The sequence below is a fragment of the Hermetia illucens genome, chromosome 5 (assembly GCF_905115235.1).
Source record: "Hermetia illucens chromosome 5, iHerIll2.2.curated.20191125, whole genome shotgun sequence".
In the NCBI taxonomy this organism is placed as follows: Eukaryota; Metazoa; Arthropoda; class Insecta; order Diptera; family Stratiomyidae; genus Hermetia; species Hermetia illucens.
Window position 1 is genome coordinate 64,333,898 of NC_051853.1, and position 288,358 is coordinate 64,622,255.

Sequence of the window (288,358 nt, forward strand, 5' to 3'; positions counted from 1 at the left end):
GATAAATCGATGTGCCTCTTCTGGATAGCCTTGAGATCATCTGATCTAATACACTAAAAGTCTGAGAGGAGCCGTTTGACTGCCAAAACAACCAGATGCGTTACAACCACTTCATCTAAGTTGGAGATCGATTATCATAAGGGCAACCATAATAACCAGTCCGGAATGCAATTGACATCTTTTTCTCGTTTGATGTTTCATTGATGGGATTGTATTTGAATTTTTATTTTTTGGTCTCTGCAGTTTATACTGTTTAAGAGTAAAGTGTTCAACAAGGGAAGAAAACAGAAAAATACATATGATCAGAACATGGGATTAGGGGCGAGCCAGACCAACCAACAACAATGACAACGACAAATGCAACTTTTTCCAAGCTAAAAGGCATTCTTTTATTCAAAATATGTTCTCATTCGAATTAGGGTTAAAATCTAAGCACCAAATCGGAACGTTTTGTCAACAGTACTCAGTGGACCTTTTCATATTCTATCTAAGCTCTCGAAAATAAAGTGCTTTGTCATATTAAAATTTTTGATTAGAGATAAATATTACCTCTATCAACTCAAGCACCAAAAATAGACCTATAACTGCTCTAAGTATATGACCGTCAACAAAAACACACAAGAATTGTTGTTATAGCACGAAAGCAAAACAAAACTCAAGCATTCTTATCGAGGCAAAGGTCAGTTGATTGTGAAATAATAAATAAAATTATATTAAACGACAACCTTGACTTCCATTGATTTCTTTACACTGAGTGGTCATCATCGTTAATTTTTTTAGTGTGAGCTAAGCTTGCAGCGAGGAAGTTGCATGCGAGTATGAAATTTCGATTATAATGAGTTACATACATACTTGCGTGGATAGGTGGGCATTGTTTATATTGTATTAAGGGATTCCCTTGAGTGAAGCATACAAACGTTTTGCTTTGGGCCGGGGTTTGATTATACAACTTGCATTGTTCATCACCTTCTTGTTAATTAGTAGAAGGACGGATCAGCAAAGTGCACCAATCATCGATTTTAAGTGACCGAGATTTCCGACTATAATTAATGATGCAGACGCATGGATACTTCTATCAAGGAAACACCTTCTCGTGATTAGACACAGCCGATTAAGAATACATAAATCTTGTTTTGCTTAATTATGTACGTAAACTATTTGATGAAGATTGTTTCTAGTTCTAGTTTACAGCGGAGCTGCTTTTCAAAGTAAAAAGTGTCAAGAATCATTGAAAGTGCAAGATGGAAAATTGTATCGCGATCCACTTAAGATAATATTTACTCAGGTGGAAAGAAAGCCTTCAACATGTTCTGGGAACTGTGGAAAAAACTGAGAATTTTATTGCAAGGGCTACAAAGTCACTGCAACGTATGCTAAGTGCAAGATTAGAGATTAGAGAATTATATCATGATTTTAGGAGGGATTTTGAAAGAAGGGTTTATAAGCTGACATCCGCAGAAAGTTCACGAATTTGCGATTGTCTTGTGTAAGGAACTTTGACTATACGACTGTTTTATTTATAAGTAAATAAGGATTCGATAATGCACGCTTTTTCGTGACGAATTCGTTTCCGAGAAGATTTGGAGGACTTGAGGAATAGTACTTCTGCATTATTATCTGCGTTCATGAGAAGAGTTGAGTACCTGATTTTCCATTAACTACAAAGGTCACGAAAATTAAAATGAAAGGTCTTTGTTTGCTCCACCGTCTAAGTAAGCACCAACCACTCCCAACAATACTCAAGGGAAAGCTCCGGAAAGAACCTCTCAAAACAACTTTGTTATTAAAAGCAGGAATTCGCTAAAACTTTCCAGTATCCAATACTGAACAAGTCTATTTTCTATTTACCTAAAGAAGGAAAGAAGTGAAAATAAAGTTGTCGTCCGATCTCCCATCGGTACACCCGCCCTCGAATAAAGTTGCAGTACAGTGACTCAAACTTTCAGTACCGGCGATTTTTGCGAGTACCGATGAACGCCTTTATGGCACCCACAGCTGATCAAGAGATAATCCAGGACCAACAAATGGACCCATTTAGAAGAAGTTCATCAATTTTGAGATCTCCTCCAACATCAAAGGCGGCAAAAGCGAAAGCTTAGGGAAGCTCAATAAAGGCTAAAGGCTAAACAGTGTGTAAAAGGAGTAATCCGGATCAGCCTAATCCAGAATAGAGCCCTGATCCGGAAATTACCTTCCATGCAGATTGAGGCAAAAATAATTGAAATGTGCGATTTTATCAAGTGCAGAGGCGGCGAGCTTTGCGAGTGGCGCCTGCTTATCGCACCGTCTCCGAACCGGCTGTGATGGTGATTGCGGGAGTGATCCCCGTTGCCCTCCTTGCCAAGGAGCGCAAAGCTATCTATCGCCGTAAGGGCGAAAACTTAAGAGAAGTGGTTGCCCGTGAAGAACGTCAACGCACCCTTAACGAGTGGCAACTTTCTTGGCAAAATGAGCCAAGGGGTAGGTGGACTGCGCGGCTCATCGACAAATTAGACCCATGGTTGAAAAGAAAGCACGGTGAGATTGATTACTTCCTTACCCATTACTTCTAAGTGGGCATGGAGGTTTTCAGTCTTACCTGCACAGGGTTGGAAAGGCGCGATCTCCTGATTGTGTGTTCTGCAATAGAGTGGCGGATGACGCTGAACACACTTTTTTCTCTTGCGAGAGGTGGGACGGCCTTCGCCAGCAGCTTTATGCAGACACAGGGGAGCTCTCTCCAGAGAACATTGTCAGAGAGATGCTGAAGAGCGCTGGCAGCTGGAATCGTATTGTGCGTTATGTTCGGGCTCTTGTTACTACGAAGAAGATTGAACTCGACCGGCAGCGGGATCGGACGGTAAGAGGTTCCCTGAACTAAAAACAACTCCCTGCCCCCCCTCCCCTCCCGTTGGTGAAAGGAATTCCCTGACTTGAACGCTCCCAAAGCCGGGAGAGCGGGAGGGCTAGCCCGAAGTAATGTGTCAAACGGTTCCAGGCTAGTTGTCTAATGACAGGGAGGTGTTTAGTTGGTAGTCCGCCAGCGTGCTGTTGCGGGAGTCCAACACTCTGTGCGTAAACGCACACAAATCACAATGTCCACTCGGTCAATGAAAACATGGTGGGAACTATCGCGATCGCAAGAAGAATAAAGGGGATCCAACGAAAAGCTGAAATCCGCTGCCCCAATAGTCTCATAGGCGACCACAGTGGCACCAAATCATAGTACCATCGCCTATGGCCAAATAAAAGAGTGGAAAACAGGGATTACGAGGTCAAAAGGCTCCTAAGAGGAAAAAAAAAAGAATTCTGGGTGTTCTAACAAATGAAACTAAAAGTTCAGAAGACGAAAAGCGTGTGCCCTAATTTCGAAAACGGTAAATAGACTCAGGTCCTGAATAAAAAGGAAGAAGAAAGGTGCTAATTCGCTAAGAGGCAATGGTTATCTTTAGCAAGCGAAATCTGTTATAGGCGAAGATAATAAAAAGGTTGAAACTGACTGTGGCTAATAGTCCTAGCGAGTTAACAAAATCGCAAAGGATCCAAAAAGAGAACCGCACGTTTGAGCTGAAAAAATCCGGCATAGGAAAAAGTCCAGGTTTCGTAATCACGTTACAAACTCGCTTGTAGAGAATGTGGCGGTAGGTTTCCAAAAAGCTGAGATCTATATAGAGACGTGACATTTAAGGAAAAAATCATCACTGCTTCAAAATAACATTTTGTGTTGGAAGCATTTGGAAAGGAATTCGGGAGTCCAAAATAAGTCTGTGGAAGTACTCACGAGGGGCAGTGCAGAAGCTGTTAGCCATATGAAAAATCCGAATTGGATGGGTTGTTGACCGTGTTTGACAACAGATTTCATTAAAAAGTGGTTTCAAATGTCGCATGTTCGGTCTCTTCGCTATGACTTGCACCAGTGGCATTGATCGATCCAATCGATAGAAAAGTAGGGGGGGCGGTGTTTAACACTGTCTGAATGTGAAGACTCCAAATAAAATAATTTTTGGTGATTTTATTGTGTGGATCATCGCAAGAGGTGCATCCTATTAGAAGCCTTTGCCCAGCTAGATATAATATGGGCTAATGAAGATGATGTGAACACCAATTGCAAACGATTGCCTGGTTCAATTGTAAATTTGACTTTTGTCAGCCATGTGGTGGTGCGTTACAGGTCCTAGCAAGGTAGCGATGATTTTGAACTATAAAAGAAGCCACAGGACGCAGGAAGCATCCATATTAACCTATGCCTAAAATTACTTAGAGAAGTTTAAAAGACTAAGCTGTTGTATGTTATAATTTCGACAAAGTCTAGGAATCGGGAAAAGAAGAAATGGAATTCGTACTCAGCGAAGGGCACGCTGAAAATGTTTGCGTTGCTTGTATTATAAGACGCAGGAGGGCAGATGATATCATTAGAGGCGGAGCAGTCCATCAGTCCTGAAGAAAGTTTAAAAAATGTGGATAAAAGCAGATATTCTCTACGCTGTTGTAGGAAGGTGTAGTTCAGAAAGCGGAGGCGGGAGGGGTAGGGTGCACGACGAAAGTTTTTCTTAAAGAGGAGGGAACGGGTCAATTTACGTTGCACCTTTTCAAGGACAAGACAACAATAGTTACGGGAGGGTGACCAGATCACGGAGCAGTACTCGAGGGTACATCTAACGAGGAATTTGAAGAGAATTAAGGAGGGTTGGATGTAGTCAAAATCAGAGGAGGAGCGAAGTAAAAAGCCCGACAATTTTGCTGCCCGATTGGTGACTTCGAATCAGTAAGCAAGGAAGCGGAGCTTATTATCGAAAATGACTCCGAGTTCTTGAGTGATATGATAGGAAATGTCTGTTATGAGAGTAGGAAAAGGAAGTGTTGTTGTTGTTATTATTTTCTGTTTGTCTCCGGCAAGCTAAACCGACTAATGGCATGCACTTAGCTTATGTTGCCAGAAACACACTATCGTTTATGGTTCACAAATCTATTAACATTGATTCCTTCTTAATTAGCCGACACATTTACAAACACATTAGTGTCAAAACCAGCCCGAACAGACGACACCATTAACAGAATACGAGGGAACCAGAATCTCTAGGTTTGATTGAAGGGAGAAATAGTCCACAGCATAATATACCATAAGCAGCTTAAGGTTATCGGCACAAATAGGAGCAAGTAAGGAGCGACGGGGGAGGAGATTGTTGATAAAAAGTAAAAATAATAAATGTTGGACGCCAGAGGAGAGGAGAAAGAATGGAATGTGCTGCAAAGAGATGCTGCAGGATCGGTTGGAAAGGTAAGAGGCAAGTCATGAAACAAGTGGTACGGGTCAATGTAGATAGCTTGCACTTCTTCCCGTGAATATAGACATTTGGTGACAAAGTTGGTGAACTTGAGCAAGTTGGAGGTAGTGGAGTGGTTGCTCTTTCATTATGAGGCAGTCAAAGTAGGCGCACAACCAGTCGCTGACATACCTTTCGTAGTTGTTAAGAATACATGCATATTTCAAGTGGCATGAGCGTCCTGGACGTCCACACGTCGACACAAACACCCTCGTACGAGAAAATTGACGTATGACCATTAGAGAGCCGGCTAAAATATGTGGAATACCAGCTGAGTTTTGTTACGAAATTTTAACAATGCTTCCTATCGCTGCAAAATCATGCCACGCCAGAAGACTGACGACTAATAACCCAATCGTAAAAAGATTTGCCAGCTCTTCAGCCTTTGTCTCGTTCAGAAGCGAGGTCTGCTCATCTTGATCGTTTTCCCCCTTTTTGCTCGGTTAAACGCCTGATCTGAATGGAGTTACCATGGTTTCAAATCACCATACAACGTATCAAGCCATCCTTGTTTCTGCCGATCTTTTGGTCGTTTCCATCAACCTCCATGTTCAGACCAATCTTGACAAGTGAATTCTCGTTAGCTCATACTATCGAAGACGCTTCTCTTGCATTTTTTCCACGATAGGCGAAACCCATATCAAACGCGGATGTCCCCATTTCGGACGTGGTCATGGTAGTGCCTATTTCATTAGGATCGCTCGTCAAAAGTTCTGTTTTATTCAGATCGTGTTGCATCGTGATCATTCCCCCTTTTCGGCAAGTTATTCAAGATCAGCTTTGCTATGTTTATGAGATAGAAACACTAGCCACACTTCAAAATTTACTTTTTGGATTGTATGGCACATGGTCAAAAGCCATCTCTAGATCCTGAAAAGCAATGTAGCGGGGTCGATGTTTCTCGCGGAAATTTTTCCATGAGCAATCACGAAATCCCCGGTTGTCGATCGGTAAGCAAAGAACTGGTATTGTCATCAATGCAACAGAAGTGTTTGATATCTACTGTCACTTCCCGTCTCGAGTGTCCAGTTTATTGTAAAGATCTTTGTACTGAACGGTTTGGGTAACAGCGATGGGTTTCCTTGCTTCTCGTTTGCCATTCTTGTAAATTGACCATCTACTCAGTATTTTATCGGCTTCTCACGGGCTTCATTTGGATATCTTCATTCGAAAACCAAGTATCTCGATTATGAGACTTAGTGACCCCGAGGGTTGCGTAGGCCACCTTTTGGATCGCATTTTTAGCTAGATTTCATAATTCATCTACATTTGCAATGGTTGGCAATCGCATAAGTGAGATCATTTCTTCTCTTTTCTCACGAAGTCGCCACCATGTATGATAATTCGCGGGTCGGTTTACTAGTGTCTGAATTACCGTGCGAATTAGCGATCGATATCGAAACGCGATGGTTTCATAGGAAACGGCTTTGCAGTCAGATAAAATGTCGGCGTCTTATGACTATATTATCGACTTGAGATTTACTGCTCCCACTATACAGTAAAATGTAGAAAGATGAGACAATCGTTTGATAAGCCATAGACCATGAGGGACCGCAAAATCGGTTATATGCTCGCTATCCTCATTACTGGCTGCTACGGGTTTCTCTATCTATCCAGTGAGGTTACCAATATTTAGCGTATTTGTTTACCTCCGACTAATTTACTTATGTTCTGACTCCGCGTATGCGTCAAGAATTCTTGCTCATTTTTCAACAGGACCGGAGCCCGTCCTGCGGCTTCGACTGAGGTGAATGTCCTAGTATTTTTCCGAGGTTTTGTATATCTCACCGCAATCATTATTGCTTTTAATGACGTCAAATGCGTTTTTTGCTCGATCTATCACGGCATCTTTTACCAAGAGAAAACAGGTGGGATTGAGCATAATGGAGTAACCATTCCTATACTTCATTTATCTCTTTCCCTGATCTCGACATTTTATTTTTATTTTACTGAGGATAGTGTAAAGTACGTTGCCTCAACCATCTAAGTGCTTTACGGAAGCATAAATTTTCAGTAAGTTTTAGAAAGTAGGCATCCCGGAATCGCGTGTTCAAAATACGAAAATATGAATTTCGTCCTTTTAAAGCAGAGAGAGAGAGAAAATTCGTCCTGCATTATATTCTTTAGTGCGGTTTAGTTTTGGATTGTTCTCGGAAAGTAGGAATAATAGTGAGAAAATCAACTATACACACACAAGTATTTAAACTTCAGAAAGGTTAGTTTGAAAAATGGTTTAAAATTTAGATCTAAATGGATGGTACTGCTAATGAGCGGAAGTTATTAGCCCGTGATATGAGTTCGATGTAAAATTATTTGTTTCTTAAGAATAAATTGTTGACTAGAAGGCGGAAATGGCAGCTGATAGGTCACATGTTAAAAAGGGTAGCAATTTCATCCGTCATACACTGGAATTCACTGAAGTTTTCCCGGAACTACGTGGCGTCGAACAATCGAAATCGAATTCCTTAACCCGGCGCTGATGGCGACTATACATATAAGCGTGGTTGATGTGTTATACTCCACGAGGGATCGATGGTCACCATATATGTATGTCTATAGAGTTGATTTCTGAAATAATTATGGATGAATTATGTCATGCTTCCAACTTCTCTATATCTAATGGGAAACTAAATATCAACTTTTGTATGCACACATTTCATCTCATTCGTATAGCCTTGATGCGCTCCAGCTATTTCCTAGAAATCGAGAGCAGTTTCTCTTATCCACGTATGACCTGTCCAATGATCGCAGAATTTTCTGTTATTCTGGTGTGAGATTTTCGAATTGATTTTCATCCATCACGAAAAGTTTCGTTTTCTTTGATTTCATTTGCTTTTCAATTAGCAATGAAATGATAAGTGGCAAACGTCGAAGTGACTTGAATCATAAATAAGGTCAGCTAAGAAAAGAAATGTGGTACTGGCCAGCACAACAGTTGATTCTGAACCTGCTACAGCTAAACACAAGGGTAAATAAGCTTATTTAGAAGCAAAATGAGAATTTGGAAATAGAGAGTCAACACATAGTAACCGTCTTCAACGATCATTACAGATCACGGTGTGGGAATAAATCAACATTCATTTGTGTTTATTAGTTCAAAAGATTCTTTGAGGGAGCCGTATACCTACATTTAAATTGATTATAAAGTATTGTGTAATAAATATGACGAAATTTCTGGGTATCAATGGTAGGAAACTTGCTAAAATCAATTATATTTGGATTAAATTGGTTACCTATTCTGAATCTTCTTTAAAGTCTAAGCCCAGCTAATGTTGGATTTCATCTGTTACCAACAAAAGATGATTCGGTTAGAATTATTCTATGGGTGTGATTCTAGCGGAGATAGAAGAAGTATACGCATATATTTACATGCCGTGGTGGACTTCAGTCATTTACATTGTTCATAATTTTATAGCTTCTTCAGCTCCTAAAACTATTCATCCATTTCTACTCGGGCTATTTCGTCAAATTTTGTACGATATACAGTACAACATTAGTATTTAAACACACTTCCGCGCTGAGCTACTACTATCATACATAAGCCTGTGCAAAATTCCATGTTGGGTTTTCCAGTACATCTAACCTGGAATTCTTAAAACATCTGTAAAAACCTTCCATAGGATGCCGTTGAAACAAGATATTTATGATATGTTAACGATATTCGTCTATAGAACCTACTTGAAAACGGTAAAATTGGGCGTCAGAGGTTAGAGGGGGGAATTGGAGCCCCTGGACATCGGTACTCTGCGGTCGTCCTTCAAGTCCAAATTTTAAAACCGGTGCTATCACTGATGGGGAAAGAAGCAAACGAGAGCAGGTAGACAGGAAGCTGTCCATTGGTAACTCCATAGATTTTATAAAAAGGCAGAGCATAATCGACTTATGAAGCTAAGCTAAATAATGTGTATCTACTACGTGACGCGGATCATCGGTAGCCTGATATAGACTTTTTATAGATTTAATTAAGGCTGCCAAATTCTTCCTTTTCTATAGTCTTTGTCTTCTCCGATTGGTTTAGATTCGGATGCACCACGGTCACAGTTCTGGCCAGTGAAAAGATTAATAGACCAACGATGAGAGAGTTCCTGCTAAGAACTACCGCAGGAAATTGGGTTAAAAGTAATGAGGACAAAGTCAAAGCATTCGCAGCCCACTTAGGAGAAATATTTCAACCACTCGATCTCCAAATGCCATTTGAGTTTTCCAGTTGCCCAATTAGCACCATGCTTCAGTTTCACTATCATCACACTTAATGCTGTGCAAGCTCAGCGCAGATGGGTATGACCATGTTAGTTCTTTCATGTTGATGATGGTGATGATGATGACGATTTAGTTACTTCTTTCATGTTGAAACAGCTGCCAATAAAAACTCTCAAATTAATGTCCCATATCTTCAATGTAATCTTGAGGATCAGAAAAACCTGGAAAGGATGGCATACAAGTCAAATCGTACAGACTGATAAGCCTTCTTCTCACAATATCGAAAGTATTCGAAAAATTACTACTCCAGAAACTATTGCTAATTCTGGCAGACAGCAACGTTATACTTGATTACCAATTCGGATTTAAAAAGCAGGACATAGCAATAGAACAGGTCCACCGGATTGGATCAGAAATAAACAATGTTCTCGAAATCGAAAGTATTGCACAGTAAGATTTCTAGATGTGGCGTAAGTATTCGACCAAATTTGGCACGCAGGACTTATCAATAAAATCAAGCGACTACTTGCCGAATTGTTTACATAATCTAAAACGCCGATTCCAGGTAAAATACAAAATTATTCTCAATGTACAACATAAGATTAGAGTAGATGATCCTCAGGGGAGTATACTCGGTCCTGTACTGTACCTTGTCTACATGGCCGATTTTCAGGTTAGCGGGTTAACCACCCTAGCTGCCTTTGCTGACGACGCCGCGATCTTAAGCTTACATGCAGGCGCAACACTAGCTCCTTCGCAACTGGAATGGCATCTAAGGGAAGTTGAAATCTGGCTTGAAATGTGAAGGATGAAAGTTAACGAGTCGAAATGTGTGTAAGTATTATAACTTTTACTTTGCGAAAAGGAAATTGTCCTCAAGTGAAAATCGACAACAATGCTATACCCTAATCGGATGATGTTAAATACCTGGGGATGCACCTCGGTATCAATAATTTAAACTTAAGTTCAAAAATCTTTAGTGGATGCTTCACAAAAAATCACGGCTTTCTGAACGGTAAGTTGCTGATCTACAAATCGATTGTTTAGGATATGCGGGATCCTAAGTCCACATCCGCATGATGGTGGACCGGACCAAATGAGGAGAAACTTACTCCCACGTTTTATAGTCCATGGATCCCTAGTTTGGGGCATAGCACCCAAACATTTAAAATTAAAAAACCAAAAAATGACTGACGGTTTCGTCCAGGGCAGAGGCAACTTATCAGACGCTGCCTCACCTCTGCCCTGGGAGCAGCGTGACCGAAAGTGCCAACAGGTTGAAAAACGCTCCGGTTCACCATTACGTGGATGTGGACTTAGGATCCCGCATATCCTAACAACTACTGGCGTTTTAGTCAAAATATAATTCGCAACCTTGTCGTGTTTTTGCGATGATATAAGGGAGCGTTTTCCACCTGTTGGCACTTTCGGTCACCCCAGGGCTCCCAGGGCAGAGGTGAGGCAGCGTCTGATGTGTTGCCTCTGCCCTGGATGAAACCGTCAGTCAGTCTAGTTGTAGGTCAAATCCGCCTCAACAGGTTGCGATGGGCGGGTCACCGAATCCGTATGGGTGAGGATAATCCAGCCGGAAAGTCAATAAGGTAGAGTCTATTTGGAAGAAAAAGAAGACGTGGCAGACCCTGCCTGAGATGAAACGATGGCTTAGGCCAGGATGCGATAAAGCTCCTAAGGATATCGAATTGGCGGAAATCGACGCAAAACCGGGATGTCTAGAGTTCCTTACTAAGGCAGGCCTAGACCGGGCATCGGTTGGTGCGTCGTTGATGATGATGACGTTATCGACTATATACAATCAATGCGCGGAAGAGGAGGAAACGATTCTGACTTTTATATGCAGTCATCCGACATCCTCAGACAAAGACATCTCGTCACGTTCCAAGGAGAATCTGCGCACTTTCTACTTTTGGGAAAGTTCTCACATCTGCAAAAGCCAGTCATCACAAGCATTAAGCCATCTGAATGGACTTCTCAAGGGACACACAAGGGCAAATACAAGAGGTCTCAATCCTGTGAACTTTTTCTAATTCAGTTCGTTAACAAAATCTTATCTAAGTAATCGACTCAACTATCAACTATAATCTGTACATTCATTTGCTGACCGCAAGGGTTTTTCAATGGGGAGAGGTCTATGTTGACAGGCTATGTCGGCCATGCTGTTTAGTAGAATGGCTAAATGGGAAGATTTTATCATTAAAATGCCGGAAATAAAAAGATGATTCATGGCAGATTTCAACTTAGCGCGGGTTGTGTCGGGCTTTAGGCTTGTATCCGTAATAGATTCAGTTGATCCAGAAGCTCCAAGTCAACGACCACCGACACCTCCGTTGGGGGCTTTAGGCTTAGAAGAGGACCCCGACTTTTGTCGAAAAATAGCCTTTAGTAACGAGACGAATAAAGTTAATACTAGTATATAAAGTTAATACTAGTATATTGTTATACTTCGAAAATTTGAGTGTAACCTAGATCCGTAAAATTGCAAATGCAGAAGCATCATATTGGAAAGTTTGGTGGAAATTCTACCATTATCATCTCAATCATCTGCCAGAGAGACTCTCGTTGGACAACAATATTGGAATTCCCGTCCATGCTATTGGGGTCACTGCGATTACCACAAGAGCAAACACAGTGAACTATGCAAACATTGCAACGGAATGTAAGTTGGTTCAAGTCCTGCATATCATTTGCCTTTCAAGATGTGGCAGCAGCCCTATTTGTATTCCTAAGGCATGAAGAACCAAAAGCACCTTTAAAACCTCCTTATGAAGATCCTTTCCCGGCTATTCCACGAAGACTTTCGTTTCGGACATAAATTGTAAAAGTGTGACGGTGTACCAAACGACTGAAGGCAGCGTATATTATGGAAGACACAGAAAAAGCTGACGACGTCGAGGACCAAAATCATAATTCTCGGCGAATACTGAAATACCACTTCTAGAAGTTCTAAGGCCGAACCATCATCCTGCACTACATGTAAAATTAGTTCAGTTTTCAGACCAATAATCAGAACATGTGCCAGAAAACAGCATTCGTACCCGCTTTATAATTTGCTTAAAGGTTAATATTTTGTGGCTTCGTCACCACCTACAATTATACCTATTCCACGACTGATAACGATCCTGCTTACTCATAACAAGCATTGGACTTTGGAAAGAATAGGATATACCGTTTCAGCAGACATTTGTTCACGATCCGGATCTTAAATAGCATTGCACCCCGAAATAATAGCCATCAATTAAAATTTAAGTAAACACATGGGGCTTTAGGGTCAACCACACTTACGCGGCTCACTGAAATGTGGTTTAACTCCCCCAGGACTTTCCGAGACGCCCACACTCCTCTTCTACTCTTTTGCGTCAAGTGCTCTTGGAAGAATCCGCTCGTCGGCCATTTTAGAACAGTGGGTTCCACTGCATGGTGGAGCTAGCAATCCAAATAGTCTCTCTTTAACGTGTAACCTATATATTGCCACTTTCGCCTTTCGATCCTAACGTCTCCGAATGACAGGCATGAACCATACAAAAAACATTAGTACGGAACACGGACGATTCCGTAGCCTACATAACGACGAAATCTATGAGTGATACCACGGTGTGCGGGTTTGGATGGCTACCATATGGAGTATGAATGAGAATGATCCAGCCCGGAAAGTCTGTAAGGGTACTATCTATGGTAGAAAAAGAAGACGAGGCAGACTCTACCTGAGATGGAGCGATGGCGTAGGTTAGGACGCCAGACAAATTTTAGGGATATCCAATTGGTTGCACTCGGCGCAAAACCAGGGTGCCTGGAGTTCCTTATTAAGGCAGGTCTAGACCGGATTCCGGTGGTTGCGTCGTTGATGATGATAATATATTTTTCACCCTTCACATCACTTATATTGCTTTCTATTTTAATTTGCTTAGGAATCTGTAATTCTTGTCATTAATGTTATCTTTTCTCAGTGACGATATCACATTCCATATATAATAACAAATTGACAGTCACCAATGGTAAAGTCGGCTGGGCTAAAAACAGCTTCTCCGCATATAAATCTCGGGACCGAGACGGCATAATGCCAATCATACCTCAGAAAAAGCAAAAAAAAATTCTGCCTTAGCTTTGTATTTTGTTCGTATATGTACCGCACTCCGAGACACACGGACGCGTGGTTTTGATACCAAAAGCGGCAGGCGTGGGCATGAGTTTGCGGATGAGTTTCAGGCAATCAGTCCCACCTCTTTTCTGTTGAACACTTTAGAGCGTATCCTGAGCAACCACTTAAAGACGATCATTGAAAATTCACCGTTCTCAAAATTGCAGCAAACCAATCTCAAAGGCAGCCAACAGAGATGGTTTTTCATGAGGTAGTTAACACGGTTGAGCGGTCGTTACCCTACATGCAACATGCTTTCTGGATAAAGAGGGAGCATTCAACTACGTTAGTAAAACGGGCATCAAAGAGGCACCAATCAGAATAGAATAGCAGAGTTGTCTTACGCATTGGATAGTACCCATGCATAGAATCTGGATAATCCAATTTGATCTGATAACTAGCCACTTGGGCAGAGCTGCAACGGAGCGAAACCTTAAGATGGACCATTTCTCCTCTGGTTGATATTGATGGATACAGTTCTACGGATATTCGATGGGGTGAAAGTGGTGATGCATGCCTGGTGGTGATACTGGTGTTTCTCTCCGTTATGAGTGGGATTAATTTACATATTATATAGACAAAGGTATCTGAATTCCACCTCGCGTAGCTGAATAGGTAAAGATTGGTTCGATTCGCCAATGTAAGGTATTTTATCCTGGATTCTAACGTAAATTAAAGACTAAATATAGAACCAGCCATAACCTTCTGTACCGGTAAGCGCGGCTTCGGAAGGAAATGAGGTCTACAGCATAGGATGATCCTTTGGATATATTCAACTATGGTTCGTCCCATTCTAAAGTACGGTGCTATTGTGTGGTGGTCGACAACGCGTAAGAAATATAATAGAATCAAGCTTACCGCATCTACTGTCCTATAATCGTGCCCTACCCTTCCTACTACTGGACCACAATATTAAATATGCTATAGTGTGCAGTCTTGTCAGATTACGCGAGTCATGCTAGAAAAAATACCAAAGAAACTTTTCTCAGCCGATTACACTACACATGAGCCGAGCCCCAAGAGGAATTTTGTTGTGGGCTTTCCATCAAGGGCAGAATGCCGATGGCTGTGGCATGAACTGAACCACAAGCGCAACTTAATTATTCTAACTGACAGCCGAACAGCTATTAAAGCTTTGTACTCGGTGATAACACACCAGTCTTAAGACTGGCGGAGTAGTGCATGGGCTGGGTGCAACAGTCTGCGCTGCATGCTCAAAATCACGATCCACTTGGTTCCCGATCATAGGAGCATAGAAGGGAATGAACGGGTCGATAGATTGGTTAGGCGGGGCTTTGTTCTTGACATTCCTTCGGAGTCACAGTCGGCGTTCCGCTGGTGGCTATAAAGGATGGAGCTTTTTCACATTACTTAGCATCCGCTGACTGTAAATAACGAAGGCTCACTACCTGCGCCAAGTTAAGTCAAAGAGGACCTGGCCTTTCAATAATAATCGCCGATTGGGAGAAGGTCTGGGTTTTCAAATGCGTACAGGATTACAGAGGTTTACACAGGACACTGGTCTAGAGGGGACTATGCCGGTCTACAGTTCGCATTGCCTAGCTCTAGCTACGGCTAGGCTGCGGACACTTAAACATTTCTTTATGGAACTCAAAGAGATCTATGGTTGTAGGGTGCGGGCTGGCTCTGCAGGTCTCAGCTGGCTAGATTCTGCACCGTTGCCCTCCCACAGCAGTCAGGTTCCTAGGAATTTGTGGCATCACAACGGGGTACCATAGCGCTAATTAGGCATTTCGCCTCGCCTACCCATATACATATTTCTAAGTGTAATCTTGCGGTGTTTCTAGCGATTCAGTTATTTGAAATAATTAAGACTTGTTTTTGCTTTTCGTTAATATTATTTATTTTACTTGCGAATACCGATATTTCGGGAACCTTCGTCAGTGCTACAAGTCTTTTGTATATTTTCAGAACCACTTGTTGCCTTCATCAGTGATACAAGTCTCGTGTAGCACTGATGAAGGGCACAAGTGGTTGCCGAAAGATCTGTATTTGTAAGTATAATAAATAATACTACCGAAAAGCAAAACCAAGTCTTGATTATTACAAATAACATATATAATAACGTCCCTTTAAATAAAATTCTCGATACCTCAAACACAACTTGCTTCAGCCTATTTCAACATCGACCTTCTCAAGGGAAATTCTATTGAACTCTCAAACTCGGATTTAGAAGTAAAAGTCGCCTGATCGCTACCTTGATGTACTATCCAAAACTTGAAAGTGAGGCTCCCGTAAAATCAACCTATTCCAGCCTGAAATATACTAACCCTTCGATATGGATTCCAATACATCCATGATATACTCACGTAGATTAGTGATTTTCAAGAATTAAATATGTTCGTACCCTTTCAATCCCTGTACAAAATACCAGCACTCATAACAAAAGCAGTAAATGAAACAAAGATTTTTTTTAAAATAAATCCGTTCGATTTCAAAAAATTGACTTTATTCAATATTTCTTGTGTCTTCGTCATCTTTTTTTCGGAAAGATTTATATTTTTTCCTCTTTCCGTTTATCAAACGAAATACATTTTTTCTAATGTATTTTCACAACAATTTCAGAGAAAATATGAATCAAAAGTGAGGGAAAATGACATTAAAAAGAACTTTCGCATCATTTAGTTGTTATACGTTAGTCATTGATTGACTTTTGATTTTCTTTACATAAGTCTATGTATGTATATGCAAGTTGGTGTTCATTCTCCACAGTGTTTTTTTTTTCAATTGAAAAAATAGAAATAAATCAATGCTCTGTCGATAAAAATGATATTATTTACAAATGAGGGACTTGTATTCTATTGAAATACTTAATGAACAATAAATAATTTTTCAAGTAAATAAAAAATAGGAAAAATGATCATGTTCAAACTGAAATATTTCGAAAATATGATAAAACTATTAATGATTTGAGTAAGACAAAACTTGGTTATCGTTTGAATGCTCATTTGTTGTTTTGGGAAATCAAATCATAAATCATCATGTTAATGTTATTCTACGTTTCTTATTTGTATCTTCAACGTTTTCTTCGATCTTATGAATTAAAAAACAGACTCGACTTTATGAACATCTATTTTGTGCATTTCAACTAACCATTATGTTACGTTTTAACCTTTTTGTGTGTGTATGTGTGGGTGTATATCGATTCTTTCATTATTTTCGGTATAAAATAAAAAAGAAAAAAGTATGACAAAGTAATAGTAATTTTTTATATAAAATCACAGCAACAAATCAGTTCATTTTTATTATTTTGTTTCATTGCATGCCAACAGGGATAGTGAGGTTTGATGGTGGTGAATTTTGAAAATAGATTTTTGGCCCAAAGTAATTTGGCCCCCTGATGTATGTTTATGTAAATATAGTTTTAAAAATTATTGAAATGTATAAATATTCGAATCTATCAAAGGGACCTAACATACTACTTCACTGGCCAATCGGGTGAAGCACAAATTTTTGAAGTGCTCTTGCCTAAATTTGACTCTATTTACTCCTTGATGATAATATTTTCTGATGCTGATAGCAATGAAACAAATATATAAAAATCTCGGCTCGTCTTAAATTTAAGAAAAATAAAAATTACAGTAACAATTAAATTACAAAAAAAAAATGTATAAATATCTACCAATGAATAGAAACTTTATTGTTCTAAAACGGTTCGAAAGTCCCTTCGAACTCGCCATAACATCAATTCGAGACAGGCTCGACTATCTTCAAAACTGCTATGTCCCGTTTCGCATACTTGAATATCACGTTTCAAATATGCTTTTGTAAGATTTTTTAGACCCCGACGAAATGGGAAACCACTACAATGTGGAAATGCTATCGAAGTATCGATAATATTTTTATGGAGAATCCTCAGGACTCGAAGATCATTTTCAAGAGCATGACCTATAAGTATCGTTGTCGAGTTGATCAATTGCAGGAGATCTTGTTGAATTTCACGCAGGCTTTTCACGTTGCAATTCTTCGAAAGGAGATCTTTTTCTGTGATTCCAGAAAAACGAGTATTATAGTCAACTACTTCAGATTCCGGACGCACAAACTGTTCATAGACTAGTTGGCCATCGGCTCCAACAACTGTTACCTTAGCCACTTCCAAGCCTAGTCCTGTGAAGCACATTTCACAATCCATGGCGTAGACCTTGGCGTGATCTCCTACCAACTCGTCTGAGGGTGGCTGTGTTTGGACATAGTCGTCGTATGGTCCATTGAGACCAACCGACACTCCTGACCAAACATGAAGGCGATTTTTCGAGCAGCCCTCTGAACTGACATCTTCGTTGCAGCAGGTGTATTGACTGCAGAATCCATGCCCTGGTTTGTAAACTTGCATAACTTTTCCCCAGTGATAGGTGCATTCATCCTGAGTTAGATATTCGCCATTGTCGGTGACGTAGAATGGAGTTTTGCAACGAGCACAGGTTTTCTCGAGCGATGAATATAAGAACTGTTGCAGAATGCCAGCGTCTGCAGAGCATACACTAGAACCCAACCCAACGTCTTCTTCTCCATTTTCTGACGCGTCGCTGTCTACAGATGGGGAACTTGATGAATCACTGCCCCGACCACTGTCTCCTGATAATTGAATCACATCACTATTGTTATCTTCCCAGCTTCCACTGTCTCGTTTTCCCAAAGTGTCCTTCTTACCAAGAAAACTGTTTAAGAGTTTGGTATTGGCATAGGCACGAGGTGGATGCTTGTATATTTCGGCTAGACCCAAATGAACATCACTTTCCACAGGGTAACCGTACATTCGCAATTGTGCTGGATCAATTATATAGTGATGCAAAAATTTAACCAATTCCGACTCTTGGAGATTCAATTTTGTGTGCTGTCTTAAGGGCGGGGTTACTGCTCGTGATATTTTCGCCAAATTATCGATGTTGATCATCGTAGATTTTTCCTGTCCTGCTGTTTTATTTCCATTCGAAAGAGGTTGCGCTCCCGATTTGACCTGTTTGCGGTAGGATTTAGGCGTTGAAGGTTGAAGATTCTCCTTTCCCTCGTCATCGATATCCATTTGATGGGTTGAAAATAGTGTTGTGGACTGTCTGTTTTGAGTTTGTTGATTCATTTTTCTCTGTCGTCGATTACGACTCGATTTTGTTGTGGCTTTTTTAATTTTCTCTTTAATTTGATAGGCTGTTGCGAGGTCCTCACTTTTCGTACTGTTTATATCATCAATGTTGTTTGCGGTTGATAAATCACTAGTGGCGCTGTTTTTATGGCTGGTGTTGTCGTCGGTGTTGCCGCCGTTATTGCTGACCGCATTGTCTTCAGAAGGGAGAGGAAAATATCGATCAGACTGGTTGTTTGTTTTGACTTTTATAGTGGTGAAACGTTTCAATTGTGAAGTGGTTAGATGATCGTGTGCGATTAATGATAGAGTTATTAAAAGTAAAAATGTTTAATGAAAAGATGATTTCGTTGTTTCCAGTAGTACTGAATATAGTTTTCGTAAGCGTACCTACATATATCAAACTTTAGGTGTTAATAAATAAAATGTAATCATTTAGTGATCCATCAGTTTTAACATTTTGATTATCAAGTTTGCATGGAATTTGCAGCGAATCATTTTTTTTTTCAAACAGAAAATCAAGCTCGATTCAATGAAATTGTATCCACTCCAACCAATCTTATCATATTAAGCCGCCTTTCCCCCCAGCAATTCTGATAACCTACATTTTCAGCCAGGTTTGATAAGATATGCTTTATAAATCGGAAAACCACCCTGCTTTGTATCTATAATTTTTTGTATGCCTCTAATTACTTTTAATTGATTTTGAGTCAGTTCTAAAAAACCGAAACCACATTTTATTTTCTTTTGGTTTTATGCTACATAAAGTACGATTTATCATATTGTACGGACCTAGGGTGAGATAAGCTTGAAAAAGATTTATAGGGAATGTAATAAATCACTTTTAGATTATTGACATTATCGATTGTACTATTTTAATAGCGAACTGGGATATGATATCGCAGTGGAAAGCCACAAGGAAATATTCATGTTAACATAACAAATGAATTGTCGATAAGACCCACAATGTGGGAGTCAATCCTCTTCAATAAAAAAGCAGAACGGATCGGGATTTGTTAAGAAAAGTTGCTTAGATTTTATCAGCATTTAACGGCTTAAATGGAAGAATTAGCCGCAAACCTTTGCGACACCCCCTAGCACAAACCATAAAATTACGAGATCAAGGTGATATAAGATAACCTTGGCATAAGTTGCCAATAAATAAATAAAGGTTATCATTACCTAAGTCATATCAGTAACGACTAACTAGAGCACATAATCACCGTAGATAATGCGTAGAAATAGCAATAAAAGGTGTAAACATTAGCTGGTATTGTAGGGTTTTATGGGGGTAGAAAATAAATTTGAAATTGTGGGGAGCGACAAAGCTAAATTACACTAGAGTAGACTATTTCTAGTACTATCATATTTTCCAAATGAATAGTTCTGAGGATCTTGAAGGAAAGGATATGAGAAATTGAAAGAAATTGAAGAATGAAAATTCCAATTTGATGATTGACGATGATTGTGTTTGTAATTAAGAATCCATGCATTTAAGTCTTGCGGAAAAGATACTATCTTCAACTTGTGAAAATTGGGCTTGGGTGCAGGTTAATCACAAGAGATTTGAAAGTGTTTACCAAAACTTTATATTATAATATTTTATTCATACAACGAAAACATTTTTTCATTAAGACAAGAATCATTATTTACATAATTTTAAAACGGAAATTAATAAATTAGCAACTACATAATGGCAATTTCCATACAAATTACAAAATGTCTAGATTCTTTACATATCCATTTTTCTTAACTATTCCAAAACCAAAATATGTGTGTGCGTATTATTTACTAAATGTGACCACATCCCCATTTTAACCGAATGGAATTGAAAATATCACAAACAACAAAATGAGAATGATATCCTTCACCATTTTTTAATGTCGTCATATGTTGTTTTTTTATTTACGTTCAGAACAACCAACAAATGTGATGCATCTACATACTAATGTGCTTATAATGTACAAGATAGGAATAACAGTGACACAGTAGTTACGTATGCAGCCCATGCTACTGTTTCAATGTTATTTTGTTGTTTAAATTCAACATCCACCGGAAGCCTGTTTCTTTTCTTATTTTCTTGACTGCTTGTCTTTAAGCATAAAAATATATTTATTCTTTCTCTTCTTTTTTATCTTTTTCAATTGAATATCAATGATTGAGAGAATTGAATATCTTTGTAGCTCTTTCGTTATGAAGGAGGAAAATTTACATTGACTAAATAAACATTGATTCAGAAGTTATTTTAATACACATAACTACTCGTAGGAGAATTATCATTTGGGTTTTTCGTGATACCCGTATGTAGGAAGGGTAAATATACGATGAGTATTTTATGAATAAGATAACAGAAAAACAAATTTTCGCCTTTGTTCCATTATCAGAATAACCGATGATTAGACATCTCAGAATAAGGCGTAATTCCAGTTTTAACAGCTCTAACGTAAAGCAAATGTTTAATTTAATTTTAAAATGGTGAATCAGAAGTTTCTATTATAGGAATTGCTTGGAAGAGAAATTAATAAAAATATTGCGTAAGATAGTCGTCGTATACTACCATATTAAGCATAAAATTACTAGGTTGCATTATTTCGAACAAGGCAGATACTGCAAACGCACTATAAGTACACATGGGATTGTGTACATATGAAGTATAAAACGGATTCATTTTCTACAAAAATGTAAAATGGTAACCGAGCAGCAAACGAATAAACTCAACCTTCGTCTTTTTAGTCAAACTGAAGCAGTGTCCGAGCAACAGATGTACGTGCATTATGGAGATTCTACGCCAGGAAAACTTCTAAAATATCATTTATTTCTGACATTTGTCTATTGGCATCAAACCGAAAGATACGCCCTGGGATAGCTTGGATCAAGGAAAACGATCTCGCAAACACATACTGGACAACTCTCTTGTGTTTTGAAATATTTGATCCTTGTAGAGAGGTGAAATGCCGCTCCTCGAAGTGCGTGCGTTTTTGAGGTTTCGATGAGGTAATTAAGGGTAACATATACACTCGTTCTGACAATGAAAATAAAATATGTGGAATTTGTATCGTGGTTTGACGTCGGATACCAGTTGACTCAGCTGTGAATGAGTACCTGAGTCAAATCAGGTTAATAATCTCGGTCGAACGCAATGTTGACCACATTGCCTTCTACAGGGTACTAAAGTGTACCGTTACGGTCTTGAATGAAGTGCTCTAACACACTTCAAGGCCCGAGGTCCGAGATTTTGCTCAGACAACCGCCTGGAAAACTCTCTAAAAATTAAAATAAATCTGATTTGGCGGGAGACCGATGCCAAGTGAACACGGTAATAATGAGGATTCAAACGTAAGGTAAAAACAGGAAGACGGGGTGGTTGAAAGCGGAGCGGAAGTAATGTTTTGCGACGGTTCCATGGAGAAGGAGAAAGTGTGGCTAGTTTTAGTTTTGAATTTGAATAAGGCTTTATTTCCACAAATCCAGGAAATTGCCAAAATATACTATTATTAATTTCGTTTGAACAGATATCGGTTTTGGAGTGATTTCGAGGTCCAAATGTCATATGGATACGTAACCTTATTTAATTTTAGTGACTTCTTTCCAAACATCTTTAAAGAATTTTTAAAAGCTCTTTAGATTAGCCACGGCATATACGAAACAAGATAAAACATACCGGGTAATTTAAAATGACTTTATCTCTATACAGCTTTTATAATTTCAAAAGTAAAAATTCCGAAAAGCAGATATTTTTTATCGATTCTGCTCCTTTTATCACTTCTTATATAATCATAATAATATTAATCAGAATGGAGTGAGCTTCTCCGTATTTCGCCAGCGATAGCCCTGTACGTAGTATGCACTATGTTACCGGGATAAAACAAATATGTATGGATATATAAATATCTAAAAACCATGAATACAATTACCAATTTAGAATAAGTATTTTGAAAAATATTTATCCAAACTAAATTTCTCATTAATTTGATTTGAGTGTCTTTGAAATTAAATGTTCATTTCTCTAATTATTTTGCTCGGTCAATTGTTTTTTATTTAATCAGAAACACCTGTAAATTGTTTTTCTTAGAATCCTTCAGTATCAAAATAGAAACTAATTTCAATAAGATAGTGTGGATACTATGAAGAGCTATCATTTTTATATTACTCAGAAATACTAATTTTCCATTGTTTGCCTGCAGTTACAATTAGAATTAGATGGCGTTATATGGTTGAGCACTACGATGACAGTAATACGAGTGTCATTATCATTTCACATATCATAAGTCTGAAGGTTGAAGTGCTTACACTGTGATTATCTATATTATCTTCCATATCTTCATTACTATTCCGGATCTATTTCGTTGCCTGATATACGCGGAAAATAATTACACAAAGTTTAACAGTTAAGATAATCTCGTGTTATCAATTCATTCATCTAGAAAAAGCTTTTGTGATTGGATAAAAATAGCGAATAGTAACTCATTCTACTTAAATGTGAATGCAAGAATTTAATTCTTTTTTATATGCCATTATTCTTTTTAATTAAATTCTTTCATAGCGAAGTTTTTACTTTCCCAAATATTACAATTCACATAACATCAATTTTCAAGTAAAGAAAACCATCTTAGAACGGAAAAAGTTCAAACAATCACCAATGTTTCTTTTTTATGAATCTAGGAAAAAACGAAAGTCGTGCTGAGCAGAAAAGTAAAATAAAACCACCAAGATCATAGTGAAAGCCACTTTTGCTTCCGAAGCCATAAGTAGGCCATTCGAAAAAATTATATCACAGAAAAACGAATTTGTGTAATAATTGGTTATTTTTATCACTCGACGAAAGTTGAATTGTTTTTTCGGCCAAACGTGAACAAAGGGCCGCGAATAACAGATGTTTGGAGTGAAAGTAAATAAATAAGAAATATTATGTAAGAACTGGAGTTGTCAACGGTGGAAGATAATTGATAGTTGTAATAATCATTTATTTATATAATGGTATACATAGGACACCATTATATAAATAAATGATTATACTGTCTGTGGGAGATCTTGTACAGTTGAATTTGTTGACTTTAGATTTCACTAAATTGCTCTTATAGAGGAAATTCATTCTGTTTTGGAATATGCTTCTGATGCGAATTTGTATTGCTTGAGTAATGACAAATATACACCATCTCAGATCTTCAAACAACCACGTCATCGTACTCAATTAATTTGATCCATTCTTTATTTCCGGCATATGTTCGTCCAATATATTAGAAAATATCGAACACCCGGCGAGATTCTCATCAATTAGTCATTCTTTGCAAAAACTTTCAGAATAACAGAACTATGAAATATTTCTCTGCCATAAATGTACATTAGATGACGAAAAAACCACGTCATGATATTATGAATCACGCCATCATCATAGCCTACTTCTCTTCTCGCTATAAAATCTAATAATTCCAAATAAGTAGTTGCATAGAGAGGTACTATCGTCAAAAACTTTTGTTCTCTTTATATTCACAGTAAAAAAAGAACGAAGCGTGAATCATTTGATTTGCGAAAAAATTATTGAGACTGGAATCACCAATTGTGAAGGAAGTATTCAGGTTGATGAACTAGATTTTAAATAATTTGAATTTTACATTTTTTTCCTCTAAAGTATCGCATTTCATTCCTTTTTTTCTTGGCTCGTTAATCCATATTTGCCGGACTGAGATTAATTTGTAACAGCTACACTTAGTCAAAGAGCACTGAAAATTGAAGAGAGAAAAGACTAATCACCGGCAGTAATCCTAACCCGTAGCTAAACGTCTATTTGGAGTCTACGAATACTAGATATACTTGATCTTTCAAATGACTTTTTGAAAAACCTTGCTCACGTAGAATTATGTACACATACGCGAATCATGCGATGTACGTATATAATTGCATTCTACGCTGATTTGCTGCATAGCCTAGAGACTCTAATGTCTAGCCTAGAACCTAACCTCAGTAATTTATACATGTTGAAATCTTCACGACAATATCTTTATATGTATTCGAATAAATTAGGTACGTTCTAGCTGGGTTCGTAGATATAGCACCGTCCATAGTATATTTAAATAAATAAATACAAACAACTTTTTGTAGGATTGTATGGCGAGCTTCTTAAATAGATACTCTTAATTTTAAGTATCGATAACTAAGAAAGATAGGAACTAGTAACATGAGAACTGTCTCGTGAATTTCGCAAGTGTTATTTAGTGGTAACATTGCCTTCAAATTAACCGTTAGTTCTATATCCCCTTGGGATGGGAAACTCCTACTGTGGTTCCCCGAAATACAAGCAGAAATAAATAATTTTTTTTTATAGATTGCATATACATGCTTGGGATTTCCAAAAAAAATCATCGATAAAATAAAATCTAAATCTGGTTTTCAGTAACAAAGTAACAATTTAAATTTCTCTTCAAACTTTATATATTTCTTTATGTCTAGTTAAGATTGAGCCGACCAATCTTGAATAGGTGGAAACTTCCTATCATTCTGAGAATCCCATTTGACGCCAAAACACCAGTTCAAAAATATTTGGAAAAATCCAAATAATGTCTTAAGAATTAGTGACATTTACGGAGTTTTGTTTAGATAGCGTTAGCGTTATTCAGTGTCGACTTATGTATCTTATTCGTTGAATTGATGTGGTAACTTGAAAGAATTCGCAAGGTGGACATTGTATCCAAGGAAGACCAGCAGTAGGAGTCAAAATTTAGTGAGAAGTAACATATAATTCCAACTAGAGCGCCAACTCTAGGTTTGAAACGCCTGAGATAATATTCTGCTCTTACAGGTAAAAGGGAAGATCCTGTAGCAAACTCAGTAGAAGTTCTACACGAGAGAACCGCAAAGACCTGGATATACCTAAGGGCGGTTTCAATAAAAAAAATTCATTGGTGATTTCGTTGAGTTGAGCACGCAATACTGCGATAAGGTGGGAGATAAGAAATCGGGATCGATGAACTGAAGTTCGTGGTCGATACCAAGCATAGCTATAAGACTGGCGTGTTTTTGCGCCGTAATTCAAAGTGCTACAAATTAACCACTTCGCATCGAAGTGAAATCTTTGTAGTGATTACGATATTATTTCGATGAAGCATAGTTTAAAAATTTTACATAGGGCTAAGGACACGCTAACTGATAGATCAAACCTTGGATAAAAGAAGAATTTGAAACGTTAAAATGTTTTTGGTCATCAACCAAAAAGAAATGAAAAAGTATTTCAATTATCATCATTCTGAAAGGAGATGAAGTGAAACTACCTTCAACCAAAAACCAACTTGCGACACCAATAATCTACCCACAAAGGAAAAAACAATCTTATTTTAGAATATCTTTGGTCATCCTGAAATAATTTCGATAAAACGGGGTCGGAAGACCAGGAGCGTTATTGACGCTCAAGGGACCTATGAAAAAAGATGAAGACGACGAACGGTATAACTAGGGCATCAATAAGCAGCCCGCCCTATCAAGTATGAGCCAGAAAAAATGGATACTAACTGCAAGCTTGATTTGAGTTACAATCAAAAAATGAGATTATTTGACTTACTCAACCAGAATGCAAGACTATAATTGTGTTATCGCATTCTATGAGTAATGCGTAAAAAACAAATTTATGATATTATGCTTTTCTGGGTGCCTTGATAACAATGCAGGACTAATATTTCACTTTGAAAGATTTGAAAAAGAATAAAACAGACGTATGGAATATGTCAGAAATATTTTTGGGTTAAAGATATAAAGGAGAAAAATCTGAAATATTATGGAACAAAAAGCAAAAGCTTTAAAATTGAAGGTCACATTTTCTTAACAAGAAGTAAAGTCCAATGTGACTATTCTAATAAGTTGTTTTAGGCGATAATATTGAAGGTTTAGGGAAAACGATTCAGAATTAAGTTTGAAGCAATTTGAGGCTAGTTAGCACCTATGGTGCGATAAAAATTATAAACATCACCCGTGAAAAGTGAGAGTAAGCACACCTATTGCTGAAACTGGAAAATAAGAACTACTGAGCATACCACAAAAAGGAAGAATCTTGAAGATTTGCAAGGATATGCTCCACGGGCGCAGGGAGTACAGCTATTGAAGAGTCCAGAAACCAATCACGTCTTCCATGGATAACACGATAGAAATATCATTTGTGATGTTCTTTGGTTTAGCTGATTTTGAACGCGCGCCAAGAGATACAATAACAGAAAATTAAGGTTGATTTTCGAAAAGTATAAATTGATACCATAATTTTATAGAAAACTATGCATTGCAATATTTGATTCATTGTCATTTTGTCGATTAGTACCAATTTTGATATTTGGTACTAATATACAAGCGTTGATTAAACATCAGAAGGTAATAAAAAAAATGGTAAGATAGTAAGGTTTATATAAGGAACCTTATTTCATTATAAAAGAATGTTATGGCTGACATGGTTGCACTATTCTTAATCAATTAAGGTACGTCACCAAAGTATCTTTTGACTCTGGCCCCACGTTGGGCGCCATTGAAGCTATTTGCAATTGCTGGTTATAAGAGCCTCAATACAACTGATCTTTTCTTCCTCTAAAACATCAAAAGCACGGGTCAAAATTATGTTCGGAACCTCTTTCTCAATCAGCCAAAGGGCTTTTATTGGTAATAAAGTCTTATTCATACTCTCCTAAAATATCTCATTTTCATGGAAAACGTCACGATTAAGAACATGATAGTTTACCCTATGGTAAAAGAAGAATGAATGACTTCTTTTGTATTTTCATTTACTTGATCAACTCTATCAAGGCTAAGTTAATGTATTATATTTCGGGAGATAAAGCAGCTGGAAAGTACAGTTGTAGCATTTGGACTTCAACTAAATGGCATTAAAAGCCAGACTAAATGATTAGTAACTGAATTGAGTAAATCATTTGAAAAATATACATACCTCAAACGACTTATAAAAAAAGTTGAATAATCCCTTTCACCATTCAAATCAATTTAAAACACTGAATAGAACTACCTGTTATTTTTATATTACTCAAGGAAAACTATGATAAGATTAGGAAGCGTGAGAACACAGAAGAGAGCCCTTTTCAATATTCTGAAAAATCTCTAGATACGCAAATTGAAAATCCGATCCTCATTTTCTAAGAATCTAAAAAGGAATCGAATGCCAAAATTTAGTCGGAAAAAAGCCTAATCAATGTAAGGATAAATCAAAGCGATTCAAAAGAAACCATATTTATTTCATTAATTAAATGTACGATTTGGTAAATGTTGTCTTCGAAGGACTTTCCTTCTACTAAGGTAGAAAAAGGCTTATATTAGAAACAAAAGTGATCAGAGGGGCTGTGAGCGATTGGGCAAGAAGAAATGTAGAGCAAATTCGGAAAATTCTAAAGGCAATGTGCTTGCTTTGGAATCAAAATGAAGTCGCAAAAACTGCGTTACCTAAGTGTCAATGTAATTAACCTGGGTTCGATTAAATTAAGATACTGGGGGACGTCTTAGTTCCAACCACTCAGAATTGATATGTTAGACCTGTTGAACTTTTCCCTGGAAGACTATTTCAACGGTTTCCTGCCCACGACGGAGGACATATAGATTCTTCGTTAAGGATAATTTTACAGAGTTCACTTTATTTGAGTTCTGAAAAGGCCGGGTGACTGCAGATCATCGCCAGGATTTTCTCTAAACACCTAAATGTCAACGCCAGTTTTGAAAAGAGAGAATTTAAATGGGTCAGCTAAAAAGTGGTAACCGAATAGATATTGAGCTGGAAAACCTTTTAGTTCGCAGTCGAATCTTTAAACACAGTGAACATTAACCGCTACATTTTGCCTTTCGGGGTTATAAGTTAGCTGCATGTGATCTATCTGACAATGAAATCTTGAGGAAAACCATGCAAAATCGTCCAAGCTAAATGTAAGATGGAGGTTCTCTCACTCGAAAACCAGAAAAATAGATGAGGCCACATCCAAGTCATTGATACTCGTGCGTTCCGCATCAACCCTGAGTTTGAACATTATTCCAACGACATTTGCATTCAAGTATGATATCATCCGACAATGCGCAACAGGTTAACTATAGTATCTACTGTTCCATGTTCCATGCATGCTATTTTACATCGTCACATCTATCTCGATTCACTTCTTCCACTATTCTGCTGTCTCAGGTGACGCAGATTATTCATATACAGTCACTCAAAGTGAAAATGATCCACCCATTGAAAATGACTTTAGTCGAGTTAGATTAAAATATAGTTAATACAAATGAATTTATTTCAACGTAATAATAATTCTTGATATGTTAGTAATAAATACTCAAGATATATTTGAAATTAGTGTATTTTCTTTGCAGTTACTTGTTAATATTTGTCATTGGTCCGAATATGGGGTCAAAGTGAAAATGATCCAGGCAACTTATTCCAATGAACTTGGTACTAAACTTTTGTGATGTACTGTTAAAATGCGTAGCTGTGCAACTGTGCAGTTAACTATAGCCCTTCGCTGAGTGCAGTCATCAGTTACATTTCTATTTCGGCAAGTTTTTCTAGTGAAATGGGTCGACACACGACGTACGAAGAGCGGGAGGTAGTGATCCATCATTTTATGCTTGGAAAAAGTAAAAGAGCGATAGCGAATATTGTTAATAAAAGTCCTTCAACTGTACAACATATAATTGAGCGATTTAGAGAAAATCGCATCGGTAATAAAGTTCGTATAAGTCCTAAAAAGGCTTTTTCCGAGCGTGACGAACGATGGATTTTAAATTTGGTTCGAGACAATCCTAAACTAAGTGCACCAAAAATACGTGTAGAAGTTGAAAAGCATTTAGGTATCAAGGTCTGCGACGAAACAATCCGAATCGTTTTGAGAAATCATGGATTTAACAACAGAGCCCCTCGAATAAAGCCGTTAATTAGTCCAAAAAATAAGCAACGCCGGCTAGAATTTGCAAATCGTTACTATTCACACGGTCCAGAATTCTGGAACAACGTTATCTTTGCAGATGAGAGCAAATTTAATGTTTTTGGATCCGACGGAAAAGTTCGAGTATGGAGAAAGAAGAATGAAGAGTTAAATTTGAAAAATTTACAAGCGAGCGTAAAACATGGGGGCGGTTCAGTAATGGTTTGGGGTTGCACGGCAGCCAATGGGGTCGGGAATATTTATGTCATAGACGGCAATGTGGACAAATTTATGTACCTTCAAATTCTAAAGGACAATTTACATGCCAGTGCCAGAAATTTGGGTCTTGAAGGGAATTTCCAGTTTTACCAAGATAACGACCCCAAACACAAATCGTTTCTCATTCGCGAATGGATGCTCTACAATTGTCCTAAGGTTATCGAAACTCCACCACAATCACCAGATCTGAATGTTATCGAGCATTTGTGGGACTTTCTAGACGATCGAATCAGGCAACATAGAATATCTAGCCGAAATCACTTAAAGCAGGTTATTTTGGAGGAATGGGCAAAAATTCCATCAGAATTCGCAAAAAACTTGTTGAGTCAATGCCAAGAAGACTGTCAGCTGTTAGGGTGGCTAAAGGGCTTCATACTAAATATTAATTAGCTAAAAAAAATTTTGAATTTACTTTGTTTTTGCCTTTTTTATTTTAATGGATCATTTTCACTTTGACTAGGAATTATGCATTTTTATGTTTATGTTATTATATTTATAAATGAAATAAATTTTTTATTTTTTACAAACTTAAAAGTAAACGAGTTCATCTTAAGCAACATTTTTTTTATTTATGGTAGTTCATGATTTACTTATTTTCAATCAGTACAACACATTTTAACTGCTTTATACCGGGTGGATCATTTTGACTTTGAGTCACTGTATACACAATATAGAAATGTTTACAGTTGAGAATTCTAGTTTCCTCTTCACATTCCACTGCTTCCGTTATTTTGTACCGGTTTATGGTTCTTAATATACTTATAGAATCACTTTAATCCAGTAGTTATTTCTCGTGTTCTCCTATTACTCTACCGGTAAAGTATGGGGTACTGGTACTTGTATGTTGCAATTTGGTCTACAGAACATTAAGGTCACAAAACATGTACTGTGGACTAACTATAGACACAAGATCATCTATATATGGATCAATCATATATATATGTAATGCTTTGTGATTTACGTTCAGTTGCACATGATTGCGACAATGATACTGAAGATAACAAGATGAATCTGATTCAATTGAATTTCATAAAGCAGTTGATATTTTTAGCAGCAATTTAGTTATTTATAATATAAGTTGGTTGAAAACGAGCTTGTTAATTTGGTCGAATAGAATTCAAATGTTTCTTACGTAGATTTTGATATGGAAAATTATAGAATAGATTTCAGAATTTTTATGAAGGGTAAGAATCGTTTCATTTAAGAAAAAAGATTTATGAGGGGGGAGTCAAAAACCTTTAAAAAAAATCCATAAAAATTTAGATTCAACACTGGACATGACATCCGCACAATCTATGTCAACGATATTTCGAAATTTCCTTCATTTAAAATCTTGTTACAACTTTCAAGAGTTCTTATTTTCAGTATAAGTGCATGCCCCGTGGATATACCTCCTAAAATCAATGCTTAAATTCTTCAAACTTTGAAGTGACTTACGGTACATTCATTTTACCATTGTTACTAACCCAAAGTTTTATCATAAAGATATTTTCAACTGAGCGAAATTTGTATCTTTAATGACTTGTGTTAAAACTTTCAACACAGACGAATGAAACACTTAAAGTGCAATTAAAAAAGAATTTATGGTTAAATGGCTTTGTATGGTCTAGCTTTTCATCTAATTTTAAGTCAGTTGTTATTTTTTCCACTCATCAAACTGGATTGACTTTAAACCTTTGTATGGCAAAAAATCTTAGTTGTTTACAATCACACCGTTTGTGAAATCTTTTCTAAGCCCATATTTCAATGATTTTGCATTTTAACTTTCACCATTGCATTAAATAATCCTAGTTAATTTGCAGGCTTAACCTCACCTAAACAGATAGACATACTTCTATATCTAGATACATTTAATGTATTTAAAATATTATTTTCAAATCAAAATACAATAAAAGTGGAATGAAATTTTCAACTTATTTAATTATCATTTGTTACAAGTTGATTTCATTATTTTTTTCAATTTTTCAAATTTAGAAAATGTTTTTGCTCCCTGTTCATTTTATTATTATTTATTTTTACATATTTTTGCGTATTAATTGTTGATGAAGAAAATAAAAAGTGAACCAACATAATTTTCTTTGAATGGATAGTAGAAGTGAACATAGCTGTGTGAGTGCGTGGGGGGTTGTAAAAATAAATTTTCTAATCTTAGAAGATTTATGCGAATTCTTTTCTGAATGAATCCAAACAGAGAAAGAGAAGAAGAGTTTTTTGGTTTATCTGTGATTGTTGGAATGATAGAAACTGCAATTTTCAAAGCAAAGAGTATATTCAATTTTGAACAAGTTTTTAGCTTCCTCAATATATTGTATACAGCTTTTGCATTTGTGAAGAGATTTGAAGACTAGTTTTTTATGTTGAACCTATTCAGTTCGGTACCCAGTCTGGGAATTCCATTCTATTTGAGATTCATAAGTATCATGTGACCTTTAATGTCTATCGCTTTCTACTTTTGATGAATATAGGATATCTACTGTATGGTTCAGCTTCATTATCATGGCAGTAATCACAAAACACAAAAATAGATATGAACATTGATAACCAAAACTAGGATTCGAACCATGGGTACGATATCGACAGGTTGTTGTGAAGCCACCTTTGTCATCAATTCGATAAAAAATTTGAATGAAAACAACTCCATTTTCCTGGATAGATATATAGATAGATTGCATATAAAAATATTTATGAATAATTATGAGTATAGCAAGCTCTTGGGTTGAAGATACATAAATAGGATATAAGAAAATTGAAGTGAAGCAGAAAAAGACCGTAAATTTTTCAGAGAGCAATGAACATAAAACAACTAAGTTTTATCTATATCAAAAATGCTCAAAGCATGGCATGGCTGACAAATTTTAAGAGGATATGCCTAAACAGTTTCCAAGTTTCCCTTTTTTATTGACTTTTTCGTGTCCATTTGAAGAGAAATAACAGTTAAGATCAGAAAAAGTAAGATATTTTATTTTACTTAATCCAATCAATCCTAACAACAGGGCATATGATATCCATAGGCCGAGTAAATCGATGCGAGAACATGCGATAATTTGCATAAAAATATTTCAAAACTACATTTACCAAAGAAATGAATAGCAGATTTTAAGATAATTTTCGACAAGCTAACTGCCAAAAAAGCAGCCTCCCTTTCTGCTTCGATAACTTTTCACCGAACTTTAAAGAAACAAATCAACGTGGAATTAAGTTGATTCTGATTTTTTTTTAAATTAAAGTGGAACGAAAACGAACACAAATAAAATTTTTTCTTTCAGATATTTTTATCGCGTACTTCAAGAAGTGTAAGAAACTTACACATATATGGGATATAAAAACGCTTTAACCCAATATTTGGGTCATGAATAGTGCAGACCATAGCCATACAGACCACGATTTGAGGTTTGAACTATCAACTAGAAAATGTCCTATTGATATGAAAACTAGAGTAGAACCTTGTTGAAAGGATCACTACACTGGCAAACATTGATTGTCTAAGAAACTGAACATGCTCTCAACAGTATATTCTTTTGATTTTCGTTATCTATAGTCGTTTGTTTTGTACATTTTAGCCATTGCTTTCTCGCGAAAGCCAAGCTTAATTACGTCCTTGCAGCTTACCTCCGCAAAACCATTACATGAAAAAAGAGTGTTTATTTTTTCGACTTATCGAATGAGTTCAGACGCTTCTTGTGATGGGACACTATAAAAAACCATAATTCTATTTATTGCAAGATTGTTTTACATTGCAGATTTGCTCCTTAGTGAATCAAGTTCCCTTGGAATATACCGACGGAGTACATCTTTGAGGTTTGATTAAATTTAGATTCAACGAAGCCGTAAGTAAATGCACTGCACACTGCTTGAATACACGCGATTCCAGATATTTTTTTATAACGAGATATATGAACTGTTGTCTCTCTGAAGACAATTGGAAGTTCCTTTTTATATGGATCCTTTTCACTGCCAACATTAAAAAGATATCGTCGTTTTCCATGCCATATTTTTGAGGACAATTATCACAACATGACTTTCGACGTCACCCCATTGTATATTCCAAATATGTTTTGGCGAAACAACCAGTGATAAAAAATGAATTCGGACAACAGTAGGTTTGAAATGGTTGTCATATAAATAAATAAAAGTGACGATATTGCATCATATTTCCATAATTATACTGATAATTCTAGCGATGACTGAATGTAAAAGTAACTATGACTGTGGTTTTAGCTAAAATGGTGGCAGCGTTGATAGTGGCTCTCGACTATCTTGAAGTCGCCAACTTCTGCATATTATTCATTCTTTCTCCATTTTTTTCAGCTCAGGATGTTAAAAGAGAAAGATTGTGTAAAGATGAATGCATAGTATGAACAGTAGCTGTTGGGACTAAATTTATATTTAAGGATGTAAGCTTAGGAAAAAAATTAATGCAGTGGATCCAAGTATTGGCCTGCTATCAAAGACAATGAATGCCGCCTCGCGGTGATGGGAACAAAGATGTTGACTTGGATTAGTGGTATAATAAAGATATCCACGTTCGATGTAGAGTGTTATCTATCGTGGAAAAGTTCTGGGAGATATTTTTTCGATGGTATGGCCATGTAATTTGCGCTAACGAGAACTGATTAGCTAAGATTGACCTGAACATCTAAGCAGATGGGAAGCGAGGCCAACCAAGCAGCGATGGCTTGGTGCGGTAGATATTGATTTGAAAGCCTATCGGCCCCGCTCGAACCAAGCTTTACGTGCGATAAAAACCAAAAATGTATAGACCTCAACTCTTTTGGAAATATCTCAAAATATACACGATGCTAAAATTGTAAATAGAGAGATCGGGGACAGATTTAATGAATCAATGACTTAGGAAGGAACTGCAAACACCTCCACTGGGCCATGCCAAGGAGATTGCAGCCAGCGTATGCGAGAAGCCCAAATCCAAAATGGACTGCACCCGTACAAAAAGAAAGACGGTGGTGGATGGTACACAATGTATACATTGAAAGATATAAGATAAAGAAAAAACTATATTGCGACCTATGCAAGTTTTCGATGCACACCTGTAATTCTATGGGCAGAACCCATTTTCCAAAAAAAACTTCAAAATACCACTCAACTCAACTCAGAAATTTACAAGAGAAATCTAAACAAATTTTAGGCGTTAATAACCGGAATACATTCATTAAAGGTGTAGAATATGCTCCAGTGACCAATTGTGCTCAATAAAATTTTTAAATGAATAACAATCGGCTGTTTTTCCAGAAAAAAAAACAAAAAGACACGCAACAGTAATACAAATAAATACATAGATTCGATATCAATAGCAGAAAATAGATTAAGAGACCATGCTAAATACAATTAAAGCGTGTGAAAAAATGATAGTCATCCTAATGGCCTCGTTTAGTTCAAGAATAATTTTTACGGTTCATTAGGTATTGTAGAATTTATGATTACTTTTATATTTTTCAGTTTAATTAAGAAGAAAATATGATATTTGCAAAGTCACATTGGACTCTTTTCACGTTCTTTGTTAGCCTATCTAGAATTATTAGTGGTTATCAAATTAGGTCGTTGACATTATCTCTATATATGACTATAATGTTGGTACAATTTTTTTTTAAATTTAAAGAGGTCGTTGTGGAAAATTGTATAGTCAGCTGGGTTTACGGAAATGTGTTAATGCAATATTTAATGCGCAAATCTCATTAAACAGAAATTCTTTGGCACAGTTAGCGATAGCTCATTATGTTTTCTATTTATCCCATCTCCCATTAACAGTTATTAAAGCAAAATTTTTATTTAAGACGCTTAAAAGATAAATCAAATAGTTAAAACTGAAACAGATCACCATGAACATGTAGAAAAATAAGTTTGTTTTACATAAAAGAAGTGATGATTGCAATTAATGGAAATTCTGATGTTTTAAACGTAGAGCCATTGTCTGATTGGAGAAGTGAAATGATCGTTTATATCCAGAAAACTTATGAAAATTCAAAGTATTCCACTTCACATTTTCCATTCAAATCAACTGCTGAAAATGTATTTTTTATTTCACTTACCTTCAGCACAAGTAGCCAGAAATTTTCCGCTACTTGAAAAACCAATATCACGGATCTCATCGGTATGACCCTTTAGTGTTGTCACTAGCCATGGGTGCGCAGGATGTGATTTATTTTCGTTATGACGTTGTTTGCTAATTCCACCACTATTTCGGCCTTTTGGTGATGCTGTTGATGATGTTTTTCCATGACCCGATTTCTGACTGTGATTAATGGTAAATTGATTGCCATTAACACCGCTTCCACCTTCCACTTTACCGGGCCCAACTACTAAATCATGTTGTTCTTGCTGATGACTACCATTGCTACCAAAATGCTGTTGCACTGTGTCATCTGAAAGAAAGGGAGATGAAATTTGAAAAATTTGTATATAAAATGGTTGTAAAAAATATGATATAAATATTAATGTGTATATTAAGCTGGGTCAAGTTATAGAGGGCACATGACAGTTGATTTATGATTCATCAAACTATATATGTTAATCAAGCTGCGGAGAAATTAATCAAACTTAAAATATAGTCAAATGTATCTTAATATTTAATTATGTTTAAAATTAAATCTTGCTTTGAGAAAATGCAAATCAGCATGAGGGACAATTCAAGAAATTTTGCTATTGATTCACTTTCTATTAAGATGAGTTTAAGGTACTGTTATAACTTTCAGAACGGAAAGTCCAATACAGTGAAATTCTAGAATGAAACCTCATTATCTCCTAAAAAAATTCTAAAAGTTGTGCTCAAGTCCTAACTTTCAAATATTTCACGGCAGGTTTTGAATATAAAATATCATCATAAATCAATCTTAAGCTGTGACTCCCTTTCACCTAATAACAAATTAGTTATCATTCAAATTAACAAAAATAGTTCTCGTTTCTTGTGTTTGTAGTTTTCCCTAAAAACAAAGCCCGTAGCTTTTCCTCGTGCTCACTCCACGCACTCTTCAGAACTTTTGCTACTAAATGATTGCCAAGGTAATCAATAGATAATTCAATTACCAAAGTACTAAAAAGGGGTATAAGGATGTTAGCTCTTGAAATACCTGCATACATGAACGAAAACGCTAGTAAGAGGAAAAATTACAAATTTTTATTATTTAAATTAATACTAAAAAGATTTTACTTTTATTTCATGTTTAATCATTTATTTTTCTAATTATTTTATTTCCATTATATTTCACTCAAATTTATTCCCACATTCGGTCAGATGACTAAGACTTTAGCCGTCAACTGGCCGCTAGCATAAATTCAATTTCAAGGTAAAGAAAATGATGAAAAAAGTGAAATCAGTGGTCAACTTAGAATGAATGAGTCATTATTTCGTTAAGTGAATGATCGGTGAATGATCATATATAGTAAAGTGGTAGGCAGGTAGGTACACAAGCTGGCTCATTGGTCGGATTAATTGTTTTCTATACAAATTTTGCCAGCAAGAGTTTATTTTTATCCAAAGACTTTGATTGCCGTTAAATCACTAACTGCATTGTATCATTTAGTCTAGGTTGATGTAACCGGGTGTTATGCAGTTCTGTGTTTAGATATATTTGAATTAACACTACGCCAGCATTATATTTATAGGTGCTTACTACAAGCATTGAGGGAGATAACATTATACCAATTGTCTATTTTTTGCATTGTAAGATTATTCAGCAAATTTCTTAATGGCTTATAAGATTTGAATTTTTTATGTGGAGTCGATTACATATCATGAAGTAATGATTCGATTGTCTAATGAAGACAACCATGAGTAATGCACAGATTAGCAAGAATGAATGGGTGAAGTAGCTAAAAAATCGTTGATTCATTTTAATTCAACTATCGTTATTAAAAGAGATGATATTAGGCGTTTTTGTTTATATAGTATAAGGAAGCCCTGGGATTTAAAAGTGATCCCAGAGAGCAGGGCGAAAAGGTTAGAAAACTTTGGGGAAATTGATAAAATGAAGACTACTGCTTCAGAGAAAGTCCAACATAGTTTCCATGCCGAACGTATACCAATGAAAAGTCCAGCTGGTTCCCGATATACAGTATATGTGTAACTTCAGCAAAAGACAATTTAGCTAAGAAGGATTTTATTCCACTTTCTTCTCATTATTTTGCTGACTAACAAATATCCTCGAAATTTTAACTATGAAGCCAACGTAATATTAAGACAATTTTTTAGTCATTAAGTAATGCTCGTCATTGAATAATCATTGATTCAAAAAGAAGCTTTTTGATGAATTTGTTTTTAAAGCTCAATGAATAACGAGCATAACAAAACCAGGGATGTTATCAAAACAACAACAACACAGGAATCCTTATGCGTCATTTATTTTTCTGAAAATTTTTGTATTTAGTTTAAAAAGAGGGGTTCGTGGACCACCAATGTGGAGAGAAGCTTCTTCCCAATTGGTCGGTAACAAAAATAATTTCGCTTCGGCATAATGCGGATCTAAATATCAATTTTTAGCATCTTTTCCTTTATCATTGGGATCATTGAAAAAGGAACCACTTGACTAACACGACATACGACATTTGTTTAATAAATTACTTTATGGACAAAGAAAAAGAAGCACTTTGATACAATCAAAGGATCCCATTTGATGATCGACTTGTATTACCTATAAATTGCAGCAAGCTGTATGGGAGACACATTCGACTTTTTTAATACATTCTCATGAAGGTATTCCTCTCATAGCCGATTGACAAAAATTATTCAACAACGACTATGCGTATAAAGTTCAAAGAGAAACCATTTATTTTTCGGTTAGTTCGACTATTGCGACCCAAATTCAACATATTCAGTTAGGGTCGATTCCTTATCACAGTGCGGGATTTTTGTTTATTTATAATGACTGTAGCCCATTTGAAATAAATGGTTTCATAACCAAAAAAGTGGTTGGTGTGAACGCTCAATCGGTAGATTATATGGTTGCCCATCATGTCAATTCCTGGTAAATGTGCTTCAACCACCAACGATTTACCAAAAAGGGACCGCCCTTTCTTCACTATTGTGTGCCACGTAACTCTAGGCCCACCGAATTTCTATCCTGTAGTAGTAACATAAGTTATATAGTTTCAAAATTCCACATTTTGTTCTATTTTTTTTCTCACTCTGAGGCTTAAAGCGGAGGGTTGACCACCTTGGTAATGAACCAATCTGAACTGAATGAAGTTAGTGTAGTGAGGAAGGTCGGTATAACAGTAGTTTGCAAAAGAAGTTAACGTGCAAGTAGTATTTCTATTTTCTGTGAATGAGCCCTTGTTTTTGTCAAGACATTCCTCTTGAAGAAAAGGTGGTAAATAGCTCCAATATTCGGTTGGTTTACGTGTAAAATACATTCATACACTTTAAATTGATTTATATTCAAAATTGGGAGCTCAGAACACTAAGTTTATTTAGATTCGACTTACTCATGAACTAAACCAAAAAACTTAACCTTTTACTCTATTTATTTTCAAATGCAGTTACTGTCCTATAAACTAACTTTTATTAGGTTTTATGTTAAGCAAATTCATGCCCGTATTTGCAGTGCACACAAGCATAATAAATGCGCTGAACAATACCTGTATTACAAGCAACCTAATTCGTTACTGAACAAAACAACTGAATACATTCCGCTATAAAAATATGTCATGAGAACAAGTTAAACTAATTTTATTGTGAACCAAGTTGATGCTCTCATTAACCAGAAAACTGAAATGAATGAAAATTATATGTGACTTCCGTTAGATAAAACCAAAAAACCTTGCGGCCTAGCCTCAATGACAATTGAAAAACAAAATTTCTTGAATTACGACTACCAGGTTTCTGCCCCTGCCCCTAATTTAGTTCCATGAAAAATTACCACAAATTGCCAGGTTTTCCAACGGGCATGGAATCTTGAATAGGAAATATCATAAGATAAAATGCTGCGTAATTAGAAATGTTCAGTACAAATTGAAGATGAAAATGACTTAGCTACATGCGATAATTGCAGCTAAACTTTCTTCCAAGGTCAATCAATTGCCAATTTATTGAATTGTGCTTGTTTTCAAAAATGTGAAGAAAGGAAAAATTAAAATTGTTTTGTGGAATGTGAAGTAAATTTCAAATAGAAAAATTTCACCTTTTGATTAACGAGAATTAGAGTTTAAATGATTTAAAACTTTCGATTGAAACACGTAATCAATTTCAATTGATTGTATGAATTTACCGAGCGGTTTCAATAAGTGAAAATGAATTCACTATTTTTTGTTTTGAATTGTTTTCAGAGCAATTGGTTTTTTTACGTATAGCATAGGTGGATTCATAATACGTATTTGGAATTCATTTCATGATGCCAATTCTTTTCAAAGTAAGTTTTGAAAATATAGAACATATTTCAAGCTAAATGTTTTATGCCATTAAAAATTAAAAAATAGAGATAATCTAATCCCATTTCACTGGAAGCTATCTTTTCCAAGGTTTACGTGTTCGCAATGCTTATCAATCCTAAAATCATATTTAAAAGATTAAATAATGATTTTACCTTGTACCTTGCACAGTGAAGGTTTGTTGTTTAGATTTTACATGTGGCGCGAATTTCACCCCATTTTCACAGCTAACAAAGAACAATTAATGGCACGTGTGTGCCAAAAACCTAATAGTAACTATGGTGTTTCCTGCACCCTGGATGAGTCTTATAACTTGCGAAATGTTCTTTTTATTTGATTCATTAATTAAGACTTACTACTGCTCTACTTTAATTATGGTGATATAAAATAATTTCAATTTTGTTCATTCAGACTTTTTCCAATAAATACTGATCAAATGTTGGTGACTTGCCGTGTATTACCCCCTTTTTATCTAGACATAAATATTAATATTCAGAATCAAGTGCCGCAATTACTACAATATTCACAAAATAGCTTTAATTACAAAAGAGATAAACTTGAATATTTTTCAAGGCTAATTACATGTGCTATTAACTCAGACAGCAAAATATGTTCAGACGTAATTTTTTGGAACTTATATGGAAGAATTATTGACAATAATACGTGATTTTTCACCATGATAAACTAAAAGCACGAAAAGAAGGACTGATATGGAAAATTTTAATGTAGTTAATATTTGTTCAAAACTGGAGATAATGCTTTATCAATTCCGTGAAAATATAACTCCATATTCCTTTATTTGCTGACAATTCCTATTTTTCAAAATATGGCTGTAAAGTTTCAAGGTTTCCGTTAGAAATTTCATTGCAAATATATCACTTCAATGTTAAGTAAGTTGTTCACGGCTAATTGACAATACGATCTAATTGAGCAATAGAGCCCAGCTGCGTGAGTTTTTCAGATAATTAGTAATAATATCACTGCAGTATTCAAGTGGAGATTAACGGAGTAACTAGTTCTCAGCTCAACAAGGCTGCTTACAAGACAAAGCAAATAGCATCAAGTTTTCCCACAAAAACAGCTATTTCAGAGAAACCCCCAATTACTCGGAATTGTATTAGCCACCGGTAATTTCCAGAAAGAAAAGACGATAAGAGAACACACCTTACGGATTATGATAAAGCAGTAATCGGGAAAAATAGGTCAAATTAAATATTCATATCTATATGATGTCCGCTAGTCAATAGCCCCTGTATTAAGAGCTTATATCTAAGATTAGATCCCCTTTTCCTTCTCCATTTCCCCTGGTCGAATGCAATGCACTTCAGACAAAAGTGAACGACCTCCGAGCACATGTACTGAAGTTTCCCCGGTTCAGACGGGCGAAAAATTGAAATAATATAGCATAACTACAGAAATATACATCTGATACTGAACAGCATAACAAATTCCATGGTGGTCGTAAATATCTGAACAGAGCGCATGAACCACATTGTGGAGGGTTCGCCCTGAAGTTTGCGGGCAAAGTATCTGATATGAGTGTCTGATATCTCACAAAGCATGTACATTGGTACACACAGCATGCACAATTGGAACTTGCTACCACCTCAAGAGGGGTAATATATGTATCTAGATGTCGATATGTATAAAGATGTATAATATATTTCTACAACGTGCGGAACAAAATAGTTATGAAGGCAAGTATATTATTTAACAAAGCCATGGAATTCGGTTCAGGGCTTTTGCAGACTTGTCTGGGGCGGTGGTTGTCGAGGACCTCATGTTCGCATTTAAGGAAGTTGTTACCCACCATGCATCTCAATTCAGTTTCACTAATTTCATAGAGAAAAACCTAGGAAGCTTTCGCTTTGATCCTAACTTCTCTGGTCTGCTTGAAATACCTAGATTTTCACTTTTCTATTAATAATTTCCGGGATATTCGTGGCGTCCCTCTGTGAACAGTTCTCACAGACCTAAAAAATGCATGAATCTGATTCCTTCCCTGGTATCCATATCCATCAAGGGTTAACATAAAATGTAAGTTATTCAAACCATGAAACAAACACATCCATAAGATACTTCACATAATGAACTGATATACAAGTTTTGAATTTTTTCGTTCAGCTTCCAGTTCAGACACACATCATATACCGCACATGTGCTCATACATAATTCCGTACACCTCGAATATGCATGGTAACTTAATACACCTTGATGAGGTTTCTCTTTACGAAACACCGGCGAGCCCATTCTGGTTTTTATTCACGTTTCCGATTAACGATAGGGCAGGGAATCGAATCATTCATTTCACAAATACGCAAAGAATTTCAGTAGACTGCGAAAAGATTCCTCTTAAATCTTTTTTTTTTGTCCGTAAATCTTTTTTTGGCGGGCTTTGGCCGGCTTTTGCGGGAATTCGAGATGATGAAATAAACAGGTGAGATGAAGTGTTGCTGGGAAGGGGCTGTCTGGCGGGAATTATTTGGCCTGATTTGGAAATTTGATGATGTGATATTTGGAGGTTTTTTTGGGAAGAATTAATGTTTTTTTTGGGAAGAATTAATGTTTTTTTTAATATTTAATAAACCGAATTTGCATATTCAAAAGGCTCGTATAAAACGCAGACTAAACGAATTCAGGGTGAAATTCTGATTTGGATTAACCTTAAGTAAATTTAATATAATGTGGACACGATAAATTGTGAAAAAATTAATTTAGATGTTTGCAATATTGTATGCACTCACTCTTGCTAATTTAGGCAAAATTAACGCAAATAAGTTTATACAAAATACTGACGAAAATCGGTAAGTTGACACCAAGTTGACACCTTTTATTATTGTGCCTATACCTACTTGCCCCACTTCCGTTACCTCAGCTTGCATCTAACATTTTCTCAACCCGAGTTTCCACACAACCTCTTTGGCAACAAACGACCAGCGTGAACCCTGAAGCATCAACAGGCGAACCTGCGCGAAACAGCCAACAAGTTTAGCTACCTTACTCGACCTAAGTAAAAACGTTATGTTGCAACCCTTATGTTTTGATACATTTACTGCTATGTGCCTATTAATTCCGAAATGCAAAAACGAAGGATATTTCTTCACACATACGTTACACAGTTTCGAATTTCGTAGAAGCATAGATTAACATATAACTTTTAACTGGGGTCTAGACATTTGGTTAACTTGACCTTTCCTTCCGATATATAAGCCGAGGGTTCTGGAATTGAATCTCAAGGAATTTCCTTCAACTTAACAACAACTGATTGTGGCTTCTATTTGCCTCCTTCTTCGGCTGTTCTGAGCCAATAAAAAAAAATTAGAAAGGAATTTAATATTGCTAAACCCTTAATGCATTCTGACGACACATCATTCAAATTTTTGACCCTGTCAGCCAAATCGTGTTAGTTGAGAAAATTTTCCATGAAGACAAACTAGACAGTCGAACCCCATGACCTGTCGCATTGTTCGGAAGCAACTTTTGGCAGACCAAAAACACCATTTTAGGAGTTTGGGCAAATTCAAATTAAGCTACAAAAACGTCAGCGACTAGTAACGATGCTGTTATTATTGTTATATCAGAACTCTTCATTTGAACCCACAAAGCCGAATTTGCAAAAAAAAAAAAATAAATCCCATTTTGCAAGTCGGAGTTATTCTTTATAGCTCAACATAAAACCCCGAATGAATCTCCTGTCAATTGGGCGGTCGTTCTCGAATAATAATATGTAGAGGACACACAGACACTATACCAATTTTAGTAAAGTTTCGTTTCAGACCTCCACTATTTTCAACAGTTCTACCAATAGAATCTACTATTCCAGGCTAGCCGACGATTGAGTCGCTTTAGAGACACGGTGGACCATTGAGGAGGAGTTCCAGCTTCTCTGAAAGGACTTGAAACACATTTCGATGAACCGACCGAAAACCCACTTAGGGGATAATGGCAACCATATATTAGTCAGTAACCAGAGTCTTCACACAACTTCGAGAGTAGTTCCCGGTGTCATGCTTCCTTCAAGCTCCTTTGGTAGCAATACATATTTACTGACGCATTTTCATGCAAACCAGATCGGAATTATAAGTGCCTACGTATTTCTACTATCAGTATGATTATTTTTTTTAAACGTTATCGCAAAAATATTCCTTAAACTCGTACTCCATGAAAAACATATTCAGCACTAGCTTATAAATCTAGTTTTCTGATTCCTCGTTATGCGTCACTAGTCAAGTGAAAGGAAGTGATTAAAAAATCATCACTCAAAACAAGGTTTCCATATCCCCTGAAATCCGATTTAAGCATGCATTCTATCTAAGCGATTCATTTATGAAAAAGCTTAACATTCACTGCTTGAGTCAGAGATAAAATACTTCGCACTCCTAATATATCTATCTAATATTCAATAGACGCTAAAAAAGTGCAATGAACCAGTTTTTCTTTCAATTTACCGTCGATATAGATTGAATAATTTAAATCTTTATTGATATAATAAAAACTGATAATATAAGAAAGTGATGAGTTCTATAAATTTTATTTAGATTTTAAACACACTTTAATTTTCCTAAAAAAAAAATAAAAAAAAAACTGAACATATATGCACACAATATATGCAAATTTTGCTGAAAGTCAATAAGTTCAGAGGAGAAATCGATTAACGGTATATGCGGTGGTTAGATAGTTCGGAGTTTTATATGAGATACATTTCATTTTTATAGAAAATAATCTGCTAGAGCTCGGCTCGTAACCAAAGTAGGGGGCAATAAAACCTGGTAAACTGTCTTTTATGCGAAATCCAATCTGAACCTCTATCCTAAAAAGGACCTTAACATTGTTCCAACGGTAGGACAGTCACGGAAGACTGTTACATACCCATTTTGACCACCATATTGCTTCGTTCCCCAAAAAAAAGGCCTCAAAGGAACATCAATGAAATTTTACTGCACCATTTTACATGCACAGTCCGAAGTAAAACTCCGCTTAAGGGGCGAAAACTCAAGACAGATAAGTAGGTGATGAAAGTTGTGAAGAAGCTTGCAGAGGACAGCATAAAATTTGTATTCCAAAAGTGATAGGAACGGTGGTGAAAGTGAAGTGTTGATGAAACATGTTGATTTAGAAGATTAAACAAGTACTTTTTCGTAGAGAGTTTTTATCATTAGTTTCTGAACAGCCGCCGTACTTGACGCAATGGTGTTAACTCGCCATTCATTGGACCTACGCTACTTGCTTCTCCAGAGTATTTCTACAAGCACTTCCTTGAAGCCCGTTGAAAATGTTTGAAGAAGTTTTTGGCATGTATTCTGGTATTTGCCAAAAACATAAGGCAAACTTTGTTACCACGATAACTACTGAAGTCTTCCGAACTTGAATGCAGATTTCTTGAATAATGTTAGCTATTCCCTAGTTTAGCACTATGCACTGTGGAATCTGATCTACCCGAGATCTTTCAATTGCGATTCCGCATGTTCTCCGGTTTTTGTTTTTCATTTTTTTTTGAAATTATAGACACTATTCATAGTTTTCCAAATATCATTCAGGTCACTCTTTTTTTTTGTGATTTTTGGCGAAGTTTCGATTAAACCGTGCATGCATATAGTGTGTTCTTGATGATAATTCTCTGTCACTTTCGTCTTTTGTTGTTTAAATTTTAGAATTGGGTATTCTGATACCGCATTAATAAAGAACCTATTTCAGAGAAACTTTCCACTTTTGTTTAGGTCGAGGGACCCATATTTTTGAGCTGAGGATCTATTTTTCTAAAAAAGAGGACATTTTGATTTGGTTTTGCTTAGAGACAGCTCAGCAAACGCTGGTTTACGACTGTGTAAGGCACAGCGGAGAGAAATTTCCTCCGTTTTTTTTTTGGCCAACGGACCTATCTTTTTTAAAGAAGACTACTATGCTAGTTCGCACATGGTCTTCAGTGCAAAATTGTATAAAACCTTTCATATATACTATTTTCCGGTTGAAATTATATTAATGGTTTCTATTTTTAAAATTCGACTCAATGCCATGGAGGATCATACAGTTACCGCATAGTAGATAGATCCCGCCAAAAAAGTCTATAGGGTCAATATTTACAGTAGAAGAATAAGACCTAAGAGCTCCCGCTGCAGATGGAATTATGACAGACCCTCCGGCTAAAACTAGGGTTGTTCGGTGTTTCTTCAGTTTCGGCTTCCGATGTGGCGAAAAAGTGACCTGGTATCGCATTTGAGTTGTTTGTGGTTCCTGATTAAACTAGACTTTAAGAATCGAAAAAAAACCATCGAAGATAAATAAACGTTTGTCGATCGGTTTATGCGGTATGAAACGTTCGAGTCAGTGCAGAAAAGCTCTGAATTTGTACGGAATGATTTTTTGACCATAAAAATTTGGATCCAGGTGTCAAACCGTCAGGAAACAGCAACTTTCATGAACGTTCGCAACCGGGCTAATTTCTATACATTTAATTGCAATTAGCTCTCAAAAAATTAAACTAACAGTGAACAAACACTGAATTGATTTGGAGACTACAATCAGAGCCCCGTTATGACTGGCACAGTGATACTGGTTTATATGGAGTGTATGCTCGGCATTCATACTAGTACATACGTGGCCTATCTTTTTTTTTTTTTTTTTTTTTTTTTATGGATGGAGGTGGAAATCTTAGAAAGACGCTGCTGCGCCAGGTTGCAGCAGTGTGTGGGATTCACACCCACTAAAACCACCCCCACTCTTCCGCCCCTCCCCGCGGGACCACCGTGAAGTATTACTTCGCGGGGGAGGCTCTGGTTCGCTATACCAGCTCGTCCATGTCACGTCTCCGTCGCGCCGCCTTCCGAGCTCGATCCAACTCCAGGAGTTTTGCCTGCACCACGGCTACTGCCTCATTTACCGCCATCCAGTTTTCCTCCGACTTCAACATCTCTTCCACCAGGTTGGAGGGCTCGATGTCCGCCCCTAAGATGCTGTTCAACCTCCTTTTCTGCTGTAGAAATCTGGGACAATAGAACATAACGTGCTCCGGGTCCTCGAGTGTAGCACCGCATTCAGGACAGTTGGGAGACTCGTCCAACTCGAAGCGATGCAAGTACTTCCTATAGCCACCGTGTCCCGTAAGGAACTGTGTCAGGTGGTAATTCAATTCTCCGTGCTTTCGGTTGACCCATTTCTCTATGCACGGGATCAATGTATGGGTCCACCTGCCCTTGTCGGAGTTATCCCATCGTTGTTGCCACTTGCCACACAACTCTCTCCTGATGGTTTTTCGGAAATCCGCATTCACCTCGGCTGGATTTGCCTTCCGTTTTTCGTAGAGCCAGTGTGCCTCGCTCGCTAGAAGATCTATAGGGATCATTCCTGCGATAACACTCACTGCCTCCGTCGACGCCGTCCTAAATGCGCTGCACACCCTTAGCGCAATTGGCCGGTATGCCGAACATATCTTCCTCCGGTTGACCGCGTGGTTCAATGCTCCCGCCCAGACAGGGGCCGCGTAAAGCAGGATCGACCTCACCACTCCCGCGATGAGTAGCCTGCGACTATACTTCGGCCCTCCCACGTTAGGCATCATCCTTGCAAGGGATGAGCTGGCATTTGCTGCCTTTTCTCGCGCATAATCCAAGTGTCCCTTGAAACTCAGCTTGGCATCGATCATCACCCCCAGGTATTTGACAACCGATTTTGAGACGACCTCACGATTACCAACCCGGATGGATACGTGGCCTATCTAACGGCTCCGTTACAACTAAAGGGTATGGCGCCCGAGTTATACAGCTCCCATGCTTGAGCTCATAAAAAGAACCACCATGAAATTTCCAAGAGAAGGTCAACCGTAAATAGCCGGGGGAAAACACATCCTCCAGGAATTCTTCTGGAGCATAGGCTCTCCAAGGACTATTACGGGTCTCATGGTGCAAAATTATTTTCAGTGACGTTTCACGGCATGAGCCACTTCATACGAGTTTCATTGCAAACTCAGGTGTGATCACCCTTCTCGGGCACTTGGAGATGGTACTCCCCAGTAGAGAGGAGTAATGAAATTGTAGGGTAGATTTCAAGGTTTAAAGGCTAGCAAAACGTCAAATCTTAGCAAGCTTCTTAAAACCCCAGCTCAGAATACCATTTAATTTAAACGTTACTACCTCAATTCAATCTAGTTAGCTTCCAGAACCAAATACTATATATGTATGTATCATTATCTTGTGTACTGTAGTAAACATGATACTTATTAGCGAATTTCTTGCTATATACAATTGCAAGAAAAAAAGTTATGTAAATTTGCTTGTTAGCTCAATCTACACCATATGATTAAAGTCAACAAAACATAAGGAAATGTGTTCCTATGTGATTATGCTAAACTCGTAGAACTTTTATAACTATATTATCAGACACATGCACACTCATGGTCATGAATTTGATTAATCGTTTCGCTTAAAAATTCTCTGTATGTATATTTATCTATGAGATATCACTACTGTTCTCGTGCAGACTATCAGGGAATGAAAATACTATTTGTATTTACATTACTATTTATTTTATTTATTTTTTTTTATTTTATCGAATGAGTTGGGAAGAAAGCACATGTTCGAATAGCTGCGTGTGGCTGGATAGTACCGATAATGACACGTGCTCCATTATTATGAAAAATCGAACAGTTATCCTACTATCTTGTGACTTTTGCGTCTTGCTTATTGCGCTGAATTTTCAATGAGTAGCTGCAGTTCTACTAAATTAGTTAAAAGCTATAAGCGTTCAGTAGAAAGTGATATAAAAATGAATCACACGTGCAGTTCCTTTCTTTATCAGCAAATATAAAGAAATATATTACACAGCCAGCCCCCGTGTTTTCCATGATTTATATGTAAACATTAAATAAAGAGCATTACTTTCACGTTTACGTAAAATAAAAAATTTGCATGCTTGTGTGATAACTGATTCAAACCATTGTAGTGATCGTATTATAATATTTATGAATGATGAAATGTCTAATTTTAGTATGATTCGGATAAATTTTCTCTGATGGATCATAAAATTTTTCAACGAGTAAATAAACAAAATGAAAATTTCAACCGCTTTCCAATTTCATATAAAATGAAGATCGAAAGGAATTGTCTGTACTGCAATTTTGGATTGCATATTTCATACTCATTCATAGAATTATAACATGAGGCTCAGATAATCAAAGGTTTCAGATTATTATCCTATCTGAAACAACAAGAAACAAAATAGTATTACAATTCGTTTTTCGATATAAAAATCAAATTACGTCAAATATTTAATATTTCCTTTCTTTAATGTCTACAACTCAATTGTAGCGGGTTCAATCAATGATAGAATTTACGACCCATCCTCAGATTTTAATAATTTTCATATATGTTTTCAAAGTTATTGCCACAGATCATTATTCAAGATCATGAAATTAATTTATAATTCTAGAATCAGTTTTAGTGTGTACACTCTTCCGCATACATCAACAAATTGATTTAGATAATTCCGTCATTACGGTCCCAACTATACCATTTTTTTAGGTTTTCGGGATAGCTCAATCCTGATAATCATGAATCGCTTTTCTTTTCGAAAATAACTTTTTGTAGATCGATTTCATGAATTCTTTGTTTTCTCTCCTTTTTAACTTAATTGTGATTGCTTATTTCTCGAAGCAACAAGAGGATATATGTAATGTAAAAACTTTCCATCATTACAACATATCTTTGTTCTTGAGAATTATAATGATACCATAGTTGCGAGTTATATATATAAAATAAAATAAACTTGGAGAGGATGTATTAGCCAGTGTTTCAAGAAAAAAGTGAAGAAAGTCTCATCCTTGGTTAAATGTTTTTATTAATATTGCACAGATCCTTCTATATATAGCCAACATCAGCATATTTTGTATGCACTGATTAAGCAGATAATTGGCTTCCGAAAACAGTATCTGTGTAATATTTAAAAAAAATATTAACTAAGAATGGCCCCCTTTTCATTTTTGCTATTTTTTAAAATGATATTTTATTAACTTCTTGTTTTCTCTACATGAGTACATCCATCTTTACCAAAATTGAGGATATTCATGCAAGTTTTGAACTTCTTTTAATATTTTGTGAATTTTTTTTGTATAAAAATACAAAAAAAAATATATCCAAATATGTCTTAAAATTACCAAATTTTAATATTCATGAAACCATTTTTTTATCATACCATACCATATTGAAACCAATACCGAATAACATTTCTAATAATAAAACTATAAAAAGAAAAATAAAAACAAAGCGTGAATAACGAATAAAACGCAAGATTTTATTTATAGCAAAATATAATTGGCAAAAATGCGTAACGCGGAAGTGTAGATTAAAATATTGTTATTAATTGTAATCGAACAGGTTTTCGGAATATGGATCATGCGCACGCCAATTAAAAAGAAAAAATGTAAACGGAATTATTGAGATAAATATGAATCAGTACAACTATTAATCTTAACTTTGCAATGTTAAAAGGAATAATCGTTTTAATTTATATCCAATAAGATTATCTACTTTCGATGGAAATTATAATAATTGTGGAGAAAAATAGCACATTTTACGGAAATCAAGTGTTAGTTACATCAGAAATGGAATTATATATTCAAAATATCACTAATGACAGCATAAATAATATTTACAGTAAATTCTGATATTAAAAAAATTGCTTGCATTGAATAATCGTTATCGTAAAATGAGAATAATATTTCTGACGCATATTTTTCGATGGAAAATATGAATCAACGAAGATGGGAGTCAAAGTCTTGAAACTTGATATTTTTGATAGGAACTGCATTTCACAATATCAAAGGACTATGAGTCATAAATTCAAAAAAAAAGTTTGTAAACATTTCGCCTTCTTTGCAAAATTCATACTGAATTATAAATAAGGGCTCAACTTGCAAATTTTCAGATTTTCAGAACTTGATAGGTCTTATCGTATGCAACAAGTATTTGGTTCCAAATAATTAAATCTTGCTTGGTTACAATCGAAATTTTTTACATCAAGGCTAAATCAGAGAATCTAGTTCTATCGCCAATTCGGTCACGTACATTTAAAAAGTTGTCTCATGTGGATTTTCTTATCTTTACTGCGTTGTAGACGAGCGTACTATAAACTGTGTTTTTTGTACAGTGGACAGATGTAGGGTCACAAATTAATTTTTTGTAGGAAATTCCATTTATGAATGCTAGACAATGATAGGACACCATCAGCTGCCATTCAAAGAAGAAAGTACAGAAAAAATATCACTAGGTCTCTAGCACTTTATCCTGCAAACATCTGCGTCTAATGTCCCATCATCTGTCCGCGTTCCTCGATGAACATCTGCCATCTAATCTAAGTAACATGTTTTGACGATTTACGTTACTATCGAACTGACCTACCTGCCAAAGGAAGATAAAACTGACTAATAAAGTGACGTAACGTAAAATTCATCCACTAGGTACTATCACTATATCATTATATAAATTCGTACCAAAATGATTCAATTCTATTTGATTATTCCATCGATATGTGTTAGAACACATTTATCGCATCGAAGCACACGTAAGATTTTTAAATAATCTCAGTTTTAAATTGCTGATACGTTTTGATTGCATAGATGATTCCAAGGTGCGGTTTTCGTACGCACAAAAATGAATGACGTCAATTTTAAGTTTAATATTTGTGTGATTTGTAAAGAAGAAATCTCATAAAATTGGATTTACTTACGTGAGCACGCTTCCTTTTTGTTAGGATGTGCAAATTTGGATAAGAGTTTTTTAAATTTGTCCATGATTTTAGGTCACTTGTTTTCAAAATGATTTTAAAGCACAAAAGATACAATCAATGACGTTCAAAACTTGAACATTGAATATACATATGAAAGGAAATTGAAAATTCATGAACTGCGTTAGTATTTTGCTTCTTTTTGTTTTTAAATTTTAAAGATGCAGAAGAAACATTTTGATATGACTATATAACCTGAACCATACTTTGTAAATGTAGTTCAAAGTGGAATAACTTATAAATGTCTATAATAGACATAAGAGAAACAATAAACAGAAATGCTTATCAATTAAGTAAGGCCTTTTGGTGACCCTGACATTGGTCATTATTTATTATATTTAATTGGGTTGTTAAACTTCATATGATGGGGTGAATAAACCTAAATGAATAATGCAGTTATATACCTTTTGAGATGGTTTAGGTAATATAATTCAGTGTGAATCACAAGTTAGTCAGCTTTTTTAGTTACCTTGGAAGTAGTTTTAAAAATTCAGAGAAATTCAGCAATTGGCGGTTGCATTTTAAATTTTGAAAAAAAAAAACAAAAAAAAAATTGTAGGAAACTATTTCAGGCATTATTCCATGATGTTATTTTTTTGTTTGCTTGAAAAAGGTAGGAGCACAACTCTTGCGTGGAATGACGGTGTCTTATCATCTTAGACATTGCATAAATTATTAGCCCATAAAGCCGGTAGTTTTCCCTGCGAACTGTGCTCTTCAGCACGGATAGGTTCTATTACGAATTGACTCCCAGACCCAGTGATCATTGTTTCAGATTTTGATTGTCGAGGGAAACGGTCAACAAAACTTTGATTTTTGACCAAAATAACATGATCTATTGGAGCTTAGATAAATATGACGACAATTGGCTGAAGAGAAAACATTCAAGTCTGTATCTAGGATTTTTTGGAATCGAATAACACACAGCAAAAAGTGTAAAACATATTTTGCAGAAAGTATTGGAGTATTAGGAAAGAGCTGAACTGATGGTCAAATACTATAGCAGTTTAGAGCGTGTCGATTGCCTGCATTTCTAGAAATTTCAATTTCATGTCGTGTGCATATTCCATAAACATTCGTCGTTGATGGTGAGAAGCCAATCGTCATTATTAACGGTACAACAACTGGTATCCGGCCTACACCTGCGTTAGTAGGGAGCTCCAGACATGCTGGTTTTGCGCCGCAGTCTACTAATTCGATATCCCTAAAAGCTTCATTATCTCGATATTTTTAGAAATGAGGTATGATACTGGCTGAGGTCTGGCAATAATATAGCTCAATTTGACTTATATCCTGAGTGAGATTCTACCCCCTCAACCATCATCGCCATGTGTGAAGATGATGAACAAATTTTTCACGTTAGCTTTGTAGGATTTTCTTTTGTTCTAATCGAAACAAGTGGTGCCAACAGAACGTGTCTATACCGGTTGTTGTGAACTTTTTCTGGAAAATTGATATGGAGATGAAATGAGATAATCATCTGATTTGACAGACATATATATATTTTATCCTGTGGGATTACCTTAAAGCAAAGGTATACCACAATAATTCGATCTCTCAGGATCAATTAAAACAAAATGTTCTAGAAGATGTGGCAGCGACATATGCTAAACAGTATTCCAAAATTTTGCCTCCCCCATTTTCTTTACTAGGATTTAAGACATCCTCAACAAAAAAAATAGTATTTAGGAATTGGTAATTATGTATGTTTCCATGGAGGAAGAAATTCTATAAGTTCTTTAACAATGACGATATTTTTCGGTTGTGAGCTATAGAGTAGATAAGGAAGGATTATTTCATCCTAAATCTGAAACTGAAATGGGAGTATATATCGACAAAAATTGCGTCAAATATAGAGTCTAAGCGAAAACGGAAACGTTCTCTTCGTTCGGTTGGTAGTACGCCGCTGAGAGTACTGCTAACAACTGCCAATGCAAACTGCCATTTCCCGAAATCCCTGAAGAGTTCGCTAGAAGATGCTCTTTTAGGGCTAAAATTTCCAAAAATTATTGTGAAAAATGAATATTATAACATATATTAATTACCACAGGACTATCCTGGGACAATGGTCAGATGAAGCGGATAACCTACCACTAGGTGTGAAAATGTAGAGTCTCATTGAACCAATTTTGAATGATTTCCTAAAAATCGAAGCGTTGTTTGGCACGTGCGTTTGGTAATCAGACGGAGCCATGTCTAGCAAGTCAACCACATGGCAACATATAGCTTACAAACAAGCACCTGTAGCATTTCATTGACCGGTTTTGATGGGCGTGACAATAAAATGTGGTGTAGAAAAATTAGTTCGATTTGATATCTCTTTTAACGATGTAATTATAGAATGTAGGAAGGAAATAAATAGGCTTAAATTCATATATTTTATGGGGTACACAAATGTTTGGCTGGCCGTGGCTAGTAATTTATGTTGGCGCCAGTGAAAAATAAAAAAAAACAATGCAGGGGCGTGGTGGCGACGAAATTCTAGAATACCGATCATATTTCAACGAAATTCCCTGCTTTCAACTGTTGAAGTGTATAAAAACAAATTATAAACTTCAGATATGTATGTTCGGAAAATTCGTTGTCCTCTTCAAGCGATAATTTGATATTTCATATCAGTAAGACAAACCATACGAAATTTTGTACTTCGAAGCACATGAAGCACCTACGAATGTAGTTCGCCAAGAGGAGTATAAGGTTGTCTAGCTTACTAATCCAAAAATACTTCATTTAGGCGTTGTTCAAACAACACAATCAATTCTGGCTAAATACCTTTGTTATTTTATTCTACTGATAACTCAGTTTTTCTATTGATAACATATTAGAATTAAGCCCATTCGAAACAGTTCATAAAAAATGACACACTTTCTTTTAGCTGTTCTGGCTAGGAAACTATAGGTTTTTTTTTCTTTTATCTAAGTCCAGCAAGAATTCTAATTTTTTCATATGAATGATGATACTTTCCGCTTTAAATTTCTAACGTCATGGTGCCATAGTCCAATTTGAAAATCTTAAAGCACGTTAGCGCCTCTTTTCGAGATATTAACGGCAAGAAGATATGACCTAGGCTATTTCAATTAAAAATATTAGTCCTACAGATCCATCCAATAACTAAAAATCAACTCTAGAACCAGGAGCTTTTTTCAAACTAAAGATGTAGATGGTATTAAAAGTAGGAAATAACCATTGCTAAGATTCTGGTCTAGGACTTGAATTTTACGAAGGTTTTTGTGTTCGTCCTACCACTGCAGGCTCATTAATTGTCAGAACGAATAAAAATCATACTCCAAAGCCGACTTAGATCCTTTTAATTGATTTAAATCAAAAATTATCATCCTTCGACAAAATTGCTTTACATTTTTGTTATTACATATCAGATTTCTGTTTATCGCAAAATGTATTCGGTGCCTGACACTTCGTTACGTGTGGTATTGACAGTACATTGAGTTATGAGACTTCATAGTGAACAAACTATTACGATCATAACCGTTACTTATCATCATTTATCATAAAAGTGGGTTTAGTAACACCTGATATTAGATAAAATATATAACGAAGGTTAAACTAAGCTGATATCATTCAGAGCAAATGTAATTGACCTGCGCTCAAATCCACGTAGTTTTTGGCAAGATTGTATCACAAAAATATCAACAAAATCTATATTTCATAACTTTCAAGATTTAAACTGTCCTAAGCTGTTTCATTTCCAAAGACAAATTAAACAAACATTTCTTATACAATAGCTTCACTTTGAATAGGTCACGTAAATTTCTCTAGTTGACAATTCAAAGTAACGAAATGTCTAAACACAAACCATTTATCATCGTATCTCGTGCATAAGAAAGGTTCCTGGATTATTATACTATTGCACGTACATACAGACTTACATCTTCATAAAGCTTTTGTAAAATATATTTTAGATTAAAAGATTTAAATTTTATTGCTTTATAAGTGACATGTTTGCACTTTGATTGTATCACCTTTCATATGTTATGTATGTGATAAAAAGATGCAGAGAGGCTTACTCGTAAATTTCACGAACGCCAGTCTAATCTATGACACTCTCGCAGGTTGAATTATCTTTTATAAACATGCATGTTTTATGCATATTGTATATAAAATAATTCATTAGAAGTAATAAACGTCGCGTTGCATGTGCGGTGCGACATGATAACAATATAAACAGAAATTTGTGATTTTTTTAAAAATTTTATCTTCTCTTTTGATTTTTAATTATAACGTTATTAGCGCTTTAAAAAGCATTTAAATTGAACTAGTGTGTAAAAAACTTACTTTTATATTTACGATAATAGATGAGAATAAATACGACGATGGCTACGATCGGCAATTGCATGAGTATCACGAAAAACGGATCCATTTTGATGAGATATTTCGTTTTCTGTCTTAAAACCAGTTATTGAATCAATAACAAAATTTTTTTACCGGCACAATTTTCTTCAGAAATTATCAATTACGATTTTTCTTTCACTTGGAAACGACCATAAATCACTGACTATAGCACTCAGTTAGGAGATCAAAATGAAATTATATTATAGAATTGTAGAGAACGAAAACAAACGAAATAAATTTGAAATAAAAAAATACGACTTGACGCTGAGATTACGAAAATAGAACACACACATTTAAGTATACCCCAAAAGAAATGTATTATTATATTCGAATGTATCTTTTCCGCTATTTCTATTTCGTCCACGACCGAGCAACTTTCTTTTGTTGATGAAATTTAAAAGAAAAACTCTGATGCTGTCGCATTTCTCAGTCCACTGCGAAGCGATACGATGCCTTTCTTTTCAAAATATTAACACATGTGCTGCTTGGTCGACTGCTTCGTCCTAACTGGATTGGTTTCCTGTGATCCTTTTGAGGATAGTCGGAAGACACGAGCACCTGGCCTACCTTGGTCTTGCCCTTAATGTTCGCTTGGCTGTAAATCGTTGTACCCGGAGGGACTGAAAACCACGACACGACAGAAAATCCTTGAGATAAACGATGACTATCTAGACAGACTGTAAATTTCTCTCGAACATCTGTGTACACAAGGAAGCAAGCGGAACGCGCGCGCGATTTACAATAACAATAGTCAGTTGTCGAACACTTTACACAAATCTGTTGTCCAGGATAAGAATAACCGAATTTCTCACATGGAATATTAGTTTCATTCGTTTCAAGGATGTTGCAGAGTTTTCGATTTCTTGTTGGCTGTAGATTTCCTTCAATTGTGATGCTTGCGAAATGCACATTGCCTCCATTATATAATGAATATAAATGGAGAGCACTAAGACTTCCTTGATTTGATTAACTCGCACCAAGTCCGCTTCACTGGGTTATCTTCAATGGATCATACGACGAGCTGCTGATCTCTTTTGTATGATGTAATCCGTACCATTAGTACTATCAACTTGTTCGGGTGTTTTTGCTCCTATCAGGAATCAAACCACTCGTTCTACCACAAATCACTTGCTTCGTTTCTTTCAACTTCTCAATAACACCCCATTCACACCTAATCACTTTCGATGCCGGTAAATTTCCAAAAAAAGAGTTATCCGTTTTTTGGGATCACACCAAGCGGGAAAAACCCCGGATACCGCAATAGACGGTACGGTGTTGAAGATACACTACGCGTGCAAGATCACCGATCGATAGTATGTCTACCTTTTAAATAAAACTGTAGACTTTGCATCCGTTGAAGCAGAGCATCTAAAATTTCTGTTCACCTCCCGAAAAGTGCACAAACTTTTTTCTTCACTCAAATTTTCTCCTTCTTCAAAATACTGAAATTTACTTTCGAAACGATAGTCTTGTGGGAAAAAATCACGCTTAACGATTCACTCTAAATGAAAACGGGATGAACTTTTGTTGTTATATAAACCGTTGTTTTGGGGCTAACACATTAAATGCTTTCTAGAGACTGAAAAGATTCACATCGTGCAGAAACGTATAAGTAAAATTTTTACATAGTGTTTTTATTTTATCGCCATCATTTGTGTGCGTGAGGAGAGGCATCCACTTATACTACCAACTCCGAATTATCATAAAAGAAGGGGAACCGAATACTAAAGGGGAGCCCGCAACTTTTAGCAACTGAGTGGAGCTTTCAGCAGACACTAGAGGAAATCCACACAATCAATGCGTCAACGAAGTGGAGCGCCTCAGAGAAGCTGAATTCGCTGCCAGGTCTTTCCTTATGTGCACTTACGTATCTTCATAGATAGTATCTAGTTAACAGTAGTCGATTTTTTCCAGAGCTTGCTTGGAAGACATAAATCAAGTGGAAAGTTGTTAAATATTTTGACCATACAAGTGTTTGTATAATTAATGGACTACCTGCTACCACGCCTTTGAGACATATATGAAATCGAAAGGGTAATTACATCGATTTATTTTATTTTGAATAGTTGCATGTCCAGACGTAACAGCGCTTTATGGGGAAAGACCTAATGAGCACTTTTGCGACATTGTATTAATTGTCAGGAAATGCAGTTGATAGATTCACCAATATTTTGTACCAGTACTATATAATATAGTACTTCACCAGGCATGACGAGAGAGGGGGAAAAGGATTGGGGTGGATTCTTCCAGCCCGGAATTTTCTAAGTGGCCTGGAATAGAAATTTTAATGAAGATAAGAGGACCCAATCCACCCGGGCCGTTTTTCCATGTAAATTTTCAATCCGGTAAGATTGTCTCTACGATCCTGTACTTCTCTGTCTTCTTAAATTGCACGAAAATCCGACCTCGTTTTTGGGCTTGTGGGGTTCTTGGTTCTATTTTTCTTAAATGTATAAAAAATTTGCACACGTTATTATTTGGATCTGACCCCATCGATACGAATAACACAACCAGGAAGGGTGCGAAGATCCGTCGAGCGGAGAACCTTGGTTTTCTGGGCGTTTATGTTCAATTCGAATATGCTTGCCTCCTTTTTCAAGTCAAGAACTATTTGGTCAAGTCCCATGACTCGATGAGAGAGTGAGCAGGTGCCATCAGCATAGTCGAGGTGTTGGAGGAGAGACAATATCGTAGATTGAACCCCTCCACGTCATTCTGCTAAGGTAACAAAAAGAACAAGCACGGCTGACGGTTCTGTCTAATCCTTAAAGAAAAACATTGTTTCGGCCAAGTTCAGGGCATAACAAGGCGTTTCTGACCCAGATAAACATTGTGCGAAATTTGCTTAACCGCATGCGGTGTTTTGTTAGTATGAAGAAAGAGAGAAATGCATTGATAAAGTAAATATGTAAGTTTTTAATTTAACAAAAAAATATATTAGCACTTAAAGAAGTCGGGAGATCGGAAGCTGGACGCTTGAAGCATAAAAGGTTTTGTGTATTTCTATTAAAAAAACATTTGAGGTTGCATTTGTACGAATAGAACGTGCTAGAAGTAACATAGGCATATATTATGTGAGAATATCCACTTTCACATGATACTGACAGTCTTGAATTTACACAGAAGCGACAATTTTGACCTATTATAACTTTGTTAGCAATACTGCGATTTCCACCAAACTTGGTAAAATCATGCTATAGCCTATATTGCTGCGGTAAATTACTATATTACTAGTAATGTACTGTTATTAACTTTATTTGAAGAGATATTGATATGGAGGGTATTTCGGAGTCTAAGCATATAGTAGCAGCCGTTTGATCTCCTTCAGATTTTTCGGTTAGGTAGTTTCTAAGAATGGGTCCGTTACGACTTCCAGTACTCCCCACCTTTCCAACAAATGCCAAAACTAAAATCGGCTTCGGAAAGTACTAACCGAGATCTTTCATTTGATACCCCACATGACTATATTTGTTTTAAAAAATGTACACTTCCCTATTTGCACTTAAATTCGACGTATAATACACTGTGAAATTTAGACTATGTGTGAGCGTTCACAGTTCCCACCAACTTTGGTGTCAATCGTTATAACAGTTTCCGAGAAAAATGCTTGTGACAGACAAACAGTATTTTAATTTTAATAAGGTTTTGTTTTACACAGACTTTGAAAAATCATACTCCAATTTGAAGCAAAACAGAAATAATAGCAATTTTGGAAAATATGAATCAAAATGTGATCGATAGTTCTAAGAATTTCGATTTTCTAATAAGTAAGTAGTTGGGCCAACACTTTTGTTAATTTTTTTGAAAAATTCCGTTTGGCAGTAAATTAATCAACTTTCGAAGTGCCTCTATGTCCAAATCCAAACACCATTGCAAAATGATATTGCTAAATATTACCGACCATTTGCGTAAACAGCTATTGGTAAAATGCCTCAAACATTTTCGATTGGATTAAGACCTGGACTTCTGGCGTTCAAGTAAAAAAATAGTACTGAAAGAGACGGAAATTTTTTCTGACTTTTTTTGCTATATGAATACTGTCATTATCTTGCTGAATTATGAATTCTATGCTATTATTTATATTTTGAATGGCTAATTAGAACCTCGTCCAAGATCCCAATAAGTCTGTCTACCTTCATTTTGTTTGTTATAAAACACAATTAGAGTTTTGGAGGGGTCACTTTCCCGCAGATCCTGCTAGCAGCTACGTCCGCCTAGATTCATTCTTTTCTCACTTGAAATAATGACATTATGTGACGTTTCCGTCCAAGCCATATGATTTACATAATTCAATCTGACAGTTTTGTGAGAAGATGTAATCTGGGGGGTTTTTGCCGGCTTTTTCCATTTGTTATATCTATCTGCCCTTAAAATCAATTCTACTCGATGTTTTCTAGTTTAAAGTTGCAGTTTTGACACAATTTATGACGCGCATAACTTACTTTTAGTGACTTTTGCCTTGAAAGTGTTGAGAAGGTAGCAAATTTGAAGTGGAAATGCCGTATATTGTCTTCGGGGACAAATTTCACAATTTGAAGGACCAGTTTCTTTTAAAATCATGATTTGTTTTTTTTTAACTTCTAGGAGGTTCCCCTTGCCATTTTAATATTCTGTTTAATTAAATCAAATTATTAGCCAGCAATAATACTGAGAAATTTATTTTTCTGAAATATTTACAAAACACCGAGAATTGAAGAGAACTTACCGACAGGACAGTTGAAATGGCACTGCGGCTAAGCAAATTTTGCGTTAAACAAGTCGGAATACCGGAAGCTCGTGCTTCGGGTATAAAGGTTTTGTGTTCGTCTTATCTAAGAAATTTCAACGCATATTTTTCTATCCGTATACAGTTACAAAATTACGAGACATACGTACATATAACAGCCGTAGATGTTACGCTCACCCTAAACAAACAAACTGCCTATTTCCGAATACTGTACACATATAGGCACGTATATAAATCGATCGTACCCATATTTCCGATTTACTTCTTATATCTATCTGAATTAGGCTCTACCCGCAAAGTTCATTAGCACGCATATACTATATACCTACATATACACATGTCTCGTTGGAATAATTGATATTCATATACAAATGATTAAAGAACTAAAACAACATAATTCTTTTCCACCCAATTCATACGAACCTACTTCGTTGTGGTATTGACAAATTGATATCTGATGATGACGTCATGCAGGTTGTAGAGTGCACGAAATTCACAAAAAATTGTAGTTTTACCCCCTATAACTTTGTTAATAATAGTTGGATTTTCTTCAAACTTGAGCAAATTGTGCATTATGTTCTTCATTATACGTATGCCAAATTTTGTACTTCTGGGATGAACATAAGGGGGGTGCCTGGTAAATTTCTAAAATGTGGAAATATACTATTATTAGCTTTATTTGTGCAGATGTCGGAACCGGATATATTTTGAGGCCTAGATTTCGTAGAGATGCGCTACTGAGATTTTTTTTCAGATTTTTCCGTTGGATAGGTTCTGAAAACGAGACCTGTTACACTTTTTGGGGGTCATATTTTGAGCCCCCACTCCCCTATGTTTCACCTAATATCAAATATTGAACCAGTTTCGAAAAGTACTAATTGGGACCTTTCATTTGATACCCCACATGGCCACATTTTATTAAAAAAAATTTTGCACCCTCCTTTCACATGTATGGGGAGCCCCCCCCCCCTTAAACTTAACACAAAATGGCGTCAGTTGTATGTAAAGGGAACGGCAGATCACATACTCCTACCAATTTTCGTGACAATCGGTTCAGCCGTTTCCGAATAAATCGGCTGTGACAGACAGACAGACGGACAGACAGACAGACAGACAGACGGACAGACAGACATCGAATCGATTCTAATAAGGTTTTGTTTCACACAAAACCTTAAAAAGAAGCATCGAATGCACATACTGAAATTGGAATACCGTTATATTTTTAATTTTGTTATAGCACTCACCATATAAAAGGTAAGCTTCAGGACATAATGTTAAATAAATAAAATTTGCAATGCAGCTAAGCAAATTTCTTGCACTGTACATACATAATTCAAACTCACGTTGTTTATTAATGTATATGTGGAACAAATAACTCTCTGCAACCGTTTTCTTTTCTTAAATAAAGATTGGTGCTGAGCTCAAAAAAGGATTCCATGAGCTAAAAAAGTGGAAGAAAGTTTCTCAACAATTGGTCCGATCCATTCTCAAGTAGATGCGGGTTCAGGACTTGTAATCGCTAATTGCAGAACGTTTTGAATTTGGCCTTCACCCGGTACATCTGACTGCTAAGTGACTACTGCTGGTACGACCTAGATTCTGAAGAAAAGTACTTATGAGGAGCAGAAACTGTTGGTTGGCGTATTCTTTTTCTTATCTTCACGAACGGGAAATTTGAATTGATTTTCTGTACAGTTTGATTCCTATTACGAGCAACTTGTCCCCCGATGCACCAACTTCAATAGGGAAGCAGTTTCCTTATGTTTAACTGATCTGATAAATCGTCTCGTAATCCTACGGCGAGAGCCCTATCGATATACCTACGAATAAGAACATCCCTACCCAATGGCCCCATTTTCATGCTGAGACCTTTATTCAAAATGAATGAAAAATATTTGCAGGTTGAACAATAGAACTCCTGCACCGTCGCATTGTCTTGCACCGATGCATTCATGTGATACTAGAAATTGCAGGTAATCTCGTTTATCAGCATAATGAAGCATCAAGGAGAAATGCTTGCCAAAGGACTCGCTCATTTTCGTTTTCGCAAATTTGCAGAACACTCCCTACACTTTTCCTTCAGGAGTAATGTTCCAGTGACTGCCCTGAGAATTTCTTGAGGCTCCCCGTAATTTCTGTCCTCTTCGGAATTCTGGCAAGTTACATGTGAGTCGAGTTCTGCTAAAGATGTTATATTATCTTATTTGAAATATAAGTCGATGAAACTAAGTGAAATAGCTGTCGTTCGCTGCGATGGAACAGTAGTGTAGTAGTCCCATCGGATCAGCAATGTCGATAGTCGAATTCACTTTTATACCTAGAATATTACCTAAAATTGCTTGGAATGAGTTGAGTATCGACCAAAAATATCTTTACTATATAATGACTACTATCAGCCCTGGTAAATTTGCTTCTGATTTAGTTAATATTGAACCTGGACCCCTGAACCATTCTAGATGGCTAACAACAGCTAATCGAAGTTTAAGATTGTATGCCAGTAAAACAGACCCGAGAAGAAAAGTTGGTGGTATTAGCCGCGTACGTGATAAGAGTTTGTGGTCCAATGTGGTAATCTCACGTGCATGAACGGAGCTAAGCATCTGTAGCAAACAATTCGTTTGAGTCACTATTTGAACTCCGAATTGAAGATGATAATTGACAAGGTAATCCAATTAAATGAATATTTCGGCCACACAGAAAATCTTCTCATCTCTATCGAAGAAAAGCAAGATTAGGGAATGCTCGAGGATTTCGAACATTTAAGGTGCCGACATTCAACTTCGATGCCAAAAATTATGCCGACATTACTACGTGGCGATACTGTGAGGTAACGGAGCCACCTCTTACTCTGACTGTGTCTAATGAAGCCTTGAAAGTCATTGTCAAAAACGTTCTCGGCACATGTCAGAATATGAAATATTTTCTATGCCACATGTAAGCGTAGAGTACTGCATCAAGTTGGTGACTGAAGCTTCAAGTGTAGTTTGCGGGGAAAATAAACGAGACAGTTTTATTCGGGCAAGACCACTATCGCGTCAAGGAATGCCTAATTTCAATAAAAAAAAAACAATAATTTGATATTTAATTACGTATTTTTTTATGTTTCTAAGTAATTTCTATAATAAATGATAATTTGAAAAAAAAATATTTTTTTTCTGCTTTTCAACTCAAAACATTAAGACAATTAGATAAAATTGTGTACGCTTGATTTATTTATAGTAAGGCAACTTTTCATCGCTATGACGTGGAAAATAAAAAAAAAATTAAAAAAAGTCCATGCAGGATCGCTTCATCGCTTTGGAGATTTTTCGTACTTTGAATAATTCCAATAGTCAGGTTCAAGGTTCTTAGCCTTTAGTTGATCATGGCATATCCTGGCGGTTGTTGTGTTTTATATCCTCGAAACCAAACTACTGTTCATTTTTCTACTTCGTGGAGTAAAGTTGAAACCTGACCATTCTTCTTCTCGCGGCTGCGACATCGCATTGCCAAGGAATTATTATAAAAAATGGTGTTAACAGTAAATCAGGAGTGAGATAAAGCCCCTCTGCCAGTTTTGTTGAAACATCTACTACTATTTATTCCTTTCTGAAGTCATTGCGAGTACCCTGTAATAAAAATGGCATAGTAACACTCTATCGCTTCGCTATCGCTTAAGGGTATCCTTCACTATCCTTTTTCTGTTCTAAATAAAAACAAACAAGCTGCTGTACATGTGGCGAAATTTCATGGCAGTTCCAGAAACTTGGTTCGCTTCCAACAATGTGGTAGCGCTAAATCTCGAGAAATCTATACAAAAGTTAATTCAAGTGACCCTTGTTCTACTTGCAATCGAAAATCATTTCCTTTTAGCAAACCTTTCAAAAAATCCTTGTTTTAAAATTATCGTTAATTAAAACTTTAATGATTTATAGGGGGATTGCACATCGTCAGTTGTTGAAGTCTAATGTTCAAGCGAAAGTAAAAATGGACCCTGCAATCTACGGTTGCTCATCGCCTTTATACTTGTTTATTGTACTTATGGTAGGTGATATGCAACTTTTATCTGATGATCGTTGACCGCATTCATAATTCATGATTAGCTTTATTATTTCGAAGATTTTGTACCACATTTGTTACAAAATTTTTACCTCAACCAAGGAAATGTATTTTACGATTATTGCGATTTGTGTCGAACTCATTATGCTATAACACTTGGGCAATAAAAGCAACGTATTTGTAGTCAGTTATGGATGTAGATGAAGTAAACACATTTAATCGGTTTTGAACAAGGGTCTAACTAACTGCTTTCTGTTATGTTTTGCTTCCACGTGAGTCGATTTGTTTTGAATCAAAAACAAGAAATAATTTTATCCATAAAATAGATATCAGAGCTATCCGAGAATAAAGCTTTACGAAGTGACAAAATTTGGAATAAATATTTCGAGCATGGGTTCACTATTCACCTTATATACGCATATGTGAATGCTATTTTATGCTTTGCGAGTAGGTTATTAAATGAAGGGTAAAATGTAAGGAGACAATATGGACTAACTTTGGAAAGTAGAAAACTACCCTACGACAAAAGTAGACATGCAAATTGGCCTATCCACAAAAAGGAGACAAGATCGATACGACGCCGAGATGTAAAATGCAAATCTACAAATTTAGCCCCCAAAAAGGTTTACTCACGATATGGATGTTACCACAACCACTATGAACGCCCAGAAAAGAATCAACCGGAAATAATCGGGCTGAGATTATTTCCTTCAGAAATTTTCCCGAAAATATGTCCACAAAGTGTGTGTCCAGCTCCTATGGCATCAAATAACTTTTCTTATGACTTGGGTTCATTGCTGGTTTTTTATACGCTAACATATCCAGGCTAAGATGTTTTGAAGATTTCCATATCCTTGAAAAAGCACAGGCAAACGGAAATAAAGACGGTAAAACGTATTAATATTTTGTCCATCCACCTTTGTTTCAAATTATGCTTTTAATTCTACAAGTCTTTTCTGAAGACAAGATGCAATGCATTACGAGATAAGTGGATTGCCCAGGCATACTTCGTGAGCATTTTCTGTTAAAACTTTCTTCTTACGAGTTTGCCTCTCAAAAACCACTTTCAATTAGGCTGATAACGCGAGGCTTAGATGGCCAAGAAAAAGTGGTGATGTTTGGACTGTGCAAAAATCCCTTGACAGATTTCGGGGTACATTGCCTTGCATAAAGATTGTAGAGCCTCCATTTGCTTACATTTGCTGTTTAAATGCAGAACACCATCGCTTAAGACTATTAAATATTGCTGCTGATTTTTGCTACGTTTCATAAAATGCAAGAGTCCAGGAATTTTGATCACTACCACTCCCCAAATCATCACTGAATGAGGGAGTTTAACAGTTACACGAGCACAAGGAGGGTGGACCTTTTGCCCTGATTGTCATCGAACGGAAACAAACTGGTCTGCAAATGCCTCCAAAATGGACAAAACTAAAAATAGCCCCAGCTACTTTTCGCAATAGCAAATACTTTGAAATTACTTTTAATTCCAAACCACTCCTTTTTCCAGTCAACTGCAGTGAAGGTTTTGTACTGTTTTGCGAAATTCAAACCGATCTTTTTAATCGCCTTTTTGGCTTTTTTGTTCGAATGAAAAAAAGAAAAAATTGTTTCGACTTTCTTAAAAGTTGCTTTGCGGTTCTCCAACAACTTTTCAACCATAATCCGGTTTATTCTCTGTGCGACTTTGTGTTTGCAGCATTGTTGATAATTCGCTGGCACTGCAGTGTAAATCAATAAGGCAGGTGTGATGCTTCGCTTGTAAAACATGGACCTTTCTATAAATTGCTGAAAATTTTCAACAATTTTAGAAAGAAATGTTTTCAAGAGAATAATAAAAGTAATGGAGACGGGGTTATACTGTGATCCCCAAAAGGGGAGTGGAAGAAAGAACGGACCTTTTCTAGGCTAAAATTTGTTAGTTTACATAATCTTCACCACATGATAACAGCAAGTTCGAAAAAATACTCCAGATTGCAGACCAAAATTGGAAACGCTCAAAGCGTCGTTATTGTGCTCTACGATAAAATAACTCTTGTCTTCTGTAAGGTAGATCAGGCTGCTTTACATGTCTCTTTGGACACAAATAATAGATACTGTTAGTTCTCTTTCGCGAGTAAATGCGACAGAAATAATGAGAGTCTAAAATTAACCCAGCCTTTACATTTTCAAACCACTTCCAAAGTGAACTCTACAGGAATCTTTGCAATGATCTGTGGATCACGGTGATCGGTTCACTAAAAAGCCATCCAAAGAATCACTTGCTCACTCATTTTATTATCAGTCAGGGATTATTACTCTAGCAAGGGCAGGATTACAACTACCATAAGAAACTTGGGAGTCAATAGTAGAGTCACCGGAGAAAAACTACTGGAAATGACAGTAGGATATTGGGAAAAAATTTCGGCAAACCTCATAATGCATTCAAATTCACGACAACGACCAAGCCGGACAAATTTACCGAGTCGTACATTATAAGAGTGGCGCAACTTGTGTTGGTATTTAGGATTGATGATCCTTTAGGTAAGCTCTCCTTTTGCTGTCTCATATATCTTTTATCTATAGCAGGGAAAGGTTCAATGGGGTTACGAAAATTGGGACGGCAGTATCGACGTTCATCTTGTACCCCTTATGTGCTATTTTAATTATTGATTTTACAGAAAAACGGATAGTCTTGAAATGAGCAAAGTTAGGATATTTTTGGAAAGCTTAACCTTCTTCTGTAGTACATGGTTCAAGTGAAGGTTTTTGTGGATCTCTGAACCAGTTGGATATGTGGGGAAAAAAGGGACCTAACAGAGAAGGAGATGAGATGGATTGACTCAAAGAGTATAGTACCTACATGGGCATGTACTGCACCCGTATGCTGATACAACCTTCAACAAGAGTTATACAACATTTGTGTTGTGCCCATGTGAAGACAAACTCCCGGAAGAGAAAACTATATTTATCGTCACGTTGGGAATCACATCGTCACTTTTGCAGTGCACAAAACATCCAGTGACATTATGTCCTTCCGGTAGTGGAGTGGCTCGGTCCGAAATTTCTCCGAATAGACTCGATAGTTTTAGTCATTGTCTAGTGTCATGGATGTTCAGGCTAGCTCACGGAATATTATCACTTCTCAAGTTGAATCATTGAATTGAGTCATTTGTAACTGAGGCAGTTCATCTGGTCTGTATTTCACTAGACTGTTTCATCATCATATAACTATTATATCACAGTTAGACTGAACGACAACCGTATGAGGTCCTTGACAACCATCTTATAAATATGCATTTAATCGGAGCTTCATCGTTTTTTACTTTCTAATTAATCCTTAAGCAATCTGCATTATTCAAAATTTAGGTGGAAATGAAAAAAATACTTTCTCTTTCACTAAAATTTGCATTTGCCATAGATAACTTTACTCCATTTTTAAACTCCAAATTGACTTTCACAAACGATAAGCGCATGATGCCCATAAATGCCTTTCTCCTCGATTGGTTATGGTTGACCATAATATACACATTTGCTGCAACAAAGATTAAATAATTTAGAATGGCAATAAACAGCCAGTTTATGGGCGGATACTGCACAACACGAAAACAAAATATTTTCGTACTATTTTCTCCCCATATGCATAGAAAAGTTCAAAGAGCTGCATCGAATAAGATGAATTTCTGAACAGATTATGTAAGACATTTACTCAAGGCACATAAGCTGCTTTTCGTGCATACATAGTTCCCTCATATGTAACGAAGTATGCTTGGGGTCTACTTCTATCACCACAAATTCAACGAAATTCCACAGGGAATCCCTTCATCGATTCTGTCGTCACCAAAACAAACCCGCATTCGTCACTCATACTCTGATTTCATTTGAATATTTTTAAAACAGAAACGACAAATTATTGTCCATTCAGTTTTTACCACGATGTACTCGCAGCTTTTTCGTTCGTCAGTTTCTAGTATGCAGGAAAATCCCTCGAGTGATAACAGAACACGTCATCCTAAAATCTAGTATCTGAGAGCCCCTCTCAATTGCAAGCTATACTAAATGTCGCGTGTAAAGATATTAGTCGACACCTTGCAATGCCAATGTATCGAAGTATGGAAAGTATTAAGAATTTCAACTCACATTTCACATAGCGCATTCAATCCATGCTTCAGTATTTTCTCCGACGGTATCTGCAAATAGATTAAGCTTTTCCCCACTTTCCAGCCCCACTAGATAGTGGGGGTACACAAATACGAGGAAACATGGTGGTCAGACTGGGGTACAAAATACAAAGACACTGCAATCAGTTGGGAGAGCAGAGCGAGAGCTTTCCTGAATAATATACTCGTACATACAAAGCATCTTTTCATTTATTTATATATATTATCAGCACATGGGGTGTATTTACATTTCTGGCTCCACGTGGAACTTCATGGGACAACAGACAATTGATGGCACATGTGTTAATACTATGAGAATTCATTAATAAACTATATGTATCTAAATTGAATGAGATTTGGGAACCACATGCTTTCAAGTGACTTAAGATACTTTTGCGCGCCTTAATTTGTACGGGAAGCTATGACTCGGTTCCTGATTCACATCACTTCCTCGAATTATGCGTGATGCCTCGGAAGTCTTGAGAAAACATTTAGAGTCTGGCAGGGTTCTGGGGATTAGTACTTTTCAGGAATTTCCTGCCGCATTTCTGCGTAAAGAAATAGATTTGTTGTCTGTTGTTTAAAGATGTGTATTTACAAGCGAGATTATGTAGCATAAGGTAAACAGAAAGGCATAATATGATTGATAATATAATTGTTGCATTTCATGGAAGGTCAGGAGTCTTGTTCTCAGCGAAGTCAGATATAATTCCTAGAGAACGATATAACAAGACTTATAATAACTGTAATTTTTAAACTGCAGACATTTCAAATCCATTTTAGATTCAATGGCAGGGGAAAACGTGCGTATGGTACATAACGTCAGAAATTCCGCCGAGAAACGTCAATAGCCAGGCAATTTGCGATTAACATGCATCAATTGCACCCTTCCTGCTGCATCACTTACATAGCTTTTACTTTCGAATTTGCTAATTAATTTATATACGAATATGACAAATATGACAAAGATTTAAGTTATTTTTTAAGGTTTTGTCTGAAACAAAACGTTATTAGAATCGATTCGATGTCTGTCGAAAATCTGTGAGGGCATTGGTCTGATGTTTCCTTTACATATAGCAAGTGCCTCCATTTTGTGTTAAGTTTAAGGGAGGGGCTCCCCAGAGATGTGAATGGAGGATGCATTTTTTTTCACGGAATATAGTCATGTATCAAGGGTATCACATGAAAAGGCTCAATTAGTACTTTTCGAAACTGGCCCGTACGTACGTAACGTAGGGGAGTGAGGGCTCAAAATGTGACCAACCGAAAAGTGTAACAGTTCTGCTTCTCAGAACTTATCCAACCGAAGAATCTTAAAAAAATCACAGTGGTATATCTAAACGAAATCTAGGCATCAAAATATATCCCGTTCCGATATCTGCATGAATAAAGGTTATAATAGTATATTAGCATAATTCGGAAATTCAACCGGAAACCCCCCTTAAGTTCATGTTAGAATTACATGCATTTGTATAAAGGACGGCATAAGACACAATTTGGTCAAATTTGAAGAAAATCCAACTATTATTAAGGGGGTCATCCCGTGTGAAGGCCGTTTTTTTTGCCTTTTTTTGAAAAATTATTGTGAAGGATTGGATAAAGATAGAAACGTGATTTTTTCAGCATATGTTTATTGATATCTCTAGTATGTATGATAAATTTTTCAGCTTGATTTCATTGCTAATTTTCGGAATAGGTATTAATTTATGCACCCATCTCCAAAAAAAGGTGTTTTTCTGCTGCCACGCTGGAGGGCGCTGTGTTCATCTGAGGGAAAAAAACTAAACGGCATTTTTATGTGGACAATATTCCACGGTCCGCAAACTAGGATAATTAGAAAATATTAAAAGGTAAATTTTTGGTGGGTTTTTAAACTCAATTTTTTGGATTTTGTTGTTTTTTTACGGCTTTTTTTATGAATAAAAAAAAAACTACCCGTCCGATTGCAATTATCCTAGTTTGCAGACCGTAGAAATATGTACTAAAGAAGCCGTGAAAATTTCAAAGAATTTGGTTGGATAGATTTTGAGCTATGGTGGCAGCCGATTTTCAAGATGCAGTTTCGAGAAAAACGCATTTGAAAATTTAAATGTGATTATCAATAGTAAAATTTTAGCTCACCATTAATCTGCTATACCTGGTCCATAGAGAGCACCCTCCGTTTCTTCAAAAAAGTCTTGTAAGGCCGATTGTTGCTCTCTGGTGTCAATTGTGGCTCTTTTAGCGAGGTCAGTCGATGGTCGTTCGGACCGACAAATTCGCGCTTCATTACGGCGGTCGGCATAAACCTGACATATGTGACCAACTTGACATCCCATTGTCACTAGGATTTTGAGAATGCCATTGAATCCTTCATTGAAAATAATTACAGCCAGAAAAGTGGCTATTTCTACGACCTTGGCCCCAGAATGAATGTGTTTAGGAGCGAAAGTTCAGATCAATGCATTTAATGACTCATTGTTATTCTGGGTCTCTGCTCCTAAACATCTGTTCAAGAGATCATCTCGTGACAAATCTTCATAGATTGATTTGATGACTGTTTGAACTTCTTCAGTCAAAGGTGCCTTCCGTGGTGAAAACTATCCAGTTCTCCTTTAGCTTCCGCTTTACGCCATTTGCACCAACTGTCCTCGCCTGCTGGACAATTTTGATGCTGAGGATTTTCGTCTGTAGAACATTTATGGAAGAAAGTTTCCCATTTCTTGCTTCATTCCTTCTATCGAATTTGCGTGTCGATGAATAGGCAGCCCAGAAAATATAGTGAGGTCCTTATCAATAAGTTTTCTAGCCCCTTTTCCACCAATGCCTTTGTGATTCTTCTTTGCATTTCTAAGCCGCGTTCCCATTCTTTTCTCGACATGTCCTACGTATTCCTTTTTTACTACTACGTATATTTTATTATTTGCAGAAATTTGCAGAACCACCGGAGAAAACTCCAGCAAAATCCAATATACAATATACAAAACTTGTCGCAAATGGAACATCCATGTTCATGCTTGCTAAAAGTTTCTTTGCTGATGTTGATGCGAAGTTCTTTTTCTTCTCTGATAACTATCGATTCCCATGAAATACTCGTTTTCTAGTGCGAGCATGACGTTGAACGTTAAAGCGATCTCCCTTCGTACGATCCATTCAAAGAAATCACTGAACACACAAACAGCACAATACTTACAACAAAATATAACTGAGTATAACTTGAACGCCTTTCAGTGCTCACTCTAGACTGGATTATCCTTTTTATTCCAAACAGCAAATAAGTTTAGACAATTGATTGGTTTTCCATCTTCTTATATTTGTACCTGTGTTCAAATTTATAATGCTCAGCTAAAAAAGTAACAGGAAAAAAAAGATTCGATGCTCTTTCTCATCGAGTACTCTAGCCACGCTGCAAACTCCTTACCTGTTTAATCCTGTAATTTCTGAAGGACTCGGAATATCGGAAAATCCCTTTGCCCACATATTCTTCACTATATATAGATACAATTCATGCAAAAAAAAAAAAAAATCGATTTCTCCAACCCGACACACGGGATGACCCCCTTAACAAAGTTATTAAGGGAAAACTTTGCCATTTGTTGTGAATTTCGGTAGTGGTGGTCGGTTGTAGGTTAATGGGAGAGTTCGTCGTGAACTCCTCGTAACATCGAACACCTCTACAGAATGATATGTTCCTGCATGGTTTGAACCGGACTGCGACATGTGTAAGAATAGTAGCTATTAATAGGAAGGATAGTGAAAACTAGAGTTTCCTGTTTTCGCAAATGTCAATTTCACACCGGCCGTGAATCAAATATTTAGAACATTTATTGATGCAGTAAATAAATACACCCTGAATACATCTTATTTAACCCCCCTTAACCAATCGTGCATAAACATTTCTATACCTACGTCGTCGTCGAACTGATGGATTTCCAGTTCTTCGTTGAGTAGGCAAAAAATATAAACCACATGCCGTCAGACCGGCACTGGAGGGTGGATGTTGCAGTGTTTTCCAATGGATGTTGTCCAACTTTTTTTGAGTTGATGCAACTAATTGTGGCCGAGCATTTTCATACATTAGGATGGCGCTTTGAATAGCCATGTCTTTTTCGTCGAAAAGCCAGCTTCTCGAACAATGAACAATATGTTTCTGGAATCCCGAAAAATATAGTAAGAACTTTCCCAACAGAAAGACAGTTGTTGGCTTTCCGCGGTGTTTCTGCTCCGGATTTTCGCCGCTCCATGCTTGCTTGCTTAGACTCTGGGGGCAATTATGCATCCACCTCTCATTACTGGTAACAATGTGCTTCAAGTATTCTCCCCTTCTGTACGATGTCTTGCCGAACGTCTTGTACACGCGGCAAGTTTTCTGATCGTAAAGAGGCGGGGTATCCACCATACCGACACTTTATGGTGACCTAAATCATCTATAATTATTGATCGAGTACTGCCATACGTATTCCAAATTTAGCGAAGGCGACAGTGTCCTTCAATCGTCTCACGAATTGCAACAATATTCGCCTCACAAGCGCTTCTTATTTATCTCATTTTGCACAGGTTCTCGACAATCGTGAGATTATTTGTGCCAGTCATAGCCTCGAGTCCTTGTAGGCATTTTTTCAGCAAACTGTGCAGTTAGTTAGCGCAAAATTTTGGCAAGTTTTATTTTTTAATGATTTACTCATCATTAAATGTAGTGTTACGTTGACGCAAATAAGTAGTAAGACTCGGAACACAATGTTATGCGTGGAATGGAACTGGGAAGGCAAAACGAACTGTTCGATTCGAATCAAACAGTGAATACGAAGCTTTAGCAAATATAATGACTAAAAGAAACCATACAGCAAATGCACCTTTATCAGCGTTATGAGGTCATCCTCCAAGACGATAATGTCCGTTGTCACCTCGCCAACATGACCACGGGCCAATTCAGACTCTCGATTGGGAATTGCTCCCTCAACCTTCTTGTTTTCCCGACTTGACATCACCCGATTTTCATAATTTCCGATCGTTTACTAACGTTTTGCGTAGCGTTTCGTTCACTAATGATGTTGAACTGTTGGATTGGATAGATGAGTTTTCTGAGTCGAGACCAAGCGATTGCTACCGCCGAGGCATTGAGAGGTTCCTCAACTCCGCCATGTTATCTATATAGCAAGCTGGTCCCAATCCAAGATGTAGGAGGAAGGTTTGAGGCAAGGTACTTTGTACTAGGTTCAGTAGAATAAAAATAAAATCCTGAGACCAGGGAAGTTACTTCAACAATTACTTCACTTAGAGAAATTCTACTGGGTCTCTCTTCTTGACAGTTCCCGCGGTAGGCCGAGCAAAGAATGCGTTTAATGTCGTTAAGGAACAAAAAATGATCGCGGTGAGTACTGCGCTTCGAAGAAATGCTAAAGCCACAGTCGACGTGGTAAAACGAGCATCCGCCTTGTCGAGAAACGAGCAAAGGTTCTTAATGCATAGACTGTGTCAAGACATAATTAAATCAGTTCGAACCAAACACAAACTTGAATGCATGCTAAATATTGGTACCCTCACTCAAAAGAAGAGACGCATTGATATTTGAACTCTACAAGAAACTTGATGGTGCGATAGCAAAGGCTGCGACATGGAACGTAGACGCGGTCAAAATGGCTGTAAACTTCTCTTTTTTGCAGTCAAAACACTCAAAATGGTTTCGGCATTGCCATCGTTGAGGGCTTCCATGATGCCATCGGGTTATTTGATGACCAGCTGATGAAGCTCACTATTATAACAGCTGGTTGCTCAATTCGTTTCTTCGCCGTATTACAGACAGGTCGACCCGATGTCGAGTATTGTAATTACTTGAACCAAAGACCTAATATGTGCCTTCCGATCTTTATATCGTTATTTTTGCGATAAGTGCCATGAGGGAAAGCGATTTGAAGCGCTCGTCTGGGACTACCAGAAGTTAAGTTGTGCCGGAGTTGCGATTAGCTTATAGGCCTTGGTGCAGCGCGTTGCAAGTTCCCGTGTGAACGCGAACTGCATAGAACATGTGCGGGCCAGTGGGTCAGACTGGTTATTATCTGTTCGACATGCGGTGTTTTGTATACTTTTGAGAGGGTCGCTCCAAAAAAGGTAAGGAATTAGCCACCACACTATTCAAAGTGTCGAAACCCAACCGCGACCAGTATCTTCTGCTCAGTTTCATAGATCACATGGCTTTGCAGATGCGCTTTCCTGCTCTAAACCTTCTCGAAATACTCGCAGTCAACTGTTCCTCAGTAGGGTTTTCAAACAACAGTAAGTAAAAGGAATACCTGCTGACTCAGATCTAGACCTGAAGAAGCTTATCCTTCGCAGGGTAAGGTACTTGGAAGACTTCGAGGAGTATTACGAGAAGGTACAGAAAATTTTGGAGCAGCTGGAACACACCAGTACCGACGTTTATTACATAGTACAAAATCTTGAGTGTGACTCTCTGCCCCTCCTGCTATTTTACAGAAATCACATATTTCGGCTACCTTTTTCGAGATTGTGAAAAAGTGTTGGGAAACAACAACAAAAATAGTTATTATAAATACTTGAATTGCATCTCTAAATTTGTCAAGGTTCAGTGAAAGTACTATAGTCGTGGTTGTAATAACCGCATAATTGATCAGTCAATAGTTCAGAAGTCGTGCTTCTCCATTCGACAAAGTTTTAGTTGGCACAGTTTGTCCTGTTTTCAGCAAAGCCTTCCCTTGGTTTTGTGCTCCGTCATTGATACGTTTTGACCGTACAATAATAACTAAAGCAAAAATAAGCAGTATCATGCTGGCCATCTTAAGTATTACTTGTTCTAAGAGCAGTAACTCCAATTGTACAAACGTCATCATGCGCCGAGCTATCATTGTTTCGATTTAGGTTACTTTTTATAAATCCACAGCTTGTATTGTATAATTTAAAACGTCAAAAATTAAGATGAAATCGAAAGTGAAAAGAGGATATTGAAGGTCTAAATGTAGTCGCGCGTAAGACTGCCACGAAAACTTTGAATATGTTTTTATTGGAGCTACTCCAGTTCAGTTTGAAATCAATATTTTGGCTTCTTTCAACTTAATTATCATAGCTTTCTCCAATGGAGTATGAACATTTTCTTAAAATTCATTTTCCAGTAATACTATGCCATTTCAGTAATACTGTGCATTTAAATTGCCATTTATTTTAAGAAATTATTATATCCATGATTTAACTTTTTTTTCGCTGCCCTCGATTTATGAAAATTCTTACAATCGTTTTCATTTACTTTGATGGAAATTGTCGGTCGTATGCTGCCACCTCAACAGCTCAACTGAGCAAAACAAGATGAGACACAGGTAAATTATTGTATTGCATCACCAAGTAGTCTAGGATGGCGCAATTTGTGAATTTATTGCATCAGGTCAAACACTAAAAACTAAACAGAAAACTGTATATCTTTTTCTACCAAATAAAAACTACACGCAACCGTATCTTACTACAAATCTAAAATATTTTTTGTGCGTTTCCGAAGTAAAGTTTAGAAAAAGTGAAGTGTTATGAAGAGGGACTAGCCAAATTCGCTCATTTCTTCACACCTATACATAAATTTGTGCAGTTTGTTAATGACCAAAATCACGAATGCTCCACATTCATTAATCCACAAAGTTAGTTTTTACTTTTTACGATTTTATGTTAAAAAGTTATTATTGAAATTCGTCTATTATCCGCCTGCTTATTTGTCTGTCTTTTTGTCATCCGCAATTTGTACATAGCTACTGGAATGAAATGTAGCCGATTGCTGAATCTAGTGTGCCTCTGCATGTAAAGGAGTAATCTTTTGGGAGATCAAATTGCAGATCTTTTAGCGCTTTTTGAAATATTATAAGTTCCAGCTTTGATTTTGAGAAGAGGAGTGAAAGTTCAACAAACGCCAACTTAAAGTGATGCCTTCTGGAATAAAGTTAACAACAGTATATTTTTACGTTACAGAAACCATAATGTAAAGCATGATATGCGTTCGTCCAGGGCAGAGGTAGTTAATTAGACGCTGCATCACCTCTAACCTGAGAACAGCATGAGCAATAGCGGTTCGTAGATGCTGATCGCCCCCTCCCATACGTTCGTAAAGACACTTTGAGCGCGAATGTTATTCAGGGCAAAAGTCTTTCTGTTCAGGCCTAAGCTTGGCTGAAGCAACTTTCCTGTTTAAGAATCTGACCAACATGAAAGAAACATTCTCCCATTTGGTGCATAGCCCAAAAACAGGAAACGATGGGGAAAGTTTACTCAGACTCAAAACACTTCCGACGCCAAAGCTTGAATTTTTTGCAAACTCAACATTTTTCCCTGATTCAAAAACCATTTCCTAATATCATAAACAATTTAAAAAAGTTTTAGCTCTTTTTGTTTAGTGTATCTGACTTCCATTAACATCATCATATATTGCCGCATTGCGGTGGACCACACGTTTTGGAAAAGATGCTGAATTTTTTAAAAATCAAAATATTAATTGAGACCTTTGTTTGAGAATCGAGGGATCCCTAATTCCGCCATCTACTTGATGGATGCCGCTGCAGTAGGCTCTTTACTATATGGTGTTAAAATGGACAACTTTATGCAAGTCAAGAAAAAAACAAAAAAAAAATGTTTTCTCGTGTTATTTGAATGTAAAAATTTAATCGCTTTTTCTCCAAACTCCATTTTTGAAATTGGTAGTCACAATTTCACAAGAAGTTATGAATCCATTTTCTTTAAATTTTGCACACTTCTTCTATATAATATTTTCTACTGTTTGAATGAATGATTTTTTTTCTCTATTTTAACAGTTTTTTTGAAGTCATACAGGGTGTAATTTTTATTAACTAACGGGACTTTTGGTAGTTTCGTCAAAAATGCTAATTTTAATTTATTTTTCTTCGTTGGTTTAAGCGGGAGCGATAAGCATCTACTAAAAGAAGATTTTTGTTTTTTTTATTTTAGATGGATCTGTCATGAATTATCCTGACTAACCCGAAGCAACCTTTTTTTGAAAGGTCACAGAACATGAGGTCCCAATGGCTGAATTTTAGAAAATGTTTACTAAAAATTTCAAAAAATACTTATCATATATGTATCTTTTGTATGATAAATGGTTTGCATAAAATATTTTATTGAATATTTTAAAAAAATCGTAACAATGTACCAACTTTAAGACGTTGAAAACCATTTAATGTTATTTTGAATTGTAAAAGGACTTTTCGAACCTGATGAGCAGGAAGTGGTTTTCTGCTATTGCTCCTGTTTTTCATTCACTCTCAGAAGCGACTTTTTTTAATTACGGACCTATCCCATGTCTCTTAAACATACGGCAATGATTTCTCATGCTACATTTCAATAATCTAAGGTCTTCATAGTATTATGATTTATCAAGACCGAAAGCTTCAAGCAGGTGTCAAAAATCCATTGTTGTCTTCAAATCGAAGTTTTCTGGCACAAACGTCAACATTTGTAACACGACAAAATGCATTGTTAAATGAATTAGATTGTTGTCAAACGTGAAAGAAGCACAATGGAGCCAATGATACATTGTGAAAGTCTCTAAATGTGTAGTAACAGCTATCCTCCGTTTTCCAAAGGTCGGAAGCTATAAAACCTACATATATAAATAAAACGTATTAAGGTGGATATGGCTTATTTCGTATCCAATATTTCGGCTTTGCTTGATTGTCATAAATTTTATATTTTTATGGTCGTTATTCTTCCTTATAATTCTTCAAACAAGGAAAAAGTCTTAGCCCTGTACATAAAAAAGGGAAAGCTCAAACGACTTGCGCATTTCCTCATGAAACGTGCGTTCCTTGCACAAACCAGAAGCTGCTCAGTAACTTGCCGATACTCGTCCAAACTTAAAGCATTGCAAGCAATGCGATAGTTGGGAACCAGTTTCTTGCATAAAAGCGACTATACCATATATTATAGCAACCATCCAGTAAAACACGTGTTTGGAGTAGGTTTCCTAGTCAGGCGAGAAATAAAAACCGCTGATATAGGCTTTGAAAACATAAAAGAACGGCTATGCATTTTTACCTACATGTATGCTCTTATAGAAGAGACGGCACAGTAGGAGAAGGATACGTCCTAAGAGACAGTGGAACGAACCCTCAAAGCCTTCCACAGGTATGATATCAAAATTATACATGAAGGTTCTAAGAGAAAGAGATTCACAAACAAAAAAAAAAAACAAAAAACAGAGAAGACCCACTGCCAATTGAATTGACCACGTGTTAATCGAAAGTCACCACCTTCCAGTCTTGATGAACGTTAGACTCGAATCACCATTTCGTTGGCATGGTGATCCGGGCATCACCTCGATTTCCATGTAATAACCAAGTGAGAGTAAAGACTGAAACCATTCAATAATAACACTTACGGGACGAAGTGGATGCTGCAGCTACCAGATATGTTGGATATCAAGCATCGACTGATGATCTTCAAAATCACCTGAAGAAAATTACCATTGATACGGCCACAAACATATTAAGGTCTGGTTCAATGATGATTGTAAGCGAGTAATGGGATGGAAAAATGCTGCATACCGGGCAATTTCAAGAACGCTGAGATGGGTATGGGTGTGGATGATCCAGCTCAGAAACTCTATAAGGACAATATCTACGGCGGAAAAAGAAGACATTTCAGGTCTTGCTTCAGATGGAGCGATGGCGTAAGCCAGGCCTGCCAGGTGGTAAACATCGGCATGTTGGAGTTCCTTATTAAGGCATGCCTAGATCAAACACCGGTTATTGTGCCGTTGATGATGATGAAGATAAAACATTGAATGTTCAATATATAATGGCTAAATAATTTATAAAAATCAATAGATATAACGTTAATAATAAAGGAATTTAAAATATGCTCAATACAATGAAACGAACTCAATTATATGATCAAGATTCCACTAGAGAATATGCATTGTTTCACTATCAATAGCTGTAGCTCCCGATTATGCACAATGGGGGTTATGATAACACTTTACTGGGGACTGCGTATGGATTATACAAGAGAGCCTTAAAACATATTATGACGAAATTACTATGGAAAATTATGTAGGAAATCAGTTCAAACTCGAAGTAATGACAATTAGTAAAGATAGTTGACCATCGGTGGCATAGGCGTCGCTAAGGACTTGTAGTTTTCAGTAAAATATTCGCGCACCTTTCTGGGAAATTCGACAATGTAGAAAAGGACCGTTTAAAAAACAACGTAGCAGAGTTACAATTACGAATCAACAATCATTCAATTTATTCAAAAAAGGTGATAACAAAGAAAATATTCTACATTCCAGAATTTGTAATTTGTTGGGAAGGTCACGATTTTTGACAGCCATCTCGAAAAACGCTATTACTCTGTAACGGCAAAAAAAAAGAGTACCCATTCCACGGATCTATTTTCCTCAAACAAGTGGTACTTCTCACGACTAAAATTTATATCATCATAAATGGGACACCCCAAAAGATTGACTTGTTGTGTGATAGACTTGTCATTTCATTCCGTTTCAGCACACACGTGCAACGTTTTGCCTAGTGTGGACCGCAATGCCGATTGAGCGTTCGCCCAACAAAATGGACGACTTCAGTCAACACCAACCCGAGGGTTAAGCAGAATCTGATTCGAATCTTATCAACATGGATTCCTTGCAATCGGGCAAAAGCGAATCCATAACATTGATGCCAGTAAATGCAAGAATCAACTACTTTCCTGCACGAGAGGCTGCATCTAAGAGATCTAATTGCCTCCGACGCTTTGGAGACTGCCCCAGCGAGTGTTAAACGCGATGTGACTGGAACGAACCCTCGAGTAAGAAACAGGAAGACTAGAAAAGCGCCTCCAAGCTCAACTAATAGGGGGTGCCGTCGGGGGTAACATACTCAAATAAGCGACTCGTATGTCTAGTCGATCTTGGTGCTGACTTTTCTGTTCTACTCAAAAGAATGTGCTAACACAAGCTGCCGAGCTTTCATCGAAAAACGTATCGTAACCTTTGGTGAGATACTTCTTACAATTGGTTTAAATCTGCGATGTCGCCTTTTCTAAACATGCATATATCATTAGCGGATGACGAGCGCGGTGAAAGTTGTTCCGTTTGCTAGTGACTGTGTTATGTACACTTCCAAACTAAACGGATTTGAGGGCTTTGCGAGCGTTCAACTGTCAAGACAGAATTTTGAGAAGGTGTCTTTCGGGTATCGAATAGAATTAATTCCAGTTTTGACATTTCTTTCCAATGTCTAATGACTAACCGAGGGACATGGGTCGTCGCGAGCGAAGTGCTAAAACTGCCGTTTACGAATAATGCTCGCGGTTTAACGCAAATCTCAAACAGTACGCTTTGCGAGGCTCGCGATTGTAACGGAACTCAGCTATTGTCGGCATAGTCGCATCGATTTTTGGAGCAGTCTTCATCCCTCATTTTGAAATTGTCATCATTTTCAATTGCACATCTAATTGCAATAAGAACTTTTTCTGAGATTTATCGATATTATGTGAGTACATGTTTGCGAATCTCTAAAATCAAAAAGCTTGGCATGTACTATCAAATTCTCACAAGACACAGTTCTAAACACATATTGTCGCCTTTTCCTCCACAACTTGAAGTTAGACAATGTCTATTACCACAACTTCATCGACAATAGGTTGTGCCAACCTTCGGGCAGTTTTTGTTTCAGCCTACTACGCTTATCTTCAAAGAATGAGAGAGAATTTCGATCAGTCCGCGTGGGTATACAATTCTTCCAATTTTTTCCAAGCCAAAAACCCAAAGCATATTGTCTTTTCTACTTTGCGAATTCAAAATTATGACTTTTGGACTCCCCAACGCAGCCAAACTTTCCAACGTTACAACGACACATGCTTGTGAGGATTCGGGTTCGTTTTCAAATTCACCGACGACATTCATCTGAGAACTGTGGGTTTTACGGGAGTTTGATGTTTCTCAGGATGAGATAAAATGCGTTTTTGGAGTTCCTGAAACCATTTTGTTGTGGGACTATGCGCTCCAGGAGAGGAAAAAAATCTATTTCGAAACGAGTCAATCCTATCCGAGTCCTTCCTAGCCGATTATCATCACTGACCTTAGGCAGTATTTCGGTATTGTCAACTTCTACAGAAATCACTTGATCAACATCGCGGCGCAACACTTATGTACCACTTCACACTTGAATATTCGAAGCTAAAAAGGATACGCTCAATCCCATCAAAGAAAGTATTTAGTAAACGATCGAGAGTTCTAACCTTTTACAACCCTTTGAAGTATTTTCGTGATTTGGATGAGGGTCTCTGGCTCCAACTTAACACGAATTACAAGCTCCTCACTTTAGATTTTCTACACAAACTGCCGAGATCGTCTCTCCGACAGTTTCATTACACCAGTCAGTCAACTACTTTTTTGTAACCAGACCCTCAAAGTTTCCATCGCAATCATCCTGTTGGAACTGATAACAGCTTAGGAAGCAGACATCAAACTGAAACGTCTTCTTGAAACCAATATGAGCCTCAGGCTTGTTGAGCTAAGAACGAATAATAATAATGTGGCAGTCTCCTGCCACATTGCAACAGGAGTATATATTCCTGCGCCTTTCCACAGACGCATATTCAAAATCATCCACCGGTCCATCGTAACCCGCTATGAGAGACGTTGAGATGATAATCACTACCTTGCCTTGGATGACCAAGGACATCGCTCAATAGGTCAGGAATTTCTAAATAGAAGAACTTAGTGTTCCGCTTTTTCGTTTCAACCACATACACAGTCTAGTCTGCTTACCGGCATGGATCTTTTCACCCGCTGGCTTGTGCCACCTTGAAGCGGAAGCTCGGAATACCAACCGATGGCAGCACAGTTACAGCTCCTTCAACATCAGACAAAAGAAAACAAATACCCCCACTCCGACAGTGGCAAATCTCCCTCAACTCATTTTGGTTCTCAACAGAAAAGGAAGTCACATTCGTTCAGGTAGCTTTAAAATCCCTTTTAAGGGCGTAGCCTTAGTTATGAAATTTACTATATAAACGTCTAATGGAAGGACAGAGTAATGGACGCTTACAGAGTGAGATAATCTGGTGCATTTTAATTGGAGGGAAGGGTTGGGAATGAACTTACTGATTCTCTACATCAATACGGTGGCTAACTATATACATATTAGGTCTACCGGAAAGTTCTATCCGATAGTGTCACTTCAATTTTCAATCCATATGCATTGCATTTACACACATGTACTCTCCTAAATAAAGTGAAACAACGATGTCTGATGTCATTATTAAGTGAGACACGATCGTGAAAACATGGCTACCGATAAAGTTCATTTACACCACTGTATTTTGTTCGAGTTCCAACAAGGGAAAAATGCTACAGAAGTGTATCGAAATTTAGTGAAAGGTGCAGGTGCAGTTTCTGATAGAACGTGCAGAAGATGGTTTGAAAAATTTGAAGTAGGTGATTTCGGCCTTAGTGACAAACCACATTTAGGTTCGTCATCTTTGATTGACGGCGACATTATTACCACTATCATAGAGCAACATCCCTTTTTGACAACATCGGAGATTGCAGAGAAGCTGAATTTAATTCAACAAACCATTTCCGACTAGCTAGGATTGGTCTATAAATATTCCAGATGGGTGCTTCATGAGTTAAGCGAGAAAAATTTGCATAATCGAGTCATCATATGCACATCTCTGCTTGCTCGGTACAAAAATGAGACTTTCTTGGACCGGATGATAGTTGTTGACTAAAAGTGGATTACATACGGAAACATCGTGAGGAAAGGAGGATATTGCTAGCCCGGACAGCCTGCTCCCTCCACTTGAAAGGCGAGCTTGACCCAGAAGAAAAGAATGTTGTATATATGGTGGGACATCCAAAGACATATAGATGATGTGCTTTTGAAACCTGGTGAAAAGCTAAATTCGGAGAGAAACTGCAAGCAAATGAATGATTTAAATAAAGCAATAAAAGAAAAGAGGCCGGCGATGTTCAATAGGAAGCACGTTATACTGCACTACGATAATACTAGACCGCATGCTGCTCTGGCTATTCGTTAGAAAATCCCAGAGCTAGGCTGGGAAATTCTGTCACATCCACCATACTCCCCAGATCTATTACCCTCCGATTATCACTTGTTTCTCTCGTTGCAAAACTTTTTACAGGGAGGAAAGTTGAAAACTGAAGCTAATGTCAACCATAAAATTATGTTATTTTCTTTTAATTCAAAAACGAATAGAAGTATAGGGTGTTTTTTTGGAGGCGAAGAATTTTAAATTCAAAGAAAGCATTGTCTTTATTTGATGGATAATTTTATGGCAACAATGTCTGAATATGACTTCAAGCATGTGATCGCCGTGGTTTTCGCTAACATGACGTAATCTGGAGGTCCAATGTTCACACCTTGTTCACAGTAAATTAGTCTGCATTTGGTCAATAACGCGTCGAATGCTGGCTTTCAAGTAGTCAATTGTTTCTGGCCTATCAGTGTAGGCAAGGGACTTTCGATTATCTCAGTGAAAATAATTTAAAGGAGCCAAATCACAAGAACGAAGTGGCCAATTAATAGGCTCATTTTATGCAATTAATGGTTCGTTAAATGTTTCATCTAATAAATTAGTTGTATTGCGTGTTGTGTGCCTTGTGGCGCTTCCCTTCTGGACCCACATGTCAGCAATATTAATACCTTCTAATTGAGGCATGGTGTCCGAATAGCTGAGGGGTTAGAGCGCAAGGCTGTCGTATGAAAGGTCGCGGTTCAAATCTCACTGGTGGCAGTCGAGTTTGTATCGCAATTTGACGTCGGATACCAGTTGACTTAGCTGTGAATAAGAACCTGAGTCAAATCAGGGTAATAATCTCGGTCGAGCGCAATGCTGACCACATTGCCTCCTACAGTGTACTGTAGTGTACCGTTACGGTCTTCAATGAAGTGCTCTAACACACTTCAAGGCCCTGATCCAATTGGATTGTTGCACCAGCGATTATTATTATTATAATTGAGGCATAAAAACTTCGTAGCGCTCACCGTTGACTGTAGCATTCTGACTATCAACATTTCTCAATTCACCAATTCACCAATGCTTCCATCAGCCTATAAAATTCACCAAACGGTGGCTTTTCCAGGATGTACTAGTGTATCGACATTAGCTTATAGATTACTATCACTTCAAATGCGACAATACTATTTACTGACGTAGTCATTGCAGGAACAATGTTTCGTTTGGATCTGTCACAAAATGCTCCCCACGAAGGACGATTATGCGGTTTCAATCAAGATCTTTGCCCAAACCTTTCCACAAAGTGGATAGACAAATTTTTTAAAATGATGAAGAATTGACATACTTAGATAATCAGCAATATTACTCCGATTAACATCAATCGGACTCTGCACTGTACCACGTAATACAGGGTGCGTATTATCGTTTAGATAAAACGTATTGCGAAAACCATTCGTAGTTTTTTAAATTAATCGCCCTGATGGTCGATAATGAACCCCATAAAATACACGCAATGCACATTAAATTCCTCGAACTGAGAGAACTCAGAAATGTTTTTCAAAACAACAAGCGTCGCCCCGACAGTCTATTCATGATGAATTGCTAAACCATACTAACTTCAAAACAACCAAGAACTGTCAAATCGACTGTCATGGAAAACATTGTTGTCAATTTAAAGGCTGTTCATATGAGGCACTAAATCGATCATATATATAGTTGAGGCTACAGTATTCAGGGGAATGCAGCAAAATATCAGAACAGATACAATCAGAAGTTAAGTCGATGAATTTGCAGTTGTGAAGCGAAGAACATAAACACATTCGTTCGAGTTGAGAACTAACAAGGATTAGGTGCATCCCTTATCTCATCTCTTAATCTAATTACCAATTTGTCGGTTTGCAAGAATTGAAAAGAAGAGTACTAATGTATAGATAGGAACATCAAAATGAATGGGGACGCAATTTGGTTCGTTGGAACTCTTATAATTCACTTGAAGAGCTGTGTTATAAAGACTTCAATGTAGATTATACTTTTCTAGAAATTGTTCAGACGTTCTGTGGCTATTTATTCCCACGCCCATAAAGAACCCATATTTGGAATCGACGCTATCAAATGAAAGTTTAACCATGATTCATAGAGACTTCTTCATATTATCACATATACCATAATTTCCGAAAAATAATTCGATAGAGCGGAAATCATAGCTAAAGCAAAAAGTAGAACAATAAAAGTGAAAAATGTGCATAATCAGCGGAAATTAAAGTATCAGTTCCGTAATTCTTCCAGCAAAATAAGGTAAAAATGACTAACGCCCATGATTCCTTCAATGTTTCATTAAATTTTTGTTTATATTTTCGATTATCAAATTCAGTCATCATTTCTATAAACACATCAACAGTTGATAATCATGACGTAACTGAAACTATGTTTTCCGTCATATTTTGCAAAGGATGTTGAACAGACGACCAACGATTCATGTTTAAATTTCGCAGTAGATAAACAAGAACTGTTTTTAGGTTTTTTTTGCCAAAGCAAAAAGTGTGTCCAAAACCTCTGTCATGGGTAAATTTCCAAGCATAATAATCTTTCCACCAATTAATCGCGAATATGCTTAATCACATTTAATGAGTAGGAAAACATCGCGTGTCACTAACCACTGATTAATGCGTTGTAGCCGTTATCAAATCTGAGTGTACTACTTTCAACTGATACCATGCGTGCCTTACTCATATTTTGTATACATTCACTCCCTTCTCCTCTTCCGAAGTTCCTACCCCGAGAAGTATCATACATATCTAAAATCACCAGCTCGTATTTTGGTCTAGGCTCCACGCTCAACATCTTCCGACATCCACAAGACTAGCCGACACTGAAATGGCTGGAGTAAGTAGAGATTTGCGGAACCATGGAAACATACTTTGAAGCCTTGACCTCTTTTAAAAAAAAATTGAAAATCCAGGTGTTGATGTGTCTGTTATCGCTAAGCGCGGCTGTGAGTAAGCAACCTGTAGTACAGAGTGAACTCGCTGCTAATCTCCGCACCGGGTGGACTCTGAACACGGAAAAGTATGAATGGCTAGCGCGGTGTTGCTAGAGATTCTAGCAACCTAGCAACTGAATCTTTCCGGGAGCACGTGTAGTGTATCTATAATACTATAGCGTGCGCAGTGACTAGTTATGTTATCGTTTTTTGCTACCCATGATCATGATAGGAATCGCCCGGAATGCTAAGCAGAAAGCTTAGCAGTTCAAGGTGAAAAATCACGAAATTTGAGTTAATACAGTGACCATCCCACCGACCACGTGCTTCTGATCGTATAAAGACGCAGATTAGTAATCAGCCTGCGCCTCGTCCGATTGCGTTTTTTATGAGATCATTTTCCCGATAGGTCAAGTCGGAAATTAACCAGTTCAGGAGCATGTGAAAAGATTGGAAAAAAATCCCGCCAGGAATTTCGTGTGAAGAAATCAGTAACACGCATTAAAGCGTGAATGCCTACAACGCGAGACGTGTGACAGCTTCAACAAGAAGATAAGGAGATGGAACTTAACTTGGGGAAAATCCATCTTAGCGTACAGGATGGAGTGTTTTCTTCTATCAATATGGAATTAATAGAGTATACTGTTAATTGCGAATTAAGATTAGGGATTGCGGGATTCACCGCGTTTTGGCAGGTACGCAGTATGCGTTAAAAACTCCATTTAACAATTTCAATGACTTGACTAGATTGGGTTAGCAAATGAGTACTCGTTAAGTTCTCAGACAGGAGTTTTTAATAGAGTTTCTTTCTGAAATAAGTACGCTGAAATCGCCAACTTCATGTTTTCATCCGAAGGTTGTGTTTGATTCTCATATATATAGATTCATACATGCTTATCCATATAGGTACTACTTTCCCGATTGAGTGCACTTAAGTCCGGGGTTACTAGAACGATCGAACACAAAAAATTATGTGCTCTATACGGTGCCGGAAATGTTAAAATTAGTTCGCGACATTTCAGTCTAGCGATGACCGTGATCAAAGCTATAACCAATTCAAATTAACACTACCTAGTACGTGACAAATGACAGATAAGCTTGATTTAGGGGCCCTGTTTTAGCTGGAAAAGTTATGAGTTGCATCTTATTGAAGCATAACAAAGTCCATTCGTTTTAAAAACGGAATAAATAGGTGACAATGGATATGGATTTATTATAACAATGTCAAACAAGTCGAGCAACGAGAAGCGAGATGCTTGAGGTATGGAAGGGTTCGTGTATGCTTTATGTGAGGAATTTTGTTTAAGACTGTTCTATTTGTACACAGTGTAATGATTTGTGGCTTGATCGGGATGCTTGCGACACGCAGGAGTGTCTGCTTGACAAATTTCTTTTATTTTGGTGTTTTTTAGTCTAATCAGTTCGTAATATAGTTTTATTCTGCTTACGAGCATGGTTTCAAATTCTTGCTATATAAAATCCCTAAATAAATGCTTTTGTCAAAATTTGCTAATACAATTTTTTAAATTGTGAGGTGTAGAGTGTTCAACCACTGGTCAGAAGGTGAGAAGGTGAGTCATTTTAGATGTGAGAAGATCGACAGAGATAGAATCTTGACGTATTCAACGGTTTGTTTGGTGAAAAGGGAGAGTTTTCCAAAAAAGTTCCCAGTACCCCAGCACGGAGCATTGAAAAATATTTTACAGACAGGGACAAGTTACGAAATTCATCACAGCCTTCACCATTGGGAAATCAGACAGAAATATTTGCTCTATATAGCAGTGAAACTGTGTTCCAGGGTGGACTAATAGCAATTGCTTGTTATTTTCGCGGTCGGATTACGGTTAGAGTGTAGATGGATGCTTTTGAGATATATGTGAACTGTCGTTAATCGCCCCTTTTCGTTTCCCGCTAGGTCCTAGGCTTCTAGCTTCGCGTGCGGTCAAATAGTTTTTTTTTGTTTCGAATTTGAAACCCCACATTGTAGATAACGTCGCGCAGTTTCCTACTTCAATGAACGAAATTTTCGTGTCAGCACAAGTAACGACTGATCACAACTGTCCGCGAAACATTTAGTTGAGCTGTACATAGGCACTGGAAAACTATACAGTCAACATTCGCTACTTCTAGATAATAAGATAGCCTCATTGTGGCTCTCTACCAGCTCAAATGGACATACATAAGTCCTCATCTTAAGCATACTTATTACAGTAGCTAAAAATTCACGGAACGGTGTAATTTCTAACTTTTAGTAGAATTTCCAAAAAATTTCATGGCTTCCCATTCTATACTTTGAATTCATTTTACAACTAATTGAAGAGGGGTGAAAGTGAACAGTAAACCTGACGAGAAAGGATTGGAAAGGAGTAGATTCTCCCCGGGTCCGGAGTTTCCTCGGAGACCCGGAATACAAATTACAAATAGTACGAGGCAGGCATAATTTTCGTTCCAGACCCGTATACTTTCCACTACAGGCCCTGTTTTTCCCACATATATCAGTATAAGCTAAATGGGATAAGGTCGAGCCATCATAGCAAGTAGCCTAAAATTTAACTAAAGCCCCAAATAGATGGAAATGAACCTGAAGACCGATCAAAACGGCGATAGTGTTCCACCTTAGACAATTATATGAAAACTTCAATACTACATATAACCGTCGGCGAGAAGTACAAAATCTAATTCGGACGAGCCAACTTCGCTATTTAAGCCTACCAAAGATGAACAAGGATGAATTAATGTTGTCAATCGGTTTTAGCTACCGAAATCCACTGGACACTGTCCTGGTACCCAGTATCGTGTACAATTTCGTATTATTAAGGTAAACTTAAGGAGGAATTTCGGGTAAGTTCCTAAAATATAGCAAAATACTCTAATTGGCTTTATTTAAGAGGAAGGCAACATTTCGTTGGATGTATCATAGTGATTTTTTTTAGACTTCTGGTTTTGATAGATTCTGAGAATGAGATCTGTTTCGCCCTATGATACACATATTTTAAGTCTCATTCCTCGATGTTCCAACTTATATCGAAAGATAGGTCAGTTTCCAAAAGCACTAATCGAGCCCTGCCCATTGATTTCATGAACTGGTTGGATAGGTAGGAGGAAAACCCTCACTCGTGCTAAAAATGGCACTAGGATCAATAATAAACCATTAAGAACCAAGAAAGAAGGTGTGAACTTGCGCCGCAGAGAGCCGAAATCTTAGTCCTGACAGGTTTTACGATTAAACAAGTAGACTTCCGGTTATTTATATTTCTGGACTGCAGTGCCTCACCGGTGGGTGGGGCCTGATTACCGGGCTTATGATGCTATAAGTAGCGTAGAAAAGAAGGTGTTTAAACCCAGTATGCGCTCATTAGAGCACTCATCAGAAAACGCGAAAGAAGGCGCCAAGGAGTAAATGATAGGTATCGCAAGAGTTAATGGCACCAATCGCTCCCGAACATAGGAAGTCACAGGATCCCCTTAGGAAAACGTAGCGATTCTAGGGTGGTGAAAGACGTAGGTCAGAGGATCTCCTTAATCATCCGAAATATAGAAAAGCAGCAATGGAAGTCACTGTGGCCTAGAAAAGGGCTGTTAAATGGAACTCCGACCTAAGACAATCATCCTTTCTTGTTTATAACTGAAATTGCCCGAATTTATTAAGGGCAAACACAACGTGCATAAGCAATCGAGAATATGGTAAGAGACATGGGAGTGCTATATTCGTATATCCACAGATGTGCGGAGACGCAAAAGGGTCGGAATTGGTAAGTCCGCGTAGTTTATAAATACGTTAAACACGGTGGGAAAATGAGCTCGACCGCCCAAGATCAGCTCCTTTGACTCGGAGGCAAAGTGCGAAAACAGGCAAACCCTATAAAAGACGTAACGATAATGTAAAAATAGTCAATCTGACAGATAGACGGCGTTGTGGACACCATCCATAAAGTAATGTATTGGTAAAAATAATTGACATGTACGTCAATATTTGCTATGCTCATCCAATATTACCTGAGATCGAGGCTATTTTGGACAAAATGGTCTCGGACTCGAAAAAACAAAGGCAGAAAGTCGTTGGTGGTGAGTTTAAGCATATGCTACGGAACGGGGAAGCTTACTGACGAATGCAAAAGGCGTTGTGTTTGCGCCTTCAGCCATCATATTGGCCAACAAAGGCCAGGTTAATACATTCCGAAAAGGAGACTCAGTTTTGTTATTTAGTCTTTCATTAACTCGGGATATATTCTGTGTGATAGAGAGCATATACATCTAAGAATGAGGAGGCAGCCTGCCCTGAGGTGGCAACTGACGAGGAAATATTCATGGAGCTGTAATTGGACTAGGTCCGGATAGCTGAGTGGTTAGAGTGCAAGGCTGTCGTACGGAAGGTCGCGGTTCAAATCTCATTGGTGGCAGTGAAATTTGTATCGTGATTTGACGTCGGACACCAGTCGACTCAGCTGTGAATGAGTACCTGAGTCAAATCAGGGTAATAATCTCGGACGAGCGCAATGCTGACCACATTGCCTTCTACAGTGTACTGTAGTGCACCGTTACGGTCTTGAATGAAGTGCTCTAACACACTTCAAGGCCCTGATCCAACATGGATTGTTGCGCCAACGATTATTATTATTATGTAATTGGACTAGGACACCATACCATGCATACCTCAAAAATACCTATACAATGAAGCAACAGGGACTGCTTCAAATCGATATAAATCCATTTTGTACCTAAATTATTGCAATGAAAAAATTTGTTCAGAGCTTACTTTCTCAGAAGGGCAGGCGTGGTAACCGCCTCAAGAGACCTTTAATTGTGGTATTTATATTCAGCAGTATGATGATTACAACCGTTAAGCTAGCTGTTTAATCGAGGCCGAACATATTTGTGGAATTGTTTGAGGCATAGTTGGTCGATGACATTTTGTCTGAGATATGGAAGCGCTAGAAGCTAGAACTGTTATTTAAAATTAGTAAACCTGCGAATGAATTATTCTATTCTATTATCATCTTGGGAAAAATACTGGAGTGAAACTGATTGTTGCCTATTGTAGAGAGTCTGGGGGCTGCAGGCTCTTTAATGTGCAAACTGCATTCAAATTTGCCAATCGAGACGTAATGAAAAATATCTTTCGCAACATTTTTTGTACACAATTGGTTGGCTGCGTTTATCAATATCTATCTTTAGTACGATGCTGACCATGAACTGGTAATTATATTATCCCGTGCGGTGTTTCACAGATCTCTAGATTCAGGCCATGTTTTAGGGGGATCGACTTAAGAGTGGGGTCAGACGATGCCTTACACGCAATAGCAAGATTTATATGGATCGATATTCTGGCCAGTGAGACAATGCACATCTATGATGAACTCGTGAAAACTTTGGGAAGAAGGAACAATAACAATCGGAACGGCGGAAAGCGATTGAGCGATAAAAAGATGAATTCCCACCACTAGGGTGTGACTACAGAGAAGACACGGTTGAATAAATTAAGTATCCTGAAGTGCCCGTTTCAGGCCTTCTTCCAATTTTTTTGAATTACCGAGGAAAGAAAAAGTCTCGGAAATCTGGGGAGGGAAAAATGCTAGCATGCCAGGACATCTATCCATGATTCTAAAATGATCAGCGTAGACCGGCAATGTGATGAACGTAGAGAATAGACCCCTCACGCTGATTCCTTAGTCTCCGATCACTTCTTTCCATGTCAGGTTAAAGATACACGATAGTGTGTTTCTCCGTCGTTGAATACAGCCGACAGTGATTCGGTTGCTTTTATTTGGCCTGGAACGTTGGTCCTCGTCAATCGCGCCAGTTTAATCAATTTTGATTGAATATTGAATGCAAAGTTTTGCCACGGGTATGCGACTGATATTATGGAATTTTCTTCATACGTGAATTGATGCAAAGCGCAAAGTATTAGGGGTGCTGGTGAATTTGTCTGTTGCGAGAGTTAGTTTGAATTTTCTGAACAAAAGAGGCAAGACTTCGGTGCATCGATTACATATTCAGACGAAGCTTGTGATGAGTTTTTGTATTGGATGCAAGGCAATTCAATTTTGATATAAAGTTGGGTTCTAGTCCAGAACAGAGGAGTTCAAGCACCAGAAACAAAGGAAGAAAGTCTCATTCTATTGGTTCGGTTCGTCATAAAATACATGGGGGACAAATGGATCCCTCATATCCTTAAAAAAACTTACATATTAAGAACTTCGCGATTCAAACGACGTCTATAGTAAAGCGATCCGCTAAACTAGATTAGTCTCCAAATCTTGAGGGGTCGGGGACCGATTTAGCCGGCGAACCATTGAAGAATTAGAAAATGATCTTCTTGTACATCAGATATTTAAACCTGTTTATTCTTTTGTCAAGTATACAGGCTCAGTCAGTCTCTTCTGAATGCAATGCGGAAGAAATCTTAATTCGGTTATTACTTTTGGTACATTTGACACTGCATTAACGAGAGAATATCAGTCATGAGCCAAAAGTTGAATTGCAATTCAGCACAGCAGTCATTCATACAACAATAAAGCACCATGCTAAAATGCTTGCTATTTCGCCATCAGTATTAAAGCGCTCTCGTGAAAGTGTGGTTGCCAAGAGCTACACAGTGATAGTGTACGATTGATACAGCACTCTCGCGAGAGTACTCTTTCCATATAGACGATTCGCCACTTTGTTTGATGAACGATATCTTGAACTTTAAACTGCCTGTCTAATGAGTAAATATTAACACATTTAACGTAGAGCTGACGGGTTGCTTTAACAAAACATGTTAGCCTGGCCTTGCAAACGTTTCCCGGCTAATAACCGCCGAGAACGTGTTATGTTGAACAACAACCGGCCACTGAGTACCTCTGGTTTTGATAATTAATGGCCAAACTTGAATTCCACCCCATCCAGGCAAAAATCCACACACAAAAAAACTTTTTGTTAAAAAAAATAGAAAATATATCAATTTCATTCCTCACAAGGCACTCAACGTCCCCTTATGAATTTTTATGAAGTAGAATTTACAGCTCCAAGCGAATTCCATCTAGAATGTATGCATAACTATCAGTTCATGAACCGTAGTCTAGTCAGAAATGAAAGCACAAACTAAAAATTCACCAAAGATTCTTTTGAATACAGTCAAGATATTTCGAATGAGGTTCAGTCCATAGGCCGCTCCGTGGAGCGTTGGCTCCATTCTGAGCGCATAATAGAATTGATTTTCGGGTCAAATTTCGTGAAACTCGTGCTCTACTGCACATAATACTATTCTTTGCAACCTCAAAATGATCCTACATATTTTATACACGCGTCGAATTTCTGAAATGATGAAATTTCTATTCAGATTACTAAACGCAAAAAGAAATGTTTATGAGACATGTTTTTTGCACAATAGTGTTGTTTAGAAAATATGCGTAGAATGGTTATAGTGATAAAGTTCTTTTGTGGTTATAAACGATAACTTTGTTTTGTTTCCCTATTATCATTCTTTTTTTTTTGAAATCTTAATATGACTTATTTATTCCTATGCAATAAATTTATTGAAATTTTTCCATACCAGTTTCGTTAATCTCATCAGTAGGTTATATTCTTGTGGAATTCTAATGGAAGCGAAATAGTTAGTTCTAATTTTAGCTACGGTTAATAGTTCAAGATTAGGGGGCTGGTCAATGGAAGTGGAAAATCACTCTCCATTTAAATTTAGTTTATGGCGATGGACACATCATCCATTCATCTAATATATACTAAATAGATGAAATCTAACGGACACCTGTGCCAATGTTAGGTGCTGATGTCCGCTTTCGCTGGCAAATTTTAATGCCAGGGAACTGAAAAGAAACCTCGCGATATAATAAATTAATCCAAACGATTATGAAAACGTACTCTACTACTTTGGCCTATTCTGTTGGATTCTGGGAACTTTGATCGTTGTACAGAGTCTGAAAAAGCTAGTCACACAATATTTCTAGGTAGCGTAATGAAAACTACCCCGGGTCTGAGAATATACACTTCCTTCTCTCCTTCTCAGGCTTAAGCATCCATATATCTCCTCCGTTCCTCATCCGGGTCTCAATTTGAGAGTGGCCGATGTGTTTCTCGTGTTAATGAATATTTCATTTCCCTTACAGTGCTGATGATATGCAATATGTGTTCCCCACAACTTGCTATACGTGCTTTTAGAAGTTTTAATCTATCTTCTATTAATTCTCGTTTGGAACTCACCAACAGTCAACAAACGCTATTTATTTAATTGAACAATCTTTAATCACTTAAAAAGTAATTGAACATAATTTCTTATTTCAGAAAACTTCACAATAATGAAAATAGAAAATATTAAAAATGAGCTCGACTAAAATCACACGGGTCTTCTTGACAAACCTTGGAATGGCAGCAATTGTTTTTCTTCTGTCATTCTCATGGCACATTTGCACCGTCTGCTCTCCACTCCTGTGGCGAGTTCTAGAAATGTGTGGAGAGCGCCGGTGGCGTCATCTGACCGCTCACATTCGCAACATTCGAAATAAATTTCGAATGCCGCGAGTCCTACCGCGCCACATGCTCGGTCTCATTTTTACCACGAACTTGCACTAAACGCAACTTACCTTCCGGGCACGAAACTTTGCTTATATGTATCCAAATTTCCAGTAGCTCTTTTCTGATTAGCGCGGTTACTACTATTATCTCCCAAGTCTCTTGTGGAAATCACGATGTCCCCTCCCCCTTGCTGAGGCAATAACCTCTAAATGATGGTAAAATCAGTGTTCCCGATTCTAATGACCCCATCACAACCCCTTAGTGACCTATCAGATACTTACATTCATCTTTGAGCAGAGCCTTTTCAAAAGTCTCTCTGAATACTGAATTCTAAATTCCATCGAATAAAAGCGACCTACGATTGGTTTCTGAAATTTACTCACGATTTTAGACAATGGTATCAAGGCTTGAAATCCACAAAGAAAACTTGCTTTCTCAAACTTCACCGAGAATTCCAGCGACGCAAGTTGGACGTTCTGAATCTAAGTGAAGTGAGATGGTGGAACTAAGCAGAGGAATCCTCTTCCTTTTGAACGGGCTGTTACTCTCGGTTATCGCAAGGTTTGCTCGCATTACCTGGGAACCGACTTCTGATAGGACGTTTAGTGCAAGATTCTGGTCCAGGTCACACACTAACCGGAATTTTCGACATAGTGGAAAAGGATGCTTTTTATGAGCAATAACACACAGTTCAAGAGGGACCTCCGAAAGGTTACATTGTGGCTTTGGCATTGTCTTGCTCATGCACATTATGAGGAGGTATGCTCATGATGACCACAATGCTGAAATGTTTGTAGATTTCGAGAACAGGGCCTGCGCAACGTCGGATGGGCTTTGACTGACAGGCAACACACATCTAATAAAATCGACCATATCGCGATCAGCACCAGATTTCGGAATTGTGTTCTGACTCTGCCTAACAAAAAAAGTGCTGACACCGGCGTCGTAAGGGGCCATCATCTGATGGTCGCTTACCTTCACTCGCATGTCATTGGTGCGTCTGCTCGCACAACATTCGAAATTTATTTCGAACGTTGTTAATTCAATTGACAGTTGCCACCACCGGTGTTCTCCGTGGCGGAGTAGGCCTGGATTTGGTCAAAAAAATAATTGAAGTTAGGAAATTAGATTTGACATAAGATTTTTCAATGAAAAAGTTCTAATTTTGATGCAATGTTAAAAGAAATAAAGATTCCAATTTTGATGCAATGTTAAAAATAAAAGTGTGTTTCTAGTGCGATGTCTGTTTGATTTCTTCTAACACTCTCGCGGTACTTCAGCATTCGAAGGTGCGTTCATTAATTACCGCGTAAAGTGAATCTAGAACAATCAGGTCGTACCAAACGAAAGCGGTGACCCCGACGTGATCTGAACACGCAATAAAGACGCGCCAGGCCCATCGGACCCTCAGGTGACCGCCCCTCGCTGTGCGCGTCCCTCAATTTTGGCGTCGAAATCCGGAGTTGTGGTTCATCCATCTGAAGGTGCAAGGACATCTGGAATATTTTTATGTCTTATGCGGGTGAAGTTGTTGAAAACATTCCAAAAGAACGTTACAAGACCTGACTGACTAAGCAAGTACCCCCATGCGACCGATGAACGTAAGACACTAAGACATCTGTTCTTGTCTGTGAGTGGAGGCATGAAAAAATTTAGTTTAGCTTAGGCCGTGATGTGCATCAATGCGTTGGTGGGGAAGCAGAACGTACCGCAAATAACAACTATTTCGCCACCGTATGTCGTATTACGCGGTAAGCCTTTTGATTGTTCTGTGCAGAACTTTGCTGAAGCAGCAGTTTACTACTCCTCTAAACAGAAGTGAAAATATTTTTGCCATCACCGCATTCCAGCGGCATTAAGCTACCAGCTCTGACGCTCTCTCTACCAAACTAGTCCGCGCACCTTTCGTAGTTTCTCTGGAGTTATTGATTCTAACTCATTCGCAATTCTTGAGAATGCGAAATCCAAATCCATGAGTGGAAGAAAGGCTTGATATTCAAGATAATAAACATTTCAAAAAAAGCACTTAACTGGAGTTCATCCTGGAACGCATCAATTCCGAAAATCTGATGGGTAGATAGCAGGCTTATTTCCGTTCTGGATGTACCGTCCATATTTACATCTTCAGATCATTATGCAGCAACTTGTGGAGATTATACCACCTGCTTTTCATCGATTTCGAGAGGAGTTTCGAAAGCGTGAGGGATGATATGTGGATTATATTGACCTTGGTGTTCACAGCAGATAGAGCTTTTCGTTTATCTTTCTTTAGTTACTAGCAGACTTAAAAGCAAATTAGTTGCAGCACTTTTCGTGATGGACAGCTTCTTACCATTTATTACTTTCTCAATCGGATATACAGATGCACTCACAAGACAAAATATATTCCATCAACTAAAAATAAAGTAGAATCCTAGTGTTTAGAGCATTCCCGGATAAATCTACTGATTAACTTTTATCTGAACTATGTAACTTGTGGTCATTTTGTATGAGGTTCTAGCTCGACTTCTTTAAATGGTTTACTAACCTTCAATTTATTTTCTATTTATTTGCTATACCTCAAACTAGGGATCCGTGGACTAAAAAACGTGGGAGTAAGTTGCTCCCCATTTGGTCCGATCCAACATCATGTGAATGCGGACCTAGGATCCCCCATGTCCTAAACAATTACCTAGCTTTAGTCTAGCTGAGATTCAAACAACTGGCGATTTAACTTAAATATAATTCGCAATGTTGTAGAGTTTTTGCGATTATATAAAGGGGCGTTTTACTACCTGTTGCCACTTTCGGCCACGCTGCTCCCAGGGCAGAGGTGAGGCAGCGTCTGAAGAGTTTCCACTGCCCTGGACGAAACCGTTAATCCTTTTCGTTTTTTAACAATTAGTGTTGGAAATTCGGTTGTGGGCCGAAACGAAGGCCCTGTAAGTCGAAGTATATTTTTCAGTTCTTCAAACGCTGTACGTCGAAATGACGAAAATCGTGTGCCTTTTTTTGTGGTAAGGTAGGCGGATACGTTTCTGGATTCCATGTTAGAGTCTCGTAATTTATACTACTAACTCTTCATTCTTAAGGAGTCTCCAAGTCAGGAAGAGAATGTGTTTGTTCGAAGGACCCCCATATATCCGGTCCTTCCACCAGTCCTGCTTAATTTTCTTCGCAAGAAAGAATACCTTTACGTAATATACAAAACGATTTGATCTGTCAGCGCTCCTCAGCAACCCTTTGAGAATATCGGCAAGACTGAGCTCCTCCGTATCTGCATAAAGTTATAGACGCATCTCATCTCCGCTTCCACAAGAAAAAAAGTGTAACTGGCTCCCTATTGTAAAACCAACAGTCCGGGGATCCCAGTCTTGTGCAGGTAAGACTAAAAACATTCATGCCCCCTTAGAAGCTGGAAGAGTAAATTACCACCCACCAATGTTTTCGCTTCAACCGAAGATCTAAGCTCCCGATCAGTCATGCAATTCATCTGCCCCTTGACTCAATTTCTGAAAAGGGTTACTGTACATTCGGTGTATGTCGCTTCAGAAGCTGCTTACCCTTTGTGATGGTTTTGTATTCTTTAGTCAAGAAAGCAACGCGGATTACTCCTGCGATTACCGTCACGATCAGCATTGAAACAGTACGATATGTAGACTTCCTGTCTCTGTACTTGCGCAAGGTGCTTACGATACACTTGCCTGCCAGGGGTATCAGATTATACCTAAACGTTGTAAAGTATATCAGACTATGTTGAACTTATGAGAAGATAGTTTACTAGGGGTTTGCAATTAGCTGGCCTTAAACCGAAACTCCTCCTGTAGCTTAGACCGTAGCTGCTTTGATTTGCTCGGAAAAGCTCATCTTTAAATCAAGCGGCATTTCAAGGTACTCAGCAGTTGGCTTTGACTTCATAATTGTCTGGCTGATGACCACGGAAGTTCAAACGTCCTTAGTCGAAGTATCTATGCCTGTATTTCAAGGTGGATATGTTGGTTCCCACTCTCGAAATTCTTTTTCATTGGGACTCCCTCTTAAGGGCTCCTTTTTCCTTGATTTACCTTAGTTCCCACTTGCCTTGTCTCCATCTGATCATTTCTAAATTTCATGTATCCTTTCAGTTGTTTCAATTCCGATTCTTGTTAAGGTTTTGCTGAAAATAAAACTTTATTCAAATCGGTTCACTGTCTGTCTGTCACGCGCATTTTTCTCGGAAACGACTGTACCGCTTAACATGAAATTTGGTGGGGACAGTAAACTCCACGAATGCGGTGAATTAGATTGCTGAACGTTGAACTTGAGGGAGGGGGGCCCATATTCTTTGAAGAGGTGTGCATTTTGTGTTTGTTTAGTGTTTACTTTGTGATGTGTGGCTGGATTGATTACTTGGCTTTTTGAGAGGTAGATCGCTGATGCTTCTATATCGCCTTCTAACATCGTTGACCAGGACAGGTATTTGTCACGGGACAATTATCTTTCGTCAGTGAAAATCCCGCTTCAATGTAGTTTGCAATACCACGACACTTTAAAAATTATATGAAGTGCTGCTGCTTTGGTTATATAAGCACGATATCGAAAACGAGCATGCGATTAAGGCAGAGCATCCAACAGCATTCAGTTATCGCTGTTTATCGCTCTTAAACTCTCTCAGGCAGCACTTGGACAACCGACCAAAGGTCGTTGCACTCCACGTCAGTGCTTAGGCGCTTGGCCTTCCTTCTGTGACATGGATGTTTACAGGGGCTTTAATACCAAGACATATTGAGCCGAAGACTCCTCGCTCAAAGGCCGCTCGCTCTTTAATTTCACGCGCCATGTCATGATGTAATAGATTTCCAAGTAGCTGTTACATGGGAATGCTAAAGATGATGGAAGGGGGGCAGGTCATCAAGAAAATAGCCGCAAATATTATAGTTATCGAGGAGTAGAAAAGGGCGATGACTTTAAATACTTGGAAAAACTACACTCGTCCTCAGTATTCGTCCTGTTTCGAAAGTGCTTCTTAGGATTATTTTATGTTCTCGTAACTCCTGCGGTGTTAACACTCATCTTCAAATCTTAGTAATGAGTTTAAGGAAAAGATGATTGTTGTTAATTTTGGCCCGGCAGAGCATCTTGAAATTTCTATCTTCACGAAGTGCACTGGTTGACCAGTATTCATGTCTCTCGGTGGGTGATATATGTACCTAGGAGAACATTTTCCCTATTCCACATCCTTTTCTTGCAGGGGGCTTATAACGAACATAATCTGTTAAAATGGTTGGCAGACCATTTCGAGCTGCATTTCGCCAATCCTAGGGATGATCCGCTTTGGTGTACTTCAATGCATCAAGCTTATTCCAAATGGCGCCCAATGTGGGTTCCAAAATGCTAGGGAAGATTTGACTCATATTTTTTACACTCATTAAAATATTGATAACTTTGGATTTGTTGCGTTAAACTATGCAACGATGACAGAGTGGAGCTAACAAGCTAACAACGCACGTGTTGTTTCATATCCAATTTTCCATTTTTCCAAGATTGTTACTGCAAAATCTATAAGATATCGCATGATGACGTAGGTCAGAGCCGTCTTATGTGGCAGGTAATAATCCATAACCTTGTATTATATAATAAAGAAGAACATTATGAGAAAAGTACTCACAGTCATAGACGCCAGGAAGATGCCATACTGTAGCCGTTGTGGGACTCCATACAAATATTTGCGCCAACGACCATTGCGCTGTCGCATGTTGGTGCTGTCGTTGTACTCGCGCCTGCAGGTTCAGATCTTGGCTAACTCCAACTATCGATCGCCTGCCTGCGAGCTTCTGTTTCGGCGTTTGAATTCGATTCACCACTTCCCGCCTCGCGGACGGGATGAATTCCGGAGAATTTACATTCATTTTGGATTCGATAACTAACAATCGTCGATTTTTGAACAATTTAGATTTCGCTATTTCGATTTGAAATTTCGTGAGTTATTCGCTCTGAGGGTACCAAACAAAGTATTTCGCTAAATTCTCGTGAAATTCGTAAACAATCGCAACAATGTCGGCTCACTGGATCTCCCCGAGCTCACAGAGTCTGCGGTCTTAGGTGTAGTCTGTTTTCAGTTTTATCAGATAAATGTTGAGCGATTTCTTTAGGCCACTCTCGAAAATGGTGTAGCAGAGCTTGCGAATGTTCTGGCCAAACACTAGACGGATCAACAGGAAATAATACAAAATCAAATGAAGGAAGAAGTAGTTTTCGGACACCTTCAACTGTTTGACCATATTTTGTTTGCAAAGTGGATTTGGGACGGAGTCGACTTCCGATTGAGAGCAGTTAACACTTGAAAAACGGGCGCGAAGCGATAAAATCCCACGGCACGGCGCGTTGGCGGCGTTCTCGGCGGATCGGTCTCTTTTTACTGAATTCTCGAGAAGCTCAGAAAGAAATTTCTTAAACAAAGAACGCCGTTGCTGCTCGTCAAGTTCATCGACCACTACACAAGTTAATCACGCGAAAACAAAACTGCCCTGTGCGGGGCATATGCGCTTTATTTTCGTTGTTTGTTTTTATTTTTATTGTTCCACTACTCGCGCTCCGGGCGATATTTTTACGTCTTGCACAATCTTTATTAAACGGAACCAGCTATCTATAGAGAGCCTTGTGAAGATAAAAAAGGCCAAAACGGGTGAATGACGGTCTGGACTCCTCCACGGTGTAATTAACCCCAGAGGGACAGACGGCGCGGTCGATGTAATTCCACAAGGTCAGATTTTCTCGCTAAATTTAGCTCGCACTCGCCCCACGGAGGTTACGCGTTAAATTTATCTTTTGTTGTAGGAAATTTATAATTACTCGTCACCCCGGGAATCGATCCTCAGATTGGCCCGTTCGACTCGAATTCAGGTTATGAGTACGTGAAAGTTTTCCACCAACTGATTTAGAAAGCAGATTTTCGTCGCTTCCTCACCCTCGATGCGATCAATATTCACGTCATACTTTCTTACACTTTGTTTATTAAAGAAAACGCGATCACACTGACACTAGTCGACGCACACAGAGCACCCACACTGGGCGCGGAAATGCAAGCTTTGGGGGATACCGCGGTGTCGCGTGATTCCAACGGGATCTAGCGCTTTCTTTCTTTTTCCTGCGAATGTTCGGTTCTGATAGTTCTGTGTCCGCGAGAACACAACAAACTCTTTGTTATGACCGTTCGAGACACTTAGCGAAAGTTGGATAACAACCGTGGGTTTCCCAGGCGGATCTGTTCCATCCAAAGGTTCCAATCTACTCAGAAAGATTATTACTCACTGATCTCATGTAAATTCCCGTTGGATTAAACGCTTGCAAACGGAGAAAACTGAAAGATGGCGCGCTTGCGCTACTTTTGCTGAGCTTGTGCGCTAGCACAGAACAAAGTCGACGGGGCCGGTACGATAAATCGTGGCACTATCCACGGACCCTTGCAAGCTAGTGTCTGCCTCTGCTAAATGCGTCATATTTTCATCAGAGCGTCTGCTGACCGCGACAACAAACAGCGCATCAAATGACGACGCCACGCGCGCCGCCATAACAAACTACTCTGGGTAAACATTATCACACAAGCCAGGGAATTTCAGTTTTTTTCGACGGGAATTTCAAAATATGTTTCAGAAAGTTGGAAAATCTGCAGTTGTAACTGCGGGAGGTACCCCTACGTGTGCTTATGTGCATATCTACATACACAATTCGCAGGGCCCCGAACTCCCATTGGTTGTGATCACGGAGTAATCATGGTGGAACTGATATTGCAATAGCCTGAGTCATTGAGGAAATCGACTTTTGATGATTTTTCGAACGGAGAAATGAGTCATCCGGTGACCTGTTTAGCTTTGAAGAAAAGTGTCGGTCATTGCTCATTCACCGGAAATTTGGGTAACATAATTTCGAAGTCTCTTAATCATCGGAAGGAAAAGTGAAAGTATGGTATGCATCTGCATCCCGGTGGGTCAAGTGGACAACGACGTGTGATAAGTCTCCCCCGACGATGCTATTGATTCAATAGCAATTAACAGTGAAAAATTGGGAAGCATGATATATTCATACTGAATAAGTCAATGTTACTGAAATTTAAAAATAATTTCATCAGCATTACAGGCAGAAAATAGATAACATGTGTTCAGAAGTAAAATAACTTAATAATAATCGTTGGCGCGACAATCCAATTGGATGAGGCCCTTGAATTGTGTTAGAGCACTTCATTCAGGACCATAACGGTGCAGTACCTGTCGACTGGTATCTGACGTCAAGTCACGATGCAAAATCCACTGCCGCCGGTGAGATTTGAATGGCGATCATCGGGACCACAGTTAGATACTAGACAGCTACCTCACTCCCCCTTGCCCCTCAAGGGGGGAAATCAGTGCGAGTACACACGATTTCAAATTGTTTTGCCCTTGAGCATGAGCGAGATGTACCGAAAACCCGATCAGCTGTGTTTGACATACCGCCCGGACTTGCCAATGTATTGGTGAGATTGGCAAGTTTTTGCTTATGTATAAGTGAATACGTGAAACAACTTTTTGCTATATGGGTGAGCACGCCGTAATACCAGAATAGCAAAAGCTCACCGATCTCTCTCTTACCAATACAATTTGACGAAGATTATGCCTTTTCCTTGTTTAGCGTCTCTGATGTGTACAGATAAGCTTCTGCAAGAACATTTGCAAGTGGGGTCATTTTTGTAAGGGTACTGCCTATAGTAGATCTACTGTGATCGGGACGACAGCCTAGTTATCCGGACAAGGGAGTAAAATAGCACACAAGTTTTAGGAAAGAGAGGACTTACTAAGTGTGACTGAAGTGAGGTGTCACGTCGACATGTGCTTACACGCCTCAGTGCTGATCAGACTTAGAAATGAGGATGCCCTTTTGGACGCTTCAGTCCCTCTTAGGTCAATTCCATAGTTTCCATATGTGTGACATTCGGTGCCTTGAGGCTGTACCAGAACCTAAAATACAACAAGTGGTAAACCGGAAGCTCGCGCTTCAAGTGGTTTTGTTTATTTCTTATATGCGAATATTTGGGTACACGATGGGTCTACCTGTATATAGCTCGTAGGTTAAACATGTTGAATATATACTATATTCAATTTGACGTGGTACTGACACTCTATCTCTCTCCTACTATAACTTATTTTTTTTTTATGTTTTTAAGATGGACGCAGTAAAAATTTAAATGTACTATTATTGTCTTCTTTTAAACTGATATCGTAATGAAGAGTTTTTTGAGGCCTAGATGTCATGTGCAAGGAGCACTATAGTATTTTACAGATTTTTCGACTTCGTAGCTTCTGAGAACCGGTCCTTAAAGAAATTGTCACCTTTTGGACTCCTACACTCTCTCTCGCAACTAGCGTCAAATCTGCTTCGAAAAGTACTAATCGAGACCTTTCATTTGAAACCCTACATGAATATATTCGGTGAAAACCCCCACTTTTAAGTATATGACTTTTAACACGCAGCAATGTAATTTACAAGCACAGTTCACATCTTCCCACCAAACTTCGTGTCAATTGGTACAATTATTTCTGAGAAAAGTGCGTGTGACAAACTGACAGATAGACGGACGGACAAACAGACAGTAAACTCACTTTAATACGGTTTTGTTTTCAAAAAAACCAGCGAGCTGACGTACGCGACAATCTTGCGTAATACCAACAAGTCGGGACTTCGGAAGGTGGACGCTTCAGATATGAAAGGTTGTATCTATTCCTTTTGTGAACATATTTGAGTGTGCATTTCTCCTTTTAGTACGTGGCACGTCATATATCCACATTCGAAAGAAGCGACAACTTTGACCTATCATAACTTTGTTAATAATAATGCGATTTCCACCAAACTAAGTAATGCTCTATATCATAGCGTACATTTCGTGGTGCGAATGAATTTAAAGGAGGTTCTGCAGCCAATTATTGAAAATTATAGTAATATACTATTATTAACTTTATTTGAATAAATATCAGAATGGAGGGTATTTCGGAGCCTTCTTGATTTTTTCCAGATTTTTCACGTGGATAGTTTCTGAGAATGGATCTGTTAAAGAAATTATCAATTTTGACGCCCCGCACTCCCCAGTCTCTCTTCCAATGTCAAAATTAAGACCGACTTCGAAAAATATTAATGGAGGCCTTTTATTTGATATCCCACCTGACTATATGTAGTGAAAAAAAATGTAAACCCCCCTTTTGCATGTATGGGGACCCAAGCGAAAAATCTGGAAAAAATCAAGAAGCTGCAACTATATGGGGGGGAAATCCAAGGCGGATCACTCCTCAATCATCGACAATGTAAACAATATATGTATAGATATAAATTCACAGAAGCAACAAGAAGTAAAACCGGAAAAACCCGCAAATTTTTAAAAGGAGAATCCGATAAAGAACATAAATAATTAATAACAAAATTAAAATTTTAAGTGAATTTAACTCCGTCTTAGCCAGTCCCAAGTCCGATTGTGAAAGAAGGAGGGATGGATAGCTTCAGTCTGAATAGCTGTACGACACCGCATCTCGGTGGGTAGGTGAGGAAAGTGCAGCAGCTATGCAGTCTTGCAGAACTGAGAAAGCTATCACCACACCTGACAGTTAGGTATAAAATGCAAATCCACTTAATGAGAAGAAGGAGAAACTTGGGGTCCGGTACGAATAACCGGCGGGAGTCGTCTAACTTAGTGACTGGGTCGGGCTCCCGTAATAGACAGCATGGCGTCGAAACCGTTAATTGTGGGGTGGTTTGACGTCTAAGCGCAACGACAAACAGGAGTGTTGCTCCGACTGCTGCAGGTTCACGTAGGCAGCAGATGAAATGGACTGAGGAAATCAACCTTTTCATCATCTGCTTCTGCTACGAAATAACGGCGGAGCGGGTACAACATCTTACCGGCCCTTGTTGGACCAGAGATTCGTCGAGCGTTTCCCGCAATTTACACACGTGATTTTATTACTCGCAGCAATACAATCCCGGCCATCATCAGGAAGCGTGTTCGACTTGAGGTCATCACGGAAACTGGTGACCAAGAGGGGCAGAGGCGGCGGCATCAGCAACAAAATGCCGCACTGCAGGCAACAGTTTCAGTACTTGCCGAAACGCTCTACTCCACCGTCCTGCTGAGGTTCGGGACGAATTCCAAAGAGTGGAAATGGATCCTTTGTATAGACAAGGTATTCCCAGGCTCTATGCATCTCCAGCAACTCCGAGAATTATATCTCAAATCAATGATGGGGAGCTCTTTGCTGGGACGGAGGGATTCATATGTGTCATTCAGGATGGCGTGGTCGTCACCCGAGCTTATGAAAAAGTGGGTGGAAAACGATTGGTGCAGAATGTGTGGTTCGACGCTAGAGACATTGGACCATCTCATTTCTGGCTGCACTATTATTGCACCGGCGCAATACACGAGCAGGCATGATGCTGTATGTAAGGTTATCCATCAAAACTTGCCATACAAGCATGGACTCATCACGCGGAATTGTCCGGTTTTCCGGTATTAGTAGCAAGCAATATTTGATAGTAGTTCCCATAATATTGTCAGCTACAGGTATTGTACCTAAATCCCTCATGGCTTCCGTTGATGTCCTGGGACTCTCACACAGTCTGGTTCAAGCCATGCAGAAGTACACCATTCAGCATTCATGCTCGATGTTGCAGCGAGTTCTCGACGGATCCTCCCACTAACCTACCATCGCCACAACCACCAGCACCCCTTTGTAATGGAAGCAGGTAGGATCACCCGAGGCTAAACGCTTGGCACTTAGTGCTAGTATTAGGTAAAATCCAGCATCTACCGAGATTGTGACAACTCGGAAAAAATAATAATAACAGACAACCTTCCTCTTTCAATAATTGTATTTTATGAAAAAACAAATGACACATCAGTGTTCGCTAATTACTTTCCGCATTTAGAATTCAAAGAGCTAGGTGAGCGCTTCATTTGTGAACAGGAAGTTAGGACCTTTAACCTACTTTGGTGATATTATTATCACAAATAATACAAAGTACTGCTTTATCTCTTATAATTTGTAATGAGTATCTAGGCAATTTTAGACAATTAATTGCTTGCTTAGTCACAATATTTATCTCAAGAAATTTAATTTTAGATAATAAAGCGGTGATCGTCCTATAAGCCATATAATGTTGTCAATCAGTTGTCATTATGTTAATATTTTGAAAGCTGCTTATCTTCACTTCAATTCAACCTTTGGATTATTCCCACCAGTTTTATTCAGGTGTGAAGTCGGCAGTTTGGTGACATATTTTAGATTAATCAAATCAATATCAAAATGGGGCAATTCCGAAAAATTAACCAGTAAAAAATTGTGGTGAATATCCATGAAAGGTGTTGATATTGTTGTTCAAAAATTACCGAAACGTGTGTAAGCATATAATATGTGGTTTCTGACAAACCTTAGAAAAGAAATGGAAGGAATATCTTTTGGTAGAGTAATTTTAAGCAAAGAGACGCTGACAACTTTATAACTTTATTGCTAATGGTTGGATTTCCACCAAATTTCCCAGGATAGTGCTCCATATTATGGTCTATATTACAGCAAAACTTTATGGTATTATATGGGGGGAGGCTCCGGTAAATTTGCAAACACAGTAGTATATTGTTATCGACTTTATTTGAGCAGACATGAAAATGAAAAGTTTTTTCAAGAATTCAGACCATCCTGTATATGTACACGGCTGCAACGCATCAAGCTCCATTCCTATTTTTGGTCGTTTTTCAGGAACTAATGGAACAAAATTAATGAAATTTTTAAAGTTACAAAAATGAGAGAGTCAACGCTTTTCATGCCATTTCATGAAGGTGTTAATGCTTTTAGCTCCATTTGCCAAAATTCACAGCTTATTAAGTTTTATAAAGCAGGAATACATATATTGGCAATTTCAGTAATTAGCGATGAGGTCCTGCAAGTGGAAGGGTTTGAGACGAGAATTTGCGATATTTTTGAATGTGACCATTTAATTAAAAATGTTCACCAGCGACAAAGATGTCCATAAAATTCTCTCTGACAGCCTAAACAAACATGTCTTGACGGCTTAACGAATAATTTTTCATTCGATCACCGGCAGTCAACACTGACAAACTAACTGCATCCCATCCATGCTGGGGCCACCGGTCAAATGCGGACCCTTCAGGCGTGACTGACAGGGCGGGTTCGGATTCGGTTTAGGAAGGTCAGCGATGAGCAGGGAAAGCAAGGCGGCTGAAACAGCTGAACCTTGGAAGCTTTTGAATGATGGATTGGAATTTTTACCCATCTAAGAAAATGGCTGACCCTGACCAATGTGCGAGGCCAGATAAAAGCAACAGGATCACTCTCAAGACCATTCGACATCAACAACGGTCTAAGACAAGGGGATGCGCTATCATGCGTCCTCTTTAACCTGGCCCTCGAGAAAGTGATCCGTGATACTGAGGTAAATGCAAGAGGTACGATCCTCTTTAAGTCCATCCAACTACTGGCCTATGTCGACGATATCGACATCATGGGAAGAACCACCCGAGACATACAAACTACCTTCATCCAGATCGAGCAGGCGGCGATTATCGCAAGATCTTGGGCTGCACATCAATGAAGGCAAGACAAAGTATATGGTGGCAACGTCAGCACCAAAAACCAACCAACCAAAGCAAGGCGGCTGAAACAGCTGAACCTTGGAAGCTTTTGAATGATGGATTGGAATTTTTACCCATCTAAGAAAATGGCTGACCCTGACCAATGTGCGAGGCCAGATAAAAGCAACAGGATCACTCTCAAGACCATTCGACATCAACAACGGTCTAAGACAAGGGGATGCGCTATCATGCGTCCTCTTTAACCTGGCCCTCGAGAAAGTGATCCGTGATACTGAGGTAAATGCAAGAGGTACGATCCTCTTTAAGTCCATCCAACTACTGGCCTATGTCGACGATATCGACATCATGGGAAGAACCACCCGAGACATACAAACTACCTTCATCCAGATCGAGCAGGCGGCGATTATCGCAAGATCTTGGGCTGCACATCAATGAAGGCAAGACAAAGTATATGGTGGCAACGTCAGCACCAAAAACCAACCAACCAACAACATCAAACCGCACTGGTCAAACGGGAAGAATAAAGATAGGAGAATAGAACTTTGAGACCGTTGATAATTTCTCCTATCTAGGGTCGAAAATCACAACCGATAACATCTACGATGATGAAATCCGCGGACGGTTGTTGTCAGCCAACAGAGCCTATTTCAGCTTACAAAGACTGTTCCGCTCGAAACGTCTCACCATAGGGTCAAAGCTCTTACTATACAAGACTATGATCTTGCCAGTCGTCATGTATTCCTCGGAAGCTTGGGTCCTTAGCAAGAAGAATTGCGAACTCTTGGCTGCGTTCGAGAGAAGAATCCCCTGAAGAATTTTTGGCCTCCTACATGATGATGAATGATTCAATAACCTACCTAACGACGAAATCTATGAGCGATACCATGACCGTGAGGTTGTGGACAAAATCCGGCTCAATAAATTACGGTGGGCGGGTCAGTTAACCCGTATGGATGAGGATGACCCAGCCCGGAAAGTCTATAAGGGCAATATCTGTGGTAGAAAAAGAAGATGAGGTAGACACTGCCTAAGATGGAGCGATGGCGTAGGTCAGGACGCCAAACAGCTTTTAGGGATATCGAATTGGTGGACCTCGGCGCAAAACAAGGATGTCTGGAGTTCCTTATGAAGGCAGGCCCGGTTGCTGCGCCGTTGATGGTTATGATGAGTTACACCTTGGCCCATGGGTTGCAGCAGGGATGTGGTATTTGGCGGTACGAAGACCATTTTCACATTTTCATCTCTTTGGTTGAGACTGCAGACTGTCCAGGAGAATTATCGACTAATAGCAAAACCTTGTGCGATCTTCCTACAGTATTTTTTGACTCCTGAACAAAATTCATTTCTAAACCATTTAGTGAATATCGCCGAAGTTACCCAAGTCTTTTTATTATGTCTCAAAATAACTGGGAGCGTGTTTTTCGAAAAGTTTTTAAGGCTCTTGGATTTTCCGAATGGTACACCAGTAGAGGTTTCAGTTTGAAGCGACATTTCCGCCCAAAACAAGTGTAAGGCTGTCCTTGAAGGCTTTGAAGCCTGATGTTGTAGCTTCTTTCTTGTAAATAAATGTACGTGATGATAAACGCTTCCAGTAAAGTCCTCTCTCATCGATATTAAAAACTTGTCTCGAACTGTAACCGCCTTCATCAATAATACTTTTCGGCATATCGGGAAATTTCCTCATAATCAGCACTAGGCGCTTCATCAGTCAATTTTAAATTACGCAGACCAAATCTTAATTTGAACTTACCGTACCATCCTCGATTTGCATTAAATTCGAAGGCTTTGATTGCACTTCGGATGGTATTAGACAAACTCTTCACCTTTGGATGACTACAGTTGAAATTGGTTCACGTCGAGAATCCAGGCATACACCTATTTTTCCGTCTTCTCGAATACAAAAGGTCGGTGTTTTGTTATTATGGTACTTCCTGGCTCTCAAATAATTCAAATTATCGAAAATATCGACCACTTGTGTGAACATTCAGAGCTATATTCAATACATATGCCCAAACGGCGCCAGTAATTAGACAAAATATTTTAATCCTCGGGGTCACAAAGCCGGGTAAGCGGTATATCAACCGAGATACTTGGCTTTGGAATGACGATGTTGAAATCATCATCATCCACTTCCACAATCATTGCCGACCACCTGTTAACGCAACTGGTGCTCAGAGGTGGCGGTGAGGAAGACAGCAACCCTGTCGGCCAAACCAAAACCAAGTGGCCGAGGAGAACCTCCATAGCGGTGGCACCGGGTACTCACTTTGGTTTGGCAGCTGTGATGCAGTAAGCGAATGTTCCAAACGCCTAATCAGGGCGATCAGACCTGAGTCTACACGGGGACTCATCTGAAGTGGCAAATTGGTTACGAAACGTTACCAGAGGTATACTGGTACCATGGGAACCGGGAAAGCCCTTGCACTCTCATACTTCGCGTGAACTCCCGTTGTATGTGAGTACAGCTCGGTTATTTGCGGTTGGCCCCCCTAGTGGGAGTTTCATGGTGGTTGTGGTTGTGCTCAAGCGAGAAGAGACCTTCGGGCGTCGGCATGGTGTTGCGTTTCAACACGGGTGCCGTACTCCTTACTTCGGTAGAGATTTAGGCAATTCTTGCATCCACCAGTATGAATGCTAAGCCATGCACTTGGTATAGACTGGTACCGTTGTTGCTTGTCTCAGCGGGGCTCTGATTGTGGTCACAAAATCAATCCGTGTCTGAAGAGGACCGTAGGATTAAGTCTCACGACAGGTACCTACGTTGAACACCATGGGCTTAACTGTTAGGGCAACTGAAGTCGAGGAGGTAATAAAACGAATGAAATCGGGGAAACACAGGAGCTGACGACATCGCATTTGAGTTCTGGAAAACGAAGAGCTGGGACCCAACACTGTGGCTCAGTAAATTCTTTAATCAGGTTATTCAGAAAGGAAGAACACCATCTGACTGGCAAGAAAGTACCGCTGTTCCAATATGGAGAAAGAAAGGTAGTCCAGCAGAGTGTTCAAATTATCGTCCGATCCGATTACTTTCCCATACCATGAAGATTTTTCAACGTATTCTTGACAACCGTATTCGCGAAATCGTTGAAATAACCGTGAATCAAGCCGGATTTGTCAAAAACTGCGGAACTCCGATACTAGTCACATGGGATATCTAACGTCCAGCACCCTACACAGTTTTTTATGCAGTTGATGTTTTGCTAGCATCTGATAGCAAAAATGATTTTGAGTAACTTGTCCAAAAATGGAGTGATCGCCTCATGCAACACGGTCTCAGATTGAATCTAAACTAATTTTTGACGAACGATCCCCAGGAAACAAGCACAATCACTGTCAGCGACAGTGAGCTGCCCAGAACTGAGCGATTTATATACCTCGGGTCAACGCTATCAGCCAATGGAGAACTGCATTATGAAATTGCTTCACGCATTAATACAACCTAGATGAAGTGGCGTTCCACAACTGGTGTTCTTTGTGATCGGCGTATAAACGGACGTCTCAAATCTAAAATTTATCGTTATGGGGTTGCATTGACCGTGGAAAATTTGCAAGAGAGGCGTCTTCGATGATATGGTCACGCAATTTGTGCCAACGAGAATTCCCTTGCCAAGATTGGCCTGAACATCGGAGTCGATGGTAAACGACCAGAAGGCAGGCCTAAACAACGGTGACTTGATACGCTGGATGGGGATATAAAAGCCTCGAGATTCCACCCAGATCAGGCATTTGATAGAGCCAAATGGCGAAACCGATCACGATGAGCCGACTGCGCTTGTGAACGGGAAAAAGACTGAAGAAAAAGACGAAAATATTATGTAAATTGCCTTCAATCCATCTTATCCATCTTATCTTATCTTAGCGGACGAACTCCCAAAATGAAAGTGTGTAGAATTAAAAATATGTATGCACATAGTACTAAAAATTGTGTGACTTATCAGTCGAAGCAAAAACGTGCTAACTCCAAGCATGCTCCTTAATTTTTCGAGTGTTATAAGTAAAAAATGATATAAGTCGAAGTGTGATAAGTGGAGGTATACCTGTACCTAACTGTTGTTGAACGGTTCCGTTCGCAAAGTGCCGGAAAGTTTCCCTGTAGGTCAAAAGAGGAAGCCAACGTCAATGTGGCACCTTCTTGAGTACAAACACACAATCAAGAGACTACAACCGACCACTGAAAAGAACAAAAAGAATTGCTTCAAGTGTCTCTCTAAAGAATTAGATTCCGCCCCAGGAGTTAGTAAGATCAATCTAGATTGTTTCGGGAAATAGACACGACATTGTTCCCTAATCACCAGGTCCCTATATTGCCGACGGTAAGAATAATTGCCGAAAATATATCATCAATGACTTATGGTGAGGATCCGGATGCAGCGATGATCTGACTAGATATCAGAGGCTACAGTTGGCAGGTTTTACTGTCCCGAAACCGTTGATCACTGACTCACTCTCTAGTTCTTTCTAAGGCTATTTAGCAATAATAGAGAATGACTAGTGTTTTATTTTAACATACATTTATTGGAATGATTCGTCAGAACAAGAACTCAAGAGAGCTCTCAAACAAATATAAACAGAAACAACATATAATCTTTCCTTAACGCATTGTCTCACTAAGCTTACCTGTAATCACCCGCGGAAGAGAAGTATAAAAATTTTCCAGATATTACTTTAAGTCATATCGTCTTATACGTCCAATTTTACTGATAATTATCGCGTCATTTTCATTTATTGTACGGTAAAAGTACATGCACGGAAACATTATGTTTGTCTGCCGTGAAGTAATGGTAAACAACATTCTTATCTTGGAAGTTTCAGTACAGTTCAGGAAAATATTGTATATCATTTAGGCTCACCTGGATGACATTATAAGGTCAAGTGATATCTGGGAGCAGACTTTTCTATTTACTTGGCTGCGAATTTTATTTGTTGACTGTAAATTAAGGTATAATTTTATTCAAGTGGGTTCATTAAATAAGCTCAATTGAGAAGATGTTTATTGCAGGTTTCCATTATTCTTCCATTTAGATGGGTTTAGATACATTTCATGATTGCAAGAGTTCTCACATTAAAATAATGAACTTTGGATGTGCTACTTTATTGTGTTTTAACAATTCTAAATTAATTCTTTAAATACTATATGAAATGCTTGAAAATGAACAAAAAGTCAATTTGCATACAATGAAGCAATAATAAATAATGTAAAATGCATATAATTATCCATTTACATATCTGCATATATAAAATCGGGCATGTTTTGGATTTTTTCTAGATAAACAGATGCGAACTAATCTGAGTAAATAAGTTTTGATTATAAATATTCAATACCCTACTTTTGTCATTAAGTAGATGGAATCCCTAAATTAAAGTAAAATGGACTTTAATAATTATTTATGGCGATCGTGATACGGGAAAACTTATAAAACTGATCATGTTTGTTTGCTTTAAACTTTAAACATATGTATATCCGGCGTAGAGCATAATTACCTGCCACCCATCTCTTAGCTGTGAGTTCCTGACTAAAATTTTCAATTTAGGGAGATGTTCTAAAACAGTAATCTAATTGATTAGCGCATAGGGTTTTAAATCCTAAGCACGGGTATAATCCAAGATTTTGCAAGGCTCTCTTTTCGCGTTATATGGCCACGTTGGCCACTCTCGACTCCCTTTTGTGTTTTCAATGTACATTAGAGAGAGAATGTTGATGTAGAATAGCCTCTATTCACTGCAAATACCATATGAATTGCAATTTCCGATTTTAGATAGAATGGAAAATGCAGACTTAGCAATATTTGTGCATTGAGAGATTGAAGTTGGGGACATTGTTGATAGTGTTACGTGGACATTTAAGTGGATGCCTGCTCGGGCTGTTTGTCGTATTATAGAAACTTGTGACTTCCAAAGTCTTCTAGGCGTAAAACTTGGCGTTTTCCATAAACCGAATTCAAGCAACAATTAACAACACTCGACAACACTCGTACGGATTACACACACTATCTTCCTGTATCTCTATTATGAATATGGTGTCCAACATCTCCTAGTATAGTGAATTCACCACACCCACGCCCTATCTTTTTCAGTTCGATGAAATACGTTTTTGCTTACTCAAGGTCTTTCCGAAAAGCCTATATTATTTCTTCACTGTTGCCTTACTGGTCATGATGTCGGTTTGATTTTTCTGTATTTCCAAATCTTGGAAAAGACAGCGAAGGGTGATCACTGCTTTAAATACGTCGCGTAACATCAAGCTCGGTGACACCATCATCATTGACGCTACGGAGATAGAGAAATATGATAGAAATACCTCTCCAATTATTGCACTCCAAACGGATTATCTTTTTCGGAATTTGGAAAGATCGCCCTCTTCTTTCACTCACTGACAAAGGTCTCAGATTCTTAAAATTTATGGATGAGCTGAAATACCAACTCTGTAAATAAGCGGCAGCTGTGAGTTTCGTGGGAAGACCGTCGAGCCTGACGACCTTTCCTGCATTAATGGAACTCTCTTTTGTTTGGAGGAGTAATCAAAAAAATCATTCAATACCTTTCATCCAATTATTTTATTGGAAATTACTTACACTGTGGCTCATTTCTAGCGAATTTTTTACTGATGTGCATGAAAAACCAAAGAACCAAGGACATCAAATTGCACTAGTCAAATGGGAATAATAAAGATAGGGGATCGCAACTTTGACACCATTGAAAATTTCTTCTATCTAAGGTTCAAAATCACAACCGATAACAGCTACGATGATGAAATCCGCATACGATTGTTGGCAGCCAACTGTACCTATTTCAACTTACAAAAACTGTTTCGCTCGAAACGTCCCCCCATATGGTCAAAGCTATTACTGTACAAGACATGATTTTGCCAGTCCTCATGTATTCTTCGGAGATTTGGGTTCTTAGAAAGAAAAATTGCGAATTCTTGGCCGCGTTCGAGAGAAGAAGAAGAGGTGTTTGAGGAAAGGTGTCATCACCCATTGAATTCCTCTACGTCCTCCGGACAAGACAGTGTGAAGATCGTCGCCGATAATAATTCAAAGAAATGCAACCCTAGCGGACTCCGCTTTGGACTTTAAAATTCTCCGAAATTTTACTTCGAGGCAGCACGTGACATTTTGCGCTATCATATGTCACTCTGATAATAGCCATTATTTTCTCCGGAATGTCCCTCCTGCGTAGAGCACTCTAGATTTAGTTGTTATCTTTACGACTACAGGGAGCACGCAGATACCCGTCCAGGTTTCACACTTAAAAGGGATGCCCTTCTTTGGAATCTTAACCACCATCTCATTTCGCCACTCCTAGATTACCAGCATTTCCGTATAAGTAGTAGATCTGTGGCATTAAATAACTCTGCGGATATTCTCATTGGATTACTCAGCGGATCTGCCGTTCGAACAGCAAGATAGCCCTCCCACTGTCGAGTGGCAACTAGGTCATACAAGCGGTCGATGTTGAATTTATGGTGTCGCAGCTCCTCAACTCTGCGAGAAGTGGCGGACGTAACACGTCAACGAACATAAGATCCCTTTCAAGGCCAACGCTCGTACAGCGTGTGTCAGTCGATACCCAACTGACCTTATGCCAGCCTCTGTGATCGAACAATGCGCCATCAATGATGAGGTGGTGGAAGTTACAGAAATCCATGAGTCTCCTGCGATTACCGTTGCTATCTCCACGACCGTGATTTCCCATTACATGCCCGAGCAAGGACATGTCCTTTAGGCAGCCTCCCCTGAACTGCGTTCAATTGCTCGTATGAAACATTATCTCCGCTATAGTAGCATTGTACGATTTTGATGCTCCTTAACCTGGATCAGAATCTCGTTGTTCGGTAGAGATTAAGTTTCAAAATCTGCTGGTTGCTAGCCCACAAATTTCTATCCCTCTTAATTGGGTTTTACGACAAGCAAGGAAGACTTTCAGTTTATTTTTAAGCCCCAATCTGGCTAAATAGGTTGCGTTGGACGGGGCACTCTATCAGTATGGGCAAGAATGATCCGAACCGGAAAGTCCGTACGATAGAGAAAAAATACGTGGCAGATCGTGCCTGAAATGGGGTGATGATGTAGTTCAGGACGATAGACAGCTGAATAAGAGATTTGATAGAATTGGTGGACCTCGGCGCAAAACCAAAATGTATGGAGTTCCTTACTAACGCAGGCCTAGGCCAGATATCGGTTATTGCACCGTTGATGATGATTTCTTCTAAACATTCTTTCGTAATTTTCTCCGCCTTTCTACGTGTTAGTCCATCTCTTTCCAATAGTTTTCTTCATCCATTTCGGTTTTGTAGCTTCCTGCCATCTTGTCGTTTCTTTTTGAATGCTGACCAGAATTGTTTTCGGAAATGCATTCAAATTTTCGAGTTAGCTAAGACTTCTGTAATTGCAATTCGTGCGTGTAATTTTCAAAACTAGTAGAAATTGCACAACCTATTTTCATGGATTCGTATCACTAAATGCAGGTATACTAACAGAAATGCATTCTATAGCTTTTGTACAAAAATTTTATTGGGATTTACCAAGACCATTACTCTTCTCTCATTCCTTACTTTTCTGTTCTTCTTTCTGCGTCTCTCTAGGTTTTATAAGCATTGTAGTTTCTCTGAGTGAAATTATGCGGTGTTTCCAACGATTAATTATTTGAAATAATAAAAACTTGTTGTTTCTTTTTTGTTGGTGTTCTTGCAAATACCGATATTTCGGGAACCACTTGTTCCCTTCATCAGTGCTAACAAGTTCCTCTTAAAGTCCACCGAAATACTGCCTGTGCTGACAATATCGACATCATGGGAAGAACGACCTGAGACGTACAAACTGCCTTCATCCAGATCGAGCAGGCGGTAATCGGCGCGAGATCTTGGGCTGCACATCAATGAAGGCAAGATAAACTATATAGTGGCAACCTCAGCACCGAAAACCAACAACATCAACCCGCACTGATCAAACGGAAAGAATAAAGATAGGACAATGCAACTTTGAGACCGTTGATAATTTCTCCTATCTAGGGTCGAAAATCACAACCGATAACAGCTACGATGATGAAATCCGCGCACGGTTGTTGTCAGCCAATCGAGCCTATTTCAGCTTACAAAAAATGTTCCGCTCGAAACGTTTCACCATAGGGTCAAAGCTCTTACTGTAGAAGACTATGATCTTAGAGTCCTCATGTATTCCTCGAGACTTGGGTTCTTAGCAAGAAGAATTGCGAACTCTTGGCCGCGTTCGGGAGAAGAATCCTCCGAAGAATTTCTGGCCCCTACATGAGGATGGAGGATTCCGTAACCTACATAACGACGAAATCTATGAGCGATACCATGACCGTCCGGTTGCGGATAAAATCAGGCTCAATAGGTTTCGGTGGGCGGGTCACTTAATCTGCATGGATGAGGATGATCCAGTACGGAAAGTCTATAAGGGCAATATCTATGATAGAAAAAGAAGACGAAGCAGATACTGCCTGAAATGGAGCGATGGCGTAAGTCAGGACGCCAGACAGCTTTTAGGGATATCGAATTGGTGGACCTCAGCGCAAAACCGGGATGTCTGGAGTTCCTTATTAAGGCAGACCTAGACCGGATACCGGTTGTTACGCCGTTGATGATGATTATCAAGTTACAAATAAAAAGGACATCTGCAAGGGTTTAGAGAGACAATTAAGGCTGTTCGGATTGTAATAGACCGCGATTAAGGAACTTAGGAAAGTACTGGCACTGAATATAAAGTGCAAGTGAAAAGGGATATCGACTGTCGGCATGGAGCAGACAGCTGCAGAGGTCCATCATTTAGGAGACTCTTGAACTAAATCAGTTTCAACCACTGCGAAGTTGCGCAGGATGTATCCTCAACATCTACAAGTATGAAATGAAAGTCAAAGTGATCATAATCGGCAATAATTGTCAAGCCTGAGTCGAAAGTATAACTGACAAAGTGACAATGGCCGCATATAAAAATCAAGCCATACGGAGCGCGTATTCCTGGCAGTAAAAATTTTGACGTTTGTATTTACAGCTTCTATGCCCCACAAAGCGCGGCGGCTCAATATAAGGAACAGTTGTGTTGATTTTCGATGCGAAAAGACGAAACCTTAAAATTTTGATGCGTTTGACCGGGGAGTGGTGTACAAAGACTGTACTCGAAGCTTTCGTGAAGCTATATCTGCCGCTAGAGATATCGGAACTGCTGCCACTTTCCATAGGATCGGCTAGGGTTCAATAGTCGATCTAACGCAGATTGTGAGTACCACATTAGTGAAAATCATGGTCTGGGTTCTTACTGAGCATTCTTCTGACAGCAACAACCAGGCAATTGAATTTTAGATTGGTAATAGGGCAAGCAGCGCAACGTTTTTTTGTAAAAGATGGTAGGAATGTGCTCTAAGCAGAAAGGCAGTATAAATAACTAGGTTCATAGCGAAAGTATATGACACTGTCATGCCAAAGAGGTGAATTCTAACAAATATGCTTTCGAACTATTAACTGGGAATTACGGGCTGCATTTTTTCAAGAAACAAAATTTACTTCAAAGAACATTTGAAAACTATTAAGACCAGGCCTACCTGATTTTCTAATGTGCCTAAGACTAGTTTTGCTACAGAAAACCAATAAGTAACCAGCAGCGCTTCATCGCATTGCCCAAACTGCATTATAGACAGATCCCTTTTTCCAAATAAGATTATTCTTCCAATATAGTTACGATTCTCTTCAAATGATTGCGATATCAGTGCTGCAAACTTATAATTTTTGCAGAATAATGCAACCTCATTTATTAACGCACTTGCTTCCAATAAATTCATTAGAAACGGAATAGGTTGGAAATATATAATCAATAAGCGGCTGTTTTAGAATATCAATTATATCAGTTTGAATTGTCGCCTATAAACGTTTTAAAGTTAGATTGTCATTGGAACCATCTGTTAATCTTTTTATGGTACTAACAAGTTTTGACAGAATTGAAATTCATAAAATTATAAATCGACTATAAATCGTCCATAGTTTTATCTGGTGTTACTGAGGTTGAATGGAGAATTTGTCGTCAGCAACCCATGCATGTGTCAATCAATCAAAACTGCATTTAAAGGTGAACAACTGTTACAAATTATGCCTGGCGATCCAAAACGATTACAGCTTCAAATAGCATGAAAGGTATTGAATTCAAATATTTGCAGAAATTAATTGCAACAGTACAATCAAACCAATTTGAAGCCCTAAATGAATTTGGATAATTATTTCATAGAAAATATTGATTTGAAAAGAGGAATACCTTGTTACTGCTGGTAATGTCGAAATGTGAATTGTTTTTGGGTGAGACCATTTATGATGAAAATTGTAGTTGCTTTGAGTGATCCCATTGTTAGCTTTTTGTTTATTGTAGTGAGTTTTTCATTTCCCGAAATTTTCTTGCCGATAATTTTTCTTCTTGCTATAGGGCCATTCCTCATGCCGCCTTTGTTGGATGATTTGAAAGGTCCAATAAACGACTTTATTTGCAGAAAACAACTCAAGTAAGTTGCTGGCATCTAGCACTTGCTCTCTTATCGAGTCATAGGCTTTAACTAAATGGCTCTGGATTTGAAGAAGGAGCCAAGCAGAGTTGGAATGAGGAGGCAAGCAGGATTCTAATGAAAATAAGCAACAATGAAATCAAGGTTCTCCGTCTGAAGAATCACTGCAATCTTTCTACTATAGTTGCATTAGTGCATTGATGTCACTCGCCGTATTAACAACGCTGACTCTGCCTTCGATATTTTATCCAAACTCTGGAAATGCGACTATGTCAACACCATAATGAGGTTAAGGCCGTTCCACATTAATGTTCGGAAATCGCAAATTGAAAGTGACCGCGACTGTTGCTAGGAAGCTCCAAACTTTGATAAACGCATGTCTGCCCCATGTCATCGGCCAATTCTGACATGAAGCAATAACAAGTGAAGAACTCTTTTAGCGTCCGGACTAGTCCAAGCTAATCCGGGGAAAATGGGAGTGAATAGGTCAAGCATTAAAAAGGGGTACAATATTGGGGGTTCTCCCATGCGAGGATCCCCGTACCCCAGGATGGATGACAAGGGGCTTGGAAAATCACGGAGGGATTTAAACCGCAATCCCAGGAACCGAGTGGTGTGTGAAACTGTGATTGATGTGCTCCAGGTTTGGTTAACGAATTCCGCCCGTGGAATTAGGACTTTACTTCGAACCTCAAAATACTCCTTCACAGCTACTTGCTAATATTTCAATCAAATTTTTGATAGCCATGGCATTCAAAAGTTCCACTAATTTTGCGTATCACAAATATGTACATGACGTTAGGTCTGGTACCTCATAATAAGTGGAGATGTCAGCATCAGACGCCAACCTTGGTTCGATGTACATTTAGACAGGAACAGAAAAAGTTTCCCATTTCCTCTCAAACTCACTCCCCAGTGCCTAAGTGTCCATTTCAGTTCAACTTTTCCCAATTCAAATCGATCTATCGATCGATGTGAGGGACCTTTTGTCCACATCTACTTTCTTTTTTGGTCCACGAAACCCCCGTTTTGGGCATAGCACTCAAAAATTTTAAAAAAATAAAAAAGTGATTAACGGTAACGGTAACGGCTGCCTCACCTCTGCCCTGGAAGCAGCGTGGCAACAGATGGAAATGCTTCCTTTGAAAGGTTTTCCGTGTGACTTATGTAAGGATATTTGAGTGCACTACTGTGCCATTTGTAAGTAGCTTACACATTATATACATTGCGCATGCCAGACTATTAACTATAGTACGATATTGATATTCAATGTCTTGGGTTGCAGTAAATTTACTCAAAAGGGATTATTTCTATATATTTTATTTTTCTCAGTAATTACGTGGTTGTAGAACATGGTAAAAGTTGTCGAAGCTCTCTCAAGAGGAGTAAACCAGCGATAAGACCCAGGTGCAAATAGAAGAGCACTAGTTCATTCAACAATGAATTTTATTACCGCAGCTTGCAATGCATCGGTTCCCAAAAGGAAAGTGCGTCCTGGGAAATTACCCATATACTGGCGGACGCCTGAAATTACACTACGAAGGAACTGCCTCAGACTTCGGCCGACTGCTCAGGGCGCAAGAGGCCAAGACGACGCCTAGATCTGAAGAGTATAAGATTGGGAAAAGGAACAAGCAAAAGACATGCTGTTGGCAGGAGCTAATCAACGACGTAAACAGAGAGCCATGGGTCCTCGGGTATGAGCTGGTTTCCAAAAAACTTGGCACCCATCAGTCGCCCTATTCTATGGAAGCAGTAAAGATGGAAGAAATCGTGTAGGCCCTTTTTCCTATTTACCTCATCGGAACTGACGCTGCCGATGAAGGAATGAGTACTGAGGAATGCCCACTCTTCACTGCAAACGTGCATTCAACGCACGGTGTTTTTTCTTCCCGCTGGAAGGTTACAAGGCTTGTGCGCCGTCAGCATATCGTCCGTTCAGTATTTTGAACATTGCGGGGAAGTTGTTTGAAAAGCTCATCAAGCCACGACTGACTGACGCTGTTCAGGGAGACTACAGTTGGAGGAGACTACTCACCCAACATAATATGATTTTAGAGCGAGGTGATCCACAATTGATGCCATTGAGAGGTGGTCTAAGCGGTAAAACAGGCTGAGGCACACAGTTGCTATTGTCGGCGAGTGGTGCTCCTTGTGACCCTCGACGTAAGAAATCCTTTAATTCTGCGGCAACCTCTTGCGGATAAGCAAAAAAGGTGACTGACGGTTTCGTCCAGGGCAGAGGCAACTCATCAGACGTTGCCTCACCTCTGCCTTGGGAGCAGCATGACCGAAAGTAACGATATATAGACGTAATGGATGCGAATTATATTTAAGTGAAATCCATCATCAGTCCAGACCTAAACCATATTGCCGATGTTAAGAGACTATTTAACACGTTCACTGCGGGTTCGAAGCAAATTAACTTTTTCATCCGCCTAACCAATTTTTTTGCAAATAAGCCTTCTTTAGAGTTGAAATGACATTGTTTTACATTTATTAATTATGTTCGAATGGATTACAATAATTAATGAACGTCACCCTATCGTCCGCCGCCCCGGAGAATAGTATTATGCGGCCAAACGCGCAACACTTGATTTTTTTTTTAAGTATCTAATTCCACAACGTACAGCTACTGAACCAAGTTATTATTCAGAAATGCGAAGGAAAACCTGGTCAATCCTTTTAGAAAGCCGACAAAATGAGTTCAAAGAAAGAAGAGGGCCTGTAAGGCAGGGTCCTTGGGTAAAGTAAATATGACCTGGGCATCATCGTGTCGTTCGCCGCAAGGACGGCGCCCTACTCTACGAGACCCGGGAAGGACAGCGCAGAAAGAAGGTGGTAGCATCGGGGCAGCTCAGGGATCTATCCTTGGTCCGGACTTTTGGAGCGACTTATACGATACCCTTCTAGGACTCAAGACGCCTCATTAATCGCATCTGATCAGATATGCGGAGGATGTTGCAGCCTTGGTGTGAACAGGCTCAGCGCACACTGCGAATGGTGATGCGCGAGTAAGCAGATTAATGGCTGAGCATGGATTTTCACTAGCTCTGGAGAAAAGTCGCTGTGCTGACCAAGGAGAGTGTTCCCACAGTCCTTCCTATTCAGGTTGGTGAAACTATGATTTTCTCGAAGCCGGCGGTGAAATACCTGGGAATAATGATAGACACAAAGATTCGCAACACTGCCGACAAGGCTGCGGCTAACATGTTTCTGATTTGCCGGCGTCGCTTGCTGATAAGCGCGGTTCAGCCCGTCCTCTTTTACGGTTCCGAAATATGGGCTGACCCGATCAGTAAGGAAATGTACCGTAAGCACCTAGCGCAAGTACAAAGACGAGGGCTCTGCGAGTTTCGTTCGCCCATCGTGCCGTCTCGGAGTTATTCCGACCGCTCACATGCTGTCGAGCGGAAGCTTATATACCTCAGGAAAGGTGAGGGAAATAAAGAAGCTCTCGCTTGTGAAGAGAGAGCCCGTACTCTCTGCTCATGGCAACAATCCTGGGAGAGAGTATCAAGAGGTAGATGGACCGCGCATCTCATAAAAGACATGCGGCCGTAGTTCAGTCGAAAGCACGGTGAGGTTGACTACGCCTAACTGATGCTCAGCGGACACGGGTATTTTCAATCTTAACTGAACACAATCGGGAAATCACAGTCGCCCGACGGTATTGATTGCAAGGTCGTGATGGATGATGTCGGCCACACCTTTTTCTTCTGCAGAAGTTGGGGGCGCCATCGACATTAGCTTTCGATGGAAGGGTGTCTTGAGTCCCCGGGCTCCCGCTGCAGAGCGGAGACACGTGAAGCCGAGTGGCACGTTACACTCCAGACATTCTGATGACGAAAAGGAGGGAGATGGATAGGAGAGTTGCCAGGGTATGAGGATCCTTGAATCTACGGGGTTTTGCTCCTATAATGAATAGGCCTGGATTGGGGTGATATGTCAAACGGTTCCGGGTGAGATTCCTGAATGCTCAAAGGGGTGGTTTAGCCGATAGTCTGTCTAAGACAGGAGCTCGGCACTTTGTGCGTAAACGCCTTTCATCTTGAGTGTGTGGGCTATTAAAGTAGAGATTTTGTTTGGCAAGTCGTAGTTGTTGGTGCCACATCATTGGGTTTCTTGCAGAACGCAGATATCATTGCGCCTTTCCAAAGAGCTCTTGCGAGTACCTCTGTCTTTTCAGCAAGGGTGCCAATATTTAGGGTGCAGACATATATTTGGATTGTTCGGACTAATTTACTTACATCCTCACGTCGTCCATGATTTAAGAACCCTCGTGTATCTCTCAACAGGACTGGGGCGCGTCCTGCTGCGTTCACTGAGGTGAATGTCCTAGCATTTTTCCGAAGCTTATGACGCAATTGCGAATTCGATCATTCGTCGTTTTTAACGACATTGGATGCATTTTCTTAGTCAGCCTCTCGCTGGACTTGTCACCAAGAGAGTATTTTATTTTTATTTTACTGAAGGGACTTTCTTGGACGAAACGATAAACCTCGAAAAATATTAGCATACTAGAATACTACTTAGAATTCTAGAATACTAGGAATATCGTAATGTTATGTTCGGACCTACTTAATATGAGTTGAGAAAAGCGGACACTTGCAAAACGCGGTTAGATGCCATACGAACAGAAAGAAAGAGACCTAACTAGATTGAATATTTTACAACATAAAAATTGCGAATTCATTGAAACAAATGTTTAATTGTTATGGGCCAAAAATTTCACATTTTGGCACTACTTTTTTAAGTATGTATTGTAATTTATAAATGATAATAAATTTTATTTGAACATTTAAAATATCCATATCTCCAAAATGATTGTGAATTTAGATAATTCAATCATCCTTAAAATGCCTATTTAAATCATGTATCATTGAACAAACCCTCAATCAAGCCACCAATTTAAAACGTGTTATTAAATAATTAAGTTCAGTCTCTGTTAACATTTCACAATTTTATAATAATTGCATAATTTTCCAAAAATCATCGGTATCATCAAAAAAGCATTAAATGTTCATCATGTCCGCAGATTAGACACGCAAAATGGCACAATTTCGGCAGAGGTCTACAAAATGCGGCCTAAAGTTTCAAAAAAAAAAGATTGTTAGAAGTTGATTGTAAATGAAATTGTACTACTGTACGAGTATCTTTGCTTTTGAATGGCACTTTTGTGTTAAGATGCCATCTGGCTATGGAATAAAGATTAAAGTTTATTGGACCATGGACGGAGAGTGGCCTTTGAAGAAGATTATTACTTACGATGATTGAAAGGGTTGCAATACTGCATCTGAGGGGAAATGTGCTGCAGTCGGAATCAGTAAAAGTAAAGCTATTAAATAAACTAAAAACATGGAATTTTACTTTAGGCTCTGTAAGGTAAATGTGAGAGTGACATGCGTACTATGCACCTCAAATAAACCTCAAGTAGATCAAGTATTAGTACGTTCAGTAGGTGCAGAGGAGAAATTATTAATTCTTTTTCCTATGAGAACGCGGATGCGGTGAATAGATTATAATAAAACAATATATTATACTATTGGGAAGGGGAGCGATAATAAATAAATCACTAAGAGAAGACGTACCTGAAAATGGAGCTTTTGTTATAAAAAAAAGCTAGAATTTCTTCTTCCACGGATGGGTCTCCAAGTGGAAAGAAATCGAACTTAAACAAGCAAATACCACTCCGCAGAAAGTCTGAACCAAATGCACTGAGTGCAGACTTCCTATAACAATCAACCAGAAATCAAGTTGGCATACCAGAAGTTGGGCCCTTTGGGTTGTGTGTTCATCTTGCGTGAGAAATTGCACGTTTTCAATTCGAACACTGCTAAAAATTCAAAATATTCTTTGATATATCCAACTCCACCGTTCAAAGTCCACATTCAAAGTCTTTAATTTGAACAAAAGCAACAGCTTTGACCTATTATAACTTTGTTAGTAATAGTGCGATTTTCATTAAATTTGGCAGGATCGCGCTCTATGTTGTAGCCTACATTGTTGCGACATTGTGATTGCAGGATGAACTTAAGGAGGGTTTTCCTGCAATTACTTAAAATTATAGTAATGTACTATTATTAAATTTATTTGAACAAATATCGGTATGGAAGGTATTTCGGACCCTAGGCACCTCTTCACTTTTTTTCAGATTTTTCGGTTGAGTAGCTTCTAAGAATGGGTCTGTTAAAGAAATAATCACTTTCGACCCCACGCACTCCCCGACAAATGTCAAAACTGAGACCGACTTCGGAAAGTACTAACTGAGCCAACATAACTATATTTAATGAAATAAAAATGTACACTCCCCTTAAATTCGACATAAAAGGATGTTACTCACTGTATACTTGGGCGTTCACAATTCCCACCTTCCCACCAAATTTGGTGTCAATCGCTACAACCGTCTCTGAGAAAAATGCGTGTGATGGACAGACAGACGGACGGACCGACAGACAGTAAACCGATTTTACTAAGATTTTGTTTTACACAAAACCTTAAAAAGGGAAATTGATGAAGGGGATGCGACTGATTTGATACCGGTATATGAAAACAAATCTAGGTCGTCTAGGCATTGTTTGGACCAACTCGCGACCGATGAGATGGAATGAGAACATGGGTTTTTCTTTACCATTAGGTAAATTGGATACAGAGAAGCGGATCTTTTGACGGAAGGTGAGGAGAAGCTGGAACCCTACTGGCACCTACACTGGATGCAACAGACTCTTGGCCGGCTATGGGTGTAAAAACCTGAAAGGCCCCCATTGATTGTGATGAACACACGCACCAAGGCTCACTTCCGTAATCGTTATTACGGGTGTGTTAGGGAGTGATCACCTCAGCGAGATAGTTGTCAATAAAACTGATTTATGCTAACATTAATACCAAGCTGGAAAAAAATGAGGAGCCTCATTTCTGACCTCTATCGTGGGAGTTTCATCTGAAGTCAGTTTTATACGCTTCGGCATGCTTATCAGTTCCACCTGAACAGACCACCCATAAATAGTAATTTGGGGTCCACCTGACTTACAGGTTCGGCTTACAACAAAGGAATTCAGACTACTCAATAGGGCACCAGGCTGAGAGTCGTCGGACAGGCCGTCTAGGTAGTGCGCGTTCTTTTCACCTTAAGCTTTAAGAATTTTAAGTCGCGGCTAGGATTCAACTGATGGTGTCGTACATCTCACCGGGCTGGAGTTTTCAGTTTAAAAGGCGGCCGGGGGACTTTGGACTATTCAGATGAAAATGATAGGCTTGCGTATATGGCATGCTTAAGGATACTAATATAATAATACAGCAAACTTAAGAATACTACTACTAGGGGGACTCAGGACCCTTTCGTCACACTTTCACTTTTATACTTTAAAAAACAAAATTTAATAACAAGCATTTGAGCAAAATGGCAGTCTATGGCAAGGAACTGAAATCATCCTGCTTCAAATTTGTAGACTGCAAAGTTGTATGTATGTGAGTATATGGTGGAGGGACAGCTTTAAAACTCCCCACTATTAGTCGTCAATACAATAAGCACTCCAATTGCTGGTTCCGGTCGACGTTTGGGGGAAATTGAGCCCTCTTTTTCTAGGGCATCCGATATTCGATTTCTTGATATACCACAGCAACCAGATTCCGGTTTCTACATTCCGGAACGATGCTTAAAGTGATCAACAAAGCTACACAGCGCCCTCAATGCACCTTGACTATCGCCACAGATTGCGATACGACTGTCTTTCAACCGCTCGTCAATCACACAGGCTGCTGCATGTCCCAAACGAAAAGCCCACTCCTGGATTTTCTTGAAAGCTAGACTCCTGCTTCGGTTGCCTGTTCTGTTTTTGAACAAACTTAAGGATATCCTGCAACACATTCTTCTGGTTTGTCCCAGTTTTCTCTACGTTTCAGAATAACTTCATCCATTCTACCAAACATATATATGGTTATCCGAGAACCAAAGGGCATTGCGAAAACTGGATTCAATTGCCCCTCACTTCCATTGTTTCCCCTTATATCTAAGTAAATTAGTCTACGTGCTGCTCCTATTGCAATGCTCTGAATAAATAAATCCAAAACTCTATGGTGGATGTTCAGACACGCAGTTCATTGAAGTGAGACTACAATGAAGGCTCTTTTATTTTGCCTTAACCCGCTTACTACTACATACTATCCCTATGTCAAGGCAAAGGTCTGCCTTCTTGTCTACAATAACTCCAAAATTTTTCATTTCTTTGGAGAGTTGAAGGACTGTACCCTTCATCTCTGAAAAGCAAGGCCCATTCAGTTTCCTCCTTTTTATAAATAATGCTATTCTGGTTTTATTTGGATATGGAAGGCCATGCCTGAGAAACCAAATGCCAATGAAATCAACGTCGCGTTGTACATTTCTTCACATAAAATCCCAAAATCCCGACCAACAGCTAGCAGATTCATGTGACCCGTATGAGTTTTAGCATGTATTGACAGATTTTGCAGTTCATACTCCACAAAAGCGGCTATAGCACACCTCCTTTTTATAAGTGTGCTTGTGGTGGTCGTTATTTGGACAAGGCAGGTTTGTATGCAGCCTATGAGCCTGTTTTACAGTTGAACTTAGATCACCAAGAACCACTTTTCAGCTACCAATAGTTGCATCTACAAAAACAGTTTGTTCAACTAATTCTGAAGCAGTTGAAAAAGTCAGTTTCCATTACTCAAAAATAGAAAGATGAAAACTTTTTTTTAGTAAAGGTGCCATATTACTTCATGCGTTTTTCTAAACTTCCGCGGAAAAGTAGAACTCAAGTGATAATTAAAACGGGTGTTATATGTTTGCCATAAACCGTTTTCTGAGGCATAGAGTGTCAACTACACCTACGCGATATCGTTGACAGCTTCTGGCAAAGTGCGCTCTTCGTTCACAATTTTGCGTCCTGAAGTTCAAGGACGACTCACTCGTTGGTCATCCTAGGACAGTGGATCCAATTGCACGGTATAAACTGCAATGGAATTGACCACTTTTCTCACATATTGAAGCATATCCACTTCCACTTCCTCTTGCTGATCACGTCTACAAATATTTAGTTTGTACGTCGACAAAGCTTTTCATTTGATATTTTCTTATGCCAGGGTACTCCGATGACCTAATGCAGACATGAGTTGATGAAGGTTTTGAGGTTACTTTCACATTTATATGTCGGACTGAGGACCTTGATTATTTTCAGTGCGATCCTGCTTGCTTGGCCCCAGAAATTCAGAGTGATTAGGTCCAGGTTCATGCCCGGTGAGAAACCAAAACTTCGCTCTGGATTCAAAGCTCCTCTAAGATTTACAGAGACCCATTACAAAAATTGTTACGATGAATTGGATATTTGGGACAGCAAGACTTTGTAGAAGTCGACAACAACTCCCAAAGGATATCGAACACTTCTGTTGTGTTAATGACAAGAACAGTACTTTGTTTAGCAACCGAGGAGCTATGGCAGGCAGATGGCGGGAATACTTCGAGAAGATTTCAACGGAAATATTTGCTTATCCGCTACCGCCGTAAGCACTAGCGACATTTGGAGAAATTTCATTTGTCAATGCCATAGGTGCCCAGAGGTGACGAGGATGCAGACGAGCAACCCTGTCGGTTAAGTCGATACCGAATTGCCAAGAAAAACTTCCAAGTAGTGGCACCGGGAAACGTTGCATTCACATTGACTTGTTCGTTGCGATGCAGTAGACGAATGTATCGAGGTGTTGAGCGATCAAACTCGAGTCACCATGAGCCTCTTTTGGAGTTGTTCCAGTTACGAAGCTTCACCAGAAGGATAACCCTCCAGGGGGATGTGTTCTCGACCCGGTTGCGGTTGGTATCCTTGACGGAGTTTAATGGGAGCTGTGGTGGTATCTACATTGCGGGCAGAGCTCCTTCTGAGTTCAAGCTTGAAGCTTCGCTGTGCAGCACGGATGCCGCACTCCTTAGTTGCGGTACAGAATTTAGATTGGCCTGCACTCAGTATAAACCGGTACCAATGGACCAAAAACAGCAAGGTTGCGGACAAAGCATGATATGTTACGCTATTGCATGGCACAGAACTAGCCGTTGGAAAGTTCAAAGGATACACCTGCATCAATTTTAATAAAGTCAACAGCTGGAATAACTAAAGTACGGAACTTTTTTTTAAATGAAAGAGAACGAGTAAACTTCTTTTGAACTGATACAGTTATATAGCTATCGCAGATGTCGTAAGCGGTCCATATTACGAACGAATACTTAAGAATATTGCAAGCGAATGAATTATAAAGGACAACCAAAAAGCGGATATTTTTGACCTGACAAGAGGAATAAAGAACGAATACAGAAATCCTAGGCACTCGTCTAAGGATATTGGTATAAGGAAGAATATCTACCAAGCGTCACACCGAGATCATTACCGCTGTCAAAGTCTAAATGTTAAGGTGGTAAAGGGGGGAGGGGGGGAACGAGAGGTTTTCAGTAAATAACGAATAGCATTTACTTACATTGATTGCTAGTTTGTTCCTAGAACACCATAGATATAGTGTACCGAGATTTGACTGGAGGCAGCAGTTTTAGATCCTCTACGCATAGGAAATATTGGTATTACAATAAGGAGCGATGGTCATTTATGAAGAATGAAAATAAGAAGGGGGCACGATGAATTCTACCACCTACCACCAGTAAGTAGAAATCCACATGACCGGAGTTTATTGGGAAGTGGGGAGGGAATTTAAAGCTTGGGAGAGATCAATATAAATTGTATGGAGGTTTTTCCTTTCATCTTCGCAGCAAAGTCGGTAACTTCTAACAAATTAGTGACAGTCGAGAGCTAGTTCAAACTCATGCTACTTTCTCACAATGAGATGCAAAAACAAACTGATAGGTAGTCATTTACTTGCAATTGCGAGCTCTTTCATAATGCAGTTTGAGATAAGGAAATCGCTATTGCTCCTGCTTCCCTGAATTGCACAATACCAAATTTCCTTATACTGGATCATGTAAGTGGTCGGTGTTGGACTTGGTAATTTTAGGTTTTCATAGAATCCTAATATTATAAATTGCGCGAAATTATACATTACAGTGTACAGTTTCTGCCACCGTAATAAATTTTACGAGCCCGTCTTCGAATTGATGTTAAAAGATAATTGTATTTTTAACTATTTTTATGGTGCTCATACCAGATAGATGCATTTTTTTACCAATAGAAAATGCCATTGACTAAATCCAGTATAAGGATCGCTCTCCCTCGCTTCTAGAAACATTAACTAGTTTAAATCTTTCCTAGAACAAACAACTTTTGCCGACATACGAGTATAAATCAAGTTCAATTAATTAGAATTTTTCCAACCATTAACAAATTATAGTAAGACTCTACTATGATAGCTTGAAAACAAATTGTTAATGCTAAAATCAAGGTCAATATGAAGTAATTCCCAGTCTTACATCTGATTGAGACAAAAGATCAGGTGGGTTCTGACATTTTTTTGTTGCAATAAAATAAGATTGCAAAATTTAAATTAGGCTTCATACGGCGGTTATTCTAAGCACATAAGTAATTTTGTGACTGGTACAGGTTATCCCCGGAATGTTCTGACGATATGTTGCCTTATTATAATATCACTGGTTTTTGTGAAGATCCATTTACCCGCGGCATGTTTTGAAAAAAAACTTATGCGAATATGGTTTTTGCTGAGCAGGTTTTAGGATTTATTTCAGGTGGTTAGAAGAAATTTGTTTATGGGATTTTGTTTATTCTAAGAATAAACCTGTTGTTGGAGATCGTATGGACAGACAATCTGTTGATGAGTGGAGCGTTCACTGAAAGTGCCTACGAGGCCGCAGTGCCCCTGATAGACACTCCTCCTTGAATGACCTTACGATTATGCCGGGCCTCCAGCGTATCAGAATTATGCTCATAATCAACTTTCGGTGCAAATGGGGTTAGCTTTATGAATTTTAATAAAGAATATCCTAAATAAAATTATGATATTATTTCACTTTTAATATTAATTCTTAGCAATAGCTTTTAATACTAATTTAAAATAATAAAAAAATAAAAACACAAAAAAAAAGAATTGCTTTACTTGCTCCATTCCTCCTGATAGCATGGCGTGTTTATGGTAGAAATCAAAATCAGATGAATAATAAAAGCATGCGTGTCTTCCTTGCATCCAGTGCCTCAAAGCCTAACAATGAGAAACTTCCTCCAATCATGACATATAACATTAATACCTGGAAGCTACTGAAACAACTGAAAGACGAAGACGACTTTAAAACACACTCACCCTAATTTTTCAAAATCCACAGGCCACCATGTTCAAAGAAGAAGGTTTTAACGTCACTCTAAGGATCCTTCTATCACTTAAAACTTTATCCATAATTACCCGTTGGTTTCCTAACGAAACTGATTGGAAAGAAATGATGAAAGAACTTAATTGTCATGAAGTTTAACCAAACCAGCGGTATCATACGTGCAAGCCGCTAGGAAGCCTCTTCCCAAAGCAACGGCTTTACCGGGTACCTAATGGCTTCTGAGCGCTACGCTTCAACGCTCAAGAACGACCAGCACAATTCGCTACAATTAACATCATCCTTACTTTTTGGAGTTGTGACAGCCACCAACGAGGATTACCTGCATGCCTAAATGTGAAGTATTCGAATACCAAAAAATTCCAGAAAAAATGCCGAAGTGCATCGGCGAACAGAAATAAAACCAAATGAAATGAATGAAACTCGAAAATAGAAGACCACCCAAATCTACCAATTCTGCAACTTGACCAAGAGAGTACATTATCTTTAGCAACATTTCTCGGGCCTTGCCAGATTGTGAGTAATAATCTAAAATCCTCCATCTCTACACTTTTCGACACCATCACTCATCACTCTCCCCAGAGGATTTGTAGATAGTATCAGTAGATGTCTATAGTTTCACCCCACCCATAATTTGCAATGACCAATGAGTATTCCCACTATGATAAGTTGACCCATTATAACCCCTGGACCATTCCTCTTCTTTCCTTAACGCCACAGCAATGAACCCCTTTCCGATTGCATAAATGAGTTTTGGTACTGTGGCCAGGATGCTCATTAATGGCTTAATTGCCTGATAATACGATAGAAACCGGAACCCAGAGTATCCAAACCTTATTGTACGAGCGAAGCGTGCTTAATTTATTAAGCCATTCAAAGTTTAGAGTTCGGCTGCCCATTGTTCCTGTGGAGGTTAAAGTAGCTACACCTCTTTACGGCGTATATTTGCAGTTGTGTACCAGGTAATCAGTTAATATTTGAAGCCGTGGGTCACTGGGACGGTCTTATAGTTTACCCTGCTTCTCAATCGTCTTTAATTTTTTTTAGTTAAATAAAATTTCACTGTCACACTATCCATTCGAAATTCGGTATACCGCTTTAGTTAGCTAATTTAGTTCAATGGGAGGAGTCGCAGCTTCAAGGATTCAGGCATTGTAAGGCCCATTGTATTATTTCCGGAGATACCCTATTAAATAGCCCCCCGACGGAGGCTTCCGCGAATCTGAGAATATTCTCCAAAGACAGAGAATACACAAAATCTTCGTTGGCTACATATAGTCGCGACCACTGCTCTAATTTTTTCCATGTGGTTGTTTAAAGAGCAGTGTCTCGTTAAACACCCTACTAGGATTTTCATTTACCACATTTTAAGAATAGACAACAAAAATTCCGTTCTAGCGCCCTCACAAGATTAGCACCTGCCGGCAGTGAATCCTTGTAATATCACCCACTCCTGGTGACAATTGGCTTGATATGTTGTTACTGTTTAGTGCTGATAATGTTGCCCGGCTGTGATTCGAGTTGTGCCACCACGCCATTTTTGTCGCAACCATTCTTCTGCTGCCAACAAAATGACATATATCTCCGCCTGTAATGTAGTCGTCATTTATTCTAGAGATCGGGCCAGTTCCATAATCTGATTTCCCAAGAACATCCTTGCGATCGATCCATCTTCCATGACTGATCCTTTCGTGAAGATTATGAAGTCTGTAATCCTAAAGGATTCGACCATTTATCGACCATTCTTCAGTTTTGGTAACTACGACGGAGTATGTCTTCTCGAAGACGATATCAAAAACCATATAGTAGGCGGGCATCAGAGCTGAATGATGTTTACCCAAGAATTTCCAAATTGGACGTATGACCGCATAATTGGTCGCCTCCCACGCGTCAACGGTATCAAGCCTATATGCGTCGTTAGCTGTTTTTTTTCATTTTCAAATGAATGGCGGGTAGATTTAGAATAGCTTCGAGTGCCGCGGTCGGCGTAATACTCATTGCTGTAGTAATACTTAAGCAACCGAACCTCTGAATCTGGTCAAAGTCCCCAGACCTTACCTATTGCAGTCCTGCAGCACCAAAATTGTCCCTGGATATGGTGCTTCCACGTTAGCTTGGAGTCGCAATATACTCCTAAATATTTTACTGTTTGTAGCAGCTGGTTTGCGCCCCTGCTAAGGTGGGTAGCTGCCCACCTCAGGTTCCTAGCGTTCACCGTGAGTCCTTTACGGAGGCATGAACCGTGGATTACATGTGGTGTTGCGTTCAAGTGGCTACATACTATGCTCGCAAACTTGCCGATCATTATTACGGCTAGATTGTCAGCAAATGTTTGTGCGAAGATTTTTGTGTTTTCTAGGAGCCAGAGTAAGGTGCACATAACCAGGTGTCATAACAGAGGAGAGAGAAAGCCCTCCTTCTCGGCAACTCCGAAAACATCCTGGCTCAATAGACTTCTGTCCGACCAGGATGTGGATTTTTCTCCACTCTCCACTCTAACATGTGAAGAAACCAACGAATCAACAGCGGATCGATTCTATGCTGTATCGTTGAATCATAAATGGTATGAACAGCCTTGAAAGAAAATAAATCTTTCATCGATTTAGGCCTCTCCTCGCTTCTTGATACTCCCGCACATTCTGAAGATTGTCCTGCTTGCCTGCATCTGTGTGTAACGATAAAGAAGAGTCCGTCCTAGAAGGTCCTCCAAGGGTGCTGTTGTGCATGTCCTCATTGCTCCAATGATACACATACCAGCCAGTCTTTACTCCTTGGCTGTCGTGCCGTTTTCGGTTCGACGTGTCCATATTAAGGCCTCATAGGTAATCATAGGTCTAGCTATTGCGTACATATCCAGCGCAACATTTTCGAGGTTCATCCCAACTTTTTCATTCCCTGCAAATCATCAAAATCCTCGTACCTTGCCGACATATATTCCCAAGATTCGTCTTCCAGAGAAATTTTTGGTCCAATGTGGTTACCAAGAATTTACCCTGTATTTCTCTTTTACTTTGATGACATGCAGTTTAATCAACCTCAGGTGATTGGCTTGCACTTCCCAATAAATAATTCTATGGGCGCCCTGGCTTGATTGAAGCACAGTTCCTATAGCAGGTATTAGTATTTTTGAATCCAGTTTGCATTCTGTCAGATAGGGTGCACCTGTACCTGTGTTCCAAAATTGGTTAACCCTCCTAATAGTTCATCAATTACTATACTCCACATTAGCGGCTATAGCACCTGTAGACAACATTGGGTTATATTCAGGACAATAGAATTGGCACTTGTTAGTATTTCTACTTGCCCGCTCCGGGCCATCCAGAAGGTTAGCGTGATCGCGACAACCTTGCGGGTTAGGGCATTTCTCATCTCGACATACAACGTGCTGTCGAATGCTCCTTTCGTGGCTTTCTATGGCATTGCGTCATGATGACAGGGAAGTTAGTCTGAAAAATTTAGGGTAAAATCCTTTTTGCCCAATATAGCAATGCCTTGGTATCAGTTCGTATTTTTTGTTTGTTTGAAAAGTTAATTGCAATTCTATTTAATTTTCTGTTTGCTCGAAAACAAGCATGACCCTTTCTCCCCGTTTCTCCTTAGACTTTATTGGCTGAATCGATTTAACTTATAAACTTTGAAGAAAATCAGATGAAGGAAAGTCCCCTTTGCTTCATTCAATTTTAGAATCATCATAAAAGATAACGAAAACAACTGGGGGTGGTTTTGTTGTTGTTGTAAAGATATGTCTCGCGAAAGGAAGTATACCGTGGGACCTTCTGCATCCATAACTGCCCTGGTAGTAAGAGTGCCACCGTTCTGGCGGATGGGGTATGTATATGGTGTTTCCAGGTTAGTTTGGAGTCGTAATGTACTCCTAAATATTTGATTGTTTGTAGCAGATGGATTTCCGTCCCTGCTAAGGTTTGTGACGTGTAGCGGCCCACCTCATGTTCCTAGTGAACATCACTAGTCCAGCCTTCCTACCATTCACCGTGAGTCCGTTATGGAGGCCACCGTTCTGGCGGATGGAGTTTTTATTTGTAGTTAGAGAACGTTACTAAAAAACTCTGAACCCAGGTTTTGTTAGTAAAAAAACCTGCGGCAACCGCTGTCAATCAAACTGCTTCTAAATAAAACCAGAGTTCCATGTTTCTTTTCGATCATAATGCTCGTAAATTATATTAAAACTTTGCTATGCTCAGGTGAAAACATCGGCAAGAACTCGGTCAGGAAATAGGGCGGGATGATGGCCTAAAAAACGTTTATGTGAGGATTATAAGTAAGGATTCGGCAAGCGACCGTTGCCTCATAACAATACTTCATATAACAATAGTAAACCAATTAATAATTCTTCTTCGCTTTCTTCAGCCTTTGTCTCGTTCAAAAGCGGGGCCGGCACGTTGTGATCAATTTCGCCACTTTGTTTTATCGAAAGCCTGATCTGGATGCAATCGCGAGGTTTACAAATCCCCACCTAGTGTATCAAGTCACCGTTGCTTAGGTGGGCCTTTTGGTCCCTTATCATCGGCTCCGATGTTCAGATCAATCTTAGCGAGTGAATTTTCGTTAGTGCGGATTATATGGCCATACAGCGTCTGAATGCTTAGGCAAATCCCGACCAGTACCCTATTCTATTCATCTATGATTTCGTGCATTCACTGACAAACTGCCGCATTTTCACGACCTTGGATCTAGCCAAGGCATATCATCAAATCCGTGTTTCTCCCAAAGACATACCGAAACCGGCTATCTGCACACCTTTTGGATTCTTCTAGTTCAGCAGGATGTCTTTTGGCTTGCGCAACGCTGTGCAGGCATTTCAGAGATTCATCCACTCTGTCCTAAAAAACTTAAACTTCAGTGGCCGCTTCGAGCATTTGGACTATCTCGAGTGCATTTTCCAATGCCTCCTTGCGGCGTTTGCATTGAAAAATGCACACAGACGCTTTGCCATGAATCTCGGAGATCAGGACCCCAGGGATCAGGACGACCGGTTAGTCACTGCAAAATACTTCTGGAAGTCCATGAACACATGGCCCTTTGCGAGACTCGAACGGAAACAAGTATTGTCTCATAATCATCGACATGTTTACGCGGTGGTCTGAATCGGACCTCTGACTGATATTATGGCACAATCATGTACCGAGGCCTTCTGTCGAGAGAGGATTCCGCGCTGTGGTGTACCAGCCTTAATCATCACGGACCAGGTAATGCTACTCTTTTCTCGGAGTTAGGCCAGCTTCAAACGTCCCAGTACTACTGCATACCATTCACAGACAAATGAGATGCTGCAACGTTGCTACCGGACTCTAAATGCCGCCTTAATGTCTCGTGACGACCCGTCGTGGTCGCAGTCCCTGCTTTTTTTCCTCCTTGGTCTTCACACAGCACACCAAGCCGAGTTCACGCAAGGCCCACGGAAATGGTATACCGGGAGAACCTACGGCACACCGCCAACCCTGCGCTATATATCAGAGCACGGTTTAGCGACTCCGGCATGCTGCGTCTGCTCAGAGATGCGGTTTCGAGGCTGCGACCGACGCCACCTTCCCGGTAACACGACGCCTGCCGTGGTGAATTCACCTCCGCCAATGCACTGTACTGCCGTCGCCGCTGGCGGCTTAGCACGAGGCCGGCGCGCAAGCTTCCGTTCTTCTCGATTGGACCGCCGGCACGTGCAGACGCAATTTTTAAGTAAAGAAACTCTCTACATTCATTATAGGCAATGAACATAGCCTGAGAGTTGTGAATTAGCTAAAAGAGGCTTCTGACAGTTACTTTGGTGCGACTGCAGACGATTCCGTGGCCAAATTTCTCTTTTCACAAGCGAGCACCAAGTTGGAATATCTGGATCCCGTAAGCTCCAGTAACAGGCTAAACCATCGAAGATGCCCCTCTCGCATACCAGATATGTTCGTGTGTTGGTCAACGATTTCTCTAGATCCAGAAATGCAATGTAAAGAGGACTTTGCTTCTCACGGTGTTTCTCCATGAATAACAGCGCAGCGCGTATTCCGTCAGTAGTTCCGCAGTTTTTGACGACTTCACGAATACGGTTGACAAAAATGCGTTCAAAAATTTTCATAGTATGAGAAAGTAACCGGATCGGGTGTATTGGTGCTGGACTACCTTTCTTTTTCCATATTGGAACAGTGGTACTTTCTTGCCAGTCAATAACCCGATTGAAGAATTTACTGATGCACAGTGTTTGGCCCAGCTCTTCGCTTTCCAGAGCTCCGATGCGATGTCGTCAGGTCCTGCGGCTTTCCCCAATTTCATTCGTTTCACTGCTTCCTCAATTTCAGTCGCACTGACAGGTGGAATTTCTCCTATATCGCAGCTTATGGCACCCGTCCATCGGATTTCTTGTAGAGCGCAAATATTAATGCGTCTTTTGCGAAGGCTCTTGCGAGTTCCTTGGTCTTTCCAGGCAGGGTGCCAATATTTGGCATGCAGACAAGTATTTGTTTTACTCGGACTAACTTATTTACGTCTTGAGGCGTCCATGGGTCAAGAACCCTCGCCCATTTCTCGATAGGACCGGGGCCCGTCGTGCCGCATTTCTCCGAGGCTCATTGTTACTCAATCTGATCATTTTGTTTTTAACGACATCGGATGTATTTTTTTGGTCGACCTGTCGCGGGACCTGTTACCAAAACATTTTAGGTAGGATTTAGTATAGCGGAATAACTCCAACTATACCTTATTTATCTCTTTCCCTACTCCAAGCATTTTATTTCTGTTTTACTGAGGATAGTACAAAGTACGTTCCCTCGAGCCGTCCTCCTTTATCTGCACTTGGGACGGGCATACTATGTAAATATCATGGTGGAGTTAGTAAACCAAGTAATAATAATTAGTTCTCATAAATTAGATGATGCTCTCTGTACAATAGTTCATTAAATACAAACCGAAAACTTCAATCAGGGTATAACCAGATAATAGAAGACTAGAAAATTAATTAGAATAAGATTCTAAAAGGTTAAAAAAGGTTTATGAAGTTTTCCATGCGGTGAAATAAATATGACGATAACATAATTTAAAAATATATATGCATATGTATATGGTGGAAAGCCCCGGTTTTCTTCATTAAATCATACCGCTAGGAGTGGATTTCAATTTTTACTCTTTTTAAGGTTTTGTGTAAAACAACAACATACATGCAAAGGGGGGATTCAAAAATTTTTCACCCGATATAGTTGTGTAGGGTATCAAATGAAAGGTCTTGATTTGTACTTTCCGAAACTGACATTAGTTTTGGCATAGATTGCAAAGTGCGTGAGTCAAAATGTACGCATTTGAAGTGAGACAGGACTCATTTTCGGAAACTACCCAACCTAAAAATCCCAAAAAAATCAGGGTGGTGCGCCTAGATGAAATCTAGGCCTCAAAATATGTCCCATTTCGATATCTGCTCAAATAAACTTACTAATAGTATATTACTACTTTTTAGAAATTTACTGAAAAACCCCCCTTAAATTCATCCTAGGACTTCCGAATAGAGGACAATATTTCGTACATACGCGCTAAATTTCGTGGAAATCTGGCCATCAACGCCAAAGTTATAGCAGTTCAAAATTAGCAATTTCGCGCGAATTTACTGCTACCAAAGCCATGCAAATCAGATGCTGACGTCATAATTACCCGGAATAATTGACATTCGCGTGAAATATTAAAGTCGGATTTATGAAGAATCTACTTATCTGCAACCCCTTTTAAGATTTTGTGTAAAACACTTATGTGAAATCTAATCTTCGAGAGATGTCCCATTCCGGTATCTGCTCAAAAAATTTACTAATAGTATATTATCAGCTTTTAGAAAGTGACTAAAGAACTCCCCTTAGCTTCATCGTAGGTATACTAAATTTTGCACCGACATAGAGGACAGCCTCATGCGTACACATGCCAAGTTTCATGAAAATCCAACTATTAACGGGAAAGTTATAGCAGTTCAAACTTATCAATTTCGTGCTAATTAACAGCATTCTAAGCCATACAAATAAGATGCTGACGTCATAATTAACGAGAATAATTGACATTCGAGTGAAATATTAAAATTCCATTCAAGAAGAATCTAATTCTCCCTAACCCTTTTTTATATTTGATGTTGGTTAAAGTGTTGGCATTTGCTAATAATATTAAACTCAGGGTGTGGGACGTATGAGGTTGACCATTATCAACACAGGGCTTTCCATCAAATGATTTATTTAAATCACTTTCTAGAAAATAGAGGGCAATGGAATTTTTAGCTATATTACACGGAGCTGTCGTGCAATCGTCGCTCCTCACATCTTTTTCTTTTTGTTCAGCCATCAGTTCACAAGCGGGGTCGCCTGTGGTGATCGGTTCCGTCATTTTATTTTATCAAATGCCTAATCAGGATGTTATCTTGAGACCTTTAAATCCTCATCCACCGTATCAAGCCACCATTGTTTTGGCCGCCTTTTTGGTTGCTTACCATTGCTTTCGATGTTCTGACCAATACTGGTTGTTGAATTCTCGTTAGTGTGAATTACGTGACCACATCATCGAAAACGCCTCTCTTGCAGTTTTTCCACGATCGGTGCAAACCCGTTCGATCGCGGATATTCTCATTTCAGACCTAATCAGGCACCCAAAACAGCTTCCCATAGCTCGTTTAAGTTGTTAATTGTCTTGTCGTGAATCTCACGATCAATATGGTCCCATATATTTTCGATGGGATTTAAATCAGGGCTTTGAGCAGGCCAATCAAGAGTCCTTATATGTTTTTGGGCCAACCAATCGGATATGAGCCTTGTCTTATGGCATGGTGCATTATCTTGTTGGAAAGTTAATAGGCGAGGTGTTCTGAACCTCGCTAGACTTGGTACCAGTGATGTTTCTAAAATATTTTTATATTCAGCTGAGTTGATTTTTGTATTCGCTGGTACCCGGTGCAGTACACCTACTGTTTTTGAGGAAAAACAGCCCCATACCATTATTCCAGGGTTGCCTTTCTGCGTTTCCTGGATGCAATCCTCACTGTATTCCTCGCCTGACCTACGAAGACAGCGTTGCGGCCTGTCCGATCGAAGGCAAAATCTTGATTCGTCCGACCAAATGATTTTAGTCCAGTCGGTCTTTCGATGGTCTTTGGCCCAAACCAATCTTGCAGCTTTGTGCCTCGGTTTAAGAGCCGGAACTTTTCGACAGCGCCGACTGCGAATGCCAACATCTTTCAAACGGCGTGAAATCGTGTGGCGACTTACTAAGTTTCCGCTGGCTGGCACAAAATCTTTAGATATTTGTGCGATCGACGATTTCCGATTCCTCAGCGCGTGTTGTTTCAAAATTTTTTAAAAATTCTCACGATTTCGCGTTGTGATTTGCCAGACTCGCTTAGTCCTACGATGCGTCCTTTTTCTTCCTCCGTTAATTGCCTGTAGAAAAAATGTATACACTTTTCTTGAGTTTCTTTTCAAACAAAATGATTTTTTGAAAATAATTCAAATATATGAATTTTTAATCTTCAAACTGATTTCTCCGCTTGCTTCCAGGACTCTATCAGGATTATCCTTGTGAAAAGTCCTTGAGGCAAGCCTAATTTTTGATGAGTTTTTTCTTACTATCCTTTTCTACTAAGTTAATGATAATAATTACTTACCGCTGTTTTGGAGACATTTTAATTCGACATATTATTAAAAATGTATTTCAAGCACTATTTCCACCTTTGAATGATTTTTCACTATTTCTAAATTTTGTATCCTTGCATTTCGTCTGTTTGTTAGGAACTGATGTCCTTTGATGTTCTGATGCCCCTTTTTATACCTGCTTCATTGCAAAATTACGAAAAACCCCGAAATATTACATGCGGCGGCAATATTTGACACTCTTTCGACACCAGGTAGGTGGCCACTTTTTTTTGATCATTAGTGTATATGTAAACATATGTACTAATAACGGCTTCGACCTATTGTATTTGAAAGACCAACTTTATTGGGAAAGGAACCAAATTGTGCACCCTCTTACAACCCCTCGACCGGTCCTAGTCACAAAAACAAGATCTAAGAAGTGACATTGCAGGGTATGCGCGTTCGTCACGTCATTATATCGCACACATTGAATCATCCCTTACCAATGTGTTAAACTGTATACACATTGCTACTGTTTCTTGGACGATCGTGTTCACGAAAAAGATATTTTGCGCCCAACGTGGGGCTCGAACCCACGACCCTGAGATTAAGAGTCTCATGCTCTACCGACTGAGCTAGCCGGGCATATCTTAAGAGCGTGAACGGATATTTTCTTAGATACGGACAGCGATTTTCTTATGATATCAATATGTTTGCCTGTGAGATGTGCAAATTAAACAGCAATGAAGATTTATCTGCTTCGCCTAATCTGACGCGATAGCAATAAGTAACTCAATGTAGATATCTATCATCACCACAAAATGAGTACTAAATGGTCAAATGATGGCTACTTGTGTTGTCACATAGTTTAATTAACTTTTACCACGTGGGTGATTCGATTTCCCGAAATGCCTTTAACGTAATTAAGCAGCTGTACGAAACATTGTCCTTTTGATGTATTGACATTTCTAACATTGGATGGCGCTGGATATATGGGACCCTTGCATTATTTATTCATGTCACCGAGGAAGTTTCCGTATTCTAAATGCATCGATTCTCATTTCAATCCATTTTGGACTGATGCATTTTTAATTTTACTGCCCCAGAAGTTATTCCTTGCTTACCAGAAATAGGCCGCGCGTTAGGCACGTGTACTACATTCACACATAGGAAGGATGCGTTTATTAGGTCATTTGTAAATAAAAGAAATTATTTTGAAGAAAGGCCACTTACATCGACGTTTTCACTAGCAATTTTGGCTCCCTAAATTTTCTGTCTGTTATGAAATATTCGAATTTATGAAAAACTTCACACAATGTTTACGCTTTCGTTTCAAAAGTTTATCTTATTAGGCAAAGACTAAAATGAACAACAAACATGATTTTGTTACATTTCAATTAAATATAAAGTGTAACACCCCGATTAGCACTATTGAAGGTTTTGTAATTTTTTTATGTGAAACGACTGTTCAACTTTAATGCAGTTCTCGAACTGGCACCTTCTACCTGCTTTGCTTTCGTCAAAAAACCTATCTATACCAGAATAATGAAAGAATTACCTAGAAGTTTCCATCATGCAATATACAGCAGAGGAAAATCCTCGTTACTTGCGCCAAACCTGCTTCCTTATGCAACGCGATGGTGGAATTTCCTTTCTTTATGGCTCGTGCTAGTTTCTATTATCCACGCCGGAAAAAAAATCCATTGTATACTGCAGCAGAATCGTTGAAATGGCTCGGACTTAACTTGGGAGACCCACGTTGTTTTCTAAAATTAGTTAGCATTCCTTGATGACTTTGTCTGTTTTACGATCTCTATTAAGAGATCGAGTCTGAGTTTTCTATATGATCTATTCTCAAGCTTGTTCTTCGTCCTTTACTTTGTCTGTTTTAACATAGTATATTGTTTTCTCCCTGAGCTTCTGCTGTATCTTCTCCTTTTGTGTGTTGTTATTGTTTTTGGTCTTATATACCATATGATTACCATTCACCCCTTGATGGGGTATAGCGCATCACACCTACGCACCATTGCTCGCGGTTACCTGAAATACGCTTCAGCTCCTCCCACGACCTCTCCAAACGCTCGTACTCGAGCTCGACCGTTCTGCGTTAAGTGTCCTTGGGGTGAGCTACTCGTTAGCCATCTTGGGAAAGTGAATTCCTCTGCATGGCGTAGCCAGCCATGCAATTGCCGCTCCTCCTTAAAGTGTGACCTATCCACTGCCATTTCCGTCTTGCGATCACAGTGCGGAAGAGGAACAGACCTATACGCCAACCAAGTTCTTCGTTTGAGATAGTGTCAGGCTATCGCCCTCCAATGACAAGACGTAACAGTATTGGCGAAAGCTTTGAGCTTTTTGGAAACAGTGGAATTCACTTTCCATTTGCTGCTCCCATACAACAACACAGAAAGAACACTAGCACAGAAAAGTCTCCACTTGATATTAGTATTGAGATCACTGCATTTTCAGATTTTAGATATGGCAGCGAAAGTGGATCTAGCGCTGTTAATGCGTCGGGCAACGTCTAGTTCGATGGCGCCGTCGGCAGAGACTACGCTTCCTAAATTTACAAATTGATCGACCCTTTCGATGTTCTGCCCATTAATGCAGATAGGGAGAGTGCGTTAACTTGTCAGATGCGAACCTTGGTTTTATTGGTGTTTATCTTGAGTCCAACTCTACTTGCCTCTCAAACCCAGAGCCATTTGTGCAAGGTCCATGACCCGGTGAGAGAGCAAACACATATCATCAGAATAGTCGAGGTGTTTAAAGAAAGATGACATTGTGCATTGAACTCGTCCACGGCTTCCGAACAAGGCAGCATGGAGAACGCCACTGATAACAAGAAGAAATAATGTCGGGGAGTGAATCCAACCCTGACGGAGGATTTGGAGTGAAAACCAGTCTGCTCTCTGCCGATCATGCTTTCGAAATGTTCCTTGATGTGTTTTAGAATTATTTTAGCCATTACCTTTGCAACGACAGGGAGCACACAGATACCCCTCCAATTGTCACATTAAAAATGGGTCGCCTTCTTCGCGGTCTTGAGGTTCCCTAGTTTGAGTGCATTAATGGCCGAAATAATTCCTCTTTTTCATGGAAGAGCAGTCCTTATCCTCATGTTGCAGTGACTAACCGTTTCGTCGACAAGAGGAGGAACCTCACCGGATATGATACGGTTGAGAACCACGGTGAAGTATTCTTTCGTGGATGTGAAGTTAACCGTTCACGTCCTTCATGGGACCATTGAACATTTTCGACCACAAGCAAGCTCTTACGTGATGCCGTATACATTTCTAAAATTATTGCGACCTGTGGCATCTTCTGCTTTCCTGACCAGCCCAGTAGCAAATCCTCTCTCGTCACGTCGTACACACACCATTACCATTTGTTCCCCATCACATGTCAGATCCCACTTTGGCATCCAGATCAGCCAGCCAATGTCAACTTTAGGAAGCCTCTCCTGCACTAGTTTTGATTGCTCGTAGGAAGCATTTTTCTCCACAGTGCGTTGCATTGTACAATTGGGGGGAGAGCACGCCTTGTGGTAGAAGTAAGAAGCAACCTGACACCGGATTCGCCTCTGCTACCACTTGGCTTTCCAGAGTACAAAAGTATATTGCCGCAAGAGGGAGAGCAGTATTCCCCAGAGTCCCAGCATCTTACCTCGCCTAGGCCCAGAATGTCCAGCTTATAATCGCTGGAATTCTCGCTCATGTTGGAAAAAGTGAGCATTCTAAGGTCCCTCGCCACCGTTGTCGATGAGCGTGCATATATTCCAGAAACCAATCAGAGTCTTTTTTCGATAGCCAAAGGTCGTAGCCGCGAGGTCACTCCCTATCTGAAGCGTTGTTGACGTTTTGGTAGTAATAAAGTTTCCAAATTCGCAGGTTGCTAGCCCACAACTTTCTATTCGTTTTAATCGCCTCATACGACAAGCAAAGAAAACTTTGAGTGTATTTTTAAGTCCCAACTCACGGAGCGCCATTATTATTTTTCTTGATAGTGTTTAGTTTTGCAATCCTGATGCGTTCAGAAAAGCAATCCCCTCTTTGGGCTATGTGATTGCTTGCCGGAGTTGGATGAATTTTATCGGCTCTGATATATGCTTGGTTGGGATAACTGTTAACAAAACTTTCATTAAATACCCGTTATTCAGAATATGAATCAAAAGGTGAAAACCACAATACGTCTAATAAGTACAAACTCAATGGATCCGACTTGCGAATGTTTACGGAAAGCTTATCGGTACACATCGTAGGCACTAAACTACAGGAAGATACTGCTAGATATTAGGACCTATGGTGTGTACAGATGAGCTTCTCCAATACATTCGAAAGTCAGGGACAACCAAAGATTGAAACGAATCCTCCCCGGTCTTTCAGTTGAGTGAACATGGTTTAATGGAAAACGAAGTTATGTTGTCTTTTGACAACAAGACTCTAGCAATATGAATATATCATGTGAGAATATCCACTTTCGGGTGACATTAACATAGTCAAAGGGTACTATACGCCCAGGGCGAAATGTGGATTCATACTCACGATGGAGTATAAAATCAGGGAAACGCCTGCTATACTTCTAAACAGCTCTACTATCGAATCCTATCTACACCTCCACGAGGTGGCCGCTGGGAGGTCTTTCTTAACAAAAGGCTGCAGACGGAGAAGGATGAAGGCAAATAATGATCTTCACAGCCACCTGAAGAACGTTATCATAAATATGGCCACAAACATACTTATAACCAGCCGCAAAAAGAGTCGCACTTATCACGAACTCCGTCGAACGGAGAAGCGACTTCTCAGAAGCAAAAAGAAGCCTGGGAGAACCAACAGGTCTGTGAACTCAAAACGTACAGGGAGCAACCACATCAGGCGCGGAAGTATTACCAACAAGTCAGCAGGATGAAGCCTTATACACCTCGCTGCTCATCCTGCCGAGACAAAGTGGGAAATCTGATTTCTGACTTTCTGAGAATGGGCAAATTGGAGCGATGGGTTGAGTACTTTAGTGAACTGCTGAACAACCAGAAGATCGGCGAGTTGGAGGTCCCGCCAACTAAAGACGACGGACAGATACTACCACCACCAAATATAGAAGAAACAGTCCGTACAACTCATCGGCTTAAAAATCATAAATCACCAGCTGTCGATGGAATTACAACCGAATTGGGCAAATATAGAGGTGGCCAATTATACCAAGCGATTCACCAACTTATCTTCAAGGTGTGGGACAGCGAATCAATGCCTGACGACTGGCAAAGAGGCATTATACGTCGCATAGATAAGAAGGGAAATATCACAAAGTGCATCAATTATACAGGTATCACGTTGCTGAGTACCATCTATAAGATATTCTCCTCTATCTTGCTAGGTCGGATAGCCCCATACGCCCAGAACATCATTGGCTTCACTCCAGACAAATCTGCAACAGATCATATTTTCTCTCTGCGGTAAGCGATGAAAAAACGGTTGGAATATGGACATCAGTTGCACTATCTTTTTATCGACCACCTATGATGGCATAGCCAGGGTACACGGCCAAGAGAGAATTCAGTATCCCTACGAAATCAATAAGCCGGATTAGGCTGACGCTGGCCAATGTGCGAAGCCAGATGAAAGCAGCAGGATCACTCTCGGCACCATTCGATATCAACAACGGTCTAAGATAAGAGGATGCCCTATAATGTGTCCTCTTCAACCTGGCCCTAGAAAAAGTGATTCATGATACCGATGTAAATGCGAGAGGGATTACCCTCTTCAAGTCCACCCGACTACACTGCTGACAATATCAATATCATGGGAAGAACCACCCGAGACGTACAAACTGCCTTCACCTAGATCGAACAGGCGGCACAAGATCTTGGGCTGCACATCAATGAAGGCAAGACAAAATATATAGTGGCAACGTCAGCACCAAAAATCAACCAACCAACGACATCAAATTGCACTGGTCATACGGGAAGGATAAAGATAGGAGTTGAAATTAATGTCCATGTTTTTTTACAGTTGGTATATAAGTTGAGAAAAGAATTAGGTGTTTTTCCTTATCCTGTAAATATTTTTATTTTTCCCCCGCATACTAGGTACTAGCACTGAGGAAGGAGGCAATAAAAATATTTACAGAATAAGGAAAAACACCTAGTTCTTTTCTCAAAGATAGGAGACTACAACTTTGAGAGCAACCGATCACAGCTACGACGATAAAATCCGCGCATGGTTGTTGGCAGCCAACAGAGCTTATTTCAGCTTACACAAACTGTTCCGTTCGAAATGACTCACCATAGGGTCAAAGCTCTTACTGTACAAGACAATGATCTCGCCAGTCCTTATGTATTCCTCGGAGACTTGGGGTCTTACTTAATTTCGAACTCTTGACCGAATTCAAGAGAAGAATCCTCCGAAGAATGTTGGCCCCCGGTTGTTGCGTCGTTGATCAATCAACCATCTAATATTTACTAAGTTTTTTTTTCGTCCGCTCGTCGACTGTACCGTCCTCCTGATAATGCGCAATATTGTTCTGAATATGGATGGCCGTCTGGTACTGCCGGACTTCGGAAGCTGGCATTTTTGTTAGTTCTCGTTTTCCGTGGAAACACCGACGTCAACAATTTCGGAGAAGTACTATGGTTGATGCTTGCTACATCCACTTCAATGGCAGTGGATTCCTGGCAGAAAACCGGTAATGCGTTTACCGCCTTGTTCCCGACGGTTCATACTGCCAGGTTCCTACCTAGGGGCACTGCGGCTGGTAACCGCCGTACTATCTTCGGTGGCCATTGCCTCCTGGCTAGATGCGCCTCTTCTTTCCTCCTTGTTTTGTAAACTTCGAGTCCATACTGTGGCCTCACGAGTAATCTGGGAAAAAAGGTCCATCTTGGCTAGTCCGGTCACCAGAGTAAGGACCTTAATTGAAGCTGAAAATTTCCAAGGTATTCAGAGTCATTAAAACTAAAAACCAAGCTTCTCCTTGGCAACGGATCCCTCGATATGTACTGTTTCATCTTGACTTGAGGTAATATTGGCACCTTTTACAGTGCAGGGAGCACGATTCCAGGCTATTGTTTCGATTCATGTCCTGCTAAATTTGGTTGCCCCTGAACTATGACAAAGTACGGGCATTTTTGTGTACATTCATAACCAACAGATATTTCACTAAAGTTCAAATCGGGTAGTAAGAGGGCCGACCCTTTCTCATGTTTATTTCAAATGGTAGTACAGCCACGTTTTAAGCTAACCTTCAGGATACTTCTCTATCACACGAAACACGTGCAAACCGTACTACTTTTCCAAATCCAAATCATGAACAGATGACCATGTTTCGATTTGTCTGCTAAGCCTGATAATTCTACACGCGTGTTTTTAAAACGAGGGTAGCACAACGCAGAGCTAAATATGGATGCTAACTTTGCGGGCCAGAGATCATGGGAACGCTAAACCATTTTGCCATATGTTAGCTAACTACTGTAAATTGTCGGAAGTATACACAATTTTATTTAGCTCGTGCAGGTTTGTACTCGAAACTGATACGAGTATAATGCAATGTGAATGACTGAGTTGTAAATTTGCTCTTCTTATTGTTTGATACTTTTCTTAGTAGCGAACTCACTATTAGTTCTTAAATTAAATTAATCACACAATGTGGTTGGAAGGTACATATTTGCCACTATATTAAATTTCCCTCCCCGTGATATTCTTTGATACTACTTCAAGGACCTTTTCAGCAGAATGCAAATATTTTTTCAAATTCCAGGTGCAATTTCTAGAATGGTATTCCCACGTAAATCTCCAGTATATTAAGCGTTCAGCAAAACCAATTTGTTTATGGCTCGTGGCTCACAATATTTTCGCAGATAATTTCCGGCAATTTCGCAGGAGAATTTACATTCTCCTTTCATTTGGGAAATTCACCAAAGAAGAGCTTTGCATTCTTGTTTACACTAAGCTCACAGAATAATCCGCGGCGCGATAATTGCTAACAAATGTATGGGAATTCGCTTGCCAAATAGTATTCCAGCAAACACATAGGAAGCAGCAAGCGGGCAATAAAATCTGTAAACAGCTTCAGCGCATCGACGTAGAAGTCTGAGGGTCAACAGTTGTTAGTTACATTATCATATCAAGATTCCTATACTTGTGAGGATTCAAATTGTGATTATATGTACTTCCTTATTATTACGGGTGCAATTATTATTACTTGACGTACACGATCATGGCTTGAATTAGTAATTTATTCCTGGTTGCGTATGCGGGGTTGCTTCTAGCTGTGTACGTAGTTGGCGTGATTTTCTTGTGGCTTTGGACGTCATACATTTGTGGTGTATCTAATGGCTTTTGGGGTGTACGCCGGGAGAATATTCCAAGCTGTTTAAGTTGAGTTCTATGTAATGGCATTGACAATGTAAGGTCAGATAGAAATGAGTTCTAACACAAATTCTGTTATATGTGTATAACAAAATAGATAAATTTTGTCAATGATACTCTTCCGACTTAATATGGGAAGCTAGTAACAGTGGAAGGTTTTTACTGAAGTTATCCCTTCACCACCAAACTGACTTTTACGGTCTGAAAAAACTTCAAGCCCATATTATGGAGAAGTATGGCTATATCAGGTTGTATGAATAACAAATTAGATATAAGAGGATGTGCAACTTTTTCTCATAACAAACAGCTTTAGGATATATACATATGTATGCACGTCCAATGTCTAGTTGCCAAATCTCGCAATATGCGCATCCTTCATGGGGAGATGGAGCCGTTTTCGGGACGCATTGTGAACAAACACATCTTGCATGTTTATTGTTTATGCGGGCAGATAGGAATAAATCTATCACCCGAGATGGGACCCGGTTAAGGGAATGTTACTTTCAAAAACAAACCAAATATTGAAGCGAGGAAAAGGGCATTTTCATAGTTTTGTTGAAAACAAACATTATGGACTTTTGCCCAAACTGATGATGCGTACAGTAAAATGAATGAACAGACTCTGGCTAGCAACAGTCTTCTTGGTGGTTTGGGTCCTCCTATACTGGGCATCATGCCAGCTAACGCAGCTACAGCTTTCCCTGCTTTCTTGCCCGCGTAGCTCTAAGTCAAAGGCGCAACAACCGGTATCCGGTCTAGGCCTGCCTTAATAAGGAACTCCAGACACCCCGGTTTTGCACCGGAGTCCACCAATTCGATATCCCTAAAAGCTGTCTGGCACGGGAAGTGCAGATGCCACCTTAATAAAAGGTGGGTAAAAAAGCCCGTAAAGGAAATAGGGGTGGTGCTAGTGAACTCTTGGGATCCCAGCTGAACAGACAAACATCCACCCGAAAGTCAATTAGGGGAGTAAGCAAGCAGGCTCCCGGCCGTCAATATCCCTTGACTGCAGTGTACACAACTTGGCCACCGTGGCATCTAATGCTACAAGAGTTTCACATTTGGAGAGGGGGGTTCAAACCAAGTACAATTCTGTCAAGAACACCAACAATAAAGTCTAAGCACAATGGGCAGAAAGGTGATGGCTGAACTAAAAAGCCGATTTCGAAATCCACTGCATCCTCTTATGAGGTACTCCAGGACTAAGAAAAAGCTCCATTCAGGAGAAGCTCATACGACAAAAGAGGAAGTTCATAGAAGCTCAGCAAATGACAAAAGTGAAAGAGTCCGTAAAAAGAGTAACCCGGCCAAGACTCCCCGAGAACAGAGCCCTGACCCGGAAGAATCGCCTTCATGCAACTTGTAGCTAAAATAATTGAGCTGCCCGAATTGATCAAGGACAAGCACAACGTGCACCAAGCCATTAAGAAAATGGTGCGAGCCATCAGCGTGCTTTATTAATAGGTCGCAGAAAGTACGAAGTGACAATAAAGCTCAAGCACATCGGTTCCCGGGAAGCAAAAGAATGCGAGGCAAAGACGGATACTCTTTAAGGAATCAACAGGCACCAAAAAGGAAAAAGACATTCTGACCAGTCCAACAAACATGTGCCCAAGGTGGAAACGTCAGCTAGCGAACCGAAACCCAAGGAAAATAGAAACGGTGGATAACCTAAGATTGTAAATAAAGAAAAAGAACAAGAAACTAAAGGTGCGAATTCGACCAGAGGGTATCTTATTCTCCTGCAAGGAGATCCGCATCTAACGTATGCGGAGATACTAAACAAGCCGGGAAACCGGAAGCTAGACGCGTCAGGTATGAAAGGTTTTGTGTATTTCTCTTATAAATAGATTTGAGTGTGCATTTGTCTCATTAGCATGTAGCACGTAAAATATGCAGATATGTTATTATGTGAAAATAGCCACTTTCAAGTGATATTGACATTCACAGTCTTGAATTTGCAGCGGAGCAACAGCTTTGATCTAGTATAACTTTGTTAGTAATAGTGCCATTTTCACCAAATTTGGTAGCCTACATTGCTGCAATTTTGTGATTCTAGGGTGAATTTAAGGGGGGTTTTCCTGTCAATTACTCAAAATTATAGTAATATACTATTATTAACTTTATTTGAACAGGTATCGGTATGGAGGGAGCCTAGGCACTATATAGTGGCCGCCCCCTGATTTTTTTCAGATTTTTCGGCTGGGTAGTTCCTGAGAATGGGTTCGTTAAATAAATGACCACTTTCAACCCCCCGCACTCCCCACCTTTTCAACAAATGTCAAAACTAAGACCGGCTTCGAAAAGTACTAACCGAGACCTTTAATTTGATAACCTACATGACTATATTGGATGAAAAAAAAAATTTACACCCCCCTTTTGGATATATCGGGACTCCCCCTTAAATTCGTCATAAAAGTATGTAACTCACTATATGCGTGAGCGTTCACAGTTCCCACCTTCCTACCAAATTTGGTGTCAATCGCTATAACCGTCTCTGAGAAAAATGCGTGTGACGGACAGACAGACATACAGTAAACCGATTTAATAAGGTTTTGTGTTTACACAAAACCTTAAAAAGGTCAGAACGACCCCCACCTAAGAGACCCAGGTGGAAATGCCAGGAAAATCTGGAAGGCCCAGAAAGGGGAACTTATGTTTGAGCCGAAAAAAGATCCAGCATGGGAAAAACTGACGATTTTTGTAACCAAACTATAAATTCGCTGGGGGAGAATGTCGCGGAACGTTCCCAAAAATATGAGAATGAATGAATGAATGAAAAAATGAGTCCGTCACAACCCAAAATCGAAAAGAACGAAAAGGATGGTCTGTAAAAGCAATGGACCAATAAATATTCATGGAGTCTAGACCAGGACCAGACACACGGATAGAGTTTCCCATGTCCACAATGCATGCAAAGTATAAAGGCCTAGGGAACCAAATTACTGGTCGGACACGGAACTAGTCAGCCTTCAATAGACTTCCCACCGAGCCAGATGAACGACTCAGAGGGCATGTGGTAGGATTGATCAGAAGCAAAAGAAGCAAGCCTATAAGCAAACCCGTAAGAACCTGAAGCTCGGTATCCAACGGAGAAAGGGGGGATGTTTTAAGCAGCTTAAGGCAAACACACACCCGTGGGGTAATACCTATAAAATCGTGACGGAACGACTCAAATGCAGTTCATCCCCGCACGTCACGTGCCCTATCCTTTTGTTAAAAATCATCTAGGGTTTATTTTCCCAGTAAGGGGTGGCCTCTTCCAGCGACTCCTGAAGATCGCGCCGATCACGGCAGTCAACAGAGACAAGCTGGTGGAAATCTGTGATAGAACAGGTTACAGTAAACCCGTGGGTCTGAACGGCATACCGACTCAGGCTCTCAAGTTTGCCATGAACTGTAGACGGGATATGTTTGCAGAGTTATTCGAAGCATATCCAAGGTGATCTTTTCTGCATCATGGAAGCGGAGAAAGCTGGTACTGTTGCCTAAGGCTGGTAAACCTCCAGATGAACGATCCTCCTATAGACCCATGTTTTTTCGAAACACTATGGAAAAAATGCTGAAGAAGGTTGACGAGAGCCAGAGGGGCATTTCAGATCGACAGTATGAGTTTCATCAAGTCATATCACCATTGCCATTAAAATAGCTACTGGCTTGGTCGAAAATGTAATTGACGGAAAAAGTCGTACCAGCAAATATTGCGTGGTGATGACCCTGGACGTAAAGAACGCATTGAATTCGGCTAGTTGGAACCTTATACGAAAGCTCCTGGCAACGATCGTTGTACTCACCTGTCTTGCTGCTATTATAGATAGTTACTTGCGAGAGCTGATGCTCTGGTATGACATCGATGATTGGCCCAAGGAGTACGTTGTCTCCGCAGGTGTTCCACAGGGCTCTATGATAGGCTCACCACTGCAGAACATCATATGCAATAAAGTACTTAACCGCCCAGTTCCGGAGGAGTTGGGTTACGCCGATGATATAGCAGTAGTTGTGGTCACAAATCATTTCGAAGATGTAATGAGAAAATTAATATTGTAAAGGCCCGGTTAGAGGGTATTGCACTAGCACTTGCGGAGGAAAAGGCGAAAGCAGTCCTCACCACCAAGGGCCATAATCACTTCCAGGCTGGCCATCAAATATTTAGAAGCGATAATAGACGCATAGCTCAATTTTAAGCAGCACATAGAGTTTATTTGCGAGTAACCATCCACCACGGCTAGTTGCTCATAGCCATGGCAATCTTGAGGTATGCAGTTCCAATTGTCTGAATTCTTATGTCTTGCGTTACACCTTTCAGGCAAAGTATTAGGTCGTTGCAAATGAAATGGCTGTTTTTGTACTGAAATTTGAAACGAGTGTAAAGCTTACAAAAATTTATTTATTTAATCAAAATAGGTGCCAGTAGATTCAAAACACACAACAAGATTCAAGAGCATTTATGCCAGTTTCGTAGACGTCCAACTATCGGGTGTTGATAAATTCGTCGAAGGCAATTTTGACAGCCTCTTCGTTCCTAAATTGTTTTCCGCCAAAAAATGAGCCAAATGCTTAAAAAAGTGGTAGTCGGTTGGCGAAACGTCCGGTGAATATGGTGGATGAGGCAGAGTCTCATACTATAATTCGTTCAACTTTTGAACCGTTGTTCTGCAAACATGAGATCGTGGATTATCGGGAAAGAGTATCACACCATCTCTGTTGACCAATCTCGGCAGTTGAATACTCAATTTTTGGTGCATTTTCTCGAGTTGCGCACAGTATTTCTGTGCATTTATCGTTTCTCCAGGTGCCAAAAAAGAATAGTGGATAACTCCAGCTATAGACCACTAAACAGTCACCAATACCTTCTTCGGATGGAGGCTCGGTTTCGACATATGCTTCGGTGACTTATCAGCATCTAGCCATTGGGCTGATTTGCGACGATTCTTCTTCTTTTTCTTCAGCCTTTGACCCGTTTACAAGCGGGGTCGGCTCGTCATGGTCGGTTTCGCCATTTGGCTCTATCGAATCCCTGATCTGGGTGCAATCTCGAGGCTTTCAAATCCCCATCCAGCGTATCAAGCCACCGTTATTTAGGTCTGCCTTTTGGTCGTTTACCATCGACTTCAATGTTCAGACCAATCTTGGCAAGTGAATTCTTGTTGGCACGAATTGCGTGACCATACCATCGAAGACACCTCTCTCGCAACTTTTCCACGATCGGTGCAACCCCATAACGATCGCGGATATCCTCATTTCGGATGTGATCTAAACGTGTGACGCCACTAGTCCAACGTATAATATCCACCTTTTATCATATGTCACTATTCTGTGCAAAAAGGGATCGGTTCTGTTGCGGGTGAGTAGAGAACTGCAAATTTCCATTCGAAGCGCCATGTTTTGCTCTGTAAAGTCATGCGGAACCCATTTGTCGAGCTTTTCCACCTTTCCAAGTTGTTGCAAGTGCCGGGAAACTGTCGAATAGTATACGCCCCGTTTCTCTGCAATGTCCCTTACAGACTGACGTGTGTCGGATTCAACTAGCAAACGCAGCTCGTCGTTGTCAATCGATGGTCCTGGATGTCCACTTGGCTCAATTTGAAGGTTTACGTTGCCTGACCGGAATTTTTCGAACCACCGCTGTATGGTTCGTTCGGTTACTGTATCAACTCCAATTGCGCTGTTAATGTTCTTGGTTGCCTCCGCTGCTTTATGACCGAGTTTGAACTGATACAGAAAAAGTATACGTTCTTGGCTCTTTTCCATCCTTTTTTTCCTTTCTGTTCCCTGTTATCCCAACGATGGTCAAAATTGAAATAACTCCTTGATTAAATGTAGGAGTAAATACTCCTTCAATACTACTTCAATATTCAACACCAACAGCGCCAACTGGTTGATACACCAAAATCGCAACTAACTTCACTTGATTGCCAAAACGGCCATTTCATATGCAACAACCTAATATATAAACTGAATACGGTCTACAAAAGAACAGCCCTAAAGGTGTGCTCTGCCTTCAAGGCGATCTTAGATTCTGCGGCGTTTGTCATTTCAGGAATTATGCCGATTAACATCTTGGCAGACAAGATGATGAACATATATAACGCCGGGTCCATCTTTCCTTTATCCCAAGTGAGAGAGAGAGAGACCCATCCGCGATGGCACCAGTCAAAAAAGGGTCGCTGGACTAACAGATTGATCCTTTCCATTGGGAAGTGGCTGGAGAGAAATCATGGAGAATTAAATTATCTCTTTTTATTTTTTACTGAATATCAGTAATCTTGCAAGAAGCACTCCACAAACAAGCAAAAGCTATCGCGACAATGCTACTTTCATACTTACTTCTGCTTCAGTTGGACTGGAAAATTTCTTTCCCCACTTCATTGATCAAGTATGGAAAAAATAAAATTAATAAGAAATCATCTTTAGAAGTTTTGACTAAACAAGTTAATTATTTACATATTATGTGCTGAATATATCACACTGTAGCAACATCCCACGTTGGGCGCCACTTATAGCCCAAAGAGTACTCAAAGGTGAATTACATGCAAACTTATTATATTATAGTTCCAAACTAATGAATATAATAAACGGAATGGAAGAAGTCTTTGATGGTTGATGCTAAGAGAGCAGATTTAAGTATCTATATTGGAGCTAGAAGGTGACAAAAAAACTCCGAACGGAAATTATCCAAAATTCAAATCGATACGTCCAATTTTCTAAAAATGTTCAGTATGTCCACTGTTCCCATTATTGACTATATGCAGGGCGGCCCACGTTGCTGTCTCAGCACACAACTTCTGGTCATACTGCATACGCGAATAGTTGGCTTCTGTGATACACCTTGTCAAGCTTCCGGCTCGTTGTTCTCCTAGCCGTATTCCACTACCGATTCGCAGTAATTAGTATTCTGAATAAATAACAATAGATCATAAAAGTGTGCAGCATTTTTCCAAGCGTGCATATTATCATATGCGTACACAATTGCCGTGCTTCAAGCCGACTTGCCCCCATAAATGCTTTTTATGACAGTTCATGGCAATGAAGTGCGACAAGTTGTGTAAACGTGGGCTCAAAGTATTCAAAGCGTGGTATCACAAGTCAAACAAAAAGACGTTACAAATGAGCTACCTGACATCATCTTTCCCGCGCTCATCGCACTCTTGCAAGTCAGCTTACTAGCAATTAGTCAACGCACGATTGACCTTGATTTATCGATTCGGATCAATATTCCGTCTTGAGTGGTGTTTAAAAAAAAATGATGGTGATTTTTCACTGATTATACTTGTGGGGTAGTTTATTGTCATGGTTTCAAACAGACTGTCGATACAGTTGGGCGACAAAGAAACTGGATACTAAATCATTTCTGTTGACTAGCTGTATCTTGAATACCGGGCGGGTTACTTAAAGAGGATAAAGGTCAATGATAGAATGATAGAAATGTTATTCGAAGCAATTGTAAGAAAGAAGAGTGAATATTTAGTTAAGATATTTGTATACAGATGGTTCTAAAGTCGTTAAGATATAAGGCATTACTTGGGCTCTCATAATAAAAGAAATTTGGCTAAAATTCGAAATAGCATTCGAATTTCGTCCCCCGCATTATTCATCGGCAATTACTTAACTAATAAGACCTACATAAGTTTTTTGGGAAAACTTTAATTCAAATTATTATTTCAGAATCTCAAGCTACAGTAATTGGTATTGTCTGAAAAAGAAAGTTAAGAATAAATTAGCGCATTGAAAAGACCAGCATTGCTTAAGGACATTCAAATTCCAATTCAGCAGAAATTGGCAGCCGCGAACTATAAGAAGCAACGCTTTTTAAAGAAAAACAAGCGGTGGCTCAACATTACCACAAAACTGCATACCTGGACAATAAAATCGACCAACCCCCAAAATCAAAAAACAAATGGATAAGTTAGAAAAATATCCAAAAAATATTGCTTCTACTCTAAAGGATATCATCAAAAAGCACACTCAGCATTGTTCATTTTTGTAAAAGCTGATATGACGAGGGAACAAAACGAAGTTATTCATGTTGCCAACAAGAACCTCTAGAAATGTTATTCACTTTTAAATAAGTCTGCGAAACCGGAAGCTGGACACTTCAGGTATGAAAGGTTTTGTCTATTTCTTTTATAAAGATATTTGAGTGTGCATTTGTTCCATTAGTACGTAGCACGTAATATATGCATATATTATGTGAGAATATCCACTTTCGGGTGATACTGACATTCAAAGTCGCGAATTTGCACAGAAGCGACAATTTTAACCTACTATAACTTTATTACTAATAGTGTGATTTCCACCAAAATTGGTAGGATGTCGTAGCCTACAACTTCTAGAATGGACTTAAAGGGGGTTTTGCAGTCAATTACTAAAAATTATAGTAATGTACTATTATTAACTTTATGTGAACAGACATCGATATGGAGGGTATTTCGAAGCCTAGGCACCATATGGTGCCAGTTCCTTGATTTTGATTTCCTTACCTTCCCAGCAAATATCAAAACCAACACCGGCTTCAGAAAGTATTAACCGTGACCTTTCATTGACACCCACGTGGCTTTATTTGGTGAGAAAAAAATACACTCCCCCAGCGTAGAATGATGTAATCACTGTACTCATGAGCGTCCACAGTTTTCATCTTTCCATCAAATTTGGTAGCAATGGCTACAACCGCTTCGGAGATTTTCCTCGGAAACAGTTGTAGCCTCGTTGATTTTGATTGATTTTGTTTTATATTATACAAAGCCCTTAAAAGGCAAAACAAGGGTGCTTTCTGCGAGAAGAGCCCGTAAAAGTTAATGAAACGTGTACTGAAATTATCCTGCAACATCTACTAGAGAAAAATCTAATTTAAAGCTGTTGGGAGAGAGAGCGTAACGTTTGGCAACAACAAGCATTTAAATAAAAATTTCAATGTAGTACAGATAGTGACGCAAAGATCTTTCAGAGTTCAATTATGCCCTTGTGGCTCATATCCAATATTGCTGGCCAAAGGAAAATCATTTGGAAGAACCAAGGACCGTCTTCTAAAAGATATTGCCAGTTCATGCGGATCAGCTTTATTCAATACAAAATTTGAAAAAAACTGAATCTTCTGGCGGTATGCTTTAAATAAAGCACACATTGGTATTTACGATGACCGATGCGGAGGTTTACAATGCAATGCGAACAGGGCATCAACGATGTCGTGTTATATAAGTAAGCGGGCAAGCGGCAAAAGGTTTCAGTAAATTCAATATACGATCAAAATCCATAGAAAGTCCTAATTCTCTTAAATTTGGATTATCCATACTCACGCAAGGATCCAATTCTTTGAATTTTTACTTAATTTATCATATAAAACACTGAGAAAAAATGGCAAGCGAAGAGGGCAAAAGATACAAAAAAATCCTGGCTGAGACAAAACTGAAAATACGAAACTCATTTAAGGGGTGAAACCACATTAGAGCCATATTTTCATGTATGTTTTTAGAATTCTTTTTAGTAGGAAAAAAGGAATTCAATCAAATTTAGCCATTATACTAGTTATATTCCGAGCAACCTTTGAGAATTAGTTAAGAATAAAAAAGTTACCTGACAGAAAGGCATAGCTAGAGTTCTCCAACAACGGGACGTGTAGCGACTCCAATTTTTTTCTCAAACCAAAAAGTTTTCAAATTTACATTATTTTCTAAGAATACGAACCTCAATCCAGGTGAAAATAATCGACATCAAAAATTTTTTAGCTGTTAAAAAAAAATTTGAAATTTCCACCATTTTTTTTACAAATAACGCAAAAAGGCACCCTTAATGATATCATCAAAATGGTGATTCATATTCTTGGAAATTTTGTAAAGAATCATACCCCTAAATTTCGTAATGATCGGTTTATTACTTTTTAAGCAAAAATTCCCGCAAATGTGGATTTTGAGAAAAACGGGTTTGAAAAAAAATTGTTTGCCCTTAGGATATAAAGATATTCCTCACTCTTTATTACTAACAAAATACAGTTACGGTAAATCCATATACACTCGTAGCAGGAACTGACGCCAAGTATTTATAAATATATATTGTCCTACAAGATTACGTAAGGACATAAAGCAACTACATCCTGCGCGCTCGAGCCTAAACCTATATCCGATAAGCGGTCGGTTCCACGTTCATAATATCTAAGGGAATTTCACTTTGAAATTTTTGCAGGTTATTTTGGGATAGCTAAGATAACGATCTATATAATAAAAAAAAATCGATTCTGAAAACCTTTTAATGTGGAGCAAAAAGAAAGACTGACGGTTTCGTTGAGGGCAGAGGCAACCTTAGCCTTGGGAGCAACGTGACCGAAAGTGGCAACAGGTAGAAAACGCTCCTTTATACAATCGCAAAAGCACGACAAGGCTGCGAATTATATCCAAGTTTAAATTGCCAATAGCTTGAGCCTAAATTAGGATAAAACCAAATTTAGCCATTTGGTTCGTTCCAACATCAAGTAGATGTTTGCTTAGGTCCCTCGTATCCCAAACTTTTAATGTGGTTTGCCCCCTTGGAATATTACCAAGCTTGGCGTCTTCCAATGACGGGCATATTTCAAGAAGATTTTTCGCGAATCCTTAACTTTCTTTCTGCATCACAGGATTTGACATTAACTTAATAAAAAATGTAATATAATTTTAGAGACTTTGTCAAGTGACAAAAAAATGATACTGACAAATTTGAGAAATTTGCAGGACAAACTACAAAAATTTACTTTGAATCTTATGATGATGACTCCGACTCCGACAATGCATAAGATTTTGAGACATGGTGATACATTTCGCTATGTTTATAATATTAGTAATAATCGTTCGCGCCACAATCCATATTGGATCAGGGCCTTGAAGTGTGTTAGAGCACTTCATTCAAGACCGTAACGGTACACTACAGTACACTGTAGGAGGCAATGTGGTCAGCACTGACAATCAGTATTTTTGTAGTCCATTTAAAACAGCTTTTAAATGTTGGGTCTTAGAAGCAACGAGGATCTCGCATAGTCGATATAACGCTGAAAAGTCTGTGCTACATTACACATGCCATCATCACTTTGAATTCGTGCAGTCTGTAGGCGTAATAACCGCCGTCTTCTGCATGTCTTCAGAACCCACGGGAATTTGGTTATTTGCTCCAGCATTGAAATATGGTTTGTGAGCAAAGTCATTAATATGGGCGATCGGATATTTGTCCGAAATGGTGGTTGCATTCACACACCAATAATTGCCATATGCTGAAGCATAAAATCAAATTCTGCTTTCGCTTCGCGGAGGTTTTTTGGCAGCAAACCGCTTGCTTTTTTGAGAACTCGAGGTCCTTCGGTCGAAAAGAATAGTTAAATCGACATATTCCTTCAGCAGTACTCCATGTCACTTTTTGCCGTGGTAATGATCCCATTATACCCATCCAAATTTCGACCTCCTCCCATGCAAATCAACTGTCGAATCAAAATGTTAAACAAGTCGGGAAACCGGAAGCTGGACGCTTCAGGTACGAAAGGTTTCGTGTATTTCTTAGTACGTAGCACGTAATATATCCATATATTATGTGAGAGTATCCACTTTCGGATGACATTGACATTCATAGTCTTCAATTTTCAAAGAAGCAACAAATTTGAGGTATTATAACTTTGTTAGTAATAGTGCGATTTCCCCCAAATTTGGTAAGATCATGCTCTATATTATAGCCTATATCACTGCAAAATTTCATTGTACTAGGATGAATTTAAAAATTTTAGTAATATACTATTATTTTCTTTATTTAAACAGATATCGGCATGGCAGGTATTTCGGAGCCCAGGCACCATATAGTGGCAGCCTCCTGATTTTTTTCAGATTTTTCGGTTTGGTAGTTTCGGAGAATGGCCCCCTTAAAGAAATGATCACTTTCAACCCTCTGCGCTCCCCACCCTTCCAACGAAAATCAAAACTAAGATCGGCTTTGAAAAGCACTAATCGAGACCTTTAATTTGATACCCCACATGACTATATTTGATGAAAAAAATTTTACACCCCCTTGTGCATGTATGGGGACCCCCCCTTAAATTCGACGTAAAAGGATGTAATTCACTGTATGCGTGAGCGTTCACAGTTCCCACCTTTCTATCAAATTTGGTGTCAATCGCTATAACCATCTCCGAGAAAAATGCGTGTGACGGACAGACAGACAGACAGGCAGACAGACAGACAGACAGATGGACAGATAAATAAAAGAAAGATTGGAGCTGCGTATCGCATAAGTGTGCTCCGAACATGTTGCGCTTACAGAACAATTTCTAATGAAGCAGCTTGCGTGATAGCAGGAATGATCCCGATTGAGATTCTGGCGAAAGAAATACAACGACTTTACGATCGAACGTACCTCACCGGAGAATCTCCTGCCCGTCGGCGACAGTTCGCACGAGCTGAAACTGTCGCGGAATGGCAAGAGAAGTGGGACGAGTCAGAAAAAGGCCGTTGGACTCACAAAATCATATGGGATATCCGGAAATGGATCGAGCGACCTCACGGCGAAGTAGGTTTCGACCTAACTCAATTCTTGAGCGGACACGGAGGCTATCGAGCATATCTGTACCGATTTGGGCGCGATGATTCGCCATATTGCCCACAGTGTGTAAACATTCCAGAGGACGCAGAACACGTCTTTTTTCACTGCCCCAGATTCGAAACCCAAAGGGCTACATTAGAAGCTACAACCGGGGAGCACTTTACACCCGAAAATATCATGGAGCTTATGGTGAAAGCCAAGGGGATATGGACCGAAGTAGAAAAAGTGATTACAGCCATCGGAAAGAAGCTTAGGCAGGAGGAAGTCATCCGAAAGAATGAACGCGGGAGGAACACGAATGTTGACATGAGCGCAGAATAAATTCTGATCCAGCCCCGCGACGTAATACCAAATGGGAGTCCCGCGGGGAGAGTGGAAGGAGAAGGAGGTGGTTTTAGTGGGTAAGAGTCCCACATAACCGTGTGGCAGGAGCCTGCGGTAGCTTTTGAAGCTTTCCACCTTCCATCAGAAAAAAAAAAAAAAAAAAAAAAAAAAGACAGACAGACAGTAAACCGATTTTAATAAGGTTTTGTGTTTACGCAAAACCTTAAAAAGGTCGGCTATGATTATTGGTTGCCTTACATTTGCAACTACCAACTTCCAGACGAATATTTATCGCTTTCCAGAGTCGTCAACTTTTGGTTGTATATTTTGATTATTAGCGGCGTATAGATCCAATTTTCATGTGGCTCACTCTGAAAGTTCGTCGTCATATGTATACCACTTATCAGTCCTAAAATATTTTATAGCTGTAATTAATACTACCTTTGGCGTTATCAGCACAGCACAGAGACCTATTATCCCATAGAGCTCTGTGCTGTGGCAGAGGCAATATACTATGCACCTTGAGAAAACACTGATGGTGAAATCAGTGTCGTATCAGAGCCGCCTTTCCTCCCGAGTAGCTGTTGACAAAATTAACTAGATAACTGAAAATAGTTCCTCCTTGTATAGTTTCCAACTGAATCTGAACAAACTGCTTTCACGAGTCTCCCTTACCTCGTTACATAATGCCTTTTTATTCTGTAGAAAGCTGTCTCTGTACATGTAACTACCTCTGCACAAGTTTGTTGTTTGATGGTCTCCCCCTTTTGGGGATTGCAGCTTTTATACCTTAGCTGGAATAAAGATGACTGGTGGATACGCAGTGCTAATAAATGTGAGAAAGAAAGTTGGTAACTGCGCAAAACCTAACAATGACCTGCGCGTTCCCGGGTTGGGGAGAGCATGCTGCCGCAACATGTTCTTGAAATGTATCAAAATAAGAGTTTAAGGATCGTAGCAACTATATAACGTTCCAGGATGAAGCATTTCGCCTTCTATCTTTTGAACATCACTTTTAAATTTTGTCGATTTTATCCACGCTTTCGACTAGAATCGAAATAAAAAAAAGATTTAATTTATTCCTAAAGCGGAATATGCTAATTTTAGTCATAAATACGTATTTCGGGCACAATTTGTGCCCTTCCTCAGTACCTGAGGGGTGTAAAAATAGTATGTTACCAACTTTTAGAAATTTACTGAAAAACCCCCCTTAAATTCATTCTACCAAATAGCGTTGACCCGAGTTATTTATATCGCTCAGTTATGGGCAGGTTACTGCCGTTGACGAAACTGAGCGATTTAAATATCTCCAGGCAATGCTATCAGCCAATGGAAAACTGCGTTATGTTCGTCACATAGAGAAACACAAAACCTTTTACACCGGTTTCCCGACTTGTTTTATTTTGATTTGATTTATTAATAACACAGTAATTGCTCCAGCAAGAAGTGGAAGTAAGAAAAGATGCAGAACTGCTTCAATAGCAAATGATCAAACGAATGGAGGTATTCGGCCAAATTTAATTCCTGTTGGTCGCATGATAGTTACTGTAGTAATGAAATGTAGAGAAAATCCTGGCGCAATAGCTACCTAATTTTATTATTTTCTACTTCGGACGCCTGAGAAAACTCCCGGTTCGGGGGACCTTTCCTCCCCCCTTTCGCCAAGCCTAGGTAAAGACATCCACCATGACTAACATCTGTGCGTAATTAACTGTCATAGGACCGATATACAAGAATGCTTTCTATATCTCATGTTTCTTCTCGAATATAATGCAACTTAAACAATTAGTAACAATTTTCTCAATTTTCCCTTTCAAATAAAAGTCTTTCTTATTTATGGATTTTGTTTTGCTGATTGAGAAATGTTCCCGCTTAGCTCATGGAACGACAGAATTATCTGGTTCTAAATACCAGTTATTGCTACTGCAATAAGGAAGTCACCACTGTTCGATGCAACATTCTATTACTTGAGCTTCACAGCATAATCCTGTTTCCAATTACTTAAGGAATATCACATATAAGTATTTCATAGTGGAATGTTCTGTCCGATTGTTAACCATATTCACGACTGTATTTACTTTCGACAAACTGAGATTCCAACACTTCCATGACAGTATAGGTAGATGCAGCGAAGGATCGGATGTCAAGGGGGAGGTGACTTTCCCCGTGTCCGAAATTTTCGCGGGGACCCAAATAACCAAAATTAGATTGAGTAGAAAAAATTAGATTAGAGGTAGTTCTTGGCACCGTTTCTTTTCGATTGTCATTTCGTCATATAGAGCAAATCCAGACCCAGAGTGAAAATTATGCAGCTTCATCCCTAGTTCCCGAGAAAATTCGCGGCCTGAGATGTATAACCTCCCCCCCCTCTTGTCAAACCTACTTCTGCAACAAAAAATATATAGCAGCTATTAAAACAAGATCGTCCAGTTGCACCCAACATTGAGATAAGGTAAGTGTCACGCATTTGTTTACTGTAGAAAACCTAAATTGGTGCTCGGTCGTGTTTCCATGTAAAAAATTATACAAACCCTCAACAAACAAGTGCTAAAAGCACTGAAGCAGACGGAAAGTAGTGATTAGGGGGAATCAATACTTTTCGCCTTAGCACAGGGGGGTGTTCCGAGTTTCTTGAATGAACCGAACTAGAGAAACTCTAACAAACTTAGAGGTGGGGCTCATAATGCGTTTTGACATTTCCATGGTCTAATTGCGAAGAAAATGTTTCTCACCTGGTTTTTTTTATTAGAATTCTTTATGACAATTATACAGCGATGAAAATCTCCAGCAGAATAGCTAGTGTCCATTAGTAAAGTATCCCTCTAGGAAATAAGTACCATTCTCAGTATTCTAACCGGCGTATCTTAAACATTGGGAACGTCAACAGCAAATTAGATGAATTTTTCTTAGACTCGGCCATGGATAAAAGAGACTTCTTCAAACTTAGATTGATTTTGAAATTGAAGGGGAGGGGGCTAATTTTCTCCCTTCAAGCCCGGTCACCGGTCTTCGTGAAAATAGCTCAAAATTTTGACAAATCCCGTTGCTGCACTCCGATCATCCCGTTCAATAGACAACAGAGAGGATAACTCTAAGATTCCTTTGCCAACCTTGTCCGCGTCGATGTCATCAATGAAGAGGAACAAATAGATGCTTAACTCTCCTTTCCATAATAAAGTGGCGAGTATCCATGAAAGACCAAAAACCTCCACCACATATTCCAATTTGGCGTTGGATGAACGCATGCAACGTACATTTTCCTTTCTGGCTGGAACCTCGTAATTAGTAAGAGACGCAAATTTCTGACAACTTATACCATATTACTAGTACGTCAATTGTCTGAAATTTCGGAAAGATTAACATAGGCATGACCAAAGCTTTTCAATTAAGAATAATTAAGGTAATTTTAATTATAAAACAGCTTGTTTTGATGAATTAAGAAGAAATTATGTATTCCGAAAAAGGTTTTCAGATTTTGTAACCTCAAAGGCGAAGTAAGGTACTGAGAGATTTCAAAAAGGTTGCGTAGGATTTGGAAGAAATGGCCCCTAATAGTTTGGAACAGTATGCAGCATAGCACCAGGAACGTCCCCCCCTCTTTCCTGTAGTTCATCTGGAAGTGGAGTCGAAATAGAATAGAATTGGGCAATCTTTTATACGTTGCAGGCTTGATTTCGCCCTTAATTTCCTTTATGATGCTCTCCCCAAAATTAAAAATTTTTTTTTAAATTTTTCTTACAAGAAAAATTGTATTTTATTACGTAGGTTGGAATTTAGAATGGTATTCTGGCAATGCAAATTTAACTGCAGCCATTTGGCTGCAAACGTTTTTGGCTGAATTCATCTTCCACCCACTTTACTCGTTAAAATTCATTCATAATGAATTTTTTTATGCCTGGCAAAAAAATGGAAAATTTTCGTAACTTTTTTTTTCGCAATTGATCGTGAACCAGTACCCGCACTTGTATTCGCAACTTCCATTGACCTGTACATGCGCGCTCCAATCTGTGCTCGTTATTATATTGTATTTGATAATGTGTTATTGTTACTGATCACACGCTCTCAGTTTAATTCGATTTTAAGTAACCTTGGCTTGGCCACTGAGACAATCTTCCCAGTACACTTCGTTCCCATTCGAGTCAACATGAATGGCTACTATTTTTCTCTAGATTTGATAAAATCTATATATAGGCTCCGATGCGTGGTTAGTTGCATTAATGCAAATTGGGGTTCTAATAAATTGGTACTGATTTTCATAGGCTATGACTTTCTGACGTTAATATGCTTAATTGAAGGTGATTGAGTGCTGAAGCAAGCGTTTCTTCAATCAAAACTTCTGATTGATAGGTTGTGATTGGCTGCTTGTTATGGATTGAAATTCTCATTGAAATCAATTCATTGTCTGGTCTTTGGATCTTCTCTTTATTGAGCGAAGTGTCGGATGCGTGGTGTATTTAACCCCGTACCCTTCCGTCTTTTCACGGGGTTGCGATCTATTTCAAGGTTAACCTCTGAAAAGGTAGAATAGATAGGTTTTTAACTTTTTTGCATAAAATAAAACCTTATTAAAATGGATGGTTTTCTTACAGAATCAGTTATACCAAATAATTCATTTCATTCGCTTGTATGTAGCATTTTTCCTTTTCTTACTATTCAGAATCCTTTAGCAACTCCATTTTCCTCCTTTCGAATTTATACTTCCCATCCCGATATCATATTAAACCCAAAACATTACCATATTTTAAAATATTAATTTACAAATGATCATTTTAAGGTGTTGGTAAAACAAAACTTTATTAAAATCGGTTTACTGTCTGTCTGTCACACCTTTTATCTCAGAAACGGTTACTCCTATTGACACGAAGTTTGGTACAAAGGTGGGACCTATGAATCTCAATGAATGCGGTGAATAACATAGTTTCAAGTCGACTTGAAGGCGGGGTCTCCATTCATGCAAAATGGAGGTGTAATATTTCTTTCCTTTGACATTATTATTATTATTTGACATTGGCTGTAAAGGGGAGACGCCTGGCGGTCCCAAAAAGGTCAATTACTTCAAGGTCCCGTTCTCAGAAATCGCCTAAACTAAATATCTGAGAATAAATATTGAGGTAAATGCATATGGTATCTAGGCCTCAAAATACTCTCCTTACCGATACCTATTTCAATAAAGTTAACAATTGTATATTATCATATTTGTTATAAGTATATTTTCTAGACATTGGCTTTGGGCACCCCTTTACTGTATCCTAGAATCATAATCTTATCTATAATAATAATCTTATATAGGCTATACTATAGAGCACAATACTACTAAGTTTGGTGGAAATCACAGTATTACTAGCAGAGTTATAATAGATCAAAATTGTCGCTGCTGTGCAAATTTCTCACTTTCTTGGACTTTTAATGCCAGCATCATACTAAAGTGAATGGTTTGACAAACCAGCTACGTTCAAATAGGGCAAATACCCGCTTAAATATGCGTATCAAAGAAATACACAAAACCTTTCATCCCTGAAGTGTTTAGCTTCCGGCTTCCCGATTTGTTAATCATTTTTTTAACATTTTAATGAAAAAACCCTAAGCCTATTTAAATATTTTCAAATCTAGTATGAAATTTTAGAATATTCGAATATTATTATTAACTTTTTGTTTTTATTGTTTCATCATGCATTGCGTAGTTTTGCCATATACCTGATCGAGCTGTCCATTAACAAATGCATTTTTAGCGTTTGTCTTAGGCTATTGCGAAACATTTTCTATATATTATATTTATTTGTTTATTTATTTATTTAATGAGGACAATACACAGAAATTAAATTCCTTATTACATATTGTCCCCAGAGGAAGGAGCAAAACAATGGTTTATTTTACACTTAAAGTTACAGAGGGAAATAAAGTCACAGGACGCAAGCTGTAGGTCATTGTAGGACCGGCAAAGCCTCGGAATCGGAGGGTGGAAGTAAATCTCGAGCTCCGCGAAGTGTACATCAAAAATGTCCGCACTACGTGTGTTATGAGACGCGGCGATATGGGAAGTAATATCCGAGTTGGCGAAGCAGTCCATCAGACAATTGCAGAGTTTGAAAAGAGTACACATATCAAGAAAGATACGGCTTTTCTGTAGGGAGGGGAGATAGAGGGTACGGAATCGTGACAGATAATCAACCCGTGGAAGGTTCTTTTTGTAAAATCGGGTCCGGGTGAATTTGCGTTGTACAGCTTCAAGAGCGCGGCAGTCAAGGATGCGGAAGGGGGACCAGACTACACAGCAATATTCAAGGATGTTTCTGACAAAGGAATTGAAAAGTATTAAGGAGGGCTGGATTGAGATAAAGTCGGAAATGGAACGTTGGATAAAACCAGATATTTTGGAAGCTCTATCGATGATGTCAACGAAGTGGGAATTGAAACGAAGTTTGTCGTCGAAGATTACACCCAGGTCTTTTAAGGAGGTCAGTAGCGAAAGGGGTTGTCCACTGAGAGAATACGAAAAGGATGTTGGCGAGGGTTTAAGGGAATAGCACATCCAGTGGCATTTTTTGATATTCAGTGTTAGCTTGTTGACCGAACGCCAACGGACTAAATTATCAACTGTAAGAGAGCACAGTCCAACGGAGACGAAACAGAGGCAAACAATTTAAGGTCGTTTGCGTGAAGCAAATACGGGCCGGTGAGGATGGAGGCGAGGTCATTGAAAAGAAACAGGAAGAGTAGGGGGCCAATTATAGAGCCTTGGGGAACACCAGAGGAAGGAGAGAAGGAACCAGATGAGTAACTATTGCTGCGGTAACAGCTGATATTTCGAATATTCTTGGAAAGTACGACTGAGGCTGTTTTGTATGGTTTTGTTTGTAAAACAAAACTTTATTAAAATCCGTTCAATGTCGGTCTTTCTGTTTCTCTATCTGCCTGCCACAGGCACTTTTCTCAGAAACGACTATACCGATTGACGCGAAATTTAGTGAGAAATAGGTAAGTGTAAACGCCTGCGTGTGGGGGCGTTTACAGTTATTAAATCTTCCTACGTTGAGTTTAAAGGGCGGCCATCATACATGCAAAAAGGGGATATCTTTTTTTTCAGTGAATGTAGTCGTGTTGGATATCAAATGAAGAGTTATCGATTAGTACTTTCCGAAGCCTTAGTTTTGACATTTGCTGGAAAGGTTGGGAGTGCGGGGGGCCGAAAATAATGATTCCTTTAACGGACCCATTCCCAGAAGCTAGGTTACCGAAAAGTCTAAAGAAGTCAAATACTCTCCATATCGATATCTACTCAAATTAAGTTAATAATAGTATATTACTATGTTTAAGTCTACCCTAGAGTTATAAAATATTTGCAGTGATATTGACTATAGTATGAAGTAAAAAATTTATCAATTCAAAATTGAAAAATATTGATGCAATGGTTTATCACTGGTTCTGCAAGGTCCGAAGTCAAAACACTCCATTATCGGGACCAATTTTTCAAGAGAAATCTAGGGAAATAGCTTTAAGCCTTGGAGTTAAGTATTTCGCGGCACCTAACGATCGGTTGCAAAGATTTTGCACAACATAGCATTTCGATGTGTGTCTGGTGAAGCCTCTGCTGTTAATCCAGTAGACGTTGAACAATTTTTAAAAAAACTTCCAGCACTTTTAATTGGTTATAGACCTTAGTACATTATAATGCCGACGAAACAGGTCTTTCCTTTAGAGCATTGCCCAACAAAACGCTTACTCTCCAATTGGATAAGTGTCACGATGGAAAATTGTCCAAAGAAAGGTTAACAATTTTACTATGCGCAAATTTAGCAGGAGAAAAAGAAAAAACCACTCGTGATTGGGAAAGCTACCTGTCCCAGAGTATTTGCCTCCATGGACATAAAGCGGTTGCCAATAATTTGGCATTTTAATAAAAAAGCGTGGATGACACTCGATTTAATGGGATTCCACCGAAAAATTAGGCATCAAAAAGGAAAATTTTGCTTTTCCTAGACAATGCATCCTCGCGACTTGGAATTACAAAGTAAGCAACACAACATCAGCTTAGATCAGGGCGTTATTAAAAATTTTAAAGCATGTATGTTAAACACATTTTGGCAAGCATTGATACTTCCTCGGTGAAGAAATCAATTAACGCCTTGGAGCAACGTCCCTTCTTCTATTTCTGTCTTCTATTTTTCAGTTAGCAAGAACGCTTGGGGAGAGCTATTCCAACACAACAGAAATCTTCGAAATCGATAAAGAATTAGCCACTTAGTCTCCATCAACAATCCCAGAGCTTGCGATCGACTTTCCCAGTAGCGAAATCCGACACTGAACAGCCTGAGGAGGGTGCTGTCAAATCAGGCCGCTTTCAAAACAATTTCAACCTTAAAGTTTCTTTTTGTAAAAAGGACTATATTGCCTTCGAGCATTTAAACAATTTAGAAGGACGTATTCAAATACTGTTCTTGGAAAAAAAACAGAAAATGTTACTTCAACCCACAATTTTGGATTTTTTTAAAAAAGGTAATGTAAATAAAAACTGAATGGATCTTTAGTTTCAGTTTTGCCTGGTAAAGAATGAAATAAAAATTTTGTCATATCTTTAGAAAGTGTATTTGCTTACAAAGGTGACCTCTCTTGACAGAATTTTTTCGAAAAATTGTATTATTCCTCCTTTTAAAAATTGGACGGACACTTCTCTTGAGTGAACAAAAATTGCTCGACGGTCAGTCTTCGATCATAAGAGTTTTCACTGTATCATATCCCCAAGTTTAACCAAAGTACTACTATTGATAAAGTTGCAGCAGCTTCAAGTGGTCTTTTCTGTGGAAAATTACAGCAACCCAAAGAACAAAATATCAATATCACACTAAAGTGAATAGTTTGGCATGCTAAATAGAGATATAGATTACGGGGTACGCACAAATGGGATAGTTCTGCACTCAAATATACAAGGTGTCTCAAAAGAAATTTTATATTTACTTAGCTTACTGCGTGAACGCAACGTATCCCAGGCACGCGGGGGTTATGTCAATCGGTAGCCTGGCTGTTGGGAATTCAGTCGCTATGGAGCGTTTCTCGGGAGCAGACCGCGCGTTGTGCGTGCGAGAGTTTTACAAAAACGGCGATTCGGCAACTGTAGCGGGTAGAAAATTCTGCAGTATTCGAGGTTTTCGCCACTTAAATGATGCGTCAAGCATTTCTCTCATTCGACATTGGGTTAAAAAGTTTGAAGAGACTGGTACAACGCTGAATAAATCAAAATTGGGGCGACCTAGGTCATCAAGAACGGTAGAAAACGTGGAGAATGTTGTTCTGTCTGTTCGTGTCGACCCGAACCTTTCAATTCGGAAGCGCGCAAGTGCTTTAAATGTGCATAGATCATCATTACATCGCATTATGCACAAAGACCTAAAACTGCACTCCTACAAAATTCAATTGGTGCAAGAATTAAAGCCCCAAGATGCCAGTCAGAGGCATAATTTCGTAAATCAGGTGATTGAGCGATTTTCAACGTTTACCAACATTTTGTTTTCGGATGAAGCCCATTTTCATCTTAATGACCACGTAAATACTGAAGTGCAACGAATCCGAAACGCAAACATCAGAAACCCCTACATTCGCCTAAAGTGACCGTATGGACTGCGATATCGGCGCGAGGAATTATCGGCCCTTACTTTTTTGAAGATGAAAGGGGCCGTGCAGTTACAATGAATTCAGAGCGTTATGTGGAGATGTTAGACACCTTCTTGGTACCTGAGCTGCAAAACTTATAACCAAGAAAGTGGTTCCAACACGACGGAGCAACTTCACACACGTCCAATATGTCTCTGCCACGTGTTCGCGAAATTTTCCCAGGCAAATTGATCTCCCGCACATAAATTAGCTTCCACGCAGTCCAGATTTAACCCCTATGGACTTTTTCCTATGGGGTTATCTTAAATCTAAAGTTTACGCCAATAAATCAACTTCACTGGCGCATTTGAAAGAATATATGCGTCACGAAATGGCAGCCATCCCTGAGTCCACCTTCCGAGACGTCATAAGTAATTTGCTGTTCGATTAAATGAGTGCCGAGAACGCGAGGGTCTACATTTAGACGATATTATTTTTAAGAAATAAATCCCCAAAAAGTATATTTTAATAATTTCTATATACGGCTTACTTTCTTTTAATCGATCCACTAAATATAAATACATAAGAAACTAACAAAACCTTGAAACGCCGAGCTTCCGACCCCGACTTGTTTTATTTTGTAAAAAAAAATTTCATAAAAAACGTTGCAACGCAGTGCTTTAATGACCACTTTTGTAACATTTGCTATGGGGGGGGCCCGGACTGCCATGTTAAAAAGTCATTTGGTGCTGTCATTCTGGTCTTTTGTTTGAATTGCTGCTTAAATTTAGCGAAGTTGTTGAAAATAAAGTTCGGCAGAAATTGTCTAACTTCTCGGAAATAATTCATAGTAAATTATACCCAGTTGATTCCACCATAATATTGTCTTCTTTGGGTTTGGACCTTGCAGCTTCTGACTCGTGGTGTAACACTAGTGTTTCTGCTATTCTCTGGTCTGGCAATCACTCCCTTTAAACGTTATGATGCTTCAAAGAAGGCCTATTTCTGTATCATTAATGAGCTTATTGGTAGGGCAGTCATTGTCGCCCATTGCTGCTCCATGCTCTCCTGTCCTTGCGCGAAGAGCGTCGTAACTTTTTAAGGAGCCGTGGCTGCTATGTATTTTTAGGGCGGTCAGGAGAGCAGGTCATTTTGCTTCCTCGTACATGCCCTCCTTACTCCCTATCCGGCCAGGAGTCGGGTTGGCAAATCAAACTTTACCATAATGATATCAAAATACTCCCTATTTGCAGAACCACAACTTTTAACGGAAAGCGACCCCTATGATTTTTCAACTGCATTTAATAGAGAGGACCCTCTGCCTCTCCCTTCATACCGTTCTTTACCAGAGCAGCGGAGGTTCAAATTTAAAACCTTCTGTTATGACATAAAAATAGCCCCACTAGGCGGGGGGTTAAAATTAGGGTTACAAATTTAGACTTTACTATGATATCAAAGAGACTCCACTTTTAATCGGCCATATTTTCTTATGAAGAGAGGGGGCGACCGCCACGAATTTTCACCGAACTTGAAAAAGAGGAACCTCCCTCTTCTCTCTCCATAAACTTTTCCTTCGGGGATGGGGTTGAAAATTTAATCTTTACCACTGTTTTTCTAACTGACTTTAGAACCATGTTCAGCAGCTTCGATATTTCATGAGGTAGATTTTGGTCTCTGCCTATTTTTGCATATTGTTGCTGAAAAATTAGAATCAAAATTTTATCCGAAAAGTGACCTCTATTTGTAAACAGCCATTTACACATGTATGTAGATTTGTATCTATAAATTGTAGCGTCCCAAGTCTATTCCAGCTGAATAAATAACATAAATATTCCAGCCGAATTGTTTTTAACCTTTTTGAGAATAACCTTTCGGCAGTCACCTTTCAAGATCAATGATCTTGAGCCTGTAAATTCCAACCAATTGATTTTTCTATTTATGGCATTACCATAGTAGGTTTTTGGATCTTGCAAGCAGAGCAAATATGCAAAATGCTAGGAGGGTATCCAGGAGGGTTCATTGGCACATTTAAATGGGTATATGTTTATGTAGCCGCTTACAAACAATTCAAAAACTGCGCATTTGCCTGTGATCGGGCGATAACCGCGAATGTGTTATCATTCAGAAATCCGACGCGACTATTGGGCGCGTCTTACTGATAGCCGTTGAGAAAATGCGCACTTAGAATTCAACGATCCCAGCCCGCGGGACTAATGGAAATGAATGAATTCTGGATCGAAGGCTTATTTGTTTACAAAGTCAATATTTTGTAAACAGTTTGGCTATTCGAGATTTGCTGATCTATCCGGCATAAAGATCTCTAGCTTGAGGTGAATGCTTCAGCTGATTAGCATACAAATGCATTCCAGTGGCTAAAATTAGAATTCTTTGATATTTAATTCAGAAATATAGAATTTCATTAAGCTCGATGATTGAATTGGAAGGAGACACAGCTGAATATTAAACTAGTTTGCTATTACCGGTATCTTGAACCAAATATGCAAATATATATATGCGCATATATGCGTGCACATGGATATTATTTATGTAAACTTCATACATTTACAATCGATCAGATAATGTGCAATGTTACACTAATGAGGTGTAATACAGGATTGCCCATATTTGGCGAAAAAATGTGGCAGCACTAACTAGCACGAGTAGTAACGTAGGGCGTTTGAAGCGTTAGTCCAAGGAGATTTCTACACGCCTCTCATATTGTTGAAATTCACATTCAGCATTAATGATCACTGAGCCGATTAAAATCGGTTTACTTTCTGTCTGTCTGTCCGTCTGTCTATCCGTCCGATTGATACCAAATCTGTCAGAAAAGTGGAAACTGTGAATGCTTACGTAAACAGTGAGTTACATCCTTTTACGTCAAATTTAAGGGGGGTCACCATACATGGAAAAGGGGGTTGTAAATTTTTTTTCATCAAATATGTGGCGTATCAAATTAAAGGTCTCGGTTAGTACTTTTCGAAGCCGGTCTTAGTTTCGACATTTGTTCGAAAGGTGGGGAGTGCAGGGGATTGAAACTGATCATTTCTTTAAGGGGGCCATTATTAGAAACTACCCAACTGAAAAATGTGAAAAAAATCAGGAGGCTGCCGCTATATGGTGCCTGGACTCCGAAATACCTTCCATATCGATATCTCTTCAAATAAAGTTAATAATAGTATATTACTATAATTTTTAGTAATTGGCTGGAAAACCCCCCTTAAGTTCATCCTAGCACCACGAGATTGTGCAGTGATGAAGGCTATAATATAAAGCATAATCATTTTGTTTCTTTGCAAATTCAAGACTGATATATGCATATATTACGTGCTACGTACTAAGAAATACACAAAACCTTTCGTACCTGAGGCATCCAGCTTCCGGTTTCCCGACTTGTTCTTGGAAGATAATGCTGGCGAAACGGTTACCGTCAATCAGAAACGATATCGTAATATTTTTTGCTATTTTGATGCCAATTTTTTATGGTAATGTTATAGAGCAGTCCTGGTTTCAACAAGATGGCATTCCACCACAAACAGCTCGAGCCACTATCATTTTCGAAACGATTGCACCCCGGATGTTTGATTTAAAAAAATGGTGATTTAACGACTGCAGATTTCTTGATGATTTCTGCTTGAAATCGAAGGTTCATACCAACAAGCCAAGGCTCTGGACGCACTTACGGTCAACATTCGATAGGAAAGAGCCACCATATTGGCCGAAACACTGTCCAAAACGATGAAAAACGCTGCAGAACGGGCACTATTCGCCGTAGAGACTCAAGGCGGTCATTTAAGAGACGTATTAAAAAAATGTTTTTCCCCTATAAAATTAAAATTAAACGGTAACTCATCCCGCAATTCAGATATCACAAGTTCAGAAACAACCTAAACGGCATCCGGGTTACTCATTTCAGTACTGCGATGCAAGGCGACCTTATATCAGATAAATATTTTGAAGAGCTTCGCTTTTCTAGTCCAGAGAGCTACTGCCCGAAGTCAGTAAAGTGTTCAAGGTGTTATAAGCTTTTCACAGATATTTAAAGAAGTACTTTATTCTCGAATAAGCGATTCGGATTTCATGCGACTAGGGAAGCAACGTACGATATATGCTAGGGTGGAATAGAACAGGTCCCATCGCTTGCGATTGAAAGGGTTACCCCCAGTTGGGAGTGCATGATGAAAGGATAAGCAAAGAAAGAAACTTTGATGCCCAACCACCCCAGCGATGTAAGATGCAGTCGCTGGGGCCAATTCTTGAGCCAAATTGCAAAGTCACCTCAGGACAGGGAGCCTATATTAGAGCTAGCAGCCGGGAAATCACTATAGTCTGCAAAGATGTAGATGAGATCACCACAAAGAAAGAGGAACTCGAAAAATAGCTCTCGCAGTCTGTCGGGTGCAGGACGAATGCTTTTGAATGGGACACGTTTTTCGCGGCAACTACTACCCAGAAGACAACCCAACTACTGGTAGAACAACCAGATTGCGAGCGAATGTTTCCCAGCAGGAAGGCTTTATCAGAGGCTTCGGACGATGCAAAACAAAAATGCTTCAAACAGCTGTACGAATATGCCAACATAAACCCTTGGAGGGGGCTACAGAAGGACATGTACAATGTGATGCTTGTTTTTCCGTCCCAGGATATGCTACGATTGTCAGATTTGCAGGTGACCTGATTCTAATAGTTACAGCAAAGAGGATGTTGAGGTTTACTCAACGGAGATAGTGGCAGAGGTAAATTCCGGGGTAGAAAGAGCTGGGCTGATCTCAACGGATAAGAAAATTTTACGTGCCTAAATATTAAACCATAGAAAGAAGAACACTATGAAAGTGGAATTTGGTAGACATATAGTCGTCTGAGGCATTTCTAAAAATGTTGGTGGTTGAAACACTATCGAAGATTGGTTCTAGTGGGAGTGGTACAATCCATTCCACTTTACTCGTGACCTGTGTATACGGGGGTGCTGCTAACTCTCAAAGACGAAGGTAAGTGAATTTGATTTACCAGCCAATGGCTCTGAAGTTTTTGAGCGGCTTCAAAACACATGACATTTAGGCAAAAGAAGTAAGTCTGCTGCATCATGCAAGAAGTACGGAGGGGCACACAGAACACAGGAATGCGCTAAGGTCAGAGTTGATCTCTGGCAACTCAGCTGAGGTTTTGAAGCATCGTCGTTTCATTGCCAACACTTGGATATTGTTTCAGTCAAAACATAGAAGGATCAACTACCACCTTAGCTAATTCATCATGGGAGACGGTGGTTGGTACAGGCAGTATCTGCTTGCTTTTGGGGTTGGTGATCCGCCAAATTTGTTTTGGATGCGGTAGCATAGCGGTGGATTGAGAACATGGGATATTTCGCTGTTCAAGATCCACGGGAGAGAAAACAAATTTTAACAATACCCTGGAAAGAAGTGTGAGCCGGGAGAATCGCGGAAATCCTCAAGTCATACAAGTACACCCGCTTAAAAAGGACTGATCCATTATAATTGATAACTTCAGACTAAACTAAACAACTATTAGTCACCTTTTAAAATAAACTTTATTTTGTGAGAGGTACAGGGTGCGGCAGCATAACTTCCTTTTTTAAAATGCGCGCCACTCAGTTAGTTGATGTCATAGCGGAGCGCTAGTGGTCTCGTTCAAGAGGGGATACTGTAAAGTTTTGTCCCGACACGGTTCAGTTGCCATCATGCGTTGGAATAGTGAGGAGAGTGCCTTTGCCGTTGAGGTTTACTTTTCAAGCGGATGTTCGGTTATTGCAACACAGCGTGCATTTCGGAATCGCTTTAATTTAGCCCCGTTGGCTCCCGTCCCAGACCGCAAATCAATTGTTACATGGGTCACTACATTCAGACAAACTGCAAGTGCGACAAAAGGAAGAACTGGAGTCCCTCGGCCCGTTAGATCACCTGAGAACATTGAAGCAGTGAGAGCGTCAATGTTGCGATCGCCACGGCGTTCTGCGCGCAAACACGCATCTGCCCTTGGACTATCCGATCGTTCCGTGAGAAGAATTCTTCGTGATGATCTTCATTTTCATCCCTATAAGATGGCGATAGTGCAGGAACTTTCAGAACGTGACTTCAATTCTAGGATGAACGCGTGTGAGCTTCTTCTTGATGTCGTTCCCGAGGGTGCTATTGTTTTTTTTAGCGATGAAGCCCATTTTCATTTGTGTGGGTCGGTTAACAAACAAAACATGCGCTACTGGGCTGACACCAACCCTTGAGAATTGCATCAAAAGCCTTTGCATTCACCCAAAGTCACAGTGTGGTGTGCAATTTCCTCAGCTGGAATTATTGGTCCCTGGTTTTTTGAGGAAAATGAGGTTACAGTGACAGTGAATTCGGACCGGTAAGAAAATATGCTACAGAATTTTTTTTCCCACGGCTAGAACATTTGGATTTGGGGGACACTTGGTTCCAACAAGACGGTGCAACGGCACACACTTCAAGAGCATCGATGGCTGTTTTGAGGGAACACTTTCCAGAGCGCCTTATCTCAATTAGAGGCGATTTGGAATGGCCGGCGCGCTCTCCCGATCTGCCCCCTTGTGATTTTTTTCTATGGGGTTTTTTCAAATCCCGTGTTTATGTGAACCGTCCAAGAACCCTACAAGATTTGAAGACCAATATCCAAGAAGAAGTTGCCAACATAACACCTGCTATGCTAACAAGAGTCATAACAAACGCCAGAAATCAGTTTACGCAATGTGTGGAGAATGGGGGACGTCACCTAACAGATTTGATCTTCAAAACATTATAAAAAATAAAAAATATTTTCCGATGCATACAATAGTTTTTATTGAGTCCTGAAAAAAGGAAGTTATGCTGCCGCACCCTGTACTTATTCAAAGGTGAAGTATAACATTTAACGCAAAAATTTAAATAGTACACACCCGCAAAATGCGAAGTGATCCAACAGTCTATATGTACACACATAAGACAGCATATTTTTCATGGTTATATTTTTTTTCCTTACATCTTGGAATTAACACTGTGAGTCAGTATGTTCTTCAATCGCATTATTTAGGAGGGTTGAAAACCATTTTACCGGCAAGAAAGCCCGACCAGTCCGATATGGAAAAAGAAAAGAAATCCAGCAGAATACTGAAATTGCTTCCGACCCGGTCACTATTCCATACCATAAAGATGTTTAAACACAACCACATTCGCGATATTTTTCAAATAATCGTGAACTAAGCCGAGCTTGACAAGAACTGCAAAACTGGTCCACCGTGATCTGAAAAGTAAAGTTCGAAGTGTGGCAAGTGATAAAATCGCTTCTTGTATCTGTCACCAAGGAAATGCCCTCTTGTTCCTCCTCTTTACTCTTGTCATGGACGCTGTAATTAGGGAGACAAATCGTCCAGGGCCCCTGCTCTGTGCAGAAGATGTCCCCGTAACATCTTTCAATAAAGCTGATCTCCATCAGCCTGGTCAGAAGTGGAATGACCACCTCAAGCAGCACGGGCTGAGACTGAATCTCAACAAAACAGAATTTTTGACCAACAACCCCAACGAAACAGCGGCGGCGACTTGGCCAGAACTGAAATTCCTCCACGCATAAGCACAACTTGGCTGAAGGGGCATTTCAGAACTGATAATGACAAAAACCGCACATTGCATATTGGTCGATGACCCGTGGCAGGCAGATAGCTTGTATACTTTAAGGACATTTCAACGGGAGAAATTGTTCATTCTGTTCATCTGGAGTAATACCATCTGTCGGCGACATAGAAACTGAAGAATAAACAGGAAAATGCAACAAGATCTTAAAACTGAACTTTGAAGTGCAAAAGACTATGACGTAACACTTTGGCTTAGTGAATTCTTCCCTTATGTTATTGAGAATGGTAGAACACAATGTAACAGGCAAGAAACCACAACTGTCGCAATACTGAAAAAGAAAGACAGTTCGACGGAATGTTCAAATTATTCACTGGATGGATATACCATCTCGAATCGAAAATCCACCACAGTGGTTCAGAGTGTTGGACGGCTGCCAAAGACAATGAGCGCCATTTTAGGTTTACGACTTTTCCTTTTACTTTTATTTTTGATAGAACATTTCCTCCTTGGAACATCTCAAACTGCACATTTCCAAGTGTTTCGCTTTCATTAACCGCCAGACCACCATATTTGAACCAATCAAAAAACAGTTAACTGCGAAATGACCACAGCGTTAACATCACCAGCGCTGAGAGATTTCTTGCCTTTACATACCCTTAAAGTGTACAGCATTGTCGCTCAAGGGATGAACTCCAAACAGGTTGCTGTTCTAGCTCCGGGTTTATTTGCACCAAGAAGTGCTGTTGAAAAATGATCACTCATTAAAAGAGGGTATTCTCAGAACCAACTCAAACCTTCGAAGTTATAGTAAATCAAATTTGCCTCTTTTCTGTAAATTTACTGCAGCCCAAACCAATCAATGTCCACATTATACTAAAGTTAATATTCTTGTTTCGTTTTTCACGCCCGGTCGGACCATTTTTTCTGGCCTTTTTCGCTGTTGTTTCATTCATTGACACTACAATAGTTTCTTAATCGTCAGTATGAATGTGAAACTTACCTGAATCTCCACTGCTTGCTTTTAGAGGACGACTATTGACGCCACCAGCCACATAAATCCACCTGCCACCGCTGTGTATTCCGGATCAGGACGGGCCTGTCTCTTAATATCAGCAGATTTTCTACCGGACATCTTTGCCTCTTCGACTTCTCCATAGCCACGGAAACATCCGGAGAAGCTCGCACATTCCTCCTGGCAATCAGGAAGAATTCGGTAAGTCTGTTAACTCCTTCAATTTTCAGTCGACAGCCCTCCTTTCTTCATTTAAGCTTGGCGATATTTATTGAAACGTTCCCTTCCGTCCAGCCTCTTATCAGATGGCGATTCGCCACTCATCTCCGTCAAGATATCTGCCAACCAAATGAGATTTATTGCAACTTTTTAAAAGAAAATTTGCAGGACGTTATTTGTTTTCTTTATATGTTTTTTTTTTTCTTCTAGCGTTTTTATTCAAAACTGAGACATGACATGATATTCATTGAATTCACGCCAATTCAAAATCTTGGCTTGAACTCATATCGCAACGACTACCGCATCTCTAGTACTTTGCTGATAAATTTAGCAGTAGCGACTTAGCCTTTCAACGATATACTTTGATTAAATCAAAAGATATATTTTTGTAGAAAAAAATACAAACTTAGATAATACTTCTACGCGATAATTCCCTCTTAAACGAATCAGTTTTCCATAAAATACATTGTCAGAAGTGGGATTCGAACCCACGCCCTCAGAGAGGACCAGAACGCTCAACTTTAAGACTCGAACTCGTGGCTCGAGTAAGATTCGACTCTTGAGTCTGGCGCCTTAGACCGCTCGGCCATCCTGACACTGTTTGTGAATTCGGAATGATATTTCGAGTACCGCGTTAGTGATAATATAATGTTGTGATAAAGTTAACGTAGGGATAAATGTAGTAGAAAAGTTATACTGAAGGAGTTATTGTTACTTCAAAGACCTGTTATGCTAGCAAAAGGCGTCAGCTGAGTTTTTATTCAATGAAGGCTAGGAAATGTTTAAAATAACTAGAAACTCACTTTCGCAAAATTAGTCCTTTATTTCATTTATCTATCTATCTTATCTTGGTAAAAGAAAATGAGATAAGTATTCACTAAAAACCGTTTTCATATGAATATATAAATAGAAGTATAAAGCTTACACTAACAACACAGAAATTACGTAACTCTTAGTGATGATATTTAAATTCATGTGGCCGTCACTAAAGCACATGTAAATACTGCCTGATGTTGAGGGCCTATGATGTGTACGGATAAGCCTATTAGATATACTGTGATTGGACGGTGAACTACACTATGAAATTGCTTCACGCATAAGCACAACTTGGCTAAAGGGACATCGTACAACTGGTAATGACAAAAACCGTAAATCGCATACTGGTCGACAACTCGTAACAGACAATTTCCTCCTTCTTTCATCTTTCATCTTGCATGCAACCAAGTCTTTAACTTTCATTAACAACTAGACCACATTTCAACTAATCAAAAGCGTGTTGACTGCGAAATGGCCATAGCGTTCAAATCGCCAGCAATAAGAGACTTCACGCAACTCAAATTACACAACATTGTAGCTTAAGCACTTAACTCCAAACAGGAAGTGTGCTAGAACTCGCTTCTCCAGCACAGATTCTAGGTACCGAGTCTTGAAGCAGAGGCAAAATGAATCTTCGGGGATATCCTCGCCTGGTCGGACCATTTTTTAAGGTTTTGTGTAAAACAAAACCTTATTAAAATCGATGCAATGTCTATCTGTCGGCCACTTGCACTTTTCCCCAAAACGGCTAAACGGATCCGAACGAAATTTGGTGGACAGAAGAGAACTATGAAATCCCACGCATACAGCGAGTGGCATAAGTTTAGGTGGAGTTTATTTTTTCACCGGATATAGTCGTGTAGGGTATCAAATGAAAGGTCTCGATTTGTACTGATATTCGTTTTAGAGTGAATTACAAAGTGCGTGAGTACGGAGTCAAAATGTACGCACTTAAAGTGAGACAGGACTCATTTTCGGAAACTACCCAACCTAAAAATCCGGAAAAATCAAGGTGATGCGCTTACATGAAATCTAGGCCTCAAAATATGTCCTATTTCGATACCTGCTCAAATAAACTTACTAATAGTATATTACAAACTTTTAGAAATTTACTAAAAAACCCCCCTTAAGTTCATCCTAGGATTTCCGAATTTTGCACCAGTATAGAGGACAATATTTCGTATATACGTGCTAAATTTCATGAAAAAGTTATAGCAGTTTCGCGCAAATTTACTGCTTCCAAAGCCATGCAAATAAGATGCTGACGCCATTATTAACGGGAATAATTGACATTCGCGTGAAATATTAAAGTCGCATTTATGAAGAATCTACTTATCTGCAGCCCTTTTTAAGGTTTTGTGTAAAACACTTATGTGAAATCTAATCTTCGAGAGATATCACTTTCCGGTATCTGCACAAATTTACTAATAGTATATTATCAACTTTTAGAAATTGACTAAAAAACTCCCCTTAAGGTCATCCTAGGTATACTAAATTTTACACCGGCATAGAGCCAGCCAGCCAGACAGCCTCGAGCGTACACATGCCAAGTTTCATGACAATCCAACTATTAGTGTCAAAGTTATAGTAGTTCAAACTTAATCAATTTCGTGCGAAATAACAGCATCCTAAGCCATACAAATTAGATGCTGACGTCATAATTAACGAAAATAATTGATATTCGAGTGAAATATTAAAATTCTATTCAAGAAGAATCTAATTCTCCCCAGCCTTTTTTTATATTTGATGTAGGTTACATTCTTGGCATTTGCTAATAATATTAAACTCAGAGTGTGAAGCGTATGAGGTTGACTATTATCAATTCAGGGGTTTCCATCAAATGATTTATTTAAATCGCTTTCTTAAAAATAGAGGGAACGGAATTTTTAGCTATGTGACACGGAGCTGCCGTGCACTCGTCGCTCCTCACATCCTTTTCTTTTTCTTCAGCCTTTGTCCCGTTCACGAGCGGGGTCGGCTCGTCGTTATCGGTTTCGTCATTTTATTTTATCAAATGCCTGATTAGGATGTAATCCATCCAGAGTAGCAAGCCACCATTGGTTGCTTACCATTGACTTCGATGTTCAGACCAGTATTGGTAAGTGAATTCTCGTTAGCGTGAATTACGTGACCACACCATCGAAAAGCCTCTCTCGCAGTTTTTCTAAGATCGGTGCAAACCCATATCGATCGCGGATATTCTCATTTCAGACGTGATGAAACTTTGTCACGCCACCAGTGCAATGCAACATCTTCGCCCCCATTACCGCAAGACGCCGTTCATTGTCTTTTATAGTCGGCCAACACTCAGAACTATAACATTGCATTAAATTTTAGATTTGAGACGTGCGCTGATACGTCGATCTCCAAGAACACCAATTGTGGAATACCACCTCATACAGGTTGCGTTAATGCGTGGAGCAATTTCATTATGCAGTTCTCTATTGGCTCATAGCATTGGCTCGAGATATTTAAATCGCTGAGTTCTGGCAATGGCAGTAACCTGCCCCTCGAGATATTTAAATCGCTCAGTTCTGGAAATTGCAGCAACCTGCCCAGAACTGAGCGATTTAAATATCTCGGGTCAATGTTATCAGTCAATGGAGAACTACGTTATGCTCCTCACATAGGGAAACAGAAAACCTCTTATACCTGAAGCATGAAGCTTCCGGTTTCCCGACTTGTTTGGCTTTTGCTACTAATATGTTTCACTGGTTGACACCAGTGTAGACAGACTAGACAAGGTAATATCAATACGAAACGTCAAATTGCTGACGTCACTTGGACCGATATAGTAGGTAGTGAAATTTAATGAACATCTTGTATCTCTGGAACTATTATGACTAAAACAAAGTTATGAATTAAGATTTGTAACATCTCTATCTATGATATTCCATTTCGAAATTCCAAGTTGTCAAGATTATCACAGATTTGTTAATGCTACGACCAAAAATAAAGTCATAACTAAAATTTATTGTTAGTAAATCTCACTCACAATTCATAGATAATAAAATCAATCAAACACGTTTATGTTCAATAAAGAGTCTTAATAATTTTTCTTTTTTTAGTGGCTGCTTGCGGAAATAATAATTTAGGGGCCAGTCATTAGTCTTATCACACTCAAAAGTATTCCTGATCTCCATCTCGTCAAAAGATAAAACATACGGTCACTCCTTAATGTCGTACTTTGATTTCGATAGTAGTTGCAGCACAGAATCTACGATTTCAGGATTTAGTTTTACCTTTGGAGCCCATTTCTTTAGTGTCCGCACTGCTGGCAGTGCTACTTTTCTTTTGTATGGAAACCTCTATGCTCGTGGTCCAGTAGAGTAAAAAGAAATGGCAGAACAAATATCCTCACTAGTCCAACGCATTCGGATTCCCCATTTTCCGAATTTGCCCTTTCGTAAAAATCCCCTTGAATGAAGAAATAGTACTTTCTGCTATTTGGAGATGCCTAAGTATTTATTATCTCAAACTTTGAGTTACCTGTTTTCCCGTTGTAGCTCCAATATTTCCAGTTCTTTGCTACAAGCGCGATCAACCCTGTTTTAGACATTTTATTCAGATTAGCGAAACATACGTACTTCTACTCTAATGTTAACTTAATCTGTTTGAACTTCGACATCTTTTCGAGTCGTTTGAACAGGTAAAATACTTTCTACTTCGCTTTGACAACTTGCAATCTCTTCTTGTTTTTAATTCAATTATCGGAAATTAAATTTGAATTCATTTACTTATTTATTTGAGGAATACTAAGCCCACCACCAACTTAATGGTGGACTGTATTAAGTGCACAGCAACTTGCTGTGCCACTTTTTACGCGCAGACCCCTCGTTCATGACCAAGCACCCAACGAAACAAGAGCGGGACTTTACCCACCGACGAACAACAACGGAAGGATCGCGGGAATATTTCGAGCAAATTTCAGCAGAAAAATTTATTCATTTTTCACTTCCAAAAGCACTGCCAACATTTGGAGCAATTCCACCTGTCAGTGTTACTGGTGCTCAGAGGTGGCGGCGAGGAAGATGGGGCGGCAACCCTATCGGCCAAACCAAAACCAAGTGGTCGAGGAGAACCTCCATGTGGTGGCACCGGGATACGCTGTAATTACTTTGGCTTGCCGGCCGTGATTCATTAGGCGAATGCTCCAAAGACCTAATTAGGGCGATCAGACCCGAGTCTGCACGGGGTATAGACTGGTACCGTTGTGACTTGTCTCAGCGGGGCTCTGATTGTGGTCACAAAATCAATCCGTGTCTGAAGAGGACCGTAGGATTAAGTCTCACGACAGGTGCCTACGTAAAACACTATGGGCTTCACTGTCAATGTTACTGAAATTGAGGAAGCAATCAAACGAATAAAATCGGAAAAAGCAACAGGATCTGACGAAAGTGAAGGGTTGCAACCCAACAGTGTGGCTCAGTGAGTTCTTCAATCAGGTTATTGCGGAGAGTAAAACACGATCTGATTGGTAAGAAAACGCGGCCGTTGCAATGTGAAACAAATCGAGAAACTGGACGCTCCAGGTACGAAAGGTTTTGTATATTTCTTATATAAAGACATTTGAGTGTGCATTTGTCCCATTAGTACGTAGCATGTAATATATGCATATATTATATGAGAGTACCAACTATCGAGTGATATTGACATTTATAGTCTTGATTTGCAAAGAAGCGACAAATTTGACTTGCTATAACTTTGTTAGTAATAGTGCCATTTCCACCAAGGTGGAAGGTAGGATCATGTTCTATATTATAGCCTACATCACTGCAAAATTTCGTGGTGCTAAGATGAACTTAAGGGGGGTTTCGCAGCCAATTACTAATAATTATAGTAATATTATTAACTTTATTTGAACAGAAATCGGTATAGAAGGTATTTCGGAGCCCAGGTACCATATGGTGGCAGCCTCCTGATTTTCTTCAGATTTTTCAGTTGGGTAGTTTCTGAGAGTGGGTCCGTTAAAGAAATGATTAATTTCGACTCCCCCGCTCCCCTCCTTTCCAACAAATGTCAAAACTAAGCTTCAGAAAGTACTAATTGAAACTTTTCATTTGATACCCCACATGACTACATTTAGTGAAAAAAAATTACACCCCCCTTTTCCATGTTCCCCCGCACCATTTAAATTCGACGTAAAAGGATGCAACCCATTGTATGCGTGGACGTTCACAGTTCCCACCTTTCCAAGAAATTTGGTGTCAATCGCTGCAACAGACTCCAAGAAGCGCGTGAAAAATGCGTGTGACGGACAGACAGACAGACGGTAAACCGATTTTAATAAGGTTTTGTTTTACGCAAAACCTTAAAAAGGGAAAAAGGTTAGACCGTTTTGTCCAAGAAGGAGGCATGACTCATTACCCTACTGCGTAAATACTGACTCGGGACAGCGTTATCCTTTAACCGCATTTTGTTTTCTACCGTGTCCAGAATTATGTCTTGGGGCTTATAATCGTCTTGTCCAACAAGTTTTGAACACATACGAGCGTTTTTGAAATCGATCTTCCCACACTTTTCACAAAGTTTTCTCCAATTCTCGCAAATTGTCTCATTCTTCGGAAAACGAAAGAATCACAAGGTGCTTCCTCTTTTGCCTTGATAACTACCACAACCATTTATCGCGCACCTCATCATTTTCATATGATTCACTAAAATTCGTTTTAAACACGACTGATAGAAAAATTAAAACCAAAAAATTTAAAACTTCTCAGTAAAATATTCCCAACGTTTTTCAAACCGAAACGGGCTCAGTCACATAAGCCGCTTCCCTGCCACCACCCTACGAGTATGTTTAGAGAACATCAATAGAGTTTCTACTGGACATCTTTGCCTCTTCGAGTTCTGCTCGACTCCTCCATAGTCACGGAAACATCCGGAAATGCTCGCACGTTCTTCCTTGCAACTCAGGAACGATTCGGTCTGGTGATCCTTTTAACAAAAAAGCTCAATTTTTAGTTTTAAAATCTTTAACTGACTTCGTCAGCTCTCCGATTTTTCATTTTAGCTTGGCATTGTTTATTCTGAGCGTTCCCTTCCGTTCAGTCGGTGGTGGGTCGCAACTCATCTCCATCCAGATATCGGCCGACTATAACGAGGATTTTTTTGCGACTTTTTAGAAGAAAATTCATCATCATCATCATCACCAACGGCGCAACAACCGGTATCCGGTCTAGGCCTGCCTTAATAAGGAGTTATTGTGTAAGCTACGGAATCATCCATCCTCATGTAGGGGTCAAAAATTCCTTCGAACGCGGCCAAAAGTTCCCAATTCTTTTTGCTAAGAACCCAAGTCTACGAGGAATACATGAGGACTGACAAGATCATTGTCTTGGACAGTAAGAGCTCTGACCCTATGGTGAGACGTTTCGAGCGAAACAGTTTTTGTAAGCTGAAATAGGCTCTGTTGGCTGACAACAACCGTGCGCGGATTTCATCATCGTAGCTGTGATCGGTTGTGATTTTCGACCCTGGATAGGAGAAATTGTCAACGGTCTCAAAGCTGTGTTCTCCTATCCTTGTTTTTCCTGTTTGACCAGTGCGGTTTGATGTTGTTGGTTGGTTGGTTTTCGGTGCTGACACTGCCACCATATATTTTGATTTGCCTTCATTGATGTGCAGCCCAAGATCTCGCCCCAATGGCCGCCTGCTCGATCTGGATGAAGGTAGTTTGTACGTCTCGGGTGGTTCTTCAAATGATGTCGATATCGTCGGCATAGGCCAGTAGTTGGGAGGACTTAAAGAGGATCGTACCTCTTGCATTTACCTCAGCATCACGGACCACTTTCTCGAGGGCCAGGTTAAAGAGGGCGCATGATAGGGCATCTCCTTGTCGTAGACCGTTGTTGATGTCGAATGGTCTTGAAAGTGGTCCTGCTACTTTTATCTGGCCTCGCACATTGATCAGGGTCAGCCTAGTCAGTCTTATCAATTTCGTCGAGATACCGAATTCTCTCATGGCCGTGTACAATTTTACACTGGCTATGCTATCATAGGCGGCTTTAAAGTCGATGAACAGATGGTGCAACTGTTGTCCATATTCCAACAGTTTTTCCATCACTTGCCGCACAGAGAAAATCTGATCTGTTGCTGATTTGCCTGGTTGACTGAAGTGAAGCCTCTTTGGTATGGGCCAATGACGTTCTGAGCGTATGGGGCTATCCGGCCTAGCAAGATAGAGGAGAATATCTTATAAATGGTACTCAGCAACGTGATATCTCTATAATTGCTGCACTGTGGGATATCTCCCTTTTTATATGTGAGACAGATAATGCCTCGTTGCCAATCGTCAGGCATTGATTCGCTGTCCCACACCTTGAGCACAAGTTGATGAACCACTTAGTGTAGCTGGTCACCTTCATATTTAACCAATTCGGCTGTAATTCCATCGGCTCCTGACGACTTATGATTTTTTAGTCGATGAATTGCACGGACTGTTTCTCCTAAACTTGGTGGTGGCAGTATTTGTCCGTCGTCTTCAGTTGGCGGGACCTCCAACTCGCCGATATTCTGGTTGTTCAGTAGCTCATCAAAGTACTCAACCCATCGCTCTAATATGCCCATTCTGTTGGAAATCAGATTTCCCTCTTTGTCTCGGCAGGTGTATAAGGCTTCATCCTGCTGACTTGTTGGTAAAACTTCCACGCCTGGTGCGATTGCTCCCTGTACTTTTCTAGTTCACAGATTTGTTGGTTCTCCCAGGCTTCTTTTTTGCGTCTGTGAATCGCTTCTCCGCTCGACGGAGTTCGTGATAAGTCTCTGCGCGTACCCGTGTTCTTTAAGAATGTAACATTACTCGGTATGCGACATTCTTCCGTTCCATTGTTAGCTTACATTCATCGTCACACCAGTCGTTCCGACTTTTTCTGCGGCTGGGGCCAAGTATCTTTGCGGCCGTATCAATGATTATTCATTGAAATCACGTCAATTCAGCATCTTGGTTTGAATTGATGTCACACTTGCGACTTTGTCTTGCAAAGATAAATATCTTGATTAAATCGAAAAATAGATTTGCGCGGCATCCCCTCTTACGCGAATCTTCATCAGTTTTCTATAAAATATATTGTCAGAAGTGGGATTCGAACCCACGCCCTCAGAGAGGACCAGAACGCTCAACTTTGGGACTCGAACTCGTGGCTCGAGTAAGATTCGACTCTTGAGTCTGGCGCCTTAGACCGCTCGGCCATCCTGACACTGTTTGTGAATTCGGAGTGATATTTGAGTACCGCGTCAGTGGTAATATAATGTTGTGATAAAGTTAACGTAGGGATAAATGTAGTAAAAAAGTTATACTGAAGGAGTTATTGTTACTTCAAAGACCTGTTATGCTTGCAAAAGGCTTCGGCTGAGTTTTTATTCAATGAAGGCCCGGAAATGTTTGAAATGACTAGAAACCAGTTGTATTCTCTCACTTTCGTAAAATTAGCTCTTTAGTCATCTGCCCTTATATTAAGTAGAAAATTAATTTATTTACACTTTCTTCTTTGACTATCTTTTTTGAAGTTATCGCACTTTGGTAAAAGGCAATGAGATAAGTATTAACTAAAAAGCGTCACTCAGAGTTTCTTTTATCTATTTTTTAATTATTTTACATTTATCTGAATTTGAAAACATGATTGATAAGATTTAATCAAATATTCATCGTGAATCTAATGTTTCAGATTTGATAAAAAATATTTCTTCGGCGCAACAGAAATCGAGATATCTACTGAGTGCTCCTATAAGGGATGCTTCCTCGTAATTGAATAAAAAGTTGTTGTCAGAAGTGGGATTCGAACCCACGCCCTCAGAGAGGACCAGAACGCTCAGCTTGAGACTCGAACTCCAGGCCCGAGTAAGACATCACTCTTGAGTCTGGCGCCTTAGACCGCTCGGCCATCCTGACATATGTTTGGAGCGCGATCGGTCTATAGACGCTGATTTTTTGCTTGTGCATAGTTAGATACTTAGTGCATGTGTGACTAGAGCCAAATTCCAATGCTAATTGGACTTCGGTTGATAAAAATAAAATTAATATTAAGTGATAGGAAAAGATTTTATTTTGGTTAGCGAAATAGTGGCGCTTACGTTAATGGAATGTGGGAAACATATTTTTTTTTAAATAAATGAATCAACGGCGCCGAGATCACTTGGGCGAGAGCGGGGAAAATAAATGAGAGACAAATCACTAAACGAATGTAGAGAATAAAAATGCGGAATATCCGAAAATATGCATTTGTGTAGGAGATTTGTAAGAAAAATATTTATCTTAAACGGTAATGACAATCGTTTATTTGTTGATTAAACGGATAATTAATATTCACTACTGAAACGTGACTTTTGTCAAGGGAGAAAACATGTTCGTTAGCAGCTAGTGTCTACACGGGATCAGTTTGACTCACGACAATAAAAACACTTTAACAAAGTGAATAATGAACGAAAATGGTGGAAGCAATTTGCTTACTTTTCCGTGCAGATGTGGATTTAACTTTTCTTTCATCAAATCCTATCCGGATTTTATTATTGAACAACATTCAGATTAGAATGAAAGTTATTGATGAATATAACGTACTATTGCGACTAATTTACCTTGTCTGAGGCTATGTTAATTTTACTTCCCTCGATTTTTCACTTATGAATTTAACTTCTTTCCTATGCAACTGCAAAGGTTAACGTTTCAAGTTAAATTTTCTACGGTTTTTAAGTATACGACATGATCTGAAGACCTGCACTAGATAGAGCTTTCGAACCCTTACCTTTTACTCAATTATTAAAAACGGCGCCCAACGTGGGACAAATAGTGCCTGCAAAATGTTTCGACTTCTCACTTTTTTGGTTGAATTAATAAAGTATTCACCTTTGCTGGCCAGATAGTAATTTTAAACGAAAAGGAGAAAAAAGATAAATATAATAAAAAATTAAGTGCTAAGAATTTTTTACAATGAATTATGGCGATTCAAAAATTTTCGACGAAAAGTTTTAAATTAACATTTATTAGGAAATTCAACTAAACATTCTTTGAGTCAGCTCACTTTAGCTTTGCCACCTTTCGTCTCTATGCAGCGTATGTAACCGCACTTTTCTAGTCTCCACTGCCTTTCGCAGTTTGCTCTGGATAGATGCGACCATGGAATCGATCGCATCTCTGTCTTCCCGACATGCTAGCATTCTTCGCCGCAGATTTTCTGATTCTGTGTGTCTACCGACCCTTTTCCGAGCGTTCCCAACGCTCTAGCCATCTATTTAGAAATCTCTCCCTTTCAGCTTTCCTCGTCTGCGATAAAGAAAAGATAGACTTCGCATTGTATATATTCGTCATCTCATCTGCCAAGATGTCAATGAGCATCATTCCAGTGATGACGAATTCTGCATCATCTGAGACAGTCTTGAATGCTAAGAACAGTCATTAGATGTGACAAGCAATGCCTTTTCCCAAACTGGAGCTGCATAAAGCAGGATCGAAGTCACTACCCCTACTATAAGCAACCTAGAGGCATGCCGTGACCCTCCCACGTTCGGCATCATCCTTATCAGGGCCACACTTGCAGAGAATGCTTTATCATAAGCATACTGCACGTGTTGCTTATAGCTGAGCTTCCCGTCTATCATTACTCCCAAGCATTTGATGGCAGACTTAGATGTGATGGTATGATTCCCAATTTGAATACAGGCATACTTTCTTTTACGGCGCTTGGTAATGAGGACCGCTTCCATTTTTTTCCTCCGCAAATATTAAACCAGAACTCTCTAGCCAACATTTAACCCACCACTCTGGATTACTCCAGAAGGAGAAGATATTGTTATTGAGCACCTCCTTCACAGCGGTGGGCCCAGTACGGAGCCCTGTGGGACACCCGCAGAGGCAACGTGCTCCTTGGGTCCGTCATAAGTGTCATACCAAAGCTATTATAAATAAGCTACAAGATAAGCGGGAATACGAATCTTCGCCACAGATTACCGTATTAGGTTCCGATTGGCCGAATTGGATGCACTTCTCACATCCAGGGTCACCACCACGCAATATCTGCCAGTTCTACCGTTTCCGTAGATTACATATAAGCCAATAACCATTTTGATGGCTTCAATGATTGATCTGGCTTTACGGAACCCATACTGTCGATCTGAGAGGCCTCCCTGGCTCTCAACAGAAGTTAGTAGTGCTAACTTCTGTCACTCCCATGATGCTAGAAATATTCTCTTGAATATGCATGCTTCGAACAACTCAGCGAGCATGTCCGGTCTGGATTTCAGGGCAAGTTTAAGAGCCCTATTCGGCATGTCATCGAGACCCAGAGCTTTGTTATCTCCTATTCTAGCGCAGATTTCCAGCAGCTCGTCACTGTTGACTGACGGTATTGCCGTCACATTTAAAAGTCGCTGAAAGCTGTCAGTGCCCTCCTCTTGCTGTGGGAATAAACCCTGGATAATTTTTAACAGGAGTGAAAGGCACGTGATCTGCGGAGACGAACGGCCTCTGAATCGGCCCATCACGATTCTATAGGCGCCACCCCACGGGTTTACGTTCGCTTTAGAACAGCGCTCTTTAAAGCATTCCCTCTTGCTCCGTTGAATGGCGAGCTTGAGGGTTTTGTGGTCTTCCTTATAGACGCACTCTTTTTGCCCTTGGTCGATTCTCCCTACCGCCCTCTGAGCCGCCCCACTGGCTCAGTGACAGGCTGATCGAAAGCTGGAAAGCTCAATATTCCATCAAAGTTTGGTCTTCTACTAGGAAGTGAGCACCTCCTCGACATGGACGCGTCACACGATGCATTGGGTCACATGGACAGTTCTTTCCGTAGAAGTGCCTACTTTATTAGGTTGGTCTAGCCACACCTCTGGTCTGCTTATCCAGAGCTTCATCTTTTTCGGTTTCGGACATAGTGGTCTTCTGCGCGGTAACTCCACCCATAGCCGAAAGAAGATTGCCTGTTGATCGCTACGGGTGCAGTCCTTGCTGACGCACCAGGACATACCATGTGTCAGTGCAGAGCTGATAAAAGTTAGGTCTACGATTGAGGCAGACCCCCTTTTCTGAATGGTATTTACATAACTTTCCTTGGCCAGAATTATATCCAACTGTGCAAAGCGTCTGCGTCTGCGGCTCCTTGCATTTGTCTCGCTGCTAGCCCACTCATCGACCCAAGCATTGAAGTCACCAGCAATCACTTTTGGACTACGACCCCTTACGTCGAGACTGTCAAGCATTTCCTCGAATTCGGACAGTGTCAGACTTGATGGGGCGTAACAGCTGTACACATATACCCCGGCTGTCTAACTCCCATGGTGGTAGTTTATCGACCGCATGCCCATATCGTCGCTCCACCAGTCGAATCTTCAATCATCCGATTCAAACCTTCCCGGCCACCAATAACTTTTGCGCTGGGTTCACTGGTAATCACAATATGGCCGTTTAAGTATTACCATATTCTTTTCGCAAACTCACAATGGACTTCTTAGCAAGTTCCTCCATCTTGAATTTCTCCATCAAGGCAGTGCAAATTTCTCCTCTAGATGTCACTTCATAGGGATCATGTAGTGTCTACTACAATATATATTAAAACTAGAACGGCTCGGGGTCTTACTTGTTTATTAGCTTTAATATGATTACATTTGTAAAACTAAGTTCACTCTTGTCGTAACAACTCTCTTCGTATCAGTGTCTTTGTATCGCGATCGCCGGTTATTTATTCCTTCGCATTACTTCCAATATCAAGCACTGACTCTCACGGCGCTGTGTTCGTTAGAATGCAATTCAGGGCTGCCACAATCATTGTACTGTATGTAGACCTTAAGTTTTGGGGCCCGCACTGTGACTTTCTCCCGAAGTGAGTTCTTAACTTGAGTTCGGAAGTCATCAGTTTCTCCTAAGCTGGATTTTTTCAGCTCAAACATGATGTCACTCTTCTGTGTCCTTCGAATCTTGCTGACATTTCCGCCTAGATCTTTTAGTTCGGGGTCAGCTTTGACCTTTTTCAGTTTCTCGGCGTAGGACAAATTTCCCTTGCTGGAGAATTGCTCTGGGCGAATTTTCGCTTTTGATGATGATGATGATGATTGCCAGAGCTCGCACTTGGGGGACCTGCTTTCTTTCTTCGGTGCTTTTAGTCCCGTTTTTTTCGGAACCATTTGTGTGGCCTTTTTTCTCTTAGGCGCCTGCTGATTTCCCGGAAAATCCACATCTTTTTCCCGCACTCTCTTGATTGGTGGCAGGTTTATTGCAATATGAATATGTGTCGCTTGGGTCGTCTGTGACACCGTCGGGACAGAAGATTTCGACTTATCCTTCTCCTAGGAGACTTTCATCGAAACAGCTGAAGCCATTGTCACGAAATTTGAGAAGAGTATGTGGTCTGTGAGCTGCTACACGTGCAGAAAAGGCATCATTTTTTATTAGCTTTGAGGGGGACTAACCATATATGCAAAAGGGGGAAGCACAATTTTTTCCACAGAATATGGTCGCATGATGTATCAAATGAAAAGGCTCAATTAGTACTTTATGAAAATGATCTTATTTCTTACATTGGATGAAGCGGTGCAGAGTGAGAACCCAAGTATGTGCCCCAAAAAGTGAAACAGGTCTCATTCTGAGAACCTATTTAACTGAAATATCTGGAAAAATCTCACTGCGCTTATACAAAATCTAGGCCTCAAACCACATCCCATCCCGATATCTGGGAAAATTAAGTTAATAGTAGCATATTACTATAATTAAGAAATTTACTTGAGAACCCTTCTCAAGTTTATTGGAGACACACACAATTTCGCCCATCATAGCATGATACTGGCAGATTTCATGGTCATCGTATTGAAATTAACCAAGTTATAGTACATAAAATTAGTACTTTTCATCAGATAATTACCAATTTCTATACACTCGTTACCAATTGAAAACACACATCCTACACCAAAAATAATTCTATTACATTACATTACTGAGGATTGGTTTGGTAGATAGTAGATGTTGGGTTAGTGGATTTCATGAGATCACAATGGTTAAATGTGAAACGGAAAATATGAGAATTGCAAGATAAGAGCTGTTTTGATCTTTTTTTACTTTTTTTATTTTCTATTAAGGTTTTGTGTAAAACAAAACAAAATGAGAAGTTTGCAGGAAATTCAACTACAATTAACAAAGTTATAAAGCGTAAACATTTTGTATTTTATATAAATTGATTGGACCCTAAGACGTCATCTCATGTAAAGTGGGCTCATCTGAACAGCAGGAAGCATGTAAACATCTTATTTTTAACTTTTCGTACTTATTTTAGTTCAAATCGATATACATATGTCTAGCACCAGTGGTACTCAATTCAATTTTCGCGCGAAGTTCGTGTATACATATTATGCATATATGTGCATCAGTATGCGGTAATAGAATATGTTTGTTTATCAGGATGAGCTAAATTCATGAATTCATGACCTTAATATGTACATGTGTGTAGTTTGCAGTTTGGAAATATATGCGGACTATTTTGAATTTTTAGCTATGTACGAGATGAACACAAAACCTTTATACCTGAAGCATCGAGCTTCCGGTATTCCGACTTGTTTTCAATCGCGTATTGCATTATTACTCGTTTTAATTATTTGAATAAATTTATCCGGCATTAATAATGTCAAATCACTTTTTTGGCTCTTAACTGAATAAATTAGATGGTGAACTATGTATCAGTAGACTGCAAGGTAGAATAACGCGAAATATAGCCTTCTGGGAGCCAACCTATCTTTCTCGAGATTTATGTGTGGCTCCCCAGAAGCCAAGCCTCCCATTTACCAAGACCGTTAGTGGGTGGTAATAGTCACACCCTGTACGAGGTGACCCTACTAATAACAAAACGCTACGGATCCAGACCAGAGAGACGAAAACCCAGCTCCCAATCCAAGGTAATATGCAAACCGTGTGCATTGGGTAGTCTGCATTCGGGGGTAACTGAACTGAACTGAACTGAACTGAACTGAACTGAATGGAGCCTCTACTTGGTCGCCTGAGTGAGTAAGCCTGATCTTATCGTGCATGGGGAGGGAGAGAGGCTATGGCACGGCGGACCTCCTAACCCCATACTCGTGGGAATCATATCAATACACAAATGAACATAAAAAAAAAATAAAAATAAACAAGAGATTACTCCGTACCGCACACAGACTGAACCATTAGACGGAGGCACATTTCCGTAACACTGAGAGCCCGGTGGCCACGCCCTAGAAGTGAGAAGTTGGGAGGTCAAGCAATGCAACCAAGGTACACACTGGCCTATTGCGAAGGCCACAAACGACAAAGGTTCTCGTTCGAAAAGCAGGAACGAGCAAAAGTATGTTAAAGGTCACAATATTAGACGTTGAGAAGGAGACAGATCTCTGCGCTATCTGAAAGACCGCCTGAAATCAGAGCAGGCTACTAAGAATATCCAGGGCATACGTAAGCCCTCAGCATCAGAGCCAAGAAAGCGCGGAGCAGCGGAAATCAGCCCGCAAGAGGGAAATGCTCCTAAAAGACCTAACCCCGAGCCTAAGAGAGGAGAACTCTTGGGGTGATTAGGGGTGAAGGCAGCATCCAGGAGACCCATCGTTAGCTAAGCTAACGCGGTAAGGAGCATTCGACTGGCTATACTACCGAAAGTATTTGCTAAGCAAATACTCACTCGTGAGGAGCAGGAAATAATTAAGGACCTTATGGTCATAAAGATGTGTGAGGGATGGATTAAGGAACTCGTGCTCACAGTCATACATTTTCGACCCGGCGGACTAGCTTAGAGCTATAGTCACTAAACTGCCAAGATGGAGAGGAACGGAACTGTGGACATGTACTGGGGATTAATATACTAAGGGCACACATGCTGATGGTGAACCTTCCCAAAGCCGCAGCGATTGAGACGGGAAAGCTTCTATGCCTCCTCATTACTCAAACTATGGATCTCCACACAGTTATGGAGAGTTTTTAGAAGCAAGGAGGGGGGCAAAGGCAAACTCACGATCGGGGTATATGGCCGATCCCTGGAGGCAATTAAACGTCGTAGCTGCCTCATCAATTACAGATTTGGTAGCATACCTGCGCATGTGCACAGGGAGAAACCAAGGAAAGATATTTCGGAGTACATATCGGGTAGTAAGCCTACCGAGTGCCCCGAAGAAGTCCCGGAAACCAAGCAAGCTAAAAGGGTAGGACCGAGCACGGAAGTGGACCTGTTACCCACAGAAAAGGATGACCTTCATCTAGGCCTTCTAGAGCTCAACTCGGACAGCCAATGAAATGCCATATCCGAGGAGGAGGGTAATACTCTGACATAGAAAAAGGATTCCAAACACTAACGGAGTCGATGGCTAGCACCCAAATAGCCCGGGTAAACCTCCACCATGCAAAAGCTGCATCTACAGTAATTTCAAGGGCAAATTCCAAGGATAACATTGGAATAGTGCTGGCTCAAGAAATCTAGGTGTACCGAAGGAAGCCTCGTGGTCTGCAAGGAGGCATCCCGATCTCACTGAAATGAGTCATTAGACTGGCTAAGTTGTGCAAGAGGGTGTCGCTGCCACTTCATGTCAGCTGCGATGTCAACACCCACCATGAAGTCTGGAGACACAGTGACATTAACCGGGGGATGGGTAGGGTAGGTATCAGTGGCCGCTCCGAGGAGCCCAATTAGCGCTTTGGTGCGCCGTTTTGATGCCACAAACTCCTAAGACCGTGACTGCTGTTATGGGAGCAGGGAGGCACACTTCAGCCGGCTCGGATCTTCAGAGCCAGCCCGTAGCACCGGGGGATAATTATTTATTATTTGAAATAAATAAAAATGTGCCTTTTCTATCCGTTAGTAATGTTTATTAATAACACTAATAATATTATTGCAAAAACCGATACTTCGGAAACCACTTGCGCTCTTTATCAGTTAAAACAAGCCTCTTTCAGGAATTAATCACATTCGACATTGAGAGCAACTCGGAAGTAAATAGAATAATAAGGAATCCCAGGAGAACAGACTGGGACTCCTATACAAGACGCCTGAGGGACAGTATGGCTAACCTACAGGTAAGCGGTAACATCAAGAACGAAATACAGCTAGAAACAATGGTGTAAGGCCTCAACAGAGTCATCATTGACGAATATGAGGCCAGTTGTCTGGCGAAGACAGTGAAGTCATCAAGGAACTTACCCTGATGGAGCGGAAAAGAATGAGAAAGGTGACGCGAAAGCTCTTCAACCGGGTGAAACAAACCGGAGACTGGTGGAGATACAAAAGGGGATTGACAGTGCGCAACGCGACCAGGAAACCAAAGCGAAAGAGCTTCAGGAAATTGTGTGAAGGAATAGAACAAACGGAAGCATCCTGGCTATATAAAGCTATAGCCAAAGACAAACCAATATCCTCTATCTGCTTCATTTACCGAGAATAGAGGATGCATTTGCTTTTCACAGCTTATTTCCCAAGGTCCTATTTCACGGTGGAAGGAAACAGCATTTTGCCTGACACCCCAACAATAGACAGAAGGGAAGAAAAGGTGAACTGGAAACTAGCGAAAGAATTGAGCTTAGAAGCTAAAGTAATACGAGTTGTGTGTTTAAACCACTGAAATCACCCGGAGTAGATGACATGTTTACAGTGCTACTCCGGAGAGGCCCCATAAATCATCTTAAGATCACTTCAAAGAGTGCTACGGAGCCGCATAGTCTTGGGATATATTCCAATGGCATGGAGACAAGATAGAGTGGTTTTTATTCCGAAAGCGGGTAAAAGGGATCCTTTTCACCCTAAATCTTTCAGACCAATCTACCCGATATCATTCGTACTTAAAACGGTCTAGAAGATCATAGATAAATGTATTGTTGTAGAACTAATGTTCTAATAAATGTCAACCGAAACATTTTAACGGAGGAAATAGGGCTGTGCGCATTTTTGAACACCGAAGGAACGTTCGAGGACACATCGCACACAGAGATAGAAGATGCCCTGATCCGCAAGGGAGTGGGAAACTTCCTGAGCTTGTGGATACGCAGAGTGTTAGGGAGTAGGCAAATAGAAGTGCCGACAGATACAAATTCGATTGTCATGAACACTACTCAAGGTCGTTCGCAAGGTGGGGTATTATCACCATTGATGTGGAGCATGGTAGTTGATGAATTCATTGGAGAACTAACAAATACTGGAATACAGATCCAGGGTTAAGCTGATGATACAATTTTAATCTATAGGAGCAAATATAGGAATACTTTATGTGACAGAATTCAAACCGGACTGCGAATCACTAATAACGGATGCAGGACGACAGAGTTGGGCATAAATCCAACCAAGGCCAATATAGTACCATTCAGTAAGAAGCCAAAGTTTGATCACCTAGGAACTATCAGATTACACGGCATGGAGGTGAAACGTGTAACAAAGGTCAAATATTTGGGAATCACGCTAGACTAAAAACTACTCTGGAAAACATATGTTGAAAGCATATATCGAAAAACAACAAGGGCTCTGATGACTTGCAGGTCCACAGCAGGGCAAAAATGAGGATGTACTCCGAAAATGCTGCACTGCATATACACTGCAATAATAAGGCCAATGATTACCTATGGGGCCGTAATCTGGGCAGAAAGAACCGACCTCAGTATAACAGCCAGGGAGTTACACAAACTTCAAAGACTGGCTTGCATGTGTATTAGTGGGACAATGAGAGCCTGCCCAATGGCATCCCTAGAGGTCCTTTTGTGATTGACTCCTCTCCAGCGGCTATTAAGAAAATTAGATCCTACTAGGTCAATTCCAAACAGGTATCGGAATGCCTTAACAAACTGAACACGCTCGGCTCGTTCAATAAAGCCTGGATGCTTTGTGTTCCAGGCCAAATTGGGTTAGAAGGCAATGAGTCGGGGAAAGGAGCAGCGATGCCGATATACGAGCCAGATCCATTTCGGGTTGTCGGAAATGGGTTCATGGCTACGACATTGAAAAATGAAGAGAAACGGCTGAGGGAAATTTATTGGGCGAGCTTACCAAAAATGGAACAGTCCTGAGTACTCATGGGGGTTGCGAACCCAAACGCTCGAAAGGTTGCTTTTGCCTCACCGAGAAGAACCTCCGGCTAATAGTGCGAGTACTTGCTGGTCACTGCAGGTCAAACCCTTAACTTGGGAAGTTAAGGATATCCACGGACACTGTCTGTAGATTGTGAGGACAGTATTGAAACTTCCACGCATATTCTGGAACAGTGTCTGGCATTTATGCAAAGTAGGTTCGGGTACCTGGGAGAATACTTAATACCAGATAACAGGTTGAAACACTTAGAAGTAGGGAATATAATAAAGTTTCTGTCGGTTATAGTCAAATGGACAATCACCGTAAGAGACGCCTTGGTTAACTGTTCTATTGTTAGAGAAAAGTCGAACTCATGCGAACTCCCTAAATTACTGTTTAATAAATAAAGCTCAATAACCTTCTAAATAGGATTAAAGCGGGAAGATTGAAATAAAAAACTACTCCCTTGGACATGGACATTTAAATTCACAAAGTTCATGAGGTGATAAAGGTTAGTGCTTACCTCAACGGTAATCAGTGAATCTTGATTCCGCTGTTCTATGCTAACTTCATTAGCACTCAAAGGTTACGCAACTATAACACTGATGAAAACTGAGGGCAAATCGCAAACAAAGCCAGATCAGATAACCAAAAGTCTTGAAAATTTCTACGTCTTCATATATGGAGCACAATAACAATAATCGTAAAACCAAAATAATGCATATGAGGTAGCGGGCACATACGAGAAACACGCTGTACTACTTAACAGTAGTAAATTACAATAGATATTGATCGTTTGAGTCGAACAGTGTGTAACTGTCCTCAAAAAATTATTGTCCAATAGCAACAATAACAATGCAGTCCCATAAATAAATGGAGAGTCGATTTGTTTATGAAAGCCTTCAATGCATGACATGAATCGATTACTCTAGGCCCCGGTAATTGTTGCGGCGTTTGCGGCAAAGTGACTTTACCTGAATAGAATTTTTAACGACAAGAGTAAAAAGTGGAGTTTGATACAGAATGGCGAGGCATGACTCCATGTACCCGGCAAGTGTTTTAAATATAGAAAATTATAAATTATAGAACGTGGCTAGCCTTCGAATAAGTACTTTCTTGCCGTTTCCTTGTTTCGATTTCTTTCAGTTTTTTATACTCTCTCTGGGATGGAATTGATAATGTCAGCGCATATCTAAGTGGTATTCGCTTCCTATTATTTCAATGCTCATGAAAAAGCGGCAAATGACTTTAATTTAATGTAAATATTTTTGGATTAAATTTGTGAATGTTATATTCATATATGAATGAATTTTCCGGAGTTAATTGTTTCAGCGGTGCTATTGCTTTAATGGCAATATACTATCGTGGAAAACCTCCAAGTGAAAATAAGGCCAGTTACTACTAATGAATTCGCGGTCATGGCTAGCAAATGAGGCACTATAGCAAAATGCAGTATATATTTTCAAAAATTTATAATTACGAATTTTCACTCCAATCAGTAGTGGTCTTCACGCCTCAACACTTCAAACCTTCTGTGCGTATATTTACCCAATTATTACCAGCAAATCGAAATAAAAATTGAACCTTAAATTCTGTATCCGACTATAATCAGCATTTTTAGATATTTTTAGAAATTGACAATGTGACCAAAATGCGATTAAATTCTGTTCTGGTATATAAAAACATGCAAGATGGACGTTTTTGTCGAATGAAATATGCACTAAGTGATAAAGGACAATGTTAAGCGCTTCCATAAACTAATCAATTCTTTATCTCAGCTTCTGCAGAAAACATTCGAATGGAAATAAGATTGTTTCTTAGAGAAGGAAGCAGATCAAATTCAAAAGCTGAAAACTTACTGGTCGTTAATTCAGTGTTCGATGAAACACCCACCGGAACCGGTAGCTCTACACCCACACTATCTAATAAATTCTAGTATATTTCGTAATGGTCACTGCACTTTATCATTAAATTTAATTCTTGATATAAAGACGTGAATTTGTGCCACTCGACAAATTTTCTTCATATGATATGCAGCATGGCAAGGTCAGAACATGTTCTCCTCACGGCCAGGGGCCGTCATTCTACCCAATTTGCTGAATCAACGAGGTCTCGGAAACGTCTGCTTTTTCATTGTCACGTGAGATGGCCGGACTTGGTCTTTAACGGCAGTTTTTTGCAGAGGTCAAATTTAAAAATATCAGCTAATATCTTACAATATCACATCAAGAATTATTCATGTTACGTAGATTCGCGCATATTATTACAATATGGAAGTTCAATGAGTCATTCTGAGAAGTCGAGTTGACCTTTGAAATCAAGTACGCTTTATTTCATACAAATCTATCGTCTCTGATATATGAGGTGTCGAAGAGGGAGAAAAACAAATTTATGTGGACCAGACTTGTTTAAATTGACAGGAAATCCAGCGGTGCCCCCACCCCAAACAAAAGTTGACTCTTCTGGGATTTTTGAAGGGAGAGGGGATGAAAAAAGGAATACAGTAGGGGTTACTTTTCATTTTTGGAATTTCTGAATAAGGATCTTCTTCCGTAAAATTACTATGAAAAGAGTTCCTAAATCGCTTACACTTTTAATACCATACGAGGAAACAATTTATGAACCACCATACGCTGTGATTAATGGCTGTCCCGTTTGTACGACGGACTGATTGTAAACACAACGGATTTTCAATTTGCCCAGGTTTTTCTTTGGAGTAGGGTAGGTGGTCAAAGGGTAATATAGGTCCCAGGGCGAAACGTGGTACCCACGATGGAGCATAAAACCTGGGAAATGCCTGCTGAACCAACACCAACAGCTCTACTACCAAACCCTATCTCCACCTCCACGTGGTGACCGCTGGGAGCTCTTTCTTAACGAAAAGCTGCAGACGGAGAAGGATGAAGGCGAGTCTCCCGTGCCTAAAAACGGGACAAATTGTACCAACTAGTCCTCCAGGTTGGGGTTTGAGTAGGGCTGACAACCTTACACGCAAAACAACTTGCTACGAAGCCACAACAGGAGCCTCGGACAGGATGGACTTTAAAACGACGGACCCGGCAACGACCACGGATCAACGATTTGCGCATTTTCTCATGGAATGGGGGCTCCCTGTACAGAGATCAAACTGATGAGCAGCTAGCCCATACCCTGTCCCAATATAGGGATATAACATCGTTACAAGAGATGTAATGGACAGGGGTGGGTTTTCTGGAGAAGAGCCACTACACCATATATTATAGCGGTCATCTAGTAAACCATGTGTTCGGAGTAGGTTTCTTAGTCAACCAAAAAATGAAACCTGCTGTTATCGGCTTTGAAAACATAAACGAACGGCTATGCACTCTGCGCTTGCAAGGCAAGTTTAGAAATATAAGCCTCATAAACGTTTACGCCCCTACAGAGGAGACTGCAGAGTCGGAGAACGATACCTTCTACGAGGCAGTAGAACGAACCCTCGAAGCCTGTCCCAGATATGATACCAAAATCATACTTGGGGATTTTAACAGCCAAGTAGGGGGGGAGCCTGTATTCAGGCGATACGTTGGCTCCCATAGCTTACACGAAAAAACAAATGATAACGGACTGCGGATTATTCAATTAGCAGGGTCGCACGAAATGGTTGTTGGAAGTACCTGGTTTGCGCGGAAAGTGGTCCACAAATATACGTGGGCCTCTCCAGACGGGGCCACTTTCAACCAAATTGACCACGTGTTGATCGAACGTCGCCACCTCTGAGCCTTCATGAATGTCAGAACATATAGGCGGGCCAATATAGACTCGGATCAATCTCTCGTTGGCATGGTGCTCCGAGCTCGAATAACAATACCACCTAGAATCCCCTCTGACAATCAGGTGAGAGTGAGCACTGAAGCCATCCACAACACAACCCTCCGCGACACCTATAAGGAGGAAATGGATGCCGCAATAACCGCAGTCAACAGAGGACCTGGAGATGAAGCATCAACAAATGATCTTCACAACCACCTGAAGAACGTTATCATGGATACGGCCACAAACATACTTGGGCCCAGCCGCAAAAGGAGTCGGAACGGCTGGTTTGACGTGAATGTAAGCTAGCAACGGAACGGAAGAATGCCGCATACCGAGTAATGTTGCATTCTAAAAGAACGCGGGCACACGCAGAGACTTACCACGAATTTCGTCGAGCGGAGAAGCGACTTCACGGACGGAAAAAGGAAGCCTGGGAGAACCAACAAGTCTGTGAACTAGAAAAGTACAGGGAGCAACCGCACCAGGCGCGCAAGTTTTATCAACAAAGAGGGAAATCTGATTTCCGACAGAATGGGCATATTAGAGCGATGGATTGCGTACTTTGATGAGCTACTGAATAACCAGAACTTCGGCAAGTTGGAGGTCCCGCCAACTGAAGACGACGGACAAATACTGTCACCACCAAGTTTAGGAGAAACAGTCCGTGCAATTCATCGGCTGAAAAATCATAAGTCGCCTGGAGCCGATGGAATTACAGCCGAATTGGTTAAATATGGAGGCGACCAGTTACACCAAGTGGTTTATCAACTTGTGCTCAAGGTATGGGACAACGAATCAATGCCTGACGATTGGCAACGAGGCATTATCTGTCTCATACATAAAAAGGGAGATATCACACAGTGCAGTAATTATAGAGGTATCACGTTGCTGAGTAACATCTATCTTGCTAGGCCGGATAGCCCCATACGCCCAGAACATCATTGGCCCATACTAAAGAGGCTTCACTCCAGGCAAATCAGCGACAGATAAGATTTTCTCTCTGTGGCAAGCGATGGAAAAACTGTTGGAATATGGACAACAGTTGCACCATCTGTCCATCGACTTTAAAGCCGCCTATGATAGCATGGCCAGGGTAAAACTGTACACGGCCATGAGAGAATTCGGTATCACGATGAAATTAATAACACTGACTACGGTGACCCTGAACAATGTGCGAGGCTAGATAAAAGCAGCAGGATCACTATCAAGCCCATTCGACATCAACAACGGTGTACGACAAGGAGATGCTCTACCATGCGCCCTCTTTATCCTGGCCCTCGAGAAGTGATCCGTGATGCTGATGTAAATGCAAGAGGTATGATGCTCTTCAAGTCCACCCAACTACTGGCCTATGCTGACGATATCGACATCATGGGAAGAACCACCCGAGACGCACAAACTGCCTTCATCCAGATCGAGCAGGCGGCCATTGGAGCGAGATCTTGGGCATCAATGAAGGCAAGACAAAATATATGGTGGCAACGTCAGCACCGAAGACGAATCAACCAACAACATCAAACCGCACTGGTCAAACAGGAAGAATAAGGATAGGAGAATACAACTTTGAGACCGTTGATAATTTCTCCTATCTAAGGTTGAAAATCACAACCGATAACAGCTACGATGATGAAATCCGCGCACGATTGTTGTCAGCCAACAGAGCCTATTTCAGCTTACAAACACTGTTCCGCTCCAAACGTCTCACCATAGGGTCAAAGCTTTTACTGTACAAGACTATGATCTTGCCAGTCCTCATAATTTCCTCGGAAACTTGGGTCCTTAGCAAGAAAAATTGCGAACTCTTGGCCGCGTTCGAGAGAAGAATCCTCCGAAGAATTTTTGGCCCCCTACATGAGGATGGACGATTCCGTAGCCTACATAATGACGAAATCTATGAGCGATACCATGACCGTCCGGTTGTGGATAAAATCCGGCTCAATAGATTACGGTGGGCGAGGATCCCATCCGTATGGATGAGGATGATCCCACCCGGAAAGTCTATAAGGGCAATATCTATGGTAGAAAAAGAAGACGAGGCAGACCCTGCCTAAGATGGAGCGATGGCGTAGGTCAGAACGCCAGACAGCTTTTAGGGATATCGAATTGGTGGACCTCGGCGCAAAGCCGGGATGTCTGGAGTTCCTTATTAAGGCAGGCCTAGACCGGATACCGGTTGTTGTGCCGTTGATGATGATGATGAGGGTAGGTGAAAGCGTTTACGCACAGTGTGTTGGACTCCCGCAACAGCACGCCGTCGGACTACCAACTAAACACCTCCCTACCATCAGAGTACTAGCCTGGAACCGTTTGGCACATTACTTCGGGGTAGTCCTCCCGCTCTTCCGGCTTTGGGAACCTTCAAGTCAGGGAATTCCTTTCACCAACGGGAAGGGGAGGGGAGGAGGAGAATCGTCAGTTCAGAGAACCTCTTACCATCCGATTCCCCCGCCGATCGACTTCAATCTTCTTCGCAATAAGAAGAGCCCGAACATAATACGCAATACGATTCCAGCTGCCAACGCTCTTCAGCATCTCTCTGACAATGTTGTCTGGAGAAAGCTCCTGTTTGTCTGCATAAAGCTGTTGGCGTTGTCCCACCTCTCGCAAGAGAAAAAGATCTGCTCAGCGTCATCCGCCACTCCATTGCAGAACACACAATCTTTCCAGGTTGAAACTCTAAGGAACGGACCCTTAAAGGGGAAACCACATTAGAAAGCTTATTTTCACTCACCATTTTGATAATTTTCCTTTAGAATTATTTTGAATAGTTTACGCTAAAAATAAAAAAAATTACTCGATATTATTTTCCTGAAGGTCGTAACTAGGGTTCTCCAGCTGTGGGACCTGTAGCGACTCAAATTTTTATCTTTTTAATTTTATTTTTGATTTTTATTAAAAAAAAATATTACGAATTTCCCAATTTTTTTTTTTTCAAAACTTACCCAAAAAACCACCCTTACAAATATGATTTCATCCTAAATGTTGGTTCATATTCTTGGTAATTTTGTAAAGAACCATACTCCAAATTTCATACTATATGGTTGCTATTTAGCCCGTGGTAGAGTACAGCGCGTCAACCACACCTAAGCGTCATCGTTCCCGTTTGCCTGAAATGCGCTTCAGCTCCTCCTACGACCTCGCGCTCCCTCTGTTCCAGATGTCAAGAAAGATGGCCTAGTGGTCACTATGGGTGTAGTGTTCACTCACCGCCAGACCATCCCTCTCGCGAACGAGGTACTAAGGTAGGATAGATCGGCGATTGAGTCTAGTCCTCTGCCTCGGAAGGTGAGCAGGCATCCAATGTTTGTGAGTACAATGTCCAGCTCTCTGCAGGTTTCAAGCAAGATTTGGCCCCTGGTGTTTGTTACTCGACCTTCCCAGTCTAAGGACCACGCGTTAAAATCGCCGGCAATGATTTTTGGAATGTGGTCCCTAGCCTCCAACACCAAGCCGTCAAGCATCTCTTCATATTGCGTTAATGTTGCACTTGGAGGAGCATAACCGCTGTAGATATAGCCGCCGTTGACTTTTGCCCATACAAAGCCGGCTCCTGAGAATGTCATTGTTTCTTAGATGGCCTGCCGTCCATTAGCCCATATAGCCGCGTTTTCAGATGAGTCTCTCACCCACATAGGCCCAATGTAATTTCGGTACGATTCACATATTACCGCCATGTCCACATTTGAGATCAAGCCTTGAGCTACCTCGCAATGGTTGAGGTTGATTTGTGTCAACCTCATTTGACCCTACAATTCAGCCCCTTCCGATATACCGACCACCACCTGCAACGTGCCGGTTGTGCACTCCCTTTTTCTCTTTGCACAACATGCATTGAGGATCTCCCGTGCAGTCTTCGATAACACTTCCTGCACCTTCTCGACCTACCATGCGAAGCATCTCTTTAAAAATTCTTGCTCCCTAAGTCGACACACGATCCAACCTATTCTTACCTTGCCCGCGGTAATTAGTTTAATTCCTGATTCCACCGGCAAGCTACGACTTACACTGCCGCCCAAGTCTGTCAATTCCGAATCGGCTTTGACTTTCTGAAGGATATTGGCGTAGGATATATCTCCTTTCTTGCAATCAATGATAATTTCCGGACGAATATTCTTTTTCTCCTTTTGCCGCTTTTTGCCGTCCAACTCTGTCCATTCTTCGGATTTATGAGCTGTAGGATCTTCCCCTTTTTTCGGGGGCCGTAATCGAATAACTACCCGAAACTTTCTCCGGCGAAGAGGACTCTTTCTTCTTGGCCGCTTGTTGGACACCAAGGGATTCACTTATTCCATCTCTACTCCATTTGCCCGCATTCTCACCTGCCTTATGTTGAGAATGGTTCACCTGCGTCTCGCACATGACTTTGCCACATGAAATTTGGGCTTTTTTTCCCCCACCGCCCTAATATAGGACAACTTAATGCCACGTATCAGAACCCTGATATTTTGGTGGATATTCCGCCTCTCCTTAATGAACTCACAAGATTTATTTATGCGTTCCCCCAGTAAAACAAACGCTGTTGCAGTTTTGTGCCTTCCATGATCGTCTTTTACAGCATCGTTAGTTATGTCAGTCCGGGGACTTTCCAAGTTCTTTTCCAAGTCCTACGACGAATCTCGACTGCCTAGGGGTAGGGTAATGTTTCCTTCAGTGGTGACCTTCCAAGTTTTGAGCTTGTGCCAAAAACATCCGGTGTAGATATCATTTCCACTCCAAAGATCATCTTATAGCATTAGATGCCAAAGTAGCCAAGTTTCCCACTACTGAGACATTGCGGTCGCTGAATATCGACGGCCGGAAGCCCGCTTGCCCACTTCCAAAAACCGATGGTACTGGGTTTCCGAAGTTATGCACCGTAAAAAAAACTGGCTTTCTCGTCCTTCATGCTTGCTTTGATTTCCGGGTGTCCTTTCCATAGCCAATTTTTATCCACGGGTAATTGGAGATTGGGGTGTTTCTGACACTTATCCAGGAAGTAGAGGGCATGAAAACCAACAAAGGTGTCTGTACGTGGGGTTTGGTATGAATCGTAGAGGATCTGATTGGAATTGAATGAGAACGGTGTTCGCTTTTGTGTAAAAATTTTGCGCTCATAGAGCCGTGTTTTTCGCTGGGACGGAAATCTATCGGAGTAGGAAACGAAACCGAAGTCGGAAAGGAGGAGTGATCTGATCAACTGTTTGTAGCAAATCATCGTTATTTTTCAGGGAGTTATTATACAACTTTTCAGACATAGCTACCGAGAGGCGGCGGGCAGAGGGGATTCCTATCGGGTGGAAAGTTTGCTCGAGGACCTGTCTCTCACATAATTTTGACTCTAGGCCCGGATTTTCTCTCTACAGCCCTGATTAGGAAGACGAAAAGTGTTGTGTGATATCAAATTGAGATTTTCGTCCATATTTTCTATATGGGCGGATGGAAGTTAAAAATTTCGAAAGGCTTAATGGAGAGTTTGTATTGCCATACGGAGTCGACATCTTTATTAAGATCTAGAAGGCAGGGTATGGCAGGTGTCCTCCTACTGATACCAAGAGGTATATCAGTCTTGAGAACAAAAAAGTAAGTGCCAAATTAGATGGGAGGAACATTTTCTCGTTGGCTTAGGTAGATAAATTGTTGAGTAAACAGGTTTTTACTGGACAGTAGACAATAAAAAGTTTGTACGCATTGAAGTGGGCTACGTTGGTCGTGAATACGAAAGATGCAGTGGTGCGCTTATAGAAATTTTTTGGCAAGGATGTTCTCCTTTCTGGTATGGAGATGTTTTGGGGTAGGATTGTAGTTTGTAGGTTAATTCTGCTCGGAGAAGAACCAAATTTTCTGACTTCCTAAAAGTGTGGAGTGCAATTCGATATTAGAGAAGAAACGAGTCGAGATCAGTTCATTACTGCTGAATTATCCAGTCTATGGTATCGTTGGTAACTGTGTTGTTGAAATGAAGCAGAAGTGGATTACGTTTGGGTTCGAGGATTCGGGTAATTAGTTTCATTTCGCCTTGTTCAAGGACTACCAATGGGTGCCGCGGGGAGTAAGGATATTGAAGATTATTGGCATCATTCCATTTATATTGCTGCTGATGAAGAACTAATCGAGATATGAATAGTAGTATCCTTTATTAAAGGTGGAAAAGACCAGACCAAAGTGGTATACCTTAGTGAGAAGAAAGAAGAAAATAGAGAATGAAATCTGATAACAAAACCGATAGAGAATTTCTAAGTTCTTGTTCGGGCGTGAATCCAATCAGGACGGGCACCTGGTGTTAAGGTCTCCACCTGCTATTATTATTGTGTCCTTGGCTGCGAGACCCAGAAGGAAAATATGTGTTGGATATCAAGGGTATTAAAGGATAATAAGGAAGCAGATAATAGCAACTTCAATAGACGTGAGACTATAGGAGGTAGGGACAGTTTGTTGGATAACAATTTCTCAGAGATTAAATTACATTGACTAAGTGAAAGCAACGTTTAAGGGGGCCATCCCGTGTGTCGGATCTGCGGAATCGAATTATTGATTTTATTTTATCATCAATTATATCTAAATATAGTGTAAAATATATGGGCAAAGTAATTTTTTTATATTCAAAGTCGTTCGAAGATTATAGTGTTAGACACGTGATAAATTACATGCTAGATTTATGCCGATCGCCGTAGTAAAACTCGTATTTATCGGTTCGAATGACGTTCGAATCACTTCGCTAAAAGGGCAAGAATTGAAGCCAAGGCTGTACATGTGTTTCTTCAAGAAACCTAAGGTTTACGCACTAGGTATAGCAGATTAATGGTCAGTTAAGGTTTCATGGCTAAAAATTTTACTTTTTAAATGCGTTTTTCTCGAAACTGCAGGTTGAAAATCGGCTGCCACCATAGCCCAAAATCTATCCAACGAAATCCTTTGAAATTTTTACGGCTTATTCAGAACATATTTCTACAAATTTCACAAAGCTGTCGTACGGAAGATCGCGGGACAAATCTCGCTGGCGGCAGTGGGATTTGTATCGTGATTTGACGTCGGATACCAGTCGACTCAGCTGTGAATGAGTACCTGAGTCAAATCAGGGTAATAATCTCGGGCGAGCGTAATGCTGACCACATTGCCTCCTACAGTGTTCTGTAGTGTACCGTTATGGTCTTGAATGAAGTGCTCTAACACACTTCAAAGCCCTGATTCAATATGGATTGTTGTGCCAACGATTATTATTATTATTATATTTCTACGGTCCGCAAACTAGGATAATTGCGATTCATTCAGTAGTTTTTTTTTATTCATTGAAAAAGCCGTGAAAAACACCAAAATTCACGAAAAAAAAGTTTAACTTTTAATATTTTTTAATAATCCTAGCTTGCGGACTGTAGTTAAGTCTGTACGTTAAAATGCCGTTTACTTTTTTCTCTAAGAAGATCGCAGCGCCCTCTAGCGTGGCATCAGAAAAACACCTTTTTTTGGAGATGGGTATATAAATTGCTCTGTATTTCAATAATGAACTATACGATCGGGTTAAAAAAATTATCATGCACCCTCAAGATATTAATAAAGCTATGGTGAAAAATTCGTATTTGTATCTTTATCCAGTTCTTCACAAAAAATTTCTAAAACAAGTCGAGAAACAGGAAGCTGGGCGCTTCAAGTATGAAAGGGTTTGTTTGCTTCTTTTGTCAGTATATTTAAGTGTAGAACTATCCCATTTGTACGTAGCCCGTTAAGAATATGCATTTAGCATGTCAGATTTAGTACTTCGGGTTGTAAATTTACACGGTAAAGACAACTTTGAGCTACTGTAACTTTGCTACTAATTGTATGATTTCGATCAAACTTGGAGATAATATGCTTCATATTATATTTTATACTACTACCAACTTTCATAACTCTGAAATAAACTTAAGGGGGGTTTTACTCAATTTACCCAAAAATATGGTAATATACTATTATTAACTTAATTTGAACAGATGTCGATATGGAGAGTATTTTGAGGGCTGGGCACCATATAGAGGCAGCTTCATTTTTCAGATTTTTCGGTCAGGTAATTTCTGAGAATGGGTCCGTTAAAGAAATCATCACTTTCCACTCCTCCCACTCCTCGCCTTTCTAACAAATCTCAAAACTAAGACCGGTTTCGAAAAGTACTAATCGAGACCTTTCATCTGATACCCCACATGATTATATTTGGTGAAAAAAAATTTTACACCCCCTTTTACATGTATGGGGACTCCTTTTAAATCTCAACATAGGAGAATATCACTCACTGTATGTCTGGAGGTCCACAGGTCCCACCTTCTCACCAAATTTCGTGTCAATCGGTATAGCCGTTTCTGAGAAAAGTGCCTGTGACAGACAGACAGACAGACAGACGGACATACAGACAGACAGACATTGAACCGATTTTAATAAGGTTTTGTTTTACAAACAAAACCTTAAAAAGGCAAAAAGACGGCCTTCACACGGAATGACCCCCTTAAAACTAACTGACCATAAAGTGAAGAGTGTATCAAATAAAAGCTGTATATTATACCAGATGCGGGAAAATCGGATGGAAATCTTAGTTAGTGTTGACGCAGATAATAATTGCGGATCATTATACATATCCTGCCAAATAGCTGTAATATGCACTCAAAATGTTTATTCATTCAGTGATTTTATTCGTAATATCAATTTAATACACTCATAACAAGTTTTCCAGAATCAATTTAATGACACAGTTTTAGCCACACGCCTCCTAGTTTGGATAAAAAAAAATGGGAATGCAAATTTGGGGAACGCAACTTGGTTTACGAGCAAAACATTTAGAGTAGGTCAAACTTCGTTTCTCCTGTTTTAAAATATATAATAAGTGGGCAGCAGAGTTTTTCTACACTTTAGACGCACCTTCGCATCACAAGACGTAAAAAATATAAACAAACAAAACATACATAAATTTTAAATTCGCTTCACGTGTAGAAACTTGCTAAAGGTTTGGCGGTTTAGGTCATGATATTTTATCAAGTTGACAGCGTGCGATGTAAATGTTTGGGACACTTCTGGTGACCTTGTTTTTCTTCTCGTCTAAAGTGTAAATATTTACTCATCCTCTTCACTTACAGATATTTCCAATTATTGGTTACGAGCGGCGCGCTACATTGTAATGTACACATCTGTGTATGTCGCTTGGGAATCAGTTAGAAGAGCATGAGTTGCATAAACCCATGAAATTATAAAACTGACCATTATGCAACCGTCAGCACTCCAGCAAACGAAACGTTAGTGATTCCTTTATGGTCATGCCAAATATTTCATCACGACTGGAGTCAATTTTCAACATTGTTGCTTCAGATATGACATCACATCGAAACGTAGATGTTGCAGCGTATAGACGACATACTCAAAACACAGCCACATAAACGGGTTTAGACAATTTAGTTGACAAATTTGGTAAACAGTTCATAACCAGAATTACAGATGCGAATGAAGGAACCCTGCCCAGACGTGCTAAGACCTTTGCATGCTGTCCAAATGTTTAAACACGGAAACTTCAAGGTTATAGTTTGGAATTCCTGAAACACTTACGCGCAATTAATTCAAATCCATCAATATTCCATTCAAATAGAAAAACTTATGACCTTGTTTATATGTACCCAGATGTGTTGGATATGATTTCTTGAAGTCCTTGATAATACTTTTGCAAAAATAGCAAGCTTCTGATGACTTGAGGCATAAACGCAATTAGTAGACGATGTTCTAAAGTTTCTTTGAAAATGACAATCCCTATTCAAAGACTGCAGCCGGCAATCCCTCATTGTTTCAACCTCAACGTGCCTTGAACTTCATTCTGGATGCTGTAGTTGACTTTTGGGAGTTTTTTTCCAGAAAAGATATTCAATTAACTACGGTAAATTAAAGAAAGTAGAAAATTCATATTTTATTCGAAAGGCTGAGCCACTTCCTTGTATTGAACTTACGAACGAGCACCGCATGATCGAGCCTCGGTTGACCATTCTGATAAGATCATTTCAGCCTTGGTGTCAGTGTCAACCATAATTGATCGCGCGTAGAAGTATTAACTGTTAACTCCGCCATGCTATTAACGTAGTATGCTGCCCAGGTACTGTCCTCAGTAAAAGAAAAATAAAATGCTGAGATCAGGGAAAGAGATAAATAGAGTATGGTTAGAGTTATTCCACTATGCTAAGTCCTACCTGACCTCTCCTGGTGACAGGTCCCGCAACAAGCCTACCAAGAGAATGCATATAATGTCGTTACAAACATGATGATCGGATTGAGGCACAAGCCTCGGAGAAATTCTAGGGCGTCCACCTCAGTCGACGCGGCAGGACGAGCCCCGATCCTGTCGAGAAATGGGCAAGGGTTCTTGACGCATGGACGGCGTCAGGACGTAAGCAAGTTAGTCCAAACAAACGAGCAAAACAAACACGTGTCTGCATGCTAAATGTTGGTACCCTAACTGGAAAGACCGAGGAACTCACAAGAGCCCTCCGGAAAAGGCGCATTGATATAGGCGCTCTGAAAGAAACCTGATGGTCTGGTGCCAAAAGCTGCGACATTGAACGCGAATGCGGTAAAAATGGCTATAAACTTCTCTATTTTGGTAGCCCACACACTCAATATGGTGTTGGCATTGCCATCTCAGAGGGTTTCCGTTATGCCATTGAAGAAGTCGAACGATTTGATGATGGGCTGATGAAGCTCACCATTATGCTAGCTGATCCCACTATTCACTCCTTCACCCCGTACGAACCACAGACAGGTCGACCTGATTCTGAGAAAGATGCCATCTGGCAACTTCTCGATGAAAAGACTTGTCACGTGCCTGCTGACGACTATATTATCATTACCGACGACCTTAATGGTCATGTGGGTGAAAAGGCAGACGGTAATAGTGGCATGGGGGAAAGGGGATCGGAGCGCGGAATGAGGGTGGCGAGCGTATAATCGATTTTGCGGACACCCATGACCTTTTACTTATGAATCCATGGTTCATTAGGAACAGTAAAACGCAAATCGATTATATTCTCATAAAACGCCGGCATTTTACCACTGTCACTGATTGCAACGCTGTTCCCCATGAGACCATCGCACCTCAACATCGGCCATTGATTGCCGTTCTACGAATTTAGCCACCGATAAAACAGCCTGAGAAACGCACTGGCCCGCGGCGTATTAAATGGTGGCGATTTGGTGAGAAGAAAGAAGAAACGGTCTCACTCATACGATTGCCGACCATTACAAATGTGGAAGAATCGTGAAACCAAATGAAAGACACGATCCACAAAGTGGCTTCTGCAACCCTCGGGGTCACTAAGCCGGGTAAGCGGTACATCAACTGAAATACTTGGCTTCGGAATGATGATGTTGGAATGAAGGTCCGTGAGAAGAAACGCCTCTACCACAAATTTGTCGAGGATAAAACGCCTCCTAATTGGCAAATTTACAAGAATGCCAACCGGAAAGCAAAGAAAGCAGTCGCTGTCATCCAAGCGAACCATTACAAAAATCTTTACGATGAACTGGACACTCGGGATGGCGAGAGAGATCTGTATCGACTTGCTAAAAGCCGTAATGAACGCACACAGGATATCGAACACTTCTATTGCGTTAATGACTTTACTTTGCTTACTAACCGTCGAGCCGCAATAGATAGATGGCGAGAATACTTCGACATCGCATCTAAGCTCTGGAAAGCGAAGAGCTGGGACCCAACACTGTGGTTCAGAGAATTCTTTAATCGGGTTATTCAGGAAGGTAGAACACCATCTGACTGGCAAGACAGTACCACTCTTCCAATATGAAACAAGTCGGAATATCAGAAGCTCGCGCTTCGAGTATAAAGGTTTTGTGTTCATCTTATCTAAGAAATTTCAACGCACATTTTTCTATCCGTATATAGCTACAAATCCAACATACTCCTTCATATTTTTCCCTACGAGACATACGTCCATATTACAGCCGTAGAGATTACGCTCGCTCTAAACAAACAAACTGTCTATTTCCGAATACTGTACACATATATGTACGTATATAAGTTGATCGTACCCATATTTCCGATTTACGTCTTATATCTATCTGAATTAGGAACTACCCGCAAAGTTCATTAACACGCATATACTATATACCTACATACTCACATGTCTGGTTGGAGTAATTGATATTCATATACAAATGACTAAAAACTAAAACAAAATAATTCTTTCCGCCTCCATCCATAAGAACTCATTTCGTTGTGGTATTGACGGATTGACTTGTGATGATGAAGTCATGCAGGTTGTAGAGTGCACGAAATTCACAAAAAATTGTAAAGTTTCACCCCCTATAACTTTGTTAATAATAGTCGGATTTTCTTCAAACTTGACCAGATTGTGCACCATGTTCTTCGTTACACCTGTGCTAAATTTTGTATTTCTGCGATGAACATAAGGGAGGTGCCGGGTAAATTTCTAAAATATGGCAATATACTATTATTAACTTTATTTCTGCAGATATCGGAACCGGATATATTTTGAGGCCTAGATTCTATAGAAATGCATCACTGTGATTTTTTTCGGATTTTTCGGTTGGATAGGTTCTGAGAACGAAACCTGTTACACTTTTTGGGGGTCATATTTTGAGCCCTCACTCCCCTATGTTTCACCCAATATCAAATATTAAACCAGTTTCGAAAAGTACTAATTGAGACCTTTCGTTTGATACCCCACATGGCTACATTCTTTGAAAAAAAAATTTGGACTCTCCTTTCACTTGTATGGGGAGCCCCCCTTAAATTTAACACAAGATGGCGCCACTTATTGCATGTAAAGGGAACACCAGATTACATACTCTCACCAATTTTCGTGACAATCCGTGTAGCCGGTTCCGAATAAATTGGGTGTGACAGACAGACAGACAGACAGACGGACAGACAGACGGACAGACAGACGGACAGACAGACACCGTCTCGATTCTAATAAGGTTTTGTTTCACACAAAACCTTAAAAAGAAAGGTAGTCCAGCAGAATGTTCAAATTACCGTCCGATCCAGTTACTTTCCCATATCATGAAGATTTTTGAACGCATTCTTCACAACCGTATTCGCGAAATTGTTGAAATAACCGTGAATCAAGCCGGATTTGTCAAAAACTGCGGAACTACTGACGCAATACGCGCTGCGCGGTTACTCATGGAGAAATACCGTGTAAAGCGTTTGACCATGTGCCACACGAACTCATCTGGTATGCTTTACGATAACACTTAGTGCCAAAAGAACTCGTGCGCTGGGTTCAATTGCTCTACCACGATACGAAAAGTAAAGTTCGAAGTGTCGCGGGTGTATCAAAACCGTTTCGTGTATTTGTTGGTGTTCATCAAGGGAGCGCCCTCTAAGCACTCCTCTTTGTTCTCGTTATGGACACCGTCACACGGGATATCCAACGTCCAGCGCCCTACACACTGCCTTATGCAAATGATGTTTTCTTAGCATCTGATAGCAAAAATTATCTCGAGCAACTTGTCCAAAAATGGAATGATCGCCTCATGCAGGACGGTCTCAGATTGAACCTCAACAAAACTGAATTTTTGACGACCGATCCCCATGAAAAAGGCACAATTACTGTCAGCGGCAGTGATTTGCCCAGGAACGAGCGATCTAAATACCTCGGGTCAACGCTATCAGCCAATGGAGAATTGCGTTATGAAATTACTTCACGCATTAACGCAACCTGGATGAAGTGGCGTTCCACAACTGGTGTTCTTTATGATCGACGTATCAACGAACATCTCAAATATAAAATTTACCGCAATGTCGTCCGCCTTGTCGCTCTCTATGGTTCTGAACGTTGGCCGACCATAAAAGACAATCAACAGCGTCTTGCGGTAATGGAGACGAAAGTGTTGCGTTGGACTAGTGGTGTGACAAGTTTTGATCACATCCGAAATTAGCATATCTGCGATCGTTATGGGGTTGCACCGATCGTGGAAATGTTGCGAGAGAGGAGTCTTCGATGGTATGGTCACGCAATTTATGCTAACGAGATTTCAATTGCCAAGATTGGTCTGAACATCGATGCCGATGGTAAACGACCAAAAGGCAGACCGAAACAACGGTTGCTTGATACGCTTGATGGGGATTTAAAAGCTTCGAGATTTGACCCAGATCAGGCATTCGATAGAGCCAAATGACGAAACCGATGACGACGAGCCGACCCCGCTTGAGAACGGGACAAAGGCTAAAGAAAAAGAATTAAGTTTTAGCTGTTCTCGTATTAAATATCGACGTCGGTTTAGGATAGAACCGTTAAGATATCGTTGAAAGTGGTGCTACTTATTATTACTAGATTGGGAAATTCAGCCGGATGTGCACCCTTTTTAACATAATTTTAATGAGGGTTTGTGTTATCTCCTATGACCCGCGAGTGTTTGTACCTCCTTGTGGTAGCACAGTAAAGCAATTGTTGTCATAGCACGCCGGCCAGCATGAACAAGCGAGGCACAATAACAGCCCAGTACTATATTATATAGAAGGCAGTGTGTTAGGAAGAGAGGTGTCAAATACAGGGCTAACCTTAACCCTGATGATACCTGGTATGCTGATGGGGAGTCCCATCGCCACGTTCAATAATCGGTATGCGACGAGATGCGAGTTAGTATATAAATTCTAACGTAAGGCAGAGTAACTACAGAGTAGTATGGGTGGTCAGCCCCTCTACGCGTTGCATAGCTTCCGGCTTTTGAGGCTGCATTGTGGTGGTAATGGTTGACGTCTATGCCCACAAATGCGTGCTGTGTACATCCGTTCTTAAAGTCCCGCCCTTACAGACTCCTTCTGTTAGAAGGTTTACCTTCATCCTTGATACTCATGCCAGTTGTTGGGCGTAAAATCAACATTAAAACTTCTCTTGATATTGTGTAATGATAGAGTATTTGGAATCGATCAGAACATGACTCCAATCACGAGAACTGTACTGAATAGCGCTAGAAAGAGTATACTCGTATTTCAATGTTCAATCGATAGGATTCGCCATTTTGTAGTACAGTTATGTTTATATTACTTTAAAGTGCTTAAAACACTTACAACTTCGAACGAGTCGGTAGTTTTGTGGACAGAGGCTAACTGTTAGCAAGGATAACAGTGAAATAGAGGAAATTAACAGATAGATCATGCTTTCCAACAAAATATTTTACCTCGTTCTGTCAATTCTGAAACATAAAAATGTACACCGAAAAACAAAGTGTAAAAAAAACTTTGATTTGACTGGTCCTATGATAGCGAGACGTAAACCATAAATCAGGCCGTAAAGCAAATATCAGTCCTCAGGGAACAGAAGCGATCACCAAGAAAACTCCAAAACAGGTGAGATGACTCAGTGGACAACGCAAATTATACGCTGCTCGGTGTCCCAGGACGCGGTCGTTCGACTGAGAATAATGGAGACAAAGATTTCGGGAAGCCAAAGGCTGACATCATGCTGTAACATCATAGTAGGTAGAAAGAAGATTGCATTAGACCAAACCTTTTGAATTTAAGCAATTATGACAGCCATTGTGACTTTTGAAGGTCAAAAACAAGGACCGAAATAGAAGTATTTGGAGTTGAAGCTGGAAAGCATGATTTTGAAAAAGAATAAAGCGTCTCCGGGGAACAGGCGACGGCGTACTCTCTACAAATCTGTGAATTATAATTTGACTCATATTTGCATGCTTAGCAAGTAATTAAAGTCCGTTAGTTCTCTTATGCTTAGCATCCCTGAAGGCCTACCTCCCGGATGGAGCGCTCATTGCTTTAGATGTTATTCTACAGAATGCAATTTTCTCAAGTTTCTTTTGAATTTTCCTATTTGTTGCAAAAAAACTTCGATGATTTAACGCGACGTTAAATATGCGACCGATTTCACTCAGATTCTGAACTTTTCCCGTAACATACAGGATGCGGCAGCATAACATCCTTTTTTAAAATGCGCGCCACTCAGTTAGTTGATGTCATAGCGGAGCGCTAGTGGTCTCGTTCAGGAGGGGATACTGTAAAGTTTTGCCCCAACACGGTTCAGTCGCCATCATGTGTTGAAATAGTGAGGAGCGTACCTTTGCCGTTGAGGTTTACTTTTCAAGCGGATGTTCGGTTATTGCAACACAGCGTGCATTTCGGAATCGCTTTAATTTAGCCCCGTTGCGCTCCCGTCCCAGACAGCAAATCAATTGTTACATGGGTCACTACATTCAGACAAACTGCAAGTGCGACAAAAGGAAGAACTGGAGTCCCTCGGCCCGTTAGATCACCTGAGAACATTGAAGCAGTGAGAGCGTCAATGTTGCGATCGCCACGACGTTCTGCGCGCAAACACGCATCTGCCCTTGGACTATCCGATCGTTCTGTGAGAAGAATTCTTCATGATGATCTTCATTTTCATCCCTATAAGATGGCGATAGTGCAGGAACTTTCAGATCGTGACTTCAATTCTCAGATGAACGCGTGTGAGCTTCTTCTTGATGTCGTTCCCGAGGGTGCCATTGTTTTTTTTAGCGATGAATCCCATTTTCATTTGTGTGGGTCGGTTAACAAACAAAACATGCACTACTGGGCTGACACCAACCCTGGCGAATTGCACCAAAAGCCTTTGCATTCACCCAAAGTCACAGTGTAGTGTGCAATTTCCTCAGCTGGAATTATTGGTCCCTGGTTTTTTGAGGAAAATGAGGTTACAGTGAATTCGGACCGGTATGTAAACATGCTACAGAATTTTTTTTCCCACGGCTAGAAAATTTGGATTTGGGGGGCACTTGGTTCCAACAAGACGGTGCAACAGCACACACTTCAAGAGCATCGATGACTGTTTTGAGGGAACACTTTTCAGAGCGCCTTATCTCAATTAGAGGCAATTTGGAATGCCCGGCACGCTCTCCCGATCTGTCCCCTTGTGATTTTTTCCTATGGGGTTTTTTGAAATCTCGTGTTTATGTGAACCGTCCAAGAACCCTACAAGATTTGAAGACCAACATCCAAGAAGAAATTGCCAACATAACATCTGCTATGCTAACAAGAGTCATGACAAACGCCAGAAATCGGTTTAGGCAATGTATGGAGAATGGGGGACGTCACCTAACAGATTTGATCTTCAAAACTATGTAAATAAAAACTTTAAACATGTACCTACATTATAAAAAATAAATAAATATTTTCCGATGCATACAATAGTTTTTATTGAGTTTTGAAAAAAGGAAGTTATGCTGCCGCACCCTGTATATCTGAATATCTGAGACTGGGTTCATCAATGCTCGCTAAGGGGAGGGTGAGGGTGAGTGCTCGGTTGAAGCAAATAGAAAATTCTGATCAAAATAAATAGAATCTATGCACATGTGTGAAAATTGATATCACTAAATGAAGCGAAAAAGGAAACGAAACAACACACGGCACAGGTAATTCCTGTTTATGAGAAATTTTATTCAATTGGCGGCTCATGGAACAGAACCGTCATGATATCATCAAAGATATGCAAAAGTTTTGAAATGTACTATGTGGTTTTGATAGCTTATATTGTACCCAATTATTTGCATTTCGATCTAGTAGTGATAAGATAATCGTTACCACCTGGTTTCAATGAAATATCAACCGTTGAACTGTATGACACTGTTGTTGATATTGTTGTACGTACCTCATCAACCCATTGTATTTGGTGATAATTATTGAGAAACAATGGGGGTTTTCCTTTCCGGCTTATAATTGACTATTTTAAAGCGATCTTTGGAAGAAGTTACTTTTACAGTATTAAGTGCCAATCAATACATTTTTGTATTCATTTTTAGTGAGGTAGGAAAATTTTCGGTGACGATGGAATCATTTGATTGATAATCACTATCGAAATTTGTCAAGTAATATCGTATAATTAAAAAGTTTATCTCCGATTTTGTTAACTGGGTTTTGCTGGTGGCAGTAAAATTCACGGAGCTTACGAACACGAACTTAACTCTGATTTTTCAATCGCTCCCCTAAATCCCAAGGATTCTTCTTCTTTTTCTTTAGCCGTTGTCCTGTTCACAAGCGGGGTCGGCTCGTCGTAATCAGTTTCGCCATTTGGCCCTATCGAATGCCTGATCTGGGTGCAATATCGAGGCTTTTAAATCTCCAACCAGGGTATCAAGCCACCGTTGTTTCGGTCTGCCTTTTGGTCGTTTACCATCGACTTCGATGTTCAGACCAATCTTGGCAAGTGAATTCTCGTTAGCACGAATAGCGTGACCATACCATCGAAGACGCCTCTCTCGCAATTTTTCCACGATCGATGCAACCCCATAACGATCGCGGATATCCTCATTTCGGATGTGTTCAAAGCTTGTCACGCCACTAGTCCAACGCAACATCTTCGTCTCCATTACCGCAAGACGCCGTTCATTTTCTTTTATAGTCGGTCAACACTCAGAACCATAGAGAACGACAGGACATATATTTTAACGATTTTAACGATTGTTCATGGGGATTACATCGACTTCTGAAATAAAGGATTTCCCGGAATGTGGCACAATATCTGAACCGGTTTCTTTTGGTAAGTAAAATATTACCAAACATTTCAAACAGTACCCGGATTTATTACTACGGCTCAAAAAAGTTTGTTTAGAAGCTTCTCGTGGAAATATTCCCTCTTTACCGTTTATTTTGCATAAAAAATCAGTCTAATTAAGTTTAGAGTGTCCATGAAAATTGAACATGAGTACTTCAACGCAACACGACTATATAGAACAAGAAATTTTGAGGGGATATAGTGGATTTATCTCCATTCAAACCACCGAAAACACCGTAAAACCCAATAGGCCTTGTTGAGCCAAGATTTTGGTTGGTAATGAATAATAAGTATGTAAACTACAATGCTACTCCAAAAAGTAAAAAAAAAAATTTTGGCTAACTCTCACTAGAAGGGATTATTTGTATTATCATAGATTGCCTTTAGCTAGCTTTTCCAGACAAACCTGCAGCATTTTCCCTTACATTTTATATAGCAACAATTTTGGACGCTGGTGAACAATTCTGGTTTTGTTTGTTGTTGTTTTGGTTGCTTTTGTTTCTGTTTAAGTTAAGCAATGAATTGCCTCTGCATGGGAGACCTGTATGTTCAGTTCGTCCTTCTACAAGCAGCTTTCTACAAGAATCTGGAATCCTTGCATTATGTGTTGTGCCATTCGAAAAATTCATGATCTACCTGATTCAGAAATTGGAACAGTTTTGTACTTCTTGTCTAAGCATTAGAATAGCAAGCAGAATATTGTCTTCCTCGAGAAGTAACTTTTAAACTTCTCTCGGCTAAATTCATGACAGTACTCTCGGCACCGTGGTCCAAACTTTCTTGTAGCTAGATTGCAGTACAGTCTGAGAAAATGAATCCCAAGTGGATTTTTGGAAAAGAATAGCTTTGCGAACTGGAACTTTCTTCAATGCCATCGCTGCTGACGCAATCCACCGTCGTGGTCAAGACGGATCCAGTATTAATCAGCGAACAGTACCGGAACAAGAACCCAACCACATGGCGTCCCAACTTATTACAAACCCCTATCGCTGGGTTCGGGTTGGAGCCCGACTTCAAATTCGGGCCCAAGGTCAAGGAGATGGCTCTGTCTGGATTTAGTATTTATGGAGGACGCGGCTATATAATCGAGAACGGGGCTCGTATTTGTAAATACGGGATCCTCGCCAACGTTCTAACGACCAGGTTCGAAGAAAACATTCCTAACCTTCGTGTCAAGTCACTGTCGTCATGAACGGGTTACGGGTCCTGGAAGACTTTCCAGCGAACGACCATCAACATATACATCGGGAAATTAATCGAAGCTCTTAGAACAGGCGCAGACCGCGCTGAAGGACACTTCCGGGGGTGGTAGTGCTACAGCTAACACTGCCTTACATTCCTTTATAGTAATGACAGCCTCTGAAGGGCACCTTTTATTGCCGACTTGTAGAAAGAATATCGTTAGCTTCGCTGATCAGCAGATAGATCGAGGCTCTAACGAAACTCTGCTCAATTAATGCCAAAAAGATGAACCCTTTCCGGTTGAATACAATAGCGTAGAAGGCGCCGAAGATTGTACACTTTCCCCCATGAGGGACCTAGAAAAGGCAGTCCTCTCCATAAAAAACCAGGAAGCGTCAAGGCGGGCGGAGATCAACCAAGGCGAAGGAGACCCTGAGTTGCCGTCTATATAACCATTATTCTGTACGTATGCTCATGAGGAGGAGGCTCGCCTAAGCGATATGTGCTGCCGAGAAATTATTTGCAAGGCTGTTCAGTTTTAGAGCAAAAAGATCCACACTGGATGTTGTCATGTTCTGATTATGGATGTTATTCATCAACATGAGGCTCAGAGCCGTTGATGTCGAAATACCTTCAATTCCATGAAATAGTAAATATGCTGGGCAATCTAGAAAATTGATTCAACAAGCCCTTTGCGCATATTAAGGGGTTATCTGAGAGTCCGCTCCTTGCTGTATAAGACGCTGAGAGCGAGGGGAGAGTGAAAATCAGGTCGGAGGTAGCCTCATCGTGGGCCGGACCCCTCGAACACTTCTTACGATAGTCTGCAAGAACTCTACAGGCCAGAAAATCGGGACATATTGTTGAAAAGACACAAAGGAGAGTTGGCGTATTGATGCGATGGGTAAGCGAATGGATGACTGCTCATGGTTTCAGCTTTGCGCTGAAAAATAGATAGTAATCTTAACTAAAATAAAATTTCGACTCTATGTCCTCGATAGAGGCGGTTGGTAGATTATTAAAGTAGTCAAAACCAACAGTTAAGAGTAGGACACGTCTTTTCCTGAATTCAACGTTGTCTGTTTTGTTCTATGATGCACAGGTTCAGACTGATGCTCTTGGCAAGGAGGTATATCGCATTTGCGTACGGAGACGAGGAGCTTTTGGGGGGTATTTGCCCACTGCTATCTCAGAGTCGATAGCAATGGCGGTTGCAAGAGTCATACCTGTTGCCCCTCTTGACAAAGGATGTAAAACGATTTACAAGCGCAAGGAAACGATTGAAGGGAAGTGTTTGCCCTTCAAGAACGATAACATACACTCAGGAAGCAGATCGAGTGCGTGACTTATCAGCAACTTAGGTCCGTGGTTGAACAGAAACCATGGTGAGATTGGTCATTTCATTACCCAGCTTCTAAGCAGGCATGAATTTTTTCAATGTTTCCTGCACAAGATAGGAAAGGTACGATTCCTTCACTGTGTGTTATTCAATAGTGGACGGCGTTGATCACAACTTTTTCTCGTGATAATGATATAGGAGAGCTCTCTGCGGGCAACACAAAAGTGGTTAGGAACTTACCACTTATTTGAAAAATATATAGAGTGCATACTATTCCCCAAAAAATGGGAAAGCAGTATTATTTAATTCTACAATTGTTCCCTTTTGATAGGAAAAGGGGACGATAAAACCGTCCCACTGTTTACATGAAAAAAGTAAATTGGAATAGTTGGTATTGGTTAGAAAAAAGAACAATAGGATATGAAGGGAGCAGAACCCCCGCAGACAGAGATTTAGGCATTACTAACACTATCTTCGCACAGAGTGTCCCAAAAGGCCCTCCTTTGGGCGAACGCAAGAGGCAAGCGGAGCGCCGGAGATCTGGAAATTCAGTCCTTATGGAGCGTTTCAAAGGAATGAAGCATGCATGCTATGTGCCTAAATTGTAGAAATGCATACAATAAGTCTGCAGTTATAGTGCGGCTAAAAATTTCATCCATTGAGTTGCATAAATAAATTACCGAATACGCAACTTATTGGCACATGGATACACGAGTTTGAAGACAGGGGGACGATGGGTAAACCTCGGACAAGGCGACCAAGGTCAACGAGATGCGAAGAAAATGTAGAAAGCGTGCACCAGTCGATTAAAGCGTTTTCTCTGCTGGCAAAAAACAAGTGCCTCAAATGTTTCTAGAAATCTTCTACATACATACTTACAGAAAATACATTTGCAACCCACAAATGGAGCCGGCAGGATTAATTTAGTTAATCCAACGGCTAATTAATTTTTTTACATCCACAATAATTTATTATCAAATGAGGCACATTTTTACCTTAACAGGCGTCCAGCCAATCCAAAACACAAACATAAAAGATCATATCAATTACCAAAGATATCAAAAAGGGATGCTTAAGGTGGCATTCCAATTGACCATGGTCAATAAAGAAGGCAGAACTATCCCAAAACCAGAAAGTTAACCACGCAGTTTGGCCAGCTACCAAGTGCAGCTCCACTGAAGCAAATCTGCAGAAAGTAAAGCGTGTATGGTGTTAATTCAATTCTGCGTGTTTTCGCTCGACCCATCTTGCCTTTTTCGGAATCATCCCATCGTTGCTGCCATCTCCTGTACAGATATTTTCTAATGGCTTTTTGGAAGCTCCTAGTTACTTCAGCCCAATCCTCCTTCCTTCTCCGACAAAGACACTGTGTCCCATTCGCTAGAAGATCGAAGGTAATCATCCCCGCGATGACACACACTGCCTGTAACTATGGATTATCCGAGCTAAGTAATCAGGGACACCCAGTTTAGCCAGGTGGCCTTTAATTCAACTCCAGCTTGCCAAGTTATAGGCATTCCTAACATCCAGCGTCGCCGTCGCGCAATACCTACCAGCGATGGGTGGCTCCCGAGCCAGGTTCACAACCGTTGTTATTGCATCGACCGTAGACCGCACTCTGCGAAACTCATGCTGCCGCTTCGGTAAACTACTCGCTAGCTCGAAGAAGGGGAGAAGCCTGTTGTATATAGCCCTCTCCAGCACCTTTCCCATAGTGTCCGAAATACAGATAGGACGATATGAAGAAGGTGCACCAGGTGGTTTTTGTGGCTTCGGTAGCAGAACCAACCGTTGCCTTTTCCACTGGGTGGAAAACACTCCTTCCACCATGCACGATTCAAATATGCTTGCTTGACTTTAGCGGCCAACTTTAGGACGTCGTTCGGAATATCGTCCAATCCCGGAGCCGTATTAACCCCAATCCATCCACAAATCTCCCGTAGTTTCTTCTCGGTCACCCAGAGATTGAAAAGACGTCGTGTTGAACCGTTGACTAAGATTCACATTCTTTCTGTTGTGGAAAAGGATTGGGATTATTTTGAACCAGAGTCACGGGCACGTCACCTGAGGAGACTTTTGTCCACGAATCTTGCTCATTATAACCTTGTTGGCAGCACCCCACTGGTTCGCATTTGCCTCAAAACACAGCTGCTTGTAGCAATTCTGCTTAGCTTCTCGTATAGCCTTCTTAAGGCTACATCGCGGTATTCTTTCTCTGTCTACTGATGTTCTGCCTCCCGCTAGCCCTCTGACAAAGCATCCTCGTTCGCAGACACGGTGCTCTCAACAACGAGATTACTTGGTTCCACCAACAATTTCGTTTCTTACTGTGGTGGAACTTCCGCCGCGGTACTGTAGAGTTGCATACCTTAGTTACCCGCTCACATAGCTGGCTCACTTTTTCAGCGCCGTTCCCTACAGGTCGCCACTCCGTTCTAAAGCTGTCGGGAAAGTATCTTCCTCGAAATCTCCAGTAAACCAACCAACTATCCTGGTCCTCCCACTTCTGTTGCTCATTAGACTGTCGCTTCTTCCGTTTTTAATATCTAGAAAGATGGCCTGGTGGTCACTGTGGGTGTAGTGTTCACTAATTCGCCAGACCATCCCTCATGCCAGCAACGTACGCAGATAATTCAGATCGACGATCGAACCTAACCCTCTGCCTTGGATCATCCTCACCCATAAGGATTAGGTGACACGACCATCGAGACCTATTGAGTTGGATTTTGTTGACAACCAAACGGTCGTGGCATTACTCATAAACTTCTTCGTTATTTAGACTACGGAATCATCCTACCTGCTCCTGATGAGCTTTCCGAGCACTTCCCCGTGTCAAGCATACACCGCGCTCGGTATGTAAACGGCAGCTCAGGGTTTCCTTTTCCGGAACACAGTGATGAAAACGGGGCAGTTTCGCCTTCTACGAAGCTGCCATGAACCCGTACCAGATATCTAGGAAATAATTCCCGTACAATGCAGTCCATGTGTTTGGCACTAAGTATACAGGTTATCCGCGGAGACCCAATTTTCCAGGTGGCGAAGTTATAACCAAGCCCCACGAATCCCCTACACCTCATTGACAAGTTCTACCAGCCACCAGTTCTGTTTTATTTACTGCGCTGCAGAGTTTACTTTTAGCTAATCCGTACTCTGCCTTTGTGGTACATTCCTCCCCGCGGGCGTGTAAACATTGTGCGAAACGGCGGAGCTTATGATACTCCTTCCATAGCTCGGCAATTTCCGCCGATCACCAGTATATAGAAGGCTTCTCGCGGCTGGGCCCTTATGGAACATAGAAGCTTTTCAGGCTATTGTTATCACCACCTCCACCAGCTGAATTAACGACAGCTTCAACGTTAGCACCTCCACCGCAACTCTGTTTGTTCCAAGAGCTTCGATGGATCTATTAATCTTCGCGACGTTCCACGCGCAGGGGGAGTATCAACCACTTCGAATGCAATGTACAGGTGGTCACTTTTCGAGAAGTTTTCTATAACTCGTCACCCGTCCACCGACGACGACAAAGATACCGACGCAAAAGATACGTTAGGGATGCGTCCTTCCCAACCACATGGCCGGAACGTAGGCGTGGATCCGGTATTTAAAACTACGAACCTGATTCTCGCTGCCAATTCCAGTATGCGTTTCCCTCTGTAGTCGGAGTGAAGCATGCCCCCTTCAAAGGCCCTACCATTAAAGTCATCTTCTACCAAGATTAACCCCTTTGTGCCAAAAACATTGTCTTCGAAAGCATCAAGCATGCGTCGACAGTCCGGTATCGTCTCATTTGGCGATAGGTAAACGCTAAACATGTTATCCCTAAACACCGAATCCAGACAAAGCCATTACCTGGGCCTTGGGCAAGAACCTGAAGCCAAATGTAAAATGCCATCCGCATTCGTACCCTGCATACTTCGCATCCAATTTTGATTTTCCTTCTGCAAAATCGTTTCCTCGCATATTGCTTGACATCTTCCACCTGCAGCAAGTTTTTGGCTTGGATCATTCACAGAAGTGCTACCTATCCGGGCATTGGTTACCTCTCACGCTCCTCTTGCACTTTTTTTGTGATTCAGTCAAGATTTCGACTCTAGGCTAAAAGGAAGAGTCTTCTCTCTCCGTAACCCTTTGATTGCAGAACGTCCTCTTGCTAGTTGTCTTCGTGTTCCGTATGGAAGACGCTTCTGCTTCGCCGTCTTCAGGCTTGATCTTGTAGCGGATTTCACTGAGAGCTTCCGCTCTGTGTTGTCTTTCGTCGGTTTATTGAGCAGAGCCGATGGTATAGTCCATCTTCGTTTCCTCGATTTTCTGTTAGTGATTTACTATTCGTCTTTGGACAGACGAGTTTCTGACGGCGTAGCTTGTCATTTCCTTTTATCTTACTTTGCCTACTGCGATCCTTTCGGCCCTATACTATAGTTCTCAGCGAGAAGTGCAGCTTTTTTTGCCCTCGCTACCTCTTTCACTAGGCGCTGCGGTGAGCGACGCATTTTTGTGCTATGCCGAAACGCAGATAACTCTTCCTTCTTCCCCTTCATTGATTTTTTGAGTTCTTCTGTTTTTGTTCTCCACAGATATTTTACCAGCGCATCGTGTGCAACGGAGAGTGCCGCAATGATCTGGACCAGATGTACCCTCGGGCATAAAGCCCTACCCCAGTTCCCTTAGGCCTGGCCTATGCTTAGCTGATCCCGGAAGTCACGAACGGTTCAGCGTTTACTCAGGGCAACGCGGTCTATTAATACTGGTTCAATGGACACTAGCCAACAAACCGAAGGGGCTGGCTCTTTACACGACTTGCCTAGAACCTTTATGTCCTACGTCATGTATGCATAGCTTCTAATGGAGTTATCGCCCATTCTCAAAGCGTACTCTCCATCTTTGCTTTCTCAGAGTACCCCAATGATACGACGTAGACATTAGTTTATAAAAGTTTAGAGCTTTCAAGTAGCAGTGCTACTCCCATATAGCAGTACGGAGAGAACATTGCATGCCTTAATTTGATATTAGTGTTGAAAATAGGACACCCTTTCTACGTGAGTTAAGAATAGCTGACTGTAGTTCCCCGTTGAGTGAATAATACATATATTATCTTAGCCTTCGTCACCAAACTGTAGAAAATCTTGCACTTTTGTTCAAAGAAGCTAACACTATAATTGGCACGGTTGAGCGGTCGTTGCAGTGCAAGCTGTATACCCTAGCTGCCTTCTTGGAGGGAGCTTTTAACAACGCCATCAAGGAAGCCTTGACCGGTATTGGATTGGAGGGGTATCTCACGCATTGGATTATACCCATACTGAATACCAGGATAATCCAGTTGGATCTGGGAGGCAACCACTTGACCACAGCTGTGAACAGATGCACGCCCAGGGTGGTGCCATCTCACCAGTGCTCTGGTTAATAGTAATGGACAGAATTTTACGTACATTGGACAGCAGTGAAGTGAAGGTGGTGGCGTATGCCGACGACTTGGTGATATTAGTATCAGCGATGTTTCTCTCCATTACCATAACCCAACCAAAACGCAACTGATGCTATCCACCACAAAGACAAAGATACCTGAATTCCATTTACCATGGCTGAATGAACAAAGATCGGTTCTTTCCTCTAATGTAAAGTATCTGAGTGTAATCCTGGATCCAAAGCTAAATTGGAGATTGAACATAGAACTGAGGGCTAAGAAAGCTTGTATAGCCTTCTATGCCTGCAAGAGAACCTTTGCAAAGAAATGGGGTCACCGATCGAGGATGGTTCTCTGGATGTACACTGCTGTAGTGCGTCCGATCCTAACGTACGGCTCTATTGTATGGTGGCAGGCTTTCAAGAAAAAAATACGGTAGGACGAAGCTTTATAGGAATCAAAGAACTACGTGTGCAGGTGCTACTGGGGCTCCACAGTCCTGCTCGGCAGATGCTCTCAATGTACTCCTGCATCTCTTCCCCTAAACCTCCACAGCAACATCCTAGATGAAATACCTCAGGAAATCTGAGCACCCCCACGGACTATTCCACACGCAAGCTGAACTTCACGAGAAACTTTGCTGTGGACCTTCTAAGATATACTGCATTTGTAAATTCATGGATAACATTTGAAATATTGTACAGTTAATTGATTTTTCAGTTGAATTATGAAATATAGTTTACCAGATAAACATACATGCATGCTCTTTCCTAGCGCTCCTACCCACCTGATTCTGAGTTTGTTTTCCTCGCAAGTGCAATAAGTGCAGATTAAAGATTTTATCTGCATATAAGGTTAAAACTACGCCTCACATCCATATAAACGTTCCCACTGCCTCCTTCATTCATCTTAGGCTCAAATTGATACCATCTCACACCAAAGCACAAATATAAATGGATTTTCTTCATCACCTTAACTGAATGCTCATTCGTTTTGAATGTGGAAATCGACAAGTTTTCCCAGTAGCAGGTGGAACATCAGTTTCGAAACCAAGCGCTATATTCTGTAAAATATTGCTATGCAGGTTACCAGTAATGCTATAAATTGCATAGCTTCAAAATAAGTTACAACGTGTGCGGTTAAAAGTTATGGTCCGTCACCACATAACCTGTCGAACAGGTAACGTAGCTGAATGGACATCGGTTTCAATGTTTTGATTTATGCAGATTTCGAATTATAAACGTTAGTATGTCAGTACAGAAGGGTTGACTATGTGCCCGACGTAACCACTTTTCAATAATTAAAATAGTGGATGGCTGCAACCAATTTGCTTTATTATTTTTGTCTCCTTTTGATGTTTTAGTGATACAACTCATCATCTAACTCAGAAGCGAAAATTATTCTTGACCCGAAAAGCTTGAAGTGATAGATTGCTCAAGAAAATTATGCGAGCGCGAAGTTATAATATAGCGTTGAGGATTCCGCATCTGCAATTCAAGATGTTATGAAATGTTACTTTAATTGATACTCCCCTCCAAGATGGCTGCAGGTAATTGCGAAGTTAAAGTTAGGCATTAAGAAACTCTGCCTATGTTGACTCCTGTACTCCTGAATGTGCATCATATATTCTACCAATTTCAGTACCACCAAAACCCATTAGAGATTTGGACATCTTAACATCAGCGACTTGTGACCAGCGTTAATGTAGACAGCCATAGTCGAGAGTATTGCACAAATTGACTGATGACAAGTAAGTCCTAATCATTTATTCCTTTCTGCGAAAAGCAGCTAATTCACGTTGTCTCGCCTATTCCGGGCCGCAAATGCATGCAGGGAGCCTCACTAATAGACAGTTAGTGACGGCCATTGCATTTAGAGATTTGCAATTATCCACTTAAAGATTTAAACGTGACAGACGTACAAAGTAAGTAGATCTAGTGGATACAGCCATAGACAGATCAGCCACTTGTGATTTATGATAGTAGAATTTTGTGCAGCGCTGATTACGGTAGTAGGAGCTAGAATGGTAAACAGAAGTTTTCCAGTGCGTTAATTTAAGGATGGGAGCTTACTTACGGATTAATTTATTTGACGAAATGAAAATAGACATTCTTATGTCACGATTTTATTGATATGTTCAAGTATTTGCAAGAGGGGCTTTACTCTGCATGTAATTTATAAGGTAGTTGTTAATATGTGCAGAGATTCTTCGCTGTTTTCAGGGTTGGTTGCCTTCAACTTAATGTGCGGAATCTTTTTAGAGCGACTTTACCTACTTTCTGCCATGGGCTTGCTAGAGAAGTCTTGAAAGGAGTTGAAACGCGTAGGCATGGTTGACGCGTTTTTTCCCACTAAGGGTTAAATGGCAACCACATACATATATACTCCAGTGTGTGCTATCCTTAGAGCGGAATCAAGCATTACCTCAAAATCGTTCAGGAGTAGTCTTTTAAAGGAGGAGTCTTTTAAACTCCAAATCTAGATTCAATACGGTGGGGCTGTACTTTTGGCGCCTGATCACTGTAGCGTAGAAGAAAATTAAGTCTCAGATGCTTTAGCAGGGTTCAATATCTTCCAAGCCAGCACAGGAACCTGTAGTTGGAGTGTCAGTAGTATTGGCAAATAGTATTATTAAAAACGGGAATTAAATTTGTCGTAAGAACAAGTGGCAGGATCCACATCAAGGAGGCTTTACACAGGAGATTCACCTCCCGGCGCATTGCTTGAAATCGTATGGTGAAAAAAATCATTGCGCATGTTCGACTTTCTTCGATACACGCATGAGAAAAATTGCGTTCATTAGCTCTGGTGTATGTGTCGTTGCGAGCACATGCCTGCAAGCATGCCAAAGCGTTCTCATATCTGCTGGCAGTGAGGCTGCCAAAGCTGCAAGACAGTTAGAGTTAACCATGCGGGGACACTTCTGTTCCTAGAACCTACTTGCAGTTTTACATCTTACAATACCAGATTAATGGGGAGAGGAAAAATATCATAGTTGACTCTGGTTATTTACCCTATGATTCTTCGGACACACATTCAGAAAGATCAGCTTAACATCATTCTTGCTGACAAGTTTGGAGAGACTGATTGAACGCCACATATGTGGAAAGGCTTTAAGTTCGCGCCCACTAAAAGATAACCAGCATGCGTGGATAATCCTGCGATTCTGCTCTTCATTCTTTGGTTTCAAAGATGCAGGATGCAACTCTAAAAGGTGAGTACGCGATGGGGACGCTCATGGGCGTTGAGGGGGCATTTGATGGCATGCTGTTCCAAAAACTTGATGCAGCTAGAACGCTGCTAACACAGAGATTGCTATTTGCTAAAATGAGTTTCGATCGCTACCTAACAAGTGAAACGATGAAAAGTGGTCCCCAAGGTGTGGCACCCCTGAGGAGTATGATGATTGACTCACTACTATGCGAATTGCAAAATTTACCGATTCACGCTGAAGCTTATGCTGATGACGTGAATGTGCTAGCTGTTGATGGGATTGCCTTTGAACTGTTTGACAGTTGGCGCCTCAGGCATAAATTTTCGATAAATCCAAATAAAACTGCACTGGTATTGTCTACAAAAAGGCCAAAACTGGATAGACCTTGCTTGCCAGAGATGAGGGCTTTCGAGAAGCAAAATATCTGTGACTCATTCCACAATAGGTAAACTGCCTCTGTGAAGCAATATGAAGAAGTGCAGATGAAACTAGCTTTCACGACTTATAAGCTGTGCAGACGGGCCTTTGCATGAGCAGTGAAACCTGTCTTTGCCATTATTAGACCGATGGTCACTTATGCACCCGTAGTGTTTAGTTTAGTTTTCAATACAAAGAACTTTCTGTCTGGGTATTACCGGTGCCATGAGCATAACATTCGGCGCAGTTCTAAATGCATTGCATAATTTATAGCTCCTGGATATATTTATTCAAAGCACTACAGTGAGGATCCTGGAGCCGGGGTCTGTCAATCGAATAAAAACAAAAGGGGGAGAGGCAAATACAAAGGCGCATTGCAATCTGTCGCGATAGCTAGGCCGCGCTGGATTCGTTGCGTAGTTTTTTGATCACCTCAAAAATCGTTCAGGAATGTAGAAACTGCTTGAGCTCTATTTTTAGATTCAATACGGTAGAACTAATCTGAGTACCTGGTCACTGTGTTGCTGGGGGAAAGGAAATATCGTATGCATTAGCACAAGTGGGTTCAATTTCCCCCATGCTCGGATTGGAACCAGCATTTGGAATATTAGTAGCATTAGCTAAGGCTTTCAAGAATTGAGAACAAGCTTCCCATAATGACAGGTAGCAAAGCCGAAATGTTGCAAAATACACCAAACTTACCCCGTCAGAACCGACATAACAAATATATAGCAAAGCTTATTCTATCGAAACGCAGAAAGACTTGCGGAGGTATTGTGACATTCTGACTGCTTACATATGTTCAGAATAGGAATTGTACAAGTTGATACGTGTCCCTCCTATAATGAGGAAGCGGAATCCACGGAGGATTTTTTATGTGAACGCCACACCTATGGACACATCAAACATCAGATCTTTGGTGCTGATGTGCTCCAATAGCAACGGGTAGCATCATACTCACTAACGGAAATCCTACGATACATAAATGAATCCGGGATATTCCATTAGACGGTGGAGTCGAGTGCAATGGCCACAACGGTCTGTGTGCACAGAGGCTATGTTTCTTCCCCACCACAAACATATACACACATGGCTGCGAGCACAGGTGTTTATGGTTTTCCACATGAGAAGACTACTCTACAGTCAGTAAATTCAACCGCCTAAGTTTGATATAGGTCATGGCGAGGAGAAATCATCAAAAGCGAACACCTCCTTCCCGCCTCACACTCATTTAAACCACTCAAACGCAAGCGACTCTATTACCAATCTGGCGAAATAATTAAGACATGCGTTTTCTATTCGCTAGTAATGTTTATTAACTTCTTAGAACTGATGAAGGGAACAAGTGGTTCCCGAAATATCGGTATGCAAGCTTAATAAATATTACTAGCGAATAGAAAAGACAAGTCTTAATTATTTCAAATAGTTTAATAGCTAGAAACACAGTAAAGTTACACTTAGACCAATCTTACCCGACAAGCCCCATTAACGTACTCTATCCCGATTTCCTCGAATTCATCAGGGGATCGCGAGAATTTCTGCAGATGTTGAACGCGATGGTTGGTATCCTGGCTTCTATCAATAGACTTTAGAATCACCGAGTTGAACATCAACTCCACCATCAGCCGAACTCGTGAACATGAATTCGAGTTATTTCCGGCTCAATCGTCCTTCGCCTTCGTTGCTGCCGCCTACTGTCCTGTGGAGCCCCTCAATATGCACGACTTCCAACAAATTCACTACTTGCGCTTCCCATTCAAATGCACAAAGTAAAGTCAAACGCTCATCGAAGCATATACCTCTCACTTTAGTTCAGCCCTCCCCACCTTCCATAAAGGTTATTATCACTCCTATCTGGATCACCTAATCTTTAGTCGAAACATTACTGTTGACCTCCAACTAATATATATCCTTTCCTGGAAACTATCCCAGGCATTAGTAACCATTATGTTGTAATCCTTAATAGCAAACTTGCTGAAAGAGTCATCCGTCTCAGATCCTTAAGTCCACACTTGATCCTCTCCTGCTCCCATTCAACAGACTGGTATTTAACTGCACCACCAACCGAACAATTCGCCAGTACACTAAAGTATGAAGCGATCTGATTCCACCTTGTCTTAACTATTGTAACCTTATTTCCCCCTTCCCCCTTATCCCCCTCGACGATTTCAAACTCAAAAGGCAACGGAGACTATTCAGAAATATATACTCTCGCAGCCCTCTTACCTCATTGAAAAAATCTGCTAATTTCAACTGGTCAATCTGCAAACTAATGTTAACCCTATTTACTGCCTGGGCAAAACAACCCAAAAAAGCCCAATCCTATCTCAGACCATCTTTCTACCTGAAAAGGCGAACATACTAGCAACACACTTCCTCCAAGCACACCAATGTGTCCTGCACATCCTCGAACAGCTTTGCGAAGCCAAAGTCAGCAAAACAATCTCACGACTCCATTCGATCCGATCATTCTATCGCACCCAATCCACATATATTCTGTTCCTCTATTCCCTCAATCACGCAGATCATCGGGAAAATATCCCACCCAACCATTTTGGCATGACCGCGGTCGCAACACCCAAAAACAAAAAATCGGTAGGTCCCGATAAATATCCATTAGTCCCCAGAAGTACGAAACAATTGTGTTTCGCTGCAATATGAGAATTACGCCGAAAATAAATCCTTTCCCTTCAAATCCATGGTACACCCATTGCCACTGCGAATAAACACAGGGGTGGCAATGAACTGCCGTTTTTAAGGTTTTGTGTAAACACAAAACCTTATTAAAATCGGTTTATTAAGGTTTTGTGTAAACACATAGCGATTGACACCAAATTTGGTGGAAAGGTGGGTACTGTGAACGCTCACGCATACAGTGAATTACATCATCACATCACATTTTACATCGAATTTAAGGGGGGGTCCCCATACATGCAAAAGGGGAGTGTAAAATTTTTTTTCATCAAATATAGTCATGTGGGGTATCAAATTAAAGGTATAGATTAGTACTTTTCAAATCCGATCTTAGTTTTGACATTCGTTGGAAGGGTGGGGAGCGCGGGGGGTTGAAAGTGATCACTTCTTTAAGGGGGCCATTCTCAGAAACTACCCAACCGAAAACTCTGAAAAAAAAGGAGGCTGCCACTATATGGTGCCTGGGCTCCGAAATACCTTCCATGCCGATATCTGTTCAAATAAAGTTAACAATAGCATAGCATATTACTACAATTTTTTGTAATTGGTTAGAAACCCCCCTTAAGTACCATGAAATTTTTTAGTGATATAGGCTATAATATAGAGCATTATCTTACCAAGTTTAGTGGAAATCGCACTATTGCTAACAAAGTTATAATACCTCAAATTTGTTGCTTCTTTGAAAATTGAAGACTATGAATGTCAATATCACCCGAAAGTGGATACTCTCACATAATATATGGATATATTACGTGCTACGTACTAATACACAAAACCTTTCGTACCTGAAGCGTCCAGCTTCCGGTTTCCCGGCTTGTTTTCATGTATTTATACATGATTTATATATTTCGAAACACTGAATCATGTAAACGGTGCCTGTAAATCCCTGTATCCCGTCCTAAAATGCAGCACCCCTACAACCCAAAAAATTAAGTTGCTTGTTACAAGCAGCTCATCAGACCTCTCTCCATTTTAGCTTCGGGTTTTTGGGTCAATAGTTCCCCGTCCTAAATAAAGAGACTCCGCCTCAGATCCGCCTTAAGATCCACAAGAAGGTAGAGCATTCCAAATATATTTCCAACTATCTTGTATGATTTCTGCCAAACTCCTCGCAACAAAGTTGTCCTCGTCAGTCAGATAATTAATTTTCTATCCAAATGTTAGGCACACTCCAATCCCCTTATCGTCCAATCTATGTAGATTGAAAACATTGAAGACGATCTTCTTCATACTCATCTGTTTCCTCAACTCTTCTTATCCCTACAGTACCCAACCGCCTCAGAGGTAGTTGCTGAGGTAACAATCGAGGAATTACCAACTTTGCCTAGTCTTTATCTTCGAAGACGTTTCTTCTTGACAGCTTTCTTGGACTCAAAGGGCTCACTAATACTGGACAAGGTGTCACCTGTGTTTCTCACGTGTCACTTGCTACTTGAGCCGTTTTTTTTTTCATTTTCACTATACTTTTATCTCTTATATCAATACGTAGTGAGTTAAACGGATTTAGTAGATATTCAAACGACCTCCTATATGGCCAGAGGCAACCAAAAAAGCTATTCCAAAAACCTAAAAATTTGGCCAAATTGACCTTGAACGTCCGCTGTAAATATTAAAGCTTTGCCGAATTGTTCCGTCGACGTGCGCGTGCTTGCATCTTTGCTAGCGCGGGATGAAAAAGTGGAGGGGGACCTTTGAACACTTCAGTTCCTCACGTATCAGTTAACAAAACTTCACGTGTCCTTATACCGATGCGCTGCTCTGCATTGGAATTTGAAAGACAACAAACATTGGGATATCGCGCAAACCTAACGGAAGATAACACGCGGAAAACCTGGAAATTAAACCAAAAAAAACAGCTCGACCGCGCTTAAGTTGAGGACTTATAAAGAACCACAAATAAGAATATCAACATATGGTAGACGAACCACACCTATGACCACGCACATCATACTGACCATAAATGACCAGTCGAGGTAAGAGGAATCCCAAAACAAAAGAATAATAAAAGAATATAAGATAAGCATGCCAGTTACGTAGGCATAGGATCGACAGTATAAATACACTGAATACGAAACGGATGCGAGTTCTGTTACTTGATTTCTGAGATCAGACATATAGTAGTTCTACTAGACAAGTAAAATTTTAGGCAGTAATATTGCAACAGGATCCAAATAAAGAATCTACGCTAAATTGCAGAGTATTTTGTTACGCTTTGCAATAAGTGTAAAGATTTAATTGGCGCGAAGCCGTAAAACTATGAACCCGGGTACAACAATCAAGAAGAAAGTTGCCTAAGATGTAGCATGGGCCCTTAGGATCCACACCCTGCCCTGGCATCCTCAGATCACACAGGAGGTCGTTTGACAAAGGACCAAATCCGCTAAAGTCATTACAAATGGTGGTTCACATTAGGCGCACACTGGTGAATCCGGTTTTTGGGATAGTTCTCCCGTTTTGATCGTTTCCAGCCAGTATGGATGGTCTTTTGACCGACACTAAATTCGCCACTGTCATTACAGCCTCCGAATCTCGCTGCTCTGAATTCGAATCCCAGTCGTCATAGGTATCTCGATTCGTCTTGTGTTTGTCTCGTTCCCTTGACCTTATCACTTGCACAGCGTTAATTTGATGATAGTGACACTGAAGCACAATCTGACTGTGGGGATGTCTTATACTCCACCAAGGACGTAAGTTTTTGTCTATAAAAGCACTAACAAAATCAATGAGGAAGAGGACAACTAGGACAAATAAAAAACTCACTATTCGGCATTTAAAAACTAAAATTTGTTTCTTCCAATAGACAATTTGCATGATTCCTGGAGAACTCGAAGCTCTTTGCAAAGACTATTCCAGACAACCTTGCCGTAGCAATTTGAGCACGTTTGCGGACGCAGTATGTGACCGCTTGAATTCTATTCTGTAGATAACCCACCGTTGATGCCTCTGTAACAGAAAAAGGACTAATTATGGTCGCTAGGAAAGTTAGGTGAGGTAGCTGCATGCTACATGCTACCCATCTTTGCGGGTGGAAATCCAACTGATACAAACAGTCAAGTGTTTAGGAATACAACACGACTACCATTTGCGCATCGAAAGTCGATCAATTATACGGTTATGGGTCTATTTGGAAATCCATCTAATGCCTCTTTTTGAGACGGCATGCTCTCACCGAATGAAAAAATGATCGACAAATAACAGCGCATTTTATGAGATTACGGCTTTATAATCTTCACTGACGACTCATTCATAGAGAATGGATCGAACTCAGGGATATCCTTGGAAAACCCAAATAGAGAACTAGCACGACCTCTCGAAAAAATAACGACTACGTTCCAGGTGAAGATATATGAGACTTTATTGACAGCAGACGAATGTTTACGACAAAAGTGGTCGGGTCGCACCATTCGAATCTGTTCTGACAGTCGATCAGCGTTATCAGCACTAAATATCATCATAGTAGTAGCCACCGATTGATGTTGAAACTTGACTGACTAAATGTAACATCCTGATGTTGGTGCCGTCGCCAGCTAACAACGTTGGTAATGAAGAGTATGACAGACTAGAATGCCAAGAGTTTGGCCTTACAATCGTGGGACCGGAAGTAGAATTCAGTATCAGGTCATCCACTGTCAAGTCTACTCTATAGAATGAAGTTGCAATGGTTCACGTATATTTGTGAAGGAACTCAGGGCCTTTAAAAGGGCATTTTAATTGACCTTTAAGAAGTGGAACATGAAAACCCTGGTAGGGCTTTCAATGGGTCACTGCTCTTCAAGCTACCGCATAGAACAGTTAGGACGGTAATCTCGGCTAAATGTATCCAATGTCAGGAAGAGAAGAAGACGGTCTTGCATTTCATATACAGCTGCCTGATTTCCACAGACCTCTGACGAAGGTACCTCGTAAGGTTTTCTTTAACGAATAGTTTTCGCAAAAGCTTCCAAACGCCCCAGGCGGGAGGTCTTTTAATGGGCGATTTTAGAGATCAGTACAATGGGTCTAATGTAAGGGTTGATTTGGAGCTGTGGCTACACATTAAAGGGATAAAATTTTGACTAAGGTTCTAGCTCACAAAATCGCCTCCCCACGCAAAAATTGCGGATTTAGAATGACAAGATGATCATACCAGTATTATCAGTATTTTTCTCCTCATCTGTTAACTATAAATAATTTAGATATAAACCGCGGGGAATTCATCAAATTAAACCGCTAAATACCCTGAGGAATAAAAATGAAACTGCGACTTACATTGCATATGCAAATATACAAACAACCTGGCATAGTCCAATCGACCTAGTTGAAAATTCCCGTTTCCCATATTCATAATATAAAATTGGTTTAGGTCACGAGTATGTGATATGCATGCGAGTTTGCTGTAAAATATTGCGGAAATCCCACAGCCTGTTTGCAGAGATATGTATGTAGGATCAGTATACACAGTTGCTCAACACCTGGAATTAGAATACAGAAATGCTCTGAAATCGACTGATTGGAAACAAGGCTAGACACAATTAATCCCACATTCCGTTGAAACCGAAACTATGATATTTGCGTAGTGAATAAAGGTGACAGAATTTACGGGAGAATTTATTATTGTCAGCGCAGAGTGCATGCACTTATTCGAGACGTTGAACAATGTAAAGTAGAACATGTCTGCCTGAGGATTGTCTGGGCCTAATCTATTGCCACAAGAATAAGATGTATCTCATAATTCAAAGCGGGTTTAGAGTCATACGTTTAAGCCACATGTGTGCCAGATATGTATCATCTCGTCTCTACTTGCATACTTAAAGCAGTTATAGTAAAATTCCAGACTGCTTAATTTAACCAGGTAGACCAGGTAGGCTATTTGCATACAAGATAAATGATGTTCAAATGGTAGAAGAGTGCAAAATCGTGCTTGTAACTGTGGCGTCTGAGCAGTAGAATTGATATTAAACTAGAACTTTATACTCAGATACATATGTCATATGTGTGAAGTGGATCATCTCAAAACGAGGTTACCCACTACGAACAGTTGAAAATTCTTACATGGAGAAATCATGTAAGTGATACTCATCTATGTATTATTTATGAAACTTCGAACTTTCATAAATCTTAAAATCAACAGATTATCTGATTTCGCTGAGAATAACATCTTCTGTTAAAATTCCCAGAATTTTGTCTATGGTCTTTCAAAATACATTAAAATGTAAGAGCCTGCATCTACTATTTAGACGATCATATGAAACAAATCTAATGATCAAAACCATGTTTAAAATTAAAGGATAATTTTTATTATAATATCTTTTATAGACTGAGCAGTCTGTACAATGTACAATAACTGCACATGTGTTGTGATTTTGCTATTAAATAAATTATAAAAAGAAATTTGTGCCCAATTCAGAAAAGCGAAAACGGTATTGTTTCTGTCGCGGTAAGCATCCGGGAAGCTCACGCCGATATGGAAATACTCTTTTGTATAATAATTGAAAACACTCGCGACCACACTGCTCCCACGGCAGGCATGGGAGAGCATCTGATAAGTCGCCCCTGCCATGGTCGAAATTGTTAGTCGTCTTCTTTTAAGCTGGTATATTTGTCAGATCCCGTTTTGGGTATTCCAGAAGAGTGCACCTTCAGGCACTTCAATTGTTAGCCCCAAAAAGGACACTTATGCGACGCCGTAACTCGGAAATCCAGACTAGACGTCGCTTCTACTAGTCAGACCACTTACTGGCCACCATATCGACGGGAAATCCCGGACCTCACGGATTTTGACGTCAAGGGGGGAGTTAATAATGAGCGAGCCGCACTATAGAATATTTTTGGAGCAGTCATTAAGAAGCTTCCGAGCGTATCGATAACAAGGAATTATGGTGGCAAACCAACAGCCAAATGAACTAATTGGTTGTATTTCCAAAAAGATATGGACACTAATTTACAAATTAACATTCTCTTAAAAACCAAAAGTGAAGTAGTCGTTACGAAGTTAAAACTTAACGAAATAACACTACAGCGGTGATCCAAGTAAAATGCAAATTGAAACGGGAATGGAAGGTACATAAATGTCCAAGCCTAGCAAAGCAACTGGTCACAGTGAGTGTAACGTTCCATGAAGACCCAGGTATCATTGAGAACAGCAGTTGAAATGCTACCTATAAAGTTTACCGTTTACCATATCAAGTCATCATCATCAACAACCATTCTAGCCTACGCCATCATTCTATCTGAGGCATGGTCCACCACGTTTTCTTTTTCTACCACAGATATTGTCCTTATAAACTTTCCAGGCTAGACAATTCTCACCAATATGGACGAAATGTAAAGCAACCTATTGAGCCGGATTTTATCCACAACCAGATGATCACAGCATCGTTCATAGATTTCATCGTTACAGAGAATTCATCGTTATAGATCCATCTTCATGTAGAGGGCCACAACTTCTTCGGCAGATTCTTCTCTCCAACGCGGCCAAAAATAAGAACATGGTGAGACGTTTCGTGCGAATCACCTTTTTCAAAAATTTAATCGTGATAACTGTAATCGGTTATTATCTTCGACCCAGGATGCGGGAAATCATCAACGAACTCAAAGTTTTAGTTTTCGTTTAACAAGTTCCAGTTGATGCTGTTGGTGCTTTGGTTTTTGGTGCTGACATTGCCACCATGAACTTCTTCTTGCCTTTATCAATGCGCAGTAGTTGGATGGACTTGGAAGATGATGGTGCCTATCGCATTTATCTCAAAATCATGGATCTTCTTTTTAGGCTCAGGTTAAAGAGGATGCATGATGAGGCATCCCCTTGTTTTAGAAAGCTGTTGATGTTGAATGATCTTAAAAGTGATCCTGCTGCTTTTATTTGACCTCGCACATTGGTCAGGGTCAGCCTAGTCAGTCTTATCAATTTCGTCGGGATACTGGATTCTTTCATATCTATGTACAGTTTTAGCCTGACTATGCGATAGTAGACGGCTTTAAAGTCGATTAAAACGTGGTGCAAATGATGACCGTATTCCAACAGTTTTTCCATCGCTTACCGCGAAGAGAAAATCTGATCTTTTGTCGATTTGCCCGGAGTGAAGCCTATTTGGTATAATGACCTTCCGCGCTTAGTGCGGTTTCCCCCTCTATTTCTCGAGTTCGCAGACTTGGCCCTCCCAAGCTTTCTTTTTCCTGTATGTTTGTGGATCACTTTCCGCACAAACCAGATACTTCCAACAATAATTTCGTTCGATACTGCTAACTGAATAATCCGCAGTCCGTTATCATGGTTGTTTTTATATTAGTTTTGGGAGCCAGCATATCGCCTAAACACCGGCTCCGACTAATTGACTGTTAAAATCTCCAAATATGATTTTAATATCACAATTGGGACAGGGGGTTGGCTCTATTGCGTCGTACACGGTATCTCCTCTGTAGGCGCATAAACGTTAATGAGGCTTATATTTCCATATTTGCCTCGCAAATGAAGCGCACATTCCGCAAGAAAATGCGCGTTACCGAGTTCGTCGTTGTAAAATCCATCCGTAGCTCGGTAACTTCGGCCTTCCGTGTAAACTGGAGGACCTGTTGGTGGAAAATAACTTACTTCCTCCCTTGTGGTCCACGGAGTTCTTGTTTCTCAAGTCGTCCGGTCCGTCATCAAGTAGATGGGAATTTAGAACTCCGTGTATCCTCAACAAGAAAAAACTCGCAACGATCACCACGTGGAGGTAGAAATAAGATTTTGTAGCAGAGCGGTTGTTCAACAGGAATTTAATAGGGTTTATGATTTATCCTCGGTGGCGATTTGGTGAGAAGAAAGAAGAAACGGTCTCACTCATACGATTGCCAACCATTACGAATGTGGAAGAATCATGGAACCAAATGAAAGACACGATCCACAAAGCGGCCTCTGCAACACTCGGGGTCACCAAGCCGGGTAAGCGGTACATCAACCGAGATACTTGGCTTTGGAATGATGATGTTGAAATGAAGGTCCGTGAAAAGAAACGCCTCTACCACAAATTTCTCGACGATAAAACGCCTGCTAATTGGCAAATTTATAAGAATGCCAACCGGGAAGCAAAGAAAGCGGTCGCTGTCACCCAAGCAAACCATTACAAACCATTACCATTACACCGGGATGGCGAGAGAGATCTGTATCGACTTGCTAAAAGCCGTGATGAACGCACACAGGATATCGAACACTTCTGTTGTGTTAATGACAAGAGCGGTACTTTGCTTACCAACCGTCGAGCCGCAACGGATAGATGGCGAGAATACTTCGAGCAGATTTCAACTGAAGAATTTGCTCATCCTCCACTTCCACAATCATTGCCGACATTTGGAGCAGTTCCACCAGTCAGCGCAACTGAAGTCGAGGAGGCAATAAAACAAATGAAATCGGGGAAAGCAACAGGACCTGACTACATCGCATCTGAGCTCTGGAAAGCGAAGAGCTGGGACCGAATACTGTGGCTCAGTGAATTCTTTAACCGGGTTATTCAGGAAAGAAGAACACCATCTGACTGGCAAGAAAGTACCACTGTTCCAATATGGAAAAAAAAGGTAGCCCAGCAGAATGTTCAAATTACCGTCCGATCCGGTTACTTTCCCATACCATGAAGATTTTTCAACGCATTCTTGACAACCGTATTCGCGAAATCGTTGAAATAACTGTGAATCAAGCCGGATTTGTCAAGAACTGCGGAACTACTGACGCAATACACGCTGCGCGGTTACTCATAGAGAAACACCGTGAGAAGCATCGCCCTCTTTACATGGCCTTTCTGGATCTAGAGAAAGCGTTTGACCGTGTGCCACACAAACTCATCTGGTATGCGTTACGACAACACTTCGTGCCAGAAGAACTCGTGCGCCGGGTTCAATTGCTCCACCACGATCCGAAAAGTAAAGTTCGAAGCATGGCGGGTGTACCAAAACCGCTTCGTGTCTCTTTTAGAGTTCATCAAGGAAGTGCCCTCTCACCATTCCTCTTTGTCCTTGTTATGGACACCGTCACACGGGATATCCAACGTCCTGCGCCCTACACACTGCTTTATGCAGATGATGTTTTCCTAGCATCTGATAGCAAAAATGATCTCGAGCAACTTGTTCAAAAATGGAATGATCGCCTCATGCAACACGGTCTCAGATTGAATTTAAACAAAACTGAATTTTTGACGACCGATCCCCATGAAACAGGCACAATCACTGTCAGCGGCAGTGATCTGCCCAGAACTGAGCGATTTAAATACCTCGGGTCAACGCTATCAGCCAATGGAGAATTGCGTTATGAAATTGCTTCACGCATTAACGCAACCTGGATGAAGTGGCGTTCCACAACTGGTGTCCTTTGTGATCGACGTATCAACGAACGTCTCAAATCTAAAATTTACCGCAATGTCGTCCGTCCAGTCGCTCTCTATGGTTCTGGGTGTTGGCCGACCATAAAAGACAATGAACGGCGTCTTGCGGTAATGGAGACGAAGATGCTACGTTGGACTAGTGGCGTCACACGTTTAGATCACATCCGAAATGAGGATATCCGCGATCGTTATGGGGTTGCACCGATCGTGAAAAAGTTGCGAGAGAGGCGTCTTCGATGGTATGGTCACGCAATTCGTGCAAACGAGAATCCCTTACCAAGATTGGTCTGAACATTGAAGTCGATGGTAAACGACCAAAAGGCAGACCTAAGCAATGGTGGCTTGATACGCTGGATGGGGATTTGAAAGCCTCGAGATTGCACCCAGATCAGGCATTCGATAGAGCCAAATGGCGAAGCCGATCACGACGAGCCGACCCCGCTTGTGAACGGGACAAAGGCTGAAGAAAAAGAAGAAGATCATTTATCCTCGGTATCAATTTATGCTCCGCCCTAGGACCTATACTACTCTTTAACCTTTTTTTATGAAAGCTCCAAGCAGATTGAGATCTTAATGCGAATCATCACTTTGGACAGAAGAATGCAGCTGAGCAAGAAGTGATGCAAAAAAAGAGGGGAAATTTGCAAAACACTGCCGCCTGTTTCCGCTATGCTTCAGGTCAAGGCTGCATTAGCAAACAAGTTTTTAGAACAGCTTCCAGTGTAGCTGCTTAAAAGTATGTTCAATAGGTTGAGAATGCGTGAGTAAGAGTAGGGTTGGCTAACGGCAGATGAGGAGAAGCTAAACTCACAAAGTGAGTGACAAGCGACAAAGTGGATTTAGCCCGCTTATAGCAAGATCCGATCACGAGAGCTCTTGCAGCAGGCGCATATATATGCATACAAGATTACGGCGATAAAAACGAGACACTGATTTATAGGGAGCAGGCCACCAGATTCAGGATACCCCACAATTCGCAGTACCGAAACTACGGGAAGAATAGAGAAATCCTCAGGCACTTCTTTTGCGATTGCCTAGCTCCAGGTTGAGCCAGGCTAAGGACACTAGGCAAACCATTCTTTGAGGCCCTCCAATCTCTAGTTGCAAAATGGATGAAATGCTTTCGTTCTTGAATCCTACGGCCTACCACTGGAGATCTGAACCGGCTAGACTGTGCTCCGCTTGCTCTTGTCCAAGCATGGTGTCAGGAATTGTCATCATAACTGCGCTTCACACTGCAAATTCGGCTCCTCGAAGCGGTCACTGATACTAACCTACATACACTCGCTCCCCGTGCAAGATAATGTTTAGCTATTTAGATGGTCGGTAATGCTAAATGATTAGCAATTATTTAAACGTTTTTTCTTTTTTTATAGGTAATTTTAAGAGTTTTGTGACAACCATATTATTATTAACAATTTTTTTTCTCGTGGGAAATTCCTACATCCGAAGACATACATACAATATCAGTATTATCTTAAAACAAGTCGGGAAACCGGAAGCTCGGCGCTTCAGGTATGAAAGGTTTTGTTTGCTTCTTCTGCGAGTATATTTGACTGCACAACTATCCCATTTGTAGGTAGCCGGTTATGTATATGCATTTAGCATGTCAGACTACTAACTTTAGTGTGATATTGATATTTAGTTGCAGTAAATTTACATGGTAAAGTCAACTTTGAACTACTGTAACTTTGTTAGTGATAGTACAATTTTGATCAAACTTGGGGATAATATGCTTCATACTATATTTTATACTACTACCAACTTTTATAACTCTGGGATAAACTTAAGGGGAGTTTTTAAAAAATTTCCCCAAAAAGATAGTAATATACTATTATTCACTTAATTTGAGCAGATATGGATATGGAGAGTATTCTGAAGACTGGACACGATACAGAGGCTGCTTCATGATTTTTTTCAAAGTTTTCCGTTGGGTAGTTTCTGAGAATGGGTCCGTTAAAAAATCACTTTCCACCGCTCCCACTCCCCGTATTTCTATCAAATCTCGAAACTAACACCAGCTTCGAAAAGTACGTCGGGACCTTTCATTTGACATATCCAACTTGACTATATTCGGTGAAAAAAATTTTGCACCCCCCTTTTGCATGTATGGGGACCCCCCCTAAATCTCAACGTAGAAGGATATCACTCATTCAACATATCAACCTTCTCAGCAAATTTCGTGTCAACCGGTGTAGCCGTTTCTGAAAAAAGTGCGTGTGACCGACAGACAGGTGCCCCGCTGGTGACTTACTTGCCCACCGTTGCATCGAATAGTACAAGTAGCCTGGAGAAAGAGGCATTTGAAAGGAGTACATCACTCCCGAAAACCCCTGTTCAAAATTCACGAAAAGATGCCCCACAAACTGGTCATTCATGAGTCCATAGTAGGGTGACTACACCTGTTCAGAACATTCCACACTTAGTGTTTGATCCATTTAGGAGAAGTTCGACGATTCTGCGATCTCCTTCGAAATCAACGCTGATGAAGGAAGGAAATCAGGGAAGCTCCCGGAAGGCTGATAAATACGGAAGTGCCCAGTGGGAAAACCAAGCAGAGGAGCAGGGTCAGAAACCGGACGAATCATTGTTTGCCCTACTCGTAGGTAAAGTAGTATTATAGAATTGCCTGAATTTATAAAGGACAAACACAATGTGCACCAGGCCATCAAAAACATGGTCCGTGCCATTCGTGTACTGCACAATAGTGCCAAGAACGAAAATAATGCCTCGAGGAAATCAAGCACCACAAGGGAGGTAAATCCCCAAAAAGAAACCAAGGAAGCGCGGACCAAGGTTGGCGGAAAGAAAAAATACGATACATAAAAGAAGATTACCGCCCGAATTAATTATTATCTCCAAATATGTGATATGATTTACGCCGATCCGATCCTGAGCTAATGGACTTTGAAGAAAACGTCAGCCGAATCAGACGCTTAGGAGATTTGATGCTGGAGCTGAAGAAGTCTCCGGGCAAAACAGTAGAAAATTTCCTCGGTAAGGGGGAGAAGTCCTTAGGAAAAGAAGCACAAGTACGGGCCAGAAAGCTACATTGATGAAATCACGACCAAGAAGGATATCCGCGCCGGCTTAGAAAAGCAGTTCGGACCACTTGGCTTGCAAGATTCCACAATTAGGGGACTGAGAAAGGCATACGGAGGCACGCAAACGGCAACTATAACTTTGTCAGCTGAAGCAGCGTTCAAACTGCTGTCGGCTGCTAAAGTAAACATACGTTAGGTCGTTTGCCGACCCATGGAGCAGGTGTCCCTTAAGCGCTGCTTTAGATGCCTGGGAGGGGGGGGGCCGTGACAGGTCAAAAAGTTGCAGAAAATGTGGAGGAGAAGGTCATATGTTCAGGGAGTGCAAGGCTGATCCTGAATGTATGCTTTGAAGGAGAAAAAGGGCGTCGACTGTCAGCGCGTTGCAGGTAGCAACAGATGCCCTGTGTTTAGGAGAGCCTTGAATGTAGTATAAAATGAGGTTGATACAAATCAACTTCAACCAATGCGAGGTAGCGCAAGACTTTTTGTCACAGACCATCTATGAGAAGGGAATCGAAGCTGCCATAATTAGCGAGCCTAACCGCAATAATAAGAGCGGTGCTTGGACTGCACATGTAACTGGCAAGGCGGCAATATGAGCGTGTGGAAATCCAGCCATTCAAGAAGTGATGGAATTTCCAGAAGTTGGATTCGTCAAGGCAAAAATAGCCGGTATCTATATATATAGTTGCTATGCTCCAACAAGCGCGACGATAGCAGAATTCGAAGGAATGCTAGGTATGCTAGGTATGGATCCAAGAAGTCGCGGGTGATTTCAACGCGTGGGCCGTGGATTAGGGTAGTCGCACTACGAACATCAGGGGCCGTATCCTGCTCGAAGCTTTCGCGAAGCTAGACTTGGTGCTTGCCAATACGGTAAATGTTTCCACTTTTCGTGGGACAGGGTCGGACTCAATAGTCGATCTGACATATGTAAGTACGACATTGGCGAGGAGAATGGCATAATTTGTCAGTGAGCATTATACTCACAGCGTCCACCACGCAATTTTCCTCCAGATCGAATATGGGCCATGCGGCGATATGCGTTCCCACGGAGCTGGAAACCAGGGCTGGTCCCTGAAAAAGTTTGAAGAGGATGCATTCATAGAAATGCTATTGGCAGGCCAAAAATCCAGTGGTGCGGCTACAGAAAAGGGAGAGCAAATGATGGGACACATAACGAGAGCATGTGACGATGCTATGCCTCGTAAAAAGGCGCTCAAGCTATTGGTGGAATGAAGAGATCGCATGTTTTCGAACTGGAAGGAGCTGCCAACGATCTAGAGGAAGACCAGACTTCGACGAGAAACGGAAGGAATATATGAACCTTCAAAGTAGGCTTAAGCAGGCTATACGGACCAGCAAGTGAGAATCCTTTAAGCAACTTTGCACAAAGGCAAACCAAAATCCCTGGGGAACAGTGTACAGAATGGTTATGAAGAAGATGAGAAGGCGAACACCACAACTGACCTGCTCGCATCGTCTGCTCGATATTGTAATAGCGCTCTTCCCCCCGGATAAAGGGGAACGCAAACAACACAAGCAAGCATTGGACTTTTACACCATACCTGCGGTAACTGAGGAGGAACTTGCGCAAATTTGCCGGAGGATTGGTGATAACAAAGCACCCCGTCTGGATGCTGTTCCCAATAGAGCTCTTAAACTCGCTGTTAAAACCAGACCCAACTGGTGTATCAGCGTTTTTGAAACATACATGGTAGAAGAAGTTTTCCCTGACCGGTGGAAGAGACAAAAATTAGTTTTGCCCCCGAAGTCGAATAACCACCCAGGACACCCATCATCATGCCGACCGATTTGCCTCATCAACACGGCAGAAAAGATGCTCGAAAGGGTCATCTACAATAGACTGTATCATTGAACATATGGATGGACTATCGGAGCGACAATTTGGATTTCAACAAGCCCAATCAACGATCGACGCCGTAGACGTTGTTTTGAAGCTGGCTCGAGACGCGATGTCGTCTAAAAAATGTTGTGCCGTGGTGGCTTTTGACATCAAAAATGCGTTCAATTCCGCTAGTTGGGAGTGAAGAAAAAGCTCACGGGCTAAAACGGGTATCCCTAGTTACTTCACTAAGCTCCTCGACAGTTACCTTTCGGATAGGACACTTTGGTACGACACGGATGAGGTATCCAAGCAGTAAACCGTCACCACTGGAGTACCACAGGGCTCAGTGTTGGGTCGTCTCCTGTAGAAGATCATGTACAATAGGGTCGTTGTCCTTAATTAATTTCGCAGATGATCTAACTGTGTTTGTCGTCGCGAAACAACCTGAAGACGTTGAAGTGTGTGCTAACGAAACCATTAACGCCATAAAAGCGTGGCTAAAGATGGTTATCAAACCGGTTATCAAATACCTAGGGGTGATGATTGACGCTAAAATCAATTTCAAGGGACACCTGGACTATGCCTGTAAGAAAGCAGCAAATACCAGCGTATCATTAGCGCGGATGATACCTAAGATTGGAGGCCCAAGATACAATTGGAGTGGCTCGCTCCACACTATTATACGCGGCACCAGTTTGGGAGAAAGCACTAGCGTGTGAGAACAATCGAAGGAGGGTAAATATGACTTACCGCTTAGTGGCGCTAAGGGTGTGCAGCGCCTTCAGAACAATATCAGGTGACGCAGCGTGTGTTATTACGGAAATGATCCCGATAGACATTCTAGCACGTGAGACACGCTCCCTGTACGAGAAAAGAAAAATGAATCCTCCTGAAAAGGATGCAGAATATCGAAAGGCGGCAAAGTGAGAGACGCTGGAGAAGTGGCAGCAACGGTGGGAACACTCGCAGAGGAGCCACACTTTGATTGACCGTATTGAGGAGTGGATCCAGCGACGACGCGATGAGATTAATTACCGTCTGAAGCAATTCCTGTCAGGACATGGTGGTTTCAGGAAGTATCTGCACCAATTCAGGTTGGATGATTCTCCCCTTTGTCCTGAATGTGGTTGCACACCTGAGGACCCGGAGCATGTTATGTTCCGCTGTCCACAATTTTTCCTCAGAGAGGAGGAAGACTCCCTGAAAAACAACCTAAGCCCGCAGAGCATCGTCGAGGAAATGTTGAAGTCGGAGGGAAACTGGTGTACGGTGGACTCCGCAATCAAAAGAATACAGGAAGAACTTGGAAAAACGGAACGCGCAAGAAGGACGCGAAGAACGGAAGGCTTGGTCGCTTAAAGTGCAATGCACACCGCGAAGTAATGCTTTGCGGCGGTCCCGCGGGGAAGATTTGTAAGATTTCCACCTCCATCCATAAAAAAAAGACAAACAGACAGACATTGAACCGATTTTCATAAGGTTTGGTTTGCAAACAAAAACTTAAAAATAGTTTAGCACCCTGTATTAAAAACCCATATATGAGCCAAGAATACCCCTACACAGAATTCAGAAACAAGGTTCTCCCTGTTTTATTTACGTTCAGAAATATCCCTATGATGATGATGTGACCCCATCGATCACCCATAAGAAACCTAAAAAATTTTATTGAATCAAAGTGTATTAATGACTTTCCAAACACAGACGGTGTTTGCAGAGTTCTTATTTGTGTTTCAATGACCTTTTTCTCATTAAAAATGCATTTTACCAGTTGCGTATTTAAATTGAGAAAAAAAGGTATTGATTGCTCTTAAAAAAGTTAGTAAATAAACGGCAGACCTTGTGCCGTAATCAACATTGAGTTTAAAATTTTGTGTCGTTTTGCTAAGTACTCTACCTGCAAATGAAAACGCAGAGCTGACTCTTCCATTAGCGCGATTAATACAAATACGCTGAAAAAATAAAGGGGGCGATTGTCCACTTGGATACGAATGTATCTCTCATTTATTAATTTCATTTGTGTTATTGTTTCAGATTAATGCAACCTTGTGGAAATTGTTGGCTGTGGTCATGTCCATGTCTATAAGTAATGTTTCAAGTGCTTTCTGTATTTTATGTTTTTAAAGTGTTTGCGTGTACGTTAGAGTTTTTTGTTTCAACACAAATACAAATTATAAATTTATTATGATTTAGCGTGTGTGACTTCTCCTCCATGCAGTTATGCTAGCTCAATGTCTTCAACTAATAACTCTGGCATTCAATAAATAATAATTGACAATAAAATCTTTCATTTTCTATGAGTTGTATTGATTATTTGGTTTTTCATTTAAAAATTGGAAAATTACGAGCTACTTCAATTACAACATGATTTAGCATTTTGTAAACTCCGAGGATTTAAAATTTTCAAAATTAACCAACCAAAGAAAATTTTGGGGAAGGAAGTATCCAAGATATAATATACGTTTCTAAGATATGAGATACGTCCATTAGAAACTTGCACTTATGTGACCCATATTGGGCGCCACTTTCAAATTGTGTGAAATACATGTATTTACCCACTGAAATCACCCCCAACCATTCTTCGAATAAAATTATCCGGTGATAGCACTTCACCTAGAGTTTCCTCTAGGTTCCTCCTCTCTTCCACGAACCTAGGATATTGGAAGTATTCTTCCGTGCGCAGTTTGGACAATTAGGTGAGGTCTCCAATTTTAAGCTGTGCAGGTATTGACGATATCCTCCATGGCCGGTGAGAAACTGGGTGAGATTATAATTGATCTCCCCAAGCTTTCTTCCCAGCCACTCCCCGATGGCGCCACTTGCGGTATATAAAGACCACACACTCTCACCAATTTTCGTGACAATCGGTCCAGCCATTTCCGAATACATCGAGTGTGCCAAACGAACAGACAGACATCGACTCGATTCTAATAAAGTTCCATTTCACGCAAAACTTTCAAAAACATTACGTATGAAATAATTTCTACTCCTTCCTTAACAAAATCTTCGATAAGCTAACGCATCACAATTTTCGGCACAAAAATTAGAAAAGTATCCAACCAAATTGACTACTTCCTCGCACAGGAAACTATGACATCGAATATCATCGTTGAGAGAACCTATTGCGATGTCAGCTACGCGCTGTGAGTTGGGACTTAAGACTACACTGAAAGCCTGCTTGTCATAAGAGGCGATTAAAAAGGATAGAAACTTTTAGGTCAGCAACTGCTACTGAAACGTCAACAGAGCCTCCATAGGGAGTGTCCTCGTGACTACAACCTTTAGCTATCAAAAGCGGACGCTCCTCAACAATGGTATCAAGGGTCCTCAGAATGCTCGCTTTCTCCAACTTGAGCAAGAAATCTTGCAATATAAGCTGGATATTCTGGGCCTAATCGAAGTAAAATGGTGCGACTCTGGAGAATACTCCTCTCCTTCTTGCGGCATTGTGCTTTTGTAGTCTGCAAAGCCAAGTGGTAGCAGACGCGAATCCGATGTCGGGTTACGTCTGACGGCTTCTAACCAGATTTCGGTCCAAGTTAAGGGGAATCCCAATTGTACAATGCTACGCACCAACAGAGACTTCCGATATAGTGGAGAAGGATGTTTTCTACGAGCCATTAAACACAGTTCAGGGGAGGATCTTTAAAGGTGACATTCTAATCGTAATGAGTGATCTGAATGACAAGGACGGTTCTGACAACAGCTTGCTCGAGCATGTGATAGGGAAACACGGTCTTGGCAATCGTAACGGTAATGGTAGGAGGCTCGTGGATTTCTATAACTTCCACCGCCTCGTCATTGCTGGCATATTGTCCGAACGCAGAGGCTGCCATAAGGTCAGTTGGGTTTCAACTAAGCAACGCCGTACAAGAAATCAGATCGGCCATTTCGCGATCAGCAGTAGATTTACAATTTTTCTTCTGGATGTGACATTGATATCGGCTTCGAAATGGGTCACGATCTGATGATCGCTTACATTCGCTTGCATGTTAGGTCCGCCACTTCTGGTAGAGCTGGAGAGCTGCGACCTCCCAATTTCAACATCGACCGTTTGTATGACCTAGTTGTCGCTCAACAGCGGAAGGGCTATCTCCCTGATTGAACGACAGATATACTGAATAACCCGCCTGAGAATATCGATGAGCATTGCTCTTTTCTCGGGTGCTACACACGTCTTTCAACACGTCCCGGAGAGACGTAATAAAATTTAGCTTACTAAACAACCGTGGAAGCGGATCGATGAATGGAAGGAGTTGAAAGATCTAGTGACCGCTGCAGATGATGGCATGCGTCACACGCTCGAAATCCCATATCGACCGGAATTCCGAGAAGTTCAGCGTGATGTATGCCGTGACAAGAAAGATTTTGTTATTGCGCGGACAGGAAATCGGAAGATGCCGCAGATCGCATTGTTCTCAGAACTAAATACCGCATCACGAAAGAGCTTGGATGTGATGGCAAATCATTCGATGGTCCTGTAAAGGGTGTCAACGATCGACTAATCATCCACGATGATGAACAACTGAAGAGGAGGAAAGAATAATGATTCTCAACCGAATCACGTTCGCCGAGCTCCCTCCTCTTGCGGACGAAATGGTTAGCCACCGTAATATGAGGACAAGGACCGCTCCTCCAAGCAGAAGAGAAATAATTTCGGCCATCAATGCACTTAAACTAGACAATCCGAGAGTTTCCCCAGAGAGTGGAAGAAGGGGATGATCGCCAAGATTCAAAAGAGGTGGATTTATTTTGAGTGTGGCAATTGGAGGGGTATCTGCGTGTTCCCTGCCGTCGCAAAGATAATAGCTAAAATAATGCTGCAAAGCACACCTCAAAAGCTTGATCCGCAGAGAGCAGCGGATCATTTTGAAATAGTTCATGGAATTCATATCCTCGCTGCACCTGCTCTTCATCTATTTAGAGAAATCATTCCATAGCGTGAACAGTGGCATTCCGGAGAAACTAATAGCTATCATAAAAGCGGAAAGTGCAAAGTGTCACGTGCTGCACTGAGGTAGAATTTCGGCGGATTTTGAGGTCCAAAATCGAGTCCGCCAAAGTTGTATCCTGTCACCGATATTATTTCTTCTTGTTATCGGTGAAGTTCTACATAGCCTCATCCGGAGGACGTGGAGGAATTCAATGGACAATGACATCTTTCCTCAAACACCACGACTACACTGATGACATCTGTTGTTGCCCGACGCATTGACAGCATTAGATCCGCTTTCACTGCGCTGTCTATAATCTGAAAATGCAGTTGTCCCAACACCAAGATCAAGTTGCGACTGTTCTAGTTATCTTTTTGTGTTGTTATATGAGAGTAGCATGGTGGTCAAAGGGTAGTATAGGTCCCAGGGCGAAACGTGGATTGGTACCCACGATGGAGCATAAAACCTGGGAAATACCTGCTGAACCAACACCAACAGCTCTACTACCAAACCCTATCTCCACCTCCACGTGGTGACCGCTGGGAGCTCTTTCTTAACGAAAAGCTGCAGACGGAGAAAGATGGAGGCGAGTCCCGTACCCATAGCCCCATACGCCCAGAACATCATTGGCCCATACCAAAGAGGCTTCACTCCAGGCAAATCAGCAACAGATCAGATTTTCTCTCTGCGGCAAGCGATGGAAAAACTGTTGGAATATGGACAACAGTTGCACCATCTGTTCATCGACTTTAAAGCCGCCTATGATAGCATAGCCAGGGAAAAACTGTACACGGCCCTGAGAGAATTGGGTATCCCGACGAAATTAATAAGACTGACTAGGCTGACCCTGACCAATGTGCGAGGCCAGATAAAAGCAGCAGGATCACTCTCAACACCATTCGACATCAACAACGGTCTACAACAAGGGGATGCGCTATCATGCGTCCTCTTTAACCTGGCCCTCGAGAAAGTGATCCGTGATGCCGAGATAAATGCAAGAGGTACGATCCTCTTCAAGTCCACCCAACTACTGGCCTATGCTGACGATATCGACATCATGGGAAGAACGACCCGAGATGTACAAACTGCCTTCATCCAGATCGAGCAAGCGGCCATTGGGGCGAGATCTTGGGCTGCACATCAATGAAGGCAAGACAAAATATATGGTGGCAACGTCAGCACCGAAGACGAATCAACCAACAACATCAAACCGCACTGGTCAAACACAAACACGAAGAAGAATAAGGATAAGAGAATACAACTTTGAGACCGTTGACAATTTCTTCTATCTAAGGTCGAAAATCACAACCGATAACAACTACGATGATGAAATCCGCGCACGGTTGTTGCCAGCCAACAGAGCCTATTTCAGCGTACAAAAACTGTTCCGCTCGAAACGTCTCACCAAAGGGTCAAAGCTCTTACTGTACAAGACTATGATCTTGAAACTTGGGTTCTTAGCAAGAAAAATTGCGAACTCTTGGCCGCGTTCGAGAGAAGAATCCTCCGAAGAATTTTTGGCCCCCTACATGAGGATGGACGATTCCGTAGCCTACACAATGACGAAATCTATAAGCGATACCATGACCGTCCGGTTGTGGATAAAATCCGGCTCAATAGGTTACAGTGGGCGGGTCACTTAATCCGTATGGATGAGGATGATCCCACCCGGAAAGTCTATAAGGGCAATATCTATGGTAGAAAAAGAAGACGAGGCAGAGTCTGCCTAAAATGGAGCGATGACGTGGGTCAGGACGCCAGACAGCTTTTAGGGATATCGAATTGGTGGACCTCGGCGCAAAACCGGGATGTCTGGAGTTCCTTATTAAGGCAGGCCTAGACCGGATACCGGTTGTTGCGCCGTTGATGATGATGATGATGATATGGGAGTAGCACATAGAAAGTGAACTTCACTGTCAGCCCGAAGCTCCAAGCGTTCGCCAATACCCCTCTGCGGCGTATCATCGGAGAACGCTGGCCTGACACTATCTCAAACGAGAAACTTGGTAGGGGCACAGGCCTAGCAGTAGTACAGACTGTGATCGGAAGATGGAAGTGGCGGTGTAGGCTTAAAAGATCGGTTTTCGATCTTTGTTTCGAAAGAAAAGACTTGATTCTTTCTCGAGTACAATTTTAATACTAAATCAGATACGAATTTCTTCTTAGGTTTACACTTATGTTTCTAATAAATATTCTTATCTTTTGTGGGATTTTCCACATCCTATCTTTATCTTTACCTTATCTTTCTAAAATAACATCCCTCGTATTTGTTATTTTAACGACCTTTGGTACATTTCATTATCTTATACCCTAATTACCTAGGGATTTCGTATTTGAACGACCTTCCTACATTTTATTATCTTATACCCTAAAGGCCTACGGATTTCGCATGTCTTAATGACCGTCTTGCATTTTTCCGAGAAACATCCTAATTATGTTTTACGACCCATTTGCTAGGTATTGATGGCGCATTATGATACTGTGGTGTGGTGTACTGTCGAGTTGGGTTACCCCCAAGGACACTTGACGCAGAACAGTAGAGGATGAATGCGAGTGTCTCGGAAAGTCGTGGAGAATGCTGAAAAGCAGAGGTTGACGTGATATACCCCACTAAGGGGTGAATGGCAACCATATATATCAAGTTAAAATGTTCAAAGGAACTTGGAAAATCGAATAATAATATAATACACTTACGCATGATCTGCATCGATCCCTGGTAATGTGCTTCAATTCCCTCCCAGATTTTCGCAAAAGCGTGCACTCCTTCCACACTGTTCACACGCCGTATAGTTCTGAAATGACCAACTCGCCGGGCATCTTAGAATAATTTGTTCCATTGCATGGCATAACCCACAGTGGTGGCGCATACGTCGAGCAAGCTCTTCATTAATTATTGCTTAGGTCAGAATACACCAATGACACGTCACAGACATGAACTGATGGAGGCTTGGAGCTTTTTACTAAGAGTGGCGGTCAATATCCATGCACTACAGCTATATAGTAGCCCTGAGGGAACATTTGCGTAGAACTGGTTCAACTTGATGTTAGCCTTGAGATGGAAAAAGGAGATTTCCACATGTTGATGCGTCAAGCGATTTCATGCTTGCCGCCAAAGATAATGCCGCCTAGCTATACAAATTAATCAGCTTCATCGATATTCTCATTAATGCAAAACAAGTCTTGTGTGAGTATATTTGAGTGTAGAACTGTGCCATTCCTTCGTAGTCCGTTAAGAATATGCATTTAGCATGTCAGATTTACTACTTCGGGTTGTAAATTTACACGGTAAAGACAACTTTGAGCTACTGTAACTTTGTTACTAATAGTATAATTTTGATCAAACTTGGAGATGATATGCTTCATATTATATTTTATTCTACTACCAACTTTTATAACTCTGAGATAAACTTAAACTTCCCAAAAATATGATAATATACTATTATTAACTTAATTTGAACAGATATCGATATGGAGAGTATTTTGAGGCCTGGGCACCATTAGAGGCAGCTTCATGATTTTTTCAGATTTTTCGGTTGGGTAGTTTCTGAAAATGGATCCATTAAGGAAATCATCACTTTCCACCCTTTCCACTCCCCGCCTTTTTAATAAATCTGAAAACTAAGACCGGCTTCGAAAAGTACTAATCGAGACCATTCATTTGATATCCCACATGATTATATTTGGTGAAAAAAAAATTACACCCCCCTTTTACATTTATGGGAACCGCCCCTAAATCTAAACGTAGGAGGATGTCACTCACTGCATGTCTGGGGGTCCACCTTCTCATCAACTTTCGTGTCAACCGGTATAGCCGTTTCTGAGAAAAGTGCCTGTGAAAGACAGACAGACAGACTGCTAAACTGCATCGGCAAACTTTTCGAACGAGTGATCTTCAATAGGGTTGTACCAATCACAGAAAAGGAGGGTGGTCTCTCAGACAGGCAGTTTGGATTCCGAAAAACAAGATCTACTGTCAACGCCATCAGCACGGTGGCGGAAATTGCGGAAAAAGCAATGGAGGCCAATAAATCTTGCGCGGTAGTTACTCTCGACGTGAAGAATGTCTTTAATACGGCAAAATGAAGCAAAATAATTGCAGCTTTAGCCAAATTGGGCGCTCCTAAATATCTGGTGCACATAGTCATGGAATTTCTCCGGGAGAGGATATTGTGTTACGATTCGGACGATGGACCTAAGACATATACAACAACCTGCGGGGTTCCACAAGGATCAGTCCTCGGTCGTCTCCTGTGGATAATAATATATGACGGAATTCTAAAGTTGCAACTACCCAAAGGAGTGACAATCATTGGCTTCGCAGACGGTATCGAAGTAAGTATCGTGGGACAAGACATTGATGAGATGAGAGAAACGAGGCATTTTTTGAAATCAGATCTTGGCTATAGGAAGCTGGTCTGACACTCGCGGAGCATAAAACCGAGGTAGTCTTGATTACCAAGCGAAGGAAGCAGACATCGATAAAGATCAGGATTGGTGAACACATCATACAGTCGCAGCTAACGCTTAAGGGGGTCATCCCGTGTGAAGGCCGTTTTTTTTTGCCTTTTTTTGAAAAATTATTTTGAAGGACTGGATAAAGATAGAAGCGTGATTTTTTCACCATATGTTTATTGATATCTCTAGTATATGTGATAAATTTTTCAGCTTGATTTCGTAGCTAATTTTCGGAATAGGTGTTAATTTATGCACCCATCTCCAAAAAAAGGTGTATTTCTGCTGCCACGCTGGAGGGCGCTGTGTTCATCTGAGGAAAAAAAGCTAAACGGCATTTTAATGTGGACAATATTCCATGGTCCGCAAACTAGGATAATTGGAAAATATTAAAAGGTAAATTTTTGGTGGGCTTTTAAACTTAATTTTTTGGATTTTGGTGTTTTTTTACGGCTTTTTTTATGAATAAAAAAAAACGACCCGTTCGATTGCAATTATCCTAGTTTGCGGACCGTAGAAATATGTACTAAAGAATTTGGTTGGATAGATTCTGAGCTACTACGCACTTCATTACGGCGGTCGGCATAAACCTGACATATCTGACCAACTTGACATCCCATTGTCACTAGGATTTTGAGAATGCCATTGAATCCTCCATTGAAAATAATTATAACCAGAAAAGTAGCTATTTCTACGACCTTGGCCCCAGAATGAAGGTGTTTAGGAGCGAAAGTTCAGTTCAATGCATTTAACGGCGCATTGTTATTCTGGGTCTCTGCTCCTAAACATCTGTTCAAGAGATCATCTCGTGACAAATCTTCATAGATTGGTTTGATGACTGTTTGAACTCCTTCAGTCAAAGGTGGTGGTGTGGTGGTCTCGTGGTGAAAACTATCCAGTTCTCCTTTAGCATCCGCTTTGCGCCGTTTGCACCAACTGTCCTCGCCTGCTGGACAATTTTGATGCTGAGGATTTTCGTCTGTAGAACAATTATGGAAGAAAGTTTCCCAAATTTCTTGCTTCATTCCTTCTATCGAATTTGCGTGTCGACGAAAAGCTAGCCCAGAAAATGTAGTGAGGTCTTTATCAGTAAGTTTTCCAGCCCCTTTTCCACCAATGCCTTTGTGATTCTTCTTTGCATTTCTATGCCGCGTTCCCATTCTTTTCTCGACATGTCTTACGTATTCCTTTTTAAGGTTTTGTTTGTAAAACAAAACCTTATTAAAATCGGTTTACTGTCTGTCTGTCTGTCCGTCTGTCTGTCTGTCTGTCTGTCTGTCTGTCTGTCTGTCCGTCACATGCATTTTTCTCGAAGACGGTTGTAGCGATTGGCACCAAATTTGGTAGAAAGGTGGGAACTGTGAACGCTCACGCATATAGTGAGTTACATCCTTTTACGACGAATTTAAGGGGGGCGTCCCCATACATGCAAAGGGAGGGTGTACATTTTTTTTTCATCAAATATAGTCATGTGGGGTATCAAATTAAAGGTCTCGATTAGTACTTTTCGAAGCCAGTCTTAGTTTTGACATTTGTTGAAAATGTGGGGGTGCGGGGGGTTGAAAGTGGTCATTTTTTTAACGAACCCATTCTCAGAAACTACCAAACCGAAAAATCTGAAAAAAATCAGGGGGCTGTCACTATATAGTGCCTAGGCTCCGAAATACCCTCCATACCTATACCTGTTCAAATAAAGTTAATAATAGTATATTACTATAATTTTTAGTAATTGATAGGAAAACCCCCCTTAAGTTCACCCTAGAATCACAAAATTTTGCAGCAATATAGGCTACAGCATAGAGCATGATCCTGCTAAATTTGGTGAAAATCGCACTATCACTAACAAAGTAATACTAGGTCAAAGCTGTCGCTTCTCTGCAAATTCCAGACTATGAATGTCAATATCACTTGAAAGTGGCTATTTTCACATAATATATGCATATTTTACGTGCTACATGCTAATGGAACAAATGCACACCCAAATCTCTTTATAAAAGAAATACACAAAACCTTTCATACCTGAAGCGTCTAGCTTCCGGTTTCCCGACTTGTTTACTACTATGTACATTTAATTATTTGCAGAAATTTGCAGAAATACCGGAGACAACTGCAGTAAAATCCAATATACAATATACAAAACTTGTTCATGCTTGCTAAAAGTTTCTTTGCTGATGTTTCCCATGAAATACTCGTTTTTTAGTGCGAGCATGACGTTGAACGTTAAAGGGATCTCCTTTCGTACGATCCATTTAAAAAAATCACTGAACACGAAAACAGCACAATACTTGCAACAAAATATAACTGAGTATAACTTGAACGCCTTTTAGTGCTCACTCTAGACTGGATTATCCTTTTTATTCCAAACAACAAATAAGTTTAGACAATTGATTGGTTTTTCATCTTTTTATATTTATACCTGTGTTCAAATTTATAAGGCTCAGGTAAAAAACTAACAGGGTAAAAAAAGATTCGATGCTCTTTCTCATCGAGTACTCTAGCTGCGGCTGCAAAATCCTTACCTGTTTAACCCTGTAATTTCTGAAGGACTCGGAATATCGGAAAATCCCTTTGCCCACATATTCTCCACTATATATAGATACAATTCATGCACAAATACAAAAAAACACAATACAAAATCGATTTCTCCAACCCGACACACGGGATGACCCCCTTAAATACCTAGGAGTCATGGTTGGCCAAAGACTTAAATTCAAATTCCATCTTGAAAATTTAGCAACCGGAGTGGCTAAATTTTTGGCAAGAATGTCCTAGGCAAAGCCGTCGGCTCCTGATCTCGAGGGTTGCTAGCTCCATCTTGCTTTATACAGCTTCAGTCGCCCCGAACGTGAACGTGGAAGCAAATAGAAGCAAAATCGCAGCCCCATACCGAGTGCATTGCGAACGTCATGCGCTTACCGTACAACTTCAGATGAAGCAGCTTGTGTGGTAGCAGGCGTGATCCCCACCGACATCTTGCCGAACGAGGGCCGAACGACCCACCATATGCAATTGGCGAGTGCTATACGAATCGTCGGCAATTGGCACGAAGTGAATCTATTTTGGAATGGCAAAAAGGATGGGATGATTCACCTAAAGGACGCTAGACACACAGGATTATTCCAGATGTCTCTAAATGGATCAAGCAAAGGCACGGTGAGGTTACCACCTAACCCAATTCCTAAGCGGACACGGAGGGTACCGTGCATACCTTTATCGTTTCGGGCGTGACGACTCCCCGTATTACCCGACATGCATGATGATTCCGGAAGAAGCGGAGCATGTTGTTTTTAACTGCCCGCGATTCGCCGCACACAGAGCGGAGGCGGAAATTGACGCCGGGGCACAGTTGACACCCGAGAATATCGTGGACCACATGCTAGCCTCTGTTTTGTTTTACAAACAAACCCTTAAAAAAGATTGCAATGACTAGTCGCTTAGAATCTTAGATTTTTCCATATTCAACTTTCCTTGGCTCTTTCTTTAAATCCAGAGCCACTGTGAGAGACCAACCAAATGTCACCACTTTATTCGAGGTGTGCATTGGACTGAACGGCTCCGTAAACTTTATATCTTCCCATCTGGTCCATAATTTTCTACATTAAACCCGTAATATTCTCAAAAAGGTTCACTTTGAATTTGAATTATCTCTAATAGATCTATATTTGACTCTCGCGAAAGCACCAAATTCATCACACGAGCATTTTCAGCATCTTTCTTACGAAATTTTCTAACTCTAAGCTTTAGCTTGGCATAAGTGGTTGACAAAATCCAGCAATTAGGGTTCGTTTTATTAAACAACTGCATTTGTAGGGCCCCCAACATCCCCTTTATTATTGTGGTAATCAGAGAAAATCCATATCTTTATCTCCAACATCATGCATGAATATCTGAATTCCAACTTTAATTTATCTGCTTCCGATACATATATCGAAAATCAAATTAGCTTGGACCTCTCCTGTTTAGAACATTACAGAAACCAATAGCTTTGCACCGAAGCAATCTAGCATGAACATACTACATTCCAACCCCAAATGACTGAATGACTCCGCTTTTGATGCTTGAAATTCGTAAAATATTTCATAAAAGCGCATTTGAAATTCAGAATGCATACATAAGATATTGCCTTATTTAAGCCGAATGTATTCAGTACAACTAATATGGCGCTCTCTGAGCAAAATGACCAAAAACTTCTCGGGCTGATTTCAGTCGTTCTTTGGAGACCCATTGGATTATGGTAAGCGTTTCCCATAGGTACCTTTTAGCTGCCATTTATGCATTTAAGCCTAAGTTCGAATTCAAACGGCATATTAATACCAGCTGCATTCAAATGGAAAATATGGAATTCCTGCAAGATACACTATGGCAGGAGGTGCGGCAAATTTGGTGCGAAAAAAAATTTACAAGTCCGCGAGTTATTTGGTAAACGATCCCCGATAAGTCGTTGACACATGTTGCCCCGACAATATGTGATTGAATCGAGGCACGAATACGAAATGAATTTGTTGCATATTTTTCGCTGGAGGAATTGAGGATTTGCAAGAATTTTATTCGCAGAGAATTTCTATAAGCCAAGCGCAGATTGTGATCGATTAAAGTCTATTTTTGGTAGTTAAAATCTGAAACTGGTGTTTATCTGATTCTGTGATTGCAGGTGAATTAATAATCTCACGGGAACAGTGGTACTGCCAGTAAATTGTCGCTTCGGTCAATAGTGAGTAATTTATTTAATTGGAGCGTCAAAGGACGGCGACAAATTGCTCCGAATATTTAAGGTAAATGACACTAATTCGGTATTCATTGATTGCATATTCTGAAATTGCATGCCCATATCTCTAATTGCGCAAAATATGTTACACAAAAGTGGACATTTTAACAACTGCTCAATAATATCAAATGCGAGTTTTAATGCCTTATATATGGAATGGCGATTCTCACGTCGGCCAACGTGTCAATTGACTTTTTCAACTATGCGTTGCGAAAAATGTAGACGCCAAGAACCATGCATTGAATGCAGGTAAGATTCTAATTAACTCACACTCACCTTGAAGTGTGCTTTGAACTGGCATTAATAGACCGTTCCATCCCAAGCGAGTGCTGATCCGCCCATAGATTCCGGGATCAGCATAGATTAGGTTTCAGAGAACTGGATCAGGGCTTTGTCCCGGAAGGTATCCGCATTCCTCACTATTGCGACCCTCTCCGTTGCACGCAAACACAAACAATACTAACCGAGGAGAGAGAAAGTAAAAACACAAACGTAAGCCATCTTCATCGGCCCCAAGAAAGCGGGGAACAACGAAGATTAGCCCGCATGAGGGGAATCCTTCCAAAAAGACCAAACCTGAACCTAAGAGAGGAGAAAACCCGCGTAGGTCAGGGGTGAAGACAGGAATCAGAAAGCCGGCCATTAACAATGCTAATGCAGTTAAGGGCATTTGACCGGCCATACTGCCCAAAAAGGTTTGCCGAGCAAATACTCATTCGTGAGGAGCAGAAAACAATCGAATACCTTGTCGTCAGGCAGATGTGCAAGGGATGGACTGCGAATTTTGTGTTCATCGGGATACGCTTTCGATCAGGTCACATACTGGTGGACTACGCGGCGCGGGACACTACAGAGTAGCTTAGGACCATAATTCCAAAATTGCCAGGCTAGTAAGAAGCAGAACTATCAACATGTGCTGGGGATGATATACCAGGAGCACATGTAGTAACAGTGTTTCTCCCGAAAGCCGCAACAATAGAGTTGGAAGGTCTCATGGACCTCCAAATCGGTTAGAATGAGGATTTTCATTCGCAATTATGAAGAGTCTTCAGAACCAAGGTGGAAAGGAAGGCTAGGCTCCTCACGATCGGGGTAGATGAGGCAATCAAACGTCGGAGTTACCGTATCAACTATCGATTTGGCGACATAGCTATGCACATGCAAAGGGAAAAGCCGAGAAAAGACCCCTCGGGGGAGACAACGGGTGGAAAACCTACCGAGATCCCCGAAAAAATCTCGGAAGCCATAGAGGCGAAAAGGACTGGATCAGTTAGGGAAGTAGACTTGCTGAACAGTAAAGACGTGCAACGCGCCGCGTCGGAGGAAGAGAGTAATACTCCGACAGAGTAGAAGAGCTCCAAACAATAACGGATCCAATGGCTAAGCTAGCCCAGATAAAACTTCACCACGCGAAAGCTGCATTTACGGTAAGAGCAAGTTCCAAGGACATTGGAGCCCTGGGTGTACCGGGGGCACAATTCGCAGTTTGCAAGGAGGAAGCATGCAGGTAATTTGGGACTCCTCTTGCGAAAAACCAAAGCTTGCATAATTCTTAAAGACCATTTAAAATATATATGTCTTTCAGAGTTCCTGACCGAAGACCTTGTGGCATCGGGCTACTTCCCAGGAGAAGACATCCGGGTCCCAAAGGAACTAGTCGCTAAATCGAGATGTACCCTGGCGGAATGGGAACTTAGCCAAAATGAGGACAGAGGTAAGAAAATTCTTCAACCGGGCAAAATAAACAGGTGGCTGGCTGAGGTACGAAAATACACTGACTGCGTAAAGCAACGCGATTTGTAAAGCCAAACGGAACAGCTTCAGGGAATTCTGTGAAAGGATCGAACGAACCACAGGAACAACGAGCCTTTGCAAAGTTATAGCCAAAGACGGGGCAATATCTTCTATTTGTTTTAAGAAAAAGGATGGGACATTTACCGAGAGCGAGGAGGACAGAATATACCTGTCTCTCAGAACTCATTTACCGGTGTTCTTCCCCACGACAGCAGCTACAACATTCTGCCTAACATACCAACAACGAATAAGAGGTGAAAAAGGGAGAACTGCAAACTAGCCAAAAAGGTATGCTTTGCAGCGAGAACTTTTAAACCGATGAAATCACCCGGATTAGATGGTATCTTCTTAGCACTACTTCCTAGAAATCATCTTAGAATCTTTTCTGAGAATGGTAAGGGGCAGCATAGCCCTGGGATATATACCAAGGGCAAAGGCGAGCAAAAGTAGTATTTATTTCGAAAACGGGTAAAAAGGATCCTTTCCTTCCTTCCTAAATCTTTGAAACTAATTTGCCTAACATCGTTCGTGCTCAAGAGAGTCATTCGAAACTGCTCTGTATTAGCTGATGGATGTACTACGGGATGCCATAGAAACAAAAGAAATCACTTTATGCGTTTTTGGACATCGAAGGACCATTCGATAACACATCGCACGCAGGGATACAAGATTCCCTGATCCGCAAGGGAGTGGGAAACAACCTGGCTTTTTGGATGAACAAAGCAAGGAAGACAATCTTCAGGATGGCCGGGTGTGTCAATGACACAGGGAGCTGTCTAAATCGAATGAAGATTCATGCTCTTTCGAGGCGGTATCCCGAATTACTGATACCAAGGGATAACATGGCAACGAGGTTTCACTTCGATAAGAAGTCTAAAACATGTTGGAGTAACAAGACAAACTGGCAGAGCATGACTGTGACATACGGCTTAAACCAGCAGCTGATTACTTGGTAGACTGACGGATCCCTCTCAGCAGAGGGAGCGGGTGCCAAGGTAATTGTTCCAAGGAAAATGTACATGGAGCCAATGGGTAAGCACACTAGCATATTCCAGGCGGAAATATACACAATGGACAGATGTGCCTCCTTTAATCTCCAAAGGAACTACAGGGAACAGAACATTGCTATTCTGACCGACAGCCAAGCGGCGATCAAGGCACTTAGGTCCAACCAGGTGAATTATAACCTGATATGGGAATGCCTTGAGAGACTGAATACATTCGTCTTGTTCAGTAAGATCGGCATACTCTGGGTTCCAGGCCATGCTGGGTTGGAAGGCAATGAAGCAGCGGAAAAACTGGCCAATAAGGGAACAGCAACGCCTTTACATGGGCCAGAACCCTTCTATGAAATCGGAAACGGGTTCATAGCTATGTCATTAGAAAATGAAGAGGAACGGCTGAGGGAACTTTACTGGGCAGGTCTACCAGGAATGGACAAGTCCAGGTGCTTATTGGGGGATTCAAACCCAAGCGCACAAAGGACTGGTTAAACCTCACCAAGAAGAATTTCCGAATCATAATGGTCATTTTCACTGGTCACTGCCAGCTAAACTACCACTTAAGGAAGCTAGGGATATCTACGGACATTGCCTGCAAATTCTGTGCGGAGTGTGTTCAAACCTCTATACACGTTCTGGGATAGGTCGAAGCACCTGGGAGAACCCTTAATACCAGATGCAAAGATGAAAGATTTGTAAGTGGGGAGTATACTAAAATTCCGAACAGTTATAAGCTTGCTTGTGATAATATAGTTAATAGATCCACTATAACCAATAAAAGGGGCACAATAGTTATTTAAGGACGCGGTACGTAATGTCAAATCTGGCGAAAGTCTAAAGGAGGTCTCTGCCGGTACTATTTTTCTAAAGGATTTGAATTGAAGTGATAATCCAGCCAACTGCCCTAGCCAAAGCTTAAGAAGGAAAAGTTATTCGAAAATGCGCCGCAGTTTGCAACCTTCCTCCAAATAATGGAGAAGAAGTGTCTTCCATACGCAAAACGAAGGCTGGGGGAATCCCCGATGAATTGGCTCCAAAGACAGCCGGAGGCGGTAAAGGGGCCACTGAAGAAAAAATGGTTTCTAGCCTAAATCCTATCTTGGGTATGGTAAATGTCTACCATCCTTCGCTGCCCAAAGCCGCTCACCGCCACGCTTTACTTAACGCCTACCTTTCTGGTCCTAAGACCAAAGAATCACAACCAGAAGACGCTACCTTTCTGGCATTCCCTCAATGAGATGCACCCCTAGCCATATTCATCGATGCCTCAAGCATTGCGGTAGACGCTGTTCTTAACCAAATGGTGAATCAAAGCTGGCAACCCTTGTGTTTCTCTGTGATCCATATCGCAGCAACAGTCGGCTTTTCGGCAATCGCTGTGGTCCAGAAGGATGGCGCAATTCTTCGGAACCTGTGGTCGGACTCAAAATGCAAGTTTGAGGAGTTCCCCATCCCCATCTCTGAAGAAGAACTTAGACCGTATATTCCGCCCGCTTTTTGTAAGGAAGTGTTTCGTTTGGTACACGATCTTGCGCATTTTGGCATTCGGACAACGAACCGACTAGTCTTCAGCAAATATCTCTTCCCGTCCATGAAGAAGAACGTGAATTTTTGGACCACAGAGTTCATCGCAGGCCAAAGGTAAAGGTAAGATCACTAGGCATGCTAGGAAGCAATTAGGTGTATTCCCTAAGGCGGCAAGGCGCTTCCAAACTATACGCCTCGACAATATAGACCCTTTGCACGACTCGCACGACTACAAGTTTTGTCTCACGATCATTGATTGGTTTACACGGTGGCCTGAGGCAATATCTGTGAAGGACATAACAGCACAGTCATGTACTGAGACCCTCTGTCGAGAGTTGATTTCCCACTTGGATGTTCCCGCCGTAATCATCACCGAACAAGAAATGCAATTTGACTCTACTCTCTTCTCGGAGCCCATAGGATTCTAACATCAGCGGACAACAGCATACCAAGCGTAGTCCAATAGGATGCTGAAATGTTGGCATCGGACCCTGAAGGCAACCATTATGACGCGCAACAAGCCGTCCTGGTCGCAGGTCTTGCTTTTCGTTCTGCTTGGCCTCGGAACAGCCGTTTGCTGTCAGCCCTGTCGAGCTGATGTACGGGGAGAACCTTCAACTCCTTGGCGACCTGGTCCTCGACAGAAGAGGTGGCCTTGAAAGACTGGATTGTTGCGTCTACTACAAGAAGCCATTCCCAAATTGAAGCTACCTCCGCCATCTCATCACACGCAGTCGCGGTCCACACTTCTAGGCAAAAAGACTATACATAGGAGCAACTTCAGCGGCAAAGGGGCATGGAATCTCATTGTGCACCTTCCCAGTAGAGACAAGGTAGGTAAGTGATATTGGTGTGTCGGTGTGTCGATGTCTTCATCTTATGTCAGCAAGAAACGGATGCATTTCAGAGATTAATCTTGGATGCATATATTTATTTCCTCCTTACTTCTTAGGAGAGCAAACATGGATCTAATGCCGAAAATGTTGCGCGCGTTTGCTTCCACGAAGCTTGTGGTGTCCTAAGTCCGCATCAACTTAATGCTGGACCGGACCAAATGGGGAGCAACTTACTCCCTCTTTTTAGGTCCACGGACCCCACGTTTAGGGCTTAGCACCCAAACTTTCTAAAAATTAGGCGATGACGTCTTTACGATTTCTTACCAGGGCAGAGGTAAATCGTCAGACGCTGTCTCACCTCTGCCCTGGGAGCAGCGTGACCGAAGCGGCTGGCAGATGTTGAGTGTTCCTTTATACACAACATGACTACGAATTATATTGAACGCAAATCCGCCTTATTGACCAGAGCTTGGCGAGAGCTGAAAGGAAATCTGGGAGAACCGCACCAGGCGCGCAAGTTTTACCAGCAAGTCAGCAAGATGAAGCCTTATATACCTCGATTCTAATCCTGCCGAGACAAAGAGGGAAATCTTATTTCCGGCAAAATAGGCATATCGGAGCGATGGGTTGAGTATTTTGATGAACTGCTCAACAACCAAAATATCGGAGAGTTGGAGGTCCCGCCAACTGACGACGGACAAATACTGCCACCACCAAGTATCAAAGAAACAGTCCGTGCAATCCAATGGCTTAAAAACCATAAGTCGCCAGGAGCGATGGAATTACAGCCGAATTGATTAAATATCAAGGCGGCCAACACCAAGTGGTTCATCAACTAATGCTCAAGGTGTAGGACAGTGAATCAATGCCTAACGACTGAGGAGGCATTATATGTCTCATACATAAAAAGTAGGATATCATGCAATGCAGCAATTATAGAAGTACCATCTATAAAATATTCTCTGCTATCTTGCTAGGTCGGATAGGCCCATACGCCCAGAACATCATTGCCCCATACCAAAGAGGCGTTCTCAGGATTTCTCTCTGCGGTAAGCGATGGAAAAATGGTTGGAATATGGACATCAGTTACACCATCTTTTCATCGACTTAAAATCGCCTATGACAGCATAGCCAGAGTAAAACTGTCCGTGTACAGTTTTTTTTTACCATGAGAGAATTCGGTATCCCGACGAAATTGATAAAACTGACTAGGCTGACCCTGACCAATGTGCGAAGCCCAGATAAAAGCAACAGGATCACTCTCGAGACCATTCAACGTCAACAACGGTCTAAGACAAGGGGATGCCCTATCATGCGTCATCTTTAACCTGGCCCTGGAGAAACTGATTCGCGATGCCGATGTAAATGCGAGAGGCACCATCCTCTTCAAGTCCACCCGACTACTGGCCTATGCTGATGATATCGATATCATTGGAAGAACCACCCGAGACGTACAAACTGCCTTCATCCAGATCGAGCAGGCGGCGCGAGATCTTGAGCTGCACATCAATGAAGGCAAAACAAAATATATGGTGGCAACGTCAGCACCGAAAACCAACCAACCAACAACATCAAATCGCACTGGTCAAAGGGGAAGAATAAAGATAGCAGACTACAAGTTTGAGACCGTTGATAATTTCACCTATCTAGGGTTGAAAATCACAACCGATACCAGTTACGACGATGAAATCCGCGCACGGTTGTTGGCAGCCAACAGAACCTATTTCAGCTTACAAAAACTGTTCCGCTCGAAACGTCTCATCATAGGGTCAAAGCCCTTACTGTACAAGACAATGATCTTGCCAGTTCTTATGTATTTCTCGGAGACTTGGGTTTTTAGCAAAAGAAACTCTGAACTCTTGGCCGCGTTCGAGAGAAGAATCCTCCGAAGAATTTTTGGCCCCTATATGAAGATGCACGATTATGTAACCTACATAACGATGAAATCTATGAGCGATACCACGACCATCAGATTGTGGATAAAATCCGGTTCAACAGGCTGCGGTGGGCTGGTCACTTAATCCGTATGGATGGGGATGATCCGCCCGGAAAGTTTATAAGGGCAATATCTATGGTAGAAAAAGAAGACGAGGCAGACCCTGCCTCAGATGGAGCGTAGGTCAGAAAGCTTTTATGAATATCGAATTGGTGGAGCTTGGCGCGAATCCGAAATGTCTGGAGTTCCTTATTAAGGCAGGTCTAGACCGGATACGGATTATTACGCTATTGATGATGTTTTGCAAGCAAAACCTTGAAAAGTTACTCCACAATTTTGAACAACCGCGTTGATTTTGCTTTAACCTCCCCAGGAAGGCGTCAATCTTCCCATTTATTTAAGATTCCCCCATTATGTTAGAAGCGGCAAGGAACAAACATTGAGGTTGGGATGGGCCCCTGCAGGGCCACTATGTAGTCTGGTCGCCCATGAAGAGGAAAGGAAGACGGAGGCCACTCGTCGCGTAGATGTCTGAATCGGCTCAGGGGTAGTCCTTCCCCGTCCATCCCTCGCGCGCTAGGTTTTTATGATTTACTGCCCTGCCTTATTAGGTCGTTTAGCTCTTTTGGGACTGAAATTTTCGCTCGAGACTTCACGTTTCTATTATTGCAATTTATCCCGGGTGGGTTTAGTTTTGTTGACTATTGAGTCATGGCGCGTGATAACATTTCTGTGTCCTGAACGGGAGATAATATTTGAGAACGGAGAACCCCGGCCCTCATCTCGCCGAACTGCTAGCGTTCGGATTAACTCCAACACGTGCCGTCCGGTCCCATATATTATCTCGCGTAGTCGGTGTTCACAACTAGCAAACCTGTTAGGGGAGTTTAGTTGGTTGACGGCCTTTGTTACCGTGTTAGTGTCAAGGTGATTCAACGCCTAACGCTCATCGTAACATCCGTTTATGAATTGGACAAAGGCTGAAGAAAAATAAGTCTGAATGGCTGTACGCCACTGCAGCGTCTCAGGGGGTAGGTGAGGAATATGGAGGAACTTTCCACTCTTGCAGATTACTCACTGAGGAAGTTATCACCACACCTGGCAGTTGGGGATGAAATTCAAATCGGCGGGAGAGGGGAGGATAACCATTCTGCATACGTGCTTGATGTTGTAAGTAGTCCAGAGCCCCTTCATCTTTTAAGTAGGATCGTCCAAACCTAAATGCATAGCACTTAGTCCTAGTATTATGTAAAATCTGGCAGCTGCCGAGATTGCGACAATTCGAAAGTAACAAATATTAACTGTTGTAAATGAACTTTACCTGTTTTTTAATTGCACGGGTTTAGCTGCTCCATTTTTGTTCTCCTTCCTTTTTGTTATTTTTACACATTTTAAAATGATTATTTTAATTCCGTGAAGAGTTTTCTATGTATTGGATTTCGGTTTAGAAAATTTGCAAAAAGGAATGCTTTTCTTGTTTGCAAACACTTGGTTAAAGACTTAGGTGCGCGACTTTGGCTTAGACTGCGACTATATGTGCATGTTTTGTTCGAATGAGGCTCCCTTTCTATTGACCATTCTTGGAGCGTACTTCTTTAAATTTCCCTACAAACCACTGACTTACAATACATATTTGGAAGAAAAGCGTCGTATGCATGATCGAACGGTCTATTGGGTCGTAAAATACACTTACGCCCTCTAAATAGCCTTTTTCGTTCGTTATAAAATTTATCTGCGGAAACCGGATAGTGCTTACATCGCCGTGCAGTCACTGAACTGTAATTTCTATTTAGCATGAAGCTGGCTGCAACTAGGCGAGGGACAATATTCTAAGAATAGATTACTTATCATTCATGCTAAATAGTTTATCTCATGTTATGAGGGTTGCAAATAACCTCATCTATTTTTGGTTCCGTGAATTGCACAATTACGCGGAAAATTACACGAAATTTCCACCTTCCCCCATTAATCCATTGCTCGCGGTACGTCATAATCACGTGTATTCATCAGCTGTCCTAGAGATTAGTTTCGTCTCTGTCTCGCCTCTAACTTTTCCGCTTAAAGTCAAATTTGCAGGAGCGAGAAAACGATATTTCATATTGTTTTTCACCTAATCAGAAAATTCTAGTCCAATTAGTTTTCCTATAAGAGCTCAGTCCGATTCGGGAAACGTCAATATCAAGTTCAAAGTGAAAGCACCTAAGAAGTGAGGTCCGTCGAGTGATTTTATTTACTTTAGAGAAGTAATTAGAATTATTTATTTCAGACTTACCAGAAGAGTGCGGAGATCAGTATCATATCCACGGATTAAAGCAAATAAACAGTGAAAATGCCACGACGAGGTCGATCAGCAAGTCCACCACCGGCTCAACGCAGGTCAGTTTTCCTTTGAAAATACTTTTCCCGTGCTAATTCCAAGGATATTCCGATATTTCGGAATTTCTGAGCTACCAGACTTGTGAACTTGATTTTAATTTCATGCTCGGGACACATTTTGCCGTCAGAATTCTATTACGTAACCTTCAAATCGAAGTAGACGAAATTTGCAAAAGTCATTGAAAATCGTCGGCGGCAGAGCTCTGCAACCAAAAACACGAAAAACAATTTTTTGGCTTCGTTTCATTCTAGTTTGATTTGAGCGAGTTAAAATTTTTATAATTTATTTTGATACGGAAAGAGTTATGCCCAGAAAAGCAAGGACGAACCCGTCAACTGTGCGAAAGAGGCAAAGTCAATTTCCTCTAATTTATTGAGATTGGTTTTTGAAAAGTCTGGAAATTGGACACAATTATTTTCAAGCTACATTGCTACGTTGATATCCCCATTATTTTCCTTGTATTCTAACCCGTTCTCCCTTCCAGGCCTGTTCCATCCAGCGTTCCTGCACGTGTAGCCCCGGCTCCACCACCAGCTCCCGTTGCTGCTGCTCCTGTTGCTGCAGCCCCCCAACAGCCATCTCTCTTCAAGCAGATGGCAGCGACGGCAGGAGGCGTTGCAGTTGGCTCGGCAGTGGTAAGTCCTTACGTCCATCCCATTAATGTTCTCAGGTTTAACCCACTTTGGTTGCTTCTTCCTTTCAGGGTCACACACTCGGACATGCAATGACGGGCATGTTAGGCGGCGGCGGCTCCAGCAATGAAACCGCGCCAGCTCAAGCTGCTCCACAGCCGGTAGCAAATGGAGTGCAACCCAACGAACCCACCGGACCCTGTGCTTGGGAAATCAAACAGTTCCTCCAATGCGCCCAAGGCCAGTCCGACCTAACGCTGTGCGAGGGCTTCAACGAGGCGCTCAGGCAGTGCAAGCAGCAAAACAGTATGCATTAAGTTCCAAATAGATTGCACTGATATCGTTAGGCGTTGTTTAAACAAATTACACTTCGGATTGACGGTTGCATTCCGTGTAACTCGGATTTTTCGATTTGTGCTGGGGTAGAGGGTCGGGAATGCTTTTTCGTCCTCCAAATCTGAATGTATTTTTCTAGCCAGTGCGGCGCAGGAGTTGTATAGTTTTTTGCTAATGATTTAGAAGTTAATTTACTTTTATTTCTCGTTTTATGTTCCCCCATAGTTTCCTTAGTTTTAAAACGTACCCATATTGCCAATCTTTCAGATTTAACGTAATATTACTAACTGCTAGCGTGAAGTAGTGCGACTAGACCACCTAGAGAACGCTGTAAACAAAATACGTGATTGTTCATTTGTTAGATTTGTCTTGGCGGTGGAGCCAAATATAAATTCAGACTACAACCGAAGAAATGTTGTTTTTGTTTTCTTGAAGGTGCAAAGTCCACACGATATGCATTGATCTCATGCGACGTCATCTGCGGCTGATAAGTCTTTTGCTTAGGCAATACGTGGTTAGTTGGCGAAATTAGGAAATGATGCATTTTTTATTTTGGTGCAATTGGTCCGCATTGGCATTCAGAGTGGAGAAATAACAATTCCGGGTACAGTTCAACTCGACACCGCATAAGTGCGTGCAGTCTAGTATGATATGAGAAGCCGTCTCGTCCTCCCCTTCGCAAAGTTTGCAGGTTGTGTCTTCAGTATAAACATCCATTACAAGAACGTATCTTCGTAAAGGAGAGTGACCAGTTATTGGACCTTTAATGTCCTCATTTCTTTTTATGATTTGCTTCCCGAATTTCGGTTATTTTAATGTGCCGTTCATCCTTTGACATAAACCTCTAGTGCCTGTAGCGGATCAGCTGCCTTGCGATTGACCGTCAGCAGTAGATTGAAGAGTTGTCTCTTAAAAATGTATAACAAAAAGATGCTGACACCGGTCTCGAAAGTGATCATCATCTGATGTTCGCTTACTTTCGCTTGCTTGTCATTACTGGTGGTGACTTAACTATTACCAAAGCGCTGCGGATCTAGACCGAAAAGTGGAAAAACACCTCAATCCAGACTGTTGTTGAACCGTACCCATTGGATAGTTTTCATTCAGAGGTAGCTAACTGTATTTGAACGAGACCTTACTGATACCTGTTCGTCTCAGTGGGTCAACCTGACCTTACCGTGCTACGGTAGACTATGGCACAGCGGACCTCTTAACCCTCATACTTGTGTGAATTATATGAGTGATACAATAAATCAAACAACAAACAAGCAAGACCCCGTACCGTACAAAAACCTGTCCAACAGGCGGAGGCATCTCTCCGCAACACTGAAAGCCAGGGGATGGATACGTTGGGAAATCAAGCAACGGAGCCAAGGTCAACATTGGCTTACTGCGAAGGCCACAACCAACAAAGGTCATTGCTAAAAAAAAAACGGGGACGAATAAAGGTACGTCAGCGGTCACCGTAGATGTCACAAAGGAGACAGTGCCGAAAATATTCCCGGAGCAAATACTCAATCGTGAGTATAGATCGAATAAGGAGCCAAGCTTTTAGGCAAGTCTTATACTGGTAAATTGCGTGACGGAAGATACAGAAAACTGGCTGAGAACTATAGTCCCAGGACGGAAGGGAACAGAACTATCGACACAGGCGCATGGATCTCCACACACGGTTATGAAGGCTTTTCAAAAGCAAGGAGGAGGGCCAAGGCAAATTCCTCACGATCGAGGTAACGACCGATCCCTAGAGGCAATTATGTAGAGCCCTGGTCCTTTGAATCCTATAAAGCATCGTTTTATTGTACTTTTTACTCATCACATGGCACAACACAATAGAACCATTCAAAGAACCATTCTCGGACGGAGACCCCAATTTCCTTGCAAAGGTCCCCTTGCAGGCGTAAAAGGCCTTCTTAACCCTCAGTTCCATGTCCAATCTCCAATTTAGCTTTGCACCCAGATACTATACTTTGCAGGAAAGAACCAATCTTTGTTCATTTGGCCGCGGGAGGGGGAATTCGGATACCTTTGACTTGATGGTGAACAGCATCAGTTGCAGCCCACAGGCACAACTTTGCCGACGCTTCTTCCATGCATGCACTCATAATGAAAGGCAACATCCCTGCTACCAATATCACCAAATCGTTGCCCTCTTTCGCTGTGATGGTGAAAGTCAGGAGCGGTAGTTCTTTTGGTTGATTAGTTGTAAGCCAAGCATGAAAAGGAAATACACATGTTCTTTGCTCCAGCCTGTCTCAGTTTGACAGGTATTTCGCTGGAGCTCAGAAAAGCATACATGCTCCTACTGGCGAGGAAGCATGCTCTAGATCTGTCCTGACCAGTGTTTCACCTTTGTGCTCCTAACTCCGAACGGCACTTTGCAGTCCTTATTTTCTAATGCCTCCAGGCTCTCTCCATTTATGCGGAGTCGAAAATGATAGCTGTTCAACTAGGATTCCTCCTCCTTGATCATCATCCAGTTGTCTATAGGGACCCTCGAGGCATCTGGGAGAACACTTTATACCAGATGCAAAGCTGAAAGATCTGGAAGTAGTGAACATACTAAAGTTCCTGACGGTTATAGGCCTGCTTGAGATACTATGATCAATAGGTACACTATAACCAGTAAAAGGAGCATAATAGTTCTTTATGGACGCGGTACGACTCTCCCTTAACAGAATAATAATGGGGACCCCAGAATTTTAAAACCGCAAGGATTGGACGTTATCATTAATGCCGCCACAAACATACTTAGCCCCAGCCGCAAAAAGAGTGGGAACGGTTTGACGATGAATGTAAGCTAGCAACGGAACCGCATACCGCGTAATGTTGCATTCTCAATGGACGCGAGGACGCGCGAAGACCTATCACGAGCTCGGGCGAGCGGAGAAGCGTTCGAGAGAAGAATCCTCCGTGGAATTTGTGGCCCCCTACATGAGGATGGACCATGCCGTAGCCTACATACATAACGATAAAATTTATGAGCGATACCATGAACGTCAGGTTGTCGATAAAACCCGGCTCAACAGGTTACGGTGGAGGGGGGGGGGGGGGGGGGGTTCACTTAATCCGTATGGATGAGGATGATCTTGCCCGAAAATTCTATAACGGCAATATCAATGCTAGAAAAAGAAGACGAGGCAGACTCTGCCCCCGAGATGGAACGATGGGGTAGGTCCGGAAGCCAGACAGCTTTTAGGGATATCGAATTGGTTAACCTCGGCGTAAAACCGATATGTCTGGAGTTCCTTATTAAACCAGGCCTGGACTGGATACCAGTTGTTGCACCGTTAATGATGATGAAGGATTGAACGGGTTTTTCCTTATTCATTGGAATCTACAGCAACTTAGTGCAAGCCACCGATCTTCTGGGATTCTCGCGTATGGAACTGTCTTAAGCTTTACCCCTTCATAGGTGTCGCTGATCTTAGCGAACCGTGAAACTTCCTGCAGAATCGGGCCTTGCTTACTATGATGTGGAACTCACTAACCACCTGCGAGGAATCAAACCAGGGGATGCGACCCCTGTTGTTCAAGAGATGGTCGATGACTATCTCTCATAGCCTCGCCTCAACGCTGATACCACGCCAGTTGCCGATATCGGCCTAACCGTCCAAAAAGAACTGTATGTCCTGGTGTTACTGGTGCTACGAGCACGATATCTGCTGCAGCTCTGGATCTATTACTCAATTTACAGCCCTTCGATATACAGAGCACTGCAATGAGTGCAACTCAAAGACTAAGTGGTTGATGGTAGAAAATATGAAGTTATCCTCAATGATAATAATAATAATCGTTGGGGCAACAATCCATATTAGATCAGGGCCTTGAAGTGTGTTAGAGCACTTCATTCAAGACCGTAACGGTACAATACAGTGCACTGTAGGAGGCAATGTGGTCAGCATTGAGCACGCCCGAGATTATTATCCTGATTTGACTCAGGTACTCATTTACAGCTGAGTCGACTGGTATTCGACGTAAAAGCTACAACCTGGGTGATTGAGGAGTAATTGGAAGCCAAGCGCATTGCAATCTGCACCGATAGAGGCTGCTATCAAAAACTGGGAACCAGTTATGGGATCATGGGGGGGGGGGGCATCCCATAATGACAGGTGGCAGAGCCTAAATGTTGCTCAACACACCAAACTTCTCCTGCCAGAACCGAACATGCGTACCGCAAAGTTTATCCTGTCAAAAAGCAGGAGGACTTTGAGGTGTATTCTGACAGGCCATAATACATTAGCTGGGCATATGTTCAGAATAGGAATTACTTAAGATGATACGTGTCCCTCCTGTAATGAGGAAGCGGAATCCATTTCCGACACATGTAGTATAAGGGAAAAGAAGGTGTGAAGCTTGGTCTTTAGCATACGAGCTCTGAATACCTTAGACACCTTCAGTTTCAAATAAGATCCTTTCCCCGGTGGCTGCTCTAGCTAGGGTGGACATTCTGTAGGCCCAAGACAAGGGCTCAATTAATAAAAATAAAACAAGAGAAGAGAAACAAGAGAAGAAGGGGCGTAATGCCAGGCGTATCATCGGAGGACATGTTGCTGGCATCCAGCCAGGAGATAGTAGCCGTTGAGAGCAGCACAATCGGTGCCTGCCGTAGCGCCGCTGTGTCGAAACTAACCGCAGGGACCTCCCGGAGCGAAGCCCCAGACCGGCTAGTGCTTTCCGGCTTGGAATCCACTGCTGTCAAGCTAGGTGTAGTGAGTACCAGCTATTGTACTCCTAACCCGAAACTGTCAACGTTGGGAAAACCCTCAAAAGCTGAGAAGCGAAGGTCCACTAAAGTTCTGGTCAAGGGTCAGTACCAGAAAACTATGCATACTCTCAGCAAGATTGCTAACCGGATGCCGGTACTGTCGACGAGCGGGATGAAAAGGACTTCGCTAAATACCATGTTGGAGAATACAAAAGCAAACGCCTGACAGACGAGCAAAAGGCGAAGTCCACCGTTCTCAAGACGAGGTGGAACAAAAACACAAGCGGAACAAAGTGTTCAAAAGTTCAGACGCTAAGCAACCTCTGCAGAAAAGTAAGCAAAAACAGCCAACTGACGAGCCCCGAACTGTGGAAACCTTTAGCGACATGGCCAGGGGCCACTTAAATGTGACGCTGACGGATGACAATTTCGGTGGTTCGCGGCGACACCTGAGAGAGCGTAAAGCTCAAAGTTATCCTCTACGACGAGATTCCCAGGGGACCTGTCGCTCACATGGGAAAGGATAAGCTCGTCCAATCCCTCCGCCTTCAAAGCCCCAAGATTCCCCTGGACGTGTATATTTCCTCGCCTTACACAGCTTACGACCGGTCAGTTTCATCAGATGAACTGCATCATTTGATGACCACCATAACAAAAAAGAAGACCAACCTGTTGATGTCTGCGAAGCCAATGCAAGACATACGCCTTGGGGCATCTCGGAAATCAATGGAAGAGATGAGCCATTCTTTGATTTTACTATTAACACAAATCTATGGGTGTGTAACAGGGGCAGCACACCAACCTTCCATTTTCTCAACTTGGTCTTTGAAAGAAGAAATGTTTGACATACACCAAAAATGGATAGAACAAATTCACATCAACAACTTTATTAACAAAACAGGAAATTTATGAAAACTTTTCATACCAACTCAGTATAAATAGTCGAATTACATTAATATAAAAAATATCTTAAAATTGAAATGCTTATCCTGAAGATAGCGGAAATAGATTAAAATACTTTGCCTAAAATCGAGTAATCGAATGTCGCCAATTCATTCAAAAGTGACTTTGAAGGTATCGCTTCAGCTTCCTGTTGAACAATTCTTGTTTGTAGAACTTCTCATCGAGCGTTCTCGAGATCTCGCGACTTTTCGTAGTAATTGTCTTATACTTCGCTATATTCCGATCAGCTTTCTCCAGGAGCGCCGTACTTTTCTCCAGAAGGGCGTCAATATCGAAAGACGCTGTATCGGTTTTCGACCTCTTAGCTGCCGGAGGGCTGCACGAATTTTCGTCTTCTTCAGTCTCGCTGAGATTGTTCTTCTCCATTTTTATCGACTTTAGTGTGACATTGTCAAACCACCATGGGACCGATGTATACTCCCGGAAAGCCAACTTGTTGTAGATGATTTCTTTAGGAAGTGTTGAGTTTTTCGAATGCCATGAGCAGGTAAGTAGTTCGAGGGCGACTGATTGCATCATTGGCAACCATGAGATTGCGTTGAGTCGATCCGGTAGTTCCAAGTGTTGGAATTCGAGTCCGTTGATGCTTTCTAAAAGGTGTTTGATGGCGGTGTAACCTGCACGTTTCGCGTATGATTCAGAAGCGATGCATTTTGACGCGTAGTCCAGCAATGATCGCTCGATATTCGGTAGATCTTGGGCGAGTTCAGGAATTGATTTAAGTTTTATTTCCTTTAGAAAGTTCTGTATTTTAGAATTGCGCGTATTGTCCTTCCAATCAACTGGGAAGTGCTCAATATCTAATGGAATATCCAAAAGTTGCCGCGGTGCGAACTTTCGCAGTTCTCGAGGGAATTCTGGAAGGTCTTCATAGTCTTCTTCTAGCATTTGGATAAGCAAGTCAATGGCTTCATTGTAGAGAGATGCGATTTTATCAGGTTGAGTGCATATTTTCCGGAAAGATGGATTTATCCGCGATGTATCTTGTAGTCGTTTCCAGAACTCATCACCGAGCGATGTACGTAGAAATGAACACAAGTTTTGCATTTCGAGGCCATAATTTTGTTCCGTATAGTGCGCAAGGAATTTGAAGGTCTCCTCGAACGCTTCCCGAAGATTGTTCTTGTTTTTGAACACTGTGCTCGGGAATAGGCTGTAATACGAAACTTTTTCGTCGTCGATGAGTTTTTGAATGTGCAGTTCTTCCTCGATATACTCTTCGTCAGCGGTCGCGTTGTAAATGATTACGGCGACCGGAATTTTTGCGTGTATTTTTGAAAGTTTGAGGAGGTGGTGCAGTCTTTTACGGGAACTCAACAGGTTTGTTGAAGACATTACGAAAATCAAACCGTGAGCATTGTCACATTCATCTGATACCTTTTGTCGTTTTTCATTTGTAGGCATAATTCCTTCTACTTTCCGAATGCAGATCGAGATTCCCTGCTGGTTTCCACTCAGAAACTCCTCTGAATTATCAGCATCAGCACGACGAATTCTTTTTTCTAGCCAACTATTCATATACGAGTTGAATCCTCTGAGCTCGTCGTCCTCTCGTGGCAAAGAAATTACAAACTTGAAGTAACGTCGAGATTTTACTAGATGTCCAGGGCTTAGGAGCGGCCTTTTGGAACTGAATTCCTTCAAGAAAATGCGGAAAACATCGATGGGCTTTTCGTCGGGACTCCTCAGATGAAATTGCCCCGGCACACCTAGGAGGTATCGTTCCTTCAATTCCAGAGTCTGTGATTGTTGCGGAAGAGCTTCGGTTACGGTTTGCTCGGCGATCCAAATAGGGGTAGATTCCATGAGCTTTCTATGTTCAATAGCGCGTCGGACATTTGTGTTCCACAAGGTGAAATATTTCCGCAAAAGACTTCGATTTGCGGCGACAATTTCAAGTTCTTTGCTGGCAAGATCTTCCACGAGTTCGCGAATACATTCCTCCATAATTTCGGATGAAATTCGTTCAGAGTTGCGGAGCAAATTCTGGTGTTTTTTCAGTTCAGAATTAGCAATTTCTTTGATGCTGGCCAGGATCTCATTTTCCAAAATCTCTGATAGAATCGTGTTACTGTTTTCCGCGATCTCCTTCAACTTTTGCTGACGCTTCCTTTTCTCATCTTCTCGCCGTCGCTCCTCTTCGATTCGTCGCAATTCCTCCTGTTTTCGCTGTTTTTCACGCTCTTCTTCAGCTCTCTTCTTGCGAAGCTCTTCATCAGCAGCTTCCCGTCGTTTCTGCTCCGTTTCGGCGTCAGTTTTCTGTTTAGTTGGTTCCGCCCCTTTCTCGAAAATACTTAGATTCGGCGCTGTCATCTGGAAATGTTTGAAAATGGTATCGCTGGTTGCCAGAGGAGGTTGGGTTTGTGCATTTCCAAATAATGGCATTGACTGCGAACTTTCCGATTTTGTGAAAGCAGCAGTTTTGAAAGCGCCGAATACTGAGGTTGACGATCCCTGTGTCGTGGAGCCTGTCAACTGTGTAGCTGCCCCTCCAAAAATTGACTTTGTTGTTGGCTTCTGCGGTAGTTCTTGGGCAGGTTTTTCCAATGCAGGCAAAGAGAAAGTGCTGGGCTTAGTAATTTGAGCCTCGTTCCCGGCAAATGCCCCGAAGATGCTTCCCGGCGTTGATGTGGGTTGCTGCGGTTGAATTGGTGGCTTAGTAATGGGCTGGAATACTTGCATTTTCGAAGGATCCGAAGATTGCTTCAAGCCAGGAGAGGGGGACTTGAACCTAGGAGAAATAGGCGGACTGGCCGAAGGTATCTTGAAGAGACCCTCTGAATCTTTGACTGGCTTTTTCTTCACATCTGCGCCTCGTAGCTGATCTTCGGCGTTCCATGCTTCTGCTTTCAGGTATCCATTATGGTCAAAGCTGTTGTGCGGCGCGTATTTTTCCAAAACCTCAAATGAATCCAACGGTTGGCCGCATATCGCTTCGCCCGCCGTACACTTCCTCTTGCTCTCGACTACGATCAGGGCTCGATCCATTAGGAAGGGCATCTCCGGCATGTAGAAGGCTTTCTTGTCGAGATTGACTTTGTCGCCTTCACAGTCCAGGCCGTGATATTCGAAGAACATTCGAGCGGCCTCAGTGGACTCGAACGCTAGAATATCACGGAAATAGGTGACTGGGATAGCAACAACATGCATCGGCCATTTATATGCGATCATAATCGCGCGAATGGCCTGGATGCGAACTTGGGTAAAGTAACGCAAAAGGATGCAGGCGTTCATGTACGTCGCCTCACGCACCAACTTGAAGAATCGGACGTAGTTGTTGCTCTCCATCGCCAAATACGTAGCTAGTGCGAATCGAACAGGCTTTGAATTCTGTATTTCCTCCGGGAGTTGCTTCACCTCCCAAAGGAAGTTCGAATCGTTCAAGTTGAGCAGAATCACGTACGTTCGGAACTCGGCTTCGTTTGGGCATTTTTTGTTCTGCAGCCTCAGGTCATGGTACATGTACTTCAAAGTTTGCAGGCACTTTGTCAGGTTCTCTGTGTTGATCTTTTGGTCGAAAACGGAGGATTCTTCTGCGACCAAACGAGCGGCGCAGTGGATATGGAACCTGGCGCACTGCTCCACCAAAGTGACGGTCGTAGGGCTGCATAATTCCTGCTGGGTGATGTCCTTGCGAATGCTCCGAGTTCGATCCCAGATGAAGTGGTACCAATCTGCTACATTAACGTCGTCCGAATCACAAAGATCCATTACTTTGTGCATTAAATATGTCATGGTCAGTTTCAACACGGACTCGGGACGCAGCTCGTGAGGGAGTGGCGTCTCCTGGTCAGCACTACTCCGGGAGTACTCTTTGATGGCGAGCTTGTGGTCCATGCGGCTTCTGTTAGTCTCATCCTGCTCGAAAGTAGCAATTTGGTTGCGGTTTTCACGAAGCAAACGCTCCTTCTCTGGACACATATCCGGACAGAAGCCTTTGATACTCTCCGCTCGCTTGATATCCGTAGTTCGAACGGTAGTCAGCCGAATAAGTTTATCACGGGCGTCTAGAATCCTCAATCTGAAATCAGAGCATACATTAAACATCTATTTGAATAGCAAGCTCAGCTGAAAAACCTACTTGTCCTCATTATCAGAAGCTTGGCGCCTCAAGATCGCCTCCAATTCGTTCTTCACTCCACTGTCTACCATTTTAACAAGGTTTTCACTACCAAGGGCTTTGGCTTTCAAAATAGGCTTGGGAAGTTTAGCTGCCCCAGCTGGCTTCACATTTGAAGGTGGACCCAAGCGCATTTGAGGGCGCATAGCGTCCAATTCGGCCTGGACGTCGGGATCCACCCACTCCTCGGTGTTCCTCGCATGGACTACCTCATTTGGCGTGTATTTAACAATGAATTGTTTCCCGTAGTATTCACCGGCATTGGAAATCGCATCCTCTGCATCATTTGCGGATTCATACTCGACGGTGCAGGAGAATCGCTTGGGGCGCAGGATAAAGCGCTTGATCTTCCCGAACCGCCCGAAGTGCTTCTTGGCAACAAGTTTGTCGAGGAATATATCTGGGATGTTTTCACAGCTGGCAAAGAAATAAACAATATTATAAAAGGAAAAATACTTTTGGCTTTTTGGTGCTTACGTTATTGATTTGTAATTTATGTTATCCTCGGCAGCTCCATAATCGTCTTCTTCAGACATTTTACGCCAGTTTCGGAAATCTTTGTAGAATTTGTGATGTGTTCCAAGATATTGACCAAAGGCTAGGTGTATAGAACGCTTTTAATAATATTTACAATCAAAATAATGAATTTTCGGCCTAAATGCCAGTTTACTAGTTTGAAGTTTTATGCTTAGGAACACATCTAACCTCAAACGTCAAATTAATTTCCTTTTGCCGGCAAAGGGAAATTAAGATAAAATTCTGATTACACTGTCAAAATGCGGCTTTACCTGACGTCATCCTGACGGTTTTTAACGGAAATCGGCTACTGGTATTTTCTCAGAGCGTTTATTCTTAAGGGAATGCGTGATTTTCAGTCATTCAAAGGGTTTCACTAAATTTGCTTTTGATTTATATAACAGCTTATATTCCCTACAATTTATTCAGGTTATTAAAAGAGAAATTTATTGAGGCCACGTTATTGAATACTTACTAGGAATAATGGAGTCTGGATATATCTTGCTAAAAGTTAGGTTCTGGCAAGTTTTATCTTCCAG

The 288,358-nt window shown here is 40.4% G+C and overlaps 3 protein-coding genes, 2 long non-coding RNA genes and 4 other non-coding genes across 11 annotated transcripts; 3 read left to right on the plus strand and 6 right to left on the minus strand.

The window, feature by feature from the left end:
- Window positions 1-16,093: 16,093 nt before the first annotated feature.
- LOC119657638 (RNA exonuclease 3) lies at window positions 16,094-103,112 on the minus strand. Of its 2 annotated transcripts, none has more exons than XM_038064642.1 (3): window positions 101,403-103,112; window positions 35,964-36,296; window positions 16,094-18,954 (listed from the first exon to the last, which is right to left on the minus strand). In XM_038064642.1, the coding sequence occupies exons 1-3, from the start codon at window positions 101,641-101,643 to the stop codon at window positions 17,315-17,317; spliced, it is 2,214 nt and encodes a 737-aa protein (XP_037920570.1). In that variant the 5' UTR covers window positions 101,644-103,112; the 3' UTR covers window positions 16,094-17,314. The 2 variants fall into 2 exon arrangements, with proteins under 2 accessions (XP_037920570.1, XP_037920571.1); XM_038064643.1 differs by lacking the exon at window positions 101,403-103,112 and adding an exon at window positions 56,362-58,007.
- LOC119657639 lies at window positions 88,201-182,286 on the plus strand. The gene is made up of 3 exons (XR_005250154.1): window positions 88,201-88,526; window positions 152,927-152,935; window positions 182,171-182,286. It is a non-coding gene; the product is annotated as an uncharacterized LOC119657639 (long non-coding RNA).
- Window positions 143,321-143,393, minus strand: Trnak-cuu. The gene has a single exon. It is a non-coding gene; the product is annotated as a tRNA-Lys (tRNA).
- Window positions 182,287-182,841: 555 nt separating the features above from the next.
- Window positions 182,842-182,970, minus strand: Trnal-caa. The gene is made up of 2 exons: window positions 182,933-182,970; window positions 182,842-182,886 (listed from the first exon to the last, which is right to left on the minus strand). It is a non-coding gene; the product is annotated as a tRNA-Leu (tRNA).
- An 8,286-nt stretch (window positions 182,971-191,256) lies between these two features.
- Trnal-caa lies at window positions 191,257-191,385 on the minus strand. The gene is made up of 2 exons: window positions 191,348-191,385; window positions 191,257-191,301 (listed from the first exon to the last, which is right to left on the minus strand). It is a non-coding gene; the product is annotated as a tRNA-Leu (tRNA).
- Window positions 191,386-191,949: 564 nt separating this feature from the next.
- Window positions 191,950-192,077, minus strand: Trnal-caa. The gene is made up of 2 exons: window positions 192,040-192,077; window positions 191,950-191,994 (listed from the first exon to the last, which is right to left on the minus strand). It is a non-coding gene; the product is annotated as a tRNA-Leu (tRNA).
- A 41,573-nt stretch (window positions 192,078-233,650) lies between these two features.
- Window positions 233,651-255,211, plus strand: LOC119658243. Its single transcript, XR_005250203.1, has 3 exons — window positions 233,651-233,924; window positions 234,017-234,125; window positions 254,957-255,211. It is a non-coding gene; the product is annotated as an uncharacterized LOC119658243 (long non-coding RNA).
- Window positions 255,212-276,218: 21,007 nt separating this feature from the next.
- On the plus strand, window positions 276,219-277,925 carry LOC119657900 (coiled-coil-helix-coiled-coil-helix domain-containing protein 2). 2 transcript variants are annotated; one of them, XM_038065055.1, is made up of 4 exons: window positions 276,219-276,378; window positions 276,434-276,543; window positions 277,029-277,179; window positions 277,248-277,925. In XM_038065055.1, the coding sequence occupies exons 2-4, from the start codon at window positions 276,497-276,499 to the stop codon at window positions 277,491-277,493; spliced, it is 444 nt and encodes a 147-aa protein (XP_037920983.1). In that variant the 5' UTR covers window positions 276,219-276,378; window positions 276,434-276,496; the 3' UTR covers window positions 277,494-277,925. The 2 variants fall into 2 exon arrangements, with proteins under 2 accessions (XP_037920983.1, XP_037920984.1); XM_038065056.1 differs by lacking the exons at window positions 276,219-276,378; window positions 276,434-276,543 and adding an exon at window positions 276,713-276,892.
- Window positions 277,926-283,091: 5,166 nt separating this feature from the next.
- On the minus strand, window positions 283,092-288,108 carry LOC119657901 (protein xmas-2). The gene is made up of 3 exons (XM_038065057.1): window positions 287,781-288,108; window positions 287,265-287,720; window positions 283,092-287,204 (listed from the first exon to the last, which is right to left on the minus strand). Exons 1-3 carry the CDS (start codon window positions 287,837-287,839, stop codon window positions 283,277-283,279), a joined length of 4,443 nt encoding a protein of 1,480 aa, XP_037920985.1. The 5' UTR covers window positions 287,840-288,108; the 3' UTR covers window positions 283,092-283,276.
- Window positions 288,109-288,358: the final 250 nt, after the last annotated feature.

What these genes read in the sequence shown, in the direction of transcription:
- LOC119657900 (XM_038065055.1), top strand. Translation starts at nt 276,497, where the DNA reads ATGCCACGACGAGGTCGATCAGCAAGTCCACCACCGGCTCAACGCAG. An exon ending in CCACCACCGGCTCAACGCAG is followed by an intron (nt 276,544 to 277,028) that starts GTCAGTTTTCCT and finishes TCTCCCTTCCAG; the next exon opens with GCCTGTTCCATCCAGCGTTC. An exon ending in TTGCAGTTGGCTCGGCAGTG is followed by an intron (nt 277,180 to 277,247) that starts GTAAGTCCTTAC and finishes TCTTCCTTTCAG; the next exon opens with GGTCACACACTCGGACATGC.
- LOC119657901 (XM_038065057.1), bottom strand. Translation starts at nt 287,839, where the DNA reads ATGTCTGAAGAAGACGATTATGGAGCTGCCGAGGATAACATAAATTAC. An exon ending in ATAAATTACAAATCAATAAC is followed by an intron (nt 287,721 to 287,780) that starts GTAAGCACCAAA and finishes TTTCTTTGCCAG; the next exon opens with CTGTGAAAACATCCCAGATA. An exon ending in GCTTCTGATAATGAGGACAA is followed by an intron (nt 287,205 to 287,264) that starts GTAGGTTTTTCA and finishes CTCTGATTTCAG; the next exon opens with ATTGAGGATTCTAGACGCCC.
- LOC119657638 (XM_038064642.1), bottom strand. Translation starts at nt 101,643, where the DNA reads ATGAATGTAAATTCTCCGGAATTCATCCCGTCCGCGAGGCGGGAAGTG. An exon ending in TCTTCCTGGCGTCTATGACT is followed by an intron (nt 36,297 to 101,402) that starts GTGAGTACTTTT and finishes CCTTTCTTTCAG; the next exon opens with ATGACACAGTGCAACAGCAT. An exon ending in TCTGGCTACTTGTGCTGAAG is followed by an intron (nt 18,955 to 35,963) that starts GTAAGTGAAATA and finishes TCCCTTCTGAAG; the next exon opens with ACAATGCGGTCAGCAATAAC.